Below are 225,275 nucleotides of genomic sequence, written 5' to 3'. Positions count from 1 at the left end.
AATTTTCTGCAGAATTCTTGACCAACTGATGTATAAACTGTGTAATTAACTGACCAACACCAACATATATAACATCCTACCTCTTGCACCCTCTCCCATATTCCACCCCTCATCTGTCTTATTTTAGGTCAATAAAAAAAAAGGAGCTCAGCTTTCATATTGGCTTATTGGCATATTGGCTTGCTCCCAAGACTTTTCTGTTGAGACAAAAGATAAGAAGTGTAAATTTGGATTATGACAAAGGTGTGATCTACTGAACAAGCAACAAGGGCCCTGCAGTCCATTTTCCTCCCTGTGTGACAACCTTGTCTCAGAGCAAAGAGAGAACATTTTGTTCTTGCTTTTCATGATGGAAATAGAACATTAACGAGCTGGAGGCAAGCTGCCATGGATGAGCGCTTGAGTTCTAATTGTTTCTGTGTCCATCTTTGAAGGACCATTTCCATTTTACTCCCCTTACATCAACCTTATGAACCATTTGATGTATTCTATCCCATTAGCATTATAAAGAGCCATCAGATCAATCCCAGAGTGCCAGAAATACAGTCATACCTCGGGTTATGAATGCTGTGGGTTGCGCGTTTTCGGGTTGTGGACCACGCCGAACCCGGAAGTACCGGAATGGAAGCGCCAAATCATGTCACGCATGTGCACAGATGTGGCGCTTCAGGCTACGAACACTGCAGGTTGCATACATGTCTCCCACAGGGATCATGTTCGCAAATGGAGGGATAACTGTACTAAGGGATTTAAAATGCTGGAGGCATGCAAGTTTCTCCAGGTTGTTCTTGCAGATATTGACTACTTGTGATGTTTCCAGATGTGAGTGATTTAGCTGCAACTCTTGCAAATCAAGTTGCCTTGCACCCACAGCTGGCCAACCTTTATCTCCTTAGGAGTAAAAACAAGAATGCATTTACAATAACACATTAACACTTTGCTAACCTTTCATGACACCGTTAACCAACTGCCTGCATAGCCACCTCACTTTAACTCATGGGTTGGGAACCCCTGGCTAGCAGGCAACATCCTCAGGGGAGCAAAAGGTTTTCGATATTGTGAAATATGTTCAGTTTCAGAACTTTTCTTTGCCAGATGGATCTCTTGGAAGAAGATCAAAGCCGAGGGGGAAATGTCTCGGTAGAGTTGTGTTCCTTGCAAATATGCAACAAATAGTCTGCATTTTTGCAGAGCTGTGCATGCAACTTTCAGGATGCTCTTGCGTTTTGAAGCTTTAAATAGCTTGTAAAGCAAGGTTTGCAGTTCCAACTGTGCATTGACCTCATTTGCATTCTTCTGCTGGGATCACTCAGCTCTTTTTGCCTATTGCACAGTCAAGACAGATAAAGGGTGTTGGAGAGCATTATTATCATTAGTAGTAGTAGTAGTAGTAATTGTCCAGTTTTTCACATCAATCAGTGTCACAAAATAGGTACTGGTGCTGCAGTTTAGGTAATTTTAGACTCTGGACTTAATGGTATTAAGTGGGTGGGGGCATTAAGGTAATGTATATTCCTTCAGCTATTTTTAAATGTGGTAAGGCAGCCCTGCTGTGCTGTGGGCCATCCTGCTTATTTTGCTAGGTGGGCCACTGGACATTTGACGTAAAGTCTTGCCCTGATGACACAGCTGAACTAGAGTGGTCATATGCTACTCTAGGAAATGTATAACCATGAAAGCAAACACTAGGTAGTATGCAACTAAGTTTTACGCAGAGTGCACCCACTGAAATCAATAAACATGACTAAGTTATGTTTATCCTTTTTATTGGATTTATAAATTTGTATAACTGCAAATTTAGACATACTATAATTCAAATAAATGTCTGGAGACCACAAAGAAAGAGCTGAACCCAGAGCTGAAGACAACTGTCTCAATTCATGCTAAAAGCATTTCAGTTGAGTATATTTTATATGAAATATAACCATGACTATCACTTGCATTTTATGCCATACGTTTCCCTTAAGTTAAGGTTACCAGATTTTTTCAATGAATCCAGGGACACTTTTCAATTTCAATGAAATTTGTATGGGGACTGATTTGTAAATCTGGGGACTGTCCCCAGGAAACGGGGACATCTGGTAACCTTACCTTAAGTTCTCTCTGCTTTATAGCAGCAAGGAGCAATCAATGGCCCTTCAGATATTGTTGGAATACAACTCCCATCACCCCTCACTGTTGGCCATTATTGTCCAGGGCTGTTGGGAGTCCAATAGCAGCTGGAGGTCATCCCATGTTCCCCATCTCTTTTCAAAAATAAGTTTACTGCAGCAAGCCTCTGCACACTTGACTGAGAGAGTAAGCCCCATTGAACATGGTGAGAATTAAACTCAGAAAGATTGTGCTGTTAGTATCTCTTGGTTGCCATCAAAACCAGGGCCGCTCCAGATGTATATTGAGATCAGGTGGCTGCCCCACAGTTTCAGAACTGCCTTCTCCTTCCACTCTCACAAATTGCCCAGCAGACAAAGCTTTCAGGACCAATTCTAAGGCCTTTGTATTTACTTAGTCTACTGGGGCATCTGGAACACCATACTGTAGATCAGCTAACATTAATTAGACGCCTTTCTGCAGCCTGCAAAAAGGTGTGCACTCAATAATTCACCCAGGGCAGCAAAATCAGAAAACCTTGAGCTGACCCTGATTAAACCTAATCTTTCTCTCCCCACTGCCCAGTGGATCACTCACAAAATATCTAGCCCTAGTCAGCTCAGTGCCTTTTAAATTTGATCCAATTAGAAGAGATCACCAAAAAGGAATTAACACTTTAAAGCTTTGCAGAGAAGCTCAGATAGTAATTAGTTTTCCATTCTTCTTGCATTTCTTTAGCCGCAAGAGATGTAGAGGCTGGTGGTCCCTGGAGAATGAATGAATGATTCCCCATTTCTGTGGGAGAGGTGAATCCTTGTGTGTTCTCCCTCCTTCATATGGATAGGACAGGTGCTTTAGGTTCACTGACTAAGCAGGGTGTCCCAGGCTTTGCAGATGAGCAAAACCTGAAATTTATGTTGGAGAGTGCACAGTTTTGTAAGCATTTAAATTGAAATGTTGGGGGAGGGTGCACTAAGGGAAGGATAGAGAAGCTGTGGCTCTTGAAATGCTGTTGGACTCCAACTCTGATCAGCCCCAGGAAGCACAGTGATGGTCTTCATGGGGCATAGCTAGAAATTATCATTGCTCTATGCAGCATTCCTTGGAATCAGTGTTTGAGGGGGAGACTTGGAATCCTCTGTTAAAAGGCCCCAAACACCCCTCATATAAATATAGTTTTCAAGGTTCCCTTGGGAGAGGGAATTACTCTTAAGCCAGTTTCAGATCAGACTGGGAAAAGATGAGCAAAAGATTTGGCTGGCCCTGTCATTCGAAAGCGTGAGGTGGTTGACCCCAGCAGGAAATGGATAGTTTGTTGTTGTTGTCATTTTATCTTCTCTCTCAAGGAGAGGCACTGTGAGCATTTTTGCCTCATGTGGCTACCCTTAGATACTATGTGTCTTCTAACACCTATCAGACCCAGGAATTTAGGGGAATCTGGCACTCACAACTCATAATATTTTTTGGTTGGAGAACTGCACCACAAAACTCAGAGAAGTGCCGATTTCAAAGAACTGTGTTCCAGTTCATGTGGAGGTTTTTTGTTTCCTCCCAGAGGTGCAAATTTCTCCCTCGGTTTCCCTCAGGAGGTTGTAGACTCTCCTTCCTTGGAGGTATTTAAGCAGAGGTTGGATGGCCATCTGTCATGGATGCTTTAGCTGAGATTCCTGCATTGCGGAGGAGTGTGTGGACTAGATGGCCCTTGGGGTCCCTTCTACAATTTTCTCTTATCCAAAGCAATAGAAGCAACTACAAAAGAAGGGAAGAATATGGAACTGTGGCGAGTCTGCTTTGTAATCCTTCTTTAATTACACGGCCTGCCACAAATAAGACAAGAATGCTGACATAGTTCTTTGTTGCGATTTGCCTCAGCCCCCTCTGTGAGGGAAATGGCAGCAACTGATGATGATATGGCACTGTACTGTGGTCCAGGGAAAACATTCTGCTGAGATAGCAGTAGAGGAGACACTTCCATTTTGTACGCCAGGCTCCCTTACCAGAGCAGCTGTCAGGCTCAACTGACAGCATTTACATCAGCTGTAGTCCGCTTGTAATTACTATCATTTTTATTATTGATTTCCCTGTCTTCTCTCTCTCTGGTGCGCTTCGGAGTGTGTGCAGCGAGGCAATCTCTTGGCACTGTAGAGAATTAAATTCATCTTTCACTTGTTCCACCAAGTCCTGGCCTCAGAGTCTGCCCATTCTGCAGCCATTGCACACAATTGCTTTTTCTTTTTTTTAACCCAAGGGCACAGCCATTGCACACAGCCTGAGAGAGTTCCTCATATGTTCCTTTTTTTAAAAAAGAGGGAAATGGAAAAACAAATAAACAATGTGGCAAGGGATTAAATCTGAAAGAGAACTGCCTGACCCAACTCCCAATAGTTCCCGGTTATTTCTGCATTACCTTTTAAAGCTGAAAACAATAACTTTAGAAAGGAATCCATAACTCCCTGAAAAGCATTTGGCTGATAAAAACAGTCACATTGTGCAAGTGAGCAAATTCAGATTTTTATTTTTAAATGGTTTAAGTGATTTGCCTAAGGCCATGTCTCCAAAATGGTGTCTGTGAGCACAACAGAGCCCTCAGACGCCATTCTTGACATCCATCAAAGTCCCCTGCTACCCTCGCACACACACTTATGGCTCTGTAACTCTGTGAATGTCTTGGGAGAATAGGGACACTTGACAGGTATGCTTTTTTTTTTTTTAGCAGGGTTGCCTGTTGGAGTGTGTGACGTTTTCTACTTTTTCTTTTGGTTTGTGTTTTATTTGTTGGCGGGGAGATGTCATTGTCAGTTTCTCTTCTGTGAAATTGGTATTTTGTGGTAACAGTGACAGTTTCCAAATGTGCCACTCTAGTGCACCCCCCCCCATTTCCCACAGTGACCAACCAAATGCGTCATAAGCTGGGCATGAGGACAGCAGCTTTAGGCTCTCCCCCCCCAACTGATGTTGAGGGGCATCATTTTCCTCCAGCCTAGGCCTAACAGCTGACCTCCTGTCAAGGTTAGGTGGACAAGGCTTTCTGTTACAGGGAACACCTGGGTCCTAGCAGCAATTCTTTTCTGTGGTGGCTTCTTTCCCACAAGTTATTCAAGGTTCAATATGTGTTGTGACAAGATATGGAGTGGCGGCAGCCTTGAATGCTTTCTCAAGGATCCATCCTCCTAAAAATGGGGAAGAAATTAAAATCAGTTTGCATGTGAAGGCAAACCCACCTAATTCCCACGACCTGGAACAATATGTGAAATGAAACGCAGCCATCCTTCAAAATTCCCACGTCTCTGAATTTTGCAATGTAGTTATCCAGGCAAGTAATGTGTACAAAAAGGCCTATACTAAGGTAAAATGTGCATATGTTCATGTAAAAGATATACAAAAATGTGTTGCCATAGGGGAAATTAAAATATTTGGGAAAATTTTCTTCAAAAATGTGTATATTGGGAGAAGTTTACACTAAAATGCAGGTGAATCTTCATGAGACCTTTTTGGATACAGAAATGTGGGGAACTGAACTGAAGTTGGTAAAAATGTGAAACTGAGAAAATCCAAAATGGATAGATTCACCCCCCGCCACCTCATCCCTGTAACTCTAATTGTTAAAAAGAGATTGCTAGAGTGGGCCAAACTAGTCGGACCAGTGTAGCCTGGTAGATTATCTTTTGCTGGTAGGATTGGCACCAGGGAGCTTACATAAGCAAGGAAATGTCCAGAGATTCCTCCTGGAATGGAGCATGTTTTGATTCCCAGCGGATGATGTCATCCAACTGTGTTTGTGCAAACTGAGACTGCAGCTGGGACAGACTGGGAGAAACACACACACACACACACAGAGAGAGAGAGAGAGAGAGAGAGAGAGAGAGAGAGAGAGACTGAATTGCTCTTGGTAAGAAAATCTGAGGGTGTTCCCCAGGAAATCTAAGGGGAAGTAAACAAACATGGGGTACCTGTTGCAGCTAAGCTGCACCTTCATCTGTGCTCGATCTGAATCCCATCATACCACTTTAAGCAGGATTTGAAAGATGGCATCACATAAACCAGGTGGAGCATGCCATCAGCGTCCTGCCACTGATATTGGGGTGGAGAGAGACTGCCTGCATGATCCTGCTGGTGACATGTGTTTTCATCCCTCTGCCAGACTTTATTGGAACAGCATGACATCCAGCCTCAGGGAAGTCACATGGCAAGTCATGCCACTTGTAGGGCACGTGTTCTGAATGCAGAAGGGCATAGGTTCAATCCTTGGCAAGGCTGGTATTCAGGAAAGACCCGTGCTTGGAGTCTTGAAATGCTTCTGTCTGTCAGTGTGGACCAAAGTGACCTAGGGGGACTGATTCAGTTTTAGCTGTGTTTTAAAATGTGTATGTCTGAATGGTCCTGAAAGGACTCTTGTGTCTTTTAGTGCAGCTTGGCCTGCTAGCAGGTGCTAATGCTTATCTCCATGTCATGAGAAGCAACGCTGCTTTTGCAGATCAAACTTTTGCTGAGGGGACAGAAGGTTAGGTGAGGCTGGTGTCCTGTCATCCGTCTCCCCTGGGCAGTTTATATCCTTAGTCACGGCCACTTCAGAACTTTGTCAATTTGCAACCAAACAGCACAGTCCTAACCATGTCTATTCGGATCAGAAGAAAATCCTATTGGATTCAATGGGACTTACTCACAGCTCATTTAGGATTGCAGCCTCATTTAGGGCCCCTCCTTCCCCCTTTGGGGGTCAGCTTGTGACCACAGTTACAGTATCTGCACCCATAAGAGTAGGATGAACCTTTAAGGCTGATCTGCCAGCAGGACTGCACCTTTCAGGAGAACTAACACAGGTTGCTATTGCAGTTTTGATGAAAAAGGCATTCAAAAGGCAACTAGCTTGTCTGTTTTCTCTCCCATGAACTCTAACACTGGAGTACCGAAAATGTCTAAGTAAGGGTAGAGGGCTGAAAAATCTTTGTGCGATGATTAAAGTGCTGGTTCATAGAAGCTGACGTCAGCACATGCTCCTAGGGTGACAGAAGGCTTCGTCCATCCTCTCCTTCTTTGTGTTCCATCTGGATGTATTCCAGGCGGGAGGGAGAGAGGGAGGGAGGGAGGAGAGGAGCTAATGCATTTCCAATAGCTTTTGGACACCCCTGGCTTTATGCAAGCAAACAGTCCAGAGTGACCTAACTTTCAATTACTCGGTTCAATTTTGAAAAGGGAACTAAAGGCAGCCTGTGCTTGCAGTCAAGCTAAACTATAATTAGAATCTCATAATGAATGGGAACGGTGGTACAGCTCCAGAAAATGACTGCATGAAAGGACTCTGGCTCGTAAGGGAAGCGTGACGATTTAATAATTCACACAAGTAGCGATGGCTCCGGTGATCTAGATCCCACGTGACCAATGAAGCACAGCAGATGAATCTTCCCCTCCAGAAGAGTATTTCCTGTTAAGTATTTGGTTTCTACAAGTAGGGGCCTGCAACAAAATGTTGCAGTGTGATGTGCAGCCGTTCAAGGTTCCAGCCCTGCACACTTCCAGGAAACTACTGTCCATTCTCCCTGCCCCACAACAGTCAGTTGGCACTGCATTGCCACGGAGCATGCTGTCTGCATGGGGTTGTTTTCAAGATCTCCCCATACCCCTCCATTTATTCATTTTAAACTCACTAAAGGGTCATTCCCCCCCCCATATATTTGCAAAAGTTGCAGCTTGCCGATTCTGATGGGCGATGCTGTTTTGGCTCCATAAGGACCCACACTTGGAGAATGAGTTCGCGGTCAGTATATAAACTTAAGCATACTGCTGGGGGGATATTAGAGGATGCAGAGGCAGGAGTCCTAACTAAATCTCAGCCTGAGGTCAAAAGACACCTTGGGTCAGCAATGATAGGAAGTGACTTTCCCCCAATGCAGCAAGTAGTTCAAGTTCCTGGCATCCTTGCAGGATGCAGGATTATCTTCCGGTGACACCTCTAAGTAGGTCATCTCAAGCAGCTTTTCAGGAGAGCTCAGAGTGCTAGGAACTCCCTAATAAGATACGGATAGGCTGGATGTGGGACATTTAGGGCTACAATTCTATACACATTTGCCCCTGAGAAAGTCCCGCTGAACTCGGTGAAACTTACTTTTGAGTAGACATGTATAGGATTATGCTCTTAAGTGTCCTTTGGTGCTGTTGAGATGCTAAAGGAAATCCAGATTTTCCAGCGTTATAGGTACACCCTCCCAGCCTCTCTGTTCATGGCAGATTAGAAGTGACAGTTCCATGGTACACTTCCGCTAGGATGGCAACTCAGTTATTCAAATATTAATCCATCCATCATATGACGTTTAATCATTTAATATCGTGATTAATTTGCATCAATGTGTATAACGATAAAAACAATATTTCTGAAGCAAGATAATGCACACATATGTCATAGCAGGCATCTTTTGAATTGTTTCGCCGTCTTTGTATTTTAGACACAGAGTTGCCAATTTTCTCTTTTGATGCTGTTGCTGCTATAAGAATTTGCATTTTATTATGTATTCCTTATTATTATTGAATTTAGATCATTGTTTTGATTTTTAAAATATAGTATAGATGCATCACGTCGCACTTTTGCGTTGCATGTTGCAAACTTCTCTGTGGTCTTCTGGTGAAGGAATGTCATATAAATTTAATAAATCACCGTCTTTTTCTTAGAAGAGGCATTCCAGAGAGAGAGGAAGGGAGGGAAGACAGAATCCCAAAATAAACTGGGAGTGAGGGACGAAAACCGCCAACAGCAACCTGCAGTTTTTATAAGTGCATTCACACAACAACTATATATGTGTGTGTGTGTGTAACCTTTCCTATTAATCATGACACCTTTTTAGTTGATGGAAGGTGTAAAATTAATTAACTGAACTTAGTAATTGATTAAACATTGTAGCCCTGATTTCCACAAGTGATGCTAGAAATTTAACGTCTGAAGTGGCAACATGTCTTGGTTTCACAGCGTTTCTTGCACTTGGTGAGAAGACTGAAGCCATGACTAGCAGCAGCTTCCTGGAGGACAAGTTGCCTGCAGTGAATGCGATGTTTGTGCAACTCTGACGTCGCATTTACTGTGCACACAATAACAAGCATTTGATCAAATCCCCTCCGTTCCGCCGCATCGTGAGGCTGCTGCGTTGAGAGTCTCTCAAGGCTTTGAGAGCTTTGCTGGCTTGGCGAGGGAAATGGTAATGGCAAAGGAACTGCTTGCGTGTGTGTGTGTGTGTGTGTGTGTGTGTGTGTGTGTGTCTGTCTGTCTGTCTGTCTGTCTGTCTGTCTGTCATACAAATGGGGCTGTCAACAGGTGGCTGCTATCCCCTCACCCTCCTTAGTGATCATTGCAGTGGATCTGGATCCAAACCAGACCATGATCAGATGCCAAGTTTCTGGCAATGTGGCAGGAACCTTAGCAGCAGGAGGAGGTTCTGTGGACAGCATGGTTGACCACGCTGGGGTCATTGCTGAAGGATGCCATCACTTTGAGTTGTCACTTGAGCAGAGGTATCACTCACTCAGTATATGGAATTGTAGGCCAGGCACTGTGGAAGATAGACCTGTGACCTTCACCCGGGGGAAACACCTGGTAGAGGGGAAATTTGGTTTGTGGGGTCCCCCCTGAGTGAGCGGCAGGGAAGAGAAGAGTTTAAGTGGAGTGATCACCAACATGGAGGGATCACCAACATGGTCCCACTGGCACCAACGCACCCACAAATAGTCTCCATAAATGTCTCATTAAAGATCCACAATACCTGAGAGATTGTTTACTCTTCCTGCCCAGTTCCTGTTGTACTGGCTGGGCTTCTCCTAAATCAAACACACACCCTTAAACACGCCTACATCTCATTGAATGCCAGGGGTAGACAGCCACCCTCTGTTCCGCAGAGGGAAGGTGGAAATAGTTTCTTCTCTGTACAGTGGTGGCTTATGTGGGCACCTTTTTCCCATTGATGAGGGGCATGCTTGCACCGTGTTGTGTTCCTGACTCTTTTTCTGCTCTTTTAGATGCAACAGCCATTTTTGGTTATGCCACCCTCCCACAGCAGCCATTTTGTGTTCTGGCAACCATTTTATGATGCCCCCACAGCATTTCCTCAAAACTCCAAGTGTGCTTGCTGGCTCCTAACAGTTTGCGCCTCCCTGCTTAGGAGAACTTAGCTTCTGTATTAGAGTAAATTTCATAGTAATTCCACAGCAGGCAGTAAGGGTTTTCCACTGCCATAGATTCCTCAGCGCATCCCTTCGCCTTTGTTTGAATGCAACAGACAATGCCAATCCACTCTGTAGGGTGTTGAGAAATGTCAGGGAAATGTCAACAACATTTGCAAAGTGTTTTTGAGATTCTCTCGACAAAGGCTGGACAGAAGGGCAAAGTGTTATTACATTGTTAATTGTTTAATGTAAACAAGAGGCAGCCTAAGGAATGTGGCTCAGCTACACAGCCTAATTGCCAGGCTGACTCATTTCATTATTTTGCAAGAACGATTACTGCCAGCCTCACAGAGGGAGGGTATTACACGCGGCTTTGAACTAATAGGGGAAAGCAGTTCGGTGGCCACAGTAGGGAGAGCAGCAACAATTCAGCTCGTGCCACAGAGGTTGGGAAAATTGGACGTTAACTGGATCTTGCTAGAGGCTGGCAGGCTCCTGGAGGAGAGCCATATGGTATGGCCTGGCTGGACAGCTGAGCCTGTCCCCTGAGGAGAGCATCACTAGCGGCCCTTGTGATCAGCTGAATTGTGCGTTCTGCTGTCTCACACTAAACCAAAAGACAAAGGAAAATATCAACGGCACTGTTTTTAACTCGTGCCATTTGAGGGCAATCGTGGGGTTTGAACATTCATCCTCTGATGCTAGAGCTGTCAACCAGGCATAATTTTATAGGCCTGGTCAGAGTCAGGCCTTCCTGGATGGTTGGACAGAGTTGGAGACTGCAGAACCAGTGGTGTGTGGAATCCCAATGGGCTGTTTTTGTTGCTATTGCTCAGGCATGGATGGATATGGATGGCATCACACCGGAGAACTGCATTTCTAATGTAGCACACATATCTATGCTATGAATGAAAAGGGCTGGCACTTTGGTACAGCACATTTGTATGCAAAATGTACCAAGTTTCTACCACCAGGTAGGAAGCTTGGGAAAGGTTATTGTCTGTAGCCTTGGAGAGCTGTAGGGGTGGGGAACCTCTTCATCACCCCCACCCCAGGAAGCCAACTATGACAGGTGGGCAGGACCATCTGCCAGTCATCTGACATCATAATGGCCAGCTTCAGAAATCTGATCTGTAGGGAGTTCAGCCCTGATTTCCGCAGGGTTTGGGAGCACCAGCCAGTTCCCTTTACTAAGCAGGACTGAACACCCTGTACATCGGCAGATACATGGAGAGTTCAACCCAGCTTCCTGCAGCTGCATATCTGCTCATCGTCCTTTTGGTGCCAGTGTGCACATTTGGAATTTGAGAAAGTGCAATGGGAGCTGGTCACAAAATGGCTGCCATGAAGCGTATGTAAGAGAAGGCGACCTAGTGCAAACAAGAACTGAGTATTGAGAGCAAAGAGTCTTTTGGGCTTTGTGGATTTTTGAGGGGTTATTTACTGACATCTTTTGTGAGCACCATAGGAAGGTATTGGTGGGTGGACTGGTGCCTATTGGTATCATGGTGGCAACTCTGGATTGGTTGGATTCAGGCCTTGACATGGTCCCCCCTATGGGCTCTCTCCTGTTCCCCCACCCCCCGATGGTGCTACTTGGAACATGCTAGGTGACTGCCCCTCCTATTGGCTCCAGGCAGCCACGATTTGAAAATTCCTTCAGAGCCCTTGTTGCTGCAGAGCATTGTGGGAAATTTTAAACATGGTTTGTAGCTGCCTGTGAAAGGGAGCCAAGGCTGGCTCCATTACCATGGGTCCTGCTGGACTACTAAGGCCCAAGTGGCTGCTGGAGGGTGTCTTGTGCTGACCCTGGTCCTGATATAGGCTGCATACAAACCACGTTTTATTTAAAAATCAATGGAGATTTTGTTTTTTCTCTGTAGTTCACACACAATCTAGAACTATTGCAAATTTTTATTTATTTTTGGCCCCCGAAAAGCTCTTCTTAAGGAACTGGTTTCATTTCAAAAATAAAAGTTCATTGCAGATTGATTCTGCATTATGCCACAGTGTGTTCACCTGAAAACAAATGTAGGTAGTCCTAGCTATTGTGTGTGTGTGCACCTAGCCATTGATGTTGTGGGTGGGCGTATAGCAAGATTGCAACCACCATTTCTTTCTTCATTCATGGGGTGGGGAGCCTGTGCAGAGAGCAAAAACCTAATCAAGGGGAGGGTTTTCAAATGTGTATCAAGTAACCACACGTGCCTTCATGGATGGCAGGATCTAGAATCATTCTAGATTAAAAAGCAGCATGTTGTGGACAAACATGAATAATTCTGAGTTGAAGAAAAACTACATTTTTTGTGTGATAGAAGCAGATTACTGCACATGCAGCCTTAGAGCCTCAAACTGGGCATGTGCTGATGCAATCCCATGTCTATGCTTAACACTGCACATATCTATTCAATCTATGCTCTCATCATATGAAAACAGACATATTAATTGGCTTAATCTTCCTCTTGGAAGCTAGCTCTCCTATATATTTTCTGTGAGAATTTAAACCTAAGAGATTCTATCTCCGCCTATACCAATAAACTGGCAAAAGTTGGCTTCTTGAAAGGCTTTTATTTGGCTCAACTCTAAGAATTGATAGCTCTTCATTTGTAACACTGTTGATTATTGTATTCACTAAATGCTCCCAGATGCCATTTAAGAGGCCAGGATTAAGAGAGCAAACCTGACATTTGCGGATGAATCTTCAGTGGGAATGCAAAATGCACGGACCATTTAATCACCGTATAGAAGCATTCTTTATCTTGGCGTTTCCATTACAATAACAAATATCCTATTTAAAATCAGGGAAGGCCGATATATTTGGAATGCTCACACTTTAATAAGCTCTCCCTATGTATCTCATCTTCTAAGCTCTGGTCTGCAAACAGTTACCATGCTGTCTGAGCCAATATTTCTTCTCCCACTTTTAGATGGAAAATTTTTTGGTTTAAAAATAGTATGTGAAAAGCTGCTGCTAAGCTCCCATACTGCTTTCCTCAAGTTACTGGAGGTAGATGGTGTGTTAGATCTCCTTGGTGCAGGTGAAAATTCAAAATGTTGTTACTTTCTCTCCAGTCACTGTGTTTCCTGAATATGGGCGTTTTATGGCTCTCTGAGTGGTGATCACCCAGGCAATGAGAGCGCCTGCCAAGATTCCCGCTGCTGCCGCCACAATCGCAGCCCAGTAGGGCACCTCGCCTCCATTGTTCTCTGCGCCGATCCCTGAACCCTGCGCTTTGCTGTTGCGTGAGGTGAAAAGAAAGGGATTTTCCTGCAGCAGAAAGGCACAGATTACAAAACAGTATTCAGTCCTTACACCACCTAAAGATGTAAGAGGGGACCCCTCCCACCCATGAAGTACAGAAGCAACAAAATAATATTTTCCCATCTGCTGTAGCAGAAAGATTTACCATCTTAACCTTTTCCTGAACTATAAACTAACATGTTCCCTTGAAGCCTCTGCGTTTGGCCTCCGGTGGATCAACACTGCTTTTAGCACATTTATTTTAAACCTCCAACTGGGGGTATGCAACTCTAACAAACCCTGGTGAAATAAAACTTCTTTTTTTTTAATAAAGAGGCTGAAAAGTTTAGGGATTAAATCCAGGTCAACATATTTTTTCCTAAATGCACCTACTATTTCAGTTTAATAAATTAAACCCATTTAGGAACAAGAGCTCTATTCTTCACCTGTCTTATAAATAACAGCAGCAGGGTTCAGGGCTCATCCCACACTTGGAAAGCGTGGGTCCAAGGGATTTTCCGCTTGTTCTGCACCTTCCAGGCTTGGGTCTGAGTGGTTTTGCCCTTGGTCCCACCACTTTCTCCCTGGAAAAGTGGCTCTTTTGCAATAAATCGGAGCAAATGTTTGTCTGGAGAAAGCCCAACTGATGTTTGCTCCGATTCAGCAGGAAAGACTGATTTTCCCCATGGGGAACTGGCAGGGCAAGGACAAGTCTTCCCTCCTTATTTTCACCCTTCTGGCCTGATTTGTGTTCTGCTTAGAAGCAAAATCCATTGCAAGCTCTAATTATCATGCTCTTCAATGCTTGGTATGGCTGGGAAAGAGCTGGGTCTGAAACCTTGGGTCCTGCTTCCGACCAGTGTAAACAATACTGAGTTAGAAAGACCAGTGGCACAATGAGGTAGCTCCCTATATTCCTACACACTTGCCCAGAGCTTCTTAAGCAAAATAAGAATGGGCTTAGGGCATCAAGGGAAGAGGGGCACCACAGAATGTTTCCATTGCCAGATTTACCATGGACCATATGGCACTAGCTCCCACAATAAATGAAAAACATACATACATATATATGTAATGATAATAATATGATAATAATTGAAATGTTAAAATAGTAATAATAGAAATTAATAATACAGTATACAGTTACAGGTAGGTAGCTGTGTTGGTCTGCCGTAGTTGAAACAAAATAAAAAAATTCCTTCCAGTAGCACCTTAGAGACCAACTAAGTTTGTTATTGGTTTGAGCTTTCATGTGCATGCACACAAAAGCTCATACCGATAACAAACTTAGTTGGTCTCTAAGGTGCTGCTGGAAGGAATTTTTTTGTTTTGTTAATAATATACAGTTAGTCATTGTTTATATTTTGAATTAGATATATATGAGGGCACCAAAACACTTAGGGCCTCTAAAGGTCTTCATCTAGCCATCAGCATCATTAGCAGCAGCATCAGGACTGGTGCAATTCTGAATCCCAAAGAATCTCGCTTCATGTCCTGGGCTCTTGCCTCTTTTACTATCTAGTTCTGTTTGGGCAACCAGACTCCTTTCATGCTACATAAAGCCTAGAATGGGGGATGGCACAGTTTAAGCCGTTTAAAAGTTATTTCAGAAGGAATGCAACGAATCAAAAGTGAGAAGAGTTTATTTTGTTGTGGGGAAACCAGATATGGGATTGCATAGGCCCCATCTCTTGATTCAGGAGGCTCTTCCTATGTCTGTGCTATGGGGCTTGGCAGGGGGTTGGACTCGATGGCCCTTGTGGTCTCTTCCAACTCTATGATTCTATGTTTCTGCAGACCTTTGTTACTTACCGAGGTTGGGCACTTGAGTTTCGACCTATCATATGTGAAGTTATTGTATGACTGCTTATGATCAACTGGCTCCAGCTGAAAGAAAAAAGGACAAATAATTCGCCCCTGAATCGTAATTCTATATTTTCATGGGACTGGGAATGTTATAATACACCACAAGAACCACACTAATAAAATATCACCATTAAATTGCAGTGCTCAATCATTATACCTACTGCATTATTATAGTATTGTATATATTACTGCTCTGTATTCTGCTATATTATACAATTATAGCTTGGAAAGTGTTCTTTCTACAGGTACAGAATAAGATTTTTTAAAAATGTTAAGCACCCTGTCTTAAGGTCATGACAGGAGGCTATAAAAACCCTGCGGAAATGTAATCTATGTCTTAAGTTCCAATGCATAAAAGCAGCCTTTTATAGCTTCTATAGAGTTCGTGGGAAGTGGCAAATTAATAGGATGAAATATCAAATGTATAGTGAAGGGCCTCAATACGTGGCAGCTAATGTAGTCCTCTGGAAACGAATTTTATGCAGGTGAAACCTAATGGACTCAAGAGGGATGAGAAAAGATTAGATCTGTGCAACCTGATTCTCATTTCAATGGGATTTGCTTCCAGGCGAGGATTGCAGTGTTATTCCTAGCCTTTCAGAGCTGGCCAGAAATGTAGGGGTGTGTTGGCTGTTATCCAGAAGGTTATTCTGGATAGATCTGTAATCCAGAAGTTACACATTTATGCTGTGTGCAAGCCACAATGTTTGGACAGCCTGTCCAACAGGGTTGCGCTGTAAATGGGAGATTAAATTAACCATGCCAAGCACGGGGATATAGCCAGTTTTATCTGCCCTTTTTAGGGCGCAGTTCTAAGTTGCCTGAACACACAGAGTGCTGCTAAGAGTATTCCCAGGCACATAGGAAACGCATGCTGCAAGAACCCTAGTTGGGAGACCAGCTACCCACCCATCTATTTGCTTCTTCCTCTCCAAGAACCATTTAGCACATTTTCATTGGAGCCTGTGGACTTGACTTGAAGCCTGACTGCACTGTAGTACTATAAGAAATTGCACAGCAGGGTAGAGTTTTTGCTCCTCCTCCAAGTTGCTCTATCTCCGGGATGGACAACCAGTGGTCCCTCAGATATTGTTGGACTCCAACTCCCATCGGCCCTTTCTAGCCCCATGGGTCAGAGATGATGAGAGTTGTAGTCCAGCAATGCCTGGAGGGCCCACCCAGGTTGCCCACCCTTGCTCTAGACCAATAGGTCTAGACCAGGGGTCTGCAAACTTTAAGACAAAAAGAGCCACTTGGACCCGTTTCCGAAGGAAAAAAAACTGGGAGCCGCAAAACTTGTCATTATAAAAATAACTTTTTTGTCACTTTTTTATTATTTGTTTGTTTGACCCCTCAGAATTACTCCTCCTCATAGAAATAAACGTTAAATTAACAAGTTACCTGTTTGTGTGTGTGTGTTCTTTACTCCCCTTCAAAACAGTGACCAGCGTACATGCCCCCTTTCAATGCAGTGACCAGTGTACATGCCCCTTACAATGTAGCGGGCGGGTGGGCGGGAAGGTGATGTCGGGACGGTGCGTGACTAACGCATGCACCGCCCCCATGCGACGTCACAGCCAGTACAGCGCCCGCCACAGTGGGGAGTATCGGGGCGCACAATGTGCCTCCTCCCCTCGCTAGTATCCGCCCTGGAGCCGCGGCAAAGGTGTAAAAGAGCCACATGCGGCTCCGGAGCCGCGGGTTGCAGACCCCTGGTCTAGACTACTCAGTTATTTCTTAGGTGAACAGAGACTTGGTCACTTAAGGCAACACACATTCATACTGATTTCTTTGGAGGATTTACTGCACAGCATTGCATCAAGCAATTGTTGTTGCTTATTCCAGTGCATTTCCCTATCGCTTTCCATATTTTAAAAACCCACTTTTTTAAAAAGCAGGTTTGTCGAGTGAGAGGGACAAATCCACATCAATTGCACAACCTGAATTTTCAAGTATGTGATTTGATCCCACCTGCAAAATAGTGGCAGTTTGAAAGTGCCTGAGCTCAATAGTTCAGTACAGTTCTACCTTGGAAGTCGAACGGAATCCATTCCAGAAGTCCGTTCGACATCCAAAATGTTCAAAAACCAAAGTGTGGCTTCTGATTGGCTGCAGGAAGCTTCTGCAGCCAATTGGAAGCCATGGAAGCCCCATCGGACATTTGGCTTCCAAAAATAGTTCGCAAACCAGAACACTCTCTTCTGGGCTTGCAACGTTCAGGAGCCAAAACGTTCAGGAACTAAGCAGTTCGACTTCCAAGGTAAGACTGTATAGAGTTCATGCTTTGCATGGGAAAATGTGCACGGCCAATCCATGAGATCTCCAGGACGAGACAGTTAAATCTGCTATGATTAAATGGGCACAAGATGTTGGACATAACATTATGTTTGCTGACTGGGAACAGTTGTGGACCACAGGTATAAAATTTACGGCATGTAATGACCTAAGAGAGAATATTATGAAAATGATTTATAGGTGGTACATGACCCCAGTCAAGCTTGCAAAAATCTATCATTTGCCCGATAATAAATGTTGGAAATGTAAAGAAACTGAAGGTACATTCTTTCACCTTTGGTGGACGTGCCCAAGGATTAAGGCTTTCTGGGAAATGATCTATAATGAAATGAAGAAGGTATTTAAATATACCTTCCTGAAGAAACCAGGCCTTTCTTCTGGGTATTGTCGGCCAATTGGTGCTAAAGAAGGATAGAACTTTCTTTATGTATGCTACAACAGCAGCAAGAATACTTATTGCAAAGTACTGGAAGACACAAGATTTACCCACTCTGGAAGAATGGCAGATGAAGCTGATGGACTATATGGAGTTGGCAGAAATGACTGGCAAAATCCAAGACCAGGGAGAAGAAATGGTGGAGGAAGATTGGAAGAAATTTAAAGACTATCTGCAGAAATACTGTAAAATTAATGAATGTTAAAATGATGTTGGACTGAAAAGAAGTGGTTTTGGTAATAAGGTTAATAAGAATAGGTAAATATAGATAGTTATACGGATGAAAATGTATAGTTATAATAGGTTAAGTATAGAGCAAAGTCAAATGAAAGAGGGTAAGGATTTGCTGAAAAGACTTGGAAAACGGGAATACAAAAGGGGAGGTGTGAGGAGGTCAAGGAAATAAGCAAATGAGATCAAAGATGCTGAAAAATGGATTTATCCTTTTTAAAAATATATTTTTTTCTTTTCTTTTTTTCCCCTATTTCCTTTTTTTCCTTCTTTCTAGGTTGCCTTTTTGTCAACTTTCTTGTTAGCTTGTGTTTGTTAGTTTTTGTTTGTTTTTTCTTTATGTGTAATTTTTTGTATAATCTCAATAAATATTCTTTAAAAAAACAAAACAACAAAAACAAAAATAGTTCGCAAACCAGAACACTCTCTTCTGGGCTTGCAACGTTCAGGAGCCAAAACGTTTGGGAACTAAGCTGTTCGACTTCCAAGGTAAGACTGTATAGAGTTCATGCTTTGCATGGGAAAATGTCCACGGCCAATCCATGAGATCTCCAGACAGAACTAGGATAATTCCTGTTTGAAGCTCTGGAGAGCTGCTTCCAGTCACTGTATAAAATACTGAGCTAATATATTGAAATAAATAGACCAATATCCTGACTCAATATAAAGTAGCTTCCCAATTCAGATTTCCCTGCCTCTGCATCCATTAGATCACAGTAGGTCTCATCTTTATTTTGAACATAGCTGAGCAAAGCAGACTGGCATGCACACCCTGTGTTTTTTTGGCACAGAGGACTCCTGCAGGCACAAATCCTTCCCAGGGGAGACAACATGGTACATTGACAGAGAACAGAACAGCTTAAAAATCCTGGGAAGGCCAGAAAAGTGGCTGGCTGGAGCAGCTGAGAATGCGCTGATTTGGCACTCTCCCTTTGCAGCCTTTGCTGGCAGGGTGATGGCAAGAATTCCACTGGAGACTCCAACATTCCCTGACCCAGAAAAACCTCAGGCGAGGAGGCAGATAAATTAAAAGCGCTCTGAGCTCTCATTCCTCTACTCCAGCAAAGAAAAAGGGTCCTCGCTAGTCTAGGAAAGTGAACCACGCTGGTAAATCAAGAAAGTTAAAAAACAAGAACCCTGAAACAGAAAGGAAATCAGCACAACTCTTCTGACCTAAGATCAGAACTGTATGAGACTGCTAGCCGTGAGGCAATTCTAAAACCCAGGAACTAGGAATATGACTTTGTTATTCCACATCTGGTTGGAAAACACACTCTGTTTCTGGTAACGTGGCTTCCTCAAAAAGCAAATAAAAAACTCTGCTTATAGCTCTTTTGTGGCCCCGATCCCAGCTCCCACCTGCCTCAGCCAGCATGGCTAATAGGCAGGGATGATGGGAGTTGTAGTTCAACATCTGGAAGGAACCAGTTTGGCAAAAGCCGAGGTGACATAGCAACCAGATTTGCTTGAGGGGCAATTTGGCCTCAAGTGCTGGTTAAAGGGGCCACGTACCATTCTCCTCCTATTCAAGGCAACACTTCCCACCAGTCATGCCTGGAATGAAGCTTGCTGGAGAGTCATGACATTGCTCTTGCTATGGTCACCTGCTACGTCATCTCTTAATTTAAAAAAAATGAGGGTAACGCTCAGGCTGCTCTTTTATAGGCAATGGAGGAAATAACTTGCCAGGGGCTATTAGTCTGTCATATGACATACCTAGACTAAGGTACTCTGGTCCCAAGTTGTTTGGGGTTTGTAGGAGAAAAACAGCACCATTATCTCACCCCAAAGGACCATATAGGGATTTGTAACTTTGCAAAACCATTGCAAGCGTTCGGTTTAGCCTTATTGGATTTTGCCACCTAGTGGCAGGTAAGGAGAATGGGTGTCTTTCCTGAGACCACCTTCATCTACAAAGCCCCACCTCCTAAGCTGCGTAAGTATTTTGGAGTATTATGGGTGGCAGGGAGCTGTTGCTGAGTACCAGAAGAAACTGCAGCAAAAACCTCCAGGAAGTCATAGGAGCCTTAAAGGGCTTGGAGCAGGCTGGGTTATGATGTTGGATGTGAGTTTGGGCTGATTTCTCTCTCTCTCTCTCTCTTGGGTTCAGCATTGTAGAGCAGGGTTTCCCTGACTTGGTTCTCCAGTTGGTTTTGTACTACAACTCCCATCATCCCTGACCAATGGGTCCTGCTAGCTAGGGATGATGGGAGTTGTAGTCCAAAACCAGTTGGAGAGCCAAGTTTGGGAAAGCCTGTTCTAGAGCAACATTTGTTATTGCTGCTATTGTTGTTGTAGTGGAGTAAGTGCCGAGGGGGGGGGTATAAGGTGTTGCCACCTCCTAGGGAGGCTGAGGGTCAAACCACACCTGCCTCCCCCCAACCTGAAATAGGCCATGTTGGCTGGAGCTGGTGGCAGTAGCTGTTCAAAACATCTGGAGGCACCAGGCTGGGGAAGCCTCAGCTACACACTGTGCTTATTGTATAGTGTCCATCTATACAGCTGCTGTTACTGGAATTGCAGCAAGCACAGAAACAACAAACCAGCCCTGGGATGGAACTGCTTCAGGTTCCAGTAGGCTCTCATAGGAAAACATGAAGAGGACTTCTAAACATTACATCGCCTCAGCAGGAAGGCATCAGCATTCTATTTGCAGTATTATGAATGGTGCCTTGAGACAAATCTCACAGGAAAGTGGGTCCTTGTTGATGCAGCAACAGCGATAAGTGTTTTATATATGTTAAAGGATGAATGTGAGCCAAACAGCAGCCACCGAACTTGTTCCGAATAATAAACTGATTATAAAATCATAATAATCTTTAAACTCTTCACAATCCTGCAAGCATGTGCAGAATGTATTCTGTTATCCGTCAGTAACTACAGCTAGTTGCCATTTCTAGGATAGAGGAGAAATTAATCCAGACCACTTTTTAAAGCAAACTGCTGCTCTTGGAGGTTCTGGGACCTTTTCGGTTCCACAAAATGTAGACAAAAAAAATTGCATTGTATGGGAAAATGCACTGAGGAAAATACACAAGTGCATATTTTAGGAAGGAAAATGCATGCAAGTATGGCTGGGGCAACTCAGCCAGATGAGTGGGGTATAAGTAATAAAATTATTATTATTGTTATTATAAAATGTGCATAATTTACACACAGTTTTTCCATGTGTGTTTTTCAATCTTTAGTAAAACAGGACAGAATGGACTTATGACTATGAGCCCGTGTGAAACTGATAGGGAAAGTAAATAGGCTGTTCATCCATCCACACCCCCATATATGAGGTTTCTGTATCACCAAGTATGTTTGAATTCATACAACCACCCTCTTACCATATTATTCCAGAGTGCTATGGCCATCTCTGCATGGCCTCTCTCTGAGAAATGAAAGCAGTCCACTGCAAAGAAACTCAGGTCTGGCTTCCCGTCCTGTGATTTAGTACAAAATACAATTATTAATCTTCAGAATAGATTTTATCACTCACTAGTCAGGCTCTGGAATTTCACATGTATTTTTTTGGCCCATTGTCTCCTGGCGCTGAGCCAATCAACAGTCAAATCCTGTCTCTCAAAAGAAGTCACGTGGTTTGTCTTTGTGTTTAATATACTCCTGCAGCAACCACCAGCTAGGTATAGTTTTTTTATTTTTTTGGCATAATGTGTAAAAATCGACTAAGTCAACTATCGACAGGGATGTCAGTACATGCTTTCTACAACTTTAAATGCTGTTAGATTGAAAGGGCAGTATAATAAGCCTTTTTCCAAGTGGTATTTATGATAAATGGTTACTTTTATGCCTCATATAAGCAGCAATCAGCAGTATCAACGGAGCATCTCGCCTCCAGGTCCTTTCAACATACTGATGCTATTGGGAGGAGGACACAGTGACTCTGATGCAAGGACATAATTCTCCAACCTGCAAATAAGCTATTTGTTTCAGTGAATGGGCATAATCCTTTTCTTCAAACAGGGAGGCCTGCAAAAGCAGTAATTACATGGACTGAGTGCACTGTGACATACACAGAGTTCTAGACTGGAGAGCGAAGGAGCCTCTTCCTTAGAACGGGAAACATTATCAAATGATGTTATAGATTTTTTGGAAGCACAAGCCATAGTGGTTAGTTCACACATACATGTGACCAAAGAAGAGATGAAGAGAAGGCATCTATACATAAATGAAAAGATGGGGAGACTTCAAGGGTGTATAGAAACCAGTTAAGTAGGGCTTAGTCCATAGTTTCTTCTGCAGGAGAAGCTAAACCAGTTTCTTCAGACAAACTGCTTAGATACTCTTATATGCTTCTTCAGAAGTGGACTCTGGTGGTGGACTCCAGTCTACAGAAGCTTATACAGTAAATATAGTAATATTTATTGGGCCACACGACTCTTCATTGTTTTATCTGGTTAAGTAGCCTTGGGCCCCAATAAATTGGTGTGTGTGCACTTTTGAAATCTCCTTTCCCCCTTCATCTCTCAATGCCTGCAGCCGCGAGTGAAGACTAGCATGCAAAATGGTGTGCGGAATCACAGATTAATCACCAAAGCACTGCTTTCATAACATTTGCTGTCTCCTCAAATTTTAGAGGCCGTTCACATTTTCAGCTCTGATTCATCGGTTGATAGATTGTGTGGCGATGAGATGTTGAGATAGAGATGCATACAGGAAGCAGTCCTAAGACAATGTCAGTGCTGCAGCAATTTAAAAAAGTTACTTTCGATACGTGCCCACCTATCATTTCTCTGGACTTGGCACCAACCTTTTACACAGGTCTCCTTTCCCTTTCCCCCAAAGGCCTTTTCTGTTTTGAACTATTAGAGCAGGGATCAGCAAACTTTTTCAGCAGGGGAACGGTCCACTGTCCCTCAGACCATGTGGGGGGCCAGACTATCTTTTTTTAAAAAATAAAATAAACGAATTCCTATGCCCCACAAATAACCCAGAGATGCATTTTGAGTAAAAGGACACATTCTACTCATGTAAAAACACATGGATTCCTGGACCATCTGCGGGCTGGATTTAGAAGGTGATTGGGCTAGATCCGGCCCCCAGACCTTAGTTTGCCTACCCATGAATTAGAGGAATGATTTATTTGTTTCTGCTTGCCTGCCTGATTTGTGTGAATAGTCAGATGTGGACATGTGGCATGTATCATATCACTTATATGTGAAGAAGAAAAGAAGAGTTTGGATTTGATATCCCACTTTATCACCACCCGAAGGAGTCTCAAAGCGGCTAACATTCTCCTTTCCCTTCCTCCCCCACAACAAACACTCTGTGAGGTGAGTGGGGCTGAGAGACTTCAGAGAAGTGTGACTAGCCCAAGGTCACCCAGCAGCTGCAGGTGGAGGACCGGAGACACGAACCCGGTTCCCCAGATTACGAGTCTATCGCTCTTAACCACTACACCACACTGGCTCTCTCTCTTGTGAGTGACAAATGGCCTTTAGACACTCTGGGGTCTGGGTCTGGTGCCAGTTCTTGTATGCATTTTGAAAACCAGAAGTGGTCCAATTCATTTATTGATATATGTTCTGGGGGCCTGTAATCCTATCACTAGTATTGGCTCCCAATTGCCTCTAGGATGGTACACAGAGCCAGGATGGTGGGAACTGACTGTTCTATCTGTCTGTCTATTTTTCAGTTTCCCTTGCAACGCTACATGGTTGTAAGGATGATGTCAGCCTGTATATCTTGTCATCTAGAACAAATCCTGGAACACTGCTTTGAATGCTGCAGGTAGCAAATGGTGACTCACACTGTCTAGTGGCATGATGGTGTTTCGGAAAAACGGCTGCACAACAACGGCAAAATCCTCCCGTTCCGCATAGCTGTTGACCATCTTTGCGCTTCTCTCCTGTTTGGGAAGTACACAACGGCAAGGTCAGCGTTGACATGGGGACTCCCTTAGCTCTTTCCCCTCCAGTATACAAGTAATGATTAAGACCAGACGGACTAAAAGGGACGAGTGCCAAGTGCAGGGGTGGTGTCACAGGAGAAGAAGCGACAAAGTACAGTAAGGGCAACACAGCTACCCCGTTAAAGGTCACTGTGGAAATCACACTAGCTGAACTTATGTCCTGAGACAGTCAGATGGCAGGAATACCCGCTTCACAGAGCTCTTGCAACGATAAAGAAAAAAGAAGATACAGTGGTACCTCGGGTTACATACGCTTCAGGTTACAGACTCCTCTAACCCAGAAATAGTACCTCAAGTTAAGAACTTTGCTTCAGGATGAGAACAGAAATTGTGAGGCGGTGGCGCGGCGGCAGTGAGAGGCCCCATTAGCTGAAGTGGTGCTTCAGGTTAAGAACAGTTTCAGGTTAAGAACAGACCTCCGGAACAAATTAAGTATTTAACCTGAGGTACCACTGTAGACCCTTACAAATTATAGGGTAGGCTTAGAAACCAAACTTGCTATTATCGCCACCATTTCTCAAATCTCTATACTGATTCCCAGCAAGCCTCCTGAAGGAAATTAAGGCTATTAATGGCTATCAGCCACAATGGCTATGTACTACCCCCCCCCCCACACACATTGTCAGTATGAGTCTGAAATACTCCTGGAAATTACAAGGGAGGAGAGTGATGTTGCACTCAGGTCCTGTTTTCAGGCTTCCCACAGGGATCTGTTTGGCCACTGTAAGAACAGGATACTGAACTAGATAGGCCTTTTTGATTGAGCAGACTCTGTTATGTTCTTAATTTACAACAAAAAATCATTAAAATAATAAAGCTATCCTTATAAAACTACAAAACCGCAGCACTGTCAACGAGTAAAACAATCAAGAGAAATTAGTTGGCAGGGAGTAAAGCTGCTCCAGTTCAGCTCAGGAGCTGTCTCCAGCTTTAACCAGGAATGCCAGATGGCTCCCAAGAAAGAACTGCCCAGAAAAGAACTCCTAAAAATGGAAAAGCAGAGAGGCTGAGGCTGAGTTTCCCCGAGCTGGGATTCCCATTAGGAGGGCATGAGCATCAAGAAGGCTAAAAGACTTCACTGCTTCCCACTGTGCCTCAGACGGGGGGGGGGGGGACATATAACAGATAAACACACAACACAAATAAATACATAAGACAGAAGAGGTGAAGAAGAGGCAAGGATGAGTCACCAAGCTCCAGGCACAACGTGAAATGCAAGAGAGTGGATTTATGTGGGAAAACAGATGACATCACCAACGCCAGCTGAAACAAGCAATCACTCTCAGGTACTCTCAGCACCAAATCAAGCAGCGCAGAGCCTTCCTCTTCAGGGTTCCAGTCAGCTTTGCCATTTTCTCAGGGGAGGCTGGTCTGTTAGGCCCCACCAACTCTCAGCCTGCCTTCAGACAGCCCACCACATGTCCTGCATTCTCCCTTGCATCTAGTCCAGGGAGTGGCTTTTCCTGTCAGTTCCCTCCTCCTTCGTCTTCATGTTGCCCTTGTAAAAAAAACTCTACAGGGAGGAGGACAGAACAAAACTAGTTGGCTCGGCCTGTTGTTGACCCTGGCTCCACCTACTGATGGTCTCCCTCCTTTCTGCCCTACTAGTTCCCTTGGGCATCAGTCAACCACTGCATTTTCCACTCCACCCAACATCAAATACCCAGCCAACATTCTGTAGCATCTGAACACACTTGGTCCTCATTGGGCTGTTTCAGGTTCCTTCCCTTGGAGTGTGTGTGTGTGTGTGTGTGTAGTTCTGCAGACCTTGGGGTTTCTCCAAGCCTGCTGACACTTTTTTTTCTTCTTGTGGGTGATGCTGCTTTAGCTACATATGGATCCACACTCAGAGAATGAGTCCACTATTAATATGTAGGCTTGACTTCTACAGGAGGGGTGCAAGGATCTTGAGTGGGATTCAGCTAAGGAGTCTCGTCAGTGGAAGCTCTGCACGGAGATTGCTACTTGTGCACTGGTGCTTCCCTCACTCTCCCAAAATTGGATTGGGCGTGGGTTGGAAGAAACCCCTGGAAAAGTGTGGGGAGGGGAGAGGAGGGATCGTTCTGTCCGGCAAGCCAAAATGCTTGGGCTGGCAGAATGATCGGAAGAGCATGATGTTAAATTCAGAAAGAAAGGAAGTGCTTGCTTTACCTGAAAATCTCTGTTAATTCTTTTCATTTCCTGTAGTTCAGGGGAGTTTTCCTGGGGGTTTAGAAAACACGGGCAAAGGCTCCTGAAAGAGAGGGATGCTAAAATAAACACAGATCCTAGATAGCACAGAATCCTAGTCCAACCCCCTGCAATAGTGCAGGTAACAAAATGATTTGATTTAAAATAGCTTAGAAAGAATGTACAGTATTAGATTAGGGCATGGGAAATGTTGTTGGACTATGATTCCCATCATCCCTGACCATTGGCCATACTGGCTGTGGATACCAAAAGGAACCAGAGTCCAACAACATCTGGAGGCCCATGGGTTCACCACCCTTGTGATTATGTTTGTGGAACCAAAGAATACAAAAGCCTATGCCTTGGATTTTAAAAATACATTTCTTCCATGGCCTAATAACAGACACATCAGAATATGGTGCTTAAGCCTGTGGTCCTATATATATGCATACACACATGTGCACATGGCTTACCCAAAATAATTCTGGGAGCTGTAGTTTGCTAAGGGTCTGGGAATTGTAGCTCTCTTAGGCATAAGCTACAGTTTCCAGGATTCTTTCTCAAAGGCTGCTAAGGTGTTGTATAAATGTGCTTTAGATATATGATGTCGATGTGGCCTTAGGTTCTAATCCCACTGCTGCCCGGGACTTTTGCCTCGCTTGTTGGTTTACAGAAACCTCCCCCAGCCTGGAGCCCTCCAGAATTTTTGGATTGCAGCCCTAGCCAGCATTGACCATGATGGCAGGGGCTGATGGAAACTGTAGCCCAAAACATCTGGAGGGCACCAAGTTGGGGAAGGCTGGCCTAGAGGCATGATTCTTATTTGGGATATAAGAGCTCCTGGATTCTACAGTTTGGACCTTTGGATTCTGGTATTCCAAACCCTCTTTATAGTTGGGTAGAAAATGACACTGTCCAGATGGGAAAGACACCCACACTTCCATACAGTGGACAGGGATTTTTGTGACATGTTTAGCGCACACAAATGGACTCCAGGTTAACACACGTCTCAAATTGGCTTAACACAAGAGATCCAGCATCAGCCAGACTTTGTGAATCACTGTCTACCTTGTTATAAATATCCGTACAGAAAACAAGAAGCCCAAAGCTACTCTCTTAAATGGCTGCAGCTCTAATGGAAATCAATGAAGATTGCTCTCATGTGAGTAAAGGGAAAAACCAGACCCAATATCCTCATTATAATTAGAGCATCTGCTGCCTCACAGCTCCCAGGTCCAATAGCATCTTGCAGGGAACAGGTTTTTTTAAGCTCTTTGCGGTTGCTTTATGAATAACAAAAGTATAGATCGGCCCTAAAAATAGCATACAATACAGATTGCTGTGCGATCCGCTCACTTACGCCCCTGAAAGAACACATCCGGATGCTTCCCTTTCTATCTGACGCAGTCCAGTGAGTTCCATTATCTCCACCATGTTGACAAAAGCCCGAGGGAGCTGCAGGGATTACAGTAACCAGGTATATTGATGCACAGAGCAGAAGGCAGAGCCAAACAGCAACACAGAGAGGTTATGCACAGATCAGTAGTCGTGAGAGCATCTGGTTTTCATGCAATAGGAAAGGAAATGTACAGAAGGCCAGTGGCAATGAAAGAAAAATATTATGTTGGTGCGATAAACTTTATAGCTATAACTGCAGGCTGGCACCATTAGCCAGCTTGATGCAACGTCGAGCTAGATGTGCAATGGCGTTTGTGCAGTAATTGTTTATGGCAAGCAAAGAAATGTGCATGACTTTGCCACAAGCCTCTACCACAGGTGGGAAGTCAACAGCCTATAGACCACAGAAGTTCTGTGTGGTCCACCGGGAGTTGCTGTCACCTCTGCCACTAGTAAAATCACCTTGTGTCCTGTGTTTCCTTCAGACCACCAGACAGCTGTTTGGGAGGCTGCAAGGGGCATAATTTACAAGAAGTGGGGGTTTGGAGATGACCCTCCCTGTACACCTCCCCCCCCCCCGCAATGTAAATTATGCCATCCTCAACCCACTTAACAGCTGCTTGGCAGATGATAGTCTGCACCATCCTGCGTCCAAGGGGCCTTTTATCCCCCCTAAAAGTTGAGCTCTGAAAGCCTCTTCTGAGAGCAAGGACCACACTGGTGACAGCCACCTTTCCCTGATTTCAAAGGGTAGGTTTGCATATATTTGTTTGCATATATGTGTGAATGCCCAGACCGCTGGCATGTGGTCCACAAGCACTTACCCACTGCTGCTTGTGGGCCTCAGGGGCGAAAAAGGTTGCTCACCTTTGCTCCAAAACAGCCTTCTCTAACCTTGAACCCCTACAGATGCTTTGGACTACAACTCCCACGAGCCTTTGCCAGCTGCTATGGAACTAACCCTCAAGTGCCCTTCCTGAAGCGAGATTAGGTCGGCAGGCCTGGGAGACAGTGGTCTTTCAGTGGTGACCCCCAAACGGTGGCACTCCTCCTGTCGCGAAATAGGATTAGCGCACTTCTGGTTGTCTTAAAACAATATTTATGAAGGTGTAGATTAGGTGTCTGTTTTACTCTCTGTTGGGTGGCTGAAGTGGATGTCACCATTTAATTCTTCCTGCTTATCGTAGCATAGGGTTTTATCGTATGCCTTTAGCTTCTTTGATAAGACTTGCATGCCACCTTCGGAAACTGCTTCATTTTGACAGGCAGCAAACAGATTTATGAAATAAAAAATGAATAAAATACCCAGGAGACTCTGGGCCACCAATTTCAATAACTAGCTGAGGTTACTTAACCAGTGGAGGCTTTTCATTTGGGCAATGGGGCACTGCTGTGTCAACTTCAGCCTGCCCTCAGCCAGCCCCTACGTGCCTTGTCTGCTTACAACTAGTTCAGGGGGTGGGACTGCCTGGCAGCTTCCTTCCCCTTAGCCTCAGTGCTGCCCTTGTAGAACTCAGCACAAAGGAGGGGGGGTAGGGGTGACAAAAGTAGAATTAACTGCCTCTGCTTGCATTGGCACTAGTTCCACCTGCTGCCTTCTGCCCTCCCAGCCCCCACAGATGCAAATGGTTTTGTTTCTTTCATTCTAACTTTCCCCTTTCATTCGTTTTATCTTCATCCTTCATCTCAATAAAGCTTCATCATTGGAGAGCCAGGGCTTGGCTGCATACTTGTGGCAACCCATAGATCTTTATTCCAAACTTTGATGCTACATACTGTGCCCGAGGCAATGTAAGGGGAAAACAGAGCAACTTCACTCTGTAGCAACTTACGGTTAAGCTGGGAGTTGCCCCCTCCCAGACTGAAAATTAATCGGTGATTTTGCTCAGCATGAACCAACCTGGACCATGCAATCAACATCTGAAGCTCTTTTTCGTGTGCCCCTTCCATGAAAAGTCCAGAAGGCGCCATGGAGCAGCTCCCCATTTGTGGAATGTTCTACCCAGGGAGGCCTGTCTGGCACCTTCACTGCCTATCTTTATGCGCCAGGCAAAAAGTTTCCCTTATAACCAGGCCTTTAGCCATTAACTACATGTGGCTTTTTAGAAGTGGGTGAGATGTTTTTAATGTGTTGCTTTTCCTCCTTGGTATTAATGTATCTACATGGGGTGGGGAGGTTGTTTGCTTATAAAAGTTGCTTTGGGTTGTCCTGGCCAAAATAAAGTGACTAATAAATTTAAGAAAGAAAGAAAGAAAGAAAGAAAGAAAGAAAGAAAGAAAGAAAGAAAGAAGCTGGGAGTGTTGCAGACGCTAGGCAAGCTTGTTATCATGTTTGTCCACCCATCTCCTTTCCTCCTCTGCTGCACAAATATCCCTAAGTCAGGGCAAATATAGAATTGGGGAGGCTGGACAGTACATCCATAAGCACAGTAGACAAAGCTGCTGCCTGCTGTTGAGGCAGCAGCATCTACCTGCTGCAGAGGGCTTTAGGGGCTAGCTCCACGTTGAGAAAAGTGAAGAAAACCATACAAAATGCAACCACGTTCGCTATAGTAGAACCTCACCGCTTTCCTGGTCATTAGCTATCAAGGTCATTGGATTACCCTTCAAATATGACTGCACCAGTGCCAGCTATCTGAAAGAAGGTCCTGAATGAAACATGATCATGGAAACTCTGCGAGGGGTGAGAAATGTTTAAGTGCAGTTGCCAAGAACTCAGCCTTCTAGAGTGTCTTAAAGTCTTACCTCCTTGTAAAGGATATCAAGGGTGTCCTGGAGGTGTTCTACATATCTGTCCACTGAATAGGTCTCCTGAAGAAAATGAAACACTCAGTTATCCATTTTCAGTATTGCATGAAAAGTTGCAGATAAATCCATCCCCACACACCCAAAACCAGAGAGGTCTATGGAATAGCTTGACTTGAAGGAGACTGATATGAGGATATAATTTGTGCTAGCAAAGTCTTGATATATTTAGAAGGAAGTATTGCAGAATTGTTTCCCAGTTGCAGCATGCATTTGACTTACTCAGAACACATGGCGTTTGGACGCGATTCTTAAATTACCAGTCCAGCTGAATTAAAAACAAACAACTGATGCCTGAATCAGTTAATCAGGAAGAGCTGGATTGGGAGAGCTGGTTTCGATTCTCTGCGTCCAAACACTGGATGTAGACATAATTCAAGAGCTGAAATCAAGCCCACTATTTGCAACAAGATTTAAAATGCAGCTTCAAAACTTTCATCCAGAAATGTGAGGTTTTTTAAAAAAGGGGAATCACTCAGAATTTTGAATTCAAGTTCATAATCTTGAATGTTATAATTGGAATTCATATTGGTTTCTCATAAATGGGGAAAGGGGGCCTTTTAAAGTGGCACAACATTGTGAGGGCATAGTGGTGTACTGGTTTCACTCATTTTTATTGATGTCACAGGTAAACTTAATTCAGAATGGGACTGAGTCTTTCAAAAAATTGAATAGAATTCTCAGAAAAAGACTGGTATTCCCTCCTCCTCCAAATCTACCTCACTATGTCCCAACTCCCAATAAAAAAATGTGTCTCCAGAAGTATTTTGTATTTCCAAAATACTCCATTGTATTTCTGGGGCCACTGAGAACTATAGTTTTAATACTTATTAGCTTGGCACATGGATTATTATTACTATTCCCCCAATGGCTGGCTTAGTTGTTTTCCATTTGGATGGCAAACCTCTTTTTTGGAAGGTCACTAGAGCCAATCACCAGCTTTGAGGACTGGGGCTGCAATCAGGACAAAAATGCTCATTTCAAATAAAAAGTGACAGGAAATACTATCGTTTTCAAACCAAGCCAGCTACAGCTTTCATACCTTGTCTAAGCAATAGTTACAAAGGTCATTGCCTCCAATGAAAATGGTGACTAGCTTCCAGTCCTCCTGATAGTTGATGCTCTGGTGAGAAACAAAAACACTACAATATCAGAGTAGTTCACGGATGTTCAGAGGAGCAAAGAGAGTAATGAGTGATGTGACTTGCTCAGGATCCCATCGATTCCACTCTCCGGAACTGCTGGAATCGTCTCCCTGCTCACCTGCTGCGGAATTTTTACAGACATTGCTTGGGGCTGAAGAAAGTCAAGCCAAAGCACGTACACACTCAGTCCATCTCCACGGGAAAAGGCCATTTGAGAGTAAATTCACAATCCCATATTTCTCATGTCGCACATAGCAATTGCAATGGCATGCTATCCTCATTGTTTGAAATGCCACCATGCCTAGGCTGTCTTTGTCACAGCTTTTTTCAAGGGCATGAAAGTATTGCATGCCCAACGGAGGGTATTAGGTATTTGAGCTGAAGTTGTTGCATGACCATTACCACATGAAAGGGTTTGTCTAATGGGACAGATACTAGAGAATAGCAGCAATGTCTCTCTCCCTCCCCCCTCCCCCCTCTCTCTCACACACAGTCCCCCTTTGCTGTCTGAAATCCAAAGTCTTTCATTGGTGGGTCAGACTGAATAACGGAGAGGAGAGAGAGAGAGAGAGAAAGGGAATAAAAGCCAGGGGAGAAATTGGCAGCTGCCCTGGAGTGTGATCATCTAAGCTGCATCTGGGCTTCTGTGACACAGGAGGCTTTCTATTCCTAATGGACTTTGGAGCTGAGGGGTGTAACTGGGACCGCAAGCCCTTGGCACTTGTACAGAGGCAAGCATTAGAGACAAAGAACATTTTCCACAATGATGCACCGAATGCTAGTTGTTAGTAGCTGGAGTCACTGAGAATCCCTGACAGCGACACGTTACCAGGACTGTTGAAAAAAAAAAGGAAGGGAATGCCCAGAAGAGTGGAGATTTGGATAGAGAGAAGGAGCCCTCAGATAGGTGACTTCGCTGTGCTTAGCCAAGGCCGGCAGCTGCTTCAACCTACGTCATTGCCAGCCAACAATAGGGGCTGCTGAGAGCTGTAACTCAGTGGAAAACATTCTGTAACATGCAGTACAAAGAAAGGAATGGATGGTGGCTATTTTTAGAGCAGCAAGTTTACATAACAAGCATTGGTGAATGTGTCCTAAGGAAACCAAAGGCCTGGGAATCACAAACAGGGCTGAATTCTCGTCATTAATAGGATTTGTTTTCCTGGCCCTTGACTTCACTTCACGTTTGCTTCAAAGAGGTGCCTGGGGGTGTTTGACATCATTCCCTCTCTGATTTCAGAAGGCCAGGATCACGGTCCCTGAAACCTAGGAGCTGCTCTGACTTTTGCTTAAATGTCAGTGCTTCTACTCGGCTGGTATGTGTGTGTGTTTGTGTGTGTGTAAGAGAGAGAGAGAGAGAGAGAGAGAGCAGGAGAAATGCAGAGAGGAAATGGATTCTCCTTTCTGCTTATCACAGTATGCAGCTAATGCAGCTAATAAGAACTAAATGCAACTAATAAGAACAGAACAACTGACAGCAAACTCAGCCCTCACTAAGCACCTGTCACACAGGCCCGTGGTTTTTGTTTGTCTTCCAGCCCACACAAAACGATCCATCAATAGTTTAATGCCACTGGTTCCTCTTTCTTCCCTGCAATGGCTCGTCTCCCAAAGCCAAAATACTCAGGTTGGTAATGACACAGTTAATACACCCTGGTTGCATTTTCCCTCTGCATCTGAGCTCAGCCACCAAAAGCTAACCTCAATAACATAAAAAGGTTTTGCAATGCTTCCAAAAGACACTCGGGCAGACCTACAGGGAGAACAAGTTCCAGAAATGTGGGGCAGCCACTGAGAACACCTGTCTTCACATGCATTTCATGCCCTTCCTTGGCGCACAGATCATATTAAGAAGGTGTTTTCCGTCTATTCAAGAAGGTTTAATGCCACAGAAGGACAAAGGCAACCTCACAGGTATATTAAGCCCCTAACCAGAAAGGGCTTGCCTGGTCATAACCACTTAACTTGAATTGCACACAGATGGGGCACAAATGCACATGGTAAAAACATTTCCTCAATGTGCTCTTGGAAGCCGACTCTCCTCCAGAGGTGAGCCATCTCGTTTTGCATGTCTTGAAGCTACTGAACACTCATCACAGTACAGGTCTGCATTCTCTGCTCCACTGTTATTCCATTTACTTATTAAGCAAAAATGCATATACTGCTGGATTGTAAACAGGCAAACAACCCAAAGTTCATTGCAACAATATAAATCAAAATATTAACATTACATATATAGAGAGAGAGTTAAAACGGGTATTAAGATATTGTAAAAGATTAAAATCAACACTAGCTGCCTCAGGAGGCTTGCCTAAGCAAAATTGTTTTAAGCAGGCACCAAGAGGAAGACAGCGAAGGTTCCTGCCTGCCTGATGTCAACAGGCAGGGAGTTCCAAAGCACAGTTTGCTGCTGCACTGAAAGATGGATTTCTTACAAATGTGGAATGGGTGTTATGCGGTACCTGCAAAGGTGCCAGTTCCACAAATTGAAGCTGTCAGGTGGGTATATATGGGGTAAAGCGAATCCCACAAAAAAACAACAACACTCATCCCAAGTTGTTAAGGGCTCTAGATACTAATAGCAACAGCTTGAACATGGGCTGGTAGCAAATAGGCAACCAGTGGAGATAGCTGAGCAAAGGTGGCTTTAAAAGAATAATAAATTTAAAAGTCCACATGAAAATTCACCAGCATTTTGGTGCAAATTTCTCCTCCTAGACACATTTTTGTATGCAACTTTGCCTAATATACAGATTTCCCAAAGCTATTTCCCCTAATATACTGGATGTTTGTACACATTACTTGACTGAAGAACAAGATTGCAAAATGTGGAAAAGTGTGAATTTGGTAGGACGGATGCGTTCTGGTTCATTCTTTGGAAAGCGTGACTTAGGTAAGTTTGCCTGATGCCAACGCAATCAGATTTCTCTCCCATCCCTAGTGCCTTCCATTCATGTGGCAGGATGCCTGGATCCAGCCCCTGGCACTGCACTGAAGGCGTAACGGATGGGCTCAGAGGTGCCAACTTGAATAAAATATTGGGGGCGGGGTGGCGCAGGTAAGCCCTACCCTGCAAAATCAATCACAAGGCATGGTGCATGCACACCATTTGAATGGCAGTGCCCATCAATTTGGCGGGGGCAGCCTCCTCAAATATTTTATGGTGGGGGGGCAAAGCCCTCTTGGCTCCTAGGAGTTGGCTTCTATGGATGGGCTTTACTCTCATTCAGAGACTGCTTGATCCTGGTATTTTGTATTTGGACAGGAACCTCCCTTGTGTCACACCAGTTTGATCAGGGGATGGCTTTGTGTGACCTGAATCATGCAGCTTGGATCATTTTGCTGGACTCGTCATGAGCTACTTGCTCTGTGGGCATTTTGCAGCAGTGCTATATTCTCTGATTTTGGTACCATTGCAACATGGGTTGTATGTCTTGTGGTGGAGAAGATTTGGATCCCTGTCCTTGGGGCATGGCGGGACAGTTCACAAGGCTAAATATTGTAAGCATCAATATTTTAAAATAGCACAAATAGCGTAAGTTGGTTTAGGTGGCTAGAGGATGAAGCTTGTTCATGCCTACCCCCACTGCTTAAACACATATATTACAATACATTAACAAAGAGAGGATGACTGGTTTTTTTATATATATATATAATGACCCAACATCTTAAACACAACTATTGCATTCTTGCATTTGGCAATATTATGGGTATCTTCCTTACCCAGTGGTTTCTACAAGCTGCAACAATTTTCATTCATTTTCTGTAATGCAGATACTTACTGGGCTGTTTTTCATTAGTGCTACCAATCCCCTTGCTTGGGCTGGGAGATTCCTGTGGAAAGAGAAAAGGAGAGCATTCAAACATGGCAAGCTCAGTGGAGTCAACCAACAGAAAGAGCATCATTGCGGGACAGAACTAGGATCTGAGAGTCCTTGGTTGATGTTCACGCTGTGAACTAGAGAGTCATTTCTGATCAGTCACCAGCTGCCAAGTGGGATGAAACAAATGAGCAAAAAACACGCTCTCATGCAACCCATTTACTCTCATGAGCAATGTAGCTGAGGAACAACAAATATTGTGTCAGCTCTTCCATGAAACAAAACACTGCAGGTCACTATTTTTCTTTCAGAAAAATATGAGCCGTGATTTTGCATGAGTTCTCCATTTTAACATTGCGCTCTTCATGTAAGCAGACCACTTGCATGAGTCTTTTTCATTGCACTTGTCAATTGCCAGCATGTAATCAAAACTTACTCTCAGCTCTTGTGCAAAATTCAGGTAAGCTCTCTCTGATTCCCTACTGTTAAGTGTACATATGTATTTATTTATCCTGCACTTCCTCAAGGACCCCACGGTAGTGTGTACATGTTAACCCTACCTACATAGAGCTGCAATGTTTACAAATAAATTTCCTGTAAACATACATTTGCAATTATCTGTATTAATACATGTTTAAATGTGCAGTTTCTCTCAAAATACATATTTGAATGAGTGTTTTGATATCTTTAAGCTGCTGAGAGCTCTGTCACAACATCTGGGGAAGGGCAGAAATCTAGTGGAGAGCAAGATCAGGTAATGTCATCTCGGAATTTGCAAAGTCTGAGTTCCTCCAGGATCCTTAATTTAAGACTTGGAATTGGGAGGCTTCTCTCCCTCTCTCGCTTTATAAAATGCTACTTCACGACCAGTAAGAGCTGCACAAGGAAAGGAATGATCAAGAACAGCAAATGCAGTATAAGGCATTTAAAGCCAGGAATCATGGGAATTGTAGTTGACTTCTCACTGAGGCCACAATTCCCAGCACTCGCAACAAACTGCAGTTCCCAGGAATCTTGGAGGGGGGGGGATGTGCTTTAATAGTATGGTGTGTACACAGCCTAAGTTCCCTAAAAAAATGTCTGCACAGGTGACTACCACAAACTTCAAGACACCACCAGCCAACTTGCCTGCCAACCAGCTAGCATGCGAGCCAAACAGCAGAGAAGTTCAGATCGATTATTTTTGTTGAAGGATTGGCTCTGACAGAGTGCATTCGGAGCTAAAGCTCTAAATTTTCAAGGCCGCACTTGGAAGCTCTGCACTATTTCACAGCCGTGCCACCTCACCTCTAACTCCCTCTGCAGTTAATTTAGTGCTTGGCAAAAGGTGATCGATTGAGGACCTCAGAGGCTAGAGTTGCCAAATGTATTTAGACAGGTACAATATTGCAAAAAGATTTTATAGCAAGACTTTATCCTTGGATTCTTAACCAGATTTACACCCCAGAAGGGGATGAGGTGAAACGCAGGCAAAAACCCTCAGCTTTGGGGCAACAGTTTAGGCTTAACGCGGCAGTTTTTCCTTGTCCCAGTGTGTCTTACTGTGCGGTGGCTCCTCCTACTGCTACGTTGAATCCGGCCGCTTCGTTCTGGGTGCCAGTGGAGAAGCCAGAGAGGTTTGGATTAAACTTTTTCAAAATATCTGGCAGAGAAGGAAAAAAATGTAAGGTTTGGTGAGCAAGAGCCACACTGTGGTTGGGCTAATTCGGTTAGAACCACCTCACATTTTATGAATGCTCCTGAAAGTACAACCCGTTGACTAGCATAGGGGAAACTGTAGAAAAGAGAGCCAAGTCTTCTCCATCAAGTTTTTTTGGTTCTATTACCCTCAACAGAGCTGTTGTTGCAGTTCAAAATGTCTGCGCTGAACACTGGAAGTACCTTATGCAGAGTGAGACCAGCTGCTCATCTGGCTCAGGTGTGGGGGCCAAGCGAAGATTCTCCCCCAGGCCACACCCTCTCACCAGGGGGCTCTTTGGGTCTACCATGAGTTGAACTGAGTTGAATACCACCCACAGAAATTTATTTTGCATGGGAATAAGAGTGCAATTTGTTTTGTCTGAAGTGGACCCCCCACCAACACCACACAAACGTTTTGAAGTTACTGTAGCTCACTGAATTCAAATGGTAAAGGTAAAGGTACCCCTGACCGTTAGGTCCAGTCGTGGACGACTCTGGGGTTGAATTGGTAGGAAGCACTAATTTTCCTATACAAAGATTGGAAGAATATAGCATGTGAAGTGGTTTTAAGTAGGGATCCAATATCAGGGTTAGCCCAGGTGTTGTTGATTTTACTACCCTTGTCTTCTTATATGCTGAGCAGCAAAACAGCTCCATCTTCAATGCATCCTTCCCCAACCTGGTGCACTCCAAGCACATCCCTGCTGGCCAAGGATGATGGGAGCTGTAGTCCAAAGAAAGCATCTGGAAAGCACCAGGTTGCTGAGTTGACTGGGTTGTGAGGTTCTTATTTTTATTTTTAATCCCAGTAATTTAGCTATCACCCTATCATTCTCTATATGAGTAGATCAGCCTGCCAATTTACTGGACATCATCACTAACTGATTAGTATCTCCATTTTGCTTTAAGTCATGTACTGGGAAAGTGGAAATCTCAGGATGTACAGGCAAGGACTCTTTCTCAAAGCTATTTACACAAGTAAAGCACACAGCCCTGGAATTTTTACACCCAGGTGGCTGCCTGGTTTTCTTCTGTAGCTGTTCTTGCTCTGTTCAGTGTGTGATTTCTTAACAATCACTTTGATACAAGATCAGACAGGCTCTGACTGCGTTTGTATTTTGAGCAAGCACTGTGCTTGTGTGCTCCTCTCCTCTCAAGTAGGGCTTCATTCATTGTGTTCTGTTGGCATCAAACCAGTTTGCCCTGACATCCAAGCTGGCAAACGGTGGTTTCAGTCATCTCTCCAAATCAGGATTGCAACACAGAATGAAAACATGGGGGGCGGAGTGGTTGGCGGGATCACTCAAACAATGGTTTGCCAATCCGGACATCATCACAAACTATGGTTTCATTCAAGCGGCAAGTGAGCAATTAAGGCCCACACGTCAGAGGGGAAAGCATGTAAACACAGTGCTCATTCACAAAACTTCAAATTATGGCTTTGAGAGGATTAATATTGTCATGAACGTTCCTCTTTCACGCCATGGTATGTCAAAAGATACTCACTAGATAAGGTTGTGTGAGTCTCCAAGGTTTCATCACCTCCAGCACTAGAAAAAAGGGTAATACCAAATCGGTCACTGGAATTAACACTGTATCAAAGGGCATCTACCATCTGTCCGAGAAACACAGCTGTATTAGCAAGGAGTAGGGTAGAGATGAATTAGGAGCAAAAGTCCCTCAAAACTACAGAAACCTCCATGGGGGAAAAGCCATCCAGCCTTTAAGGATAAAAGGATAGGAACAAGTATGAATGAAGGGGAAGTTTTCAAATCAAGTAAAACAGGCCTGCAGCTAAAACAGATGTAAGCCTCTAGCAAGAACACACAGCTAAGAACTTAGAAATGCTCCCCTTTATGCTGATATATGTAGTACATATTGAGATCTGTCCTCCTTTAATCTGATCTTGCTGATAATAAACTAGATTTGTTAACATTTGTTCACTGAGAGGCCAGACTAGACTGTGTTGGTGCCCAATAGATATTTGGGGTTCTAAAGTTTTAGGAGAGTGTGTTAAATGTCAGGGCACACTTGCGCATTAAACCTTTTAGTGCAGTTCAGTGGTTGCACACGCATTTAGTTTTCCTTTCTATATAATCCCATATTGATCTGAGATCTAATAGAAGCAGATTACCCTGATTTCTTAAAAAGCAAGGTAGCCTCAAAATTCACCTTTCAGACATGTTCATTTATGTGCATTAATTGCATATGGGGCAAGATGACAAGTGAGCAATTGTCAGAAGTTTCCAGATAATGTGTGATAATTACCATCTTATTCTTCCACATTTTTGTGCAATAACAACCACTGTCTGACTTTAAATTTTTTTTTTAGTAAAATGTCCATTCTTGCACAAAAATCTGTGTAAGGAAGGAAATCTGCACCAGGTGACTGAGTTGAACAGGTCCAAATCAATGTACATAAGCATGAAGCAAGCTGTGTGTTGCTGTTTCATAACTCCATTGTGCCACTCCTAGTGGAAGCTTGTTCACTTGAGAGTAATCTCAAACCTTCATCAGTTCAGAAATTATTTGTTGAAGTACAGCTTGGGAAGAAGTGTAATATGCAGCCAGCAAGATTGCTTGATGGCAGCATATTCTTATAAGGGTACTAATAAGGCTTCTTGTTATTGGAAAAAGAACAGATTGCATGCCTGGGCATGAGGATATGCTCAGACATGTAATTGTCACATACACTTTCTGTTCTCATTTTCATCTATATAATGGCGCTCTTCAAAAAGGTGCATGAAATTCTTTACTCCAGCAGAATCTGGGATAAATTCTAGCAAATGCTGTACCTCCAGGAAATCCCCCTCCAAGCTGTGGTTAGATCATCCAAACCAGTTGATTTGGCTCCTACAGCAGCCTGTAAATGAAATATATATAACTTATATACATTGCAAGGGATGATATGACGAGAAAGGAGTGGAGTAGGAAAATCTCTGTTGTCTCTCCGAGGAGGAAAAGTTGAACATTTTAAAGATTGCTGTTGGTTTATGAGGCCATGAATAATGTTAAGCAGAATTAGCCAAGGGGCTCATGCAATCTGAAATATGAATCTCTCTCTCTCTCTCTCTCTCTCTCTCTCTCTCTCTCTCTCTCTCTCTGGAAATTGTAGCTCTCTGGGGGAAACTACAGTTCTCTTGTTTCTTTGGGGGAAGCCGTGGCTGGGATTCAATTAATGAGTCCCACTAGCGAAAGCCCGTGCAAGGACTTCTGCTAGCACATTGGGGCTTCCCCTTCTCCCACCCTCTGCAGCCCCCCAAAATTGGCTCAGTGTGTGGGGATAACCCCCAGAACAATGTGCAGGAGAGGAGAGAGGGAATCGTTCTGTCTGGCAAGCTGATGGAACAACTGTCATGGCATTCGGTTGAATGCACCTAACGTGCTTTAAATGTACGATGGCTAAACCCACTCCCAGGGTTCTTTTCATAATAGGCACCCTGCTGCAAACTGAAATGTCCGGCTGAGCATACAATATTCCAAAGCGTTTAGATGATACCTGTTGGACCAAGTGTGCTGGGCACAAATTCTCCTTTGCTAAGTTTAACCGTATTGCTGGGTGTCGACTGATACCAAAGCATCCTTGTGGAGAGCAGAATTTCCCCAGGTGCTGCATCCCGTAGACCTACCGTCAAAGAATCACCAAGGGCAGCTATCACTTTGATGTCAGAAGGTTGTAGCCTGTGGACTGGATAAGGGGGTGGTGGAAGGAGGACATCATAAGGGAAGGGTGTCACTGGTATGGTTTTGTTTGTTTCTTAAGATATTCATGAACCGCTTGATACAAATACAATTAAACAAAGTCCAGTCAAGCAATCAGTAAGGGCACTTAAAATTCTACACGGACCAGAAATGATATGCTGAATGGGCTGAACTTGGAAACTAAAGAGATGGAAGCTACTTTTAAGTTGCAATCCTATTTACGCTTACCTGGGAACAAGCTTTATTAAACCCATTTGGGGCTTTCTTCTAAGTAAACATGCATAGGATTGTAACAAGCAGATCAACAATGCTAAACATTAAAAAATTCTCACTAAGCAATGGCACAAATATTCCTTATGGGACGCATTTTCTAAATCCTGAATTATCTTGGTTGCCATATTCTGAGTTTAATTCTCTCTTTGGGGGGCAATCCTGCAAGCAGTTAGGAAGCTTAAATTCCACTGAAGTGAACAGAATATTCATTGCGTACAGCATTTCCACCCTTATCTATACCCACAGCAGCCCTAAAGGTACTTACGGTTGTGATAAGATACTCTTTTCAGAGCTCTGAGAATACTGGTTTTAATTTCAAAACAAGTCTACAGCCTTCACAGATGCAGAATTTGCAAGTGCAGAAAAATGCAATGGACAAAAATGCTAGAATCTTAGAAATAAATAAAAAATGAAAAAGAAGACCACGTTTATCTACCAGTTTCCCTCCCCTCCCCGCTGGTAATGTCACAGTAACACCCCCCTGAGACTTTAAAAAATGCAAAAGAAAGAGATAGCAAAACTCTGCATTATGTGTTCTTTCTGTATCTCCTTATTTCTCACCTGATGTTGGGGCTTTTTTGGATACAGCCTGTCCAGGGCATGACAGGTCACTACCCCAGCTCTTAAAGACAAATGCAATCAACACATCATTAGAAGCTTTTCAAATGAAATGAAAATATATTGAACATGCAAGAATTTCAAGGCATGGTTCACAAGCCAAAGAAAGCCCCACTTCCAGCCTTTGGGGGTCTATACTAATCAGCCTCCATTTATTGCCCTCATCCCCAGGCTTCATACTAGAGATAGCATGCTATCATGTAGTCCTAGTTTTACATCGCTTTCTGGGCAACCAGTAAACTCTTTGCGCCATTTCTTTAATTTTATTACGTTTTATAAGCTCACTAAATGAAAGAACACAAAAAACAACCACCAACTTGATAGCAATCACATAACACACTGACAGATGTTCTCTCAGCTCCAATATATAACATCAATAGCTGAATCCTACTGTGACCTGATTGGATCATTGCCAAAGCAAGATGACACCTAATTGGCTCTCTAAACACTCATGCTCATTGGCTACATTCAAATGAAGGAAAGCTACTGTATATCAACCTAAGTAAGTTGTGCTTCATTTTTCGGGTTATTTGGCTATAACTTTTGATAGACTACAGATAATTGAACAAACTTTGTTGCATTACATTCTTCATTAAATTATCATTCCATTCATATATAATTTTATGGTATTGCTCCAAATAAAAGTGGCGTTATGAGCCATCAAATCTCTGCAATACACTTTTCCCAATAGGTTTCCACAATTTTGGCCACTAGTGTACTGTTACTTATAATTCATATCACACCTTTAGCATTTGCACATAGATTTACAATCTTCATTTTGTTTGGTCTTCAAACAGCTCATTGCAAGAGGCGCTGGCTGCATTTGCACAATTAAATCCATAAGGCAGGATTCAAAAGTCAAGTTTATCTCTTGCAGGTGCATCCATCTAAAGAGAGCTCACCTCCCGTAACAGTCACTGCAGGGTGCTTATGTGAAGTGTGAAAAGATCCTGTAGACAACAGATGTTCAGTACTATGCTCACATGTATAAGGCACAGTAAATGAGAAAGGAATCACCTGGCTTGGCTTCTGTGTGGGCTCCAGAGGCGAATGTGAACCATTGCTGTTCTTGTAGGTTCCCAGGAATGGTTGGTGCTAAAAAAAAGGAAGTACATTTCAAGCTCCAAATACTGCGGAATTTATGCCAGCACCATAAGGATGCATTTATTAGAGTTGAGGTCTGTGGGGCTTGCCAATATGAATTCAATTTAGTTCTGCAATCATGATTCTCACATAGAAAAAGAGGAGTTTGGCTTCGAGAACCCATTAGAGAGAGAAGAGTAGACCAGAAAGTAGACCAGTAAGGTAAAGGGACCCCTGAACATTAGGTCCAGTCATGAGCGACTCTGGGGTTGTGGCGCTCATCTCACTTTATTGGCCAAGGGAGCCAGCATACAGCTTCCGGGTCATGTGGCCAGCATGACTAAGCCGCTTCTGGAGAACCAGAGCAGTGCACGGAAATGCCGTTTACCTTCCTGCCATAGTGGTACCTATTTATCTACTTGCACTTTGACGTGCTTTCAAACTGCTAGGTGGGCAGGAGCTGGGACGGAGCAACGGGAGCTCACCCTGTCATGGGGATTTGAACCGCCGACCTTCTGATCGGCAAGCCCTAGGCTCTGTGGTTTAACCCACAGCGCCACCCGCGTCAAAGTAGACCAAGCCCAGAATTTAAGGATGGAAAACCTTTACCCTGAAGGTAAACAAGGACATCAAATCAGGGCAGTATCACAGTTACTTTGGAAAACTGTTTCTATCTCTCCTATTAATTGAATTTTTATTGTTGCATTCTGCTAGTTAGCAATCTGTACATTTTTCGAATAAATATTAAAATATAATAAAAATTGAAAATCTAACTTTTGCACATAAGTGGGATGGACTTCTGAGTAAATGTGCATATGCTTGCACTCCTAGTCCATGTAAATAGACCTGCAAGTTTATGGAAGTAAGCCAAGTGAAATGTACTAGTTCTGCTTGGAGAGAGGAGAAGCACAAGGAACTGGCAAGGCCAGTAAGAAAACTGGAGGCATATTGTGGAAAGGTGAAGCTTTCTATTTGTTTTCTCTGCTATGTGGCTTAGTAACCCCTGGGCCATAACAAATGTACATACAGATACACAAATGAACTCATTGTTGTAGACAGGGAAAGAAAGCTTCCATCTCTGACAGAGAACGCTTATGTGTGTGTGGGGGGGGGCAGTTTCTATGAAACTCAGTACAGGTACCCCCACCCCCTGGCAGGGGTTGCGTTCTGGGCCCCTGCGCACGTTAGTAAAATCACGTACCATATCTGGTAGACCTGTACTAAGGTTAAAGCCTACTGGGATATGATATACAATGAACTGAAAAAGGTTTATTAAAAATGCCTTTATCATAAAACCAGAGGCGTTTTTGTTGGGTATAATTGGGGAAGAAATTCCCATAAAAGATATAAATTTATTTATGTATGCTACCACAGCTGCGAGGATACTTTTAGCCCATAAATGGAAGCAGCAGGAGTTTCCAACATTGGAAGAATGGCAGACTAAAATGATGGAATATGCAGAATTAGCGAAGCTGATGGGGAAGATCCGAAAGCAGCACAACGAGCTGTTCGAAAAGGACTCGAGTAAGTTTATACAATATATGAGAGAACATTGTAAACATTTGAAAACGTTTGCAGGTTTGAGTTAAAATATTTTGCAATGTTAATTTTTGGAACCTCTTTACAATTATCAAGGTAAATTTTATAAGCGTGAAAGAAGGTAAATAGGTTGATATAGAAATGCTAAGTTGTAAGTGAATATTTATGAAAGCCAAGGGGGGGGGGAGCCAAGGCTCAGTTTGAGCAAGGCTATAGGTGATGTTATGATCTTAACGGATTGTGATTATGGTCAAAATAATGTAAACTCAAAAAAAAATTTTATATATATATATATATATATATATATATATATATATATATATATATATATTTGTTTTCGTAGATTTTCACGGGTACAGGAATGCAGGTTTTGGTGTCCTCGGGTGTCTTCCCGTGTAAAAGTTGGGGTGTCTAGGCGACGTTTCGACGAGGTCTCACTCGTCATCTTCAGGCTGGTGCTTTCGGCTTCTTGTTACTGGAACAGAGCGGGATCTCAGTGTTTGAGTTCCTATAAATACTGTAGAGGGGTGTGGTGTATTGCCTCAAAAGTTCTGGGCAGAGGGGAAGTTCCCAGGCTAGTGTTCTTTTCTTCTTTTGTTCCTTAATTACTTGAGGGATATCTTGAGTGATTTCTTGAGTGATATTCTGAGTACCACTTAGGTGGGTCATTAGGTGTGGATTAGTTGCTAAAGCCTTCGTGTCTTGACCTCTTGAATTTGTGAAGAGTTTTTCTGGGAAGATGGCTGTACTGCACTTAGTTGTGCTTTGGCTTGGCTTCGTGTATAGGGGCGAGCTGTGGTTTTGTGCCCTGTGCCAGCCAGATCTGTGTAGGGATTGCAGGGGGGTGCAGCATCCGGAGGTGCCACTATGGTTTGGTTACTGGATGGTGTCTGTAATTTATCTGTGGAGAGGACACCAAAACCTGCATATATATATATATATATATATATAGGTTTTGGTGTCTTCGGGTGTCTTCCCGTGTAAGAGTTGGGGTGTCTAGGCGACGTTTCGACGAGGTCTCACTCGTCATCTTCAGGCTGGTGCTTTCGGCTTCTTGTTACTGGAACAGAGCAGGATCTCAGTGTTTGAGTTCCTATAAATACTGTTGAGGGGGTGTGGTGTATAGCCTCCAACGTTCTGGGCAGAGAGGAAGTTCCCAGGTTAGTGTGCCTTTTCTTCTTTTGTTCCTTAATTACTTGAGGGATATCTTGAGTGATTTCTTGAGTGATATTCTGAGTACCACTTAGGTGGGTCATTAAGTGTGGATTAGTTGCTAAAGCTTTCGTGTCTTGACCTCTTGAGCTTGTGAAGAGTTTTTCTGAGAAGATGGCTGTACTGCACTTAGTTGTGCTCTGGCTTGGCTTCGTGTATAGGGGCGAGCTGTGGTTTTGTGCCCTGTGCCAGCCAGATCTGTGTAGGGATTGCAGGGGGGTGCAGCATCCGGAGGTGCCACTATGGTTTGGCTACTGGATGGTGTCTGTAATTTATCTGTGGAGAGGGTCTGGGTTTGGGTCTGGTGTGGTTGATTGGTGATGGCGTTCTGTGTGCCTCTGGTTCTGGTGTCGGTTTTTGTGGGGAGGGCTAATTTCCAGATGTCTGGCAGGCGGGACGTGTCGTCACGCTTGTTCATGTTGTGAGGGTGTTTCTCTATCTCGATGGCTTCCATGATTATTCTCTTGTGGTGATGTTCCATGTTAAAGAGCAATTTGGAATCTGCAAAATTAATTTCGTGTCCTGTTTCTTTCATGTGTTGGAAAAGAGAGGAAGTTTTTTCTTCTTTTTTGACGGCATTCTTGTGTTCTGCGATACGTGCATTTATTCGTCTGTTTGTTTGTCCAATGTACGTGGCTGGGCAGACTTTGCAGGGTATTTCATAGACCCCTTGGTTTTCCAACTGGATTTTATCTTTGGGGTTTCTGAGGATATTGGCTATTTTTTGGTTGGTGCAAAAGGCTGTTTTGATATTGTGTTTATGGAGGATTTTGCTAATTTTATCTGTAGTGCCCTTGATATAAGGAAGGAGGGCCATGCCATTGTTTTCTTCTGTGTCTTGGTTTTTGGGGGGTGTTTCTTTTTGGATTAGCTTCGTAACCCTGTTTTGCTGGTATCCATTGGCGATTAACACATTTGAGAGATTCTGTAACTCAGTTGTCAAGTGGTCTTTGTCAGCCAGGCGTTTGGTTCTGGAGATGAGAGTCTTGGCTACGGAGTTTATTTGTGCAGGGTGGTGGTGTGATTGTGCATGTAAGTAGCGGTTGGTGTGTGTTTTTTTCCGGTAGATAGTGTGTCCTAGGGAGCCATCAGGTTTTTTGTAGATTAGGACGTCAAGGAAGGGAAGTTGGTTGTTGGCTTCTATTTCCATAGTGAATTGTATTTTGGGGTGTAGGCTGTTGAGATATGTGAGGAAGCTATCTAGTTTTTCTTTCCCGTGTGGCCAAATTACAAAGGTGTCGTCAACATATCTGAGCCAAAGTTTGGGTTTGTGTTCTGACTTGTCTAAAGCATTGGTTTCAAAGTGTTCCATGTACAAATTTGCGATGACCGGTGAGAGGGGTGATCCCATAGGTGCTCCTTCTATCTGTTTGTATCTTTGTCCATTGTGGATGAAGTACGTGTTGGTTAGGCAGTGGTTGGTCAGGTCCAGGATGTATTCGGGGGGATTGTATTTGTTTTGAATGGCTGTCAAGGCTTCATTGATGGGCACTTGTGTGAAGAGAGATACAACATCGAAGCTCACAAGTAGGTCATCGGGATGTAGGTTTTGCTTCTTTATTGTTTCTATGAACTGGAAGGAGTTAGTAACGTGTGAAGCGATGGATTCTGCATAGGGCTGAAGTTGCTTAGCGAGAAATTTAGCGAGATTTTGTAGAGGTGAGCCTATGGAGCTGACTATTGGTCTGAGTGGTGTTCCTTCTTTGTGTATCTTGGGGAGACCGTAGAGTTTGGGGCATCTGGATGATTTTTCTCTGGAGCAATTTACACAAAGAAGCAATTTACACAAATTTACACATTTTCTCTGAAGCAATTTACACAAAGAAGAACAGAAAGCACTCACCAACCTGAGGAAAGACAACAACATAATCATTCTCCCAGCAGACAAAGGTAATGCCACTGTTGTGATGAACACATCGGACTACCAAGCAAAACTATCAAATCTACTCCAAGACCCTACCTACCAACCTATAAAAACAGATCCCACCACCTATCTGGAAAAAACCACCAAATCCAAAATAAAAGCCTCTCCTATCAGTGAAGAAATCCAGCTAAGAATCATCCCCAGAGAAAAATCATCCAGATGCCCCAAACTCTACGGTCTCCCCAAGATACACAAAGAAGGAACACCACTCAGACCAATAGTCAGCTCCATAGGCTCACCTCTACAAAATCTCGCTAAATTTCTCGCTAAGCAACTTCAGCCCTATGCAGAATCCATCGCTTCACACGTTACTAACTCCTTCCAGTTCATAGAAACAATAAAGAAGCAAAACCTACATCCCGATGACCTACTTGTGAGCTTCGATGTTGTATCTCTCTTCACACAAGTGCCCATCAATGAAGCCTTGACAGCCATTCAAAACAAATACAATCCCCCCGAATACATCCTGGACCTGACCAACCACTGCCTAACCAACACGTACTTCATCCACAATGGACAAAGATACAAACAGATAGAAGGAGCACCTATGGGATCACCCCTCTCACCGGTCATCGCAAATTTGTACATGGAACACTTTGAAACCAATGCTTTAGACAAGTCAGAACACAAACCCAAACTTTGGCTCAGATATGTTGACGACACCTTTGTAATTTGGCCACACGGGAAAGAAAAACTAGATAGCTTCCTCACATATCTCAACAGCCTACACCCCAAAATACAATTCACTATGGAAATAGAAGCCAACAACCAACTTCCCTTCCTTGACGTCCTAATCTACAAAAAACCTGATGGCTCCCTAGGACACACTATCTACCGGAAAAAAACACACACCAACCGCTACTTACATGCACAATCACACCACCACCCTGCACAAATAAACTCCGTAGCCAAGACTCTCATCTCCAGAACCAAACGCCTGGCTGACAAAGACCACTTGACAACTGAGTTACAGAATCTCTCAAATGTGTTAATCGCCAATGGATACCAGCAAAACAGGGTTACGAAGCTAATCCAAAAAGAAACACCCCCCAAAAACCAAGACACAGAAGAAAACAATGGCATGGCCCTCCTTCCTTATATCAAGGGCACTACAGATAAAATTAGCAAAATCCTCCATAAACACAATATCAAAACAGCCTTTTGCACCAACCAAAAAATAGCCAATATCCTCAGAAACCCCAAAGATAAAATCCAGTTGGAAAACCAAGGGGTCTATGAAATACCCTGCAAAGTCTGCCCAGCCACGTACATTGGACAAACAAACAGACGAATAAATGCACGTATCGCAGAACACAAGAATGCCGTCAAAAAAGAAGAAAAAACTTCCTCTCTTTTCCAACACATGAAAGAAACAGGACACGAAATTAATTTTGCAGATTCCAAATTGCTCTTTAACATGGAACATCACCACAAGAGAATAATCATGGAAGCCATCGAGATAGAGAAACACCCTCACAACATGAACAAGCGTGACGACACGTCCCGCCTGCCAGACATCTGGAAATTAGCCCTCCCCACAAAAACCGACACCAGAACCAGAGGCACACAGAACGCCATCACCAATCAACCACACCAGACCCAAACCCAGACCCTCTCCACAGATAAATTACAGACACCATCCAGTAGCCAAACCATAGTGGCACCTCCGGATGCTGCACCCCCCTGCAATCCCTACACAGATCTGGCTGGCACAGGGCACAAAACCACAGCTCGCCCCTATACACGAAGCCAAGCCAGAGCACAACTAAGTGCAGTACAGCCATCTTCTCAGAAAAACTCTTCACAAGCTCAAGAGGTCAAGACACGAAAGCTTTAGCAACTAATCCACACTTAATGACCCACCTAAGTGGTACTCAGAATATCACTCAAGAAATCACTCAAGATATCCCTCAAGTAATTAAGGAACAAAAGAAGAAAAGGCACACTAACCTGGGAACTTCCTCTCTGCCCAGAACGTTGGAGGCTATACACCACACCCCCTCAACAGTATTTATAGGAACTCAAACACTGAGATCCTGCTCTGTTCCAGTAACAAGAAGCCGAAAGCACCAGCCTGAAGATGACGAGTGAGACCTCGTCGAAACGTCGCCTAGACACCCCAACTCTTACACGGGAAGACACCCGAAGACACCAAAACCTACATTCCTGTACCCGTGAAAATCTACGAAAGCATATATATATATATATATATATATATATATATATATATATATATGTATGTATTAAAAAGTAAGTGAAATCACATAAAGTGGGAACACCCTTTAAACACCCTCTCTGCTGCTCTCTCACCAATCCAGACTAAAAATACTGCATCCAAAAATATCCAACAACTAGAATTGAAGCTCTGGGGTCAGCAGGAGGCTGGAGGAGGTGCAGGAAAATGGCCGCTGCTTCTGCACTACCCCACACATCAGCTGTTAGGCAGGGAGGCTTAGCAGCATAAACAAAGCCCTGCTGCACCTCCAGTCTCTTTGGGGTTTCCTCCACCCTCACTGATGTCCTCTTTGGGCTCTGGAGAGGGCTTCCTCATGAGCCATGAAGACTCTCCAGCTCTCTCCTGCCATTTCTTGGTTTGAATGGAATGATTTAATTATTTCCCAGCACCATGCACATAGAGTTGCATGTGAGTCGGTTGTGCGTAGGTAGAGGGACACCTGTATTCTAAAAAGAGGTATTAGTTGGAAAAATAATTGATCACATAAGGCAGTGGCTTATCCTTTGAGTGTTAGATTGCTGAGACCCACATTTGACACCTTTTGCCCTGAAAGATGATGCTCTATTTACCAGAGTTGGGCAGCTCAGGGCTACATTATCTGTAAAGTTGAAGGAAATGGATTTCTTCCCTAAAGGTTGAAGCTGCAAAACAAAACAAATGGTTATATAACAGTGTTTCTTCTCCCCCCCCTAATAATTGTCTTTCAAAATAAAAACTAATAAATACTATGATGCATTTGTTCCATAATTTGATCCCCGAGGCACTTTGCAAACTCATTTTCTCAAGGGTTCTCAGTTTTATTGCCACTGAAATTTAACTAAAATTCTAAGTGAGTGACACAGCAACTGTCTACAGGACAATAATTTCACAGCATTGAGAGCAAGGATTAACTCACCTTTTCCTGGAAGCCTTTGGGTCACCCCCCCCCTTTCCCTATGCTCTTATGGTAACTTATCCAAAACACATGTAATTGAAATAATCATATATTCTTCTCCTGCCTACCGTTGTTTCCATATGTACCTTCCTGTTGTTTCCTTGTTTCTCTCAAGTCTGTAAGCCCCTTGGGAATAATTGTTATGTCTGCTCCTTAGAAGGCCTCATGTACATGGGTGTTACTATATCTACTATATATATATTTAGAAGTTGTTTGTTCACTATGAATTTGAACATCCCTTAAGAAATTGCAACCAATTTTAGTATGATGGTTCAATGAACTTTGTCTATGTCTGGATAAGATTGGATACCATTTTGAATCAAAATGGTGGCCTAAACCTTTCAAAACTGTGCTAGTTTTAAGCACTGATTTCAAAGTAGCACAGATTTTTTAGTTTCTTAGAATTCCTGAGCAATTCTAGTTGCTAGTAAACAAATAAATACATAATCTGAAGACAACAAGGAGAAAATCTGAATATGCAAAATATATTTTAATGGCATAAAGGTCTTTGCTACCCAGGAGATATACACTGTACAAATAAGAGGACATTAGCAAAATTATCAAATCCCATGCCCTACCGTATTGTTCCAGAGGGCCCGAGAAAGCTGGGAATGTGACTTTTGACTCAGATGAAAGCAATCAGGTGCAAAGAAAGAGATGTCTGGACGTCCATCCTGAAAAGTTTGAAAACATTATATTTTTGAGGGGGTGAGGGGTTCAAAGAGACAATCCTGAAAATTCAATCCAGTGAAAATGTTTGAATTCTTTAGTGTCTAGTCTGAAACTATCAGAGACTGCCTGAATTCTCTGGTTACTAATATTCCATTCAAGTCAATAGCAGGGGGTGGAGGCATTACACGGTATGTGTTAATTCTGTCAAATTTGATGTGAGCTCTTTCAGGTCAATAAAGTTCTTGTGTTGCCAGAAGAGTTTTTCTTAACTTTACTTGCAGCATAAACTGCTTTTTAAAAAGTTACTTCAAGCCTGAAAGAACTAGGAAACATGAATTAAAAGGATGCACAACAGAATACAAAATGATAGGTCACGTTTATAAACTGCAAAAGAGCATTTTACAAAAGACAAATTACAACTTGCTGCAAAAAAAATGTAAAATGTTGAAATCAGTCAACATTTTCAAAGCTGATGTAACCCTGCTGGTGTTTCTTTAAGAGTGACAAATAAAGCAACTGTCAGTCACAGTGAATACTCAGCCTTCATCTATAGTTTTAACAAGCCCTGGTCATTTCAGTTCCACTTTTGAAAACAGTTGCATAGTACCTCAGTCTGAAAGGTTCTTTTATGGCAGGACAGGTTTTGTCCTTGCTAACAAAGCTTCTTCTTATTTTTGCTTTGTATTGTGCTTTGTATTTTGGTATATATATACTTCCCCAATCCCAGAGAAAATTAAGAAATGGTGGTGCAGGTCTAAACTAAAGGGGTACTGGGTCTTCATACTAGTAACCTCAGCTCACAAACACTGCAAAGGAGCAAGAATGGAACTCATTACATATTTTAACTTCTGTGAGCAGTCTAATATGGAACACTAGGCCACTGGTTTGAGTGTTCTGTGAACCCACGTGGAAGTGCTGGCTGCTGTGCAGGAAGTCCTTCTCATCACCTCAATATAGGTCAGTGTTCACAGACCACACGCTATGCTCAGTAAGGATCAGACACAGTCTAACCACTGCATGAGCAAGGCAGTATGAATGCTGAATAATCAAGCTGCCCCCAGAGTCCAAGACTCAATCCAAATTGCATCATAACAGCCTTATGTCGAAATTTCAAGATCCCACAGAATGTCCTAAAAGCTCTGCAGGTTTCTTATAAGGTAAGCAACATACACATCCACGTTCAATCCAGCCAAGACACACCTGTAGAAGAGGAAGTACGATGCTTTGGAGGAAAGGCTGCAGTACTACGGTAAAATCTTCTTGGGTGTCATACTTGCCAGTCTCCACTAGGCTTTGCAGACTGCTCTGTGGAATAAAAATAAAAGGAGTACCTCAAGAACAGACCATGGTTTCATATTATGATTTGCAAGATGTAAACAAACCACAGTTCAAGGCACACTAAACTATGGTATAACGTTGAACCATGATTTAGCAGAAAGTGTGGGCCAGGGTACTGTTAGGAAACTAATTTCTGTGCCAAGAACAGAACAGAAACCACACACATAATATACATGGTCCAGATTATAACAAATCATGAAATGTTGGTGGGGTTCTCTTGAGACAGTTATCCAATTTTTGTCTCTAGAGTGTGGTAGTTTTAAATCATGTCGTAGGATGTTCCAGAAGAACAATATATGGTTGCTTTGGGGTATAATGTAACAACATTCATACAAAGACAGCAGATAACATGCAAAATGGCAATATTGATTCTTTGCAGATATACCTGATAAGCTTTGACTGCTTCCTTCATCCTTGCCAACTCTGGTGAGCCTTCTTGAACGGTGAGAACACACTCACAATTCTCTCTGCATATGAAATTAAAGGGAGTGCGGGACAAAAACAGCATAAAGCCATATTTTGATAAAGCCATATTTTGGAACTACGAGTAGTTATCATGGTCACTGTCTGTTGGCTGTTTCAGGTTATACTGATGTTTAAGAGTATAGACTATCTCATTGTTATCTGTGCTATAAAGTACACATTTTTTCTTTACTTTTGGGTTTCCCTTTTATTTTTATATTTTTAGGATGTTGTAAACTGCTTAGAGATTGTATTTGAAATAAGATGATAGATAGATAGATAGATAGATAGATAGATAGATAGATAGATAGATAAGGAAATGTAGAAAGTAGAAAGTCACTGAAAATCAGAATTGGAAACATAAAAGAAATCAGAATTATAGAAGTGATGGTAGGGGATTATACTGGATCCAAGGACTCAAATACAATTTTAATGTTTCACTTTTGCCATCGCAAGAAACCAAGGATATCCAGAGTGATTACTACTCCAATTAGGAAAAAAAAAGCAACCGAGAAACTTATAGGACCTTAAAGACTAATTTACCATAGAATAAGGGTTTTGAGGACTGCAGTCCACTTCATCGGATGCTAAGGAATGAAGACAGACTAAATATAATCTATTTATTCTACATCTGTGTTTTGTTTCCCAAGGAAATCTGCTAAATCGTGACTTGGTAGGGAAAACACAACCTGCACAATATGACATATTGAGGCTACCACACATGGCTTGTTATGACAGATCCTGCTGGCTTGTAATTAGCTTTCTCAAAATGCCTAACACAAAGGCATTTCAGAAAGTTTTCCTATATTTGTGCCATCATGGGCTTTTGTCTCGTTTTAGCCGATTAAGAATTTGCAGTCCGAGAGATGCTTCCATTTCAAGCCCTTCCTGTGTACTAGAGTAAAGCCATCCCTAGACATACCATTATACTGGGATCTCACCTAGCATCCAGTGAGCAGATCACTTGCTCACCATTCACCACTTGACTTCTCCCAAAGAACGCTGGGAACTGCAGTTCTGTGAGGGGTAAACTACAGCTCCTAGGATTCACTGGGGGAAGCCATGTGCTTTAAGTACCTGGTGGTGTGGATGCCATGCAGAATGGACCAGATATACTTGGATGACATGGATACAAGAAGAAACCAAAGCTGGCTTACACTGCTAAATGAGCAGGACAGGGCAATCTGCTATCCAGAAACAGTTGCCTCAGAGGAAGAAGGTCCATTGCATTTACCAGATTCACCAAAGCTTTTGGCACCTGATGGGAAAGGAAGCACTAAGTTATAAGAGACAACAGCGTGTGAAACACAGGACTTGCGTCGTTTCTATGTCAAAGCAGCTATCGAGCCTGATTCATTGCTCATCTTGTTTGACCCACTTTCCCCCATATCCCTACCCCTCCACATGGAAGCTTTCCAGGAAGATTAGATAATGGTGATTAATGTTAATGTGAGTGTGTCATGGTCACCTACAGAATATAGTTGGTGACAGTAATTAGTGATATGGTGGCACAAGTCCACCACCCCCTACCCAGTCACATTATATTACTCATTCAGGCACATGGCTCCCTTGTGGCTTTGCAATAATGCTTGTAGGATGTCCTTCTATAGTCACTGAAACCTCCCTTTGGAGAGTTTTATACCATAGCTAAAGGCTTCCCTGCACAATCAAGCACAGAATACTCCAAGTGTATATTATCCTTTCCAGACATTTTCTAAATAAATCATGTGAAGACCTAGGACCTTATTATTATTATTGCTATTTGAATTTATATACCCCCCCTATACCCGGGGGTCTCAGGTCAGTTCACAGAATAAAATCAATATATAAAATCACAGAATACATAATAAAAATAAAAACAACAACCCAATAGCACCCGCCCCCAAAAGAGCACATTTTAAAAGGGCATAGGATGTAAATCAGATCAACCAAAAGCCTGGTTAAAAAGGAATGTAATTGCCTGGCACCTAAGGGTGTATAATGAAGGCGCCAGGTGAACTTCCCTGGGGAGAGCATTCCCACAGATGGGGAGCCACTACAGAGAAGGCCCATTCTCGTATTTTCACCCTCCATACCTCTCAAGGAGGAGGCAAATGAAGAAGGGCCTCAGAAGATTATTTCAGGGTCCTGGCAGGCAGTGGCATAGCAAGGTCAGGTGGTACCCAGTGCGAAAAATTTCTTCTCCCCCCCCCCACTGATTTGATATTTTTTGGGGGGCCTGCAAAAATGGTTTAACTTTATTTCATATTTTCTTGGGAAGCCAGAGATTGCGTGCCTTGCTGAGGGACCTTTTTGGCACCTTGGAGGTGACACCCAGGGCAGACCGCATCTACCACACCCACCTGCTGGTAGGTTCATATGGAAAAAATGGGATAACATGGACTAGGCAGGGAGAAGAGGGAGCATTTTGCCACATATTACTAGACATATTCTATGTGCTATTTGTAGGGATCCCATGACACCTATTTAACTGAATCCTACATAGCAATAGTAGATTTGTATGTGCATTATTTGAGTCCATGTATAGGAAGGGGGGGACGCGGGTGGCGCTGTGGGTTAAACCACAGACTTGCCGATCAGAAGGTCGGCGGTTCAAATCCCCACAATGGGGTGAGCTCCCGTTGCTCGGTCCCAGCTCCTGCCAACCTAGCAGTTCAAAAGCACGTCAAAGTGCAAGTAGAGAAATAGGTACCGCTCTGGCGGAAGGTAAATGGCATTTCCGTGCGCTGCTCTGGTTTCGCCAGAAGCGGCTTAGTCATGCTGGCCACATGACCCGGAAGCTGTACGCCGGCTCCCTTGGCCAATAAAGCGAGATGAGCACTGCAACCCCAGAGTCGGCCACGACTGGACCTAATGGTCAGGGGTCCCTTTACCTTTACCTATAGGAAGGGGAGAATTGCATTTCTCCACCAACCAAGCAATACCACTTTAGTGCTGAGAAATTGTATGGATGTGGTAGAATGTGACCTCACTAGAGTTTGGGTGGGTAGTAAGAAATTGTAGTCAGCCTCAGACCATTTCAAGTGATGGGTCTGAAAATCTAAAAAACAGGACTTCCGGTTCGGCGCCAGCGCTAATGGCTGCTCCCTCTCCGAGCTCCGGAGAGTGGACGGCTCTGCGAGTTCGGGTCTGACCCGCTACGGCAAGCGGGGACCCCTAAAATCACAGGAACAGAGCCTGTGAACAAGGAGATTCGGTGGGCACCCGAAGCGCCCCCCTTTACCGCAGAAAGAGCCTTTTTAAAGGCTCCGGAACGACAACGGGGAGCGCGGTGCTGAGAATCGCTACCCAGCCCGCAGGGTGAAGCCGCGTCGCCATTAGTGGAGAGCGCCGATTCCCTTCCTGAACAATTTGGATAAAAAAAGACCCGTGAGTAAGATTGAGCCTTTACTCGTGTCAAAACTACCTGAAATTAAGCTGAAAACGGGAAAGGTGAAAATTAAGGAAGTCTGCCTTCCCCCGACTGCATGACAACTAAAGCAACAAAGTTACTAAGCTGCATCCGTATGGGATATTGTCTCTAACTGCTTGAATCCGACATTTGGACTTTGACTTTGACTATCCCCTCTAGCTTGCAGGGCAGAGGGGAAGAGAAGTGATTTTATAAGCTGCATGATTAATTTAAAGGAAAAGGAAGCTCTCTGCAGCCTCTAACCCGGCACAAACTGCTTGTAAAACAAAGGGACATTGAACTGACTGTGATCTCCTGTGAAAGTAACAAAGTGGAAAGCCTTACTGCTTATTTGTTACAAAGTTTCTGGATTTTGTGGACACAATATATTAGAGAAAGCTGGGACTTTATCTATTGGGAAAGTGTTGTAATATATATGTAGAGCCTCCTGACAAAGTTGCTTTTTAAATACTTTTTGTCTTTGTCTGTGGACATTTTGATCTGCTCCCTCTAGAGGGTGAATTAAAAGTTGCTACGCTTTGGGACAGTGGAATTTTCCTTTAGGAGAAGGCTCTCGTGGGAAACGACCTTGGGATATGAGTGGCCCAGCAGAGGAGATAAGCACGAGAGCCAAGACAAGGCAATATCAACAACAGCTGCAGCAACACAAGAAAAGAGGCTCGATCTCAGGCATAACCACTACAGTGACAACAGGACAAGAAAAAGGTACAGCAGTCTCCATGGATGCAGTGTCGCAAGCCCTTCTTAAGATAAACCAATCTTTGGAGAATCTAACAAAACAGACGGCAGAAAATACCAAGAAATTGACAGAGAATTCACAGAAATTGACAGACTTAACAACAAGACTTGATCTGAATACAGAATCTATAAACAGGCTTACGCAAGAAAATACTGCCACACGCCAAATTGCGGAGGAAGCCAGAACTATTGCTGGAGAAACCCAGGAGAAATTAGAACCGATTGCCAGGAAGGTTCATGACCACGACGCAACTCTGGCATTGTGGGAATTACAAAGAAAAGAAAGGAATTTAAAATTACGATCAATTCCAGAGGACGAAGGAGACAATCTTACGGACTTTTTAACCAAAGAGTTTGCTGATGCCTGGGAAGATCTAGAGGAGGACGAATTTAAAATCATAACAGCATTTAGACTGGGCAGAAGACAGAATAGAAAGGCACCAAGAGACTGTTTGATTACCCTGAGATCGAAGGAGGAAAGAGACAAAATTCTAAGACTACATTTTGAAAAGGCCTTACAAATTGGGAACTCACCGATACAGATCTTTAAAGATATCCCTAAATACATTCTGGACTTGAGAGCTTCTTATAAGGATTTGGTTTACCTGTTGAAGAAGAATACCATCCTCTTCAGGTGGGAATTTCCACAGGGACTGTCTTTTGACTACAGGGGCAAGAAGGTGAAAATAAAGACGATACAAGACAAAGACAGGTTCCTGCAAAGAAATCAAGAAGATTTGCAGAAAGGAACTGTAGACCCAATTGCTGAGCAAAAGAGTGTAATAGATATCTTGAACCTTTCGTTTGGACAGAACCTTCCACCACCAACAGAGGAGGAACAACAATTGGGAGCTGTTGGAGGAATACCAGAAAAATAACAAGATGGCCCTGCAATTCCTTAGTTGGAATTGTAATGGGATGAATATGCCTTTGAAGAGACGACAAGTATTCCATATTTTGTACAGAGAACAACTGGACTTGATTTGTTTACAGGAAACTCATATAACTAGAGCCCATAGGAGATTGCTTATGAACAAAAAATTGGGACAAGAATTTATTTCGTCGGATAAAGTGAAAAAAAGAGGAGTTGTGATTTATGTAAAAGAGAAATGGGCTCCAAAAATGATGTTTAAAGATGAACAAGGAAGATATTTAGCGGTGGAGATACAGATACAAGGAGAAAAATTTTTGATAATAGGGATCTACGCACCAAATGAAGGTAAAGCAGAATTCTTCAAAAAACTTCATGAAACTCTGATGGACTACATGGAATATAATATGATAATCATGGGAGATATGAATGGCGTGGTCTCCACAAACATGGACAAGACACAAAGACTGACACTTACTAAAGAAGGGAGACTCCCGAAGACTTTCTTCGAAATGACTGAAAATATGGACTTAATAGACATTTGGAGAACAAGGAACCCTCTTGAAAGAGAGGGAACCTTTTTCTCCCAAGCAAAGATGACCTGGACCAGAATCGATCAAATATGGGTGACTAGTGGAATGGCTCCGAAGATCAAGAAGGTAGAAATCTGCCCGAAAACCTGTTCCGACCATAACGCCGTGAAGATGGAAATGAAAGTTACAACAACTGGTCAGTTTAGATGGAGAATGAATGACACCCTGTTTCGAGATAGAGAGTTCCACCTGAAGGCCCAAAAAACCTTAAAGGACTATTTTGAAATCAACCTAAAGGGCGATGTGGAAAAAAGAGTGATCTGGGATGCAAGTAAAGCTGTGATGCGAGGGTTTTTGATTCAACAAAATTCAATAAAGAAGAGAAAGCAGAATGAGAAAAAGGGAAAAATTTTGGAAAAGATAAAAGAAGGAGAGAAAAAATTAAGATCAAAACCAAAATCCCAGGAGATTTTGAGGGAGATTAAGCTTTATCAAACACAATATATGGAATTGATGAACCAAGAGATAGAATGGAAAATAAAGCAAATGAAACAAAAGACATTTGAATCGGCAGACAAATGTGGTAAACTTTTGGCATGGCAACTTAAGAAAAGACAGAAATTAAATACAGTTACAAGTCTAGAAGTGGATGGAAAGATTATATCTAAACCCAATGAGATAAGAAATTGTTTTGTGAGCTATTTCAAAAAACTTTATTCCCAAGGATTACAAAATGAAGAGGACATAGATAAATTCCTTAATAAATTTGGATTACAAAAAATCTCTCAGCAAAGCAGGGTGGATCTAAACCAGAGAGTAACAGAACAAGAGATAGAGGGTGCCATTCAGGACATGCAACTGGGCAAATCTCCAGGGCCAGACGGACTGACCTCCAGATATTATAAGTCTTTAAAGGAATGGTTGATACAACCGTTAAAGGACGTCTGTAATGAGATTTTAGAGGGAAAGAAGGCACCCGAATCGTGGAAAGAAGCATATATTTCACTCATACCAAAGACGGAGACTGAAAAGACTCAACTGAAGAACTACCGCCCAATTTCGTTACTCAATGTGGATTACAAAATTTTTGCAGACATTTTAGCAAAAAGATTTAAAAGAGTATTGATGGAGAAGATTCACAGAAACCAAGCAGGCTTTCTCCCAAAGAGACACCTCTCAGACAATGTTAGGAATATAATAGACATTTTGGAAAAGTTAGAGGTGAATATAAATACTAAAGCAGTTCTAATATTTGTGGACGCGGAGAAAGCCTTTGACAATATTTCGTGGAGTTTTATGAAAAAGAATCTTCATGGGATGGGGGTAGGACAAGGATTTGAGAATGGTGTGGGTGCAATATATTCTGAACAAAAAGCCAAGTTGATTGTAAATAATGTAATAACTGAGGAGCTTAAGATAGAAAAAGGAACACGACAGGGGTGCCCAATTTCCCCATTGCTTTTTATTTCGGTCCTGGAGGTGTTGCTGAACATGATTAGAGAGGACCAGCAAATCAAAGGTGTAAAGGTCGGAACTAAACATTATAAGTTAAGAGCGTTTGCAGATGACCTTGTATTGACTTTGCAAGAGCCAAACACTAGTACAAAAAGAGTGTTGGAAATAATCCAACAATTTGGACAGGTAGCTGGATTTAAATTGAATAAACAAAAAACTAAAGTCTTAGGGAAAAACCTAACAGATATGGAGAAGAATAAGTTTCAAGAAGAGACAGGTCTGATGGTGGTTAAGAAGGTGAAATATCTAGGGGTTAACTTAACATCTAAAAATTTGAATTTGTATAAGGATAATTATGAAAAATGCTGGTCAGAAATCAAAAAGGATCTAGAAATATGGTCAAATTTGAGATTGTCAATGTTAGGTCGAATTGCAGTGATTAAGATGAATGTATTGCCTAGAATGTTATTTTTATTTCAAACTTTGCAGATCATTGACAAGATGGACTGTTTCAAGAGGTGGCAGAAAGATATTGCGAAATTTGTCTGGCAGGGCAAAAAGCCCAGAATAAAATATAAAATATTAACAGATGCAAAAGAAAGAGGGGGATTTGCCCTGCCGGACTTAAAATTGTACTATGAAGCAGCAGCATTCTGCTGGCTGAAAGAGTGGATGCTCCTCGAGAATACAGATATCTTGGATTTAGAAGGTTTTAATAATGCATTTGGTTGGCATGCATATCTATGGTATGACAAAATTAAAGTGCATAGTGCCTTTAAAAATCACATTGTAAGGAAAGCGTTGTTTAACGTTTGGATGAGATATAAAGATCTGTTGGAAAACAAAACCCCTAGATGGTTATCACCCTTAGAGGCCAAGGCCCACAAGAAAGTCAATATGGAGGTCGGATGGCCAAAGTATTGTGAGATTTTAGAACAAGATGGAGACAAATTGAAATTGAGGAGCCATGAAAAACTAAAACCCAAAGTACAGGATTGGCTCCACTACTATCAAATAATGGAGGTTTTTAAACAAGACAGGAAAATTGGCTTCCAGGTGGAAAAATCAAAACTTGAGACAGAATTGTTAGAACCCAATATTAAGAATCTGTCAAGAATGTATAACTTGCTGCTGAAATGGAATACACAAGACGAAATAGTTAAATCAGCCATGATTAAGTGGGCGCAGGACATTGGTCATAATATTATGTCTGCTGACTGGGAAAGGTTGTGGAACACTGGTATTAAATTTACGGCATGTAGTGCTCTAAAGGAAAATCTGATGAAAATGGTTTATAGGTGGTACATGACCCCAGTTAAGCTAGCAAAAATTTACCATTTGCCTGATAACAAATGTTGGAAATGTAAGGAAACTGAAGGTACCTTTTATCATCTTTGGTGGACATGCCCGAAGATTAAGGCCTTCTGGGAGATGATATATAATGAAATGAAAAAGGTATTTAAATATACCTTTCTAAAGAAACCAGAGGCCTTCCTCTTGGGCATCGTCGGCCAATTGGTGCCAAAAAAGGATAGAACTTTTTTCATGTATGCAACAACAGCAGCAAGAATATTGATCGCAAAGTATTGGAAGACACAAGATCTACCCACCTTGGAAGAATGGCAGATGAAAGTGATTGACTACATGACATTGGCGGAAATGACGAGCAGAATTCGTGACCAGGGAAAGGAGACTGCGGAAGAAGACTGGAAGAAATTTAAGACTTATCTTAAGGACTATTATAAACTTGATGAAGCTTAGAATGTCGAGATCTTATGGAGAGAAAGGGTTGCAGTAATACAAGATTGGATTATGAAATGACTATGATGAATTAGGATAGGAAAAAACATTTATAAGTTGCTATAAGATTTGGACATGAGGATGCAGAAAGGGGAGGTATGGGGGAGTCTGAGGAAAAGAAGTTTATGAAAGAACATTAAGAAATTATATCTGTTTGTTTGTTTGTTTTGTGTATGTTTGTCTGTTTGTTATAAAAACTTATGTAAAATCAATAAAAATTTTATAAAAAAAAAAAAATGAAAATCTAAAAAACATCCACTGTGTGATTATGCAGCAACATCCTAAAATAAAATGAAAAGATGCTCTCCAGGCAGCAGCCACCTACCTCTGCATGAAGAAGGTCAAGTGCTTTTTGAACACGGCTTGAAAAGTTTACAGCTGAATAGTGATCCTGATACAAGTAGGAGACAGAAAGAGAGAGTTACTAGTCCTAAAAAAGGTAAAAGTGACCTTTGCAAATATTATAAAGACACAAGATTAATCATGCAAGTCACTCCTTACTGGGAAACATAACATGGAATTCATGATTTAGCTTAAAAAAAATAAAAATGATGCTAGTGAATTTGTGCATCCCAATTAAGAGTTACAATGAACAAATAAAACCTTTCCCAATTAATTAATTAATTAATTAATTAAATGTGTATACCACTCTTCATTCGTAGATCTCAGGGTGGTTCACAACAAAAAAATACAAGATAAAAAACACAAAATACAAGATGCTCTGAACCTGGCTGTCTCGATCATTGCGGACAGGACAATAATTATAATGTTTTTGCATAATCTGACATCTGCACAATCTGGGACCCCTGATGACTAGATGTTTCCCTGCCTATTGAATGTCACATCCTTCAGCTCTTATGAGAGGGACAGAAATAACATACTGAATATTCTTAAGACAGCGAAGGAATCAGAAAGTAGAGAATGAAATGGATGTTCAGTGGTCTACAAATTTCCAACATGATCTGTTTGTACAGCAAATGCACCATTAAGTCTCCAATGCTTTCTTTCATCTCAAAGAAACAAACCCTACAGGGAGGTCACATTTGGAACATCTTGTGGTTGGGGAAGCGAGGCAGACCACCCTTTTTTCATAACCATCTTTAGCCACCATCCCAAGAGTTGATTTGATACCTGAAGCTACATCTTCAACTTCAAAAAAGCTATGGGGACTCCCTAAAATTTGAACTTCCCCGGTCTACTAGTTCTGACACTCAGGTTGTGGGCTGCTAAGGCTGTTCAGATTTTTTGTGTGTGTGGCTAATCTAGGGCTTTTGTAATATTAAGCAGCCAAAATGAACCACACAGAAGTGTGGTGTTTATCAACTTGTGTCCTTAGAAAACACTGCAAACAGTGGCCAGAGCTGGTAAGAGAGTCAATCTCCTTCCAGCTTCCACATAAAGCCATTTTTTTTAACCCAGAATGATCCTTTAGGCAGCCCAACTACCTTTGCTCTGGTGCTAATAATAGCTAGAGCCTCCACCCAAGCCATCTAGGCTGCATTAGGGTCTCCAAGCCATGGGTTTTCATCTTTTACCATCACAAAGCAAAGCCTTTACTGATTCCCTGCAAACCACCTTTCTGGCTTTCATCCAACATCTCAGAGCTTTGAGAACATCCCCATAACTCACCATGTCTTTGCAATAGTTGCACAGATCATGGACTCCAATGAATACAGTTATGACCTTCCAGTCTGTGTCAAAATTGATTCTCTAAGCAAAGAAAAAAGAATGCACGTGTTACCATTGCTGGCTTATTCACACAGGTATATAATGCATGGTTGCCAACCGATATGAAGCAATTATCGGCGACCCTTCATATAATGTCACAAGTAAGCAAGTTTCTTGAATGTTGTCAACCTACCGAGTCATTTTTCATTAATTTCACAAGGTGCTTTACTTGGTCTGGTAATTTCCTAGGAAAGAGGGGACAAGGTAAAATGACACGGGGCATATATTGGATGCCTGAATATATCTGTAGACTCATCCTTAAAAACAGGTATGTACAGTAAGAAGTGGCTATTCCCATTTTATCAAGAGAGAACTGCAGTCCCAGAAAGGGAAACAACTTGCCCAATCTAACCTGGTAAATCATTGGCTAAAATGGAATTTGGATTTCCTGAGACCCAGGGGGGCACTTTAAGACTATATTGTCTTTGTTTACAACTGGACTAGGGAAACGGGACCAAGGAAAAATGAGTCATCTGTGAAAGTGCCTGATGACTCCTTTCTAACAGCAAGGGAGCCCCTATCCTAAATTAGTCCTCTGGCAGTCCTGGACCACAAGAAGGGAGAGCAGGAGCCTTGAAGGTGTTCCTCAAAAGTTAGTGTGTGGACAGCATCTGGACAGTTTATACAAAGGTGTCCTCTTTCTTTGCCCTCTTTTTTGTGCTATGTTTCCACCCTTTTGGTCCCCATAAGCAGAGATTCTCACTTCCGCTGGGGTACTTTAGTGAAAACACACAAAAGCAGAAAGAACATTTGAAATTTCCTTTCAAAACCTTAATTGAAACCAGGAGTGGGGGCCTCCAAGCGAAAACTGCTCCTTCTTTGAGTTACTTTTTTCAGCTCCTAGGTTTGCTCTATAGTCCCTGACTGAAACAAGTGCATGAAAAAGCAGTCTGCAAAAAACAACAACCCAAAAGACTAATGGAAACATTAGGCTTTTAAGGAAGCTCCAGGGCTTGGAATGAGCTGAAACACATTTCATTTCTTTCCCATGATTAGGATTGTGTGACATTCCAAATGCTACTTTGGGTTCTTGGTTTTGATTTACATTCTTCGACAATGAAAATGAAAATAAAAAATGGTTTCATATCAGCAGAGAGGAATAGTCGGATTAGGTAAGGTAATTCCTTTCTTTCTTTTGTTGCTGTATGGTATTCCAGGAACCATATCAAGTTTACATTATCTCTGCCAGATAAGGCTGTAAATACTATGTGGTAGAAATGACTTCTAATATGTGTGTCTTTGAGAGTTCAGGGACATCACCATAGTATCTGAGCACATAAAGACAATAAATGAGACCATGGGAAAGGGGAGCACCTGCCTTCTCTCACTGTACTAAATATGAACCATATGGATAAATATCTATGAAAGCAACTTGCTTCATGTTTTCACAGAATGCTGCAAGACAAAGAAGCTGGGTAATACTTAGGATTCACCTCCTTTCTATCAAGGCCTAGTTAGGCTGGGGTCACATCCATGCTGCATATTTAAAGCCGCTTTAATTGGTACCACTTTAACAGACATGGTTTCCCTTGAGAGTCCTCATGGAGTTACAGTTCAAAAGCACACCAGTGCAAGTAGATAAATAGGTACCACTGTGGCGGGAAGGTAAACAGCGTTTCTGTGTGCTCTGGCTCCCATTGCGGTGTTCCATTGTGCCAGAAGCGGCTTAGTCATGCTGGCCACATGACCCAGAAAGCTGTCTGCGGACAAACACTGGCTCCCTCGGCCTGAAAGTGAGATGAGCGCTGCAACCCCAGAGTCGCCTTTGACTGGACTTAACTGTCCAGGGGTCCTTTACTTTTTTACCTTTACAGTTCCCTTAGCAAACTATAGTACCCAGAATTCTTCAGAGGAAGCCATGGATGTCAAAGTGATCTAAGTGAGTTAAACATGGGGTGTGGATGTGACCGGGGGGGGGGAGAGGGACAGTGGCCCCAGGCACATTTTTGGGGGGTGCATTCTGCTCCTTGCTGCTCTGCCAGCCCTGTGCTGCTGCTGCCCACCCACAGCCCTTGGCAGGCACAAAAAGCATGCCCTGCTAGTCCAGTGCCACTTTGTGATGCTGCAGGGGCTGCATGAAGATGACACGATGGGCATGCGCCACACTGCCGCTGTGAGCTGAACAATTTCCACATGACACTATGCTGTGGATAGACCTACTCAGCTGGTGCTCTTGGAACTGCTTGGTTAAGAAAAGCAGTTGGCTTTCTTAGGTCTCCTGTGCCAGTCGAATATCCCGTGAGGTTAGCATTGAACTCACGGAGGATATCTGAAAGAAAGAAAATAATAACTTCGGTGGTTTAAAAAAACTCTTGTTTTCTTGTTGTTCAAATTGTTTACTGGTTATCGTTTTATTGTTGTTTTAATGTTGTTACCACTTTGAGCACTACTCTCCTAAGCAGAAAGCGGGACATGTATTATTCTAGTAAATGAGCGAGTAACTTGGAAGTATATAGGTGAAATAATTGATGCGGAGTCAGGAACCTGAGAAGACCTTGGCTGGGTGGCTGGAGAAGACAATAGGATGACAAAGTAGGGGAAATGTTGGAGGATATCAAGCCCTGGGGGAGTGGCAGGATGGCACCAGTCAGAATGGATTTAGGCTGGAGCCTAACTCCATTCAGTTTAGTCATGTGACCTGGCAACCTGGTGGAACTTATGCCGGCAAAAAGGGAGATGTAAGTAAACTGCATTTTAAAGGGTTGCTTTCCCTCTGCCAGGATTAGGCCAGGTCAGCCGCAGTAGTCCCACTCCTGAGAGGAGTTTGGAATAGGGGTAATTTGTGCATGTTTAATTTAAGCCAACAGCTTCCTGTTCTTAGGATTGCTTTATAAATCTGGATTCAACCCCTTGACTTTTACTTACTGGGCAAAGTTGTTACATTCCATAATGAAGCATCTCCTCCAATGCTGTAATAAGAGTCAGAAAGAAAGAAAGAAAGAAAGAAAGAAAGAAAGAAAGAAAGAAAGAAAGAAAGAGAACCTTTTAGCCAAGTTTTAGCCAGTAAGAGGAACAATGACAAACACCAAAAGGTACATTTCGTGCTTTTGCAAGGAAGATAATGTGGAGAGGTGCCTGTGGGATTTTCTGCTTTGGGGCCAAAATATCTTGACTAACCTTGTCGCTGAAGATTTTCAAAATTCAACATTCACAAGCTAGTCTCCCTATCAGAATAATTGTGGAGTTTCCTTTTGTTTACTTCCTACCCCTTTTTTTTAGGTGGGAGGCAGACTTTGGTTTTTCAAATTTCAGTGACGCCCTGTGTGAGGCCCAAATTCGACCACCCACCCCAACTCTTGCCTTCCGTTCTGCTCAGTTCACTACATCATAGATGTGACACCCTGCAGTGCCCCCCTAGGCTCAGTGCCCAGTGTGGCAAAACCAGACACAATGCCCTAAAACTGCCTACTGTCTATGGGAGGAAATATCCACAAATGCAAGGTCAGTGGCTGTTGTGGAGCAAAATCACAAGGATAGTTACCTACCTCCAAGCCAGCCCCCAATACTGCGTATTCATATCCATCAGGTCATTTGGTTTTGCTCCAATGCCATTGCCAGCCTGACTCAGAGAGACCAAAGAGATAGATGAAGCTGGCAACTCACGTATTCTGTTTTGTTGTTGTTCATAATGAAAAGTGTACTTTTAAGGCTTCGGGCTCCTAGAACAAGGGCAGCTGACCCTTTTTGTCAGAGCCTCCATGGCATTTTGAAAGCTCTATGTACACTGTGTTCCATCAACAGGATTTATGGCTGCATGAAGCCGGGTTTAGAAACATTATCAGCATGGCTCGAGATAACTGGACAATAAATGGGGCAATTAATTGAGAAGTGGCACCCAATCAGGCCAATGAACTTTTACAACACCCTGTCCCATATTCATTCTGTACAGGATAATACAGAGAATGTGAAATGGAGTTGGTGCATGTACGCAAATGACTGGCTGGATTATATGATAATTTGGCACTTTACATAATGTGGCATATGGGGGGAGAGTTTTGACTATTTTTAGGGGTTTTTTTGTCCTGCCTAATGATAATCAGAATATTATAAAACACATAATAAAATACAATAAAACAGCAATGATATCAAAGAACCCCCAGAAAATATCAGGTAGGAAAAACTTCAATAAAAACACCAGCTAAAAGTTATTTCAACACATTTACAATATAGGAGAATGGCCTATTTAAAGAAAACTTTATTGACCGGACGGTAAAAGGTCTTTGAAGATGGGGCCAACTGGACACAGTCAGCCTTCATCTCCATCCTGGCTCCACCCCTCAGCTTGCACCTGATAGGGCAATATCAAACTTTGTGATGGCAGCTGGCCAAGGAGGCGTTCCAATGGCTGGTCACCATGGTGAAGTCATTTTGCCCTCTGGGGTGTGAGGGGTTTCCACACTGGGCTGCAACTGCTGCCCTTGATTAGTCTGCCAGAAAAAGGTATTTGAAGCTGGACCTCAACTGGCAAGGAGTTCTAGAGCCTTGGAACCAGGGCCACATTTAGGTTTGATGAGGCCCTAAGCGACTGAAGGTAATGGGGCCCCTTATATGTCCTTTGTCAGCAACAAATTGTCGCTGTTTTTTTGTGTTGAATATATGTTATATGGTATCCTATATATAGAAATGAGCAAACCAGTGATATTTTAGGGAGCAGGCTAGTAGCAGGTGGGGCCCATTACTTACATCATAGGAGCCTACACAACACAAAACACTGTTGCTGTATGTAGGTTTTATTTTATTTGTTTTTTATCTTATATTTTGGAAACGTACATCCAGTTTTCTTTTCCTTTAAAACAATTTTGGGCCCCCAAGAGAGTGGTGCTCTAAGCTATAGCTTGTTTAGTTTATATGTAAATCTGGCACTGCTTGGAACCATCACCAAGAACTCTGGCTAGATACGTGGATGATTGGGAATAAGGAAATCTATGTGCGGAGCGGTGCATGCAGCCATCTTACATATAAATGTGGTCGCCACTATCTCCCATCAGTGATGACACACCCCCCGGCTGTAGCAAATGTTCCATCTGCTTAGCATGCTAAAGTATTCTACATGCCACAAGCCAGTATATAAGCCAAATACCCTCCTCTGTCTAAGCAAGCAAACTGTGATGCAGCTCACTTTGGGGGATGGCAAAAGGAGCAATGTTTCTTACAGTCAAGGAATCCCCCAGGGCAGCAATTACTTGCACGTCAGCTGGTTTCAAGCTATGCACTATAAGGAAAAAGAAAGAAAGAAAAAGATGTGGTTAAATTTGCAACAGGAAGGAGAATTATGTTAATCATAGGATGTGAATTAGTGAAAGTTTATACTCCAGTGCTGAGAGACATCAAACGTGCTCTGATTCACAAAATTTAGCAGTTTTGTATAAAATAAAACAATGGCCGTGTAGGGCAAGATAGAAACATACTGATCAATCTATCAGTGAAGAGGCTGAATGCCTAAGCTACCATTAAGGATTTTGATTATCAAAAGATCCAAAGGATAGGATCGGGCCGTTTAATTCTGTTCGGCACTGAATCTTTGCACAACACAAGGAGTTGTGTGTTCCATATATATCTGGCACTGAATCTTTGCACAACACAAGGAGTTGGTGTTCCATATATATCTGGCACTCCTATGCATTATAAGATACCAGCTCTATAAGTGGAACAATGTTAAAAATACGACAGCACCGGAATATAATTCTAATATAATTCTAAAATGGTTAAGCATGCACCAAAGGGTTATAATATTGATATGGGTGCTCTAAACTTTTTCAAGTTGGTGGGAGGTTTAGGGGATACCCATTTTGAGTAGTGCTGGGACAAAGTATTCAGCCCATATGGATTTTAATTCTTTTGTGGGTGGGGTAACCAGGGCACCAGGACTGATCTCCTACCCCGGTATAGGATAGGCAACATGGTGCCCTCCAGATGTTGTGGAGTACAACTCCAACACCAGAGCCAGCCAGCTTGGCCCATGGTCAGGGAAGATGGAAGTTATCATCTTAAGGGTGCCATCTTGGCTAACCCTGAACTGCACTAATTCTTAATAATGATTTAGATTGGGGAGAGAACTCTGAAGTGTTACCGCACTTCTCATCCTGCTCTTATTTTATGCCCATTTAACATCTGAAGGTACACAGGTTTCTAGGAAAGAGTGAAAATGGGTTGGGTTTATTTTGCATCTGGTGGTCAAAACACAGGACAGGAAGTTTACCTCACGGGAGACCTGTATTCCAACACAAAGCAAGCCAAGCTTCATGTAGGATGAAAGGTCAACTATGAGTTGGAGAGGATGCATCTTCTAATAGCATTTAAGGGGATGCCAAGCTTCATTTACTACTAAACAGCATTATAAAAGTATAGCCAAGTTCTGAAATGTATATGAGGCCTTGAAGTTGCAACGAATTATTTACAGCAAGTCAGCCTGCAAATTACCTGAAAGGATGATTCCTTCTAACTAGCTGAGCAAGCATGCTGATGAACTAGCTGAGCAAGCGTCACATCATCATATTTCGGCAAGTTATGCAAACAAATTGCAGAAAGAGAGGAGCTGTTCTAACACACCGCAGGGTCAGGAAGACAAAGAGACCTGTGGCACCTTAAAGACTAACTCAGGGATCACCACCATAGGGCTCTTGTAAGTCCCATCAGCTCTAGTCAGTTTGGCCAGTGGTCAGAGATGGTAGGAATTGTAGACCAAAACATCTGGAAGGTACAACATTGGCTACCCCTGTGCAGCAAATACCCTCATTGCAACAAATGCTTTTGTAAATAAGAACCTCCTTCAGCAGCTGTGCAAATGCATGAAGTAGGATTTTTAAAAAACAAATTTTTATTGGTTTTTAAACCAATACAAATACAATAACCATTAAACACTTATCCAGCAGTACAGCTAATGATGTTTGTTTTATCCGCTGTCTCTAGACATACACTTACACATTCAAACATATTACCTTATGTAACCCCTCCACTGAGAATATTGAGTGGTTGGTATAACCAGCTCTTGATTTGGGCCATTAACATAATTAAAAAATGGGGCCCACATTACTTGGAAGGTGTCTCTATTCGTTATGCCTTTAATTGCCCTCCTGTGTCTGGTGCAGAGCTGTCAACTTTTCCCTTTTCTTGCAAAGAATCCTATTCGGAATAAGGGAATTTCCCTTAAAAAAAGTGAAACGTTGACAGCTATGGTCTGGTGAGATGCTCAGACATTGCTGTATCCCAGATACTACTTTCCCATAGGTTCAGGGGTATTTCAGTCTGGCTCTTCCATTGCTGAGCTATTTGCTAATCATTTTGCTTTCAAAAGCAAATAAATTAGACTGCAATCCTAGATGCACTTCTCTGAGAGCAAGTCCTATGGAAAGTTACTTCCACATAAGCACACAAAGGATCATGCTGCTTACTTTTAAGGCACAACTTTACCCCTATTCACTATTTATATGAAGGGCACTCACTTGTAACTGGAGAAGCTTCTAGTCCTAGCCACGACATTGCAGCATTATCGCTATGTGTTGACCTAGAAAAGTAGCCACGAACAAGCAGCTGCTTGCCTGTAGGGCTCCATTCAAGCAAGACATCCACAAATTTGGGTGGAGCCCCTGTGTGTGAGCAGCTGCCTGCACGAAGGAAACCCTTTTCAGATCCATGTGCTCAACTCACAAAGCTTTAGTGCTGCATGGCAAGAGAGATGTAACACCAGGGACAGAGTAGAAGCAGAGTCCTACTCCTGTTGTAAATGCTTAAACAGGGCTTCTATCTTTTGTGCAAACCAAGGATTTCTCCTTGCCTTAAAGAATGCCATCCCACTGAACTCAGTACAGTAATGAACCTTCCCAGTACAGTAATGAACTTTCCCTTGGCTAGCTTTGATGTCAAGCATTACCTGAAGTAGGGAAGTTGATGGATGGAGCTCTATCCTCACACAGCATCTGGCTCCCATAATCTGCAGTGGTCTCACTGGTGTAGGTATAGTTGCTGTTTCGGTATGTCATTAAGTATGGTTGGGCCTATGAAACAGGGATAACCCAAGTCAAAATAAAGACATTGTCCTAGTGAGCAGAGATAGCTATGTCTACGAAGCTGATACAGTGGAGGAGGAAGTTTTATATTGTTGTAAACTGCTGTGTATATACAGCAGCATATAAATATTTTTATAAATAAATAAACCAATGTACATAAGAAGGCAGGAAGGTGGGGATTGGCTGAGGCTAGGCTGAGGTTGGTGGGGCAGTGCACCCTCAAAAATGGACCAACCTCTGCTATTCAGACCTGTCTGGAAAACAGCAAATGCTCTTCCTCCATCAAAACTAGAATGTCCCCTTCCCAACTTCATCAGTTTGTGACAGCATCCTACTGTTTGTGTGAATTAAGCCACTGCTGCATGTGCTCCACCAGAGAACTAGCTGCCTGGTGTGCTTCCTTCCCACTTTGTGAATTTCTGCAGTTCATAGGCCCCAGAGTAGAAACAAGATGGCGGCGATGCTAGTTTGTCTCTTCAACAGACAGAGCGAGCAAGGAAGGAAAAACACACCTATCCAATCATGCTGGGCATCAGCTAGTTAATAAGAGCAACGCTGTTAAATATTCCTGAGAAGATTCGCTTTACCTGATCTGGACATTTGAGGGTTATCATCATTTCAAGCGCTTGCAGTTTTGACTTCTCCCCAAGGGGTTCTAGCTGTATCAAAGAAGAAGAAGAGTCAGCATGGGATGAGGAATAAAACAGGCAGGGAGGGGGGAGTCAGTCACTATAAGCTGCATAACCTTCGGGGGAAGGAAGAAGCCGATGCATAATTGCAGATTCATCGTTACATTGACTTCTGAACTAAAACACCATTTGATCCTGCAAATCAAAAGATGCAAATTACAAGGGAGAGAAGAATGCAATAGACAGGACTTTGGCAAAGAGTCAACACACACACACAGGCCATGTCTCCTGCAGGTCAGTTTGCTCGTTCATCAAATTCATCACATTTATAGTCATAGAGCGGATTTGTTTCTAAGGCCCCACCTACACCATATATTTCAAGCAGTATTATACCACATTAAACTCCTGCAGCTTACTGCCCCCCACAAAGAATCCTCGGAGATGTAGTTTGTCACAGGTGCTGAAAGATATGAGGAGACCCCCTACCTTCACAGAGTTACAATTTTCAGAGTTCCTTGCAGTTACGGTATGTAATTTGCCCCCTCCAAGTTGTAAGCTGCCTTGAGAATGGTTTTAACTATGGAAAGGCAGCATACAAATAAAATGATGAAGGAAGGAAGGAAGGAAGGAAGGAAGGAAGGAAGGAAGGAAGGAAGGAAGGAAGGAAGGTTGATTGGCTGTTAAACCGTCCTGAGAATTATTGCTCTGTGAGGGCAACAAGGGTCTCCTAACAACTCTTGGCAGCCTTAACAAAAAATAAAGTTCCCAGGTTTCTTTGGGGGAAGCCATGGCTGTTTAAAGTGGTATAATGCTGCTTTCAATGTATAGTACGGATGAGGCCTAGGTGTCTGCTTCTCTGCCAGGTGAGAATAGCACCTTTTCCCCACATGCATTTGGATTATTATGAAGTACCGTATTTTTCGCTCTATAAGATGCACCTTTTCCCTCCTAAAAAGTAAGGGGAAATGTGTGTGCGTCTTATGGGGCGAATGCAGGCTGCACAGCTATCACTGAAGCCAGAACAGCAAGAGGGAGAGCTGCGCAGCGCCTCTTGTCATGCCTTAGCCTGATCTTTCCTCCTCCTTCCTCTTCAACATCAGAATATTTTTTTTCTTGTATTCCTCCTCTAAAAACTAGGTGCGTCTTATAGAGCGAAAAATACGGTAACTTGGTTCTCTTTGGGAATGTGTAACTGGACTACGGTCGAGAATGAGGAAATAAAAACTCAAGCAAACCTGATCTTTTGGTTTAGAAGTAATGGAGTGAATACAAGTGGTAGAACCAATGCCATATTTGCAAGATTTTTGCCTATAGATATTCTCTCCCAGTGGTGTGGAGTGTCACACTGGCATGGCAGGAGAGGATGGCAAATGTGACAAGAAGATTCCAGGACAACCAAAGACACATTTAAACATTTCAGTGCAGTGTAGAATTTTTTTTTTTTTTGCAGAATATGGATAAATGTCCTTTCAAAATGAGAGCAGGAGCCTCAAGTGATATGGAGGACAACCCTAGTTGTGTTTTCCAATGTATTTCTTTCCAATAAAAAAGTGATGTTGTGCAATAAAAAAATTATTCTGAAAATATGGCTCAGAGAACACAGTTTGAGAACCGCTGCTCTAGCCCCAATCCAATCAGCTTCTTTAAGCGCATTTCAGGAGTTTACAGAGCTAGTTCCCGTGAGTAATTTTTAAAATATGTGTGATGTAAAAACATCTACCACAGAGAACCATTCAATTAGCCCTAATCTGCCAGGAGCATCATTGAAGTTCAGCACAATATTTGAAGGACAATTGTAAACAATTAACAACACTAGTAGGGTTGTTGTAAGAAAACTTGCAGTGTTAAAGATTTGTACCTTTTTATAGTTATTTAAAAATTTGTGATTAACGGAAGGAATGAAATGTAAATGGGAAAATGTATAAATGCTATGAAGTAATAATGAATTATGGAAACCATGAGACAAATATGTAATGAGTATAATAAGGATTTGTTTAAATTTGATAAAATGGAAACTTAATAAATATTTTTTTAAAATCATTGAAGTTCAGCCAAGATGATGCAATTCTTGGGAGTCTTCTTTTGGTGCAAATCACACACACTGGAAGATTTTAGAGGTCTGATGATTGCACTGAGAGAGATTTTTCTTACCATGTTATTCCACAGAGCCCGAGCACCTTGGGAATGACCCTTCTGGCTGAAGTGGAAGCAGTCTGGGGCAAAATAGGAGGAATCGGGCAACCCTTCCTAAAGAAAGAGACAACCACTTTATGATGGGGCTTTCAGAAGGTGACAGGAAGGTGGGGGAAATGAAGAGCCTTGTAGTACCTTAAAGACTAACATTTGTGGTGGGTTAAGCTTTCGGTGATCAGAGCCCATGATGAATGAAGAAAATAAACAGTGGGACCAAATGGCAAATATATGCAAGTGACTGTTGGGATTCGCAGGATACTGGATAAGTCTGCAGGCTTCAACAGGATGATGCAATACTCTGCTGGGTCAGAGTGACTCAGCAGGAGTGTGATTAGTGTAATTGGCTATCACCTGTTTTAAAAAGGAAAGCCTGTTTAACAGGGGGGTGTGGTGGTTGTGCTGTAGTGTGGTGGTGCTGTGGTGGAGAGTATTCGTTTGTAAGTACTCTGTATGGACTGTTTCTTTTGTAATGCCTGTATATAGCTCACATTAAAAAGGACTGCACTGAAAAACCTGGAACTCTTAGTGCTTTGCTGAAAACGCCGCGTGGAATACGCGACAGGGTTATGGGCCCAGCACGCTCCCGCTGCGCAAGAGTACAGGTGGCAGTTATTTAGCCGTGGGTGCTGGAGGTGAGCTGCAGGGATGGAGCAGTCCAGAACTGGTGTGTTGCTGGAGAAGCTGACGGCCACGAACTACAGCACCTGGTCGGTTCGCATGCAACACTTCCTCAAGCGTGAGGGCCTGTGGAAGGTGGTGGAAACTACACCGCAGCCCCCTGAGGAGGATGAGGACGACGATGAAAAGCTGGCACTAGCAGAGGCCCAGCTTGAAAAGGATGAGAAAGCTTTGGCTACGATCATCCTTGGAGTGGACGACAGCCAGCTAGTCTACGTAGCTGATAAGGTGACGGCAAGTGAGGCGTGGAATGCGCTCAAGGCTGTCCATGTGCGAGAGACAGCTGGCTCACTGATAACACTGACCAGGAGACTGTACCGGTGTCGGAAGAAACCGGGGGACTCCCTGGTAAACCACCTAAAATTCCTAACAGGCTGTTTCCAGGAGCTAGCCTTAAGAGGGAGGCCTGTGGGGGAAGAGGACAAAGTCTTTATAGTCCTGAGTTCCCTTGATGACAGCTATGATATGCCGGTCAACTCCCTCGAGTCTGTAGAGACTGATAAGCTGACTCTGGAATACGTGACCGGACGGTTGTATGCAGAGGAGGACAGACGTGCAGAGCGAAAGATGACCTCAGCCCAGCTGTTGGAGCATCCCAGAGGGAACAACAGCCGGGAAGAGCAGAGGTGTCAGGAGCCGGAGAAACAGCCAGGAGGAGCTGCTGCAGACCAGCCGGTGGTCAACAAAGTAAAAAGGTGTTTTTGCTGCAAGTCCAGTGGACATCTGCTGCGGGACTGCCCGAGAAAACAACAAAAACAGCGGAAGCACAAGTGGCAGCAGAGTGAGTCTACTGCTTGGGTGTCTGCAGATGGTCAAGAAAATGAGGAGCTGTGGGTTCTGGACAGTGGAGCTTCTCAAACCTTTTGTAAAAGAAAAGGATTGCTAACTGATGCTAGGGCTTCAAACAAAAAACATGTAAGTCTTGCTACGGGCCAGAAAGCTAATGTGGTTTGTGAGGGGGAGGTTGTGTTCCCACAGCTGGGACACACATTCAGGAATGTGTTGTGTGTGCCTAGTTTGCAAAACAATCTCCTGAGCATTCCTGATTTGGCAAAAGCAGGCTTTGAAGTAAATTTTGTGGGAGATCAGTGCCAGATAAAGCAAAATGGGGCAGTGTTGGCAAATGCTAGCCTTAGAACTAATATGTATGTACTGCAGTGTGAATCTAAGGTTGCAAATGTGCAAAATGTCCCAACCCATGATATGTGTATTCATCTCCTGCACAGGCGTCTGGCTCATGCTAGCTATAAGGTGCTAAACAAAACATTGGAGTTGTGTGGGGGGATGAAAAACATAAAAAGTTGTGATAATTACTTAGACTGCAATATCTGCAAGGAGGTTAAAAGCAGGGCTTGCCCAGTAGCAAGAGCAAGCCAGAGAGAAACCAAAAAACCACTGGAGTTGATTCATGCTGATGTAACTGGTCCTTTTCCACCTAGTGTCTCCCACAACAAGTATTGTTTGATCCTAGTCGATGATTTTTCTAGATTTGGCTGGGTTTATCCATTAAAGCAAAAGTCTGACGTTGCCCAAACTTTGAAGTTCTGGGTAAGAAGGGTAGAAAGGCAACTTGGTGAAAAGGTGTCCTCTATTCAATCAGACAGGGGAGGGGAGTTTATGGCAAGCTCCCTAAGAAACTGGTTGCGTTCCCAAGGGATTAAACATAGGCTTACCAATGTGGCCACGCCTCAGGAGAACGGAGTAGCAGAGCGTAGGGGAGGTGTCTTGCAGACACAAATGAAAGCATTGTTAGCAGATGCAAATCTTCCAATTAAGTACTGGGCTGAAAGTATTAAGACCGCGAATTATATTGGGAATCGCTTGTGGTCAAGGGTACTAGATGACATACCCTATAAAATTCTCTATAACAAAAGTCCCAGTTTGCAACATTTAAGAATATTTGGGACAAAGGCATGGGTTGACATACCTGTGAAAAACCGAAGAAAAGGTGGGAAAAGGGCACAGCAGTTGCTATTTCTTGGGTATGAAAGTGGTACGAAAGCCTACAGGTTTGAAGATGATAAAAACCTTTTGAGTTATAGTAGATCAGCCAGCTTTAATGAGCAAAGAAATTGGCCCAAGATACATGCAAACCTGCTGCCAGAAAAAGTTTTACTGCCGAGCATACCTGATAAGGCAGCTGAAACAAAGCTAAGAATTGGCAGCTCTCCCAGAGAAACTGAAAGGGAGGAAGTAAAGGTTGAGCATTTTTCTCCAGCTGCTAGCATGGATCAGGGGAGAGAAGAAAGTGCAACAGGGACAGGAGGAGGTAGATCTGCAGAGTCAATCCACCCCAAAAGCAGTCCTGAAAGTAGCCCAGGGGGTGAGATTAATGAACCAAGGAGGTCTGCAAGAAGTAATAAAGGTCAACCTCCAGACCGTTATGGGTTCCCAGCCACCATAAACCAGGTTTGTGTAACTGAGCCAGAAAACTTTGAAGAAGTGCAAGAGTTACCTACTCTAGAGAAAGAGGCGTGGTTAAAGGCAATGCAGGCAGAGTATAACTCTCTGCTAAACAACAATGTGTTTGTACCTACAGAATTGCCTAAAGGTAAAAAGCCCATAAGCTGTAAGTGGGTTTTTAAAGTGAAAAAGCTGGCTGATGGAAGTTGTCAGAGGAAAGCCAGGTTGGTTGCACGGGGCTTTACACAGAGGAAAATGATACATTATGATGAAGTGTTTGCCCCTACAGCAAAGGCTGAAACAGTAAAATCAGTTTTAGCAATGGCAAGTCTGAGAGGGTTAAAAGTTAATCATTTTGATGTTGCCTCAGCATATTTAAATGCTCCTATTGACGCCGAGGTATATTTACAGCAAATACCAGGTTATGAGCTAGAAAAAGACAGTATGGTGTTAAAACTGCAAAGGGCACTATACGGGTTGCACCAAAGTGCACGTCTATGGCATGAATGCATAGACACAACTTTGAAAAAGATGGGATTCAAACAAAGCCTGGCTGATTCCTGTTTATATTCAGCAATGGTGCAAGGAAGTGTTTGTTATTTACTTTTGTATGTTGATGATATCTGTCTATTAACAACTGCACAAAAGCAAGTGTCTTGGTTTATAAACAGCCTAGGTAACAAATACAAACTGAAGTATTTGGGAGAGATTAAGAATTACTTAGGAGTAGAGGTTCAGAGAAATGAAGAGGGTGTTTACTCTCTGAATCAGAAGGAAAAAATCGAAAAGTTACTGAAGACATATGGAATGGAGAGGGCAAATGAGGTTGACACTCCCATAACTACCCAGTACAAAAATGAACCAGAAGGGCAAAAATGTGAGAATGCAACAGCGTTTCATTCTCTGTTGGGTTCTCTGTTATATTTAAGTTGTTGGACAAGACCCGACATAACATTGGCAGTGCACATGTTAAGCCAAAGAAGTGCAGACCCGGCTCAGAGAGATTGGGTAGCACTTAAAAGAATCCTAAGGTATCTGAAAGGCACAAAAGATTACAAACTGGTGCTGGATACAGGACATGATCAGCAAGTGTATGCATACGCTGATGCCAGCTGGGGGGACAGAGAAAATGGAAAGTCTACTACTGGCTATGCCATATATATTGGAAATGCCCTGGTTCAGTGGAAATCCCAGAAACAAACATTTGTTGCCACAAGTACTTGTGAAGCAGAGTACTCAGCCATAAGCGAATGTGTATCACAAATAGAGTGGTTTGCTTGCCTAACAAAAGAGCTTGGAATACCTTCTGAAATGCCAATCACTGTGCTAAGTGACAACATGGCTGCACAACAGCTTGCTAACCAACAGAACTTTAAAAGCAAGAGTAAACATATAGCGATAAGATACGGAAATGTGAAAAATGCTTTGGAAAGAAATGTATTAAAGGTACAGCACTGTAACACAAAATGTAATGTGGCAGATTTGTATACAAAATGTTTGGATGCTCCTAAATTTCGAGACTTAAGAGAATTATTGGGTCTCAAGCCTTTGACTTAAGGAGGAGTGTTGGGATTCGCAGGATACTGGATAAGTCTGCAGGCTTCAACAGGATGATGCAATACTCTGCTGGGTCAGAGTGACTCAGCAGGAGTGTGATTAGTGTAATTGGCTATCACCTGTTTTAAAAAGGAAAGCCTGTTTAACAGGGGGGTGTGGTGGTTGTGCTGTAGTGTGGTGGTGCTGTGGTGGAGAGTATTCGTTTGTAAGTACTCTGTATGGACTGTTTCTTTTGTAATGCCTGTATATAGCTCACATTAAAAAGGACTGCACTGAAAAACCTGGAACTCTTAGTGCTTTGCTGAAAACGCCGCGTGGAATACGCGACAGTGACATGGTCTGTGACATAATTCTGTGTAAAGCTTAGAGAAGCCCAGTGGCCATTCACATGGATTATAGTTTGAATAATATCTGCATCATCCCACTGCTGTTCTCTATATACACTGGTACCTCTGGTTATGAACTTAATTCGTTCCGGAGGTCCGTGCTTAACCTGAAACCATTCTTAACCTGAGGTACCGCTTTAGCTAATGGGGCCTCCCACTGCCGCCGTGCCACTGCCGTGGGATTTCTGTTCTCATCCTGGGGCAAAGTTCTTAACCTGAGGTACTACTTCTGGGTTAGCGGAGTCTGTAACCTGAAGTGTTTGTAACCCAAGGTACCACTGTACTATATAGCTTTTAATATTTGCTGAATCATTGTATTTTAATATTCTGTTGAAAGCCACCCAGAGTGGCTGGGGAAACCCAGCCAGATGGGCAGGGTATAAATATTATTATTATTATTATTATTCCATCGCAGCATCTGAGACTGGAGGCAATATGTGTGACAAGAACAATGATTGCCCATATCCAGGAATATATCGTTACCCTCACTCCATTTTCCAGATAAGTTCTAGCAGTGCAGCACTTATCCAGGTTTGTTTGTTTTTCCTTTGGAAGAAAGCAGCTTAATACTGCAATGGAAAGCCAAAGTTTCCACATCCAATGGGCAGAGAGAGGCAGCAGGTACCTGAAAATGCTCCAGTTACAGATAGGTAGCCGTGTTGGTCTGCCATAGTCAAAATAAAAAAAATTTCTTCCAGTAGCACCTTAAAGACCAACTAAGTTAGTTCTTGGTATGAGCTTTCGTGTGCATGCACACTTCTTCAGATACCATCAGATACTTCAGATACTTCAGATACTTCTTCGTATCTGAAGAAGTGTGCATGCACACGAAAGCTCATACCAAGAACTAACTTAGTTGGTCTTTAGGGTGCTACTGGAAGAATTTATTATTATTATTTTTATTCTGAAAATGCTATTAGCTTATGGCTCTGAATTCAGCTTTCTGTCTCTGTTTTGTCTCTGATCCTTTCTTAGTTTTTTACTCAAATGGCAGTCCACTGTTCTTTACTCACACCTAGCTAGCTGGCTCCCTTGCTCTGACTAGAGTGGGAAATCAGAGTGAATCATCTCCTCCAAAACAGTTTTATTGGGCCATCCAGTACTTTCATCAACAAAGGATGTGCCTCTGTCGGGAAACATTTGCAGGCATCCTGAGACCATTAACTTGGTCTTGTCCAAACCCCTCCCCATTTCACACAGGAGTGTGTGTGTGTGTGTGTGTGTGCGTGCAAATTCACCAAGTTAGTGTGAATACAAGCTGTTCACAGACCAATGTTATGTGGCGAAAGGTTCCTATGACATGTAGTCATGTGGAAATATGTACCATGACAACTTATTCCTATTTAAATGAGCTATAAATGTTGGGAACGTGGACAGTAAATTAACAGTTTAAAGCAAAGCACATGTATACATGCAATTTTGTACTTTACCGGAGTCTCCGGCATTCTCACTTCTTCAAAAAACGGTTGCACAACCACTGTGAAATCTTCCTTCGCGTCATACCTTCCACTCTCGACTAAGCCATGAATTCCCTCCTAGCAAAGCAAAAGCCACAGTTATTGCACCACAGTAGGGCTGCTAAACCAGAAATGAAAGCCAGAAACCTCAATGAAGAAATACTGGGTAGAGAAAAGGTTTAGTGCACTGAGCCTCCATGTGGTGATAAAACTCTGGGTGGCTACAGCAGCCAACATTCTGGCAGCTGCTAAAACCACCATTGGAGAGAGCCTCCTTCTGAGCCTCTCTGAGCAGTGCTTGTGAAATATACTCAGAGTCAAGAGTGGATTTCATGCTCTTTATTCAGCTCATAGTGGTGAGGAGGAATGGAAGTTCCCTCAGAATGACTGCTTTATATACATTATTTACACAATGGGCCCCACGTGATTGGCTAATTCCAGGATTCTCCTGTGGACCAATCAGACTGCTGCATTCTGAATCCTATTGTTCTAGGACCAATAAGACTGCTGCATTCTGAATCCTATTGATCTAGGACCAATCAGACTGCTGCATTTTGGATCCTATTCAACTCAGTACATAACAGCTTGCTTGTTTATTCTCCCCAAAGCTGTGCCTGGCTTCTTTTTAGATGCAGAGCAACAGGGAGGAACATCACAGAAGGCAGTAGAACTAGCTCCTACCATCACTCAGGGCCTTATTGAGATGTAAGCCTAATACACAGACCAGTGTGTGACAAAGACACGGCTTTAAAAATGAGATATAGCCAAAGCAGGGTGCAAGCACATTGTCTAGGCTATGGGGATGGGGAACTCTTAGTGTATATATACTTTGCTAGTGAACTCAGTTCTTCAGACTTAGGGAGATGCCAGTCTTTGCAGAAAGATACTCCCACCCCAAAGAAAAATCTCTAGACAGTGGTCAAGGAATGTTGGCTGACTGTTGCAGGGTAGGGGGTGGAAAACCAGGGTGGAATTCTGCACTAGCTGTGGCTTCTGGACCATCTTCAAGGGCAATCCCAGGTACAGCATATTACAATAGTCCCCCTCCCAAGAGCAGCAGAAAGACAGAGAGAGAGAGAGAGAGAGAGAGAGAGGGAGAGAGAGAGAGAGAAGGGATGTGGATGCTCTGGGGGGGCGGGAGCCAGCCCACCATAGGTGACTTTTAGCTAATAACCAAGGTGGAAGATCTAATTACAGATTTCCTATACAGATTTCCTCAGGCTCACAGTTCACACTCTCAGCTGCTGCACTATAGCAGCTCTCTCTTATGGTATCAGAGTTCTCCTATTGAAATCCTTGGTAAAAAAGATTCCTTTTTCTTAATTCCAGACTGTTCCAATCCATTTTCTATTCTCTTGCAGCTCCCCTTCCTCCCTCCCTCCACGCTGCCTTTGTTCACTGTCCTACTAAACCACATTTCAAAGCCCCCAAACACATGTCCTTCCTGAATCCTTTTCTTAATCTTCATTTGCCTCTAACCAGGTCACCTAATACTTATTTGAGCACACAGCAGCTCCTCTGTCTTTTCAAGTCTATTTGTCCTTTCCGCAGTATTTAGTAGAGAAGGTGACATATAATTCTTTTCAATATTATACCAGAGATTTTGTATTCTGGGCATCCTAGGCTTAAGGCTTAGGAAGACTGCGGTAAGCACCAAGAAAAACATGGCAAAATAGGGCAATAAGATGGTGTTAGAACATGGCTTGTGACTAAATATGTTGGATTAACCTTCTAAAGTTAGTTCTGTTGAGTCGTGAAAGATCTGATCACACCTGATAAAGAGGCAATAGACTTCCTTTCTCCAGCAGAGGTTGATTGGAAGGAACATGTGGCACATCAGGGACAGATGCTCAGCAGAGACTATGGGGTCAGTAACTGAGGAAAGTGTCAACCCAGAAAAGCTTACAAACCAAAAATGGAGAAGGATCCTGCTGAAATATATCAACATGGTCAATATTCTATAGGCCTTAGTTACGATTCCACATGGTCAGTGGAAACTGACGCAAGACATTAAATGCTAGATCCTTTCTTATGTCTTGCTGCTGCTGTTTTCTGTTGTAGTGCAACTGACAAGTCTCATTCATTGCCAAGTAACCAACTTCCCTCAGTTGCTACCACAAACCTCTGTGAATACATGCCCAGTACTGCAGGGAAACACTAAAGTGAGGTGAGGAAAGGAAAAGTGACATTTTTAAAATATTAAAATTGGCCAGGCAAGCATGCCTCATCTAGTTTCCACTGAAAAAGAAGGGGGGGGAAGAATGCGACATAAAATTCAGGTATAAATTTATTCAGCAAATGTCACTGCATGGATAAATAATTCAGAACTCACAAACTTCCACCTAGCAGAACTTTATGAAGGTCATTTACCTGCTGCTGCTCTTCTACCTCCCTTAGATTTTTCTATATTACCTGCTGTCAAAAAGGTTATACAGAGTAGGTAAAGCAACAACGATTGGCCCAAGTTTGAGTATTTGCACTACCATTGCCTATGGGGCAGGAGCAGTTGGTGTTACCCGCCCCTGTCCTCCATACTGTCACTGATGTCGCTACCAATTGCCTGGACAGTGACGGGGGGGCGGAAAATGCTGTGGCCATGAGGTAAGAATGAAGTGTGCGTAAGAGGTAACCCATTATGAAAGTTTCATCTATTTGATGCTTGCTTGCAACTATTACTTGAGGAGTTGGGTCTGGCAACCTGTTTCTAAATGTGATGAAAGGGGAGATTATTAAGTTTCCTTACCTGATACCTTTTGTTAAACAACTCCAGCGTCTCAATTTCAGTAGAGTTATCACTGGGGTTCAAAACACAGGTACACAGAGATCTAGAAAGGAGGGAAATGGTACATGGCTCTTCAAACAGTAACGCATCCCCTAAACATCTTAAAGGAAGATGGAGCAAGCTTGTTTCCCCCGGCTCTGGAGGGTAGGAATCGAACCAATGGCTTCAAGTTACAAAAAAGGAGAGTCCAACTAAACATCAGGAAAAACTTTTTGACAGTAAGAGCTGTTTGACAGTGGAATGGTATGTCTGGGGAAGCTGTGGACTCTTTCCTTGGAGGTTTTGAAACAGAGGTTGAATGACCATCTATCATGGATGCTTTAGCTGAGATTCCTGCACTGCAGGGGGTTGGATTACATGACCCTTCCAACTCCACAATTCTGTGATTCTAGGTCAGAAGGCGTTATGTCCAGGAAAACTCGAGCAGCAGAACTTCTCATTTTAGAAAATTCATCCCTGAACTTGCTTCAGACTTGCAGATTTCCAAACAACTATAGTCCTTTCCAAATGGTAAGGTCCACAAAGCCTGAACATATAGAGTGGGAACAGGATTGTGCTGCTTGTTGCTGTTCCTGATCTCCATGTGTTGGCTCTGTGTACACATATGCCATGTATGTGGACACAGTGCTGATCAACACACGGAGGCTGAGAGTAGGGTTGGAGGAACGGGCATCGCCAAGGAGGGCCAGGGAGGGGCAGCTGCTCCCCCTAAATCAATAAAAAATAAATACATAGCTAACTGAGGTTATGCCCCCCCCAAAGGTCACCCCCCCACACAAAAATCCTGGCTACGCCCATGGGAGGCAGTGAACCCACACACTTTCCACCACTTCAGCCTACCTGGGCTTTTGATCATATAAAAAGGAATTATAGTTTAAGTCAATCAGGGCATTTATTTGTCTCTCCACAAACACTAAACACTGATCTCCCCTGTCTCTTCTTCTGCAACTTTCATACTGGAGTGCAATCAGCATTCCCTTTTGATGAATGCAGGGCATTTCCTTGTTTCAGAAACGCTGGATGCAATCTGTGTGTACTGCCTTTGTGTGTTTCCTTTACAGCTTCTCTTTAACAAATGTCATTTGCTGCAAGCACAGGCTTATCGCAAGATTCTAATAACTAGACAAGGACTGGGACGAGAGCCTAAGAGATTAAAGATGAGTTCCTCTGATCCCTTAGAAAAACGATTATCTGAAGATATCTGTGACCTTTTCTATCCTTCCCGAATGCCCTGATTCATTATGTGCAGGAATGCAGGGGTTAGGAAGGCAAGAAGAGTAATCAGGCTGGCTTCAAGCCAAGCACACAGTGATTTATGCAGACTCCTTCTTGGTGGATACTAGCTTCACTGCCATTGCAATGCATTTCAATTTGCAAGGCAATAAAATTTCACATGTTTCTCAAACACTCTGAGCTGTAGAACTGTATTTGGCACTAACTACTTTCTCTCTACAGTGGTTGCTATTCATTATGAACAGTAATCTAGGTTGTAAACTGATGGGCACAGTTCTTTATATCTGGAAGTCAAGATAATATTTTATATCTGTGTGTGTGTGTGTGTGTGTGTGTCTATATATCTATAGTTGTAATTCCATGACTGCCAGTAACTCTAGAATATAGAACACACACCTATAGATAAACAGACAGATAGACAAACAGACACCACAGTTTTATGGATTTCAGTGTGGCATACATAAAAAAATTAAAATCCGTAATACAACATTAAAATAAGATAAAATATTAAGCAACAGTACGTTGACAATGACCATCCAACCAAACGAGGTAAAATAATTGAAAGTGCCTCAAGAAGCAAAATAATAGTGTTGATAACAGGTGCACTTTCTTTTACACATGTGTAATGCAGTTCACCCATGGATGGAACGTGGAAAATAGGTCCCTCAATCAGATATATTGCAGGGTTTCCTGAACTGTAGGAAAATGAGAAGTCAATCCCCTACCTCATGAGGAGTCTCGGGCAGTAAACTCTCTTGTCTTGATACAATTTCCTCAGAGTTGTTATGTGAAGGATGGAGACCAGGTTCACAAATGTACGAGGAACCTGCCAAAAGGTAGGTGCAAAATGCAATAGGTAGTACCAGCTTCTTAGTACATTTGGCCTTGTGATCAATATAACATATTCATCGTCCACTGACCCAGTCTGCACAGTACATACTGAACTGATGAAATTATTGGCAGGACAGCTGCCACCCCCTGCCCCCAATCATTCAGGGATCCCTAATTCAGGCTGAAGAGCTCTTCCTTGATACGTTAGTCCTTAAAAGCTTAAGCGCCACTGAAGTCGTAGGGAGGAAGATTGTCAAAGCTAGGTCCTTATCTGTAACGGAAGGGGCTGTACTATGCAATTCATAGACAATGGTCCTGCCGAGAGAAGTTTCCAAACCAAGAATGAGAAGAGTTTCATTTCAGTGGTTTGATGTTATTGTGTGTTGCCAAGAACTAGATGGGTGCCTGGATGCATAAAACTGAGGTGTGATACACCACACTCTTGCAATGGAGAAATATCGTTTAAATGGTGTGTTCACAATGCACAATCACCTGCGTATCATTCAGCCTGTGGCAAAATCTCATTTAAGTAAGTTCTCTAACAATGTGTGACCCCCCCAAGCCAAATATAGCCCAAAAGTCAAATTTGGCAGCTCCTGGGGTCTTGAGAATCCTCCAGTTTTGAATTCCCATAGTAAATAAATAAAATAATTTCATGTTCTAGAGTAACCTATTCCAGTAAATCAACATCTCATTACTTCCCCCTACCAGCCCCACTGGCAAAGTGTCCTTTCATACCTCTTTATGGAGTATGTCCAAAGCAGCCTGTATATTGCTTACAAAATTTTCAGCGGAATAAAGTACCTATAGTATGAAAGAAAAAAAGGGGGGAGTGGAAGTGAGTTGTGTGCACAATGACCTGCTCATAGCCTGCTTCATTTCTTTCCCAGTAACTTCATTATTCATTCATATTTTAAGGGGAGATTTATACGAGAGTGCACACCTTTTAAAACTGACATAATAAGTAAGAAATTCTGAGATTAGGAACTTAAGAACAAAGCATCACGTGAGAAGCAGATGTAAGATTTGCTGCACCGGCAAACTGAGCATGGGGTTGTTTGGGGCAAAGCTATCAGTGCATCAGCGCAACACTTGTGTTGCATTGCAAACATTTAGGGTTCCAGGTAGGCATTCAGAACTAAACTTCAATCCACTCAGTCCTAAAGGTGGATAATGATTGGTAATGGCAAACAGTCACGCAGAGCTCCATTTGCTAACTCTGCCACTTACATTGCATGAACAATTGTATGAACAACGGAACATGTGCATGATGGAGCTGCCTTGGCCACAGAAGTGAATGAGGAAGTCGATGCTGCATGAAGAGACTGGGAGCCCTAAGTCCACATAGAACCAGTGTGATGTAGTGGTTAAGAGCGGTAGACTCGTAATCTGGGGAACCGGGTTCGCGTCCCCACTCCTCCACATGCAGTTGCTGGGTGACCTTGGGCCAGTCACACTTTTCTGAAGTCTCTCAGCCCCACTCACCTCACAGAGTGTTTGTTGTGGGGGAGGAAGGGAAAGGAGAATGTTAGCTGCTTTGAGACTCCTTCAGGTAGTGATAAAGTGGGATATCAAATCCAAACTCCTCCTCTTCTTCTAGAAGCTCTTTCACGTGTAAATTGCCTGATAAGGTTGCAAATAACCTGCTTGCAAGTAACCTGCAAATAACCTGATTATTCTTAAGGTGCCATCCACAGTTGCAGCCTTGAATATTTTGACAATATTTCTAAAGGTTGTGGTGCCCATAAAAGGGACGAGTGTTTCACAGCTGTGGAACAGCCACCCTCTTTCTCCCTGTGCTAACCTGGTATGCTAACCTGCCGCTCTTGGTTGATCTGAAGGACTGCAGCAGGGCTTAGAGGAAGTGGCAGATTTTCAGATTTGCTTTATCCATGGCATGATAAGTGTTCTATTATTAAATTATCTATATATCCGTTATCTAAACTTTTGACTTTATCAAGAGAAAGTTATCTTTAAGATGAGGTCACAACAATAAAGTTCTCAAAGATATGCTTTTGTGTGATATCATCTTCAGGTTGAATGACCTCTAGGTCCCACCACAGAGAAGGTGACATGACTAGATGCTTAAACCCATCTGACATTAACTCCACTATCACATGAAGATAAGCCAAGCCAGCTCACAGTGTCCAATTGCTCTTCTTCAGTTAGCCATGAAGCTATGGGTTGTCATGGTGTCCAAACCTTGATCGTGTTTTGTTCTCCCTAACAAATCGTGATCGGCAAGTCAGCAACAAAATATGATTTCACATTGGCTAGTGATCGTGATTTGTTCCGGAGAAACCATCCCAGTTCAGATGGCTTGTTGCTCTCACCTGCCCCACAGAGAAAGCAAACCAGGAATGTTTGGGCAGAAGCTGAGTAGACTAGCAAGTGGCAATCTTATTTCATTACTAGTAACTGAACAGAGTCTGCCACCAAACCTGACACAGTAGGCTCTTAGAAGTGCAATACAAACCATGTGGCATAACACAGCTCTGTCCTCCAACAGGAAGAAAGGCCTGGGGAGCTCAGAAGGAGCTGCCAGAGGAGCTGCCAACACTTGCTCCTCAACATCTGCCACCTGAGGTGATAGCCTCACTCTGCCTAATAGTAGGACCGGACCTAAACCCGAACATTACTCAGCGGGACAGAGATAACATGGAGTCATTCCAATATTATATTAAATAATGTGAAGGACAGATCCTGTGTAGATGTATCCCCAGGGTGTCTGCACCATTACCACTTAGGAATATTTATGGATGAGCACTCAGATAAACAAGTAAGATATTCTTGCGGGGTGTTGTATGGGATGAATAGAGAAAAACACTTTTAAAATAATGTCTTGGAAACTTACAGGATCTTTGCAATGGTCACACAAGTCATTCCCTCCTATGAAAAGTGTTACAAGTTTCCAGTCTTCTTGGAAATTTATTTTCTACATTAAAGACAAAGAAGATGAAACATAATGAAAAGCAAGAAGGAAAAATACTTGCGTCAACAGCCTAGAAAGGATTAATTAAATTGCTCTTTTAGGGGCACAGTCAGCTTATTCCTTTGGACTTTTACAGAACCTAGGAAACCAGGGCAGCAATCTTAAATTAGGTCTTTATGCGCCACATGGTTATATAAAACAAAACAAAAAAATCACAGGTTCACTTTGCAGTGGCCTATTTCAAATCACTAATGCTACTATAGTGTCACCTACATACCTAGTTGTATACTGTCACATTAGAAACTGGGTTCCAGATCTCCATTTTTAAGAAGCACAAATGCTCTTAGGGCAGAAGCATGCTAGGCACACCACTGCCCAAGAGCTGCAGCTCAGTAACAAGGGATATTGTCTGCATGTATAAAGTTTTAAGATCAATCTCCAGGGCTGCCAGCTAAAGGATCACAGTTGCAAGGCCTTTGGAGAGCTACTAGTCGCCAGGCTGACCTCCTGGGGCAGTGACATCATTGGTTACGCTTCAGCACCTTGTACTGTAGAAACAGAACATTGGAACGAAAACAGAAATCTGTCAGCCCAATTTCTCTGCAGTGATTTAATGCAACCTCAGAAGGTTCAGGGGAGTTTGATGGGTTGCTTTTAACTTTTCCCATGCATCTTATTAAATGCACAAATGATTTGCAGGCACACACCTGGCAGCTGCATCGCTGGACCGCAGTGATGCTTGGTCCTTCTTGAGCAGCCCAAACTGGCAACTCTGTGAGTTACTTAACACATATGGTGAGATGAGCACCGCACCCCATAGTCACCTTTGACTGGACTTAACCATCCAGGGGTCCTATATAGTACATATTTACATAATTGGTTTAGCAGCACTCCCCTTTTCCCAGGAGATGTATGAATTCTAAGCTTCAGAACAAAACTAAAATTCCCAGGGCAGTGGCGTAGCGTGGGGGGTGCAGGGGGGCCCGGCCGCACCGGGCGCAACATCTGGGGGTTAGGGTTAGGGGGCGCAAATCCACGGGTTAGGGGGCGCAAATCCACGGGTTAGGGGGCGCAAATTACTTGCCTTGCCCCGGGTGCTGACAACCCACGCTACGCCACTGTCCCAGGGTTCTTTGCAGGATACTATAATGATTAAACTGGTATATAACTAATCTAAGTATATATGTCTTGTTAAATAGTTACATGTTGAAGCATCTGGCATCCCATCTGTTTTAATAGTTGGTTTACTGTTTTTCCTGATGTGTACTGCTGAGCCACTAGGGACTCCACCAGACATCTTGTTTATCAAGCATTTATACTGATTTGCATACACAACACTTAGGTGGTAGTTGGATTATGTCCTGTCTTCTTTTTATTTAGCAATCATTCTGATTTCTTTGTGGGGCAGTTATACAACAATGAGCATTCAGCCTGAACTGCTTGCAGGGTGTTTACGTGTCTTCCTGTTAATCATTTGCTCATCCCACATGCTTCAGGGCATTTCCCTGTCACTTTCCTAACTGCAAAAAGTCCTTTGTTTTTTGTTTTCTGTTGTGTGTGTTTTTAAAAAAATTGTCATGCTTGGGCAACAGAGTGCTTTATTCACTGCAATAAACTATAGTTCTGGTATGCTCCTGAATTTCTCCCGCAGAATAGTGGCATTCTGGGCACCCTCTTGAAGCAGTACCGTAGCAGCCCAAAGCATGCTAATTCAGATATGTAAATCCTAATATCCATATTCAAAAAGGGTTCAGAAATCTAACCACCAGCACTCCTATCAGTCGTGCCCGTCAGAGCTCTTCTCTCATTCCTGCATGCCGGCCCACACCTTGGCCACTGCATCTTCTGGCTTTTTAGAACTACTAGCAGTATTAATGAACTGCATCAGCATCTGCATCCTTTTTTTTAAAAAAAAAATCTACTCTGTTTGGAAGATGTTGTGTTGCTGCAGCAATGCATGGTAGGCAGGCACGAGAAATAGCAAACCCTTCCCGGATTATATCTTCATACATCATATCTTCATGACTAAAATTTTATGGAAAAATTAAAGACAATAATTTTAAAGGGACGGGGAAGAATATTTTCTATGTTTTTAAATCAGGGATAGAGATTCTGTGGCCCTCCAGAATTCCCATCATTCTTGACCATCAGCCACGCTGAATAGAGATGATGGGAGTTTGAGTTCAATCATGTCTGGAAGACCATAGGGTTGCCATCCCAGTTTTAGATGGTGGCTGCATATATCACAGCAGGCACCACAGGTTTTTTAAAAAATAAAAATAAAAAAGCATTCCCTCTTGTGTGAGAATAGGAGCTTCTTCTATGAATATGGCTTTTATCTGCAGTTTTTCTGGGTATTTATATTCAAATCAAATTTTTTTTTAATGAAAAGAAAAGAAAAACGTATTACACAATTAGTCAAGGATCCCTTGTGAGCCATTTCTATGTGTTTTTCATTTCCATATGATTAAAAAGTGAACCCTTCATTCCATCCTTAAGACCTTAACCTCCCCTTCCCATCCCTTGCGAAATCGCGTAAGATAATGCAACCCATTAAGAAAAGAAAGGCTCGCATTAACAGAAACTCACAGAATCAGTCTTCATCAAGTCTATTAGCTTTCTAGCTTGAGATAGGAGGCCTCTAAATATAAAAAAACATAAGGCAAGTGATTAGAATTTTGTGATCAGTACAGCCATTGGGAGTGTCGTTCCAAGGAATATGGTAACAGGAAAACTAATTCAAATGGTACTGGCGTGTGTCCATAAATCCCACCCCCCAAAGCCACTTCATTCAACAGACAGTGCACAAAGAACTTTGAAAACATGTTTAAACTTGCTTTAATGTTCAAATAGCCAGTCTCAGAGGGCAGACAAGTCATGACTACTGTGCGCGTTTCTGCATATTGGACACCTTGCACAGGCAGGATCGCATCAACAGCTCTGGCCTGCCGATTTGTGCAATGCTAATCTTTCTGAGAATGATCCCACATGTGTTGGCACACAAGGAATGCCGAGCCGTGGAAGTGCTCTGCTGTTCTGTGTGCAGTAGGATTCCCACAGTGGGATGTGCCCATGGAATAGCAGCTCTATCCATGCATGCAATTCCCTGCCATATGTAAAAGTGGATCGCTGGCCTGGGGCCAGGACCAGAAAACAGACATCTCTCACCCAAGCATCAGCTTCTATCGGGATAAATTCAGGGTTGCATGATATCAGCAGTAGGCATGAAATATTATCCCCAGCTATTGTCATCTAACTGGGAGAGATGATAACAGTAATCTAACGGCACAATTAAATCCAGTGGCTTGCATGCAACACTTCTGTTCATGCTATCAAAAATGGCCTTTGCCTCACTTACAGCAGTGCTGCACTGATGACTCAGAGTTTATTTTTGCAGCCAACACTGGCATGAGCCACACCTGTGACTGACCTCTAGCTAAAATAGCCATTGCTATGTGCAGAGGCAGTCCTGGGTGGCTGACACAACCCACAGAGCTTTGCATGCCTTTTTGCATATCACTCCATGTCGAGCTGTTCTGAGCCTGCAAAAAGTAAATGTGACCCTATGCATTGTGTTACTGGCTCAGATGTGGGAATCTGCCCTCACGATTCAGCATAGCCTCACAATGCTTCTCGGTAGCATTATAGGCTAACCCAGGGGTAGCTAACCTTTGACCTTCCCGCTGTTGTTGGGTTACAGTTCCCATCATCCTCACCACTGGCCATGCTGGCTGAGCCTGATGGGAGCTGGAGATCAACAATACCTAGAGGACATCATGTTTAATGATTCCTGTCCTAGCCATCCCACTTTGACCATGCCCATTTTAAATTTATGCATTTGGTTATTTCTCCCTAATTTGTAATACATCACACTTTTGGAAAAAGAAGCAGGTTAAATCTTATGTATAATTTTGCAAACAACCAGTGCTCCAATTTATCAAGGACATTTTGAATTTTCATCCCATCCCCTGTGGTATTTGGAGTCCTAGTTTTCTGTAATGTGCAAATCTAATGAGCATTCTACCAACTCCTTCCTCCAGGTTGTTAGAGGGAGCAGCAGCTAAGCTAAGCTTGTAGCATCCTGAGATACTACTATGCCTCTTTTAATAACAGTTCTGTGGTAGCAGCAGCACACAGGGAATGCTTCTTCTGGCTGTGTTTCAAGAAGGCATGCAGGTCACTAACTCTGTGGTACAAGTCAGTTTTGCCGGGTTCTCAAACTAGCATCCGGTTTTGTCATCTTTGAACATGTGGCATACTCAGCATGTTGTGGGGGGGTTAAACATCTAAACATTTTTGCTTAGACAAATCCACCCAGATATGCAGAATGATGGTGTGTGTTTTAATCTGCTTTTAGTTTATCACGGATTTTATTTTATTTTTGAATGTTTCAAATAACTTTTAACTGTTTCCACCAATAATTCTGTGATTTAATTCTTTTTGTAAACCACTTTGATGTGTGTATTATTATTATTATTATTATTATTATTATTATTAAAAAATCAATCAAGTGGTGCCTAAATTTTATGAAATAAATGAAGAATTTTGTCCCAGGGTCCTGACCTCAGCCTGGCACGCAGCCAGCCAAGACGGTCCTGGGCCTGCCTCCCACCATCTTGTTTGGATTCTTGCCTCTTCTCCAGGATCACTATGCATCAGGACAGCTGAAAGGAGCCGCTGCAGACCTGCTGCTGCTAGGGAGGAAAAGTGGCAGCCCGGGGGCATCAAGCTTAACCACTCACAGGAGGATTGGGTCCTTTCTGCAGCACTGGGCCACTTGCAGCAGTATCTGTTTGTGGGTTTCTTTGGGTACCATCTTACCAAGGGCTCTCCCCCAAACCTGGAGCTGGCCCTTGTAATGGATAACCCAGCAGCGAGTTGTCCGTTTTTGCTATGTTTGCCACAGTGCAAAGTTGCACTGGATGCTTTAGCTGAGATTCCTGCATTGAAGGTGGTTGGATTCCTGCATTGAAGGTGGGACCCTTGGAGTCCCTTCCGACTCTACAATTCTATCCTGAAGGGTTGCAATGAAGCAGGTCAAGGGAAGGGAGTGTTCAGGACAGACAGCTTTGTTACTTAATAATCTCCCTTCACAGGGATGGAGGGAGGGAGCTAAACCCTTGATGCGTGAATAATATTGTGTGCCAGTGGAACAGATAACTGCAAGGATTCTGCCGGCAGAGATAATGACTTTCAAAAAGCAACAGTGGTGGTGATAACTGCTGGAGTGATCAGCTCAGCACTCTGTTATTGTGTGCTATCACCTCGGTGAAATTACTGTTATTATGTGGCATCAATGCGTATGGTACAAACTGTGACTGACATACAAGGATTCCCTGTTTTTCCAAGGTGAGAGGGGGCTCTTATTTTCTGTGGATGGAAGCACTAGAGAAGAGCCAAGCACCTTGTCAGAAAGAAACCAAACTGTGCATGAGTACATACATTTAGAAACACTCAAGACAAATCAACCTAGGGCTAGTTCAAATGCTGCCACCCCTAGATAATATTAAACTGTGAGAAAAAGAGCATCTCTGTGCAGAAGGTTCAAGTGGCTACGGGGGGGGGGCGTTATCAGAAGTGGGGAGGTCCACTTCTGACATGAAGGGCCACATTCACACAGGGCTAATTGATATGGGGATGAGTCAGAGCTGCCGCTGCACCACAAATCACACACTCCCAATGATTTCTAACCCATTTATATTGATCTATTAAATCTGCAGATGAGGAAAACATCATTGTTCAAAAGTGGGGAAAGCATTGTTTTTTGATGATGCGCATGTGTGTTACTGCAGTTGTCCTGCAGGAGGAAATAAGTGGTATCCCACAAAGTAGATGCACTATTTGCACAACAGAACTTCCCCTTCCTCTCCTTTCCCCCCATGCCCCACCCCAAATCAACTCGGAGGGGTTAGGGGGGGACCCACAACAGATTTAGGAAGGCGTGAGGGCAGATTCACTCCATTGGGTACCACCAAAATGCTTGCCGTTGCTGTTTTTTAAAGCACTTGAGTTGAATGTAAGATTTGATTTACAATCTGCTGTCTGGTTAAATCCGGGCAACTGTTTTTTTTTGGGTGGGAGGATAAAAAAATGTTCTCATCAGTTGCTCTCACCAATTAATCAGCTAAGCATTGCAGCTCTAAGAGAAACACCTCACATTTTCATTTCCAGTTGGATATCTACTCAACAAACATTGTTGAAGATGCAACTTTCAGTGAGAAAGCAGAAACAGAAAACTCAGCCAGAGTTTTTCAGCTGCTCATTCCCATTTGCAAGTGTCTCATGCACAGCTGAGGTCCTGAAGGGGGGAACTCTCTGATGGAGCTCCTGTTTCTGTTCACACTGGAGTTGGGATGTGGTCAAAGAGCCTTTGCCAGCATCTTGGAGAAAGTGCCTAAATGATGTGTGATTATTTGCTCCACTTACTCCAGTCACCCAATAACCAAGGAGGACAGCCTTGCTGAAACCTTTTCCTTTTTTTGACAGGAGTAGGAACGAGATAAATAATCAGAGACTCGACTCAACTTGTAGAGAAGTGAGGGTTCACCCACACTGCCATTTTGTTTTCTTTATTTCTTTGATGTATTTATATCCCACCTTTCTCCCAAGTTGGGATTCAAGGCAGTTTAATGTGGATAGTAAGCTTCTTGTGCCGCTTCCCATTTCTCTGTTGTCCATATGACATTCTCCAAATCACTGCCTTCCCATACTTTGCCCTCCCTCAATGTGGATTTCCTCATACCCTCTCCCTGGTGTCTGAAAACCTGGACTGAAGGAGGGAAACACGTGAGAAAGGAGCAATTTGTAGGAGAATACCATATGGACAATGGAGAATCAGTGGACGTATAGGAAGCTGTACCACATTAAATGACAGGATGGATGAGGCCTCAGAATGTGGAGACAGTGCTCTTTCAATCACTGATCAACTTCTCTCAAAAGAGGATTTAGCATCTCAGGATAAAAGGATAGTGCATTTTCTTTTTTTCTTCCCAATTATGATTCTGCAACAGTACCATTACAGAGAAATGCTAAAAAGGTTTAACACATCTGCAACAGACAGGTCTGCACAGACAAACAAACATGCCCAACATCTAGTCTTACTCTGCACGGGCTCCTGCCACAGCCTGGTTCAGGTAGGCATTAGATGTGCTCTGGCTTCCTTTTCCACTGGAATAGCCTAACAGAGAAGGATTGAACTCACGAAGAATATCTGAAAAATAAAGGTGAGATATCATGGAGGCGTACCAAACGATGAATGAATAGTATAGATATTTCTGTTTTCTAATAATGGTCGGCAGCTGGTTCAAGGCAAACAAAAGGCAACACCTTTTCACCTGACAGCATTAATTTAGGGTGGCCTTAGATGGTCATAAAAGGGATGAGACAAATACGTAGCATAGCCATTAGTCACGACAGCAAAATGGAACACCTGTGCCTCTGTGGATGAATTTAGACATCCAAGCAATGTGTTGGGAAGGGAACATGTTGGAGGAATGAGGTTTCATGGATGGATGGATGGATGGATGGATGGATGGATAGATGGATGGATGGATGGATGACTATAATAACAACAACAACAACAACTACAAACTTCATCCTCAATGTCTCTTTTGCACTGCCCTGAACTTCCATTCTAAGCTTGTTTGGACGAACATGGTTGTAAGTCTCTATACCATCCAAAAATTTAATACCCAATCAGATGGGAAAGTGTATTAATAAATGATAGTAGTAGTAGTAGTAGTAGTAGTAGTAGTAGTAGTAGTGATAGTTAATGCAGGAGTATTGATCTTGTGGAGGCTTCTAACTACATTCATCTGAACATGGTTTGAAGCCCCATTGCAAGCTTCCCAGAGGCACCTGGTGTGAGAACAGGATGCTGAACTAGAGGGGCCTTTTATGTTCTTTTTATGTTCTTTTAAATTTTATGTCTCCCCTTATGTTCTTAACATAAAATCATATGCTTGAAAGCAATATGAACGTCAGGTGTTGGGGTAAACAATGGGAGATGGCTGTCATCATAGCACCCTGTTTTAGCTTCCAGAGGCATCTGGATCTCCACTGTCAAAAGCATCAATGAGATTCGGCAAAAGGCCACTGTGGAGGGAGGGGAAGGAGGGCTGCCCCTGCCTTTCACTCTGTTCTGTAAGTGCTCCCCCCCCCAACTAAAGTAACTGCTTGGTTCCATGAGCTGCCTGTGGTTTGGTGTCCGTTGGTTGCCTGTAAAAGAGTTCCAAGACACCTTTCTTTTCCCCATAAAAACTTGCACAAGGAGCCTTGCTTATTTGCTTAATGCATTCCAAGATCGTACGGAGCTGAATAATAATTATGCTACACACACACACACATATATATAAAGTCACAGAGAATTTCGAAGCAACTAAGACCCTGGGAAATTATAAAACACACACTGTTAAGTCATGCACAGCAAATTACAGCGTTGGCTGTGAGAAGGCTTTCCCCGCCCCTCCTCCACCCCCATCAGTCTGGGATGCTGAATACAAAGAGGTTTAAGTCTGTCAAGCCTGCTGAACATTTCCTCAAGTTTGCTCCATAAATTATGAAAGAGCTTCACAAATGCACTAACCTTAGGGAAATGGGCACTTACTTGCTAATGTTGTGACTGTGCTTATGTTTTCATTTCCACCAACACTGCAGAATTGGGGGGGGGGGGAGTGTGCAGGGCGGGGAGGGAGGAGAAAGCAAACAAAGTTAGAGAAGATTTGCTTGGAACAAGTCACAGAGTGCCCCCTGGTGATGTTTCCGATCCTCAGCTATCGCTTTCTTGAGCTGCTGGTTTGAATGTTTGTTTTATTTATTTTACTTGTATCATGCATTGAAATGGGGCTCCCAATGGTATTCTATAAGGCTATCTATCTATCTATCTATCTATCTATCTATCTATCTATGGCAGTAATCACTAGCTGCCTACCTCCTAAGTCTTTGTAATGCTTCCAGTCCATTCACAGGATCCTTCTCAAGACTATGGTTAATAACTCAGGTTGCAGAGCCTATGATATGGCAGAGGCTTCATTGCTAATGATATGACCACACACTGCACTGTTGTCTTTGTTCATAGGTATTGTGGGGTTTTATAACAGCTCCGCATGCCTGTGAAACTTGTGTTAACTATATAATGAGCAGAGTCCCTATGATAGTAAATGTCCTGGTTTTGCGGCCAGCCCAGAACAGCAAAATGCCAACAGGGGTATCAAGCAGCTAAAAAACAACAGTGCATGGTTGATGTGCTGTGTTTTGATGTCTGTTATAGACTTGCAATTTAATAAATGGGGAGGGGGTACTTTCCCTAGAGTGAGTTATAATTTGGCCTAAGAACATTCCTCTTGAAGACTCTATGCATTAGTTTCATTTATGTACATGCACCAGTAAGCAATAATCAAATATATCCATATATGCTGAGTCTGAATGCAATTGAAGTCAGAAGCTTTCACTGTAATAGTGACAAATGAGCAGGACTGTCCTTAGTCTGTCATTTCTGATTTTTGACTGTGTGACATATATTAGTATAGGGTTGCCATATTTCAAAAAGTAAAAACCAGGACACCCCGAAAGATCCAAGACAAAGCGCTGCCTTTCAGAAATCCCCCCCCCGGAGGTCAATTCCGCCTTTGAAATCCCAGTAATGTCCGGGAAAATCCAGACATATAGCAAACCTATATTAGTATCTGTTACAAATGTTGGTGCCTACTGATTTAGCAGCAGTTAAAAGCAACACTAGGAGACTAAAATTATATATGCAGCAAAAATAGCAAAAGAGAAAAATAATAACTCTTTACTACTCATTTAAAAGTCATCAGTAGAGGAACCTTATGCAATGATCTAGGAAAAGAGTTCATAGGCATGGGGCAACCACTGAAAAGGCCCTGTTTCTTGTGCTTGCCAGTCAAATATTCCTTGGTAGTAGGCCATGTATGCTACAGGCAAATTGAGCTAGCATGTTTAATAGAACCAGTAAATGGACTGTTACTTTCACCATTCACTGAAATGCCCCAGTTTTGTACGGGGAAGAAAGGAACTGCTATCTGCTTGTGACTAATATGGTGTAAGAAGATAGAAAATAAATTATCTAGAGACACAAGGTTTCTCACGCATATATCCTATTTCTAGTCGCCTCATCACACTCCATTTGAATGCTGCTTTCAAGTACTTGTCCTCATTGTAGCGAAAAATGAATGAGATGGGAATATGAAAAGTCAGAACATTTGTAGAAAAAGGTACTTTCGTTAATTTGAAGAAATAGATAAGTCAATCCACAGGAACTTGAAAAAAGACGAAGCCATGCATAAACAAGAGGAAGACTCCTATATCGTCAGAGAAGCCTGAGGCCACATCTGCCAGAGCCATGACTCTAGTTACAGCTTGTGCAAGTTTTAAGAGTGCCAAGCTGAAGATGGCTCTGAAGTAGCAACTGAGGTCAGCAAGGAGGAGACTGGAATTGGTTTCGAAAGCCAGCAAGAAGAAAAGAATAAGAACAGACTGCAGAATATCTAAAGATTTTGATTTGTGGCACTCACCTCCATGAAAGGCCTCGATACTGTGTCAGAACATCTAGGACATTGTTTGGTGAAGAACCCGCTCCATTTCCTGCCTGATATCAAAGAGGACAAAGGGGTTTTTGGGAAAGTCCACTTAGAATAAATTGCTTGCTGGTTTGGAATGGGATGGTTGGAAAGAAGCCACTTTAGATGACTCCCCCCGGAAATATCCCCCACTCTCGCTCTGAGGAACCTTGACAGTATTTTAGTTCTGCCTAAAAATAGCATTGGCATCCTGTCTACCTTATCATGGGGATAAGCAAGCAGTGGAGGACTGTCATTGGCCAGGGCTAAATTTACAAGCCTACTTAGAATAAAATCCATAAACTGATGGTTGCTGATCAAAGAATAATAAACCAATAATTGCCCTTCCATTAATACTTGTGTCAAGAATACTGATGGGTACAGAAGCAATAAATAACAAAGCATATTGCAACAAAGCAACATAGGGTTATGAAGAGGGGATAGAAATAACATTAATTTGTTATTGCTGTTGACTGAGTTATACATTGCTAGCACGTAGGCAACTGCAAATGTGGTAAGATCTCCCACCCCCCAAATTATAGCGCCTTCATGGAGCTTCCACAAGTAACGGATTTTCAGGTTAGAAGTCACATGGTTAAAATGGCCTTTAGTCAAGTTCACCTCTGCAAAGAAATGCCCACATGTGGTAGGAAAATGTTTGAAATATATATACACATTTGTATCAATTAGCATTTGCAAATGTGCAATGGCCCAAGGAGGTGGCAATCCCAGATTAAGACTGCAGTATAATGGGAACAAAGCGGAAGAAAGCATGGGAAATTCAGTTCGCCATGAAGATCCCTCCTTTTTCAGATCAGAATTCAGAAACAGCTTTGACACCACTCATTTTAATAGAGCACATTTTGGTGATCTGCACTTACAGTTATTGAGTCCCCAAGGGCGCCTATAACTTTAATGTCTGCTGGCCTCAAGTTATGAACTATAAAAAAGAAAGAGAGAGAGAGAGAGAGTGATGGGACTCTTAAGAGGATCTTTGACATTCGGAACATATTTCTTCAGAAGAAGTTGAAAGAACTTGAGATCTTATTTAAAACTCATATTCTGCCAAATTGCCGTAACTCTTGTTAGTCCCTGGAGGCAAATATGTGATACTTACCAGAATACCTAATTCTCCTGCAACTGTTCTTCCCTAGAAGCTAGGATTTTTCTCCCACAAAATTATTATGCTGAAATAAAATCCAAGGAACTGGTATCTGACAATCTTCAGTCAGCAGTGGGGAATAATTTTCACCCAGAGAGGGCCACATTTCTTTCTGGGCAGGTTTCTGAGGGCCACATGCCGGTGGTGAGTGGAGGGAGAGGCAACAGCAGCCAGAGACATTAATGTGTTGTTGTTTTCCCTTTGTACAGTGTGCTGTTTCCACACACACTCACACAGCCCTCTCTGTTCTCCATCCAGACAAGCTTTAGAAGAATTCAAGGCCACATTTCAGCCAGGCAAAAATGTTTGGGGTGCTATGCAGGGCCAGTAAGCAGCCTGGCCTGAAGAGAATTTCAAAGGCCAGACAGAGAAGTCTGGAGGCCCACATTTGACCCACAGGCCTGAGGGTTCCCAGCCGTGGTCTAATGAGTCTCAAGTGTTGTAGGGTCATTTTAGATGAAGGCCAGGATGCCCCTCAAAGACTGGCCATGCCATACTCTGTTACAGCTCAAAATGTGCAAGTCCCTTAAACCAAACTATTGTGACAATAGCCACAATTTTTATTTCAGGCCTTATATGCTGCTCTGTAACCAAGTTTCCACAACATTCTTTGCAGAATGCCTTGAGCACCTGCATTCCTATGTGCTCGTAATCCTTTCTTTGGTTAGCAATACTTTTCTGAAGCATTGCCAAAGAACTTGGGGTTTTTTTTAAAGTCAGCTATGCTAGTGCTTTGAAGTTATAAGAAGGAAACTTTTATTCCCCCAAAGATGCACACTTTGTAGTTTTGAAAAACTGGGCTTTAGGTAAATTGGGTTTGTATGTGAGCATGGAGAAAACTCTTTAATACCAAACCAATAATTCACACTATGAAGAGCATATAAGTCAACTGGAGAATGAATGGAGGACCACATTCCAGTGTCCCTGGAATCACCATTGTACCGCTTTTAGACTATTCAGAAAATAGATTGCAGATTCTATACAGGCTGTGGATTATCCCCAAACAGGACTGTAACCAAGGTTCTTTGAGGAAGGCCTATAGTTCAGTGGTTGCATGCAGAAGGTTCCTGGTTTGATTTCCAGCATCTACAGGTAAGGTTGGGAAAGGCACCTGCTTGAAATCCCAGAGAGCCACAGCCAAACAGTTTAGATAACACTGAACGAGAGTACCACAGCTTCCTAAATTCACATGCTCCCTAGCCATGATGGAGGAGCCATTATCCAGTGACAGACCACCAGGTTTTCATGTAGAAGGTCCAGTGGGTTCAATCCCTGATATCTAAGGTAGCTTCTGCCTGGAATCTTACAGAGTATATCTCCCAAGGCTTACTATGCCATCATTTTCTCCCACTCATCCCAGAGATGTTCCCACTTGGAAATGAAATTAACAACCTTCACCAATTAAAAAAAAATCACAGTCATCTTCCACTTTCCCCAATGAGCGTAAGGCAGGCATTAGAGGAGTGTTACCATATTATCTCCTTGCAACTGTCCTCTGAAGTAGCTAGGAGGGCCCAATATATTTTGCTGCCCGAGGCAAAAGACAAGACAGCAGAATCGAACCAAACAACTAGCTGAATTTTATTTCAACATTGGCAATGAACCAAGACAGGACCTATGATGACTGAGCAAATCCAGAGATAAAAATCTGTACCTGAGGCAGGAATTGTGTCTGAGGGGTTGCGGTCTATACATGGAATGTCCGTCCCAAAGCTCCTTTGCTGACAAAGGACAGAGAACAATGCATTACAAATGGCCTTTAGCAGTTGCAGTAGAAAGAAATGCATACTTCTTCAACAGACTAGAGGAAGAACATTGCCCCCTAGAAAATAACTGCAAGGGATATACAATGTTCTTATGTCCAATACCCATTCTTCTCCACCCAAAGACAAGCAATAATAAAATATTATGCAGTTGGAGCTTTCCCTACTTGAGACACTGTTTTGGTTCGTGGCTCCACAGGAAAAGATGAGTAGTTGCTATTCTTGAATGTGAAGAAGTATGGATTCTCCTGCAGAGACAAGATGATGAAAACAATTAGGGCAGGGAGAGGAATAATCATTTCGCACCATGGTTGAAGTCAGAAGGGCAGATTCAGCAACCAGAGTTAATCATTTCAAATTCTGGATTTAAAGGGACCATTCTAATCTCCGGAGACCATGGCCTGCTTATGGACTGCCAGACTCTAAGACAGGTAGGGTGAACCTTTGGCCCTCCAGTTGTTGCTGAACCTCATCTCCCATGATTCCTGGCCATTGGGACTGATGTAGTTCAGCAACATCTAGAGAACCAAAGGTTCCCCACACCTGCCCTATGAAGAAGGGCACATGAGCTTTAGCATGGCCAAGACAGAGAGAAACTTTCACCAACCTGGTGTTTTGGACTACAGCTGGCTGGGGCTGATAGTTGGTGTACAAAACATCTGGAGAGCACCTGGTTGGTGAAGGCTAGTCTAATACTTTATTTTGTTTGTTTTACATACTGACCTTCACCTGAAGATCTCAGGGCAAGTCACAAGATAAAAATACAAGATAGAATCACAAAATAAATAGTTAAATCAAAAACAGCCCCCCAAAGACATTTAAAAGGCCATAGAACATTAATTAGCCAATCCCCCCTCTGTGTGTGTGTGTGTGTGTGTGTGTGTGTGTATCTATCTATCATCTATGAAAAAGAAATTATTTTAGCAGATAAAACTCAAGTAATGCCATCTTACCCACACAATAAATTCCCTACCCACCGCTTATGTGTGAAACTGGATGAATTTTCTTTGCCATAACTTGGTTAAAATTCAGAAGGGTCAGCACTAATTTTTAATAAATAACACATTGCTTTGTGTGCTGCCAGATGATCTGAACAACAGAGGTTTGTTTTTTGTAAATGATCATTGGGCAGGTTTGATATCCTGCAACATTCCCTTTGTCTTCTCCAACTTCACCCAGTCCAGACAAGTTCAGTCAGAATTCTCATGAGTACACAAGGGCAATTTTCAAATAACTGCATCTCCAAATTTGTCCTGAAGAGTTTGTGGAAAACCCAGAACAGAGTTAAAGGGTGTAGGCAGTGGCGTAGCGTGGGGGGTGCAGGGGGGGCCGGCCGCACCGGGCGCAACATCTGGGGGTTAGGGTTAGGGGGCGCAAATCCACGGGTTAGGGGGCGCAAATTACTTGCCTTGCCCCGGGTGCTGACAACCCACGCTACGCCACTGGGTGTAGGGATGGAGTTTGGGGGGGGGGGAGAGAATGTCCCATGCACAGGGAGAAATCCTTGCACTGATGGAATAATTTAGTTAACACTGCTTTGAATACAACACTATGTGTGAATGGGTGGTCACTGATAAATTGCCATGATATCTGGAAATTTTCTGAGTGGGAAGGCCTCTTGCTAGCTCATGCCTTCCCTTCTATGTCTTGCATATTGATTTATGTATAGCACCTAGTTAGAGCAGGCATTCTAGAAATAAATCATAAAGAGCAATAATTAGAAATGCAAATGAGCAATGATGGCATTTTTCTTTTCTGGGAGAAATGGCATCTCTAAAGCCATTTTCACAAATGACCTTTGAATCTCTTTTTTCATTTCCCCTTTCTGAACAACATTAAATGAAAAATTTACATTGGCTGAAAAATACATTTGATTTCGAAATGTCTCTCTCCTCTCATTACCAGTACAGTAAGAACATCATTCAGGATTGATGCAGTGCAGACAAGCAAAATGTCTTGAGTATTACTAATGTGAAGGCACTCAGGCTACTCTTGAGGAATGCCTTTATCTCCTGTAAAGGTGCTCATAAAGGAAGATTATTTTTTTAATGAACTAAAATCATCACCAGCTAGGCACTTAAAGTTTCTGCCCTTGCAATGCTAACCATTTGTCCAAGGTTCAATCCTCTCATCTCGCAGAACTAAGTTCCCTGTCCCTCTCCTTGGTCATTCCACAACACACAGAATGGTCAGAACTTCAAACCTCAAAGCATTTATTGTGGTATAGTCTTCTCGCCAGGTTCAGAAGAACATCAGAAGAACTTTGCTGGATCAGATCAAAGTGTCATGGAATTCTACTCAATATTGATCCAGAGCAGATTCCCACATACAGTTAGCAGAGTAAAATCTTAAAACAAGTTGCAGGATTCCCAAAAAATAGACCGGAGGCAATTGTATTTTATCGAACAGAGCTTTGCTGCTAATGAAGGCAAATGAGCAGAATGGTCACAAATCCAATACATTCAGAATTGGCACTGTCCATAAGAAATCCAGTTGCAGCAGACTTAACTTAAACTTACAATACTTACAGCAAGTCTAAACCTTAACACTATATACAGAACACTACACCAGAAGGAAAAGAGATAGAAAGAGCGAGTGAAAGCCAGGCTCCTTCTAGCCTATTTTTATAGCCAGCATGACCTTGACAGAAAGAGATAAGAGAACCAGTTTAAGCCAGCTGTACTCAACTTCTCTGAAGGAATAAGCCAAACATTGTGAACCTTCTGCTTGTTTCTTTCACACAGAGAAGCTTCCAGAACCCTCTTGTATTAAGTAGATTAGAAAAGATCTCTACACATCAGATCAATACTTTCTGCACTAAGAAATGCAAACTGACACAAAGGTCTGCCGATTAAAGGTCCATTCTGCTCCCACAGTGGACAACCAACTGCTTCAAGGACCCACCAGCCTGCAACCAGGGGATTAAGGGAATGGCCCTCTCTGGCTGTTGCTGTCCAGTGATTGGCATTCCGTATTATACTGCAGCCATCATGACTAACAGCCACAGTTTATTAGCTGTGCCTCTACTGCAGTGATATTAAAATATGTCGGTCAAATGGGCATTTGGAGGTAGGAAGTCTGTGATTCTGCAATATTTAGAAATGGTTGAGAAGACTTGAGAAGGGGATTGCATTGCTTTAGAGAAAGAGGTCCCTTGGGGATGGGGGGGACACACACACACAGATAAAATGCAAAAATGCATGTATAAAAGAAAACTGCTCCTACCTGAGAAGGACATCGCACCTCGGGCATCTCTGCAAGATAATAGGGCTGCTTCTGTCCATCTGGTAACAGCTGGAAGACAAGATGCGAGCACTGTGAGGCTCAGGCAGCAGATCAGTTCAAAGGGTGCATTTTAGCCTCTTGTAGACTAGACCTAAGGGGCGTGGGTGGCACTGTGGTTTAAACCACAGAGCCTAGGACTTGCTGACCAGAAGGTCGGTGGTTTGAATCCCCGCGATTGGGTGAGCTCCCGTTGCTCAGTCCCTGCTCCTGCCAACCTAGCAGTTCGAAAGCACATCAAAGTGCAAGTAGATAAATAGGTACTGCTCCGGTGGGAAGGTAAACGGCATTTCCGTGCACTGCTCTGGTTCGCCAGAAGCGGCTTAGTCATGCTGGCCACATGACCCAGAAGCTATCTGCGGACAAACGCCGGCTCCCTCGGCCTATAGAGCGAGATGAGCGCCGCAACCCCAGAGTCGGTCACGACTGGACCCAATGATCAGGGGTACCTTTACTTTAACTATAGGCTAGACCTGCAAGTTTAATTCAAGGCAATTAGCACTACATCTGATGAGGAGGTAAACTTATTTCTTGACTAAAGCCCTTGAGACTGTAGACTACGGCTCATGCAGGAAACAAAGTGCCCCCCCCCCTCCGCTAAAAATTAAAAACAAAAAAAGCTACATTTAGAAAATGAGCATGTCAGTCAGAAGGCAAAACCAGACAAAGAACAGATCACTTCCAGCAAATGATGACCATTCAAAGTGGCCCTAAGAGTTTTGCTTTCCAACTTTTCTCAACTTTTGTGAGGAGCGTTTTAGATTTAGGGAACCGATTGGTTAAGAAAGTGAAAAGTGCATGCTTGGCTGGCTGGCACACAAAATAATGATTGAGAATAGAACAGGGATATAATGAAGAAAAACTGAAAATTGAGAAATAAGACCTCATGGGCAAATGAAAATTTCATGAAACTGAAAATGAATGGATGACCAATTGAAATAACGCATTCGCAAGCTGTTAATACTGGCGGTCATTTCCACAGGTTTAAGATTAAAACTACTGTACTATACTTAAATAAAAGATACTTAAATAATTAAGGAACAAAGATTCAGCCACACCAGAGAAAATCTTTTTCCTTTTAAAACAAAAGCATAGGCCAGTTTTCCTGCTAATTTCTAAAAGGGGCTTGCAAAAAAACCTGAATCATGTCTTGTGGGTCACTAAAGCTTTTTCCATCTCCCTTTGAGACATGAGAAGTGCTAGGCACCATCTGGCAGGGGCATGTTTGCAGCATAAATGAAATTAAATGGGGGCACATCCAGAGAGACAATGTCTTTACAGTCATGTACAGAAAACATCTCAAAACCTTGCTGAGATGACTGATATCTAAATTGCTTAGGCCAAGAGAAAAGCAATCACTAAGCACTTCGATGCCAGCGGCAACCAGCTCAAACCATAATGCTGCCCACATGCAAAAATGCATCTTGCTATTGTTGTTTGCTGGAGGGTGGTGCTGTCAGCCCAGTGCTTTGCTTGATTACAGGCCCTTCCACGTGCCCTGCAAGAGAATGAAGCCAGGGGAAGGGGCTGCGGTTGGGAAAATATAACTTGTGGGGCAACCAATGTTCTGAAATGGAGGGTGGTACTTTGAGGATCTTCTAGAGAATAGTGCCTCCCTAGTGCCATATTGGCAGGACTATAGGGCAGGAGCCCAATGAGCAAAATGAGCAGCAAGGGCTGTTTAATATGCATTAAATGCTACATATTTAAAATGCTATGCACAGCGGTTTGCATTAGGCAGAAGGTTTAACTATAGCAAATGCAGCAAGGGGAGTGTTTAAGGCTAATTGATGACTCATCCCAGGAACCCAAGCAGAGATCTCTCACAACAGGAAGATGAAGCCTGTAAACTCAGAATATTAGTGCTGGAGCCATCAGCAGCAGAAGCGCAGCTCAACAATCCTGAACAAGCAATATGCTTGTATATGAACTCTCTTTCTGGGACCAGAGAGAGGAAAGTTTACTGAACTGTATTAAGGACTAAAAAGAAGACTGGAACCACACTGTTTGCTGTTTAAGAGCAGTGAGTTGATTTGTATTTTGTAACATTTAATTTTAACAATTTTAAGACTGTTCTGCAGCAAAGCTTTGAGACTCATTCTTATGGTGGAGAGCAAATTCATTTATACTCTGCAGAAGGTCCAAATCAAGGATTCAGTTCTGCAACAACTCTACCAAGGAATGGCTTACAATAGGAACTTAATGAAGTGTTCCCATCTAGAGAGGAAGGCCCCACAAAACAATTAAGCCCAGAATCTAAAATAAGCCAACTACACTGTCCCAGCCACCTGCAGAGCCCTTGAATATAAGCAGGCTTTCTCCCAATTACTGTTTCAGACAGTAATTCATACAGAATAGCATCAGTATGCATAGAATTCATCGTCCCAAATCACTATAACTTTCCTGTTTCTCTGATTTTCTTCTGGAGTTATATTCCCAAGATTTATAGAACAGGGATTTTTGGAGACATTTTACTTTTAACATGAAAGAAGGTTGCCTATAAGGGAAACTCTTTCTCTAAATAAAAATGAAAGATACATTTTAAGAAATAATCAGACTGTCTGCATTAAACATCTGGTGGTGATGACTGCAGTATGCAAATAAGCTGCTGAATACGTTTCTGTACAACCATGTGCCAGGATTTGAATAAGTCAAAGGCAGAGATCTGATCTCTGCTGACTGCGTGATGGCTAGGGTTGACTGGATTTGTAGTGCAACAACATTTGGAGGGTCACAGATTTCCCACCCCTGACTTAGCAGAATGACACCCAAGTCCAAGCTGCTCCAGGATCTGGCAGCTTCCCCAGGACTAGTGTTGTTATCAGTGTATGGCTCATTGCCAGTCCAATAAGACAAGAGAGACCAAGACTTCAAAGATGGGAATCAGCAGTGCAGATATTTTGCAAAGCACTGATCAAATGGACCTTTTAAAACACAGGTAAAACACCAGTTGTGCAAACGTGAAAAGCATTCATTGCCGTAAGCCACCATACTTAAAGTTCTTGACCTTTATGTTACACTAGTTCTCATTCTGATGGGCTGAGGTAGTTTTGCATTAGCTTGTGGGTTTTGTTGTGCTGTTCTGATGGGAGCAATAGAGTCTCCTTGTCAGAGATGGCGATCAGATAAACTCGCCCTGTGCTTTTTAAATACTGACAGTATCTTGCATGTCATCTGACCTTGCACAGATTGCAGCCAACCATCCAACAGAGATTAGTGATAAAGAAATTACCCAGGGGAAATAACTTAATGCAAACCTCTGTTAACTTCTCCTGGAAGCACGAGAGCCAAGATGTTGGCAGCGAAGTGGCTCTTTGTTTCTTTAAAAGTGTGGGCACTAAAACTCTGTAGAAGACCCAAACTCCTCCTAAACAAGCAACCATGCTTGAGAAAATCTCTTTGGCTTGACATTACATCCCAGGCTCCAGACAAACCACACACAGTAAGCAAGCATTGTTCTTGGCTTACCACTCATTGTTTGTTCGGAGGAGACAAACCATGAGTCTGGCTTGGGCATAATGCTAAGCCAAACCAAACCAAACCATGGCTTAGGTCCCAGCAGCACAACAACAGCAGGAGTAGGGGAGGAATGAATCAGCTATGATTTCCCCACCATGCAACCAGCTTGCTTGCTTGTTCACACAAAGCCATAATATGGTTTAGTGTTACATGCAAATATGAAAGGTAGCCTTCAGCCCTGGTAAAGGAAACCTTACGTTTTCATGCTAGGGTGCTACTAATATTAGTGTAATTTTCAAAAAGCATACAAAGAGATTTGCTCATAGGGCATCAAAATAGTAAAGGTAGGGTAGCTTATAAGGGAGGGTTGGTTACAAAGTGCTACCTTTCCATGTAACCATCCCCTCTTAAGTCAGTCAACAGCATCATCCTGCCAAATAGTGGATTTTGGAGGTCTGTGGAAGGAGAAGGCTGCATTCATCCTCCCTGGAAGGCGGCTAGATTACCAAGTGGTAACATGAACCCTGGTGATAAGTGGCCATTTGGTAAATGGGCTTCTGTATACATGCACCCAGTTGCAAGGCTCTTTAAGAAAAAGACAGGGGAAAGGGGCAGTGGCGTAGCTAGCCACTTGGGTGCCTGGTGCGGGGGTGTCTCCTGCAGCTGGGGGGTGGGGTGAGCTGCCTGTGGGGGTGGGGTGAGCTGCCCATGGGGGCAGGGCGATCCACCCATGGGGGCGGGGCGAGCCTCTCCAACGCTTTGAGCCTCTCTGCCCCTCAGCTGTAGGGCGGCTGAGGGAGAGGCTGTAGGCAGACGCAAGTCCCATGCTGCTGTTTCAGGCAGCACAGAACCTGCAGGCACCGAAGCCACCACGTCACTCCTAAAAAGTTTCATGAGTGCAATTTTTTTTCATTAAAAAACCCTCATTTTGTCACACACACCCCTCAGTGATGACACCCGGGGCAGAGCACACACCACACCCCCTCCTTCCTCCACCATTGGAAAGGGGGCACCCACAGCATTTTTTTTGGGGGGGGAATGTTAATCCAAGTTTCTCTGCTCAGCTGAACAGTGGCTGATATTTCAAGGCTAAAACACAAGAGAGAAAGTCAGCCACTTGTTTGCCGTGTCTATCAATCTGCATAACTAACTTTAAATTAGAATTCAGGCATGATCAGCTCACAATCCCCCTTCCTGATTAAAGAAATCAAATGCAAACCAAATAACCCAGGAGGAGAACCCACTCCTGTATCTTATCAGGGCATCCGACCTGCAATAAAAGGAGGGCTGAGACAAGAACTTTGACGTTATCCTTGCAGGTGTTTATAAATGAGAGGAAGATCAAGATAACTGCAAGCAGTTCTTTTCATCTAAGGTTGCAACCTTGATTCCAGTCTTTATCTCTTGGCCAACCGGGCAAAATGCCCATGGCATTAGAGTGAACTGTATGCAAATAGGAGTTGGTGATCATCCTGGGGCTTTAGCTGTAGCTGCCGCTAATGGCTGTATCACATGGTTTTGCTTCCTCTTTCCAGGATAGATGCCCATGCACATCCAATGCTTTCAGTTGTTTCATAACAGGGCAAACAGCACTTTCCATTGCACCAGGGGTCCTTCCAATTTAGCAAGGCTCCAACACACCTACACACCAACACACACACACCCTCCAATTCATTTTTTTCTGTCTGTTATTCTGTGCAGGACGCGGTCTTGAACAATGGGAACAGGAAGAAGGTGAGAATGTTCCCGCAGTACTTTGGATGTTATAGTCTACAAGTGGGACCCATAGCAACACCACCACCACCAACAACAGCAGCAGCAGCAGCAACAACAACATTATTTATATGCTGTCCCAGCCACACTGGGCAGCTCCCAACAAAGTATTAAAAACACAATAAAACACCAAACATTAAAAACTTCCCTATACAGGGCTGCCTTCAGATGTCTTCTAAATATCAGAAAGTTGTTTATTCCTTTGACATCTGATGGGAGGGTGTTCCACAGGGCAGTCGCCACTCCCAAGAAGGCCCTCTGCCTGGTTCCCTGTAACCTCACTTCTCACAGTGAGGGAACCACCAGAAGGCCCTCGGTGCTGGATCTCAGTGTCCGGGCTGAACAATAGGGGTGGAGATGCTTCTTCAGGTATACTGGGCCGAGGCCATTTAGGGCTTTAAAGGTCAACACCAACACTTTGAACTGTGCTCAGAGTCGTACTGGGAGCCAATGAAGATCCTTTAGGGCCAGTGCAGAGTGCTTCTGCTATCCTTCAGGACATTCCATAGCTAGCAGGACCAGTGGTCAGGGATGATTGGAGTTGTAGTCCAAAAACAGTTGGAGATCCAAGTCTGGGAAACCTTACTCTATTCCATTCTTCCCTCCCAACCAGTTCTTCATTCTGCCCCCTCCCCCAACAGTCAGTCAGTATCTCATTGCCATTGAGCATACTCATTCTTCATTGGCCTTTTTTGAGGGTGGGGGTGGGGATAGGGTATCCTCTCCTTTGGTGACCTGTGCAGGACCTGGGTGTGAGAGCACTCTCCTCTCCTGCAGTCTCCAGCAACTGGTATTCAGAAGCTTTGATGCCCTCCAACCATGGAGGAAGAGCACAAGCTATGGCACCCATGCCTGAACCTCAGAAATGGGCAGAAATAAATGAATGGCTGTTAATGGTGATGTTGCAGATTGAACATCAGACTTAGGGCTGGGAGAACCTGGGTTCAAATTCCTGCTTTGTCATGAATCTCTCTGAGTTACCTTTGCCTAATCGCTATCTCAGAGGATCATCACCATGAAGATAAGAAATGGGATACACACCCATGTGATCTACCTTGTGCCTCTTCTCAGGAAAAGCAAGATGCAGCCATGAGAGAAAGACAAATAGTCAATCTGATCACAGAGCAGACAAAGTTCTTTACAGCCTTCTGAGGAGTCCATGTCTTGGATAGCATGCCTGACCTAGAGTTTTACAGAAGGACTGGGGGCGGGGAATAAGCAAAACAGCAACAAAATAGCTTAAGAAGGGAAGGGCCAAAAGCAGCCCAGTAAAGACTGAGCCTATTCAGTGTTGGCTGAGGTGGGAAATTAGTGTGCGTGTTGGTGGGGATGTAGAGGAATGGAATATCCTGGAAAAAGAGGGTGCTAAACTCAAAATTTGCAACTGGAAAGGAAAGCGTTATTTGGCATTAGATATTTCAGCTTTGCTCTTCTTGGTGAAAGAAGCAGTTGCCAGCTAATTTCATCCTCTCATTGTTGCCCTGATTCCTTCATGATACTGTTAAAGTGATAATACCCTCTCCAATGGTAGACTCCCCAATGGGCCAGTGTGGTCATGCAGCCATGCTCGGCAACCTACTGAGCAATCCCAATGTCTCTAGTACCTCTTACCATATTGTTCCAGAGTCCAACTCCGAGAACAGCAAATTTGTTTTTCATAAAAGTCTTTTTTGCGGAATAGTCATTATCTCGCCTGCCCTGGAAGAGAAAAAAAATTCTGATGAGAATATTACAGAACAGTTTTGAATTCACTGCCTGTTCACTCTAGCTGTGGGCCCATGTGCAGTGAACCTGGGGTTACTGGGGTCAGGAAGCAGACAAAAATGACATGACAAGTCTTGGGATCAAATTGGGGCCATAACTTTATTGATTACAGATGTAAGTAGGTTTTGGCTTAGGTATGTATCCTGAATCAACCAACCCAACTACTGGTCGATCCTGGGTTAAGGATCCCACCATGACACACCTCAAATGCAGCAATCCCTCCAGGACGCCATTTGGGAAGTTCTATGGGTCGTTAGCCCCCATCAGGGCATTCAGACAGAATCCTTCCCCCTGGACCCCTTTACCGGGGTACCCTGATACTTGATTCTGAAAGGAGGATGGGGCTTGTTCCCACCCCACCCCCTTGTTTAGACTAAGGATCCAACCCAATGCCTTCTGTCACCAGCAAGTTGTGACAGTTGCTATGAGGTGGGGGAAAACCTCAGAATGGCCCAGCTGGTCTGCAGGCACATTCCTCCCTGGTCCCAAATATGGCGACCAATTAGTTCCATAGCCCACGTGCTGCCCACTTGCCATCAGGCAGAGCCAAATGTACGGGAAGGGTGGGTGGGATGTCTGAAGACTGCCTACCCTGCTACCTCTGAGTGTAGCTGATTTAAAGGGATTGGCCACAGATCTGACAGAAGCCAGGTGTGCCAAGGTCCAATCACCACCTTTACCTTTTAGGTTGGTCACAACTGAATTTCAAATTTCCTGCCCCATCCCAACCCCATCGTGACCAGCCGAGGCTGATGAAGCAGTCAGCTGTTCGCACAGGAGGGTTTTGCCTACCCACCCTGGCCTTCCTGGACCTGTGGTGGTTTGCAAATGCCACCGAGAATGGCAATTGGTCTATGTTGTTGGATTCCATCTCCCATCAGCCTTTGTCATCATGGCCAATAGATACATGTCATGATTATTCACTTGCGACCCAGCAAATATTTGACAACATGGCATCTGGGAGTTAGCAGTCTTGTTTTCAATACTTTATAAGCTCTCACAAAAAGAAGGGCTGTAGTTTAATGGTACAGGGTGTGTTTTGCATGCAGAAGGTCCCAAGTTTAATCCCTGGCATCTCTAGATAGGGAAAGACCCCTGGCTGAAATCCTAGCCAGCCACTGACAGTCAATGTGGATGATAGTGAGCTAGACGGACCAATTATCTGATACAATACAAAATAACTTCTTGTATTCAAAGAATGTCAAGGTAACAAAAGGGGGAAATAGATTCAGGTAGGTAGCCGTGTTGGTCTGATACAGTAGAAATAAAAATAAAAATAAAAAAATTGTCCAGTAGCACCTTAGAGACCAACTAAGTTTGTTCTTGGTATGAGCTTTCGCATGCATGCACCCTTCTTCAGATACCATGCATCAACAGGTATTTTTTTTTTATATATTTCAAAAGGGGAAAATAGTTTTCTGTTTTTCATGTTCCCTTTTTCATATGAAGAAAATAAAAATCATCTAGTTTACATGGATTGCCTTCCCTGACACATGGAAAACTGATTTGCCTTGCAGGCCAAAAATCGTATCGTCTGATTACTCTCTTCAAGGTACAGTTATTTTTCTAGGACCACCAGGTATTACCCAGAAGGAACACCTCAACCATAGCTCACACTCACTTTTGCAAGAGGCATATTTGCTTCTTGGAGAGAAGTCTGGAGAACCACGGCAAAATCATCCTTCTGGCCATACTTCCTTGATGCCAGCAGATTTTCCAAAGAATTCTGCATATAAGGATAAGCAAACAGTTAACAGGATGAACTCTGTCCCTGAACCACAGAGAACATAGCACAATGCACAGATTTGCCCATGGCTTAAATGAGTTTCAGAGCCATCTCTACTGCTAATAAGCCAGAATAATCAAATTATACAGTCAAAACACAAAAGTAATTCCATGAAAAAGCATCTTATGCAACCATTAGGAAACGACCCAGCGGCTGCGAGGTGAATTGCATAAGGCCGTTTTCTTAGAAAGAGCAGAAACCTAGTAATTAGATCACATGGTTGGCCCTGCATAAAGCTCAGAAACAGGAACATCCCAGCTAGCTAACAGTGCAGGATATGGGCAGTTTTTGCCACCTGCTAAATATTCCGACATGCTTTTGCAGTAGAGACAACATAATTAAGCAGCTTGGCAAACAGAGCTTTCATTAGCTACAGCTGGGATAGCACAGTTCCTCAATTCTCCCCTCTGCAGTTGTTGTAACACCATTTGAAAAATTTGGGATTTCAGCTGCCATGTATCACTAGGATATGCAGGGCATTTTTAAAAGCTTGCTCCATCACTGGCACCTCCAGTGCTGGGAAAGAACCTTTTCTGCCGGTCAGCATAGGCAATGTTGAACTAGACGGACGAACAGTTACACTCTGTATAAGGCAGCTGCCTAAATATATTCCCACCTCCCCCCCCCCCACCTCGGTTGCTGACACAAAGCTCTTATGAAATAATGAAGGCAGCATACCTTATGCAAATGCATTATGCAAACTAGACAGCTTTACTCAGTTTGCATAACTGATAGATTTATGTTGAAAACAAAGAGGAAGGGTTGTATATTATTTGTGTTTGGAGGCCCATAATGCGCAAGAGCTGTAGGCACACTGGCATCTGCGTTGAGATTCCTGAGCTGGACAGAGTTGATCCTGGGCCAACTCCGTTTCTTGAAGAGGGGAAACCAAATTTATTCATCAATTCCCTGCCACCATAACTTCCTTGGAGGAAGAATGCAATACAAACATGAAAGGGATACATATGTGATCCTAAAAAGATTAACGTTAAAGGGATCTGAGACTCTAAATCTATTTAGATGTCATGTCAAATTAATTTTTGGACAGATATACACAGATGAATGCGAGTTGTCCCTTGCACAGTGCTCACCTGATAGGACCATCTCCACACAGCCACCTCCAGACTGGAACAATCGTTGGGACAAAGGCATGGCTTGAGGAGAATATCCCTGGAAGTTGGCAAAAGCCAAGCCAAAAGATAAATTAATGAAATAAAAATTGCTGTAGCTTTTCATAAACATGCAGTCTTTTGAAACACAGAGAGGAGAGATTTGTGCTGTGATTCATATGCATTTTAGAAACGTATATGTTTCATAGGGCTTCTCCAGACTGGTGTCTTACTGCAAGGGTATTCAGCAACATGTTGTTGACACAATAGCAGTGCATGCGTGGTGGGTTTATGCTGCTAGAATTTGCTGTGTGATGCTTCCTCAATGCTACCAAATGATTAATATCCAGAGGGGCTATAGGGCAACAAAAATGGGGAGAAGGGGGATAAACCATAACACTATTTACTTTTTATTGCACAGTAGAAGAAAAGGCCTTTCTGCTGTTTGAATTAAAATAAGAAGAATATAAGATCAGAGTGAATATAGGACAAAATCAAATCGAAGCATTTATGGTATAAAAAGTTACACGATATCAGCAATTATACCCATTGATTGGAAATGAAGCATCCCCTCAAAAATTTTGCAGGCACAAACTCTATTGAATGTGGAACTGGGTATAACTTCCTTGCTAGCATTCTGAGCACAATGAATCATGGCATATGCCCCATACGCTCAACAGACAGTACCACACTTCTAAAAGATAAAGAAGCTATTGCATTGTGCTGGAAAGAACATGACCAGTATCTCCTTAACTGCAACTCTGTCATAGCTGCTGAGGTCCTCTCAAAAATTCTCTTGGGGATGCCTCTAACTCTGAGGTTCTTGATTGAGCAGGAGGACAGACTACATGACCTATAAGCCCTCATTGCAATTCCATGGAGTCTCACTCCCTCCTTCTCTAGCTTAGAATTTGACATACAAAAAACAATTTTCAGTCACCCATATCAAAACATTTCCAAATCAGACATAATGTGGCGTCTTTTCCGCTAACTATGGTGAAAAGTTCTCAGAGGTTTGCAGAAATAACTTCCAGCACTCCAAAAGTATATAACTTCCATCACTCCATCACAGGTATATCCAAATAAATATCTAGAATCTGTTATTTGATGGTGACGTAAAATGTGGGTAGTGGAAGAAAGCTGATTCACCAAACGACTTTAAAGTTTGGCAAAATGGCCTGAGTAGGGTCAAAGGGGAAGGTTTCCCACAGTTGGTCCTAATTTCCAACATAGAGAAAGCAGCCTGCTTTGTAAGTTGTGATTAGTTGAGGTGACGGATATTTGGCAGACCAAGGTGAACCCTTTCAGAAGCGCAATCAGGATGACTATTGATTTGGTATGCAGTACAGCAATCTTTTTATATCCCTGTCACAAAATGCCTCTGGAGAAAAATGAACACTCCTCAGCAAGGAACACAATGAGAGCTCATGGCTCATCAACAGCTGCAATAAAATGGGATTTACCTGACATAATTCTGATCATTGTGTGGAAGAGGTGAGACTGTGAGCAGAGGAGAATCCACCAGGTTTACAAAAACTTTGGGCATCTATAGTGATAAAAAAAAATGATTAGGAAAAGCTAGCAGTTGTGGGCTGTTCACTTTCACCAGAAGATTTTCTCTTAAATGGCTGCACCACTTGTATTCATCAGGATCCATTCATAGCTCAGTGTAGACTGTGACTCCCTTGTGCCTCTCTTAATTCCCCTTTCTCCATGCAGTGTTCTCCCTCAACTACTGCTGCCCCACATTTTCTCCCCTCTAAATCTGGAGACTCCCTATGCTTTGGAAATGCAAATAGGAATCTACGGATTTGGAGAGCAGAAAGTACAGGATGCCAGTAGCTGGAGGGAGGAGAATGCATCATGGTTGAGGGGGGATTGCACAACACACAAAGGGTTCACATTCCACATAAAGCCAAGATATGGATGGGCCCTCAATTGATTTCTCTCCTGGACAAGGGACAAATAAATGAATATTGGCAGTTTCTGCTCCCATTTACACTGGTATTCTCCAACATCACCAGTCTGCTGTTTTATTTGCTTATTGATTTGAATTTGATTTGGAGATACACACACACACACACACACACACACACACAGTGGTACCTCAGTTTTTGAACATAATCCATTCCGGAAAACTGTTCGAGTTCTGAAACGTTCAAAAACCAAAAACTCAACAGCCAACAGCTAGGCCTCCTCAGGATCTTGCACTCAAGCAGAAGCCACATGACATGTTTGACTTCCAAGGCGTGTTTGAAAACCGAAGCATTTACTTCCGAGTTTACAGCATTCGTAAACCAAAATGTTAGTCAACGGAGACGTTCAAAAACCAAGGTACCAGTGTGTGTGTGTGTGTGTGTGTGTGTGTGTGTGTGTGTGTGTATTATGGGAGTTGTTTTATACTGCAATGCAAACTAAAATAGGAGATGGATATTATAAACAGCAATATATAACTGCCTTACATAAACAAACTAATACATTGAGCTGAGATTTCTGCAGTTTAGGGAGTTGGACTAGATGACCCATCTAGTCCAACTCTGCCATTCGATGATTCTATTATCTGAATCAGGTATCGGAAGAGGTTTTATGTGGTCCTTGTTATTTTAAACCATGTGCAGCCATACCCACTCATTCTACATGCCTATTTTGTAGTTTGTTTTCCTCTTTTAAATTTCATCTGTTATAATGGTTCTCTCTGTTTTGTAGACATTATACTGTAAAAGGAGGGGGAGAAGAAAGGTGTTGAAATCTATGAAATAGCTCTTACTTCTTCATATAAAAAATCCAAGACTTCTTCAAGTTGTTTTATGCTGTCAAGGTGGGAAGTTGTCTGTTGGAAGTGAAAGGATTTATGTTAGAGAGTGGATGAGGAGGTGATGGTTCATTTTTATGCCAAACAAAAGGTTGACAAAATAGCTGTCCCCCAGCATTCACCAACAAGTGAATGAATCAAGGTTGGGAATTACAGACTAAACAATTGGTGCAAGAGGTAGAATCACAACTTTCAAAAATGAAAGGCCTCTGACCTTACATAGAACTGAAATATGCCCAATGAGAATCTAATGTTTTTACGTATCATAAAGAGGTCCTTAGAATGACACCAAATGGAAGAACCCAGGGGCAATATATTGATCTATATTCTTCCAGCACTTTGAGAGGAAGCAATCAAGAGGTGAGCAGACAATCCAATTTGAACTAGGCTTTTCCCAAGACTGATTAATCACTGGATGAGTAGCCCTTAGCTAATAGTTTGAGGATTGCATTCTTATGAATTTTAGAGAATGAGAGAGGGGAGCAGGGAGCAACTATTGCCTTTCAAATATTCATATACAGTTATCACCTCTGCAGACTTCAAACAAAGTAATTTGCAGAGAGTTGATTAAAGCCCTGAGGAGGGAATGTTGCAGAGCCTGCCGTATAACACAGGCTGTTTGGTGCAATATGCACACAAAGATAAAAGACCCGAAATGAAAATTGTACTTTGTTCTTTGGAAGGAGTTGTATGGACCAAGGATAAATGTGTAGCATTGTCAGGGAGGAAAAAGCAAACCAGAAATTAAAATAACGCACACCTTCAATTGATTTGAACAATGTCCAAATGGGGGTATTCGTGAAATTGATTAACAGTATGCAGAAAAGCAGAAATGTTCAAATATCAAGAGCAGAGGAAATAAGATCCCCCCTGAATGCTTGGATGGCTCAGTGGGGCAGGCAAAGGAGAGAATACAGAGGTATCAGAAACAAGGTAAGAAATAGGAAAGAGGACTAGATTTAAAAAGAAAGAGTCTTGTACATTCTAGACAAAGCTGGAAGAAAAATAAATATATTGTAGCACCTTAAAGACTCACTTTTTATGATATGATCTGCTGTGGAGCTGTTATCCATGATAACATCAACATTTTAAACCATATTATTGAACCTAATTCCTTGGTCCATTTGGCAAGTCAAGACATGGGACTCTTACCTGAGAGATGGACGCTTGGAAAGGACATGGATGGAAAATTGTGATGAGCTTCCAGTCATGTTGGTAATCTGTCTGCTGCAGGGTAAGAGCACAAGGAAAAACAACTGCCACACTGCAGATTAATAAGGGAATAGGAATCAAGGTGTGCATGAGTGGAGGATTCCAGCAAAACAAGGACTAATACAATAGGAAGCTTATTCACTTTGGCTCTGACACAAATAATGTGGAATCCATGTCTCTTTTTAGGACTTACCTTATTCTTTTTATTCTAAGTTGTTTTAAACTATTTTTAATATTGGGTTTTAATGTAGGGTGAAGGATAGATAAATACTAGTACTACTACTACTAATAGATTTGAACATATATTATGGAAGTCCAAATGCAGCTGGCAATAGACTCTGCCCACTGAGCCACCATTTTGCATCTAGCCTGACCCCCGCTAGCTACTGTTTTACATTTAATGCCACTTACTGGATCTCAGGTTTCTAATTAAAAAACCCCCAAAGTAGACCCCGCAGGTATGAAACCTGCTCACCCCTGTTTCCCAGATTTGGTGTGTGCTATTTTTCCAATTAAGAACACGCAGTGATATCTGCCCTGCAAACCACCTTTCTTCAGGTGGTATCATCTTCACTTTGGAGGTGGGGAGGTAGATGTGAGAAATTACTGGTGTCTGAATGCTTCAGGGAGGTTTTTATAAAGTATTAGCCCTTGTGGGGAAACAGCACCATTTGGACTTCACTACAAAAAAACAACAACCCTGCGTCAGCAACAGCGAAGCCAATTCGAAAGGCAATCGCAAACATAAATAAACCTTTGTGGGCCACAACTGCTCACTGGTCTATAGCGTTGGTTAGGGCTGTCTTAAGCATATGTGGCGCCAGGGTGCAAAGATCCACCCGGCACCCCCTCCCCCGGTTGCTCAGTCACTGGCTCGGTCGCCCCTGAACTCGCAGCGCAGAGCTGCCCGCAGCAGAAGAGCCCGCCGCAGCGCTCCAACCGACAGGTGGGCTCTTCCTGGGACTCAACTTTCGGCCCCGGACTCTCGGCCTGGCACCCCTGAGAGCCCGGCGCCCAGGTGCCCTGCACCCCTAGCAGTGGCGTAGCGTGGGTTGTCAGCACCCGGGGCAAGGCAAGTAATTTGCGCCCCCTAACCCATGGATTTTAGCAGGGGGCAGAGAGCTGCAAGTACGAGCGCGCGCCCCCCCATGTTGCGCCCAGTGCGGCCGGCCCCCCCTGCACCCCCCACGCTACGCCACTGACCCGTAGCACCTACGGGTAAGACGGCCCTGGCATTGGTATACATACCTGGCTCCCTTTCATGTTCTTCACAATTCCTTTAGCTTGATCTAAGAGATCTCTGCACCACAAATGGAAAGGGGAAATCGTCAAACAAGCCTTTATTCTTTATAGGCACAAAGATGAAATGCTAACAGCATAAAAAATCTATAACGCCTTCCTAATCGTTTTTGATGAGGTCATGTGGCTTGATCCTGCAAGTACTTAGGGGCAGTAATGCTTTTAAAAGTAAAATCTCAGGCTGAACTGAATGTTACACTTCAGCCAAAGTGTACAGTAGCATTTGTTAATTATAGGCATCAGGGGAGGGTTTTTTATCTTATTTTATTGGAACACAGCACAGTAAAACCTCCCCATCTGTGACTGGGATGACAATCTGCCCCACCTCCCCACCCAAAAGGCTATGAGGAAAGTCAATGTACCCATCATACATTTTAAATTTGAACAGAATGGGGTTCTGCTTTTCTTTAGGTAGAATGTGGGTACCTATGGCAGAAGTTTGTTTAGTGCAGAAAGCTAGAGGACTGTTTTCTATGTAGTTCCTATGCAGAACTGTACTGAGCAGAAGGCAACAGACCAGGTATTTGGTCTATAAAATAATTAGGTCACTGGAATGAGCTAGTAAAGGTGGAGTGGTTTTTTTGTACATTCCTTGGCTCACCCAAATAAGCCTCCCAGTTCAATACGAAGTAGCAAATAAAAATAGAACTTACAGGGTCCCACTTCTTGGCACTGAGCTGCTGTTTCGAAGGGAAGAGTAATACTGCACGGAAGGATTAAACCTGCTAATAAGAGCTGCAAGACATACACCCAGTTCAGTAAATTTGTGGGCTCTGGATTTGCTTGTAGGAACATGAGATGACAATGGGCAACCATCAACCTGTTTATTTGTTTGGGTTGGTAGAAAGCAGGGAATAGGGGCCTTTGGTTGCCAAAAAATAATACGTATTTTTATTGATAAAGTGTTGGGCAATAGATTAAATTAAAGAGAGATCTCATCTGTAAAGTCAAACAGTCAATAGAACAGGGAAAGTTTAAACTATAAGTCATACCTGTTAGCGTTTTCATGCTTGCCGTGATAAGATCCCTCTCTGTGCTATAAACAAAAACAATTCATATTTTTGTATCTGAAATAGTCATGGCATGAAACACAAGGTGTTTTCATTTGAATTTGCTTTTTCCCCTATTCTCTCCCCCCATCCCTTTTGCCTTGTGTGGCATGCCTTCTGGACTGTAAAGGTGACTCGCTAGTTGTTGTTGTTATTGTTATTGTTGTTTTAACTCTTGGATCTGACCCACCAGTGTCTAATGGCAAGACACTTTTCTCTTGGCTACTAAAACCACATCTTTAGGGTTTCCCTCTGCACTGACTCCAGCCTGTCACTGTCAGGCTTTCTTCACAGCTGGTAAAGTAACTGGCGGGACGCAGGTGGCGCTATGGGTTAAACTACAGAGCCTAGGACTTGCCAATCAGAAGGTCGGTGGTTCAAATCCCCGTGACGGGGTGAGCTCCTGTTGCTCAGTCCCAGCTCCTGCCAACCTAGCAGTTCAAAAGCACGTCAAAGTGCAAGTAGATAAATAGGTACTGATCTGGCGGGAAGGTAAACAGTGTTTCCGCGCGCTGCTCTGGTTTCGCCAGAAGCAGCTTAGTCATGCTGGCCACATGACCCAGAAGCTGCACACCAGCTCCCTCAGCCAATAAAGTGAGATGAGCGCCGCAACCCCAGAGTCGGTCATGACTGGACCTAATGGTAGGGGTCCCTTTACCTTTACCTAAAGTAACTGGCACACATGGCAACTGTGAAACACATCTGTAGTTAGTAATAAACATGTTTTATGGACATAATGAAAAGTTGTACCTTTGGAGGTCTGGCTGCTCCAACTTGGTGTCCCCCATCTGTAAATAAATATACAATGATAAATGCATCAGGACTAAAAACAAACACACCTTGTCTAGTCAGTGTCTGAAGGATACACTGTGAATGACCAAAACAGAACTTTGCATCTTTTCATGTAAACCTTTCTTACTTTGTCTATAGTGGTGGGAAGGGGGGGGGGTGGACCTGTGAGATTGCCTGTAAAACTAAAAGCCTTTTTTAAAAAAAGGAAAGAGAGCATTGCCAAGCTGAGTAATTTAAAGATCTAGCACAGGAATAAGTCAAATGTGATTTTAATAAGGCTGCCTGCCCTGTCTGTAGTTCTGTGGAGTTTTGCTATGGCCTATTGTTCAGTGTGGGTGGGTGGGTGAAGCTTCAGTATTACAAAACAGACAAATGTGAGCATGTGTATAATTCAGTCCTCTATATTGGATTGGGCTCCAACAAATGGAGCTTTGGGCATTGTTTGGCTAAGTCGGTGCAGTGGCTTGGCGTGTTAATTGAACCAAGATGTTTGCAGGCTACCTTCTGTGAGGGAAGACACTGGGAAGCTAACAAATGGGCAAAGGTCCCAGAGTTTAGTGAATCGAAGGGATTGGGTGTTCAGGGGCAAGAGATCAAATGAATGGTGGAGAGTAGGCAATTGAATACAGTGGTACCTCTGGTTAAGAACTTAATTCATTCTGGAGGTCTGTTCTTAGCTTGAAGCCGTTCTTAACCTGAGGTACCACTTTAGCTAATGGGGCCTCCCGCCGCCGCCATGCGATTTCTGTTCTCATCCTGAGGTAAAGTTCTTAACCCAAAGTACTACTTCCGGGTTAGTGGAGTCTGTAACCTGAAGCATTTGTAACCTGAAGCGTTTGTAACCCAAGGTACCACAGTAAGAGGAATCTTAGGAAGGTGGAGAAGCAGACTGAGGAAAATGAGGGTGGGGAAAACAGCATTGATGCAGGAAAGGGATTCTGTAAAAACTCAACAGTGCTTAGGTTCAATTTGTCTAACCTTCTTTGAAAGTTGGCATGTTCATACAATATGTTGATATGCACTTAGACATTCAATGCCAAATCCAGTGTGTGGAATTACATCACCTGCACCTGACCTTCCTACTGCTGCACCACTCTCCTTAGCAACCCTGGCATTGGGAAGCCAGGTGAGTGATGCCACCCTGCTGCCCATGCCACCCTGCCAACCACTATTGATTAACTGGCTGATATCTCTCCTTAATTAAGTAGGTGACGCTTGGATGATCTTTGCTATCAAGTGTCAACATGAATTATTGTGCCCTTTTAAGAATCAGTGACAGATGGCAAGTGGAATAAGTCTACTATAGCCATCGATCTCAAAAAACAAACCAGAGAATATGCAGGGAGCCTTCCTGAGACAATTTAGCTGACTAGCAGGCAGGGACAACTGGTCGCCCTGCTAATCCAACCCTGAACTATTTACTGCAGCTGAATGTTACAGGAGATTGTAACTCAGCATGAGACTCTTAATCTCAGGGTCAAAAGATTCCTGCATTGAAGGCGTTTGGACTCAATGACCCTTGTGGTCCCTTCCACTCTACGATTCCATGAAGTCCTGAGAATAACTGATTTGGGGTTTACGTGTGGATTTTCTGTTTTGCTCTGCCAGTTTTCCTGGTTCTGTAACAGGTCATCAAATACTGAGCGGAAGGGCCATAGCTCAGTGGCAGAACATGCGATGTGCATGCAAAGCCTACTGTCAGAAGCAGAATATGCCTCTCAAAACCAGCTGCAAGGAAACATCATTGGAGAGAAAATAAAAAAATTCCTTCCAGTAGCACCTTAAAGACCAACTAAGTTAGTTCTTGGTATGAGCTTTCGTGTGCATGCACACTTCTTCAGATAGAAGTGTGCATGCACACGAAAGCTCATACCAAGAACTAACTTAATTGGTCTTTAAGGTGCTACTGGAAGGAATTTTTTTATTTTGACTATGGCAGACCAACACGGCTACCTATCTGTATCATTGGAGAGAGGACTCTTGCGCTCATGTCCTGCTTTGCGGCTTCCCAGAGGAATCTGCTTTTGCCACAGTGAAAAGAGGATTCTGGATTAAGGTGGCCTCTGGGCTAGAAGATGACTCAGATTTTTGCCACAGTGTTCTGGACAGAGGCAAGGAGGCTGAAGTGAAACCATCAGAAAGGAGAACACAGCAGTAGCCAGAATGAGGGACAGAGGGAAAGAGCCACATATATATATTTGCAATGTAAAGGGGGAGGCTGCTACAAACTTGGTGATGGTATTCCTGTTTTCGACTGGGACAAGTTCCCCCCACCCATGCAAGTTGGTGTCTCCCAGGAAAGGGGTAGCTGGCACCAAGACTGGGTTGCCCAGTTAGTGGGGGGGGTAGGCTGTCCAGGATTTAAGGCCACTCTGCCCCCTCACCGTCTTTGTCTTTGCACGGTTTGAGAGGAAGGAGCCAGGGGGCTTGGAGCTTCATGGCTTTTATCATTCTTTTGATGGAAGCCTCCCAGAGTGGCTGGGGAAGCCCAGCCAGATGGGCGGGGTATAAATAAATTATTATTATTATTATTATTATTATTATTATTATTATTATTATTAAAACTTCTGCCCACTGCCATGTCTTAGTCCAACCAGCCGATCCACTTATGACCAACTGGTTGGTGCAGATCAGCTGGGTGGCCCACCTGAGTACAGCCAGATGATCAGTGGTAAAGGGAGATGCTGCGCAACTTAGTGATGGACTGATTATGAAACGAAGAAGACAATAAATACAAGGCTTCATGCCCATTCAACAGATTCCATCACCATAATTGACCTGTTCACACATTGCACGGAAAACATGTGCAGCCTGCTTCTGTACACATGTACAAGTCTTTGTAGGAAAAGAATGTACGCATGTTTATTTGTATATTCAACCGCTGTGTGAAGAGGCACACAGACTGTGTACTTGTTGAATATGACACATGAATGTGCAGCTCAACTTTTTTTGTACAGGTGTGAACAGTGGTACCTCGGGTTAAGTACTTAATTCATTCCAGAGGTCTGTTCTTAACCTGAAACTGCTCTTAACCTGAAGCACCACTTTAGCTAATGGGGCCTCCTGCTACTGCCGCGCCACCAGAGCATGATTTCAGTTCTCATGCTGAAGCAAAGTTCTTAACCTGAGGTACTATTTCTGGGTTAGCGGAGTCTGTAACCTGAAGCATCTGTAACCTGAAGCGTATGTAACCCAAGGTGCCACTGTATTGGCAATGGAAAAAGTGAGCATATTAGAAGGACTTGGGAAGAAAGTCCCAAGTTCAGGTGTATTTGGTTTGAGAGGCTGATGGAAAAGATAGACAGCTGGAGATACAGAAATGCTTGCTGCAGATCAAGCAGCTATTGAAGGCACAGCTCCAGGAGCCAGCTCAGAAGTTGGCAACCCTAGTGCTGGGGACAGGAGGTGGAACAAACTACCCATGGAACATGGGGGGCCACTTTTTATTTTATTTTCTATACTAAACTATAACCTCACACCACAGTCAACATCATTCATATTAAATACAGTTTTCCTGAAGAACATGTTACCTTTGATCCCTTTCCCAATAGCGCTCATCGTTATACTCACATTTCCAAAACCTCCAATAGCAGCAACTGCTTTAATGTCCAATGGACTCAAAGTATGAACTGTAGAGATAAAATGTGGACTGCAGTTTAGAAAAATAGCAGTTTTCCAAATGTCTATTTGCATTAATCGAATTGGAAGTAATGTGTAAGATACAATTAATATCTAGCATTTGTATTGGGTTTTTCGGAAAGGTTTTTCACAAAACTGTAAGAGCTCGGTAGATCTTTAGCACTGCACTTATCCTTTAAGTCTAAGTGTGTGTGCACATGCTTGCTTGCTTACCTTATGACTAGCGCTGAAGACTACTTAAATGAATGGTGATAACTATTTTTAGCTGCTTTTGTGCTGTTTGTAAATTGCCTTGAGACACATCATGTAAGAGGTTATCCATAAATCAATTAATTAATGCACAAGTACACACATATATTAATCCCACACTCAAAGTATCCATTTCTTTGACATCCAGAAAAGTGAACCAAGAACTCTGAAATATATTACCAAATTCTCCCCCCACCCCAAATTGTTGAAAAATAAGGTTCCATTATGTCTTATTTTCATATGGTCTGACTGTTGTACATTATATACAGTGCGGTCCTGCACATGTCTACTCAGAAATAAGCCCTATTAAGTTAAATGGAACATATTCTCAGGTACGTGTGTGAAGGACTGTAGCATAACAGTTTTAAAAGTTTGTCTAAGCTTCCATACACACCATACATTTAAAGCACACCCTCCCCCCAAAAAACCCCACACACCCTAGGAACTGTATTCCCAAGAGACCTCCCCAGCATCCTTAACAAACTACAGTTCCTAGGATTTTATAATGTGGGGATGTGTTTAAATGCATGCTGTGTATACAGTCTAAGACTTGGGAGGGGAAAGTAAGCATAACTCCCAAATTTCATATTCAACTCAGTGAATGTCTTCTTCTGCTCTAAATATGTATTTCAAAAACAGATACCTGAAGATGAAGATGAGTGAGGGGAACTTAGCATCTTGCAGGAGAAATGCAAAGGCTGAAAGAAGAAACAAGCATTTTAGAAACAAAATTTAGGGTAAGGCAATAAAAGGAACCGAGGCATGGTTATAGATGAGCTTTCTGAGAGCTCTCTTTCCCCGAAATAAAAAAAGAAGACCACATCGCTATGAAATACAATATCATTTTTGGAAAGTAAGAGGCAGCAATATGGCCGCCCACGCTCTGTAAGTCAAATATTTGCTGTTACTTTCCACACACATTTTTAAAAGGTACTCTCTCTTCCCAGTCTGAATTTGGAAGTTCCATCTCCCATAAGACCCACGTCTATTCCAGCTATCCTTTAGAAAAGCTGTGAGGAAAGAAAATAAGAAGCCTTGAAAACTCTCCAGCCACTAGATTGTGGGGTGGACCTTCCTGGTCATTGGGAGACATGTAGAGTCAAGGAATGATGTCTTGTGGTGGAATGGGATCCTGAGCTGCTTTGAGGACCCTCTCCTTCCCTGGAACATCTTTCTCTGAGTCAAGATGGATCCTTCTCCCACCAGTCAAGGCCTTGCACTCTAGCTATATCTCCATCCAATGAAAAGATGAGATAGCACACAACAATAAGACTATAAGATGGGTGGGTCTCATAGAACATGTCGTAGAACTTCACGTTCTTAGAACATAAAGTTCTATGATAGGAGATGATCCTGTGACGTTTCCTCATTCCCTTTCAGCAGCTGAGGCTTGGTATTGTAGCTCTGAAGAGGTCTCGACAGAGGGGCTATCATCTATGCATGCAAACCTAAGTCTGCAGGCACAGAATTGCAGGCAAGAGCCTCCATGCATTCACCTGTAGTTATTGCTGAGCTGGGGCCACAAGTGGAAAACTCAGTTTTAAGAAAGCCTAAGTTCGTAAAGTCTGAGAAACATCAATTACTCCTTTCTTCCTGCCATCATGCAGAAACAGATACTTGCCTCAGTTTCCATTTCTTCCTTCGTATCATTCTTGGGTGTCAGAACATGAGCTGCAGTCCCTAGAAGATGAAGAAATATGGGTTTTGTTTTATTTCCTTGCTCCCCCTCCCCCCTTGCAATCTATGGCTGTTGATGCATATGGCTGCTTTATTTTTGTGAATTTATGCATTCATTTGCTAATGTCAGAGGCATTTTTAACACTAGTAAATCACAGGATGCAAACAGAGAGGGTAAACACGTGGATATAGCTAAATAACAGCCTGCGTATTTTTCACTGTATTTCAAGTAGAGATGATTACGACCCTATGATTTCAATCCTTTCCTTGGAGGAAGCACCATTGAACTTAATGAGACTAACGTATGACTGGACATGCATAGGATTTCACTGCAAACTATTATCTGAAGGAGGAAAAGGGACAGTTGTGCTGTAAAAATTGGACCTAGAGAGAATAATTTGTCTAACCCAGAGATAGGGAACCAGCTGCCCAGTCATCATCCTTGGCTTGGACTGATGGGAACTGGTGGAGTCCAGCAAAATCTGCAGAACCATAAATTCCTCATTCCTAGTCTAAAGAAAAACGTTATAATTCTGTCAGGTAACTCTGATTTTGAACTTTTAATAGCAAAATTGCTTAGATGATTTGGTCTACATGGTGCTATTTATTTGAGTATATCCACACTTCAAATCCAGTGGTAATTCAAACTCCTGATGGGGAAAGCAGCGATCAGCAATCTGCCCCCATGGTCACAGGAAACATGTCCCTGCTCTTCCCCCTTACAACACACAGACATCCATCTTGGATATAGAGAATTGGGGGGGGGGGGGGGAGTTGAGGAATGACAAAGGAGGAAAGGGTAAAATACCTTATTCCCAAAGCATCACTTCTTCAGGCTTCAAAGTAGCTACAGCATACATCAAATTAGTTCCAAAAAAAGAAGGGAGGTGGGAGATCCTAATCATAGATCTCTTTCCCTGCACCTCCAATGTCTGATATGGCCCTTGTCCACAGATCCTAAATTGCCATTCATCTTCTTAGTTCCAGAGGCTTTGCTTTTTGTTCTGTCTTTTCCAGTTGATTATTGGAGGTCCCAATATAAGTGGTTCCTCCAGACAACCTGCTTATTGAGCATTTATCCTGATTTGTTTACACGGAGGTTATATGTCTCCCTGTCAATCAGTCACTGTTCTACACCTTGTTGTGCAGATATTTTCCCACCACTTTCCTAACTGCAAACCCACCAACATTTAAAAACAATCGTGTTCTACCAGAGCACTGTCATCTACCTTATTTGCACAAACATAGCCCCTCGACCCCGACATCATTTTTATTGTGCATGATGATTTTTTGTTCCACCTTTGATGCACTATAGCACCACAATGTCCTTCCAGACAGCAGAAATGTGTAACACTGAAGAAGCATTGCAGAATTAGTGTAGTCGTAGTACTTATGCACCCTTCATCCAAGGTCCCAGTGTGCGTTGCAACAATTAAGCCACCATGTTAAAAATGGTTTAAAACAATTTGCAATCACAGAAATAAGCTGGGTCCTAAAAAATATGCATATCAAGTGTCAAATTCAGGGTAAAGAGATGTGTTGAATGAACAAAGCAAAATGATGAGTGGTCAGTCTAGTATCAATTCACTGCTAATGCACTATTATCACATCAAATCCTCCTTGTGATCCAACACTTGTTAATAAACCTTTGTCCCCACTGTAGAAGGATGTGCAGATCCAGAAAGGGCCTCCACAGTCATTTACAGACACACCACTAAGACTGTGTTAATGGAAAACAATCTTACCCAGTCACAAGTGATTGCTGAGAGAGAGAGATCTTATAGAATGCACCTGCCCACTAAAAACCCTAGCTCAGTCTGGAGGACCCCCTATACGTGATATGCGATTGAATCCCTCCTGCAAAATAGCAAGTCTGGAGGTGACCAAGGCATCGTGTCTAGAACATTTACAGGTGATCAGGGCCTTACCTAAGACAAAAACCAACAGGAGGGAGAATGCCAGCTTCTTCATGCTTCGTTCCTTCCTTTATGAATGAACACTCCTGGAAGGTGTGAGTTTTGATTTACAGCGACCTATGCGTGGTCATGAAACGGTCTCGTCTTCTGACTGCTTTTTATACCTTGGTGAGCAGATAACTCAGCTGTCATAAATTTTATGGCCCTTTTCGCCACTGAGAAAGAAGGCTATGGGAGCAAAATGATAAAATATTAACATTTCAATGCCACTGCTTAATGTACTTTACACATTGTTACATCCTAGAAGGAGGAGGAGGAGGAGAAGAAGAAGGAGAAGGAGAAGGAGAAGGAGAAGAAGAAGGAGAAGAAGAAGAAGAAGAAGAAGAAGAAGAAGAAGAAGAAGAAGAAGAAGAAGAAGAAGGAGAGAGAGAGAGAGAGAGAGAGAGAGAGAGAGAGAGAGAGAGAGAGACTGATTTGCCCTTCAAATGCAGGCAGGAACTGCTTTGCAAGTTCCCTTTTTCTGTGTGTCAGTATCCCATAATATGCCCATCCAATAAATCCACACATGCTGCATTCATTACACTCCTCTGCTCACCTGTATTTGAAAACTTCTTCATAATGGTACCAAGCTGTTTGATGCCAAGCTGCATTTGCATATCTCATCAGATGTTAAAAGAAAGATAAACCCTATGCAGGATTTGTAAATCCCCAGGCACAGATTTAAAAGTGAACTCTTGAAAAGTCTGCCTTGCTTATCTTAATGAGGTAAAGGAAGTGAGCTCTTGCAAGGAAGTCTCCTTTGCACGGCACTCCTGCAGGGTTTAACAGCACTTAAGCAGAAGGGAAGGGGCTTGTTTTATCAGCAGCAACAGCGCTGTGCTTGGCAAAGGAGCACCAGTAATAGTTCTGCCATGAGAATTATTTATTTACTCAATTTTATTCATCATTTTTATTTATCCCACCCTTCCACCAAGGAGCTCAGGATATTGCAAATGGCTCTCCCACTCCCCAGTGTGTCTTCACAACAACCCTTCAAGGTAGGTGAGGCTGAGAGACAACAACTGGCCCAGATGACCCAGTGAGCTTCATGACCTTTTCAGTAGTGGCTCCCGCCTGTGGAACATCCTCACATCAGATGTCAAGGAAATAAACAACTATCTGGCATTTAGAAGACATCTGAAGGGAACACTGTATCAGGAAATTTTTTATGTCTAATGTTTTACCAATTTTTTATGTGTTGTAAGTCACCCAGAGTGGCTGGGAAAACCCTGCCAGATGGGTGGAGTATAAAATTAAAATTTTTCATTATTATTATTATGGCTGAGCAGGAATTGGAACCCAAATCTCCCAAGTCCTAGTCCGACACTCTAATAAAGGTAAAAGGTAAAGGACTCCTGGACGGTTAAGTCCAGTCAAAGGCGACTATGGGGATGTGGCGCTCATCTCGCTTTCAGGCCAAGGGAGCTGGCGTTTGTCCACAGACAGCTTTCTGGGTCATGTGGCCAGCATGACTAAACCGCTTCTGGCACAATCAAACACTGTGTCAGAAACCAGAGTGCACGGAAACACCATTTACCTTCCCGTCGCAGCAGTACCTATTTATCTACTGGGAGTGGTGTGCTTTCGAACTGCTAGGTTGGCAAGAGCTGGGACAGAGCAATGGGACCTCACCCATCGTGGGAATTCGAACCGCTGACCCAAGAGGCTCTGTCGTTTAGACTACAGTTCCACCCATGTCCCTATTCTAATTAATGCCGCATACTGGCTCAGTTGCAGCAATGCCTGCCTTGTCTTAATATAACCCAGAAGCATACAGTGGTAGAGTGAACTACTAGGTTAAGGTTTTAAAACATTAGCTCAATGCAGAGACGCCAGAGAAGTTTGTGGCACAGGTGCATTGCCAGAAAAGTTCCTCTTAATATTCCCTGGGATCATCTACAAAGAAGGGACTAGCTCAGGGCATTTAACACCTGCGGAAAGGGGCAATTAGGGGTGTGTGGGGCCCCACCTCCCCATCCCATTCAATGTGCAGAAGCCAAAACAACTGGCAGTCGAATCTTACTTCAGCACTGACAACCAGACAACATCCCTGCACTGAGCACAGCAGCTCAGTTTAGGGAGCACAGGGCAGGGCACACAAATCTTTCCATCCTCCAATACCTCACCAGAGCTTGCTCAGTGCCTGCTTGCTGCCCACTCGAACAAATGCTCCATGCAGCAGCAGCAGCAGCAGCAGCAGCACCAGAGTGCATCATAAGAGCAAAGCATTGCAGATGCACTAGGGATGGGTGACTTCATCAGTTTCACTTTCCCTCAGTTTTTCATTTTCCCAGTCTTAAGTTCCGTTCTGCATATTTCCACATCCATTTGCAAATTTTTAAAGAAAAGTCCAGACACTGGAGAGAGGCCCCCCCCCCCATTTTTCCTCTGGCACAGAGCCACTTCCTTTGTTACCTCAATGGCCCATGCTTAGGGGGCCATTAACAAGAAGCTGGCCCAGCTATTCTAGCAATTGAATCCTCCATTCGATTTTAGCCCTTGCTGGATTCAGGAATTAGAAGGGACTCAGGCATACAGCCTAACCCCATTCCCAACTTGCAATGCTACATATTTTTGCAAAGCAATCTGCTCTAGAATATGCATTTTTGCATGTCATTTTCACTAATATATATTCATTTCTAGGCATACTTTACCCCAGTCAGTGCATTTCTGTACACATTACCTGGCTGGAAAACAGCACTGAAAAATTCAGAGAACTGCGAATTTTGAAGAACAACTGTTTTGTTTCTTGTATTGTTCCAGTAAGCGCAAATTAGGTAAGCTTACCTTTAAAAGTGAACTTGATTTAATTTCTCCCCCATTCCTCATGTGCACCCAGAATTCCTTCTGAGATGCATGTCCACTTACTTTCCCAACAGTGGTGTCTACAATGTAGTAGACAGTGTTCTTCATCCTTGGGTGCCCAGATGTTATTGGACTACAACTCCCATCATCCCTCACCAGAAGATGAAGATGAAGTTGATACCCTTCCTTTTGCCCTGATGGGACTCAAGGTAGCTTCCAGCTCAGCCAGTGGCATGGATTATGGGAGTTGTAGTCTATCAACATCTGAAGACCCACCATTGAATAATACTGTACTAGAAGACAATAACTGGGCAACACAGGCAGCTGGCCTGCCCAGGCTAGAAACAAGCAAGCATCACTGCTGCTAGGAGGATGGGAATGACTGACGGGGGACATGTCTCCCCGACCCAAGCTTCCACGCTCTGCCTAATGGTGGGGCCAGCCTTGTGGCTGGAAGGTGGAGGAAGTAGAGGTGGTACTTACATTTCAGCATTTCCATCCAATGGGTCATTCGCCGTCTTCTGAACTCTTCTCCCAAGGATGCAATGAAATGTACTGCCTCAGCTGTGTAGCATAGGAAGGAGGAGGAGTTTGGATTTGATATCCCGCCTTTCACTCCCCTTCAGGAGTCTCAAAGCGGCTAACAATCTCCTTTCCCTTCCTCTCCCACAACAAACACTCTGTGAGGTGAGTGGGGCTGAGAGACTTCAGAGAAGTGTGACTGGCCCAAGGTCACCCAGCAGCTGCATGTGGAGGAGCGGAGACGCGAACCCAGTTCCCCAGATAACGTGACTACCGCTCTCAACCACTACACCACACTGGCTGGAGCCATGTCATTTACCCAGCTTCTTCGTCTTCTTGCACCATTGCTTTTTGGGTCATCATGGGAAAATTCAAGTCTGCTTGGCCTTGATGGACATTGGGAAGGCCAACACGCTCAACAGAAGTGGAGATTATACAGAACATCTCAGGGGAAAGCTGGAGGGTCATCCCACCGCCCTGACCCACCCACCTCCCCCCACCCTCTGCTGTGGTAATACAGCCTATCCATGCAGTGTGCTGCTCTGGAGCTAGTAAAAGCTTTCAATGCAGGCTGGGGGAGTAAATGGATTTAAAATGAAGTGCCTTAGGACAATTCACAACACAGATTTGTTTTCTATAGGCACATCATACAATCTTGGGTCTTAAGTGCTCCAGTGAGGGAAAGGGGGGGGGGAGAAAGACATATAGCCAACAGAAAGCAACAATTAGACTGCTGTTTATGTGCATATTGAAACCAAAGCGAGTATCCCTGGGCAACCTAAAGATTGGTGGGGTCTCACCAGCACCATATTTTGTGGCCTGCCTAGTTGCCTTATATAAGCAAAGTAAAAATGCAATTTTAAGCTTAAAGAAAGGGGAGAAGAAGCACTCTGTCCAGTGGTAGGGTAGGGCTGGCCGTGCCAGTCTTCCCCGAATCTAGCTCTAGATCTGCCTTGCCTACTCCCTTCCTTACTTTGGGTTTCATTTTCAGCTCCTATATTTCTGATCCCTTGAAAATGCCTGCTCCTCAACCCCACTGGGCAGCTAGGCTCCAGATCTTCCTCAAGGAACACCAAAGTGTTGCCTGATGTTCTCTCTGTGCATGTTAAAGGAGCACCTTCTCCCATCGGCAGGCCTTTGCTTCCTTTACAGGCGATGCCTGAGACAGCCCACAAACTATGCCACCAGTTGGAAACATTTCCTTCCCAGTCAATCTGTCAGAACAGCAGGTTCCTCACAGCACCCACCTGAGATCCGTATCCTTCCCAGCATGCAGCTGGCGAGGGCAAATGAAGCCGAGAGGAAATGGCAAGGGCTTTAGCAACATGATGGATATGGCCCAATAACTGTTCTGTCATTTCCTTTCCCATAACTACTACAAGAAAAAAAGAAGACAGCACAATTTAGGTGGCAAGAAAGAGAAGGGCAGAGCAGTATATCAAAGCAAAAGGTCTGCTGTAAAATTAGAATTCCAGGGACCAAATATCAAGGCAGTGTAAACACACTCAGGGGCTTAAATATAATAAACCCAGATGGGATTCTATAACCCAGTGAACGTTAGAAGCTTTTGATCCCTTAATTCAATATTGTGGCATGAAATATATATATGAGTTTCCTTTCCCTTAACAGCAGTACAACAGCATGGCAGGTACGAGAAGGGATTAAACAGCCCCAAAGCCTCACACCACAACCCCTTTTGAAAATTGCAAATGTGAAAGAAGAAAGTGAGAGGGGGGAGAGGAAAAACAACAACTTGAGCTCCCATTAAAAATAAGAAAAATCCATCAATCCTAATTTAAACACATATAAGCCATCCAAATAGGTATTCAAACAAGATAGTTGATTATGAGATGTGGAAAGGACAGGGAAATCTTGAGACGCCTGAGTGGTTATATTCTTCCAGCCTTCACGTGTAAGTCTGAGAGGGCTCACAGGATCCATAGGAACTTAGGAAGCTGCCTTAAACTGACTCAGACCATTGGGTCCATCTTGATAGCTCAGCTGGTTAGAGTGTGGCGCTGATAACACCAAAGTTGCAGGTTCAATCCCCGTATGGGAAGGCTACATATTCCTGCATTTCAGGGGGCTGGACTAGATGATCCTCAGGGTGCCTTCCAAATCTAGAATTCTATGAATCTATGAGCGCAATATTTTTTTCTACCCTGACTGGCAGCCATTCTCCAGGGTTTTACAGACAGTGTTCTCTCTCAGCTCTCTGAGCTTATGGCCCTTCCCCACTTTTGCTATACATCTCTTAGTCCCCACCATGCATGAATATTGTTTGTGGTTCATTCCACATCACAACCTCTCCCCATTTCCATCTTTCCACCTCTGCAGTGGTTTTTGTTCAACTTAAAGGGGGGGGGAATGGTCAAGGTGATGAAGCAACTCCTCCCAATGCGGAAAAGTTGCACCATTTGGGACTTTTCGGTTTAGAGGAAATGTAAGAAGTACAGTGGTGCCCCACAAGACGAATGCCTCGCAAGACGGAAAACCCGCTAGACGAAAGGGTTTCCCGTTTTTTGATGCGCTTCGCAAGACGAATTTCCCTATGGGCTTGCTTCGCAAGACGAAAAAGTCTTGCGAGTCTTGCGATTTTTTTCGCTCCCCCCCTTTTTCTAAGCCGCTAAACCACTAATAGCCTTTTAGCCGCTAAGCCGCTAAGCCTTTAATAGCCGCTAAACCGCTAATAGCGCTAATCCGCTAATAGGGTTGCTTCGCAAGACGAAAAAACTGCTAGACGAAGAGACTCGCGAAACGGATTATTTTCGTCTTGCGAGGCACCACTGTAACATGATAGAAATTTATAGAATTACTGTATTCATGGCATGGAAAGAGAAAAGTTTTTTTCTCCCTCCTTCTTATAACACTAGAACTCCAATGAAGCTGAATTGCGCCAGGCAAAAACATTCCTTTTCTCTTTGGCCTTTGGCTAATTAAACAACCCATGGCCTTTTAAACTGCTTTTGTTTGTTATTATGGTATGTATTTTTGTGCTTTTATGTTGTAAACGGCCCTGTGATCCTCGGATGAAGGACGGTATAAAATTTTTAACAACAACAACAATTCAGGACACATAAAAGAAAGCCGATCTGCTTTGCTAAGCTTAGGTTGTCATGGTAGATAGGTCAAGTCGAGGCCCTGTTTGCGTCTCCATGGCTCAAGTTATTTATTTTGGATTTATTTTTTACACCACCTCACTCTTGGCTCAAGCGGAGCTCCCGTGGAAACGAAAAACAACTGGAAAATAAAAACATAGACAGGCCCTTGTCCTGGCTGGCAATACAAGAGGAGCCTTGCTGGATCATGCCAAAGGCCGATTTAGTCCAGTAACGTTTTCTCCCCCGTGGATCTGTGGCAGCTAAATGTAAAAATGATAGCTCCGTCCTTAATATCTTCACTCTAGAAACTAATTTCTATCGGGCTTATTTTTATTTTAACTGCGAAGGAAAATATCCTCCAGTAACCAAACAGAAGTGAAATCACAAGAACTTTACTGCCATCTGCTGGACACAATGACAGAATTCTACGCACCTCCAACAAGTTTTATTATTACAGTACAGTGGTACCTCGGGTTACATGCGCTTCAGGTTACATACGCTTCAGGTTACAGACTCCGCTAACCCAGAAATAGTACCTCGGGTTAAGAACTTTGCTTCTAGATGAGAACAGAAACCGGAACGAATTAAATACTTAACCCGAGGTACCACTGTATTACGTATTATTCATCTCAGGGCCTATGCGCACCAAGTTGAATGTCACACTTTGCATCTATCTGATTGCAAACACCTATGTTTTCTGGAGTGGAGTGCTGCGTGGAGTGGGAGGCAGACCAATGGTAAAGATTTTCCAAGTTTGCAGAGTAAAAGAATGTCCCTATTTTCATCAGATAAATGTTGCAGGGTATGGTAAAGGTAAAGGGACCCCTGACCAGTCCTGAATGACTCTGGGGTTGTGGTGCTCATCTCGCTTTACTGGCCGAGGGAGCCGCCGTTTGTCCGCAGACAGCTTCCGGGTCATGTGGCCAGCGTGACTAAGCCGCTTCTGGCAAACCAGAGCAGCGCACGGAAACTCCATTTTCCTTCCTGCCAGAGTGGTACCTATTTATCTACTTGCACTTTGACGTGCTTTTGAACTGCTAGATTAGCAGGAGCAGGGACCAAGCCATCTAAAGGCAGCCCTGTATAGGGAGTTTTGAATGTTTAATTATGTTTTAATATATGTTGGATGCTGCCCAGTGTGGCTGGGGCAACCCAGTAAGATGTGTGGGGTATAAATGGTAAATTGTTCACTACGGAATGGGACGTCCCTATTTTCACTGGAGAAATGTTGGAGGGTGTGAGGGAAGCAGCAACACACAATCAGAATGAATGCTCAATAAAGACCAGACATAGATTTGCCAACACATGCACTTCGTGCAAGCAACTCAGGATGAATGTTGAATTAATTTGAAAGTACAATGAGGCATGGCCAACCTGGAAGACTCTGCAGCTATTTGGTGGCCATTTATTACTTATATGTCTCATGATCCAAAAAAACAAACACATATGTACCGAAGCACCTGGATGTTGTTTGGAATCACATGTAACTTATCTCCCTGCTTATTTATGATTTCCTCTTCCTATTGAGTTCAATCTTTGTATTTCAGTCTTGCTTATAGACAGATTTAATACACCAGCTGTATGCTACTATATCATTGATGAATAATCCCATTCTTGCCCAGTTTTCCTTGGATCCTTTGTATCATGACCCGTATTACTCATGGTTCTTGTACCCTTATTACTTTTTATATTTGCATTCGTTATTAATAAAAGAAAAGAAGGGTGAATGTTGAACAAACTGTTTGTGTGGACGAGCCCTTAATATACTTCCGCCTCTGCAATTACATAGAAATCATTGTGACCCAGCTCCTAGCAAATGACTCTGATTCAGAGAACACTTGGATAGGTTGATTCTCAACCAATTTTCCCCATCAGTTTACCTGTAAGTTGCCTCGGGACGCCTCATAGGAAGCAATTCATAAACGAAATAAATTATTCTTATTTCAATGGGACTTAATCATAGTACTCTAAACCAACCTGTTTTTGAGGGAGGCAGGGATGTGTGTTGTGCTCCTTGAGGTATCACTTAAGCAAAAGCAACCATAGATGAAATCCTGGGCACGCTTATTTTGGCATAAACATGTAGATAGGAGTATACATATGTAGGAGTAATCTTGTGCAGGGTTGCTTAGGAAATCAGCTACTGTTTTCTCTCTGACAAGAAGGAGCAAAATTACGTGACCTCAAAGATGCAGCTCACTGGTGTGCAAATAATGATGATGATGATGATGATGATGTTATGGTGGTGATTGTGATGATGGTGGTGGTGGTGGTGATGATGTATTATTATTGCTATTCATTGTGTTGACAGCCCTTTCTGGTTAGATGCATTTTCTGTGATTGGCCAATTCTTTGTGACATTTCTGATTTTATATTTTTCTTTAGTGCAATTTTATATTTGCTGTAGATATTTAATCCACTTTATGTGTTCTACTGGGGTGACAGAGCTCTTTAATTGCACAACCCCAAATTTCTGGTATGCACCTGAATTCCTCTCACAAAATAGTGGAACTACCCCTAATTGGTTGTTTTCTTGAAAAGGCCTGCGGAGTTTCTAACAATTTTTGCATCTTTGAAAGACAGCTTGTTTCCACTAGAGGTCACCAGATAATTGCTGCATTGCTGTGTTTGATTTCCAAATCACGCTCCCTGCTGAGGTCAAATAGCAACTCTCAAAACAGAAAGAATAAGCGTTCTTAACAAGCTTTAACACAGCCAGGGTTTGGTTTGGTTTTTTAGGTGGGGGCTCATTTATCATTCATGGACACTTTTTTTTTTAGATCCCCCCCTGACTACATGATGCTTGTGTGGAAATAATCAGTGTTGGGCTAGGACAGTGGACAGCAGCAGCCACAAATCCAAATCTTTAAGGCACCCCACGATTTAGGCTTCGTCTTCCAGCTCACCACTAAGCTTAGGAACCTGAAGTTGATGGTCTAAGCTGAAACCTGGAGTCCAAGTAACCAACAGCATGCACTGCTCTCTTGCCCAGGCAAAGGCCGATGACTCCTCAAATTTACACCAACCCAAGTCTGCCTGGCAATCACAGTGGCTGATACTGCCCAGCCCTTTTCCTCCCCTTTGCCTGAAGTTGGGTCTACACCAGCACTGGGAAATCTCTGACCCATGGGCCTAACTCACGGGTGGCCAGGCCTCTGCATTTGGCCCACAAGACCATTTTGGCCAAGCCAGGCCCACCTGCCCTACACCTGGGATCATATGTCTGACACCATGGCTGGGGCAGGTAAAGACATGATTGGCCTGAAAGAGGGATTGCAGGAACCACCAATCAGCTGATTGTGGGCATCTGCAAAGCCCCCTCTCCGCTCAACGCTTTGCAAGCGCCAACCGTCAACTGAGGGCGGGGATTTGCAGAGTCCAAACTTTACAGGAAAATAGTAACTTATTATTTCTTTGATGAAATCATTTTCATACCACTTTCCCCAAAATTCACACTCAGTTTTTAAAAAAGCAGTCAACTTCATATGTTTAAAAAGGCCACTAACAGAGTACATTAACAAGCCACAAAGATCTGGATTTGTTTGCTTGTTTCTATGCATACATATTTATGTACAAGTTGCCTTCTATTTAGCTAGACTTAACCTCCAGCCCTGCTATGCAGTATATATATAACATGAAGGTTGGTGTCTCTCATCCCTACAACTAGATATATTCAAGTTAACGTAAGAGCCTGAGAAGAGCCCATCTAGTCCATCATTCTTTTCTGACAGAGAGCATTCCTCCTTCCTGTGATTCCCAGCCACTGCCATTCAGAGGTCTACTGCCTACTATGGTGGAGAAGCCACTGATAGTCTTATCCTCCAGGAATTTGTCTAATCTTCCATTATAAAGCCACCTGAGTTGTTGGCCATCCCCACACCGAATCCCATCATTTAGCTATGCATGTCCTTCTAAGAAGGATCTCAGACAATCAAGGGAGGCAGACGACAAAGATGACACATCCTGGTCCCATTCCAGCTGAACCATCTCCTCCCTCCACAGGGCCAGCTCTGAATCTGTCAGAGGTGTTTTCCTGGGCCAACTCTGTGCATATGAGGTTGGAGGCACTATTTTGCCCTTCACTTTGTGGGCTGGTTCCAGAGAGAAACATTGAGTGATTGGGCCTTGGTGAATGTGCCACCAGGGCAGTCATTGTGCTACACCTGCTGTCAACGGTCTTTCAGGAGTTAGGTTAGCCATTCCTTCATCACAAAAATGGCTCCACCTCATGAGTGATTCCTGACAAGGCAGACTGAATGTACCTCTGAGGATCTTTGCCTTCCACTTGGAGCTTGCCTTTCTTGCTGAGCCGCCCAGAGATGATCTGCTCTGCAGGTATCTCTTGTTGAGCTGGACCTTTATTCCACCTTCCTGTCTGCTTGTGGTACACCCTGCGCTAAATTTATGTGGCCGGACCCGTGGAAGGCTGGTTTGCAAGGGATTGTGCTTGCTGGTAGGATGGGAGGGGAGAAATAAATAATAGGTATTAAAGAGAAAGGGAAATAATAATACTAATCAGGGTTGATTCATTCCCCTCTGCCTAGTACATAAGCTTGTAGCCATGAGGAAAGCCCTGCCCCACCCCAACAAATGAGGGCAAATCTTGCCCTGTGTTTATATTGTTTCTATGGAGTTCAGTCTCTTTGGGGGTTTTTCCCCTTGTGTCTCATCATTCAGAGGATTATGATTTTCAACCAGTGGCTTTGTGGTCTGAGGCTGCAACCTAGTCTGGTGAGCTATCATAGATCATATATATGCAGTGGCACAGTTAGATAATCTTAGACTCTGGTTGTAATGTTCTTACAGGGCAGAAGTTCTTGGGATAGTAATGTGTGTTACTTCATTTACTTCGAAAAGAATAAATGTTCATTGTGAGGACCTTCGTGCTGAGTGGGGCCCTGGGCTTTGTCCTGAAGTCCTCCCCTGATGGGCTCCAGAAATGCAGGATGCCCTTTCCTTCTGCTCTGGAAACACCCTCGGTGATACTCCCCACCCCCAGTCTTGTTCTAGTTATAACTGGTGTAGGACATTAAAATCAGTGTTGGCTTGGCATTTGATCTCATCTTAGTGTAACATTCTCATTTCTGTAGTGATGGGAGTTGGGCTGGAATCCCTCACATGGCTGGATAATTGTTGAGAGCCTGTTGCTAATCTGACATGACTCACAATGACAGCTTGACACTGTGCTGTCAGGTCACGGATGGTCAACCAGATGTAACATCATGCATGGCACACAGGAGCATACACACACACACACACACACACACAAACACACACATTTTCCTGCTTGAACTACATTGCCGAGAATGATTAATTTTCCACAAGGTAGCAATGGATCGTTGACTGTGGCAGTCCGCATTCAAACTTCGATCTACAGTCAGGAATGAGGATGGCGGCACATCCGCTTCTCCCCTCGTTCGATCTATAAAAAGATGGGAAGGCCTTCGTCCCCTAGGGGTGTTAAGCTTGCAAGTTGCCTGACATTTGTGTGGGGCCTCATTCAGCAAAACATTTCAGCCAGGGCTCAGCATCCTAGCAAAGCCCTTTAGCCTGCGCATCTCAGCACGGGGCATTGGGCCCTGCTGAAATCAACTGGACGTGAGCATGTGTCTAAATTTATATGTGCTTGGTATAAATTCACTTTGTCAAACAGCCTCAGGGAACATTGGGATACTCAGAAGTTTGGACCAATGGGAATCCTGTTTACAGTCACATGGGCCTGTGGCTGTGTGTGCACAAACGAGTGTGGTGCATGCAAAGTCCACAAGCAGTTTAACTAACCACAAATTATCTATAGCAGATGCTCAGATAATGGAACAGTAATAGGAAAATGATTTATTTATTTTATTCTGAGAACGTGTTTCCCACTAAATCAAGACTTTAATCACATGCATGAAATGGACAGTTATGGAGGTTGTTTTTGGAGTCCATTGATAGAGAGATTTGTTTAAAAATAAGGGTGAGGTCAACCAGTTTTCCTACACACACAGGACCAGACGCATGCGATCCTTTTTCCAGCACTAGTAAGGAACTCTCTCAAGCAGGTGCAGCTAGCCAGTCAGTGATGGAGGACGCAGTCACCTGCTGCTGGTTTCCTTATCCTGGTTTCCTCCATGCAGTAAAACCTCTCAAAGTCCATTGTGTGCTGGGGTACTTAGTATAGCCAATCACAACAATAAAAGCAGTACTCTGAAAGCAAGGGCATTACAGTGGTACCTCAAGTTACATACGCTTCAGGTTACATATGCTTCAGGTTACAGACTCCACTAACCCAGAAATAGTGCTTCAGGTTAAAAACTTTGCTTCAGGATGAGAACAGAAATCATGCTCCGGTGGCGCGATGGCAGCAGGAGGCCCCATTAGCTAAAGTGGTGCTTCAGGTTAAGAACAGTTTCAGGTTAAGTATGGACCTCTGGAACGAATTAAGTACTTAACCTGAGGTACCACTATAATAGGTACCTAAAGGGCCATGTCACAAATCTGCAGAACATTGCATATGCTCCTTGATCTGCTGTAAGCTACAAGTGGAATTGCAGTTGCCTTTCCCACACTATCAAGGATATCACAGTCCCTCATCCCCATATCTTGGTTCCACCATGTTCCATTCAGAGCAGAAGGGGCTAAAAGACAGGCTTGCATAACACTGCACCCCTGTGCAGTCTTTTAACTTGGGAGTAAGGCTCATTGAGTACAATGAGCATTATCTAAGTAATGATGCATTGGATCAGTCTGCCTAGGTCAGTATCTTGGGCTTGTGCATTGAAGCTGTGGGATTCAGTGGGATCCTCCCAGTCCTCACCCTGTCCTGGTGGTCTCCAAGGCTTTCCAGGCTCAAAAGCCAGAATTCTGAAACTTCCATCTTGTACCATTTGAGGCCAAAGATGGAAGCTTATAGGATCAATTTACCTCCATAGAAAACAATCGCTGCACACACAAACGCAGTTGTCTAGCTTAGCGGTCTTCTTGATACCAAGTTGGGGACAACTGTCAGTGGAAGTATATGATGGGGACAAACATTAAGGGAAACACTATTTGCAAAACAAAATGTGTACATTGGGGAAATTTGCAAAAGTGATTATTGGGAGAGGTTTGCATTAATATGTGCAATAATGTGCACTAATTTTTATGAGGTTAAAAAAAAAACCCCTTCCAAACTGACATGGAAAAATGAATTTAAGTCTGAGGAAATTAGCCGCTGAGAGAACTGGAAATTGACAGATTCACACTTCCCTACCCTTTGGTAGTTGTGTCAGCACCCTGCATATAAACTCATTGGCTGGGAGATTGCACAGCCCTTGGGTTCTTTCCTGTGAAATAGGAAACTGGCAGCAGATCCTTAAAAGGAGCTTCTGGGAGGAAGAGTCTGGCAGTCCTTTCATCTCCTGTTTCCCTCAGTCTTGGAGCATGTTACCAAAGCAGCCCAGTTTAGGAGAGTTAAAATGAAGGGTGGTCTGAAGTAATCAGCCAAGCTGCAGTATTCCAAATTTCAAATCAAGTTTTATTTCAATGAATAAGATGACACAGAGAGAAATTAAACAAAGTACAAAGTAAAACAAAACACAGCTCACTTAAGTGGTTTAGAATACGGGAGAGCAGACTTCAGACTTGCAGGATTTATTTTGCCTTGTGTTTTTATTAGTACCCTGAGATCCATCACCTGCAGCCTGATGCAAAATACATTAATTTAGGATTAAATCATTCTTATCCCAGGGATTCGTTTTGAGTATCATCAATGAACTGATCTCATGTTACTTCCACACACAAAAATCCATTGCTGATTACCCCAAGCTAACTTCATCTCAGCACTATAATTTAGGGTGAGTCATTGTATTGCTGCTGTTGTTAAACAATTGGGAGTCGTAAATTCTTGACAATTTGCACACAAAGATCTATCAAAAGATCCAGATCTGCCTCCTGGTCTAGAATTGTCACTGATAAGCCAGGGTGCATGGATCGCTGGGTATTCTGATAAGGACTGAGGCATGAAAAGTAAACATGGGGGGTGGCAGTATGGATGAGGCCTTCCTAGAGCAGATTAGCAAACATTTAAAAAGAGGAGAGATATAGTAGTCATGGGAGACTTCAACTACCCTGATATCTGTTGGAACTCTGCCAAGAATGTAAGGTCCAACAAATTCCTTCATTTCCCAGAAGGTGGAAGAAGCAAGAAGGGGGTCATCTCTCTTGGACCTGGTCATCTCCAACAGTGAGGAACTGATTGACAAACTGAAGTACAAGTTAGCAGGACCAGAGCACAACAGCCCTCTGCACATCTGTGATTCCCAGCATTTGGCAGTCAGGGGCCTTCTGCCTCCAGTCCTTGTGGTAGAACGTAGCCTTCCAACTTGTGAAAGGTGACAGGCTGGAGCATGGAGCTTTTTGTACCTGTGGAGGCTCCTTGCTCATTTTGGAACACTGGAAATCAGGCTGCTCCGTGGATACAAAGAGGTGCTGCAGTTCACCTTCTGCAAGTTCATAGGTGACAGAAACAGCGACAGATGTGGGAGGAGCTAGCAGGCCATTGTAATACCATTTATAAGTAAAATGGTAGCCACGTGAGTGTCCAAATTGGACTGGGACCACAGCACTAGGTGATGAGAGAGGGGTGGTTTAACTTTCCTTACACATCATGTTTTCTAATTAAAATTCATTTTCCCCACCCAAACTGTGTCTGGATCTCTCATATCACATCAAATCTTGCCCCTAAGTTGTGAGAGAGAACTATGAGTAAGGCTAGTTGTATGAATAGCGGTGAGAGAGAACTATGAGTAGGTCTAGTTGTAGGGATGGGTGTGAGTGTGCATGTGTGTGTGAGGTCAGCATTTCCATTCAATTTTACAAATCAACATTAGGTGTGCGACGTCTGTACCCTGCAGCTGTCTTTTGTGAAATGAAGCCCATCTGCACAATACATTTAAAGGAATATTGTATCACTTTAAGCAGCCATGGATCCCCCCCCCCAAGAATCCTGGGAACTGTAGTTTGTTAAGAGTGCTGGGAGTTCTTAGGAGACCCCTGCTCCTTTCTCAGAGATGCAATGATCAGAATGGTTTAACAGTCAATCCCTCTTCCTGGGGAACTCTGGGAACTGTAGTTACATAAGCACAGTAGTTGTCTCCTAACAACTCTCAGCAGCCTTAACAGACTACAGTTCCCAGAATTCTTTGGGGGATGTGTTATGTTCTCATCCATGTATATGACACACACTCTTTATGCCAATAAAGGAGATTTAATTCTTTGGGGGAAGCCATGACTGTATAAAGCAGTATGATACTGCTTTAAATGTCTAATGCAGATGGGGCCTTACTTACGAACATTTTTGCACCACAAAATCCTGTGCTTGACTTCTTTGAGAATATTCTGCGGAGCTCTTCCCTGCCCCTGAGCACGTACAGACCAGCGACTTCCCTGTGTGCCATCGTACATTGCCCTGCATTGCAATATCAGCAGCAATAATGAGGTCTCTGCACATCCCAACTTGCCTTCTGAACACACTTCCCTTTTTGGTGGAATTTCTCTTCCCTTGTTGCTCATACTTCTGGAAAGACAAGTAATGTCGAACGGGTGAGTCATGCCTTTTGTACGTCATCGGCAGTCTGCTGCAAGGCGGGGTGCATGAGTTCATCTGTCCACAGATCAGGGTTCACAGAGAGGGTGGGCCTGTGCGTTTGAGAGCCCATGGAGGAGAAGCGTTACGTCTGTCTCCATTCCGATCATTGCTCCAAAATTCCTTACATTCTTTTGTCTGAGCTGTACAGGATAATATTCTCTCCCCATCCCCACCTCTGCAAAGTTAGCACTTGAGGCTTCTGCAGACCATGTGATTTAAGCCTCTGTCACTGGGGAGCACTTCCTCCAGTTCATTAAATGGGAAACTGAGGTGCAGGTACATTAGCAGACCAACCCTATGGTCCCGCTTCAGCAAAGCTAATGCTAGCGAAATATAGCCGCTCTCCTTTCGAAGCCAAGGACAAAGCAAATGTAGAAACAAGCACTAGCACAGCAAACATTGTCAGCTGCTCCCACAGCTTCCCTGGAAAGTCCAGGGAAGTAATCCATAGCATGTATTACTATGTCACCCACCAACACCATCCCACCTTAGTTGTATGTGATTAGAAATAATCAGTCGACACAGGATGCCACCCAACCCAGTATGCCCATGCCCTCCGCACCTAAGGGGCACCAGTTGTGGTGGTGTCATCCAGGTAGGCCTACTCAGCAGAATGGTCATGAGGTTGCTCCTCAGTGCAACAGGGAACCTTTTTGAGCATGAGGGCCACAGTCCCTTCTTGACAACCTTCCAAGGGCCACAAGCCATTGGTGGGCAGCCCCAAAGGCAAAAGTGGGAAGAACAAGGTATGTGAATTTTACTTGTGTAAAGCAGGCTACACACTGCCCTCCCAAACCTCCATCCAGGCAAACAAGAAGGATTATCAAAGGTTTTTTTTTTTTTTTAATAAATCTATCCAGGCAGAACACTCAAGTGGGGGACAAAGTCTGGGAAGAGGGGTGTGTGGCTGGGGAGAGGCTATGGCATGAGGAGAGTCCCTCAGGCCGGACAGATAGGCTGCATTTGTTCCCGGGGCTTGAGAGTGCCCACCTCCAGCTTAAAGCAGAGAGCTTTCATAAGACATTCAAGTCCAGAATCTATTGTCGCCTAGCTGCCCTCGTGACCAGGCAGCCAGAAAGAGGCCATAGCCCCTTCCAACCCACAAGCCACCATCCATGGTGCTGTGGGTAGGAGGCCTGCTTGAAGAACCCAGAGGCTTCCCAAGGAGAGCTGGGGCCCTACTGTGGGAGCAAGACCTGCATTCGGACCATGAACGAATACATTTTGCAGGGGAGGGGGTGGGGTGGGGAGACACATGTACATGGGAGAATGGAAGCTACATTGCAGAGCTCACAGCAAGCAGTGCTGTCCAGTGTGCCAAGCTGCATCAATAGATGGGGCCTCTCAATAAATCAGCAGGCAGATTCCCTCCTTGTGTGGGTGGACTTACTTCATGCACAGGGACACCTCCACCGTCACCGTTACCCCAGCTGGCAGATTACTGCCATCCAGTTTTCTGAGAAAATAGTAGCTTTATATGAGAAAGGGAGAAAATAAGGGGTTACTAATGCTCAGAGCTGTAGTAATTTCTCCCCCTTCTCCAAAATACACATCTGTTCATGTAAAACTAGTATGTGGGCACATTTGCTACTCAGTGGCTTCCACCCATTTGCTTCTTGGAGGAAGTGCTGAGTCAATGGTACTTAGCTACCCAAATGAGGACCAGGAACTTTCAACATTATTATTTCAGATAAACTAATGTTGGATGATGATGAAATATGTTTGCAACCCACACTTTATCCATTGCATAATTCCCAAGTACAGTACCTGTGCTCCAACGTGAAAGTGATCTTTCCATGGTGATAGTGTGCCAACCTGTAAAAGGTAAAAGGTAAAGGTCCTGGATGGTTAAGTCCACTCAAAGGCGACCATGGGGTGTGGCGCTCATCTCGCTTCCAGGCCAAGGGAGCCGGCGTTTGTCCACACACAGCTTTCTGGGTCATGTGGCCAGCATGACTAAACCGCTTCTGGTGCAACAAGTGCCAGAGCGCATGGAAACACCATTTACCTTCCCGCTGCAGTGATACCTATTTATCTACTTGCACTGGCGTGCTTTCAAACTGCTAGGTTGGCAGAAGCAGGGAAAGAGCAACGGGAGCTCACCCCGTCATGTGGATTCAAACCACCGACCATCCGATCAGCAAGCCCAAGAGGCTCAGTGGTTTAGACCACAGCGCCACATGTGAACCATCTGCCTTGTACCATCATAATACAGTGGTACCTCGGGTTACAGACGCTTCAGGTTACAGATTCTGCTAACCCAGAAATAGTACCTCGGGTTAAGAACTTTGCTTCAGGATGAGAACAGAAATTGCAGGGCGGCAGCGGGAGGCCCCATTAGCTAAAGTGGTGTTTCAGGTTAAGAACAGTTTCAGGTTAAGAACGAACCTCCAGAACGAATTAAGTTCTTAACCCGAGGTACCACTGTATAAGGGGAATTAATGAGTTATTTGCTTCAGAAGGGGGCTGTCCTGTTCATGAGGCAAGGTAAAATGGCTCCCTCAGATGGCAGATTTGATGGCTTCTGAGGAGTGACCTTCTGCCTGCGAACCCCCCCCCCCCACTTCTCTCTGGCCTTCTTTTACCCTCCACCTCCTTCAGCATGGAGGGGCTGCTGAAGAGGAGGAAGTGGAGGAGACTGGGGGGCTGTGGAGGAGGGGGTGGCAGTGGTAGGGGTGTGTGGAAGAGGAGAAGGGCTGCAGAAGAAGAGAATGCAGCAGGTAGGGGGAGCATAGCATTTTCTATTTTGCCTCAGGCAGCCCAGTGCTGGAGCAGAGGATTGCTGCTATCCTCAGCTTCCTTTCTTTCTGTCACCTCCCTGCGTCTATAGCATATTATCTCAATAGGCTTGGCAGTGGGTGGGGCACAAAGGATACAGAACTTTGCCGCCATTTTGAGTGCGGAGCCTGCACACATTTTGCTAGAAAATTTGTATTTTCCAAACCACTGAAGGCATGTCGTGTATAGGAAAGAAATGTGCAGATCATGCAATTTTACCCTTTGCTGTGGCAGTGTGGATCACAGTTGCATAAATATTATTGGTATCTTTGGGTTATGTTACGGTTAGCAACGCCATTCATGTTGTAGAAGCATGCAGCAATCTCCCCCACCCCAGGCTTAATGACATTCCATTACTTACTCAAATGGATAGTCTGCACACTAGACCATTTTTTTTAATAAAAAAAAACCTTTAAAAGTTGCTCAGAAGTTGGTGTGCTCTCTGCCTCCTCCATCCATCTGAGATTTCCATATTCGACACAAGTTTGTGGGCTTGAATAGCTTGGCATTCAAGCGCTCTGACACTCTTATTTCCCAGGCATCGCTTTGATTTGCTTCTGGGTTTGTCATTTAGGATGTAATGTGCATTTTCAGACACCACAGCAACTCATTTCCCTTCTGCTACCTTTTCCAGGCTTCCTAATGCAACCACAGTATTTCATTCAGATTTGCATGTTATGTGCTCAAGCATTTAACTGCTGACGTGCTTCTCTGTGGCCTCATCATTTGGGAGTGATGATGCAAGAGTGTCTATTTTCCATGAGCCCAGTCCCAATTCTGTGTTTCTTTCTGAATTATATTTTTTTGTTCTGAATACACATTAGATAGCTTATATGTAAAACACTTCCCTGCACCAACTTGGGCATTTGAGAGCACATTTCATGGTGTGTGTTGGGGGGGAAAGAAGGCATCAAGGCTCAGCACCACTTCTAGAGGAAATAACTCACATACTACCCTTATACTATACTGGTGCAATCACTAGAGGTTACCGTATTTTTCGCTCTATAAGACACACTTTTTCCCTCCTAAAAAGGTGAAATGTGTGTGCCTTTTCTGGAGCAAATGCAGGCTGCGCAGCTATCCCAGAAGCCAGAACAGAAAGCCACCTCCCGGAAAAGCCCCCAAGAGCCGCGCTCCCTTTAAAGAGCCGCGCAGAGCGTGTGTGCGGCTCTTGGGGGATTTTCCCCGAGGAGGGAGAAGGGCAACCCGTCAGTGACGGGCTGCCCTTCTCCCTCCTTGGGGAAAAGCCTGCAAGCGCCACACACACTCCACACGGCTCGTGAAAGGGAGCGCTGAGCAGAGCCTGGGATGCATATAGGCTCTGCTCAGCGCTCCCTTTAATGAATCCCCCCCCCTTGCATTCCCCCTCTAAAAACTAGGTGCGTCTTATGGTTGGGTGTGTCTTATGGAGCGAAAAATACGGTGCTTATTTGTTTTATTTATTACATTTATATGCCACCTTTGTCTTCCAAGGATCTCAAGATGCTGTACATGGTTCTCTTCCTCCCCATTTCCTCCTCACAACAATCCTACGAGGTAGGTTAGGCTAAGAGATGGTGACTGGCCCAAGGTCAGCCAGTGAGCTTCATGGCTAATTGGGGATTTGAACCCTGGTCTCCCAGGGCATAGCCCAACACTCTAACCATTACGCCACAAGGGCTCTCAGATGGCTTCCTGATGGGTGATTCATAGCAATGGCTGGTTAGTCATTGCTCTTCCATTGCAATTGGCTTTCTACAGTGTTGGGAGCATTGTGCTTTCTTTCTATGTGTACATCTGCTATGTTGTCTCCACCCCAGTGGGCATGGCATGTGACATAGCAGGTGTGGGTGGGGCCATTTAAAATTTAGCACAGATTCATTATAGCCTTTGTGGCGGGTGCCATTTTATGAGCCTTGTTTATTTTTGCCAAAACACATTCCTATGTAAATAGAAGTATGTATGTGTGTGTAAATGAAAGATAAGTATAGTTCTCTGGTACCATACTGGTATAATGTTATTATGGTGCCATAGTGCTTTAAAATTGTGCTACAATATTGCTATGGCAATATGGCTATAGTGAGTCTCTGGGTTGCGCATGCTTCTCTTCCTTCAGGCATGAGGAGAGCGAAAGCTTCCACATATTCTTTAAAACAAACCAGTTTCATTTTACATTTGAACTTTACATTTGATTTGTTCTAACCAAAGTAAGCTTACAAATCACAGTTTCAGATCCTGTTTTGTTTAAACTTTAGTTAGAACAAACCTGAGTTTCCTGGATTTGACTGTAATACAGAACTGTGGTTTGTTGTAAAGGAAAGACGAAGTTTTCACTCTCCCCCTCTCATGTATAGGGCTGCCATACGATGTCCAGGAATTGGTCAGCAAAATGGCGTCCAGGTGGATTTTTGCTGAATTGGCAAAATGTCCAGGAAAACTCAGATGTATGTCAAGTAGGGCTATATTTGTATTTTTAAAAAAGTGACCCCCCCCGTCCACCCAAAAACCCCACAACAACCTTGTCTGGATTTTCATTTTGGGGAATATGGCAACCCTACTCATGTACAAAGGAGAGGAGTGTGAGAGCTTGAGGCTTGCAGAGACTCAATCCTGACCACTCAAGCCATGGTTTTGGTGGTCATTTGAACCAGGCTACTATTGTTACAGAAAACTTACTTTCATGTGTGAGTACAGGTATGTGGTAATAGCAGAATGAATGCTGCAAAGGTGGGAAACACTTCAACTGATCATATGGCTAAAACAAGCATAGGCAAAATCCCATCCCCCCCCCCAGATGTTTGGGATTATAATTCCCATCATCCCTGACCACTGGTCCTGCTAGCTAGGGATGATGGGAATTGTAGTCCCAAACATCTGGAGAGCCAGAGTTTGCCTAGGCCTGGGCTAAACCCTTGGAGTTTAGCCAAGGTGCGTTTACCAGCCTGGCAGTGTTAACCAACAATGAAACTCAGCATCAAACACCAGAACAGAGTGTGCATATCGTGCTCAGACCATTCAACCATAATTTATTTGGTTTCACTTTGTCTTTGAAATGAAAAAAGCCCTTGTGAATGAAAGCATGCTTTGTATACTCCAAGCACACACTGAGTGGCGCATTGATGATTTTGCCTCCCATAGGCTCTTAGCACCCTTTCCTAACCTTCTAGCTGTGTCATAGTAATGGCAATCTGGCTGAAAAAGTATCATGAAATGTGCCTTCTTAATAGCCCCCAAGGGCCTCTTTAGAGGCCTCAGGAGCATTCCACTTCCACCTTCAAACAAACAGGAAACAGCCACCACTGGCCCAATTACTGTGTTTGCTTACCCCAGCAGAGCATCTAGAATTACGTACTGAGGGACAGCCCTCCCCCCACTTGTTTGCATTTGAATATTCATGAGGGAAAGCTCAGTCAGTAGAGCATGAGACACTTAATCTCAGGGTCTTGGGTTCGAGCCCCAAGTTGGGTGAAAGATTCCTGCATTGCAGGGGGTTGGACTAAATGACCCTCGTGGTCCCTTCCAAATCTACAATTCTATGATTCTAAATATATATTACCCAATTAGGCATGGTGAAAAATTACGAACAGAAGGAAGGGAAGGGCCAGGGGCAGCCTTTGTAATAGATTGTGTTGTTGTTGTTATCGCTGCAGCTGAAGGGAAATGCAGATTTGATCTCTGCTGTTTTGCAAAGCCACCATTACAGAGGGCTGTGAGTGTTAATGCCGTTTCCAGACCAGGAGAGATCTGACAACACAAGGAGCTGAAAGGCTCTAGGCTAGTCCTTTGTGGTCAATGGGGCACTGCCCCACCAACCAACCCTGTCTGCCCTCAGCCAGCCTCCCACTTACTTTTTCCACCTTAATCTCCATTTTGCCCTTGTAGAACTCAGCAGGGAGGAGGGGCACAACATTAGAAGTACAGTGGTACCTCGGGTTACATACGCTTCAGGTTACAGGCACTTCAGGTTACAGACTCCACTAACCCAGAAATAGTACCTCAGGTTAAGAACTTTGCTTCAGGATGAGAACAGAAATTGTGCGTCAGCAGCGGGAGGCCCCATTAGCTAAAGTGGTTAAGAACAGTTTCAGGTTAAGAACGGACCTCTGGAACGAATTAAGTACTTAACCCGAGGTACCACTGTAGTTAGCTCTGCCTGTCAGTGGCTCCAGCGCCACCTACTGTTTGGCTCCCTGCCTTCCACCCTACTGGTTCTAAAAGGCACCAGACATCACTGGGCTCCAGGTATGACCCTATAAAGATTCCTACCCAGCCTCCTCACTTCTAGATCAGGTGAAGAGAAAGGTGTTTGACTCTGGGCAACCAACTCTTACGCCACTCCTGTGCGATACCCATAAGGTGTGGTGGGAAGAGGTGACCCAGATTCCACTCTGCAGTCATCCATGAACCTCACTAGGAAACCTTGAAGCGGGAACTGTTAGTCTAACCTACACCACACAGTTGTTGTGGGGATAAAAGGAGGGAAGAACCATGCACACCATATTGAGCTTCTGGTGGGAATAGCGGAATATGAATAATGATAAGTAATATGTGGCACCATAAAAACAAACAAACTTTCTTGCGGAATACACTTTTGTGGTGTAAAGTCCACATCATCAGATGCAGCTGGCAAAGTGGACTCCATTTAAAAAGTCTATCTTGTGCCATAATAAAATGTGCTGGTCTTTAAGGTGCCACAAGACATTTTGCTGTTTGTGCTGCAGCAGACTGACATGGCTACCCTTCTGGAACGTGGATGTAATAACTAAGTAAACGTCTTGGCTCCTCTGGCCAGAAGACAAGAGAAGCTGCTGGGGTGAAGACCTCAGGAAACATTAGCTTTCCAAATGGCCCCATACACTAAATTGGCCTTTGCCAATGCTGTCTGGGGCTGATGGTAGTTGTAGTCCAAAATAATCAGGAGACCACTCAGCTGGCAAGCTTTCAACAGCTTCCGTGGGAACAATCTGAATGGATGTATTTCCAAACACGCCTTGTGCTTGCATTTCAGAACCTAAAAGAAATGTGTGACGTCGCAATGGGGCCGAAGTTGCTTGTGCAACACTGGGGCACTCTGTGTCCTGTAGTTAATAATTACACTCCATCGTCAAGCTAGTTTCTAGCTACTCCCCTAGGTGTGTTGCTGTTCTCAGAATGAGGGCACCCGCCCTGATTTATCTCCTCACTGAACAGGAACTTAAAGGACAGAGATGTGTTTCCTTGAATTTGAGAACAATTGGGACAATTACAAGCTGATGAATGAAGTTGTGCTGCAGAGCTCCAGCCTAGCGGCTAACCCTCATTCACGCAGTTTTGACTCTCTGTTGCTCCATGTCAAGTCCATGGCAGATCTTGCTGTGGGCTTTTGTTATTTAGTCACACTGGCTTTTCCTTAAATTGGTCTAGATATTGTGAAGTTGTAATCTAGGGCAGTTTTACCTAGGCAACCCACACCACGAGGCAGAGGAGCAAACTTTAATTCCCCAGCCACATATATGACCTGTTTCTCACTGCAAGTTACTTGCATGGCATGGGAGGGTGTGTAAGCCTGTGGTTTGCTTCCACATGGGTAAGAACCAGTCCTTACATTGACCACAGGGTACATTTGCTTTCTCTTCTGCAGACGTTTGAATGTGACACAGATAGTAAAAAGGAGGCAAATAAAATAAAATAAAAGTCTTTTAAAAATAAAGATCATACTATATCAGGGCTGGGCAAAGACATTTTGCTACCTGAGGTGAACCTCAAAATGGCACACACATGCCAGGGAAGAAGGGGTGAGTGAAGATCTACGCCATGAAGAGAGAGGAAGAATCAATCAACCCTACCTGATGGCTGAAGTGGGAATCAAAGGCTTTTGGGAGGCAGGAAGAGACCCACCTTCATGCCAGATGGGTGCATAGCCCAGGGGACCCCAGAAGGCAGTCCCTGCCATTTCCTCACTAAGGGTAGGAGGAGACCAGTAGCACCTCCTATTTGCCAAGAGTCAACTGCAGAAGTGGCATTGCGGCGGCAGATCTGGCTTCCAGGGAGCGCGCGGCAGCTGTTCCTGCCCCTGTGGCAGCAGCAATGGGCGATGTTTTCCTTGGAGGCCAGATTTGCTGCCCATGTGGATTCTGCCGCCTGCGGCGGTCGCCTCATCTTGTCTCATGGGTGGACCAGCCCACGTGTACAAGATACGGTGTTAAATGTGTCTTTGAATCCCATATTAAAAATTCTCCTTCTGTTTCTTTTCTTAAAAGCTAACAGCAGCTGCAGCCGCAGCACCCTGATCTGGAAGATGTCTGTGTATATGAAGGGGTTAATCCATTCTGTCATTCCATCCCCTCACCCCAAATGAAAATCTCTCTTCTCCAAGCTGCTGCTTGTAACCAGTAATGACTCATGTGAAAATAAATGAAGGGCATTTTCACAAGTGACATTTAGGTTGCTTTGAAATGTGAACCGTTTAGTAGCCAATAATTGCTGTTCTGCTGTAAGCGGAAAAGAAACTCTGTTCCTAATACAGTGGTACCTCAGGTTAAGTACTTAATTTGTTCCGGAGGTCCGTTCTTAACCTGAAACTGCTCTTAACCTGAAGCACCACTTTAGCTAATGAGGCCTCCTGCTGCTGCTGCGCTGCCGGAGCAGGATTTCTGTTCTCATCCTGAAGCAAAGTTCTTAACCTGAGGTACTATTTCTGGGTTAGCGGAGTCTGTAAGCTGAAGAGTATGTAACCTGAAGCGTATGTAACCTGAGGTACCACTGTACTCTATAGCCAAGTAGGCAGCCCCCTTTCCCACCCCCGACCCCCAAGTGTTGATGGGGAGGGGTGATTTTCATTTGGCCCATGGTGTGGAAGACGAAGGGTTAACTAGGTAAGTCCTCCTTCCCCTCCCCCACTGCACTACTGATCATTCCACATTGTGGAAGCAGCCTTAGATGGCAATCCTAAGCATGCCTCCCTGGGAGTAAGCCCCACAGAACACAGTGAATCAATCTTCTGGGTAAACGTGAATTATTGGGCTGTTCATACGGCTTTTCACCAGGAATAGCTTACCTGTGGACATGGCTTAATGCATGATGCAAGCTGCAAGACTTGCATAGCCACCTGGCTGATGCCTGGGAGAGGCTTATTTCATAACCGAACGTAACATCCTTGTCAACGTAGATTTAACAGTTGAATTACAGCTACGGGAAATGCCAGAAAAATAGTGTATGTGTGTGTCACTTCTGAAAACAGCCTAAGGCCCTGTACAGTAGACTCTACTCAGAAGTAAGTCTTGCTGAGTTCAATGGAACTTACTCACTAGTAAAAACATGTCTAATTAGAACTGTGCTATAAAGCTTTTCCTGTCCCTTAATAATCCCTCTGGTGGTGTATCTGCTTGTCTCCCAGAGGTGCTAAAAAAAAAATGCTTTGGGGAGAGAAGGGGTGAGGAGGCAAACATCTCAAGACTTTTAAGTATTTTGTCAGGAGAGAAGGTTCTCAAAACTAGCCCTTGCTGCCTCATGTGTTTTTTTTAACTTCAAAGGAATTTAGGTGGCAGCGATTGCAAAAAGGAACAGGATGCCTGTTCCTACGAGGGTGGGACTCTATGTGACATCAGCAGACTTGTGCCTTCAAACATTTCCATTCCATTTATTTCATTTCTTGCACCTTTCCATCAAAGGTGATCAAGCGATCTACATGGCTCTGCCTCCCCTGTATTTATTATTTACTTATTTCATCCATTTATGAATTGCTTCCCAGGTGGCATCCTGAAGTGATTTACAATGCAATTAAAACAACAACAACCAGTTACATATATAAAAACAGTTAAAACAACTGCATGTATAAAAAGTATTTTTTTTAAAAAAAAGCATGCACACGGATGCACATCAGTGCAAATGCTGACAATGACAAAGCACTCCCTTGCAGTGAACCCAAGACCTTTGGCATGGAAAGCAGATGCTCTACCTCTGAGATGCTCTACCTTTCCCAAACATCCCCCGAGGCTTTTCGCGAGGTTGCCACACTGCTCAGAGCAGCTGCTTTCCCTCCACCCCCAGCCTCTGTGTGTATGTGGCAGCTTCAACAACGTAGTTGTCTAAGGCATTTGCCGTGAGCAGAAGCTGATATTTTGCAAGCCATCTCTCAGCCCACATTAAGGAATCTTGTGGCAGGATGGAAAATTAAGCTTCTGCTTATGGCGGATGAGTCAGGCGACCCACTCACCACAAACAGGTGGCTGCCACGGGCTCAGAAAATAAGCAGCCCCCGTGAGCAGGGCAGCCGTGCAAGCCATCCATCAAGCAAAAGGAAAGAGCTGCTGAGGACCTGAGGAGCTCTGCTGGATCAGACCACAGGCCCACTCTAGTCCAGCATCCTGCACTCTCACAGCAGCCATCCAGATGCCCGTGGGACCCGAGAGCAACAGTGCCCTCCCCTCCAGCAGTTTCCAGCAAGCAGTATGCAAAGGCATCTTCCAAGTGACAGCGAGATTCTTTAACTCTCACCAACTAAACAAACCCTGCAGTTTCCCTCTGGAAATCACAGGCTTCCTAGTGTCTAGGACTTGGACCTAGAATGTTTCACACTGAGATGAGGAGGCAGGATAGATGATGGATCGAGCTAACAGTAAACAAGGATGCGTAAGAGAATAAAAATGCAGCAAGATGCCTTAATGTGCATGCATGCATGCTCTAGGACAGTCCGACAGCTGTGCATGTGCAGGGACAGGAAAAACTGGCTCAGCCAGAAAGTTTTCGTGCTTTGCATCTTAATTCTGGAAAGGGCAAAACCTTGGTAGGATAGTTACCCTCTGTTCTTTATTTCTCTACAGATGCTACTACTATGACTGCATTATTATTATGAATATAAGATAGGGTTGCCATATCCAGAATACTGCAGCCAGAAGCAGTGTCTGGGCAGAAATCGGTAAAATAGCTCAAAGACGTCATTTTTTGTGATTTTGCCAAAAAGCTTGACAACTTTTGCTTCCAGACTTCTTGAAATATGTCAACCCTATATAATATTATCTGGGGGATGGTGAGCCAGTGTGGTGTAGTGGTTAAGAGTGGTAGACTCGTAATCTGGTGATCCGGGTTTGCTTCCCTGCTCCTCCACATGCAGCTGCTGGGTGACCTTGGGCCAGTCACACTTCTCTGAAGTCTCTCAGCCCCACTCACCTCACAGAGTGTTTGTTGTGGGGGAGGAAAGGAAAGGAGAATGTTAGCCGCTTTGAGACTCCTTAAAGGGAGTGAAAGGCGGGATATCAAATCCAAACTCTTCTCTTCTTCTTCTTCCAGTGGCGTAGCGTGGGTTGTCAGCACCCGGGGCAAGGCAAGTAATTTGCGCCCCCTAACCCGTGGATTTGCGCCCCCTAACCCGTGGATTTGCGCCCCCTAACCCTAACCCCCAGATGTTGCGCCCGGTGCGGCCGCCCCCCCTGCACCCTCCACGCTACGCCACTGTCTTCTTCAATATAACCTAAACCACAAAATCACAAAAATTGATGCATAAAATCCAGTATTCAGCAGTTAAAGCTCAGCTCCTGTTCATGGGTGTTGCATTGATGTCGGCAGGTACTAAGAATGCAGGTAACTGAGCTCCTGCTTCTTGCAAAGAGCAAAGGCATGGCTGCTGTCAAGTGGTGTGTCTGCATAATTGTTAAAGGATGCAACAACTGAATCAATAAACCTCAGCCCCAAATTGCAACACCGGCTGCTGTACCAGCCTCGCCTTCTCCCCGCATCACATAGGACAGCCAATTCATCGTGTTTAGTCCCAAATTGCAACACTTCCTGCTGTTCCAGGGCTGCTTTTATTACATTTCCATCCCCCCTAGTTTTGTCCCATGTAAAGTTTAAACACAGCCTGTTGCTTGTGCAATACGGGCCTTAACAGAAGGGAACTTGCCTGCAATTCAGGAACATGTTTCTTTCCTTAGTACTGACCGCAATGTGCTGAGCTGCGACAGGCTCACTATCAGGTAGCCGCAAAGGCAGCAGTTGTTGAGCACGGTGTTTTTGTTTAGGTTTCACACTGAAGGATTTCCTTTCGGATCTGGAAGCTGTGTGCTCGGGCACGTCTAAGAACTCAAGTAAACAAGGTATCGAGAGAGATTTGGGACACATATTTTTCATTGTTTGATATCAAATGTGAGGAAGCACATGATTCACATGCATTTATATTGACAACACAGGACACCCTCTTACATATTGTGCCAACATCAACCTCTGCGCAGATATGCTTGTAGGAGTCTGCGGAGAGAGGGGGCTTTCCCCTTGCACAAAGGGCTAGTCACAGCTGCAAAACATTTTCTGCAACTCAGTCTTAAGACCTGTGATCACCTAACATGGAAAGAACTTACAGAGGGGCTGGCATTTTGTTGCCAATGACAGCATGGATGCCACAAAAGAAATATGTATGCATGAAGAGCACCCATCCCACGATAAACACCTGCCTGAAAGCATCTGTAGCTATGGTAGGCTGTTGCAATAGAAACAGCAGAATCTTGTGATCAATTAAAGCCTTATAACAGTTTATGACATAACAAATCTGTTAGCTTTTAAGGTGCCACTGGATTCTTTGCTGCTATAACATTTATAGCACATGAGCTAGGATTTAGCCACAGCGCCTCAGTTTCAAGGGTTGCCATGGCCATATTAAATTGCAAAGGAGACAATGTATGGTATTGGAGTTTGTTTTATGCAGAGTAGCCCCAACGAAATTAAGGAGTGTGACAGATTTCAAGGGGCTTACTCTGCATAGCACTTAGTTGAATGCCACCCACTCCCTCTGAGCACATGTTGATTGCATTTCCCTTGCCACTGGGTAGCCACACCCCATTTCCCACTATCCAAAGGAAGGGCTTTCAGTTCAGAGGATGCAACCTCCAGGCAGGCATGAGTCAGCGCCCACATTTATGGGCATCTAATTTCCAAAGAATAATATTTTTCTCTCCCTGAATGATGGGAAATCCAGGACAGCCTTTACAGAGAATCAATTTCCACAAGAACAGAGAATGCAGAAGACTCACGGAACCTTTGTTAACCCACTTCCTGTTTCTGAATTTGAAATGTTGTGCTCTGGCAATGAAAACGATGTCAGAGCACTTGCCAGGGTTATACAGACGTGCTTCGTGTATGTTAAATGAAACTGTACATCAGACAGATGCACCGGAAAACCAGCAAGTAATCCAAACGTGTAATCTCTTGGCTTGCAAATGTACGGATTGAACAGGTATCACAGGGTTTGGGCAATAAGGGCAGTCAGTGCTAAATCCCAAGCAACATCACTCCAGGTTTGTGAAAACCCAGCAAGAACAGGACGATCCAAGTTCCCTCCTACCTTACCCTCTACTCTAGTCCCCATCTGCTTCCTGGCAATCCCTTTTCCTGGTTCCCAGTCACATCACGCAAATATTCCCAGCTCCCACCTCTTCAGGATGGGTGTGAATCTCCAAGGAAGTGCTATCGCCTTCTGGGGAAAATTGGCCCATTAATCCACATCATTATCAGCGAAAAGTTTCAGCATGCCTGAGACAGAAGGAGACATTTTTAGCTTTGTGTGACCCCCAAACCTGTTGTTTGTTTGTTTGTTGATCTACATCTTCATAAGCCACCATTCTGGACCAAGGGCACTTCCAGACGACTGGTTAATTGAGTCCTTTCTCAACAACCCACAAAGGTTATTCTGCTTAAAAACAGCAGCAGCAGCAGCAACAACAACAACAACAGCAGAATTCTCTCTCTAGTCCTAGTTCCCACAAACATCAGATAAAGTGGTAAGCCTCTGCCTGGACTGTACCACTTACACTGCAGGTGAGGGTTTACATTACTGGATGATCTTCCACACCCAATAAATAAATAACAAGATCGCAGCTTATAATGAATCTGATGTCAGAGAGAAGGGATGGTGTGCATATTCTGCTCCATGACATACTGGTTTTCTGTGTACAGTACAGGTTTCCTCCCAGGAGACTGTTCCATCATGTGAGTTCCCTATCCCCATTCTGAAGTGGTGCATTCCAGTCACAGTTTTTAATCACCTCATCTTCTGTTGGTGATAACTTATGCCAAAGTCAACCTCGCTGTGAATGAAGGCTCCGTCTTTTGTCGTCACAAATCAAGTTCTCAGGCTGACTTCTCCATAAGAACTTCCTGAAGGAAAGGAAGAAGAGTTATAAATATTGACATTAGTCACTGCCAGTCCCATACCAGAGGTCGTCTCTTTCTTCCTGAGCTCAATGCAGGCTCAGCTCCTAATGGCAGCAGGTTATTCCTGAAAAGGGCTGCGGTGACTCCTTAGATCCTGCTAGGCAGGCAGAGCGGCTGAGACATCATTGCGAATTGGGGAAAAAGGGATCTCCTCCTCTGGGTGGTGACATGAGGCTGAATTGATTCCTTCCTCTCTGCCCAAAAAATGACGGGCTGGTTCTGCAGCATGGCCCATTGTCAGAAGGAGATGCCTATGCAGATTTCCTAGTAGCACTTCCCTTGAGACAACAGGTGCAGAGGAAGACAGATGGGGAGATTGCTGTTGCATTCAAGTTCTGCTTGTTGGGCTTCCCATCAGCGTCTGCTTGGCCACTGTGAGGACAGGGTGCTAGACTAGAGGGGCCATTGCTCTTATCTTCCTCTTCCTCCTCCTCCTCTTCTTCTTCTTCTTCTTCTTCTTCTTCTTCTTCTTCTCTAAAAAAGATTTTACTGGATTTTTACAGTTTTATATTCAATCAGATAACACAATATAACGTTTGTCATATACAAGAAAATGGCTTTCCTCAACTTCCCCTTCTGCTTCTTTAAATATTTACTACTTCTGCTTAATTATTATCTTATTTTTATAATCTTACACCTTAATGCTCTTATTTTCTTATCAGTTTTATACAAAATTTTCCTCGATGATTACATCTTACAGTCCATTTCATTCCATGTTGTCCTTTTATCTCATTTTCTTACTTGTAAGTGTTTAATCAACCCCTGCTAGTGAGTCCATATCTTTACAGTATTTCTGTAAAAAAAACCATAAAAGGTTCCCAGTCTTTTTTAAATTCTTCATTATCATTGTCTCTGATTCTTTCCATCAGTTCCACCATTTCTGCATATTCCATAAGCTGAACTTGCCATTCTTTTGTTGGTATCTTGTCGTCCTTCCATTTTGGGGCTAGTAGAATCTGAGCTGCCGTTGTAGCATACATAAACAACTTACTCCGCTCTTTTGGTAGTTCCTGTCCTATTATACCCAACAAGAAAGCTTCTGGTTTTTTAAGGGCTCTTATGTTCTTCTAATGTGAGATTGCATGTCTGCGGCAATGGAGGCACGCGTGCTACATGTGATCTGAGAAATAAAGATAGCAAATAGAGAGCACACACTTCTCTGTTTCCACAAAGCAATCTTCCATAATATAGTGCAGTTGTTTTCACTAATATAAGCATTCTTATGCACAAATGCATTGTGGAATGAACAAAAAAGTATACTTTTCCTACAAAAGAGATACAAAACTTCTGGTAGCAACACAAGGGGCAAGAGTGGGGAAACTCCTGAAAACTGTTTTGCTCACCCCTGCCTCAGGAGAATTCAGTTCACATTTAAAGGCGAACCTCCCTAATCTGCACTTTTTGAAATAATACATAAACCACCCTTTGAAATTTGCACTTCTCTGAATCTTGTAATGCCAACAAACGTGTATGAAGTTGCACATAGTAGGGTGTGTTTGTGCATAAAAATGCTTGTATTAGTGCAAATAACATACAAAATTGCACTATATTATGCAAGATTCCTTTGTACAAATTTGTGTATATTGGAGAAAATTGTAGTTATATGCTGATGATGAATTTTCAAGAGGACATTAAAAAAAAAATCAACCCAGCCAACTACAAACTGCTGGGGGAATGTGGACCATTGAATTTAAGGATGGAATAAGGAGAAACTGAAAATGACAGTTTCACCCAGATATGTCCCTCCTCCCAGCCTTTCCGGCAGAGGCAAATGACAGAGTTAAGCCCCCAGCCTTATCTTCATTCCTAGCTGGAAGTCAGGACAGGCGCAGAATGTATTAAATGGATTACAATGAAGTTTATTGTTTTTGCATCTTTCTTTGCTGATAAGCTGCTTGGTAGATTCTGCCTGAGGCCTAGTCTTACACATGCAACATAATAAGATGGAAGAATCCTGGTTTGTGGGGTGGGCTGTTCCTCCTGGTGCTGCTAGGATTCAGGCAGAAGATAGTACGTAAAATAATACATTAATAACAGCAGCAACAATAAAATAACAAGACCTTTCTACAGTGCTTTCAAGCCTTCAAAGTAAACCTGGGGTTTCCCGATTCTTAGCTTAGTCTCCTCGCCACCACACTGCACCAGTTTTGGGAAACTGAGCAAGCAATGGTTTGCCTGCATTTATTTTATTCTAAGGCAACGACAAACCACTTAATATTTTAAATTTGTGTGTCTGAAACATGACGTCCTGGTTGGGTGTCTAAGCTAGAGTTAGAACAAGCCAAGGTTCAATGTTATATCTGAAGCAGCCCATTATGATAGGACACGAAGGGCCATTTTGGGACACTATTATCATTTACTGTTTTGGGCTTCCTCTCATTACAGCTGAGGTGATCAGAGCAGGGATAAATTCTTGTAGCAATACAAGAGATTTAGGCAGAAGCAGGAAGATGATAGTCATGTTGTCCTTTGTTCAAAGATTCTTTGGGAAACTCCTTGAGGAACAAGCTAAGGACCTAGGGCTGATGTCACTGGGGTTATCACAGCCACCACTCCCATTTTGTGTCTCCCGGGCATAAATTTTCCCAAGGCTTTCCACCCATAAAAGCAGAAGTGTTCCTCAGAGACCTGAATACCAAGTATGTGTGTTGTAGGCAATGCACCAGATTAGGCAGCAAACTGTAGACTTCACTGAAACAACCTAAGGCTATTGTGTTGCTAAATATCACTAAATACGCATCAATGCAAGTGTTTTCTCTCTTTGTAAGACTATAGGACAAGGCTGCTGGCTCAGGCGAAAGGCCCATCTAGTCCAGCTTCCTGTTTTTACAGTGGCCAACCAGTGGCCCACAGGAAGCCCACAAACAAGACCTGTGTACAACGGTGCTCTCCCCTCTTGTGGTTTGCAGCTAGTGGTGTTCAGAAGCATGATCTGTCCAACAGTGGAAACTGAGGAATGAAACATAGGCTATGAAAGGGAATTCTCTGGTTCAGCCAGTGTGGTATAGCAGTTAGAGCAGGGGTACGCTACATTTTGGGTACCACCAAAGAGAAGGCAAGTGGACTGCAAAGAGATTGCAAGTGGGGAGGCCCAGGTTTAAATATCTGTATTGAGCTATGAAGCTTGCTGAGTGACCTCGTGCCGGTCACTCTTTCTCACCTAACCTATTTCACAGGTTTTGCGTGAAGATAAAATGGCAGAATAAGGGACGCGGGTGGCGCTGTGGGTTAAACCACAGAGCCTAGGACTTGCCGATCAGAAGGTCGGTTCAAATCTCCATGATGGGGTGAGCTCCCGTTGCTCGGTCCCTGCTCCTGCCAACCTAGCAGTTTGAAAGCACAAAAGTGCAAGTAGATAAATAGGTACTGCTCTGGCGGGAAGATAAATGGCATTTCCATGAGCTGCTCTGGTTCGCCAGAAGCGGCTTAGTCATGCTGGCCACATGACCCGGAAGCTGTACGCTGGCTCCCTTGGCCAATAAAGCGAGATGAGCGCCACAACCCCAGAGTCGGCCACGACTGGACCTAATGGTCAGGGGTCCCTTTACCTTTACTAAAATGGCAGAAGGAGGAACTATGTGTGCTATCCTAACCTCCTTGGAGAAAAAGCATAATTTAAATAAGGCTTGAGCCTTTCTTTTTTGCCTCGAAGGTTGCATTCACCTGTATCTGCTTTATTTCCCTCCTTCCGTTTTGCTGTCACTGCCAAAATCAGTGGAGGCTCTTGGGGGTTTTGGGGGGGGAATGCATGGATCAAGCCCCCAAACTGGGGGTTAGATGCCCCTGATTTAAGTGTAATAAGTAAATAATTGTAAACACGATCACCCATCATTTGGGATTCTCTACCTCCTTTCAGTACTAAGGAAATAATATTTTTCCAAGTCAGAGTCTTTGTTCTATACTGCCAATTTTTAGGCAATGTTGTTGTTGCCTGAAAGTTCTTATTGTTCGTGGCATCTCCTGAAATCTTGGAGACATGTTTCTCAAACTCCTACAACTTTTCAGTGATGGCTGAGGCAGCTTACACAAGTGTAAAAACTGTCAACTGGATTGTATTGTATACCTCTTGAAGATTTAAGAATAATAAGCTGTTTATAAAGAAATGCTTAGCAAATAAAAATAAAGAAATAGATTTCATCCATCTATCAGCTGGGGCATTGCGTTTTGGATAAGCTAAAATGGCAAGTGGTCACTGCAGATGGGAGCCCAGCTTGGCTCCCATTCAAGGGATGGTACCACCACCTGCCCACCTGCTGGAAGGCAGCCCAGGGGCCTGGTGTGAAATCTGGTCAGTGGTGTTCTTTCCTTCTTAAATAATTTTTATTTAAGATTTATTAGTTTACAAAAATACGTGCATTTTCTTTTTTTTCAAGCTGCGTTTTCTACCAATCAGTTTCATTTGTTGTGAGACATTAGTGTTACATGCAGTATTAGGCTGGGAAGAAAAGAAGGGGGAAGAGGGGTAGGTTGAGGAGCGTTCATGGGGTGGGGCGTCGCCGCTACTGAAGCAGTAGCTCTTGAAGAAAAAAGCATGCCCCCATTGTGTCCATGCGTGTTTGTGGGGTGAGTCTCAGCAGTTCTGTGCTGAGAGAACCCTAAAGTCTGGCGCCAGCCCTGAGTGGCAACTCTCCTCAGGTAACTTATTTTAGGTGCAGCTTTTCTTTAAAGGCCAACGTGAGCGTTGAATGTCAGCCGAGAATAAAAGGCAAAATACACATGGCTGAACAAAGAGACGGCCGGGTTACATTACATAGGAACATTAATCTTCTCTGACTGACATGGTATGACAGGATTGTGTGGGAGGGAAGGTGGCAATTACAGCCTTTCTACATCTCCATTTTGGAGGGAGGAGGCTCAGGTACCTTCCAAAACAGGAAATTAGGCCAAATGGACATGGCGCCTTTCCTGGCTTCAGTGCCCTATTTCCAACCCTGAAAAGCACAGTTCAGAGAGAGCCTTTAGAAAAGACTGCGGTTTCTTCTCTTTCTCTCTCTCTCTCTCTATCTGCAACAACAGGGCACAGCCACACCCTTTGCTTTCAGTTCTGTGTTCTAGGATTTGGTATTTGGTAACGAGAGCTATTTTTTGACAATCACTTTTCAGAACTACACTTCAAATATGCAGTTCGGTTGCAATCAAATGTTAGGGTAAGCCATACAGTTGTTGAAAGGAGCCGTTGGCCATATGCATCCTTATGGGCTCAGTGGGTTTACTTCCCCTTCACAGAGAGCTCTGTAAGTTGCAGCCTGAACAGGAACAGGCCCCCCTTGGGGGGGGCATGGGAACACACAAGAACGGATCTTTAACATCTCAGCATCTACAATTCCCAGGAATCTTTTAGGGAAGTCATGGCAATTAATTTAGGAAAACCAAAAACCAAAATAAGTCTGTAGTGTGTAGATAGAGCCATAAAAATCAATGGTTGGGGGGGGCAGGTTGAAAACCATTTTGTTTTAAAAAACAGTTTACTAATATATTTAATAAATAAATACGTGTCTGAAAGGTGCTTTTTTGCTATTATGTTACTGTACATACTTTTACAATATGGTTGTTGTTGGCCGCCTGAGCAGTTAATCTTTTCCTTCCCCTCAAGATCTATTTTCATTTCTTTGCTGCAGTTTGAGACTGAATACAGTGGTACCTCGGGTTAAGTACTTAATTCCTTCCGGAGGTCCGTTCTTAACCTGAAACTGTTCTTAACCTGAAGCACCACTTTAGCTAATGGGGCCTCCTGTTGCCGCCGAGCTGCCAGAGCACGATTTCTGTTCTCATCCTGAAGCAAAGTTCTTAATCCGAGGTACTATTTCTGGGTTAGCAGGGTCTGTAACCTGAAGCATGTGTAACCTGAAGCATATGTAACCCGAGGTACCACTGTACTGTACAGAAGCTGTTGTTTTTTCATCTCTCTCTACCACAGGGTACATAGGTTTGTCTCCAGGGCCTGGAATAGCTTCTTGATAGGTTCTGGTTTCTTAATTTTGCACGAAATGTTGATTGGAAATGTGGGATTGCAACACTAGATGCAGAAACGGCCTCGAACTTGGTTGGTTTGAAATGAGGATGAAACAAATTAAGGGAAGGCTGTAAAGACATTCCTATCTCATAGTCATTTAGTGAATCTGTGCTGTCTAGGAGCTCTGAAACATTGTGGAGATGAAGCTATTAGTAGCTATCCCTTTCCTGGTTTTTATATTGTCCATGGGAGCTGCATTGCTTGTTCAGTCAAACATGCTTCAGTGTAACCCGAGGCCCTAACTGTTAGCATATACATAGTATGTTATGAACCCATTGAGCACAGTGGAACTTATTTCAGAGTAAACATGTATAGATTAGGCTGTAAATCTGTATGGGTTTCCTTCACTGACCTGCTAGGGCTCAAAATTGCTGCTTCACACAACGTTTAACATAATACCTTGGTCTAAAGCATTAAATTTGGTGGGGGGTTTTTTTACTATCTACCCTGAGGAAGAATTCTGTGTATCTTGAAAGATTGCAGAGTGTATTGTAAACAGTGGTTTGTTAAAAACAACAGAAACATATTTTTCGGTCTCATCACAGCAGGTTCTCTCTAACCCATGACTCAGGCTTGCAAAGTCATGCATCCTGACAGAACTAAAGCTTTTATGAACACTTGTCACACACAAAAATCAGTTCAACTGCTTTTCTCCAAATCCACCTGTCACAACCCTCCCCATACCGAAAGGGAAAAGAAATACTGTAACACTATGCATGTCTACTCAAAGGTAAGCCCTCCTGATTTCAGCAGGGCTTACTCCCAGGAAACAGTGTGAAAGGCTGATCTCAAACCTATAGAATTATTTGATCCTTGACAGAAGATATCCTACCTAAATACGTTGAGTGGGAATGTATGGCTGCATACATTCAAAGCACATTTTCTTTTCCCAAATAACCCTGGGGACTGTAATTTACCCATTGCAGTACACCCCAAATTCCTGTGAGAAAAGCTTTGTCCATCAGCTTTTTGCTTCTTGGGGGTGTTAAAAACAGGAAGACAGGAAGGCAACGAAAGAACAGAACTCCTGTGGGAAGGCAAAGTGTGGTTTAACTTAGCTGCCCGCGGAAAGGGGACTGAAGCAGTCATGAGGTTTACGCTGCCATATAATTTCATCCTTCAGATCTAAATTATAGTAGCTGTGCACAGATTCCAGTGTCTGTGGGCTGCTTGTTGAGGCTGAAAGACAATCCAGCTTAGGGAACGTGGAGTCTCTGGAGAAGAACCGTGTGTCTTGCAAAAAGCACATTGTGTACAAACAGGGTCTGAGTGCAGCAGGAGGCGTACATTGAATCCCAGAAATAACGAGCCAAGCTCTTTTTATGTACGTATGGCCCTGGTGGAAACAGCCATTTCAATAGCCCTAAAAGATAACAGATGTGCCAGAGGAGCAAGCAACCACACCTCAGAGGTGGAGGCATGTCACAGGTTAGACTTTGTATCTGGGATCTTCCACAAGCTTCGGGAAGAGAGCTGCTGCCATTCCGAGGAGATAACACTGAGCTACATAGACACATAGGATGTGGCATGAGGCAGCTTCTTGGACACGGAAATCATTCTTTGTTATTTGTCATTACCCTGCACCCATCAAGCTATGTTCTTTACAGCAGCGGTGGGTGGCCCCTATTCATAGCAAGGGCCACATTATTTTCAGGGAACATGCCAGAGCAGGCTGGAACCAGAGGCAAAAGTAGGCTAAGCAATGGATAATATACATTTTACAGTGGTACCTTGGGTTAAGAACTTAATTCGTTCCGGAGGTCCGTTCTTAACCTGAAACTGTTCTTAACCTGAGGTACTTTAGCTAATGGGGCCTCCTGCTGCCGCTGCGCCACCGCCACACGATTTCTGTTCTTATTCTGAAGCAAAGTTCTTAACCTGAGGTACTACTACCGGGTTAGCAAGAGTCTGTAATCTGAAGTATCTGTAACCTGAAGTGTCTGTAACCTGAGGTAGCACTTTACCTTGGTATAGTTGGCTTGTTTCTACACACTTGCCTTTGCGTTCTCCATCAACAAGCAGCAGGCATTATCAAGAGTAAAAGACATTATTTCAGCCAGGCAAAAAGCCTCAGGGTGTGAACAGCTTCTGAGAGGTGTGGCTTAAGAAGAGAGGGTGGGACTAGTGAGAGGGCTGAGGGCCAGACAGAGGTCTGGGGAGCCGCACTGAAACACCAACACCACCCTCAGTTGTCTGTGCCTGGTTTACGGACTAGGAAAGAAATGTACTACTAATGAACTAAGTACACCTCCTGCACTAAGTTGAGGAAGGCAAGGGATTTATGAATTATTGGACATTGCAGGCTTTTGCTTCAGCTGGAACCATGCCAAAACAGACCATGGACTTGCCAGAATCCAGCAGGTGTATGGTGGTGGACACCATTTTAAGGCAGCCGTTTCCATTCCCTGGGTTTTCAAAATTATTTTCTTAAAATAATTCAAGTGCCTCGTGTGCTGTGATGCATCTCATCCCTTTTTTAGAAATGTAGTCTGTGAGTGCAAGAAGAACCCAGTAATACCTTCCCTCTAGTGTAACTGATACATAGATGTCATTGGACCCATGTCATGCCAGATGCGCTGGTGAAAATTCATTCTGTGCAATATGGACCCTGCCATCCATAACAGGCAGCACTTTGGCAAATAGGAAGGCTGCATGCATAAGAGACTATGCAAATTGGTTTGCGGAAATGCATATCCTTTATGGTAACACAGTATGTTGTCACAAAAGCACAGTGTGGTAGCTGTGGGAGACAGCGAATCTACAGGTCAGGATTGGAAGCCACAGGAGATATGTTTAGTTATGTACAATGCAGCACCTACAGTTTGCCACTTTCCTTCCCTTGGCGGTGATCAGTTTTTTCCTCTACACTGTGAAAAGCTTCACCTATTGATATCTGAAACTCGTGCCCAGCAATTAAAAGCATGCCCAATGCCTAGCGTTCTTGCTTCTCCTGTTTTAATTCCTCAGCTATCCAAGCCTTTCAGGGAACGCTTCATGTTCCCAAGCCTTTCTGACAAGATTTTGCATTAAAAAGAAGCAGAACAGGGGAGCCTTAAAAGCACTCCTTTGTCGGCAAACAGACTCCCGTGCCTTTAAAAGAGATAGCCAACAAGTGGCAAGAAAAGCTGCACGTGCGGATTTGTCTCCCTGCCATGCAGTCATTAAGCACACAGGGTTGTCTATCCAGGAAAGAATGTCAACTATGCAAACAGACTGGAGGATAAGAGTGCACTCATGTTATCATCATAATCATCAGTGCAACCATATTTAGAACACCACTTTAATCATACTGCAAGTGCTTTCCTTCTGGAGCTGAACATTATTATGCATTCCTGCTCTCTTATAACACATCCCCACGGTCTCTTCCCCCATTTTTTAAAAGTCTGATAAAACTCTTGGTGAAGGGATTCCCTTTTATGGAAGTTCCTTTATTCAGCCTCTCCCCTATTCCCCATTTATCCCCACTTCTCAAAAGCCATTCCAAGAAGAATCTCATCGGATGGAAGATACTTTCTGACCTGTTACACCTGCTGCTGCACAATTTGCTTGTGCAAAGCTTATGTAGCGGTTAAACTGTGTCCGTTCCTTATGGAACATTTGTTCTGGGTTGTTGCTGTTCTTGTTTTTAGAGTGGGGATATTATTTTTTAAAAAACCCTGAGCATTCATCCCGATTTGTTTACACATCTTCTTGTTGACCATCTGTTCATTTCAAAGTTATCAATACATTTCCCCATCCCTTTCCTGACCGAAAAAAAAGTTTGCTTCTTTCTTTTTTTTTAAAGAGCATTTTAAAGTACAGTAGAATTAAAGAGCGCTAAGTGAAAGTGGATTAAATTGCGCACAAACCTAAATTTCCCAGACTGTGCTCGAATCCCTCCCAGAAAAATATACCAACCGTCTTGGAGGTGCCAGCGTTATCAATGCTTGTTTACACAGAAGGAGAATGCAAGCTTTTAATTAAGTCATCACAAAGAGAATCTTTTAATGACTTCAAAGGATATCTTTTAATGACTTCAACCAAAGAGAGAGAAGAACTCCAGTTAGCTCTCACTATACAAAAAAGGTGTCCGCAGTGCCATGAAAGCGTAATTTACAAGTGTGTGAACTTGCAGGTTGGGGGTAGTGAACACATTCAATCATCACGAAAAGGAGCAATGACAGGCATGGAATGGTATCAAGATGGGGTGGGGGAAAGGAAGGGCGAGAGAAAGTAAAAACGGTAATATTTAAGACAAGATATATAAAACCTTCATTCGTTTCATTCTAGATTGATTTTTTTTTTTTACTTTACAAAATGGTACTACTCCATTAAAACTGAAAAGCATGGCCATTATTTTCATACGTTCTTTCGTAGCAGCAAGCTTTTTCCAACCGGCTTTCATATAACTATTTTTGACATTTTTTTTAGTGCAAATATTGTAGGCCTGTATATAGCAAGGAAAGGTGCGAGAAGATGACCGTTCAGCCAAGCTTCTCTACCATGGGAAGATCTATGCAAAAGATCAGAGAAAAGGGATTCCAATTCGGTAATTTTAAATTCCACTCCACGAATTAAGCAAAGGAGGGAAAAAACTTACTTTTCTGTGTGGAAGAGAAATATAATGGCACACCCAAAAATTTACTGATCTCCATGAATTTGCACAAATAAGATCACTGAGAACCGTTTCCTCTACCAGTGTTATCATCAGTATAGATACAAACATCTAACAGGAGTGCATTTAGGATCAGAGTCATGTAAACAGAGAGAGATCCAGGCCCTTTTATCTTCAGGAATCTTAAAGCATTCTTCCATTTTACGCTATTAAACTACCTTGTGAATAAAGATACACTCTTCTCTTACCAATGTTACTTTGTGGACTACACAGTAGAATCTATATATACACAGACACAACACTTTATCCGCTCACTGAGCAAATACAAACCTGTTGTCTATTTTCTACACATAATTTCATATCCCCCCCCCCACAACAAGTAGCCACAAACAAGAAAGTGGACCAACCTTTTAATTGTACGAAATGGGAAAGGGAGGAGAGTCGTTTCATAGGACAGAAAAAAAGTTTCGATTCATCTCTTGTACCTAGAAATAGTTCGTCTGGCCTCACCTATTACTATTTGCAGAGGATTGATTATGCTTCTTTAGAAAGAAGTTTTCTTTATACAAAACAATTTTTAAAAAAAGAAGATTCCCACCCTGCTCAATTTAGTGGTTCCCATTTCTCTCGTCCCGCTTGCAGAGAGGCACAAACGCATTTGCTTTCTTCTATTCTTCTGGCTTTTGATTTTGCAAAGGTCCCAGAACACATGCGGTTTGATCTTCTTGCAGCTTTCCCTTCTGTTGACGTGATTTTCTTCCCAATTGAGTAAGCAGAGTACGCAAGCAGTGATGTGCCTTAAAAAGCAGGCAACTGGAGTTGTTACTTAAGTTATGTGATCATATATACAATCACCTCAACAGGATTTGTACTTAATGAGAAAAGTCCAAATTTGTTAGTTCACAAATTAGTGAGCTAACACGCCCTAGGAATAATCTAAGGGCTTCATTCCTGCAGTCGTTGTGGCAGCAACTCTCCAAGTTTCAGATAGAGGCTTGGCCAGAGTCCCACAGAACTATAGCCTTGGCCCTTAAAAAACGAACGCAACAAAATTTTGCCTGTGTTTTGATGCACACCACTTGATACCTATGGCTTACGTAAGAAAGAATTCGTGCAAATGAAAGCTACAGCAAGCTAGGAAAGTAAGATGCTTGGGCACCACCATTTTTGAAAATTACAAAAATCCTGCATGTAATTTTAGAAGACACAGCACAAAGCAGGGCAGAGCCAACTCAACAGAAAATGACACAACTGAATTGGGGGAAATCCATAAACCCAAGATTGTAAGTCCAAGTCATCTACTTTATAAAAGAAAAACAAAAACAAAACAGCATTTTTAAAAGTCAGCAAGGGAAGGGGGATAAAGTTGTTTTTAAAATACAGATTTGAGGCAGAGAAAAAGATGTAAACATTTTTTATATAAATATAAATAACAAAAAAACATGGGATCATTTGTGCTCTCTCTTAAAATATTTGACCCACTCTAATGACTGAAAATACTTCTGGGAGTGTGTGTGTGTTGAAAAAAATGTTGCAGAATTTCATTTTGGCATTAAAAAACAGGATCACGCGTTTGAGGGATGTTAAATTAAATCGTGGGCAGATTTGCTGGAGCAGACACAAAAAGTGTTTGCCTGCCAATAAATAAATGTGAAAGCAATGAGTACTTTTAGGATTAAGGCCAAGCAGAATATAAAAGCAGCACATTGCTAGGTTCAAATGAACTTAATAGATTGATTAATTTTTTAAAAAAAGGTGGTGGAGGAAATCTATTGACACCAACATGATGGCGCCAGGTCCTGTTCTATCACAAGCACATTGCTGACTTAAGAGCACAATCCCTTAAACGACTGTGCTCATCCTATATCTACATCACCCAGGCTAAGACAAAACACTTTGAAATGGAACAGAGCTCCAAAGCCATAATTCTTGCTGGACTGCACTCTAAACTGAATGGAAATGAAAAGTTCAAACATTAGAAGCTGGAATGGATAGGAAGCAGGAATTTTAAAGAGAGTTAGTGTTGGGACACAAATATATTTTCCTTTGGAACAAAGGTGCTAGGTTTTCCCAAAAGTATGGCAAATTAATGAATAAAGACGTCCGTAAAAATCAAGATGCATGCAAAAATAAGTAGGGAAATGTTTCCTAGATCAGAGCACTATCTGTTCCAGGCTTCACCTACAAAACATCTCTAGTCTCTTTTCCACAGTAAAGCCATCACTGGGACATGGGGCTTCATAATGTCTACAGCTGAGATGCCATCCATTATGCCAAGACATAGTTGAGATGCCATCCATCTGGATGTACTTCTGTAGTGCTCCTGACTAAATTAATCCCACCAGGGTGTCATCTGCGGGCTGACATGCCAAGACTAAAACCCAGATCTGTCTCTATCATCCTGTAGGACCAAGAAGAAGTGGAAGCATTAATCAAGACGTGTCCAAGAGGCCCAAAAGCCACTGCTCATGCCTTGCAAGGATTAAACTGGAGTTTCATTTGGGCAGCTTTAGGAAATAAGTGCGATATAACCCCTTCAGATGTACAAATTTACAAGAGAAGATGAAAAGCAGAATCTGGAGCTAAAACTGGATTCACACAGCAAAACATGCCTGAATCAACTGTAAGACTCAGATGCACAGGATTATCTGCCACAAAATGACCCTAGTAAGTTCCTTTGTGGAGAACGGTGGTAAGACACGTTTCTGGCCAGCAGAAAGGGTGAAGGTGAGCCACAGCTCACCAGGGAACCTTATTCAAGTGATAAATATATATATATATAAACCCATAGGTATAAGACAAGCAACACTTAGGCTGGTTACACACCATACATTCAAAGCACCATACTTCTCCCCCAAGAAGCCAGGCAATGGTATTTTGTGCCTCAAAGAGCTACAATTTCCAATGCCCTTAACAAAATACAGTTCCCAGGAGTCTTTGGAGGAGGGGGAGGAGTCATGTGCTCTAAATGTATATGGCATGTACACGGCCACACACTAAAGTTGCCTGAGGACAGATCTGAGGTCAACAACAGGAAGCAGTTCAGAGACCTCTTTTCTAATTGCTTCCAGCTATAAACCCAGATCTTTCCCAAGGCAAACTTTGAAAAATGGAACTCTTCCACAGACCTTGCCTACCATCTTTCATACTTGCCACAAAACCAACAGGTTCTAAGTCCTGCCTCTCCTATTTTTTTACAACTTAGAAAACAAGCTGGAGCAAAAAGCCCTGCCAAACCTTGTATTTTCTTTAGTCCTCTCCAGGTTTTCTGTTAACAGGCTTTGTGCCCTTTGCCCAGAGTTATCTATCAAACTGCTGCGGCACCACCACCACTGAAACCAACTAGCAAATGGCAGCCTCACATATAAGCCTGCATATGTGCCCAAGCCACCTTCATGTGCACTTGGATAGTACTGGGAATTTCAGAGAATGCTCTTTCTTTTCTGCTAATAGTTACAAGCCTGGCAGAGAAGATGCCTCCATCACATTCAAACCTTTTCTTTTCCAAGAATTTCTAAGACGGACATGAAGCCTGGGTCAGTCTGACCCAGCGCAGTTAAATGGGCTAGCAACATGTGATTTTTTAAAAAAATGTTCTTTGCCTGCTGAGACAAGCAGTATTTCAGAGAACACATCAGTGATTTTAGTGAAAGGTATATTGTGCTATTTTATTTTTTAAAAAATGCTACAGTCAGATGATGCAGTTTTCTGCTCTCCCTGTTATGCTTAGAATATTTTCTTTTACATGATGCTTAGAACCAGGAACGCTAGTCCTCAGAGTAGGCTCACTGTCGTTAATGGGCATGGCTAGCCCAGGTTCATTCATTTCCAAGAGGTCTACTCTGAATAGCATTTGCCCTGAATACAAGCCTGAGTCTCTTCCAGTGGCACTGTCTAAAAAGGGAAATGTCAGAAGAAAAATGCCTGGATTTTAGTATCTTGAACAAAATGCCTTTCCAGTATAGTTTTGCTTTTAAATATGAAGAGTTACTACCACGACTCTCATTTACTCTGAGTTTAAGTGACTGTGTGATTGAAGTGCAGCTTAGTATTAAAGGCCGGATCCACGAAACGGATATGCGGTTTGTGCTGTCATCCAAAACTGTGGCTTTACTTTCTGCAAAGAGATGCTTGAAAATATGTAGGTAATGCCTGGTGAACTTTTAAGAGGACAGAAGGGCTCTAAGCGCAACTGCCGGTGGACAGAGGTAGTTTTTTTTAGCGCTTTGCATAGCTCTTTTCTCCTCCCCATGGCCAGCACAGGCAATATAAATAATGCAAATTTCAAAATTATACTCAAATACGTGCATGCTTGATTCAGGTTACAGAATTTGGCTTCTTCTCATTGTAGCTGTTATTAAGTATGGCTTTGATTTATTCTGACTAGCCAGAAGATAGCCTAGGACAGTGGTTCTCAAACTTTTTGAGGGGATGGACTTGAAAATTGCTGGTGGTCTCACCAGACTACTTAATAAACTTATTTTGTTCTACAAAGCAAAGCAATGCATACCTTGCATTTTAATAAAGCATAGTCTTGATTTCCTAATTGGATGGATGTGCCTGTTTTTCTGAGCACCGTTCTGTGAAGTCATGTATCCTTGTTGGTCAGTGTTTTCGGTGGGCAACATGAATGCAGCTTGTGGGCTGCCAGCAGCCTGGGAAGCACAGTTTGAGAACCTCTGGCCTTTCACAATGACATGCAAGCAGCTGGCCTAACACTATGGCTGATATCCAGATGCATTAAAAAAACAACAGCCAGTCAATGGGAGTTGAGTCACTGACTTCACTGGAACCACTCAAAAGACTTAAGCAAATTCCCCAGCTGTTAAGGCAGAGTCTCGAGGAAGGCAGCGATGCTCACCAATGGAGTTAACATGGCTTGAAGAGACTCCCCCAGGTGAGAAAGCTGGTCTCCAAAGAGCACAGTGAAATCACGTATCCACCTGCCATCTTGCCTAATAAATCCTGAGGTCAAATGAAAACAAAAATGATAGTGGAAACCTGCAAACATAAATATGCTCATGACAGGAACCCTAGTTAGCTTGGGCTAAACGGGATGTTCTCTATATAAAAGAAAGCCTTAACCTAACAAGGGGAGAACCCAGCACACTTCTCTCCAATTCAGCTCTGCAAACCCAAGCAGCTGCGCTGTTTTAAGTGCAATAGGATTTTGTCTAGGCACCACAGAAGATGCGAGAAAAAGCAAAGCCCGCTGCCCATTTCAGTAGTGAGCACAGGTTTTCAAACAGCCATATCCACCTGAATGTGCAGCGACAAGAGCGCGGCAGAGGACCATACTCAGGCACGAAAACAATTTTCCCGCTAATGTCTCCAGGACCAGAAAGGGAGCCAAGGAACTACAAGGCCTGAAGTCATCAAATTGCAACACACACAAACTTTGGCTAGGAACTGATGAGCGAAGCGCAACACGCACACACAGGGAGAAAGGAATTATCCAAGGGAGCACCCAGCTTGCTTCCTGCACTTTTGCCCTCAGTAAATCCCTTTCCTGGACCAGCCACAAGAGAAGAATAGCAGCACTGCTGCACTGCAACGGTTCAGAGAGCTGGGAGCCGGTGGCTTTTGTTTGAGAGCAGCCCAGCATCCGAGTCAGGCATGCCAGTGGGGAGGAGACATCACACTCAAGGTGGCTGGCAGCCAAGGGGAAAGGCAACGTAGGGTCCAGCCACCGTATTTGACAAAACGCCAACTACAGAACAACCCATGCCAGAGACAAAGGCTTAGTGGAAACTCACTCTGGCATCTCCCCAGTTCCCTTGGCACCAATCCTGGTCCACTGATGTGGAGGCATGTTGTAGTCATAGCTTTTGCAATGCACCAAGAAATAATGTATTTATCTGCATACTCCAGTCTCTTTGGGGAAGACTCTTTTTTTTGTCAACAGAATATCCAACACTTGTTTCTTTCCATGCTACCCCACTTCCCCCAAAACAAAGGTGCTAGGAGTGTTGTTGATTTTTTTTTTTAAAGGAACCATTTGGAACTATTATTTCATTCTTCTCTCGGCTCTGCACCATCTATTCCAAAAAGCCCACCCCCTCACCCAACGAGAATCCTGCATAGGCAGATCCTAACATCAGCAGCGGTTTAATGACAATTGCCACAAGCCTTTTTTTCTTTTTTGTTAGAGTTTTCGAAATGTCATGGTATCCAACAGAAAGTAAAAAGGTGAAGCCCAAATGAGATCAAACTAACTGGAATGTACTACTTAGCACAGAAGAGAACCTGGTTTCGCCAGTCCATTCATCAGCAATGGCAGGGGAACAGGCTAGCGATTTACTGAAGCTCACATCCGTTCGCACTAAACTTTGGATGGGGAGTTTGGCTCTCCCACCCACTTCTACACACGCACACACCATGTAGTCTAAGCACTTGGGTCCCAGTAATGCTTCCCCACCCCACTCCTATATGGCTTTACGTTTGTTCTGGTTCTTCCTGTCCCAGGAAGTTTCTGGAGCTACACACACTATTTTCCTCTTCTTGCTTTTGCTGCCCTTGTGCTTGGTGGGGGGAAAGGAAAAAGTCGTTGTGCTGGTCTTTTGATCTCAAAGGCGGGGTTTCCCCCTCCAGAGTAACTGAGTGGGGTGGGGGGCGAAAGGGAAAAGGGGTTACAGTGCCAGCAGAGTGGGGGAGTTCAAGGAATCCGAAGACTGGTCGCCGCTGCTGCTGCTCCTCCGGTGAGCTTTGGAGCAAGACTCCGAGGGGGAGAGAGGAGACTCCTGGTCCAGCACGCTGGGGTAGGTGAAGACCAAGCTGGATGCTCCAGGGGTGATGGCAGGTGTCGAGGTCACCACAATGGGAGTGTTGAGCGGCTCTTCCCCGTAAAAGCCCCCTACGATGCTGATAGGTTTAATGACTGATCTCTGCCCTTTCTCGAGGTCAGAGGAGGAGGAGGGGATCTCTTCTTCGACGGGCTCCTGCTTCACCACTACAGCATTGCTCACTCCAGTCCGGACGGTCTGGAGGCTGTGAGATGGCGGGGTTCGGCATTCCTCAGGGCTGATCTTGCACATGGGGCTGTGAGCCATCAGCATGAACCTCAGCTTCTCCTTCTCTTTCTCGAGTTCGGCGATCTCTTTCTGCAACACAGACTTCTCTTCCTCCAGCTCCTCGGTTTCCTACAGATCCGGGAGAAACAAGATGATCAGCGGCAGCAACAATAGCGGCTTGTGCAGAGCCCAAACTAAAATATACAACAAGGTGAGCAACAAGGTAGATAGATGGGGCTTAATATAAATATTTGTAAGTTACGGGTTTGAGGAATGCTGACTAGCCACTGAAGGACAGGATATACATTTGGAAACAAAAATAAGTTTGGGCAACTCAGAATGCGGCACAAAAAACCTCTGCTGACTAATGCTTTCTTTCTCCCTTTCTTTTTAAGAAACAGGTGTTTTCAATATTCAGGTATCTTAACCCGCACATTTTTGGGGGGAGAGGGAGTCACTGCAGCAAAGTGGTATGTTCAATCAAAATATAGAAGGCTCAGTATCCCTAAATATTGCACCTTAGTAATTCATTGCTGTGGGTCTCTACCAGGAACAGTGAATGAACGTCTTCTACACCATATCGGTTAGAGAACAAGGTAGGAGCTTGCTGCCTCTCACACTTCCCTCAACATGTGGATGCAGCTACATCCTAAATCCACTGCAAACTGGAGCCACTACAGCATTTCTGATCCCAGCAGCTCTGCATGTGAAGAATGCTGAAGACAGCTCTCGTCTCCTAGCTGTCTAAAAGCTGACAGGGCCAGAACAGAGGACAGTAGAAGAATTTGATGCTCAGAGGAACATGGTACCACTTCAATGCTTGCTGTGTGACCATGTGTATACCCAGCAGGAAAGAACTGGGAGACCTGCCACATAGATCAAGGATTGCCAACCTTTTGGGGTCCATTTGCAAACTGGAGAAATGGTTGCAGGCACCACAAACACACATCTACTGTTTTAATGGCTACAATAGAATAATTCTTTCAAGCCTAAATTCACCGGGGAGAGAAGGGGAGAAAGACTCTGGGGGCACACCTCTGAGAGCACATGTGTGCCACAAGTGTTATGTTGGTGATTCCTGCACTACATCAACTTGTGTCAGGCCACTCCAAATTCCTCTAGAAGATAAGCCTGCTGAAGAAGAGGGTCAGTATATTATGCAAACTTTATTAAACAGATCCATTCTGGATGGCTTCTGAAAGTGAGCATTCTCAAAAAAAGGAGGAGACTTCTAAGGAGGGAATACGTACTGCCTGAAGTTTCTCAGTCAGCTCTCGGCGTCTGTTACGGCATTTAGCAGCTGCTAGTTTGTTCCTCTCTCTCCTGATCCTTCTCTTCTCTTCTTCCTCAGGCGACAACTGTGGTTAAACAAGCAAAGAGGAAAAAAACACAACACCATCAGATCACAGGTGGCAAAAGAAGAAAACTCATTTCCAAACGATCAACCACAATGAGAAAGGAGCCACGTCTGGTGTACTCCACAGCATGTTCATTGAACTCTTTGGGCATAGTCATATATCACATGTTTTAGTTATAAGATTTGGGGTGGGGAACATGTGCTCCCCTCTTCACCCCAAATATGAGGTTGGATTCTACAACTTCCATTAGCCCCACTCAGCTGGTCAGGGGAATCCAACAACATCTGTACGTCACCAAGTTCACCATTGATGTTGCTGCATCATCTGAAGGGTGTTAGGTTTACTATCCCTGTACAGTGGTACCTCAGGTTACATACGCTTCAGGTTACAGACGCTTCAGGTTGCAGATTCCACTAACCCAGAAATAGTACCTCGGGTTAAGAACTTTGCTTCAGGATGAGAACAGAAATCGCACAACGGCAGGGCAGCAGCAGCAGGAGGCCCCATTAGCTAAAGTGGTACCTCAGGTTAAGAACAGTTTCAGGTTAAGAACAGACCTCCGGAACAAATTAAGTACTTAATCCGAGGTACCACTGCATTACAAAGAAAATTCTCTAGAAAGAACCACTTGTGTCATAGCGCCAGCCTTGGGCAGGAAGAGCCAAGGCTGGGAGATGGATCAGCCAGTCTGGGCTGCGCTCACCACGCCACAGCCAGCATGGTTCCAGACACTAGCTCAGGAAGCTGGCAGCCCTGAACCTCTGAACCCCAAGGCAGGAGGAGCACTCGTCACAAAATCAAACCCCTTAACAACTTCAAGGGAAAGTCAACCACAGAGGAAGAGCGAGCAAGGTGGTGGTAATTGAGGAGGAGCAAAGGGTGAAGAAACTTAAGAGGAAGATTGGGCAAGACGACAGTGAATCTGCAATCAAGGCCAAACACACGGCCGATTCTCTCCCAAAGTTGTTTCACAACGAGGGTGGTTTGTGAGGTAAAAGCATAGGAAGATGTTGCAAGCTTCTGTTTCTTGAAACAAACTATATGCCTCTTCCCTCTTGAAAAACAGTTGTTAACTTGAAGGTCAGGCGCCAAGGTCCTCAAGGGCAGGACAAATTGGAGAAGCCCGTATCAAATCAAAAAATAGGCTGCTTTGTTTGGTATCAAGAAGTACTTTTCACTCGCATCGCTTGGGATTTTCCATCATTAACACATTATGCTTTCCAAATCAGCCCAGCCCTAGAGAGAAGATGAAAGTCACAAAGGAATCAAAGATGGCCTCCGAGCGCATATACGGCTGTGAGGCAGCAGCTCATGTGGAGGCCAAAGCAATTACAATTCATAATGCTTTACTGTTCCTTTGATATGGCTTATGTATTTATTTAAACTATTGCTCGAGTATAACAAAAGCTCCAAGTGGCTTACAAGAAACATTAAAATTATCAATGAAGAAAGTTAAAAACAAGTAATGAAAAGCATTTATATAAAGCATTAGAATCAGCAGTAAACTAAGGGAGATTAAAACACATAAACATCTATGTGTCTGGATAGGCTGGCCTAAACAAAAAGTGTTTTAAGCAGGTGCCAAGAAGAATACAGTGAAGGTGCCTGCCTGATGTCAATAGGCAGGGACCTAAGCTTAGGTGCCACCACACAAACAGAATGATTTCTTACAAGTGTGGAATGAGGACTGTGTGGCACAGTACCAGTTTTGCAGATCAAAGCAGTCAAGTGGGCACATGGAGTAAGGTGAACCCACAAGATTTTTTTTTTTTTTAGTTTAATGGGTGCTTAATGCGTTTCAGTAGGTTGCACCACGTTATTAAGTTGTAAGCCATCTTAATTTCTTCTGGTTTAAAGGAAGTACAACAGAATACAATTAAGGTAGGGAACATTTATTGTTCTCTCGGATAGCTGTTGTGGTTAGAGTGTTGGATTAGAACCTAAGAGATGGGGAATTCAAATCCCCACTCGGCCTTGAAGCTCAGTGGGTGGGGTGACATTGAGGCAATCACAATCTTTCAGCCTAGCGTACCTCACAAGTTTGTTGTGAGGGTAAAACGTGGGGGAGGAAAACTATGAACACCACCTTGAGCTCCTTGGGAGGGAAGGTTGGGTATAAATGCAATGAATAAACTTTAAAATAAAACTATCACAACACCACTACAGCTTCCCACCTATAGGGAAGAGACAAAACTCCCAACTACAAAGCTGCTCTTATGGCAAAGCAAGGGCCTGATCCTACCTATCCATTCTATAGAAGTGAGCATAGGATTAGAAGCAAAAATCTTGACTCCAGTGCAATAAAAGACTCAACTAGCATCTTTGCTACAGAGCTGGGAGACCTCCTATCCAAAGCTGCAATGTTAGCTGACCAATGTTTTTTCCTTGTCCCTGTACCGTTTTGTCCACAAAGGATCTGACAAGTGGTGAGGGGGATACTCCCCAATAGTTAGCACCCCAAAGCCTGGCTAACCACCCTTGAGTTGCAAACACTGGTGTTTGGGGTAATGAACTGAGTTCACCTGGTGTGGGGGTTTTTTTTGGGGGGGGGGTGCACTGCTAAAGATCAACACCTGGAAGGTTAAAGCAAATATATAGGATCAGGGTGATCTTTCTTTGCCTATATACGACCAAACAAGCCCCTCAGATTGTATGCATCAAACACACAGTTTGGCAAAGGACGCTTCAAGTAGGACTACTCCAGAATAAAATGTTTTGATGATTGGGGATAAATGCAGACAAAACTGAGACCCATTAACTGACCCAACCTGTTGCATTTTATCAATATGATGGTAGCCCTGGAGACTCTGTAAGCTCGGACACCAGAGGCAGCAACCCAAAGAAGACTCTACTCCATGAAAACATATGCTGTAGAATTGTGAGGGTTGTACCCAGTGCTGCCATTCCCCTTGCACAACAGCCTTCCCCTTGTGCAACAGAACTTCCCCTTCTCTCCAGTCCCCCAGGCACCTTCAAAAATCTGTTCCAGAGATTTGAGGGACCCTCCAGAGCAGCTTGGGGGCAAAGGGATACAGCCCTTAGTTTTTAAGATTCCACAAGACTCTTTTGTTGCTTTTGCTGCAAAAGGCCAACAGTGCTACTCCCCTGGAAAGGGCCGCACCACTGGTGGAGTAATCCCCCAAAATCAGGCAAAGCAGCCACAAATCCCACTCAGGTGCCTACAAAACCCAGAGCAGGCTACCAAACTCCAATAACAAGGTCTCATTTGCTTACATCACATCATTCAGTGCCGTCACTGAAGTGAAGCAAACCTCCTGGGCTCACGCAAATACCTTTTTCATGCAAATGCAGCCAAACAAACAGGGAGTCAAAAAGAGCTTAGCTGACAAGATCCTTGTCTGAGATTACTACAAAGGCACTCATGATGTTGATGGTGGAGGATTTAGCATTCAACTGGTAGCAGCAGCTAATCTCACCTAACCCTGAAGCTGTTTTCCACAGAAAAAAAGACTCTTATTATCATCTCTTGATAGGCGTGTGCTTTAAAGAAGAAACTGATCTCAAAACAGAAGGGTTCTGGATGAAACTGGAGAAAGCAGAAAGGGGCATAAGTGGAGAGAAGCAGCCTTGTCTCCTCTTCTTTGATTCATTTAAAAACAAGCATTGTTTTAAATATGTATTATGGAATTTGCTTTGCCCAAGATCTGGTGACAGGCAGCAGCTCAGACAGCTTTAAAGTGGGGATTAGACAAATTCAAGGAGAATAAGTCTATCAGTGTACACTAGTCATGATGGCTATGTGCTACCTCCAGAATCACTCTGAACACCATGATCCACTGCAAGAGAGAGGCCCATTGCCCTAATATCCTGTTTATGGGCTCCCCAGGGACACATGGTTGGCCAGTGTGGGAATGAGGATGTCAGACTAGGTAGGTATTTGGTCCAACAACAACTTCTTAAGCTCTTAGAATGGAATAAGTTTATGGCTGAACAAACTAGGGTGTAACCTCATGCTGGGTTACCACGTCCCGAGTTCTTCAGTTCAGTCATACACTACCCCCAGGACCAGCAAAATAGAAAGTTGTTTAAAAACTAGCTCTGCTCCAGTAACTTTCCCTAATAAAGTATGCCAAACACAAGAACTTGGCTTTAGGTTTCCAAATATATGTTCTGGTCAGGAAACCTTATTATTAACACAACAATACTGCCCATCTTCCCAATGACATTTTGTGCTCTGATAAACTGTGTGTACAGGTCAAGGCTGGAATCAAAAGTGAAATATCAAGTACGAAACACAGAAAACAATGGAGACTATCCAATATTAACTATCAGAATCTACTCATTCCAGAAGGACAGACACTGGGGGAAGGACAGACACTGAAGCCGAAGGAAAAGACATCAAGCCACCCCAATGATTTAACTTGGAAGTCCCGACTGGTGGCAAGTTTTTACAGGTCCTCAATACTTCCCAGCCTTGTCCCAATAGCCCTTCATTGGAAATGACAGGGGATAAAGCAAGCATATGCTCTAATGGTAACGACGGCTGCTTGCCATGGTTTTTTGGAACTCCCTAAATAGAAGTATCTTCCCGATGCAGCACTCTCCAAGTTAGCCATGGACACAAAGAGAAAGATGGGGTCACCAAAAACCCTTGGAACATGAAGTTATTTGCCTTGGAAGCTCTGCATTCAGCTCCGAGAACTTCCAAGCACACGCAGCTAGGGTATTGCACAAAGTCATTTCAACCAGTGTACCTACCTGCTCATCTCTCCTCCTCCTGCCCACCGTGGTCCCAATGGTTTTAATGACACCCGGTCTCTGAAGAGCTGTGTGTCCGGTAACCGAGGACAGATTTGGCAGGCCATGGCTGTAGGGATGCGAGCGAGAGTAGGCACTTGGCATGGAGGTGATGACAGTGGGCTGCACCATCCACTGCAAGTCTTGGCTGGTGGTGATGGCGTTCAGGGTAGGAATAAAAGCGTTGCTCGATCCTGGCATATCTACCCGGAATTTCTAGAAGACGGGGAGAGAAAATCAGTAGAACCAGAATTAGTGGAACGTTAAGCAAGGTGGCAGGCGTGGCACACCAGCACAGGAGCAGGAGATGTTCTTTTGCCAAGCAAGACTTTGAGAACATCTAGCTCGGCAGCACTGACTGTTCTTGGGACACCTGGTGGGAGTCTCCTCCAGATGTTGTGGGATTCCAACTCCCAGGAGCCCCAGTGAACTGCAATGCAACAACATCTGGAGGGCAAGGTGTCTATTCTGACGGGCAGTAGCTTGCTCTGCAGGTGCTCAAGCCAAGGTCTCTCTCAGTTCTGCTATGCAAGTTATTTTTAACTGAAGACGCTGGAAGATTAAACCCAGCAGCTTAATATATGCTGCATGTGCTCTGCCTGTGGGCTGTACTAAAACTATAGAGAAGGTGTGGAGAACCTATAGCCCTCCAGACGTTGCTGTATCCGAACTCCCATCAGCTCCACTCAGCATGACCACTGTCTAAGTTGAGAGAAGTTGCAAGTGCAAAAACATTTGGAGGGGCACGGGTTCCCCACCCTTGTCCCAAACTCGTGACATTTACTGCCAGTTCATACAATTCCACCCCACCTGAACAGTCCAGTGTTGTGGCAAAACAACGCTATTTCACTCTACATAGAAAGCTGCTATATTTCAAAACTCAGAGCATTGGTCCATCTAGTTCATGGGTTGGCAAACTAAGGCCTGTGGGCCAGATCAGGCCCATTTGCCTTCTAAATCCAGCCCAGGGAAGGTCCGGGAATCGCCGCGTGGATTGCCATGCGTTCTTTTCCTCTCCCTCCCTCTCACGGCAGCGGCGCCTCCTCCCTCCCTCCTCCTGGCTTCTCCCTGCCCTGCCTAGAGGAGGAAAGGGGCTAGGGTTTGTTTTTGCCATCCCCTCTCCAGAGCCCTTTTACGGACCACTCATCGTCCCTCATTCATCCCCCCCAAAAAATATAGTCCAGCCCCCACAAGGTCTGGGGGACAGTGCACTGGTCCCCTGCTGAAAAAGTTTAAGGACCCCTGATCTAGTTCCACATTGTCCACTCTGATTCCCCAGGGTTTCAGGCAGAGGACACCCCCCGTTCTACCCTGGAGATGCAAAGGATTGAACCTAGAACCTTCTGCATGCAGGGCCAACAAGCTGGGTCATCACTTGCAGGGCAATTTGCACAGCACAGAAGACTAGACACAGAAAGTTATCCACACTTTTGACCCCCCATTTTACAAGTTGAAAAACTGAAAGGTTATTCCAAGAGATGAAATACAAGACATGTGTTTGTTTGTTTGTTTGTTTGTTTGTTTGGTTGGTTGGTTCCTTCATTCCACTAGGGATTATGAGTTTTAAAAATTACATCAACCACCTGACAATTTGTAGGAAATACATTTCAACCTGAAAATGAGATGGCACTGAGCATCAGGCAGTCAAAGTGTCTTGGGGACATGGCATACATATCCATTTTGATTCATTTACCAAACTAATCCACTAACAGTGTAATCATGTACATGCGTACTTGGAAGCGTCAAACAGAGTTCAGTGGGACTTATACCCAGATTAAGCATTTCTTTTCTCATCAATGTAGCCCTTTGCAACATTTCTAACGTCACTTGGAGCCTTTCTTTCAGGTCCAGCAACTCATAAATTGAATAAATAATACTAATTTGTTTCTGGCTTTCAACATGGAGGAATATTCAAAAATCTTAATCCTCACCCTACACAGTCGTGTTCCACCTCAGCCTACCACCACATTCAATAAAATGTGAAGAAAGTAAAGGAGGGGAAAATAATCAGGAAATAAACCCACACAGGTTGGGCAAGACAAATGGGCAAGATTCTTGTTTGGGCATCTTCCATTCACTCCCTCACAAATTCTCAGCAGGCAGCCTGGCTACAGCCCAATCAATTTTCTTCCATTCCCAGGATGCAATGCAGCAAGACAAAATGAGGAGTTGGCTCATGATGCTGCAGAACTACACCAGCCTCGGAAGAGACATTGGCCTGAGATAAGGACTATCCCACCCTGACCCATCACAAGAAACCTATGGCCACAGCTGCTTGGAAGGCAAAGAGACAGCCAACCATGAAATAGTCCTTTTTTGCATGCAAAGTGTAGATACACAAATCCCTTAATGTGCCTAGCAAAGTCAGCAGTAACAGCATATACTGTAATGTAGTTAGCGGCATGCCTACCACTTTAAATACCTTTCACAAAGAACTTAAAAGACACACACCGCTTTCAGTATGACATTACTTTGCTGTTTATCATTTTTTATCTGATTGCTGCTGCCTATTATTTATTTGTTGTGGTCTGAATGGTTAATTGTTGGGGTTTTTTTCTTTTCTATGTTGCAAGCTGCCTTATGAACCTGTTGGTGAGGCGTGGCAAATAAATAAATCTCTTTTAAAATACAAAGGTGGAGACTGTTTTCTGGTGCTTGTTTCACCAACATGACCATGGGTTTTGAGCTGAGAAACAGCTGTGCCTTCTGCTGGTACAACACACCCATTCTGGGATCACATGGAAGGAGTGTTTCTTTTTAAAATAATAAAAAAAGAGTAGAATATAAAGATGCCTCCAGCTGCAGCAGATTTACGTGCCTATATTTTAATAATACCTTATAAAATGTGTTTTGGGATTCAGATCAGAAAAATTCCCTGCAGCTCTTTGCTCTGTCTAGACAAAACAAAACAGAAGCTTTTAAAAAGGCACTAGGTAATGATCTCCTGCAAAATAAAATATATAAAAAAGAAGCCTTGTACACCTTGTTTCCAGACTGAGGTAAATCCATCTGGATAGTTTACTGGCACCAAAACTCTGGAGGAATGGAAGCAACAAAACAAAACAATGGTCAGGCCCTGGAGGGGAAAATCTAAGAGAAGGAATGTTTTTGTCTAACAAGGGAGCCATTCAAGAAACATACAAAATGTTGGATTAGTTTTACAGGCCTATCATGTCCCCACCACTTGGGATTTTAGATCCATTAACTAAGAACCATTTGAAGTCCTTGAAAATCATCCACACTTTGGGCAATGTAAGAGCATGAAGGAAAGCAGCCACCACCACAAAAACTAATTATGAGGACTTGACTTGCAGGATCAGACCCAAGGTCCATCAGGAACACAACTCTCACCTGCCCATTAAAGGCAGCAAGATATCCCTGGGTAAATAATTCACAAGCAATGCACAAGGGGGAACAAGCCGCATGCTGTTTTGTTCCCCACCACATCCAGCAAAAGCACATAGCCACTGAACATGGAAGTTGTGTTTCTGATTATTGCAACGAATATATACTCAAAGATTGACCCTCTCTGAGAAAATGATGGCAAGCACACTGAAGTAAAATGAATGTTTTTGTACTCAGATTTCTGTACTTCCAACAGTATATGCATGGTATGTTGAGAGACAACAATAGAAATTATTGATATGTGGAACCTATGTGGTTGATGGGAAGCCCAGTGAACTCAAATTTATTGGCCACAGCAAGGCAGTGTCCGTGAGAAAACTAGCACTTTGTTCTCAGCTTTTGTGTCAGACTCATCCTTCCTGAAAATAAATTGGGAGGGAAACCTGTTAATGATATTTTACAAATTGCTCGTTATCTTCCAGCTGAACCTCTTTAACAGGTAAATGCCGACAGACTGTTCAGTGCCATACCATGATGTCTTTGCCAAAGAGACTTATCCTGCCAGATTTTGGGGAGGATGCAAGTTTCTCACCTCTTCTGAGGTGAAGAATCGTAGAGTTGGAAGGGACCCAAGGGCCATCTAGTCCAACCCCCTGGAATGCAGGAATCTCTGTTAAAGCATCCATGACAGATGGCCACCCAACCTCTGCTCAAAAACCTCCAAGGAAGGAGAGTCCACCACCTCCTGAGGGACACCATTCCACTGTCACACAGTTCTTCCTGCCAGAAAAGTTTTTCCATGTGTTTAGTTGGCATCTCCTTCCAAGCTGTGTAGCTACCCCTCGCATGCATGCTTTAAGATGAGTAATGGGTTAAACGATCGACACTGGAGCAATGTTCCCTCTCTGGCAATATCCTTCCTATTATCTAGTGACTAATTAGAGGAGGAGTCCATATTTGACAGGTCATAATAAATTACAATGACCTCCAAGTCACCTAGATCAGGAGCCAGAAACAAACCTCTCCCAAACAACTAGAAGTTGGAAGTGGCGGAGGCTGGTTTACTACGGGAAATGGGGCATTGCCCCACCAACCTCAATCTGCCCTCAAGCCAAACCCTACCTGTCTGATTTCTTACTTACAACCACTCCAGGGCGTGGGCCCGGGCTGCCAGCTTTCTGGGCCTCCTCCTCAGTCTCATTGTCGTCTTTGTAGAACCCAACAGGGTGGAGAAGGATGACAATACTAAAATGGAGTTGGCTCTGTCAGTTATGGGTTCTGACTCCACTCACTGTTGGCCTCCCCGCTTTCTAACCCACCAGTCCCAATGGGTACCATGCGCCACTGGATTGAAGGCCAGCTCAACAGAAAGGAAGCGGTACAACTGGCAGTGATTGCTTACAGGTCTACTATGCATATACTGGCCCCTTACAACCATAGCTCTACTAGTAAGAGTAGGCTTCCCCAACCATGACTGCATTATGGAAGGGAATGGCAGACTTAGGCTTGTTGGACCAGCTTTGTTTCTTACTAGAACACCAAGATCTATTAACCGGAGCGAAGTGCAAAAAGACATTTCAATATAATTAAAAAAGGGGGTGCTTCTGAGCCTAGGTATATGTTTTCAATACCAGAACTGTTGAGTTACAAAATCACATCTTGTCTTCATTTCAGTAGCCTATTTAGTGAGAGATAGCATATTTGTTGCTGCTACAGGTTAAAAAATTAAGTGTCACAACCCCATGCGGATCTTCTGCAAATCTCTCAAGAGATCTAGAAGTAGATCCTGAGCTACCTTCTACCCACTCCTCCATGGCGGGACCTTTTTCAAGCTTGCTTATTGTATGACAGTCTGCTTCATCTACATTTACCTTTAACGTAAACGACATTTTACCTACAAGGCTGTAGGAGGAAGAGAACTTACACCTGTGCATTTATCTGTTTTATGGCACATAAATCCTTTACATACAATCACAGTGATTAAAAAAAATGTATGCAATTGTTATGACAGTATTCTTGGGTGTTCCTGTTTTCTCCTGTACCTCTGTAGGAAAAATGCCATATGTAAAGCTGCCTCGATGCATGGATAACACGTTAAAGTAACACCTTATGCATTAAACTTGATCAAACCTCAAGCAGCCAATCTCTAAAATATTTTTCACTCAGAGGAGTACAAACAATCTAAAGTGGTCTGATCCAAGACTGCAAAAATGAAGGTCACCAAGGAGCCATAGCACCCAAGGCAAATGATGTCTACTGTGTTCTGAAAGAATGCAATGTGTGGAAATAAGGGCTATCTACGTGGAGTGATAAACTCTTATGGTTCCTCGTTTCACAAATTTTGTTATTAATTGCCGCAGCACTTTCGGCACAAGGAATGCTTCATCATGCCCTTATTTACCATCACGACAACACTGTGAGGTTAGTTATCTGAAGGCCAGCCTATTAACCACAGGATGAATCAGAGCCTTCAAAATCAAATCACTCTCCTCATTGCATCACAACCGCCTCTCTTTTAGAAACCTTTATTTATTTACTAAAAAGATCATTCTGTCACCAACAGAAATAGAAAGAACCCACATAATAGATCTCATGTTACCCATCGCTTTCCAAATCGAAACAGAAATAACTAATCTGTAGCAAAATATTATAATGGTATCAAATTTACAGCCTGTGGCCCTCCACATGGTTCTTGGGCTCCAATTCCCACCAGCCCCAGGCAACATGGCCAATTGTAAGGAACGATGTGAGTTTTAGTCGATCAACATCTGAAGCGCAACAGGTTCTTCATTCTTGCTCTACAAGGAACTGTCACAGTGGCTAGGAAAAGTTGGAACCAGAGAGTTGGAAGGGACCCTGAGGATCAGACCCCCGCAATCCTGGAATATGCAGCTGTCTCATACGGGAATTGAACCTGCAGCCTTGGCACTATCAGCACCACATTCTAACCAACTGAGCTACCCCCAGCAACAAAACGTAACATAGCCCAACCCCTTCCGATTCCTCTTGCCTTAATCTTGCAAGACAAGATAAGTAATCTCATCAATCCCAGTATGACATCCCACCTCTCACCCTGATTAAATCACATGTTTATTTTGTAATGGAAAAAGAGGATCGTTCCCATCAGGGGAAAAGTGAGGTATAAATAAATACTTCTTATTATTCATTATTATTGGGTTGGAAAATGACATTTCCATTTGCTCTTAATTGCAGGGAAGGTGTAGAAATCTTCCAGATGCTGAACAGTGTATCACTGGCAGAAACCATGCAGAAATCTATTCTGACATTATTATTTGTCTTTCTTTCTTTCTTGATTGTTATGGAGAGTTCAATCTGGAACAGGGCAAAGCAAGGGAAGCAGGAATGTCTTGGGAGCAGATGCCAAGCAACCTTCCTTCACTAAGGAGTTCTCTCAAACAATAGCAGACATGGAGGGTGTAACTTCCAGGCAAGCTTGAATTCAAAGACCCCTCATATGTTGTTGTTGTTGATGATGATTAAATTTAAAGCTAAAATTAAGCAGCACGTAAGGTTGTTGGCCCTGCAGCTGAAGGAAAGTAGGCAGTGTGTGTGGTTGTGAGGACAGACACATAAAGGGAACTGAAGAGCAACAGCTCTTTCCTGCACCACCTATAGCCACAGCTAACAGAATATGGGTGGGGAAACACAATGGAGCACATGAATAAAAACCAAAAGAAGCTGATGAATGGCCTGATCAAATATTTTACGCTTGACAACCATGAAAGGATACCGGGACAAAGAGTGAAATGTGTTCTAAGTGCACATACAAACCATAAGCACACAGCCAGTTGAACTGATCAAGCAATTGACCGGTGTCATCTTCATCTTAGAAGCGAGGTAAGAGATGCAGTGAATTCTGAAGAGCAGAATTTACAACAACATGCAGCTTTACAGAGAGAGCTAAACACTGAAGGAGAGCTTGGAATATTGAGCTTGGGAAGTAGCGGACTGAGGATATGAACACACGTTCATCGGCAGTCTCGTTAAAGTGATCATTTGGGCCGCAAAGTACAGACAAGCCTTAAAAAGAAAACTCACTCTATCCATTTTCCCAAACAAGATTCCCCACATTTACTGTAAGTGAGCAAATGATTTCTTTCCATTGTGTATCATCTCTGGAAACCTGTCTACGTGGAACAGCCTACAGAGGGCACCCAAGAGGCGTCTTTGGCTTCGACCTGGACACCGAGAGAGTCATTTCTCGTAAGTAAATAAATAAATAAATAAATAAGGTCTTTGATGTGTGCGGAATGTCACCGACTGGCACCACTTGCAAAGTTTTATATAGGACAGTTTACAGCACACATAACCAAAAACAAAGAAGGTCCACAACTAGCTGATGTGAAAAAAATCTTACGCCTCACTTTGCCAGTAGGTTTCACACACATTACAGAAGTGGTAAGAAAGGCATTCTGGGGGGAAGAGAGGCAAGGCCAGCCAATGTAAACATGTTACGAAATATCGTATGTTTGTGTAACTGATGAGATTGTGCAACGCCTCTCAGAGAAGCTGTAGGTTTAGCCTAGGATGGCGCATAAGACATCTTCGAAAAGACCTAAGAAAATACCGATCGAGAGAAAAGAGGGAGGGGCACCCACAGGGAAATGGAGAGAGCGCAACGACCCTTGATTTTACAGATTTCAGTTTCAACAGGAAATATTTCTCATTCTTCAAGTTCCAGCATCATTTCAGGCTAGACGCTGTACCAAAAGAGCTATCCCAAAAATGTAGCCAAATTGCATGGACCCTGTAAGAACTTGCATTCTGAAGGTCAAAAACCATTCCACAATAAATACCAGCGAGGTCCATTCAGGCAGCAAAGGAATGTCTGAATACCAAAGGAAAGCAACAATATCACTCCCTAGCTTGCTTGAAGATGGAGCCAACACGAAAATGCATTCCATCTCCTTCCCAAACAGACGCTATTAAAAACATTGAATGGAAATGGCTACATCAGAAGGCTACTGTGAATGTATTAGGAGATGGTTCCAGCACTTCGACAGCAGCATAGCACTGAATTAATTGCAGTTTGGCACAGCTCATGAAATGGCATTTAATTTGAGACAAGGAAAAGGAAATTCAAGCTAGAAGAAAAGCTGGAGAGAGAAAAGAAGGGTGGGGCTGTTGTTGTTGTTGTTTTACTTCCAAACAGTAAATGATTATGTCTCTAAAAAGTAGAATTACCTGACAGTTTCCACTGGTTTTACATGGCAGCTGTAAACTAATGGCAGTCACAATTTCTGGACAACACAGCACGATTTACTGGGTACATGGCATAACATTTTATTATTCACTGCAAATACAATCCTTTTAATTGTGGCATGCTCAAAACTAACCAATAGTTAAGTTGTGCTCAGTCAAGGACAGTCTTCTAACCCATGTATAGCAGTTTCACCATTTTGAGTGTGTTTCTAACATAGTAGTTTCAAATCCAATGGAAGTGTAGTTATTTCAGCAAACTGGCAAACTTACCACGGTCATAAAGGCCACTTTTATAGTTGAGACTGTAGAAAACATACAGCTGTACTTACAATGAAACAACTAATTGGCCTTTACTAATACCGCAGTATTATACAATCTGATTTCCAGAAATCCATCCAATTTGTGTGTAAAGTATTATTTGAATGAAAACTCTACTGGACTCAAGTTATCCATCAAGCTACTGCATCCTTGTCCTTAACTCGTTTCTTGGAAGAAGGTCTACTGATTTCTGTGGCGACTACACTAGCGTAGTAAGAACTGTCGTTTATGTATTTTCTACTCTAGACTCTTGATGCCTCTTCATAATCCTGAAATGATTTGTTTGTTTATTTTAACATGCTGACATGTTTAAGCCTGAAGATTATTGGGAGGGTGGAGAGAGAAAGAAGAGGACCTCGAAAAACAGAGGGGAAAAGTATTTCAGCAGCCTTGCCAGCTTAGGACACTGGCAGAGCCCAGGAAAAACCTATTTGCCTCCAGAGATATTGCTTTTTTAAAAGTTGCTACTATTAAAAGAGAGAAAGAAATCACAATGAGAATAAAGTAGAACTGTATGCTTTTAGTCAATGTGGAGAAACATACTTTCATTTACTCATTTCATTTACTCATCTCAGAAAACTGAATACTTATTTGTGAAAGGGGGAGAAGGGTCAAATCTTTCTGAAGGAACTGAGGAGCCATGGGGGAGTGGGGGATAATACAATGTTCCTTTTGGTATGGGCCTACAGAACCTTCCTCAAAGATCCTGGTTGCTGCCCCACACATTTTTCAATGTCTTCTGGGAAATCAGCTTAAACAATTAAAAACTGCCTCTCATTTTGCAAACAGAACGAGTAAATAAAAGCACATTTAGACAAATATATCTAATTCGTATAGCCTATCCCAACTTCAGCACTTGGAAAGAAACCAATTTTCCACATCTTTCTAGACCCTTTCCCAAGAAAGGGATCTAAAATGAAAAATACACAGATTTGTTTTCTTGTTTTCTTCAGAGGGTCTTTCAAAATCACTGTAGCTTAATTCACAAACCCACTCAACTGAATCAAAGTGGATTTAAATCCGGCTTGGTGGCTAGACCTGTTTCTTTGCATTTCTCAAGCGGCCCAATCTTCGGAAGATGTCTCTTAATTTAATGCCCTTGATCTGCCACCAAGCCTGCAAAATATGATTAAAACTCCATTTCAGGGTGTGGGGTCCAAATAGCTGGCTTGCCAATACATTTGTCTCTCACGAATGCATAAAAATATGTAAATCCGGGTCTGTGACCAAGGATCATTGGAGAGATTCCTTTCATGTTCCATTTGCCATCTCTACACATCTGTATGTGTTGTGAATAAGGAGATAATGAACTGGAGGAAGTGAAAGAGCAACAGGTTAAAAGCAAATCCACCCAAAAATTTATCGGATGTGCCACTTTTTCTCTCACTTTACATAATCCCAGCATCCTGCTTGTATAACCAAAGCCCAAGAAAGAGCTATTACTAAGGCGTACCCCTTCTCCACTGGGGTTCTCAAAAATCCATTACAAACCATTTAGCTCATTCAGCTGTCATGGGTAAGGCACTCCATGTTTTCAGGTGATATTCAAGAAGTGATCGGGACCCCCCTATAACCAAAAGCTTTTCTGTTTTCCCAAGCCTACTGGATCTTAATCACATCAACCAATGGGTAGGCTACAGATAAATATCCCCCACAAGGCTTCCTGGAATCCAAACCCACCACCTTCAAAGTGAATTGTGCCGCTACATTTCCTTGAGGTCTTGGGGCAGAAGTAAAACCAAACAAAGTCAATTTGAACTAGTGCTGTTCACAAGCTGATCACTTCTTCAAGCTTTCCAGCAATGTAAAAAGGAAGGTTGTTTTGAGGATTGCAGCATAACTTTTTTATTTTTGGGTTAGTGGGTGTCTGACTTATTTCCCCAGCATGCCCAGACAATGTGATTTTCTTCCACGCCTGCCACAACCGATGTTGAGACCGACATGCCCCTTTTTAGACTGTTTCCACTCCACCAGGAGTTTCAGTCCACATTAACAACGCACAGCAAAGCCCAAGTCAGCCCCATTGACTTTAATGGAGTGTCCTCCCAGGTAAAGAGTTCTAGGATTGCAGCCTGCATACGTCGGGCCCACACTTCCGGCAACTACTCACGGCTCCCCCTTTGTGCGCCCCCCCCAATTTCCTACTGAGACAAACATTGAGGCCACCCCACCCCGCTGCTCTCCTGCCAGTGCGCACGTAGAGCGCTGCTGGCGAAGACGCGCGCGTCTGGGGCACTCCGACTCCTCACACCCTTGCCCTGCGCCCCCCTTCACCTCTCTTCCCGACGTGCTCGGAAACACACCCCGGGCAGATACCTCGGCAAGTTACCCCGAACTGCCACTAGGCAAAAGGCCATCTCCCTTTTGGGCCAAGGAGAGGCACACCCAGAGGGTAGAGCCAGTATACCGAGAGAAGACCCTCACCGGGATCTTAAGAGCGGCCGTGGGTTCCGTCCTCCCACTCCCATCCCCGTTTCCCTCGCACGTATGGACCGGTCCCCAATTCAGTCCCGCAATGGTTCCTTCCTTCCAAGCGCACAGTTCCAGCAAAGGCATCCCCAGCTTACAAAAGCAGCTCCGATCTCTTCCCCCGAGAGAAACCCGCGCTTACTTGTAGCCCCGATCGCCGCCTCGGCGGCTCCGCGTCGCAGCCCAGGCTGCCTCTCGGCTCCGGCGCCCTGGCGAGCTCGAAACTTCCAGCTCCGGCGCGGCTTTGCGCTCGCTCGCCCGCCCGCCCAAACTCTCGCAACAGCAGCAGCGCCGCCGCCAAGCAGCCGCTTCCGCCTCCTTTTAAGGTGTCTCGGCGGCTGTTGGACTGGAGGCCAAAGGCGACGCGCCGCCGCCTCTCCTTCTTCGCCCTGATCTGCGACTGAGGGAGAGGTCGGAGCGCGCTCGCAGGAGGTGGACTGGGGTGTGGTTAGTGAACTTTGCTGTTTGGTTAAGGAGCCATGAGCCGGGGAGGTGGCGGCAGCGGCGGCGGCGCTCGCTCGCCGGAAAGCTCAGGGAGAAGGGGGAAAGGACACGAGGGGAGAACAACTAGTATCAGGGACCTGGATTGCGCGAAATCACCTACGATCTCAGTATACGCAGAGCGAAAGGAAACCTGCTGAGATCACCTGAACTCCTCTTCCAGGTAAAATGCCCTCAGAGGCATTTCGAGATTTAAGAGAGAAAAGCAATAGAGAGGGACCACTCCCCCTCGCCCCTACCTGTTGAGCTGTGATGCTGTTGTAAGTTTCCGGGTGGCCTGGAGAACCGCTGCTGCCCCGGGAGGAGGTATCAAAGTTCCCTGGAAAATCCTGGTACATTGTCCGAGGTGAGAAATAAACTTTGAAATCTTAAAAAACAACAACACCTGTGCACGCTGTTTGTTTGTTTTGTTCCTCCCTCAGTCCCTCCCTGTCTTGTTCGCTTCCGATCTTTTATTTACTGCCTTAGGATTTTCCAAATGCACTCAAGTGGATCTGGCAGGGTGTTGCGCCCCTCCCTCCCTTTTCTCTATTTTAAGCAATGAAAAATAAGTCCTTTCCTGGTTTTTTGTTTCTTGCGACAGCACTGTGGGAATTAAAAAATAAATCCACAAAAAACACCTCCGCATACAGTGCAGAAGGGGGAAAAATGCACGCGCTCTAGAGGCAAATCATTGCCTCTCACGCGAGAATCAAAACAATATACTTATTAAAAAAATAGTTTTCCAAATGCGACTTTTATTTCTACAGAAGAGAAAGCTTGATGTATCTCGTTTGCCTTCCTTCCAACTTCCTGTGGAGATCTCCCTACTGCTTTCAAAGCCGCGGTCGCCCTGTAGTTTTTAAATCAGGAGCATCTAAACCTCCTGTATAATTAAGCCCTACAGAAAAGTGCCAGCTTCCTGCTCCAACTGGACTGGATGGATGACTCAGCCCGGGATCGGAGGCTCCTGATCGTTAGTTGTTGCTGCTTAAAAATACTCTCCCGAATTATTGATCCCTTAACCCTTGATGCTGCCCTACTCGGCCATAAAAGCGATCTTTCTTTCCCCCTCCTTCCCCCCCTCCCTCTCCTCTCTCTCTTTCTAGTATCCTTGTTCTCGGAGCTCCTTTACTCTCCCTGAATGAGTCAGTGCAATGGCATTAGTTCAAATCCACAGTCTTATTATTCCATCTCCCTGCCTCTGAAGAGCTGTACCATGTGGATTCGCAAACGTCAAACTCGCAGGCTTCTGGCCCCGCCCCGCGGAGCCTCCCACTTGGCGGAGGAGGGAGAACAGAGCCAGAGCGCGCTGTCCTTTCAGCCCCGCCGAGCCAAACCCAGCCCGGGCGGCTCCCCGCTCTCCTCGCCCCGTTTCCCGTCCCTGCGGAGGCGCAGCCTGGCCCGTTCGCCTGGCGGGCTCCATTTCCCGGCCGCGGCCTCCTCGTGTCACGTCCCCCGTCCCCTCCCAGCGCGTAGGCTTAGTCTGTTCCATTGTCGCAGGTCGCCGTTGCCAAAGATGGTCATTTGCGTTGTACTACGCGAGCGCGGGTTTCCTTGGTTAGAGTGACGCGCTCGGAGAGGGATTCCCTGGTCGTCTGCAACAGACCGAGCTCCGCTTAAAGGGGAACAGGATCGAAACGCTAATAGTAGCAATAATAATACTGGGGCGGCTGGTGGTGCGGCGGGGGGGGGGGGAGAGAAGCCGACACTTTATTCGCGGCGCCGGTGGATTTTCTTAAATGCTGCTTGTGCAAAACTCGAGTGTGGGCGGCTTGCGCTATTGTGGCAGAATACACGGGCCGATTAGCACCGCGACCCAAAGCAAGGGCAGGGTGGGGAAGATTTGCATCAAGACGCATTGTTTGCAAAAGGGCGTTTGCTCCCTCCCAAGTACGTGCTACCGATCTTGGGTGGCATGTCAGGTTTGGCGTGTCGGGGAGTAGTAGAAGCCGCGGCGGAGATAAAAAGAATCGCTGGTGCCGCGCAACTTGGCCGAAGCTTCGTACCGAGTCGATTTGCCCCGCCCGCGCGGTACTCCCTTCGCCCGCTTATTCTTGTTATTCTTTGCCCCAAATGCAACTTGCAGTAATAGCCGTCTCTTCTGTCGTAGAGCGGCCACTCGATCTCATAACGCATTCCCCCGCTTTGCCGGGTCTACTTTAAATAGCGAGCTCCTAATGCCATTCAATTATTATAATTGCAGCGCTGCCTCCTCTAGGAAGGAACCGAAAGATCCCCATAGCCGTCCAGGCTTTTTCCTGAACCTGCTGGTTTCCCTAAACTGCCCGTGGTAGACCCCTAAATAAACCCGAGGTTATTTATTTGCAAGCCTCACTTGCCAACAGACCGACGAGGAAATGCTGGACTTGGATAACATGAGATCGCGCAAGTCTATGAAGTCCCGTGGAAATGCGGGCGGGGAGGAGCTTATTTCAAGATCGACATGTTCAGACTTTTACAGAAGCCCTATCGGACTCAGTGGGCCTCACTTCCAAGTAAACATACGTTCGGTTGCAAGAGCCCTGTTCACTCGCCTGAGAAGCAGCCCGGATGAACTCTGGAGGGCTTACCTCTGAGTAGTGAGCACACACAGGATCGGGCCCAAAGAACCTTAAAAGAAACGCAGACCGAACGATACACGTGTCGTAGGCGCTTGCGAAGGCGAGCTCACACGATCCACGCCTGATGGCTGCGCTTTGCCAAAGTGGGCGCGGAGCTGCGGAACTGCAGCCGCCGCCAGAAATGTCCTGAGCGGCGTAAACCGTTTGAGAAGGGATCCGTTCGGAATCCGCCCGTATTGCTGGGATCCCTGCTGAGAGCCGACATGGGGACTTGGTCTCGTCCACTGAGCGGCTGCTAGGCCGCTGCCACCCCGGGCTGGAGAGAGACGCACGCTGTCCCCTTTCCCTTCCGTCGGGCCCGCCCCTTCCAGGAATGCCTCCCCGGTGGGAGGAGCGCTTTGCGGCTGAGTTGTGCCGCCGCCGCCGCTGTTGCTGCTTTGCTTGCACGCACGCACGGGCGGGCGGGCGGCGTTGCCTGCTGGGCTGGGGTGTCTTCCAGTAAAGTTACGTGGCTGCTGGCTAACCCCCAGAGATCAAGGAGTTTTACTATGGAATTTGGGACGGTCGCTGCTGATGCAACCGTGCAAGGCTTTGCGTTCGCGGCGAGGAAGGGCGCGAGCAAGCAGGGGAGGCTGCGGGCGGGAAATGCAGTGGGGGCAAATCCTGGACGGAGGCGCGGGGAAGAGGGGATCGGCGCTGGAATTTCCCACCGAAGATTACGTCTGCCCCAACCTTTCCTACCCCCCTTTTTTTGAGGGGGCGGGGGAAACAAGGGCTCCCCAGGAAGTGAGGCGCGAACTGTTCCCGCTGCGCTTGTTTGTTTTGTGTGTTTGGAAATTGGCTTTTTTTTCTTTTTTGCATTGGTAAAGAGCCGTCTCGAACAAAGGCCAGCAATTCAGGAGAGTTAGAAGGAAACGCTTGAGAAAGAAAGCCTCAGGCTTTAGGGCTTACAGGATGCCAAGGACCAGATGAATGTCGAAATTACCATTTTCATAACAATAACAACAACAACAACAACAACAACAACAACAACAACAATGGAATGCCTATTAACAACAACAACAGCAATAATAATAATAATGGAATGCCTATCATATAAAGTTGCTTCCAGAAGTGTATGTAGGTCATCAGCAAACACGCACAAATTAAAATATTGTGGTCCTTTGAAAAAAAAGGGGGGTTGTTGTGATAAATTTATGGGGCATAAGGCTATCAGTGGCTACTAGCCAGGGTAGCTATATTCTGCCATCAGTGTGGGGGTCAATACACTCCTGTATACCAGTTACTGGAATTGCAGGTGCAAAGTGCGCTACAGTGGTACCTCAGGTTACATACGCTTCAGGTTACAGACTCCGCTAACCACAAAATATTACCTCGGGTTAAGAACTTTGCTTCAGGATGAGAACAGAAATCGTGCTCTGGCGGCACAGCAGCAGCGGGAGGCCCTATTAGCTAAAGTGGTGCTTCAGGTTAAGAACAGTTTCAGGTTAAGTACGGACCTCCAGAACGAATTATGTAATTAGCCTGAGGTACCACTGTATTGCACTCAAGTCTGGGAAGCTAACCTTATGAGCAATGGTTGAAGGAGTTGGGTATGTTTAGCTTGGGAAAGCGGAGACTGAGGATATTTGATAGCCACCTAATATCTGGAGGGCTGCCACATGGTGGATGGAGCAAGCTTGTTGTCTCCTGCTCTGGAGGGTAGGACTCGGAACCAAGGGCTTCAAGTTGCAAGAAAGGAGATTCCAACTAAACATCAGGAGTAACGTTCTGACAGTAAAAGCTGTTTGATAGTGAAACGGACTCCTTTGGAAGGTGGTGGACTCTCCTTTCTTGGAGGTCTTGTAAGCAGAGGTTGGTCAGCTGTCGTGCATGATTTAGTTAAGATTCCTGCATTGCAGGGGGTTGGACTAGATGACCCTTGGGGTCCCTTCCAACTCTACAGCCCTCTGATTCCATGATTCTTGTGGGCTCCCCACATCTCGTTGGCCGCTGTTAGAACAGGATGATGAACTAGATGGGCTTTGGCCCGATCCAAAAGGCTCTTACGTTCTTATTGTGGCTTTGTGATGAGGTGGGTTGTGGTGCAACGATGGGGAACATGTGGCCTTCCAGCTGAGCAACTGGCCATGTTGGCTGAGGCTGCTGGAAGGTGGAGTTAAACATCTGGAGAGACACAGAACCCACCAGCCCTGCTCTAGCCCACGAAAGCACCTGCCACAATCAGTTTGCTAGTTTTTAAGGTTCTACGAGACTTGTAGAACCTTAAAAACCCTCAAAATGGGAGGGTTCTGAGATTCTGCTGGTGCTTCTTCCTATCCCTCCACCACAGTGAGCCAAATAAAAGCTGAACATCATGAAAACAGTGTAGGGAGCAGGAAATATCCAGGACAAAGGTCATGCTGTAAGGGACTCCACCCTTCACTAATTATTGACTCCATATATGGAGTTATGGGCTCCGTTTCTGAAAGGGACATACTGTTCCACATCAGTACTTTTATGGCTCCCAATCCGAACGCTTGCTGAGCCAGTAGACATGTCTGAGAGGTGAATGGATCAATGGACCTCCTAAGAAAAGATGGAAGGGAATTCTCTTCCTACTTGATGCAGCAGTTTTGTCTGCCAGAGCACAACTGCTGAGTCCCATAATAACTGCTCTTTATCCTGACTCCATTGTAGCTGTATATTAGATACCTCCTTTATTGCAAAAAGTCTGTGGATAATGAACATGTGATAATTGATCCTAGAATCAAAGGATTAATCGACAGCCTTGGAGCAAAGTGTGGTGATGATTAGCTTCCCAAAGACAACATGTCCTCAGATGTCCTGAGGAAGGGAGGCCCGAGCGATGTGGACTTAAAAACAAGAGCCTGGAACTTGTTGGCGTAATGGAAGCTGCAGGACGACATGTTTGTAGTTATTGTCCATCATTTAATCAGCAGCATTTGACTGGCAATATTTTTGATTAACCTTAGTGACAGAGCAGAGCTGGTCTTTAACATCTCCGTATTCTAGGCAAGAGAAAGTGGTTTGCCCAAGGCCACCCAGTGAATTCTTGAGCCAGCAGCTTTTCAGTACAGTGGTACCTCGGGTTACAGACGCTTCAGGTCTGCTAACCTAGAAATAGTACCTTGGGTTAAGAACTTTGCTTCAGGATGAGAACAGAAATCGTGCGGCGGCAGCAGGAGGCCCCAATAGCTAAAGTGGTCTTCAGGTTAAGAACAGTTTCAGGTTAAGAACGGACCTCCAGAACGAATTAAGTTCTTAACCCGAGGTACCACTGTATAGCAGACAAGTGCTCACAACTGTCTGGGTTCGATTTGGATTGGTCCAGTTTTCTCATTGTGAAAATCTTATGGGTAAATCTCAGTGGTAGAGGTTTGCAGGCAGATGGTCCCAGCTTCAGTCAACATCATCTCCATCCAGGTAGTCTGGACCCATCTGAAATTCTGGAGAGCCACTTGCCAGATAGTGCAAACAGTACTGAACTTAGACTGGATCAGCAGTTGGACCCAGTATAGAGCAACTTCCTATTTCCTATTTTAAGGACAACTATCAGATCAGAGGCACGCTCTTGGTGCAGCATGTTTTTTTGCCTGTGGGAGGTCGCAGGTTCCGTCCCTGATATCTCCAGGCAGGGCTATAAAAGGCTCCTGTCTAAAATCTCGGCAAGTCCCTGCCAATTAGTGTAGACAATACTGAACTAGATAGACACTGTATGAGTCAGCTTCCTATGTGCGGCTAAGGCCTTAAAACTGTTTGGGGCTTCCTGTTCTGTTCCCCTTGGCTAGCCCAGACCTACAAATATTTACTTAGAAGGTGGTTGCCTGTGGCTCTTGAGCACAGCTGTACCTTTCCTAGCCTCAAGAGGGAGGGGAAACTCTTGCCTCCAGCCAGCTAGAACTGCTGTCTTTTGGGCTGACGGCTCAGTTTTGGCCTCTTGAGAAAAAAACTCGGGTTCCTGCCACTCAAGACACTGATTCTGGACCAACTGCTCTGTGCTCCAGACAGCTTAGTGGCAATTCTATGCATATATGTCTTTACTTATGCATGTATGTTTTTACTTAGGGTATCTACTCAAGAGTAGACCCTTTGAAGTAAATGGACACGACTCACTTAGATTCGTTCATTTCAGTTGGTCGGCTCTTGAGGAGGACCCAGTTGAAAACAACCCTTGAGATTCCGTTTCCATTCTCCTCACTAAAACGTTTACGTCCTGCCTGTCCACAACAAGCTCATAGCAGCAGCTAACAAAATCGGTGAGAAGAGGAGCAAGCTAGCCATTTACAAAGCAAACAAACCACTAAAACAGCATAAAAAACTAAAGCGGCAGAGAGGTACGATTTTAAAAATAGAAACGGTGACTGCAATGGTTTGCCTAGCCAAGCTGAAAACCATGTCAGGAGGGAGCGCCCATCGTCTCCGGAAAAGCCTTTTGGTTGGAAGCTGCCTAGAGTGTCTGGGGCAACCCAGTCAGAGGGGCAGGGTTTAAGTAATAAACTTTATTATTATGGTTAAACCAGCCTTAGAATGTAGGAATAGCCCTGCTAGATCCCACAGAGACAACTCAGACGCCTATGGGAAGGCCACAAGCAGAGCGTAAGAGAAATAGCCCTCTCCCTGTGCTGTTTCCCAGTGACTTCAACAATGTCTAGGCAACACAATGACCATATGCATACGTAATAGACAATCTTTATAGAATTCCTTCAAATCATAAAAAGTTCAGAATGAAATCTTTAGTATCAAAGTCTCTGAAAATCTTTAAATGAAGTGAGGTACCAAACTTTGTACGGTGGAAGACAAGCTGTGAAGCTTTGTGTATTCAATAATGATGTCCAACGCTGAGCAGTAATTCCAGATATTGACTACCGTTTCATAGAATTCTTTGTCACCGTGGTGGGTGGATAAAGAATGCTTCATAAACCCATCTTATTTCGAATGAATGTATATAAATGAAAATATCAAATGCTGTGGAAGAGTGCTCAGTTTCCCAGTGACTGGCTTTCAGGGGCGTCCTTCTCATGCTCAAGGCAGCATACAGCCTTTGCGACTAGCCAGGGGTGTTGCGTGGAGGGTGCTGGGGGGCCATGACCTTGCGTGCTTTTTTGAGAGGGGGTGCGACCAGCTGCCCCCCTCCCAGTCTCCCTCATTGGAGTCTGGCTCCGGCGGGCAAGGGAGCTGCCTTGCGCCCAGCCACAGCTCCACTTCTGGGTCAGGTCTGACCCGGGAGGCGGAGAAAAGGAGGAGAATTGCAGTTGCCACCCCTCTCCTCGGCTGGGCAGCGCCATACCCAACGCGGGCAGTGGGAGCGTATGCTCTGCCGCTGCAACTAGCAGCTGTGTGGTGACTCTACTTTCCATTAATTTGTCTTGCCCCTTTTATGTAAAGCTGTCCAAGTTGGTGTCCATCGCTAAATCCTGTGGCAGGAGATGCCATCATTTAATGAGGGAGTGCGCCCTTTTGCCTCTCCTTAATCGCCCACCATTCATCGGCTGAGTCCATGCTCTAGTAACATGAGAGAGGGAGGATAAGCCTTGGTCAGTATCATCCATCTCTACCACATCTTCCCTTTATCCCTGTGCTTTCCAGGCGCAGGACAAGTGGAAGTGTGGATGAGCCCTCAGTAGAAGGCAGCTTCCTATGTTCCTAAGCCTAGGTCAGCCAGCCAGCCAGCAGGGACTTCCTGATAGGGTCTCCCTTGTGTTAAATGAACATGGACAATTCACACAGAATAGTGATCAGCAACAAAAGACTCCTGAGCCAAAACTGGTCCCCCACTCCAGTTGTCAAACTAGAAAGGAAAAAATAATAGCAACTGGCAGCTATGGCAATGGCTCGCCGTCCAAAAGGGTGTGGGAGAATGTGATGCTTATGACCAAAACCAAGATGAAGATCTACCAGGCTTGTTCTGTTGAGCATGCTGCTTTATAGAAGCAAGTCTTGGGCAACTTAGAACCGCCAGGAGCAACGCCTCAACACCTGTCAAGGTTCAGGGAATCCTATCCCTCCCCCGGTGGTGGCAAAAAAAAGCAGGTAACGAGAAGAGTCCTTGCTACAGAATTTATTCCGGATTTACAGAGAGAAAGGAAGGTAAAGGGACCCCTGACCATTAGGTCCACTTGTGGACGACTCTGGGGTTGTGGTGCTCATCTCGCTTTATTGGCCGAGGGAGCCGGCATACAGCTTCCGGGTCATGTGGGCAGCATGACTAAGCTGCTTCTAGCGAACCAGAGCAGTGCACGGAAACACCGTGTACCTTCCCGCCGGAGCAGTACCTGTTTATCTACTTGCACTTTGACGGGCTTTCGAACTGCTAGGTTGGCAGGAGCAGGGACTGAGCAACGGGAGCTCACCCCATCGCTGGGATTCGAACCGCTGCCCTTCTGATCGGCAAGTCCTAGGCTCAGTAGTCCCTATTAATTAATGGCATTGCTCCAAGTAATCTCCTCCCCCCCCCTTTTACTCTCCGTCATCTGCAGCTCCACCCCTCATACGGTGGCTGTGTAAGGCCCTTTCCGCTTTCTGCTCTTCCCCTTTCACAGCCCTCCTGGTTCTAGGAAAAGGGAGGTCGGGAATGCTTTCTAATGGTAACGTGTCAGCCAGCTGTTCTGGCTCTGATGTTTCCCCCTCTTCCCCTTCCATTATCTCCCAGCTGTGTCCTCCTTCTGTCTGAGTCATGACCTTCTGCAAACCACCATTGTAAATCTATACTGTCCTCCTCTTTTCAGGATGGTTGGTGACGGGCAGCCTCCACCATTCCTCTTCAGTCCAGTCCCGGACAACACCTGACATATGCACTGCATCACATTCTCAGCATGTTTGCTCTCCTGTCTCAGCAGCATCTACACTGGCTTGCTCACGTCCACAGAATGGAAAATGGCAGGATCCCCAAGGATGCTGGGGAGCTGGCTTCAGGCACCAGGTCCATTGGCCAGCCAACTCTTGTGTTGCAAAGATGACATGAGGGCTGGCAACATCAACCCTGCCATGTGAGAACCCCTTTCAGATGACTGTGGTGCCTGGAGACAGGTCACACATCCACAGCAGTAACCAGAGGAGGAACGAATGCTGGGAGGAGCGCAGAAAGAAGAAAAAACATGATACAGAAACCTGCATCAGCACAACCGGACACCTTCATCTGCCCCAGCTGCAACAAAACATCCTTCTCTTGTATCAGTCACTGCAACCACAACAGGCGCAGTAACCTTTCAGTAGCTTGCCTTCACCCCCAAAGGCACACTCCATTGTCTCCCCGAGACAGACAGATGCCACCAACAATGGGGAAATGGTAACCCTCTAGTAACCCCTGGGGAGCAAGGAGAGTTTCCGTATCTTCATCTCCATGTAAAACTACCTCCTCCTCCACAGACCTCCAGAGCAGATGATGTTTCTGAGCTTTACAAACAGGTAATTCATCCGAGCTCGTCTCACTTAAAAGCTAAGAAGTAGAGTTTTATTGGTGTATTCTATATTTCACTATAACCACCTGTAAACCACCCAGGCCAGAAGCATAGATCAGGGTGTACTTTTAATTAACCAAGTAATAAGCTGTTTGTGTGGGGTTCCATAAGTTCAGAATCTGGTGGATCAAATTAATCCCCATTTTACCCTGCGGATTGAGCAGGGAGCTGGGAATTGGATCCCACTCAATATTTCTGTCTCTTTTCGCAGGGCAATCTTGCCTGCCCGGGGTTACCCTTCTGCTGGATTGGTGTATCTTTATCACCACATGAGGGTGGAGGGCCACTTAATTAATTTTTCAAAGAGCTCTGAGCAAAGGGACCCATTAGAGCACAAAGCTGCGTTAATTACACATCTCTCATCTTAAGTATTTTAATAAACTCTCTTTCGCAGTAACAATTAACAGCATTCCTCTCAACAGACACCGGCGATTTGTTAGGAGTCGGCAAGTACAGGTCACTGCAGCATGTGGTGTGTCTGAATAGGAACCTAAAAATCAGCATTTCCCTTCACAGCTTGGATAACAAATATAGAAACACTTGTGACCCCCCCCCCCTTAACTTTAGATGTGACTAAATCCCACAGTTTCCTGCATGTGACATGGTGCGTTGAGTACATGGATTCTGTAGGGGAGAAATATTTTCCTAAAAAGTTCTAAGCAATCAGCTGCTTTTGAACCTTTTAACAGCTTAGCATGAATGCAGTAGCATGGGGATACATACTTGACTTCAGTTAATCTTTCTTTCATAACATTTGTACGCTACTTGATTGTAAAAACACACACACACAACCTCAAAGAAGTTTACCAAAAATAAAACAGTAAAATTGAAGGGAGGGCGGAATCACAAACATACTTTAAAACATACAAAAGTTAAAAAACTAAAACAAATTAGAATTACCTCAACTTTCTAAGGATCTGGGTAATAATTCATTTATACTCTGCCCATCTGGCTGGGTTTCCCCAGCCACTCTGGGCATCTCCCAACAGAATATTAAAAATACGAGAAAGCATCAAACATTAAAAGCTTCCCTAAACAGGGCTGCCTTCAGATGCCTTCTAAAAGTCAGGTAGTTGCTTATTTCCTTGACATCTGATGGGAGGGCGTTCCACAGGGCGGGCGCCACCATCGAGAAGGCCCTCTACCTGGTTCCCTGTAACCTCACTTCTCGCAGGGAGGGAACCGCCAGAAGGCCCTTGGAGGAGGACCTCAGTGTCCAGGCTGAATGATGGGGGTGGAGACGCTTATCTAAACAATGTTTTTAGCAGGTGCTCCAAATAGAGTATGGTGAAGGCATCTGCTTGATCTCAATAGTCCCCATCTCTTAACAGATGCGTGCCTGTTCCATTGAACATCCTATTGAGTTCAATTGAATTGACTTGCAGGAAGTTTGGCTAAGATTGCAATCTAAAATGAGGGTGACGTGGGGTTCTTCCCTCTTATGGTTATTAGAGCCTCCATGTTAGTTGTTAATAATAAATTCAAAACTGTATGATTCTTGAAAGCATGCCAGTTGAGAATCAAGCCTAAATAAAGTGCAGCAAATGATTAATTAAAAGCAACAACCAACAATTTGTTAAATACAAGTTCTCATAAAAACTGCAGAAAGCAAGCATCATCTTGGGGAAAAAAACAGCATTCTAGGGTAAAAATAAAATAAAATGTATTTACCCAGGAGGGAAGGAAGAAAAATAAATTTGGGAAAATAACAAGTGGAAATGCAGCAGCGCTGCTACTTTAGAGACTATTAAAAAGGCCTATTAAGATGGGATGTGTATGTTTCTTAGACTTCCCCTAGAGAATCCAACTAGCACTTTGCACATCTCCTTTAACTGCTGTGCAAATTGAGAGAAGCTTAAATTCCAATGATCAAATCCCATTAGGATGTCCTCGTCAGATGCACTCTTTCTCTGTGAGTGGAAGAAAGCAAGGTCTTTTGCCTGTTTGTTTCTATTTCTGGTGATCGCCAAAGAAAGCAACCAAGCTCGTTTGGGGAAGGCTGGTAAGAAATAGCATAAAAGCCCAAAACTTTTTAACACCTGAGGAGCCAGGCGTTCATAAACAAAGCTCCTGCTGCTGCTGCTGCTGCTGCTGCTGCTGCTGTCAGATGCTTTGTTTTCCAAACCACTGAAGAAGAAGAAAGTGCCTTGGTCCAAAATTAGCTGGTCTTTTTCATGCAGTGCCTATCTTTAGAGGAGGTGTTGGTAGAACTACAAAAATAGACCATTTTCAGCAGCCAGATTGTGTTATATTTAGGCAGTGGGATGGTGGGGGTGCTCTAACAGGCACAGTGAGACAGTGACTCTTCCCCCTTTGGACTGTACATTAAACAGATAAGAGACGCATGTGCTTGAGCTATCCTAGGGCGAAAGAGAATTGGTCCAAGATGCAAAAGAAATTGGCCTGCAGTGCTTACGAGGTGCATGGGAAGAAGCATTGGGGTAAAAGTAATCTCCTTTGCAAACGGTTCTTGTTTTGGTTATCTCCTGTCTTCAGCTGTCAGTTTAATCACCGAGCTGGAAAAACTGCCTTGGAGTGTGTGTGTGTGTGTGTGTGTGTGTGTGTGTGTGTGTGTGTGTTTATGCCAGGTGACTTCAATAGGGGCTGGCATAATGATGTTTCAGAATTCCGCTTAGAATTTGTCGGGGCTTTTAAAGAAGGGGTCTAGCCTCTGGCATTTTGGCACTCAAGGCAAAGCAATGAAATTCTTCCCAATAGGAGAATGTGAAACTATTGAATGGTCATCCTGGGGACTGGGGTGGCACACAACATTTGCTTTCCAGCACTGCAAACTGATCACAACTTGATGGCCACCAAGTGTCGGGCAAACAATTCCAGCAATTGGTTTAAAGCAGTGTTTCCAAACCTTGGGTCTCCAGCTGTTTTCAGACTGCTAGCTAGGGATGGTGGGAGTTGTAGTCCAAAAAACAGCTGGAGACCCAAGATTGGGAAATGCTGGTTTAGAGCACCACAGAGTTGCGGAGGTAGAGTGGGGTCCACAGCTGGTTGAACAGCAGTACCCAGTGTGTGTTCATTGAGTGGCAGGGTGTGGTTGTAGGCAGGATGAGGACCAATAAGCTGAAGCTACATCCTTTGTAGATAGAGACACTGTGGTGGCCAGGTCTGAGAATGGGGGATTGTTCCTGTTCTGCATGGGATTGCACTCCTTCTGAATGAACAGGTACATGGTTCATGGGTGATCTTGGAACTTTGTCTATGGAGGTCCAGGTAACCCTTACAAAAGAAGAGTGCCTGCCACCAGTTTGGGCTGCTGCATCAACTGTGCCCCTTCCTGGACAGGGTTAGTTTAGCCTCTGTGATACATGTGCTGGTAATATCTCATTGAGACTACAGTAATGCACTCATTGTGGGGCTTTCCTTATGGGTGTTCTAGAAGCTGCAGCTGTACCAGAATGCTGCAGCCTCGGTGGGAGGTGGTCCCCCTTTCTGGGCACATATCACACCCATGCTAAGGGATCTGCAGTTGCTGCCTGTAAGCCACCAAGTCAGTTGTAAGGTCTTCTTGTTTTACATATGAAGCCCTAAACCACTCTGAACCAGACTGCTTGACTTTGCCTGCATTGCCCAGTAAGACCATTTAGATAAATGGAACACAGTTAGCCTTGCCATGGGCGAAGGTTTATCTATCGGTTTGCAGTGATGTGAGGCGGGCCTTTTCACTGGTGCTGTGGAATGCCCTCCCTGCTGAAATATGAGAGGCATTCTGCTAGCTTTGGGAGATGAACCTGCTTACAAAGGCATTTCCCATTGCCTCTCAACCCAAATCTCCTGTTTCAATTACTGGGTTGCTTTATTGTGCGTGCGGTATAATTGTGTGTTTTAATGGTGTGTTTTTATATTTTAATGCTTATGTAATTGTTTTTTAAATGTGTAAATTACTTATAACCCTATTTCAGCATCAAGTGATAGATAGATAGATAGATAGATAGATAGATAGATAGATAGATAGATAGACAGAGGCCTCATACGAACTGGGGTAGGTGCAAAATGGAATTTTTTTTTTTGCTTTTCAACTTTGGTGGAAATGATTTTGATGAGGGCATAGAGGGGATGCTTTTTAGATTTGCAGATGTTGTGAGGCTGGTATGGGTGGTTAATGCCATAGAAGACAGAATCTATATTCAAAACAGTTTCTATCAGTCTGGAACTCTGAGCCATGAAATTCAACAGAGATAAATGTAATGTCTTGCATTTAGATTTTTTTAAAATCAAAGGCATGTTTATGGGATGAGGTAGACACCTCTGTAATCCCATCAGTGTTGGACTCTGCTTTGAAGCTAGAAAAAACTGTTGTCCATAGATGGCCTGAGATGTCTGCTATGTCAATAGACAAGAGATCTGGTTGGTTTTGTGTGGGGAGCTGTGTGGCTTGCAGGCTTCCAGTGTACTGAGTTAGTGCGCCTTGGATCCAGAAAAAAATGCTTTCTAGAAGCACCTTTAAACACGACTGTTTTCCTGCACAGATACCATGTCTGTATCATGTATCATAGAATATGTGCTTTTCTTCCACATGGAAATGTTGTAATGTAAGAAAATTGCCATGTGAAAAGCATGCAGTTGCGATGAGCCATCGGGCTACTACTACTACTACTACTACTACTACTACTACTGTCAATTGGCACTTAAATACTCTCTTGGCACTCAGCGGTTACAAATTAATAAATAGCAAAAACAGAAATATAAATATAAATTAATGCAGACAGGCTAATCACTATCAAAAAGCTTACTAACCAGGTTTTCAAAAGAGCCCTCAAAACAGTGATGGCTTTTTTTTAACTGGGTAGACACATCCTCTATAGCTATCACAATTTTAGGGAGTGACTCTTATGGACTAGAACCATCTTTGAAAAATTGCATCGGTTTCAGCCATTTTTGATGTATGAGCCGAAGTGGACTGTCTTACCCAATAACCAGTGCTCTTGCACATACACACACACAGGGGCATAGGAAAGGGGGGCAGGGGGGGGTCGCCTCAGGTGCCATCATGGAGGGAGGGTGACAAATTATCAAGAAACAATTACTGCCCTACTAGGGCGGTTCATAAAAAAACTTTTTTTTGAAAATGCCTGCTCCAAAGGTCTTTTCTTACTACACCAGGGATTATATAGATACATATGAAATTTCATGCATATTAGTTAATATCTTGACCCTTCTCCACGAAAACAGCTGTTTACTTGGCCGTTTTCCTATGTCGTGAAGGCTGAAATTTCAACAAAGCACGTGCCTTTGCTAGACTCTTTTTGGGCACCTGCTAAAAGCATTCTTCTTTAGGCAAGCATGCCTAGATGCTTAGGAAGTTGAAGTAATTTTCATCTTAATATTTTAACTTTTGTATGTTTTAAAGTAGAATTGTTAATTTTTCTTGATTTTACTGCTGTGGTTTTTTTTGTTTTGGTTTTTTAAAATAAATTTTATTAAATAAATAAACAATAAATATAAATAAAATAACACAAGCCAAAACACAATCCATTCTGTAGATTGAAGTATCTGTCCATAGTCGCCTACTTGTTATCTGAGGCTCAGAATCCACATTCCTCTGTAAGAAAATATGAAATAACGTAAAACCATTTTTGTAGGCCAACCCCCCCCCAAACCAACAATGTGTGTGGGGGGGGCAATAAATTTTCCACACTGGGTACCACCTGACCTTCCTACACCTCTGCACGCACACGCACACACACACATGAGAGAGAGAGCGCAAAAGCCATTCATCCCATGGGAAAATAACCAGCAGCATGTAGCATTTGAGATCTGTTGGTGATAAAGTACTTTTGCAATAAACTGCTTGGCCAAAGTAACTTTAAACAAGCCTGGTTTACAGTGCCCTAGACATACATCCAGAGTTGCTTGCATTGAGCAATAAAACAATCTGTTTCCAAAAAAATAAATAAAAAACAAGAGATAACATGCATGCTTGCTAAGTCCAGTCTTGCCTGCGCATTAAGCAAGTTAAGACCAAACCAAGTTGCAGGGCAAGGGAGGATCATTGACAGGCAAATGAGCAAGGTTTTGGTGCTTCATGTTCCAGGGACTCAGTGGCACTTTGCAGAACCGAGCAAATAACTTAAATAACACCCTCACTTTAATTAATACTCATCCCTAGGAACCAAGGGCCTCGGGCCATTGGTGGGTCAGGCTCTTTTTGACTAAAGTAACAGAGCCAGGATGGCAGCAGAAGCTAAACTCCCACACTCCAACCCTCTGTTATGGCAATGGTACTTTTATGGTGCTGTTGTGCCAGCACCAGATTACCGTGCAATGCTGCAATTTTGAAATGCACAAAAGCAGAAGGAAGTCCCTTCTTCATAGAATTTCGTTTGTGCATATATTTTAGGGTGCAAATAGGGATGGAGTGCTTCAGGGGTCTTACGGGATTTATTTTTCAGAAACATGAAAATCTTCCCCCCTTTTTTAAAGGAGTTAAAAATATGCAAGAACCCTGGCCTTACTGCCTTAACGCAGAACCGCTGCAAAGGTAGCATCAGAAGCAACCAATTAGTTCAGCACACAAAGAGACTTGCTGAAAACATATTGTGAGCCAGAGGGCCGTACCTAATTTGCACAGCTTATTTACGTACTCCAAATATAATTCACATAATATTTGCACGAACTTGGTGGACTCCGCACTGCTGGTGGACATATGGCAACACTTCTGCGATGCCATTTGTGCAATTTCATACGACAAGCAAGAAGTTGCAGCTATTGGGGTGGAATCCGTTGTTATATTTACACCAAAGGTTCGGCAATTAACATTTTCCTCGTAAATATATGAACAGGTGGAGACGGTGGCAGACAAAGCAAGTCCTAATGTGTGTTAGAATTACAGCATATGTCTTCTCTTCAGCTGAGGCTGGCTGATCATCAGCGTCCTGGGATGGCTATGCCCAAATGAGCAAAGTTATCGCCAAGCAAACAGGTTGGACTAAGAAATGATGAGATGTGAAAGCATAAACAAGGAGCCTTTGAGTGGTGCAAGTTAGGGAAATTTAGACCCTGGACTTGATAGTCTTACAGGGACTCTGCTTCTCTATTCCTGGTATGTTAGAGCAAAAACTCCTGGAAATTTTTGGTTTGTGGGGGGAATAAAGGTAAAGGTAAAGGGACCCCTGACCATTAGGTCCAGTCGTGACTGTCTCTGGGGTTGCGGCCCTCATCTCGCTTTATTGGCCGAGGGAGCCAGCAAACAGCTTCCAGGTCATGTGGCCAGCATGACTAAGCCGCTTCTGGTGAACCAGAGCAGTGCACAGAAACGCCGTTTACCTTCCCGCAGTAGCGGTACCTATTTATCTACTTGCACTTTGACGTGCTTTCAAACTCCTAGGTTGACAGGAGCAGGGACCGAGCAACGGGAGCTCACCCCGTTGTGGGGATTCGAACCGCCAACCTTCTGATCGGCAAGTTCTAGGCTCTGTGGTTTAATGCACAGCGCCTCCTAATAACTCTCAGCACCCTTAGCAAACTGCAGTTCCCAGGATTCTTTGGCAGAAGCCATGACTGTTTAAAGTGGCATAATACCTTGGGTTACAGATGCTTCAGGTTACAGACTCCGCTAACCCAGAAATAGTACCTCGGGTTAAGAACTTTGCTTCAGGATGAGAATAGAAATCATGCGATAGCGGCGTGGCAGCAGCGGGAGGCCCCATTAGCTAAAGTGGTACCTCAGGTTAAGAACAGTTTCAGGTTAAGAATGGACCTCCAGAACGAATTAAGTTCTTAAGCTGAGGTACCATGGCACTGCCTGAAACGTATGGGACCTTAGAAATGAGGGAGAGTTAACAATGAACCATTTTCTCTAGCCACTATTATTTATTCTGTAGATTTATATCCCACTTTTCGACTCACAACATTTATGAAACACAAGAAGAGCCACATGCACACTAAACAAAACAACTAGCTCCACCAAGCCAGCACGAGATGTTTCTTCCCACAGGGCAGATGGTATCAACAGGCCCTCATGTTGTCCTCACCTGCCTCCAACTTAACAACGTGATGACATAAAAATAGCCTGCTGGATCATGTCAGTGGCCTATCTAGTCCAGCATCCAGTTCTCACAGTGGCCAACCACTTACCTGTGGGAAACCAGGAAGCAGAATAAGAGCCCTCTCCCCTCTCGTGGTTTCCAACAACTGGTCTTCAGAAGCATTTCTGCCATCAACTGTAGAGGCAGAGCAGAGTCATCATGACTTGTAGGCACTGATAGGTTTATCCTCCATGAATTTGTCCAATCCTCTCTTAAAGCCATTCAAGTTGGCTGATTTTGCTCTCGACTCACTAAGACTATTTTAACGCAAAAAAATCCCTTCCAGTAGCACCTTAAAGACCAACTAAGTTAGTTCTTGGTATGAGCTTTTGTGTGCATGCACACTTCTTCAGATAACTATTTTAACGCACTGGATCATCCCAAATGACCCAAGAATTAGACAAATCTATGAAGGTTGTATTGCAATAAAACTTTCCTGTGTAGGTGGGAAATAATATTGGACGCTTCAGTAGCAAATATTGACTTTTATCTGGAAATGAGCAGGAGGGAAGGAACAAAATTAAAAGCATCATGCTATATATATATATATATATATATATATATATATATATATATATTCATGTAAGTACTTGTGCAAACCCAGTATTCTAGTTTAATAAGTATAAACCTTCAGGGTGAGAACTTTGTGCTGCTATTTAGGGATAATTTGGGGTATTGCAATAAAAAAAAACAAGACCTGTTCTCTTTTGTTCAGATTTCCTGAAAAGTAAGAGTGAAATGATAAACCAACATGTTTGCCTGTGACACACCTGTTAAAGGTACAGAAACCCTATCCAGGGAGGGTGGGAGGGAGATATTCTTGCTCTGACCAAAGGAGCAGCCCTTTCAACTGGACCAGAAATGATGCCAACATCTCTTAGTACTGAAACACATGGTTGCTTGCCTGCTTTGTGGCAAACTAGTTGTCTGACTTGTTCTCCAAGAACAGAAGTTGACTTTTTTCCCCCACCACTGCCAACTGTCTAAATATGGCTTGAGGTTGCATGTTGGTACAAAAGCTGCAGATTCTGCTTGTGGTGAGCAAGTCAGATGACCTGCTCCTGACTTGTAGGCAGACTCTAGTCAGCATGGAGGGGGGCAGGGGGAGAGAAGCTGTCAGAAGCAGAATGAGCTACACACATTATGAATACAGTGGCTTTATGCACACTGTTGTATCCTGCAGCAATGTGGAGAACGTAGGTGCATGTATATGAATCTTTAAACATCTGGGTACACTCTGCTCAGAATTGGCTGACCCAGTCTGAGTTCCCGGGCTGACGTCTATAGCTGTCTAAAGTTGTGTCTGAACACACAAGCTTGTTGTCCATGCTGCTGTAAGAAACCCCAAAGACCATTGGAAGCTGCCTCGTACCAAGTCTGACCATGCTGTTGTTGGACTACAACTCCCATCATCGCTAGCTAGCAGGACCAGTGGTCAAGGATGATGGGAGTTAGTCCAACAATAGCTGGAGACCCAAGTTTGAGAAATGCTGGCCTATACCGACTTGCAGGGGCTATCCTGGATATCAGAGAGGGTATGTTTCCTATCGCTACCTGGCCGTACTGAGAATGCTTCACCATCTAGCTATATGGCCCTTCTCCTAACTGTACACATAGCAGCCATGTTTGTTGTCACTGTGTAAGATGCATAGCTGTCAGCCCAAGACATTTCAGTGCCTCAGGTGGAGCAGCAAATGGTGCCTGTTGTCACCACCCGGTCAAGAAGCAGAAGGACGCGGGTAGCGCTGTGGTCTAAACCACTGAGCCTCTTGGGCTTGCCGATCGGAAGGTTGGCGGTTCGAATCCATGCGGCAGGGTGAGCTCCCATTGCTCTGTCCCAGCTTTTGCCAACCTAGCAGTTCAAAAGCATACCAGTGCAGGTAGATAAATAGGTACCACTGCGGCAGAAAGGTTTCTATGCACTCTGGCACTTGTCACAGAAGTGGTTTAGTCATGCTGGCCACATGACCCAGAAAGCTGTCTGTGGACAAATGCCAGCTCCCTCAGCCTGAAAAGCGAGATGAGCGCCGCACCCCATAGTTGCCTTTGACTGGACTAACCACCCAGGGGTCCTTTACCAAGGGGCAGAGTACTCAGACATGTTGTTGTGGCGTTGCGAGTAGAACACAGTCACCTCTCTCCTCCTAGTGGTAAAAACCCCCAATAATAATGCATTCAAAAAGAAACAATGCGCAAAATCAGCTGCTTCACTCAGCTTATTGTGGGGCCTAGCAGCTGCCCTTCATCTTCAGCGATGATTCATAGTGGGACCATGTGCAAAGCAGGGCAGGGCCCTGTGTTTTTAAACCTTTGTTTGCTTAGAAGGTATCTTACAGCACTCTTCAAACACGGGTTATCAGAGCAAGGCAGTGGCATTACTGAGGGATTTCCTCCCAAAGCAAATACCATCTTCAGAGAAGGCACTTACCTCAGGACCACAACAGGAAATGAAAGGGTTCATTCCCACCCACCCACTGCCTGCTTTGCCAGATGGGTCTTTGGGCTGAGGCTCGTCTTTTATTTCATTTATTTATTGGATTTATATACCGTCCTTCATTATAACATCTCAGGGCGGTTCACAGAATAAAAACCAAGTAAATAATTAAAAACAAAACATGCACAACAATACCCGGCCCCCTTCCCACGGGCACATGTAAAATGCTGTAGAATACAAATCAGCTAAAGGCCTGATTGAAGAGGAACGTTTTCTCCTGATGCCTAAAGGTGTATAATGAAGGCGCCAGGCAACCCTCCCTGGGGAGAGCATTCCTGAAACGGGGAGCCATAGCAGAGAAGGCCGGTTCTTGTGTTGCCACCTTCCGGACCTCACATGGAGGACGCACACGAAGAAGGGCCTCAGATGATGATCACAGAGCCTGGGATGGTTTATATGGGGAGGGGCGGTCCTTTTATCCTTACAGTGTAAGCCTAATAGTTAGCTTTCCCCGCCCCTGTCATTTTTTAAAAAACCCTCGCCAGGTAAATATAAAGATGCTTTTTCAGCAATGGCATTTTATTAGTTTCATTTCATTTTAACCCCGTCTTCTCCAAGGAGCTCAAGGTACACGATTCGCCCTCTTCCCATTTTATCCTCACAGCAACACTGTGAGGTAGGCTAGGCTGGGAGACACCAGCAGTTGAACCTGGGGCTTTTTGCATGCAAAACCACTGAGCTCCTCCTCTTTCCCCAGTGATTGTTTTTCAGATAACTCAAGGTTTGCTCTTCCGAATGTGAACCAATTAAAAACCACCAGCACCAAACTTGATTATCTTCCCCACTGGTGATATTGGGTTGTGCAGTAGGAGCTCAAGAAATGTTTGCTAACTTCCTCCCACATGTCAGTGTGGCTATTAGCCACAGCCTGTTCACCCGCAAAGAGCAAGTATGCATGCAATTGTTTTCGTCTATTCCTTGGCCGTGGCTCCTTGCATGACCTGCTTGTTTCGCTCAGTCAATAACCATACTAAAACCTGGAGCAGAAAAGGCATTGCTGCTGCTGCTGTTGTTGTTGCTGCTGCTGCCCTTTGTCAGATCCCACTAGTGAACCATGCTGGGAGCTCCTGCCAGAGGATAATGTGAAAAGAGAGCCCGATGGCGCATGCAGATCTCTTCCGCACAAAGCTCAATATTTCAGGCAGTGGCTTCAAGCTATTAATTGATTGCCGCTGTCTGTTGCTGCTGGGAGCCATTCTAAGCGAGAAGCCTTGGGACAGGCAAAAAGCTCACCGATTAAACTTTTTAAAGAGTTGAAAGATGCTTACTCTACTGCCAGACTTCTCAGCATGCAGAGTCAAGATCACTTAACAAGAATTGCTCAGAAGAGAAGCTGTGCTAGTCTTTTGTTGCAAAGAATGTCAAGCTTATGCCGTAATAAATTTGTTTGTCTTAAAGATGCCACAAAACTCTTGGTTGTTTTTTGCGTGGATTAGTACTTCTTGAGTGCTAATCTGTTACACAGATATCCTGGCTTTTCTCCAAACTGCTCGAAGTGGCACCCATGATTCTCTGCACCCCTTTCTCCAGCAACACAGAGAGGTATATTAGGCTGAGCTATACTGACTGGTCCAAGGTCCAGTTGAACAGAGATTTGAACCTGGATCTCTTTGGCCCTACTTCAGTTCTCTTAAGCACTGAACAAGATGGTTCTCTTTAACCACTATGCTTTCATTATCATTTTATATTTCCAATCAGGATGGCTAAAGGGCTGAATTATTTCTACTTTTCTAACACATGTTTCTAACACAGTATTGTCAACAATGACTGGCAGCCCCTCTCCAGGTTTTTTGCCAGACTTTATTCCAATGCTACCTGGAGATGTTGGGGACTGAGCCCGAGAACTTGAGTATATGCTTTATTGTGGACCTACGAACTTTCGCCCATTGCAACTAAAAGGCCTGGGAGAACAAGAAGGTCTTCAGCTGGAGCCTAAAAGACAGCAACCAAGTATAGGCAGCAGCCAGATTTCTCTGGGGAGGGCATTGGATAAATGGGGTGCCATCACTGAAAAGGCCCTGTCCATAATAACCATACACATCACATCAGTAGGCAGAGGAACTTGGAAAAGGTCCTCCACTGAGGATCTCAAGGACTAGGTGGGTATATATGGGACAAGGGAATCCTTTTATGCAGCAATGTGAGTTCCTTCTCAAGGCTGGAGATTGCCAAGAGAATTCTGATGAAGATGGAAAGGGAAGTGGAAATTGTCATTGGTCAGGAATGGAAACTGGTCATGTGAATATGATTTGTATTAGTTCACACTGTTGTTTTCTTCTAAATCTGCAAGTGATATGCAGTTACAGTGGTATCCCGGGTTAAGTACTTAATTCATTCCAGAGGTCCGTTCTTAACCTGAAACTGTTCTTAACCTGAAGCACCACTTTAGCTAATGGGGCCTCCTGCTGCCGCCACACCGCCAGAGCACGATTTCTATTCTCATCCTGAAGCAAAGTTCTTAACCCGAGGTACTATCTCTGGTTTGGCAGAGTCCGTAACCTGAAGCATCTGTAACCTGAAGCATCTGTAACCCGAGGTACCACTGTTATAACTTTTTAAACATTATTTTGACATTTCTTTTACATTGAAATGGATGTAAACCATGCAAATTGTTGCATAAGTTATGCAGTTGCCATAACACATGTTAAATAGCAGGCAGCGACACAAATAACTTAGCATTTCGTGGACCCTGAACTGCAGCAAAAACAGTGCTGATTGTGGTGGACGCAGGTTGGAATAGAAACTGTGATGCCATGTTGCATCCCTAATCAATGTTGCTTCACTTCATACATTACTATTTCTTTTTTTAACAGAACCATCCAAAATCTCTTGGGCGGACCAGTAACATTTCAGTGTTCACATGTAGCAAAGCATGTATTTTCAGCTACAAATATTGAGCAGCTAGCTGCACACACTAGGGGTATTATATGGATACACTACATGGGATGGATTGTGACTGCACCTGTAGGCTGCTTGGTCCTTTCTCTCATATCACATTTTATACATTTGTAGTAGCCTTTCTAGGCAGACGTTGGTGCATTCTTCCCAAATGAAAACAAACATTCTGCATCAAGGAAAACCAGATTTGGGGCTGAAAGTAACAGCTCGTACACATTTGGTTTTTTTTTCTGATGGGAATCAAGGATGAAGTAAACGTGCAATAATCTCGAAGAAACAAAGCTGGACAGGTTCAAAGGTGGCCAGAGGCAAGCCTAATTACACTTCATTTGCATAGATCTTAAAGCCCACACAAGAAGCAAGGCGGCACAGATAATAATACCTTAGCTTAGTCCACACTCACTTACTTTCTCAGGCATTGCCACCGCCATGGATAATACCAGCAGTTAGTTAGAAACATTCTGGTTGCACTTCATCGTCCTATTTATATGATTCTTGAACTCATCATTTTGCTCTTGTATTTCTCTTCTAAAAGCAAGGCATGGGGGGCGGGGCGGGTTGTGGTTTGTTTGTGGTTTGTTTCATACATTGCCCCTGTGAAAAAGAACGATTGGATGAATGCATATGGCAATTTACCAAGTGCAGGTAAAACCTCGTGGCAAGGCAGTCACGATATCGAGCTAACAGGTTGTCCTTTCATGGGCTGCGTCCCCCAAAGAATCATGGGAATTGTAGTTTACCCCCACAGAGCCACAATTCCCATCACCCTTAAGCTACAGATTCTTTGGGGGAAGTCACATGGCATGTCCACCATCCTAAAGTCTGAACTTTGGGCTCATTGAACACCAGCCTTGCCTTTGGGAAATCATGCCTCGCTGAAGGAGGCTCCCACATTTTCTGCAAATTTGTTCTCACACTGCCTAGGGATGCTCTCACACCCTCCGCCCAAGCTACTTACGTCCCGATGGCGCTGGCCGCAAATGGGTAATGTGAATGCAACGTCTGCCAAGGACATTTGGTAACAGAGCAGAAAGTTTCCAGCCAAATGGCACAGTGTAACTAGATCAGCTACAGGCAGTGCTATCCCAACTCTGTTGCCTCTGGCTGACCCATTCCTCCTCCTATTACTTAATTTTGTTTTGCTCCTGTTGCAGGCTAGGTACTGTACTCACAGGGACAACATGGTCCCTGCTCAGCTGGTTTGCAGAATTGCACAACCTGACTCAAGTTGCAGCCTTTCCTGTATTCAGTTACATCTAATGGTTCGACACAGCCTCTGGACCAACCCTGCAGCCTGAAAGCACCTAGAGACCTCTTAAAACCAGAGGTGCCATCAGAAGTCCATGGCTCCTCCTAGCAGAAGGGGAAGTAATGCACATTAGCATCTATACAGCCCACCTCTGCTCCCCCCCCAAATACCTTTAGTATCTAGTCTCTGAAATTACCTAACCACAGCACTGCTTACACCTGGCAAAACAAAGTTCCAGGAGCCATAAACTTCCAGCTCTATGCTTCTATGACAACTTCCTACCCCTGAAACGTTTGAAAATTCATTCTGTAACAATTTAGAATTTTTAGTTGGGCATCAAAGTTGAGTTGATTTTTTTAAAACAAAAAACAACATTTTTTTCTGATTCCTGGTTGACAGGAGAATTTGACACATAGACCCAGAGGACGGTTGCCAGTAAACAAAACTTATCTCTTCTGGCAAATTATATTGATTAATAGCTGAGAAATCCATTTACAAAGGCACCTAGAGAGAGGAGACTGTAGGATTTAATACAATGAAGGTATTGTAAGGTAGCAGCAAAATGAAAAGGATCCTTAAAATCAACATACTGCACTTGTGCTTTAGACAGAAGTGCCATGTTTCTTGGTATTGTAGCTCAATATTTCCATCTTTTGCATTCCAAAATTCTTCTGTAGCTATTATGTACTATTTATATTTACTCATTGCCTCGTCGTATAGATTCCTTGGGTGGCATGCAGTAGCCAAGACTGCACCCCCTTCCCATGAATGTAAAGGGAAAGTTAGCATGAGGCTGGGGAACCAACGGCTCCAGTTGTTGTTGGACTCCAATTCCCACCAGCCCCAGCCAGCCTGGCCAATGGTCAGCCATTAAGGGTGTTGTAGTCCAACCATATCTGGAAGGCCACATCCCTGCACTGGCACTCTAGAGCCAACTCTACAAGTGAAGTTGGTACTCCCCCCCCCCCAGGTGTTGAGTGGATGGCTGGCTTGTGACTGGCATATCCCGGCTCTTAAAACCCAAGCAGTCTCCCAGCTTTCCTGCCTCTAAACCTGGCCCTGTGGAGCGATCTGAGGAGATCAGAAAAGCTGGACCTCAGGTGCCTCAGATGCCTTCAATCCCATTCCTACACCTGTACTGTTACTTGGATTTGTAATACACAGGTATATGCACTTGTCCTCATGCTCTGCAATTTGGTTCTCAAGTTACATAGGCGCTCTCACTCATTCTGGCTGCGGTCGAAGAGTTTCAGATTTATGCTGCTGTGGGCGAGACACTAGCCAGACCCACAGGTTATAGATTTGCCTAGAATCTCACCATTCATCTTGCAAATGTCATGTAAACTGGAAATGCAAGGTGCCAACTCCAACTGTCTACTGCACTGGATGTATGAAACGATCACAGCAAAATGTCTGTATTAAGTTCTTAGAAAGTTAGAAAAGAAAACCCACCTATTGAATCTGTGACAGCACAAAGATTCTTTGTCTGACTTCTACCCATCCTGCAAGGAGGAATCTGCTATCGCATCCACAAGCAAAAGGGCTTTCAAACTGGTTGGCTCACATTGACTTCTTCTTCTTCTTCTTCTTCTTCTTCTTCTTCTTCTTCTTCTTCTTCTTCTTTAATAATTTCTATTAAATTTTCTGTTTTACATTTTAGAATATTCATTTAAACAACCTTAAAATATCAATGACATCCCTTCTTCTCTTTCCATGGTTCATTTTGCACAACATAGATCCTTACATAAACTAAATCATTCAGTATTCCATTATTGCCTCCATCAAAACTTATTTACACTGTTGAATTTATCTTAATGCTGCCAATGTTTTCAAGTGTACACAACCCCCCCCAATATATTCAATAAATATTTTCCACTCTTCTTTAAACGTATGTTCGTCTTGTTCTCTTATTCTATATGTTAGTGACCCACACTGACTTAAAGTCAGTTGAACCACTGGTAACCACACCATTATATTCTTATTTGTTTGAGGTTATTTTCCCACTTCTTAAGTGAGGGAGTGGCAAAAAGCACTAGAGAAGATGGCCAGATACAAATGTAGGCAGGGCTCCTGAACCTTACATAGTTGTGTGGGAGAGGGGATTTTGAACTTCTTTCACTCCTCTGTGACAAGTTGCACCTGCCTGAAAACTCTCTTCTATTCAACTTTAAAAGTTACAGTTCAGGACTTTGCCAGGAATGACTTCAGCACTTGGTATCTTTGGGTACCAGCTAGTGCTCCAGCACTCTGGCAGTGGCTTGGACTTCCTTTAAAACAATCTAGCTGTCATGTTAAGACCCCATAACGCCACAGAGGAATGCTGTGTCATGGCAGCACTGTGAGTGATTAAAATGGTGGCTACATCCACCTACCCTGTACTGCTCAGAGCCACCGCAGGCACCACTGATGCCACAAGGCAAGCCCACATGGGCCCGCACCACATCTCACCGTCTACAAAGACAAGGCCAGCTCAATCACTGCATTGCTACTGAGGGAAATGGAGGTACGTGATGGGAGAAGTACTCTTCCATGAACCCACCTTTCAGTCCATTCTGGAAACGAAGGAACAAAATAGACAACCATCACACTTCATCCTCTGCTGCCAATTGTAGCTAGGCTGCAGATACTGGCTTTGCCCTATACAGCTTGAGACCAGAGGCCTGAAAGATTGCTACAAACCCAACTGGTCAAAGCACTGTGCAGATGAGGGCCTCCTGAAGATACCATCTTATCAGGAGGTATGTTTTGCACAACATAGGGACCAGGTCTTTAGTGTTGTGGCACCTCCTCCTTATAACCCCCTTTCCTTGAATATTAAGACAGGCACCATATCTGTTGTCTTTTCAGCACCCTTCTTCTTTCAACAAGATTTTAAGGCTGAGATCTTTCCCAGTCTACATCTGTCCTTCTCCTTCTCCTTCTCCTTCTCCTTCTCCTTCTCCTTCTCCTTCTCCTTCTCCTTCTCCTTCTCCTTCTCCTTCTCCTCTGTCTTCTCCTCCTTCTAGTAATTGTTTTACCACTTGTCTTTTCCCATTCTGGGCTCTTTTGGGAGAAAGGGTGGGATATACCTTTAATTAATAAATAATACCGAGAAGCTTGTGGGTAGCTGAACAAACCCTAAAAAAGAGAGAGAAGAGGACAGGAGGCAGCTTCCATCACCACCTCCACCACCAACACACCTTCCTCTGGAATTAAAAAGCTGGTGAACACCTGCTTGGCTGGCCCTGCATTGGAGTTAACCCGCCCCAGGCACAAATTGGCCAGGCTGGTTCAGAGAGGCATAATTTAGATCGCTCCATGTCTGTGGGTGAGGCTTTCTGTTTTATGGAACGTGTACCTCCCTCCTCTCCCCCTGCTGTCTCCATGCAATTTTCAACCCCGCTATGCCACTTTCATGGGGACACACACACACACACATGGTGCTCTCTTTTTGCTCCTTTAACAGAAACAGGCCTTTTATTTCTTTTCTCCCCACCTCTTTTTCTGCAGGAGCTGCTTGACAATGAGAAGTCTGAGGCCTTCGCGAGGCTACAGAAACCTGTTCTCAGCCATGTGGTTGTCTGCTGCTCCCTCACGCTGCGCTGGCAATTTTCAAAGCTGTCTATTATCAGCACGTTAATAACCTTTCATAATGTTTAATTACTTGGAAAGGTAATCAGTCCTGGGGTAATTATTTAAGAGGCATGCCCACTTTGTTCGCTCCTGGCAAAGACTTCTGTTCTCTTTTCTCTTTCTCCCATTCTTCAGATAAATGCGGCATGACTGATGGTGCTTCGCGGCGGCATCTACTTGTGTACGAAGCAGGCTCA

The 225,275-nt window shown here is 43.8% G+C and overlaps 2 protein-coding genes and 1 long non-coding RNA gene across 8 annotated transcripts; 1 reads left to right on the top strand and 2 right to left on the bottom strand.

Moving 5' to 3' along the window:
• Nucleotides 1-12,789: 12,789 nt before the first annotated feature.
• On the bottom strand, nt 12,790-138,840 carry PLB1 (phospholipase B1). 4 transcript variants are annotated; one of them, XM_083497168.1, is made up of 58 exons: nt 138,622-138,840; nt 130,190-130,405; nt 128,206-128,264; nt 127,228-127,282; nt 126,267-126,325; nt 122,655-122,692; nt 121,848-121,891; nt 121,509-121,590; nt 120,805-120,856; nt 119,497-119,571; nt 118,300-118,362; nt 116,996-117,078; nt 115,515-115,593; nt 114,259-114,363; nt 112,485-112,571; nt 105,585-105,653; nt 102,527-102,607; nt 102,251-102,317; nt 100,316-100,374; nt 99,390-99,463; nt 97,463-97,506; nt 95,959-96,067; nt 91,447-91,498; nt 88,780-88,860; nt 86,664-86,729; nt 85,820-85,920; nt 83,823-83,904; nt 81,053-81,157; nt 74,557-74,652; nt 72,364-72,435; nt 71,641-71,764; nt 68,924-68,982; nt 67,256-67,329; nt 66,636-66,679; nt 65,931-66,039; nt 63,904-63,955; nt 63,672-63,752; nt 62,368-62,433; nt 54,391-54,491; nt 53,157-53,238; nt 52,634-52,738; nt 51,340-51,435; nt 50,397-50,468; nt 42,851-42,928; nt 41,777-41,837; nt 40,870-40,928; nt 40,036-40,103; nt 38,747-38,790; nt 37,103-37,202; nt 35,522-35,573; nt 31,637-31,717; nt 30,535-30,600; nt 27,752-27,846; nt 26,374-26,455; nt 24,061-24,159; nt 21,638-21,733; nt 15,290-15,364; nt 12,790-13,504 (listed from the first exon to the last, which is right to left on the bottom strand). In XM_083497168.1, exons 2-58 carry the CDS (start codon nt 130,230-130,232, stop codon nt 13,283-13,285), a joined length of 4,425 nt encoding a protein of 1,474 aa, XP_083353294.1. In that variant the 5' UTR covers nt 130,233-130,405; nt 138,622-138,840; the 3' UTR covers nt 12,790-13,282. The 4 variants fall into 4 exon arrangements, with proteins under 4 accessions (XP_083353294.1, XP_083353295.1, XP_083353296.1 ...); XM_083497169.1 differs by lacking the exon at nt 138,622-138,840 and adding an exon at nt 133,505-133,590; XM_083497170.1 differs by lacking the exon at nt 130,190-130,405 and having other exon boundaries at nt 138,622-138,839.
• Nucleotides 138,841-171,185: 32,345 nt separating this feature from the next.
• Nucleotides 171,186-198,381, bottom strand: FOSL2 (FOS like 2, AP-1 transcription factor subunit). 2 transcript variants are annotated; one of them, XM_083497216.1, is made up of 4 exons: nt 197,020-198,381; nt 184,886-185,140; nt 180,059-180,166; nt 171,186-178,937 (listed from the first exon to the last, which is right to left on the bottom strand). In XM_083497216.1, exons 1-4 carry the CDS (start codon nt 197,116-197,118, stop codon nt 178,428-178,430), a joined length of 972 nt encoding a protein of 323 aa, XP_083353342.1. In that variant the 5' UTR covers nt 197,119-198,381; the 3' UTR covers nt 171,186-178,427. The 2 variants fall into 2 exon arrangements, with proteins under 2 accessions (XP_083353342.1, XP_083353343.1); XM_083497217.1 differs by lacking the exon at nt 197,020-198,381 and adding an exon at nt 196,422-196,712.
• LOC310704150 lies at nt 196,840-217,949 on the top strand. 2 transcript variants are annotated; one of them, XR_014524598.1, is made up of 4 exons: nt 196,840-196,943; nt 206,052-206,730; nt 215,541-216,522; nt 216,555-217,949. It is a non-coding gene; the product is annotated as an uncharacterized lncRNA (long non-coding RNA). The 2 variants fall into 2 exon arrangements; XR_014524599.1 differs by lacking the exons at nt 215,541-216,522; nt 216,555-217,949 and having other exon boundaries at nt 206,052-212,351.
• The last annotated feature ends 7,326 nt before the right edge of the window (nt 217,950-225,275 follow it).

This window comes from Podarcis liolepis (genome assembly GCF_965112155.1).
Source record: "Podarcis liolepis genome assembly, chromosome: 3".
Lineage (NCBI taxonomy): Eukaryota > Metazoa > Chordata > Lepidosauria > Squamata > Lacertidae > Podarcis > Podarcis liolepis.
Note: the sequence above shows the minus strand (reverse complement) of the source record. Positions and strands in the feature narration are given on the sequence as shown.

Excerpts from the sequence above, each read along its gene's own strand:
- FOSL2 (XM_083497216.1), bottom strand. The coding sequence starts at position 197,118 with ATGTACCAGGATTTTCCAGGGAACTTTGATACCTCCTCCCGGGGCAGC. Across the intron at positions 185,141-197,019 it reads ACAGCATCACAGCTCAACAG|AAATTCCGGGTAGATATGCC; the intron begins GTAGGGGCGAGG and ends CCCGTCTTCTAG. Across the intron at positions 180,167-184,885 it reads GGAGGAGGAGAGATGAGCAG|TTGTCGCCTGAGGAAGAAGA; the intron begins GTAGGTACACTG and ends GTTTAACCACAG.
- PLB1 (XM_083497168.1), bottom strand. The coding sequence starts at position 130,232 with ATGAAGAAGCTGGCATTCTCCCTCCTGTTGGTTTTTGTCTTAG. Across the intron at positions 63,956-65,930 it reads GTTCCAAGAGCACCAGCTGA|GAAATTACCAGACCAAGTAA; the intron begins GTAGGTCTATCC and ends CCTCTTTCCTAG. Across the intron at positions 37,203-38,746 it reads GACTCACACAACCTTATCTA|ATATTTTGAAAAAGTTTAAT; the intron begins GTGAGTATCTTT and ends CTTCTCTGCCAG.